The 257,349-nt window shown below is 39.3% G+C and overlaps 5 protein-coding genes, 1 non-coding gene and 1 pseudogene across 7 annotated transcripts in view; 3 read left to right on the plus strand and 4 right to left on the minus strand.

Annotated features, from left to right (window-relative positions):
• The first annotated feature begins 40,773 nt into the window (after window positions 1–40,773).
• LOC123326239 lies at window positions 40,774–40,880 on the plus strand. Its single transcript, XR_006540952.1, has one exon. It is a non-coding gene; the product is annotated as a U6 spliceosomal RNA (small nuclear RNA).
• Window positions 40,881–70,124: 29,244 nt separating this feature from the next.
• Window positions 70,125–70,513, minus strand: LOC110582508 (annotated as a pseudogene).
• Window positions 70,514–93,928: 23,415 nt separating this feature from the next.
• On the plus strand, window positions 93,929–163,817 carry CSTF3 (cleavage stimulation factor subunit 3). The gene is made up of 21 exons (XM_021685343.2): window positions 93,929–94,112; window positions 109,163–109,264; window positions 109,387–109,482; window positions 143,312–143,344; window positions 143,740–143,837; window positions 145,137–145,203; window positions 145,288–145,322; window positions 145,411–145,537; window positions 146,904–146,981; window positions 147,742–147,904; window positions 150,229–150,338; window positions 150,704–150,820; window positions 151,079–151,153; window positions 153,171–153,314; window positions 153,666–153,768; window positions 157,697–157,766; window positions 158,981–159,176; window positions 161,534–161,687; window positions 162,352–162,446; window positions 162,592–162,652; window positions 163,111–163,817. The coding sequence occupies exons 1-21, from the start codon at window positions 94,086–94,088 to the stop codon at window positions 163,311–163,313; spliced, it is 2,154 nt and encodes a 717-aa protein (XP_021541018.1). The 5' UTR covers window positions 93,929–94,085; the 3' UTR covers window positions 163,314–163,817.
• A 5,299-nt stretch (window positions 163,818–169,116) lies between these two features.
• On the minus strand, window positions 169,117–204,798 carry TCP11L1 (t-complex 11 like 1). 2 transcript variants are annotated; one of them, XM_021684734.1, is made up of 10 exons: window positions 204,629–204,798; window positions 201,483–201,669; window positions 189,522–189,654; window positions 188,121–188,241; window positions 186,648–186,868; window positions 181,564–181,700; window positions 179,361–179,557; window positions 175,946–176,127; window positions 174,117–174,289; window positions 169,117–170,733 (listed from the first exon to the last, which is right to left on the minus strand). In XM_021684734.1, exons 2-10 carry the CDS (start codon window positions 201,643–201,645, stop codon window positions 170,531–170,533), a joined length of 1,530 nt encoding a protein of 509 aa, XP_021540409.1. In that variant the 5' UTR covers window positions 201,646–201,669; window positions 204,629–204,798; the 3' UTR covers window positions 169,117–170,530. The 2 variants fall into 2 exon arrangements, with proteins under 2 accessions (XP_021540409.1, XP_021540408.1); XM_021684733.1 differs by lacking the exon at window positions 204,629–204,798 and adding an exon at window positions 203,032–203,126.
• Window positions 199,286–199,459, plus strand: LOC110575720 (40S ribosomal protein S29-like). Its single transcript, XM_044919320.1, has one exon. It carries the CDS (start codon window positions 199,286–199,288, stop codon window positions 199,457–199,459), a length of 174 nt encoding a protein of 57 aa, XP_044775255.1.
• Window positions 204,799–209,927: 5,129 nt separating the features above from the next.
• DEPDC7 (DEP domain containing 7) lies at window positions 209,928–230,152 on the minus strand. The gene is made up of 9 exons (XM_021684732.2): window positions 230,061–230,152; window positions 218,758–219,148; window positions 216,339–216,463; window positions 215,341–215,530; window positions 212,143–212,354; window positions 211,032–211,174; window positions 210,719–210,844; window positions 210,534–210,612; window positions 209,928–210,227 (listed from the first exon to the last, which is right to left on the minus strand). Exons 1-9 carry the CDS (start codon window positions 230,131–230,133, stop codon window positions 210,034–210,036), a joined length of 1,533 nt encoding a protein of 510 aa, XP_021540407.1. The 5' UTR covers window positions 230,134–230,152; the 3' UTR covers window positions 209,928–210,033.
• Window positions 230,153–254,545: 24,393 nt separating this feature from the next.
• The window catches only part of QSER1 (glutamine and serine rich 1), a 78,565-nt gene continuing 75,761 nt past the window's right edge, over window positions 254,546–257,349 (minus strand). Inside the window, exons 12-13 of the mRNA XM_044919301.1 lie at window positions 256,357–256,452; window positions 254,546–255,332 (exon numbers count right to left, since the gene is read on the minus strand). Coding sequence (XP_044775236.1) covers window positions 255,192–255,332; window positions 256,357–256,452 — 237 coding nt within the window. The 3' untranslated portion in view covers window positions 254,546–255,191. The remainder of the gene's footprint in view (window positions 255,333–256,356; window positions 256,453–257,349) is intronic.

A 257,349-nucleotide genomic window follows, 5' to 3' on the forward strand; every position in this document is an offset into this window, starting at 1 on the left:
CGCCCGCCGGGCCGCGCTGCGCGCCGAGCCCGGGCGGCCCCGCTCGCCTCGGGCCGCGGCGCCTCCGCGAAGCCCCTCCCCGGGGCCCGCCCGCAGCCGCGCCCTTGTAGCTCCGAGCCCGCCTGGCGGCCGGCGTGGACCCGACCCGGAGCTCCCTCCCGCCGGCCCGCCCGCCCGCAGAAGCAGCATCCGTTAGCGCCCCCTCTGCTGTTCTGAACCTCACTCTAGGCCCACTCCGACAAAAATACACATTTAAAAAAAGATCCTAACCCCCCCCAAAGAAAGGATTAAAATGAGGAAGCGGGATTTTACAGGCCGTTCGAGATGCGGTAATCACAATTTCCCCTTCCACCCCTTTAGGATCTGTTTCTTGGCGACTTGGGGTTTTTTTGTTTGTTTGTTTTTTTAAGGGTCCAAAAATAAGGAAAGGGGAAATGCTTGGTCAAGTGAACAGTCCAGGTCTAAAATAGGTCCTTCCCGCTCCCCCATCCCAAAGAGTCAAGAGAATTGTAAAATCGGGTTAAAGAACGGGGGAAAGGCCTTCTTGCACATTTTCCAAGAGCATCTCTAAGGTCCCAAACCCCGTAATTGTGAATTATACCCACCTCTGCATTGATAACTCTCCCATCTAGTTCCACTCCCAGAGACTAGTTACCTCTCTCCTGGAGACTAGGAAATCAACAGAATGGCCCATCTCAACGTAATCATAGAACTATAGAATTTTAGAGATGAAAGAAATTTAGAGATCCTTGGTCCAAACTCTTAAGCTAGGACAGGGCTTCAAAGATGCTTATGTGACCTGCCCAAGATTATACAGCAAAGCCCTAGTCTGCACGCCCTGTCCCCTTCTTTTCCCTAAGAAACCGCTGACCTTCTAGTACCTATCATTGAGAGTTGATTTTTTAAATACTTATTTCCTTTTGTTCTCAATCAATGTTTAATGGGGGGAGGGGAGGACTGAACACCTTTCTCTAAGGAAGTGTCCTTTCTTTGTTCCTTTCATCATCTTCACTAGGAGGTTTGACTCTACCACATATGTGTTTATCCCCAGACATTTTCTATTGCAGTAACTGGGGGAGGGCAAAGGGAGTGGCAAATTGCTGCATATTTAATACTACACATTTATTCCCTGCTGCTTTTCAAATGGAGAGGAGTATTTTTGAGAATGCCTTTTAAAAAGAGAAGAGGATAGTACGCCCTGAAGCAGTTGGAAGTATTTTCGAATGACAGTTGTTTTCTTCAAGTTAGGGAGGATAACCAGTTGAAAAGGCTTCCAAAATAGAAAAACAAAACAATAACTGTCTCTCAGAGAGATAGCAGCATATTAGCCATTCCTTTTTACTTAGTATTTAGTTACTTTTGATTTTTTAAAAAAGCAATAGTTAAAAGAACCAAAAAAGGATAAAAACACTATTCACAGGAGAAAGTTACAATAAAAAAAAAAATCTTAGTGAAACAAGGGAACTATTCCACTAGAACTTCGAATTTCCAGAACTTTTGCTAAATATTTCTCTGGATCACTTTTAGTAAGAGGCTTCAATTCTCCCTATTTTGTGGCATTACTACATTTATGGAAAAGCTGAAAAGGAGGAGGATTTTTTTTTCCTTTCTATCCCTGACATTGCTCTTCACTGTACTGTAAGTTCCAGGAGGGGATTCTGTCTTCTTCTTCTTTTTTTTTTTTTTAAACAATTGCATTGCCAGCGCTTACAGTGCCTGATTTATAGTTGTCTTTAGTAAATGCTGCTAAATGAGTCAATAAACACTATAAATTCAAGTCCTCCTCCACTTTATACCTATTGTCTCTTAGCTTAATCTCTTTACTTGCAATCTCTTACCTCTCCAATCCATTCGGAACGCCAACATCCAGATAGCTTTTCAAAGCCCCCGACTTAGCCATTTTATGAAGTTTGTAAGAAAAAAACAATGGAAAACTTTCAGTGTTCTTTTTAAAAATGCAGACTACTAAATTGTATATGAAAAAGTTAATTGTGTGTAAAAAGATGATAACCAAAAAACTCAATAATCTTTTCATTCAGGGGGTGCCTGGGTGGCTCAGTGGGTCAAGCTTCTGCCTTCGGCTCAGGTCATGATCCCAGGGCTTTGGGATGGAGCCCTGCCTCTGGGTCCCTGCTCAGTGGGGAGTCTGCTTCTCCCACTCACTCTCCCTCTGCCCATCCCCCCTCGTGCATGCTCTCGCTCTCTCAAATAAATAAGATCTTTAGAAAAAAATCTTTTCATTCAGAATTACTACTTAAATACTGTGTACCAGACATTGGACTATAATTTGAGGATACAAGGAAAAGGGAGATACCCTATGAGTTTATACTCTCTCTAGAAAGTTGGTTATTATACAAATAACTAATTATAATATTAATAAGCATTATAAAAAAAGAGCCCAGCCTGCAATGAGAAGGTAGACCCTAATCAAATGAGAAGGTGGGGAAGCCATAAAAAACCTCATTCATTTCTCACTCTCCAGGACTTAACTAAGGGCTTACTTCCTCAGAAAGAACCTCCTGACTTCTCTAATCCACATCCCCATATATCCTTCATGGGTAGCATTTTTCTCAGTTTCTGTTTCCTCAGTTGTTTGTTTTCTGTTGTTTGATTCATGCCTACCTCTACTACCAATCTGAAAGCTCTGCAAAAGTAGAAAGCACATCTTTTTGGACACCACTGTATCCCCAGCTCCAAGACAGCGGTACGTAGCAGCTGATCAACAGGACCAGCTACATTCGGGGCCCACTGAAAAATGAAAAGGTGGGGTGCCTTGTTCAAAATCATGAAGGATTTCAAGATGGTAACAGTAGAGGAACCCATCATGGGGGCCCTTGAAGCATGGGACTGTGTGCAACTACACTACACAGGCTGAATGAGTAAATGAAAGTTGAGATCTGAGGGGCACCTGGGTGGCTCAGTCGTTGAGCGTCTGCCTTCGGCTCAGGTCATGATCCCAGGGTTCTGGGATCGAGCCCCACATCAGGCTCCCTGCTCCGCGGGAAGCCTGCTTCTCCCTCTCCCACTCCCCCTGCTTGTGTTCCCTCTCTCGCTGTGTCTCTCTGTCAAATAAAATCTCAAAAAAAAAAAAAAAAAAGGTTGAGATAAAGGTGTGTGGAAAGTAGCCCAAACAGAGAACACTTGAGACAAAAGAAAAGATATATGCAAAAGCCATGTAGAAAAAGGCAATAGAGAGTAGAAATTTTGAGAAAGTGAAAGTTTTTAGTCAGAGTGAGAGGATAAATCCAAGCAGATGAAGGTAGAGGAAGAAGCAAAGGCCAGATTAGGATTTTCGACCTTATTCTACCTGCAACGGAAGCTACTGAATAAGGAGGGACACGACATGATCAAAAAAGCCACTGGCTTTGGGTATGGGAGCTATCTATTTTCTTCTTTGCACTTTTCTGTATTGTTTAAGTGTTCCTTCCAATAACTTCCAATTTCATTCAGAATAAAAGCTAAAAACCTGACAACGGACCTAAAATGGTCTGTAAGATCTTGCATAGAACTGGTCCACAAGGAACATGCCTCCTACTTTTTGTGTCCTTACTGTATACTCAAGGACTTTAGTCACTCTTCCTTCTCAGGTCCTTACCCAAATGTCTCCTCAGTGATAACCACCTATACATACACATAAATGCCCTGGGTTTTTGTTTTTGTTTTTTTAGTTTGTTTGCTTATTTACTTATTTATTTATTATCTCTACATCCAATGTGGGTCTCAAATTCATGACCCTGAGATCAAGAGTCACATGCTCTTCTGACTGAGCCAGCCAGGTGCCCCAAACTCCCTGTTTTTATTTTTATCCTTAGGACTTACCGCCATCAAAGCTACTATGGTATAGATTTTTTCGGTCCCCTCTTCCCCACAAAGGTAAGCTCCCTGGCAGCAGAATTTTTGGTCTGTTTTGTTGGCTGCTCTATCCCCAAAGGGTAGATCATGCCTGGCATACAAAGGAATTCAATAAATACTTTGAACAACTCCAGGGTTAGGAGTGTGGACCCCTCACTCACTGCAGTCAAAAATCTGCATATAACTTTTAACTCCCCAAAAACTTAACTACTAATAGCCTACTGTTGACCAGAAGCCTTACTGATAACATACTCGGTAGAACACACATTTTGTATGTTACACATATTACGTAGTGTATTCTTACCAAAAAAGTAAGCTAGAAAAAAGAAACTGTTAAGAAAATCACAGGGGCGCCTCCCTGACTCAGTTGGTAGAGAGAGCATATGACCCTTGATCTCAGGGTCATGAGTTTGAGCCCCACGTTGGGTGTAGAGATTACTACTTTAAAAATAATTAATTTGAAAAAAAAAAGAAAATCACAAAAAAGAGCAATACATTAACAGTACTATACTGTATTTATTGACAAAAATCCACATATAAGTGGACCCGTGCCGTTCAAACCCATGTTGTTCAAGGATCAAATTGTACTTGTAAAATGAAAGAATGAATTTTCTGTGTGAGCAGTATGAAACTCTCCATAAACTCATACTGCAGTCACAATTGCTTGAAATCACCCCAGACATGAAATCTAAGACCTCTCTCTCTCTTAGGTCTTTCCCCAACACCCAAATCCAAAAATTACTCCTTCCAAAGGAGACCAGTTCTCCTGCACTTACCTTGTGTTCATCACTGCCCTTGTTCCTCACTGTACCACATCTAGGTGTCAAGAGAGAGAAATGGCCCTTCCACAGTCTTAGCAGATGATGCTGATACTTCTCCAAAGAAAAACCTTGGAATTTGTCACAGAGCCTGGGGCATCAAAGCACACTCTCCTTCCTCAAGTTAGGGGTTTATTATTGTTTTCCTCCAGACCCTGGGTATCCTTTCCTGCCATTGGGGGTTTGGGAGGGTGTAAGGAGGACCTAGCCAGCCAAAAAGAGCTCCCTAACTGCAAGTCTGAGGCAGGAGGGGTCCAGCAGGGAGCTTCTGCTGTTTAGTCCCTCCCAAAGGTCCTGGCCTCCTTATGCAAATAATTTACCTCCAGCTAGAGTTCAGTTCTGTATACCTGGGCCTCAGGGAGGGGCAGCTGGAATGGAAAAAAGGTTCAGGAGTGTCTCCTACCTACATTTGCATAGCTGAGAGGCCCACTCAAGTAACTCTTTGCAGCCCAAAGATCTGTTTCTCTTCCTTGAAAAAAAAGAAACTGGGGCGCCTCGGTGGCTCAGTTGGTTGGGCATCTGCCTTCTGCTCAGGTCATGATCCCGGGGTCCTGGGATTGAGCCTGCGTCGGGCTCCCTGCTTGGTGGGGAGCCTGCTTCTCTCTCTCCCTTGCCTGCCACTCTCCTTGCTTGTGCTCTCTTTCTATGTCAAATAAATAAATAATAATCTTTAAAAGAAAAAAAGAAACTGTTCCCACTAAATTCAAACAGATAGGGGCATCGAGGTGGCTCAGTGGGTTAAGCATCTGCCTTCTGCTCAGGTCCTGATCCCAGAGTCCTGGGATAGAGTCCTGAGTTGGGCTGCCTGCTGAGCCGGGAGTCTGCTTGTACTTTCACCCTCTTCCCGCCCGCCCCCTCCCCCCACCCCCGTCGTGCTCTTTCTCTCTCTCTCTCTTTCCAATAAATAAATAAAATCTTTTTAAAAATTAAAAAACAGGGGCACCTGGGTGGCTCAGTCAGTTAAGCTTCTGACTCTTGATTTCGGCTCAGGTCATGATCTCACGGTCCTGGGATTGAGCAGCGGGGTGGGCTGCGTGCTCAGCGAGGAGTCTGAGGATTCTTTCTCTCCCTCCGCCCCTCCTCTTGCTCACGCACTCTCTTTCTCTCTCTCTCTCTCAAATAAATACATAAATCTTAAAAAACGCACTGTCTTAAAAATAAATAAATAAATAATAAATTCAAACAGATAAAAATAATCTCATCTTAATCTGGAAGTTCACAAATCTTATCTGAATCTGAGTTCAGTATTACAGTCAGCAGAAAGCAAAAATCTCATATGGCAACATTCATCCTTGAAAATTATCCAAATTGCTCACAAAGTACAGTGTGCATTGTTTTGTGTATATAACCTTGTACAAATAATATGTCCATCTAAATGGTCTGCTCCTAGAGGATGCCTGGGTGGCTCAGTCGGTTAAGCCTCTGCCTTCAGCTCAGGTCATGATCCCAAGCTCCTGGGATCGAATCCTGCATCAGGCTCCTTGCTCAGCCAGGAGCCTGCTTCTCTCTCTGCCTGCCACTCTTCCTGCTTGTGCTCTCTCCCTCTCTCTCTCTCTCTCTGAAAAGTAAATAAAGAAAATCTTAAAAAAAAACTTAAAAGAAAAAAATGGTCTGCTCCTGGTAGTTAATCGTAAAGTCAATTTTTCACATGTTCCACCTCTTAGAGCACTTCAGAAATTTTATGAAGCTTTTAACTTGTTGGCTTTTCCAGTTTCATCTTCTTCTTAAGATGGAATCTAGCAATCACACCCTTTGTTAAAGTTTTTCTAGAGCTTTCAGTTAAGTCTTTAATTTCTTCCTCCAAGATGGTAAAAACACTGACATACCCACTCATATGCAACCTAAATGATGTCTCCATGGCTGGAGAATCCTTATAATCCTTGGCACATTATTTCCATAGGTTTTGCCAAAATGTAAGGCTCTCTTTCAGGTCTGATTGAATCCATTGCCCATAGGCACCAGCTCATAGAGTGAAAAGGCCTGCCAGCCCCCACACTGTTTACCTTGTTCTCTCTCTCCAGAGCCTCTGAATTTCATTCTTGGAAGTTAAATGTACTTATAATGCAAAATATTGGACTAACATAGGTTTTATATGAGGAAAAAAATGTTTAAACCAAGGAAATACAAAACGAGCAAGTAAAATAAATCATGCACCTTGTTTTCTTCTTTTCTTCTTAACTTTTTTAAATTGAAGTGTAGTTGATATACAACATCAGTTTCAGGTGTACCACATAATGATTCAACATTTATATACACTGCTAAGTGGTAAATCTAGCTACCATCTGTCACCATATAAAGTTCTTACACCAGTATTAACTATATTCCCTGTGTTGCACATTGTATCTTGGTGTCTTAGTCCATCCATCTTGTTTGGATCTTTACAGGTCCCTGCTGGGTGCCTGGGTAGCTCAGTTGGTTAAGCAACTGCCTTCAGCTCAGGTCATGATCCCGGAATTCTGGGATCGAGTCCCACATCAGGCTCCCGGCTTAGCGGGGAGCCTGCTTCTCCCTCTGGCTCTCTCCCCTCTCATGCTGTTTCTCTCTCTTTCAAATAAATAAATAAAATCTTTAAAAAAAAAATTTTTTTTTTTTGTTTGACAGAGAGAGGCAGGGAGAGCGGGAACACAAGCAGGGGGAGTGGGAGAGGGAGAAGCAGGCCTCCCGCGGAGCAGGGAGCCCGACGCGGGGCTCGATCCCAGGACCCTGAGATCACGACCTGAGCCGAAGGCAGACGCTCAACGACCGAGCCACCCAGGCGCCCCCCAAATTTTTTTTATCTTTACAGGTCCCTGCTCACAAACCTTCAGACTGTTTCAGTTACTAAAAATGTTCATATTTTTTAGTTTGGCTATTGAGGCACATTATAGTTGGACTCCATAAAACCTTTTTAGCCATTTTCCTATAGGCTTTATGACCCCACAAAAATGTGCTTTTCTCTCTTGCCAATGATACCTTTTATTTCTCCATGCTTGTAACATTTCTGTCATTAATAGTGCCTTCTCTTATTGAGATCCCACCTGTCCTTCAAAGTAAGACAAATGTTCCCTCCTCCAAAAAGCTTTGAGTGAACATACCATTCCTAAGTGATATTCATGCATCCCACAAATACTTTTTAGGTCCTACCATATGCCACACACTGTTCTGAATGTTTTTATTTAATAACTCAAGGATAACTGTTACTATTCTCATTTTATAGGTGAAGGAGCTGAAGCACAGAGATTAAGAAACTTGTCCAAGGTTACACAGTAAATAATGGAGCTGGATTTGTGCCCAAGCTGTGTGACCTTAAGCATCTACCCCAAATCAAAGATTTTCATGAAATGCATTCTTCAAATTTTTTTTTTACTTTCTTTTTTTTTTTTTTTTTTTACCATTTTTTATTATTATTAACATGAACTGTGGGGCACCTGGGTGGCTCAGTCGTTAAGTGTCTGCCTTTGGCTCAGGTCATGATCCCAGGGTCCTGGGATCGAGCCCCACATAGGGCTCGCTGCTCTGCAGGAAGCCTGCTTCTCCCTCTCCCACTCCCCCTGCTTGTGTTCCCGCTCTCGCTGTGTCTCTCTCTGTCAAACAAATAAATAAAAAATCTTTTTAAAAAAAAACGTAAAATGTATTATTTGTTTCAGGGGTACAGGTAGGTCTGTGATTCATCATTCTTACACAACACACAGCACTCACCACAACACATACCCTCCCCAATGTCCATCACCCAGCCACCCCATCCCTCCCCCTCTCCCTCCACTCCAGCAACCCTCAGCTTGTTTCCTGAGATTAAGAGCCTCTCATGGTTTGTCTCCCTTTCTGGTTTCATCTTGTTTCATTTTTCCCTCCCTTCCCCTATGATCCTCTGCCTTGTTTCTCAAATTCCACATATCAGTGAGATCATATAATAATTGTCTTCCTCTGATTGACTTATTTTGCTCAGCATAATACCCTCTAGTTCCATCCACGTCATTGCAAATGGCAAGATTTCATTCCTTTTGATGGATGCATAATATTCCATTGTATATATATATCACATCTTCTTTATCCATTCATCTGTCGATGGACATCTGGGCTCTTTCCATAGTTTGGCTATTGTGGACATTGCTGCTATAAACATTGGGGTGCAGGTGCCCCTTCGGATCACTACATTTGTATCTTTGGGGTAAATACCCAATAGTGCAATTGCTGGGTCATAGGGTAATTCCATTTTCAACTTTTTGAGGAAACTCCATACTGTTTGAAAATGTTTTTATAAAACATGTAGTCATAAAGGAGATTATAATCACCCTTAGGAAGAGTTTAAATTAAAGAATGTGTTCTTATGGCTCCTGGCAGGCTCAGTCAATAGAGCATGTTACTCTTGATCTTGGGGTCTTGAGTTCAAGCCCCATAGTGTTTGTGGAGCCTCCTTTAAAAAAAAAAATTGTATTCCTGACAGGTCTCAGCATCAAATCATCGATATAACAAACATTAAGCTCTAAAAGGAAAGTAGAATTTTACAATCCTCTAAAATGGTACATGGAGAAGTCATCCAAGCTTGTCAGGTCCCACCTTTTACAGATGAGGGAACCGAGATTCCGGTAAGTGAGAACAGAGCCTCAGGCAGCTTTCTTTCCTTACCCAAGACCACACACACCCAGTCCTCTTGCCTCAGTCATCCCATCTGATTCAACAAAATGACTGCCCCAAAATAGGAACTCCTTGATCTGTTCCCCAATTCCTTCCTTCCTCCCTTTATACCTGAACTAAGGAAATAGCCAGTCCCTCCATATTCAATATCGACTGCCTGACTCCTGGTAGTAAATTGCCCTCCCTATTTTCTGAGGTCATGTGCCATAGCGGAATATATAAGGATGCATGCAAGGATCATCCAAAAGAAACTGTGCTCACCTCACAAAAGCGGGGTGTTCAGTCATGCAGAGCCATGTAACAACTATGACAGTTACAACTGCAATAAAAACTCTGCCTGCTAACAGAGTCCTCTGGGTTAGTGAAATTTCACACATTTAAGGAGAAATCCTCTAGGCGAGGGTCTGTCCTCATATCACATCACAATCTACTCTGCATCTGTGTCAATCCAGCTGTTCTGGGTGACAGAAAATAGGGAGCTGCTCCAAGGTTACTACTGTGGGGGAGGCGGGGGAACAACCTGAGAATAGCCATGCCTTTAAGACTTTCAGAACAGACGACAGAGACGGTCTGGGTAAAGTTGTGACGTTTGGATTGATTCTCTCCTTTCTCTTCCTTGGTGCTTTTTTCCTATCTACATGTGATGCCCCTTATATTACATTCCCCCTACATACCTGGTTTCCTCCCTCTGCTGATCAAAGACACTCCCTTCAGACTGCTTCAGATGATGCTCTGGCAGCCCAAAGTGTCCCCCTGTGACACTCCTGTTCCCACCTCGTATCCTTTTTTTTTAAGATTTTATTTATTTATTTGACAGAGAGAGACACAGTGAGAGAGGGAACACAAGCAGGGGGAGTGGGAGAGAAGAAGGATTCCGAGGAGCAGGGAGCCCAATGTGGGGCTTGATCCCAGGATCCTGGGATCATGACCTGAGCCAAAGGCAGACGCTTAACGAATGAGCCACCCAGGTGCCCCTGTATCCAGATATCCTTAACATCAAAAGTACTTGTCTTTGATCATTCCCCAAGTAAATTCAAGTTTAATCTTAGGAAAAGTACAGTAGTCCCTGAGCATCCACGATCTTGCTTTCCCTGGTTTCTGTTACCCATAGTCAACTGCAGTGCAGAAGCAGATGATCTTCCTTCTGAGGTATCGTCAGGTCAGTGATAGCCTGACGCTATGTCACACTTACATCACTCACCTCACCTCATTCGTCAAGTAAGCGTTTTATCATCTCCCATCAACACAGGAAGAAGAAAGGTGAGTACAGTACAATAAAATATTTTAAGAGAGAGACCACCTTCGCATAACTTTTATTACAGTGTATTGTTATAATTGTTCTATTTTATCATTAGTTATTGTCACTAATCTTTGTACTGTGCTTAATTTATAAATTAAACTTTATCATAGCTGTGTGTGTATAGGAAAAAACATAATGTATATAAGGTTCAGTACTCTCTGCGATTTCAGGCATCCACTGGGGGTCTTGGAACATATCGCCCGTGGATAAGGGAGGACTTCTGTATGCTGTTTAAAACATACTTTTTAATTTTATGTTTAAAAATAGCCAAAGCTGCCAATAAACCAAACAAAGACTATGTTGGAATTGGAAAAGGCACTTTTCATGAGGCTTTGCTTACATCTGTCAGAAAATTGTCCTAATATTCAATTTTGTTAGGGCAACACATTTTCTGCCATATGTCTGGAACGTGTCATAATAAAAATACAAATCTGTGACGTCTGCAGTGTGACTCATACCCTCCCATCCCCCCACTCATCACAGCAGTCCTGCTGATACAGCCTTCCTTTTTTGTCCTTTGACCCTTCCAGGAAGTGGTGGAAGGAGACTGGACAAGGAAGAATCAGGAGACTCTTCAGTCAGTGTGTGACTTTGAACACATTTCACACTTTCCTCAATCTTTTTTCTTATCTTCAAATTCCATGAACACCTACCTTGCAAAGAAGCTAAGGATTAAATGAGATCACTTATGCTAACCTGATGTATAGTAGGCTCGAAGTAAAGTTTAGGTGAATCAAAATGTTTAAGAATGTCTAATTAGTAAAATTTCAGGCTAATTGGAGAAGATATTCAGGGTCACATTGTCCCCTTTGAGGGGTCCACGTCCCCTCTGAGATCAGCCCCAGAAGTAAGAGAGAGAAGGGGAAGGTTTGAGCTACAAAGGGAAACATTTGGTTTTCCTCATGATTTCCCTTCTCGGCTTTTCTTCCTCCTCTTCTCTTTCCCTGAAAGGAGGATTCAGTCACTCTCAAGCTTAAGCCTCTTTTCTTACCTTTACTACATTCAGCTGCATGTCTGGACCATCCTTTTTAGTTTTTGTCCCACTTTGAAAGGGACAATTTTCCTTGAGAGAAGAAAATTCATTGTCTTGCCCTCAATTCCAAAGTCTATCCTGTGGCTGTGCCCCAACCAGAAAATTTAGAGTCCCAACTGTCTGGATTCCAGTTGGTTAATAACCTATTATCTACTGAAATTTCTGCTCAGACTAAGTTCACATTTCCTCTATCCCCAACTGACCCCCCAAATGCCTGATTTGCCTTCATTAAATATAAGTATAGTTATCTGTGTCACCTGCTTACTACCCATTTGTCTAAATTACTATGTAACCCAATGATTATGTATGTTATTAGATATCCATGAGATTAACGCTGTGGTGCATCTTGTTTGTTTCTTAAAACACTGACCCCTATTCCAGCACGGTCAGTCTTCACAGTGTGTTTCGCATACGGCGCAGAAACCTGCTCACTTCTTTGAGATAATAGAAGAAACATTATTCATAAAACTGCTATTGGGATTAATGCAGCAATAAATTTTTCTTTTCTAGTAGGGTTAAAATATATTTGCAGAAAAAATGCAAAAGAAAAAAAGAATGATGGGGGTATCATAAAGGGCCTATGAGATGATGGGGGAAGCAATCAACTGTGAAAGCAAAAGAAAAATGACATATTTTCCTGTGCATAGTACAATTAGTTCACATTGCAGTAAAATGAAATGGGCAACAAAAGCTAAACAAACACTTTCTTTAATCAACACACTAAGGATAACAGTGTAAAGGTCATTGTTGATCTGCAGGCAGAGTACAGAATTTCACTTAACATGAGGAAGAACATTCATGGGGCGCCTGGGTGGCTTAGTCGGTTAAATGTCTGCCTTCAGCTTGGGTCATGATCCCAGGGTGCTGGAATCGAGCCCCACATCGGGCTCCCTGCTTAGTGGGGAGCCTGCTTCTCCTTCTGCCTGCTGCTCCCCCTGCTTGTGTTCTCTCTCTCTCTCTTTGTCAAATAAACAAATAAAATCTTTAAGAAAAAATATGTTACATAAAAAAAAGGAAGACCATTCATTCTTTGTATGACAAGCAGTAGAATAGTTCAAAACTGTAAAGGTAAATCTAATCTGCTTACATATAGCTTATTTTATTTAAAATACAAATTATACAATGACCTTAAATAATGGTCTATTAATGTAGTTATTATATAGTTGATATAATAGGAAAATAGTATTTCTTATTTACACCATCTAAATTCAGAAAAAAAAAATGATTCCATTGCTTGGCAATTATAGATTAAGTTCTGGGGCTGAAGATACACTTATCCAAACATTTGAAAAAACAAAATAAATTTGTTTTTAAGATCTGCAAAAGGATAAATACACTCATGACTGTCACTGTGTTTGTAAATTTGTTATTTCTAGCCCCAGAAACATATAAAATAAAATTTAAACATCATGGTTTTACGCTTATCATAACTATGGACTTCCATTACTGAAAAAAAGAGATAGACCATGGACTACTCTAGAATTATTGGCAGAAATGTAAAATCTATAGTACATATTTATGAGTATATTACCTTGCATAACTGTGGTATTATCTTCAATTAATTTAGAGATTTCTGTAATACCTTGTGCTCACTTTGATGAGTTGGAATCATAAATTGGAGAACTTAAAGGCATTTGAAATATTCCGGGTCAGAGCTGTTGTATGAGATCATCTTTCACCTAGACTGCTGTTTTTTTTTCACATCTCTGTGCCTCGGCTTCCTCATCTATAAAATGCAGACAATAGAATGATGCAGACCTCATAAGGTTGTTCTGAGGATTAAGTGACTTAATAGCTGTCAAGTGCTTCGACCAGTTCCTGGCACAGAAAATGAATTAATAAATGTTGGCTAGCATCAGCATCAGTCTCGTTGGTTCTGTTTTGCCCCCCCAGAGTCCATTCTCCACACAGCAGCCAGTGATTGTTTAAAGATATAACCCAATTTATACATCCTTCTGTTTGTTTTTAAAATATGTCCACAAATTATGTAATACCCCTCCCATTAAGAAATGGACCTTCGTTCCCCTCCCTTTGAGCGTGGACTGGGCTTACTGACTGGTTTTTAGCAAATAGAATGATGGAGAAATGATGGTGTACAACTTCAGAATAGGTCATAACTAGGTACTGTGGCTTTCGCCTTAATCAGTTGCTCTCTCGATCTCTCTCTCTCATCACTTTCCAACTGGCTATGTTGAGAGCAGCCCTATGGAGAAACCAAGGCACTGAGGCCTCTGACCAACAACCGTATGAAAGAGCTTGGAAGTAGACCCTCGTGCCGCAGCCTGGGCCAACACTTACTACAATGCTGAAGCCCCTGAGCCACACCCACCCAGCTTAGCCTCTCCTGATCCATAGAAACTGTGAGATAAATGCTTACTGTTTTAAGCCACTAAGTTTTGTGCAATATGTTACATAGAATAGATAACTAATAACATTACCCGCTATGTGCCAGACAATGTTCTAGGCACTGGGGATACAATGTTGTACAGAGCAGACAAAATCCATGCCCTTATGTGGCATTTACAGTCTAGGGGAGCTGACAGAATTCACACACGTAAAGAAAGAAATAAAGTCAGGTAGCAGTAAATGCTCCAAAGAAAAATCAAGCAAGGGAAAGATATAGAGAGTTCCTGGGGATTAGAATGGAGACATCATGATGGGGGTGGGGGTAGGGAGGAAGCATTTTTAGATAGGATGTACGAGGAGAGACCTCAGTGATACGAATGAGGGAGCCACATCATTATGTGGAAGAATAGTGCTTTGGTTTGTTGCTGTTGTTGTTGTTGTTTCTAGGCTGATCAAATAAGAAATGTAAAGACCCGGGACGCCTGGGTGGCTCAGTCCGTTAAGCTTCAGCCTTTGGCTCAGGTCATGATCCCAGGGTTCTGGGATCGAGTTCCGCATCGGGCTCCTTACTCAGCAGGGAGCCTGCTTCTCCCTCTGGCCCCCGCTTGTGCGTGCTCTCTCTCTGACAAAGAAATAAAATCTTAAAAAAAAAAAAAAAGAAAGAAAGAAATGTAAAGACTCAGAAGCAGAAAAGAGCTTTACATATTCCAGGAAGAGTCAGAAGTCCAGTGTGGCCAGGGAGGAGAGACCAGGAAGAGTGGTGTGAGAGGTGAGGCAGATGAGCAGCCAGGAATACCTTGAAGCTTTCCAGTCTGAGCCCTCCCAAAGCTCACCACTGAAATGCAAATAACACTCGTGCTTCCTTCCGTGGACCGCGAGGCGCATACCTCTCTGACTTCATCCCCTCAATTACTGCATCCTAGTCACACTGGCCTTGGGCTAGCATTTATCATCCTCTAAAAAAATCTTGTCCACTTGCTTACATGCTATTTTGTCTGTTCCTTTTAGAGTGTAAGCTTCACTGAAGCAGTAGACTCTAATAAAACTCTGTTGCATGAGTGAAAAGAATATCTTCCTTGAAGACTCTGGCCATGAAATTGCAGCCTGACATACTCTACTATAACTCTTACAGGGAGTTTGGATAAGTAACTGTGATATAGCCATATAATGGAATACATGGCAGGATTAAAAAGCATAAAATAAAAAAATTTTTTAAAACAATTTTTTTTAAAATTCCAGTATCAGTTTTTTTTGTTTGTTTTGTTTTTAAAGATTTTTTATTTATTTATTTGACAGAGAGAGAGAGAGAGAGCACAAGCAGGTGGAGTAGCAGGTAGAGGGAGAGGGAGAAGCAGGCTCCCAGCTGAGCAGGGAGCCCGATGCGGGGCTCCATCCCACGACCCTGAGATCATGACCTGAGCCAAAGGCAGTTGCTTAACCAACTAAGCCACCCAGGTGCCCTAAAATTCCAGTATTGTTAACACACTGTTATATTAGTTTCAGGCACACAATATAGTGATTCAACAATTCTATATATTACTCTGTGCTCATCATGATAAGTGTACTCTTCAATCCCCTTCGCCTATTTCACCCAAAATCTATTTTTATTTACAGGAAAAGATATCTGAGACATACTTTTTTAAAATGTTAATATGATCTATTTCTGTAGAATAAAAATATATCAATGTTTATATATACTCAAATATACATATACCTAATTAGAATATATATATACCCACACACATAATTGTTAATAGTAACTATTACTGAGAGGTGAGATTATAGTAAACTTTAACTTTGTTTTGTTTGGATTCATAAAAATAAACATGTTTACTCACATAATCAGTAAAATATATAAACAATCAGGAGAAAAAACATCCTTATAGTAAATCTTTGAATAAAGTTAATGATTATCCACTGACAAAATTTCATTTAAAGACTGTTGTTAAGCAAAAAAGTTAACTGTACCAAGAACAGTTCTAGATGTTTCCCATACATTCTCTCTAAAAACAACCACCAAAAAAAACTATTTAACCACTCACCACAGATTTTATAAGGGAAATTTCCACATAGAATAGAATTTTGAGCTAGATATATACAATTATTTTTAGTACATTTATATAAATGATGAGAGGCAACTATTAGTATCTAAAAGATTCTACTAATGTGTAACTCATCTTTAAAGACGATTTTAGGAAATACCATGCTCTAATAAAAATATACTTATTAATGAATCCTAACTCAAGGATTTAAAGATTAGAAAAATACCTAAGGGAAATAAGTTAATTAATGAAATGTATGTTTAGTCTCTCTGTTGGTCACAAGTGTCCAAAAAATGAATTGACATTCGTACTGATTTTCTAAAATCCTCTATCACATTACTAATACACATTCACACTACAGACACACATGGACATCCACGTGTATGTGCACACATTCAACCTGTTAATTCCCCTATTACAATAGTACTTATCTGGAGCTGATATAATTTCAAATTATGTGGGCATGAATCTAAGCAAATTAGGAAGTGTTGCTTTTCCTGTATTGGCGAAACAAACCTAACATTTTAAAAATGCAGCCTAACACTGCTTCAACTTTTGAAATGAGGAAACAGATGACAAGCTTAAGGAAATCCTGGACTAGATATTTATAAATTCCAAAGATATCACAGTTGTTGAGCTTCTCTTTAAAACAAGCTTTTTCTAAAGAAGAATTGTGACTAATTAAGTGTGAGTACATGAGCACATGCAAGCAATTTGACAAAAATCTCCCAAATTAGGGAAGAGTCCAGAAAATCTCTTGGGGTTTATGTTCCTTGCAAGTAGATAAACATCTTTCTAAAGGTTAGTGTTCTTTAAAGATTTCGTCAAAACTGGCATCATAGGAAGATGGCACCATTTCATATGCTATTCCTTTCTTGTCAAAATGAAAAATATTCTGAAAAGTAAAGGAAATCAGTTAATGAACAGTGAGTATAGAAGGGTTTAAAAAGTATTTTTGGAGAGGGGGGCGCCCAGATGGCTCAGTCATTTTAGTGTCCGACCCTTGATTTTAGCTCAGGTCCTGATCTCAGGATTGTGAGATCAAGCCCCACCTCGGGCTCCATGCTGGGCGTGGAGCCTGCTTAAGATTCTCTCTCTCCCCTGCCCCTCTCCCCTCCATAAAAAATTTACTCCTGAGTCACAGGACCAAAAATAAATAAACTTGAAAAACTAAAAATAAACATAAACGAACTCCTTGGACATGATTTCGTTTGGTATAACAAAAGTAGTTTTATACAAAAGTTTGCTTTAAGATTTTGCAGATCACAACTGCTGAATGCCAACAAAAGTATCTATAGCTCAGGAGGGTTTAACTTCTTATCAGATGTTACAGAATAGTTCTATTTGCTCCTGAAATACTCAGTTGTATTACAGCTTTGCATCTGTCCCTAGGAATTATGTTACAAAAGCCCAACTTTGCTTATGTTTCACTTTCTTAATGTGTTTTTAAGTTCTTAATGTAACAGGCTGTTAAGACTGGCATTCAGGAAAATGACAAAGTGTCAAGTAGAAGAGAAGTTTGTTGCTATGATGGACAGATATTAAAAGAATTATTTATTTCATAGGATCATTACTATAACAAATGTACTATGTCCTTACAGATAATAATTCACTCTACTGTAAAGGAAAATATCCTATTAAATAAAGAAATGTCAACTGATAATCCTCACCTGAGATCTCCACAATTCCCTCTTTCCCTTATGTCATGTACATTCATAAGAAATCAAAAACTTAATATTGAAAGATTCTTTTTTTTTTTAAAGATTTTATTTATTTATTTGACAGAGAGAGACACAGCAAGAGAGGGAACACAAACAGGGGGAATGGGAGAGGGAGAAGCAGGCTCCCCGCAGAGCAGGGAGCCCGATGCGGGACTCGATCCCAGGACCCCGGGACCATGACCTGAGCTGAAGGCAGTCGCCCAACCAACTGAGCCACCCAGGCGCCCAATATTGAAAGATTCTAATCCACTTTTAACAGCTTCTACAAATCATTAAGAAAAAGACCAACTTGATACAAAAAAAAAAGACAAAGGCATTTATCCTACAGATATGCTCATACATTTGTGAAAATTGTATATATATACATATATTCTTTGCACCATTGTTTATAATAGCAGAAGATTAGGAACAACCCAATGTCCATCAGTAGGAACTCAGGTATATTATGGCATATCCATACAGTGGAATACTGTACAGCCATTAAAATTAAAATAAGGCAGGTTTCTATGTGCTAATATGGAACAACCACTAAGCTATGTTGTGATAAAAGCAAGGTCTGAAACGATGTGAAAAACATGCTCCCATTAGTGTGGCAGATAAAGATTTATGGATAAATACATATATGCAAATACATAGAAAAGCTCTGAAAAAATAAACAAGAAACGAATACTTGTGCTCTCTCCAGAAAATGACCTGGGTAAGTTGGGACCAGGGGAAAAAGGGAAGTTTTCTTTTCACTGTATATTCTTGTCCATCTTTTGAAACAATTATTAAGAAGGATATGCCTTTGATTTCCCAAAGTTTTGGTGGCACTGATTTGAGGATTACGGGAACTGCCAGCCACAATTCCCACTCACATGAGAATTCCAATTCCACTGAGTTACAAAGATGGGGTGTGGCAGCAGCTGATGGCTTGAAGATAACCAGAGAAGTCTTAAACTGGTCAGTGGAGCTCTCTTCTTTTATTTTTCAATATTTTTTATTTCCTAGAAAAGCTCCTACCCTCTATCCCACCCCAAGAAATTCATTCCTTTAATCTGTAGTGTAAGAAAGGGGTTCTTCAGGGGCACCTGGGTGGCTCAGTGGGTTAAGTGTCTGCCTTCAGCTTGGGTCATGATCCTGGGGTCCTGGGATCAAGACCTGAGGTGGGCCCCCTGCTCAGCAGGGAGTCTGCTTGTCCCTTTCTCTCTGCCCCTTCCCCCACCCCCCACTCATGCACTCTCTCTCTCTAAAATAAATAAATAACATATTTTAAAAAACATAAAATTTAAAAAATCCATTTTAGGTTAACATTGTATGCAGAATAAATTTAATTTTGACATACATTTATTTTATAAGTTCTTATTTATATTTACTTTTATTACATCAATCAAAAGGAGCAATGAAGCCATTTTGATGAATGTGAAAAATAGAAATCAGAAGTTATGTATAATCATTTGTCTTAAATTTGCCTCTGCCTCCAATCCACTTTTATACTTTGTTTTGGTTGTATAGTATCACAATACAATGTGATTGTATTGTGACATCACACAAATATATAGTTACAGGGAGTCATAGTTGTTTTTATTTTTTTTAAACATTGTGCCTTGGAATTTCAAGTTGCTCTTTAATTAAACTCATTCAGAAATACAAAGATTTGTGATAAGAAGTTTCTTTCAAAATTGCATCACTAATAACACCTAACAATTGCTTTATACTATAGAAGTTAGATGAGAAATGCCCAGAACTTACAATAATCATGGAATCTATCTGTAATAAGATATTCTCATGAGATGGCAAATGATGCTCTGTGTTACAAATTAGTTTTTAGCCAAAGCAAATGAAAACCCAGAACCAACTTCAGAAAGCATGAAGCAAGACACCTGAATCCAAGGGTAGTGTATTGGCTGATAAGTCAGAGCTCTTGGCAAAGAAAAATTGCAAATTTAGCAAAATAATATTGGTGTCTTACTAGTCGAGGCAGAAAAAATTTGACTCAGAGGGAATTCTATTTCCTTCATCATAAACATAATGAAGATATGCATGATAAAATGCATACTGTGTCACTGATGGAGCTGCATGGTTCATAGATCTTTTTTTTTTTTTAACAGATTTTTTTTTAAAGATTTATTTATTTATTTGAGAGAGCGAGAATGAGAGAGAGAGAGTACATGAGAGGGGGGAGGGTTAGAGGGAGAAGCAGGCTTCCCGCCGAGCAGGGAGCCCGATGCGGGACTCCATCCCGGGACTCCAGGATCATGACCTGAGCCAAAGGCAGTCGCTCAACCAACTGAGCCACCCAGGCGCCCCGATCATTTTTTTTTTAAGATTTTATTTATTTGACAGAGAGAGACACAGCGAGAGAGGGAACACAAGCAGGGGGAGTGGGAGAGGGGGTAGCAGGCTTCCCGCGGAGCAGGGAGCCCGATGCGGGGCTCAATCCCAGAACCCCGGGATCATGACCTGCGTGAGCCGAAGGCAGACGCTTAACGACTGAGCCACCCAGGCGCCCTGTCAGAGATCCTTTAAAGAGAGAACTTGCTGAAGAGTACAGTCAGCTGGTACTCTTCAGCTGCAGCACATTTAGGACTTGTGGCAGCATCCAAACCCAGGGCACTCTCCCCCTAGGCAGCTGTAAGCCAATGAATGAGCAGAGTTGGGGGCCTAGGGTCTGGCCCATTTCTGCCAACAGAGAGAACTCCTTTATTGGCAATCTGCATTGCCACTCTCTGTAGGAAGGCCCAAGACTTGCTCGGAGCCACAACTGAGCCCCAAGCTCTTCCTGTTCAGTTCTCAGTTCTTCCCTTGCTCCTCCCACAGTGCCAGGCTTTCATCTCAGACTTCTGCTCTCTCTCGTCTTTATCTTTCACAGGGCTTATCACTAATAAATCTCTTGCACTTCTTCCATCTTGATGTCTGTTTCCCAGAGGACATGAAGTGACCTATGTATATTAAAAATATATTCACCATCTTTATAATGCACTTTAATCCACTGATAGCAGACACAAAATGACCATTCATCTCTTTTTTACTTTCTTGTTTGGGCCTTGTAAAAATGCAACTTAAACAGCCACAATGATACTTTTGTTCTCCTTTGGCCACTTGATTTATGAAACAGATGCTACCTGTAAGCATTTGCAGTTTGAAGAATCATTTCCCAAACAGCCCATTCCAATCTTCATGTTACTCTATAGTTGTTTTCTTGGCAAAAGATACCTAAAATGCTATACCATCTTTCATCATAAAAGTGATAAAGCCAAGATATCCAATTAGCAAAAAGCTTCTTCCCATTTGAGACAACAGCCCAAGTGCTTTCTGTAAATTCAAAATGTTTATTACTGTTTTTTTTAAGTGTTAGGAAATTTGCAAAGATAGCTTTTTTATTTGTTGCTTGTGAATCCCACGTGCTAAAACTGTCAAATATTTAAGATTCAACTCAAAAGCAGAATGTGAGAATCAGCAGTAATTAAACGAATTTAGTAAACATGTATCAGGACTGCTTACCAAGACTCCATTTAAATTTCAGACATTGAGGCATCTCCGTGAGCTCTATCTACCTCCCACGTTCAATATAACCAAAGGACGCAACTCCCAGAAAATGTCTTCATCGAGCTTTAAAAGCCCAAGAAAGGAAAAGTGACACCATCTCTTCAGCTTTACCCTACCAAAAACTCAGAGATAAGTTTTATTTGAGTTTGTTTTCCTGACTGTTGAAAATAGGCTGATTGCAACAGACGTGTCGGGTTGCTTCTCTTTATTTCAACTTCAAGTTCAAATTTAGGAAGTCATTCTGTCATCAGAACATGTTGTGCAAATTAACAATAGATTTCTAAGCCCCAAATACATTTTTTTTTAAAGATTTTATTTATTTATTTGACAGAGAGAGACACAGCGAGAGAGGGAACACAAGCAGGGGGAGTGGGAGAGGGAGAAGCAGGCTCCCCGCAGAGCTGGGAGCCCGATGCGGGACTCGATCCCAGGACCCTGGGATCATGACCTGAGCTGAAGGCAGACGCTTAACCAACTGAGCCACCCAGGCGCCCAAGCCCCAAATACATTTTAACAGATCTAAATTTTGCCGAGGTTGTTCCTTTTTCTATCTCGTTATAGGTGCTTTATAAAAGTGATTGATACTCCCATGATTCACTGGGGGTGAAATACCTTATCAGAGTCAATGTTTGGAAGAGCATTTCTCAAGAACAACAGTGTTCTTGGTTTTCAATGTTCTGAATACTTCTGGCAATAGACAGTCTTTTCAGCAAAATACTGAGGGGAGGCAGGGAGACAACTGAGGATTCCTTAGTACAATAATTTTATTAAATTAAGTAACTGTTGTATAGCAAGACCCTAAAGGAATGGGACCAAGGTTTTTGTTGAGCTGAAAGTGTGAAGCATAGAGCACAGCTCGGAGAGGGACAGAGTCAGAAGAGTGAGTATACTCACAGTGGTAGAAAGGCTTAGTAATGGGATGGTTCTGGAAGCTGTATGAACTCATTGGGGAACTTAAATAGGGCAAAATGTGTTTTTAAAACCCTAGAGCTTTTTGACAGAGGTTGTGACAATATGCTTTCCCTGTTTCTCAACTTGCAATAGGCCTAATCCGAGGAATCACATTTGGGGACACATGTTGTTTTCCCACTTCGTAGGCAACCTGGTGATTAAGAAGGCAACAGCATCACATAGTACCCCAGAGTGGCCTGGAAGAATTAATGCACCTCCCTGATTACTTAAGTCTTTAGGAGAATCTGACTTAGTTTCCTAATTTAAACATAGAGAAGGGGTACCTGGCTGGCTCAGTCGGTGGAGCATGTGACTCTTGATCTCAGGGTTGTGAGTTTAAGCCCCATGTTGGGGGTAGAGATTACTTAAAAAAAATTTTTTTAATCTTAAAAAAAACACAAAAACACAGAAAAGGCTGAAGTCAGCCTAAATGGTTATACAGGGTCTTTTTCAGCTTTGGTTTCCTACGTCTCTTTTTAAAATTATAATATGCCATGAAGGTTCATAGTATGTTACTGCCTACTGAACGCTAAACAGAACTCTCTAGCAGTATCTTCATGGATTGTGAACACCTGTAATTCCGATGTGAAGCCTGGTACTAGCGATCAATTATACTTTGGTGTATAAAAGAGCCATGTTTTCCATAGGATGGATGAAGAAAGGCATATCCATGCTGAGAAGTTATAAGTAGCTAGTACATTAGTTTGTTCTTCAAATGTGAATAAACTGTAATTAAGTACTTACCATTTAATTGGGTTTTCTCTAATTAGATTTTAAGTGTTATCATTTATAAAGAAACTAAGCATTTTAAACAAATATAAATATTTCACATAAACAAAATAATCAAAACAGTTATATATGAATGATTCCCAAGAAATCCTCAAATAAAAAAAGATGTTTGCTCAAAGTTGCTTCTATTTTACAAAAGATTCTAAGTTCTTATTATTTCTCATTCTTCAAAGCCCAGTGTAGATTCTACTCCCCCATAAAATCCCTCCAAGGACCTCAGTCACAAAAATTTCCCCCTACTCTGAATTCATTCTGAACATAGAGATGTTATCTCTTAGCTTAGCACTTAATTATCCTAATGCAAGTTGGTTTAAGATTTCAAACTCTTAGGAATCTGGATCCATTTTCCTTTGCACTATAGTCAAAGTTTACTACAATGTTGGGCACACATTTTCATAGGATTCATTTGTGTCAGGGACACTGTGCTAAGCATTATATAATATGTTCCTCACAATCACTTCATAAGGATAGATTTAACTAGCACTCTTCTAGAAATAAGGAAACTGAGGCACAACTGAGGAAGTTGAAGCACAACAAGTGAACGAGTAGTGAAATGAAGCCCTCAAACAAGGCAGAGCCCAGTCTCCACCACCATGCTACAGAAATATAAATACTGGTGAAAATAATAATAAATGGCGCTTTGGTCTATTCTGAAGAAAAATGACGTTTAACTCAATCCTTTAAAGAATCAGATCTTTGGGGCGCCTGGGTGGCTCAGTCATTAAGCGTCTGCCTTCAGCTCCGGCTATGATCCCAGGGTCCTGGGATCCAGCCCCACATCAGGCTCCGTGCTCAGCGGGAAGCGTGCTTCTCCCTCTCCCACTCCCGCTGCTTGTGTTCCTGCTCTCGCTATCTCTCTCTCTCTCTGTCAAATAAATAAATAAGTTCTTAAAAAAAAAAAAAAAGAATCAGATCTTTGAACAATGAATATAAATAAAATATTCTCTAAATCAGTGCATGACTATTACATAGGATTTTATTGGCGAGAATACAGAAAACTATTCTTTAAAGTCTTTTGAGGGGCACCTGGGTGGTACAGTCAGTTAAGCACCTGACTCTTGATCTCAGTTCTCTAACTCAGGGTCATGAGTTCAAGCCCCACGTCTTTTGAAAACTTGTATTTATTTTTTTTTTAAAGATTTTATTTATTTATTTGAGAGAGAGAGTGAGAGAGAGAAAGAGCACAAGAGGGGGGAGCGGGAGAGGGAGAAGCAGACTCCCTGCTGAGCAGGTAGCCCGATGCGGGACTCGATCCCGGGACTCCAGGATCATGACCTGAGCCGAAGGCAGTCGCTTAACCAACTGAGCCACCCAGGCGCCCGAAAACTTGTATTTATTAATATTAGTAGAAGTTAAAGTCAAATCATGGACTCTAGACTATTTTTGTGTGTGAGAAAAGCCCTACTAACTGAGAGAGAAATAACTCTTACATTCCAATACTGTAAAACTAAGTGCCTACATGGATCTTTGTTTCCAGGATATTAGTAAAACTTAAATGAGGTGACATTGCAATTCTGTGTGTGTAGTTGTACTATGGTTATTGGTAGAAAGGGTAAAAAAAGCATGACCCAGTACTGCATATTTCCAGAAGTTTGTTTCTGCAACACATTTTGGTCATGTTCTATTTTTACTCCAGCCTCAGGGAGTCAAGATGGGGAAATAGGTCTCTAAGGACACATGTCAGAGTAAGTTTTTCTAAAGTCAACAAGTTTTTTTGTGAGCCAAACACTGTACTGGGTACTCTGGGCATTGCAAAAGAAGCCTAAAACCTAATTTCGTGTTTAAAAAAAAAGCCAGAAACTTAATGGTTCCCAAACCCCGAGTTCCCTTCATCATCAGGTGCCTCCCGTGTTGTAGAGTTTCCCTAAATGTATATATTTGTTGCTGTGTTTATTAATGTTAAAAGTTATGTGGCAGTGACTGTAAGTCAGTGAAAAAACAGGGCCAGAAATGAGGTCCCAAGATGGTTTAGAGTATTCTAACTAGTATGGTGATTCATCTAAAATTCACATATATGCAGCATGTGACTTTAACACACACACTTCTGAGAACAAATTTCTTTACATACGTATCCAAGAACCTTGCCTACACACTCTCTTTGACTTCTTTTTAAAAAAGAAACAAAAAACAGGAGCGCCTGGATGGCTCAGGTGGTTAAGCATCTGCCTTCGGCTCAGGTCTTGATCCCAGGGTCCTCAGTAGGGAGTCGGCTTCTTCCTCTCCCGCCCTGCCCCTTCCCCCTGCTTGTGCGTGCTCTCTCTTGTTCTCTTTCTCTATCGTACTCTCTCTCCGTCTCTTGTGCTCTCTCTCTCTTTCTCTCAAATAAATAAATCTTAAAAAAAAAAAAAAAAACAGAAACAAATGGTAATTGCACAACTTTGTGGTTTGATAGAAAACACTGTAGTATGGTTTTAAAATCCCCTCTTCCTCTTCCTTTTTTTTCTTTTTTTACATTTATAGTGTCTACTTGGTAAAACTGAGGGCAACTTAAATTCTAGTCTAGCATTAATGTAAAGTTCAGTGTAAAACCCTTCCCTCAACAGTTATTAAATTCTTGTGAACTCATCAGGAGTTATGAAAAGAGTTTAGGCTTTTATTTATACTTCGTATATAAGCCCCTCCCAATAGTGTACTCATTCCTTTTTGTTTTTTTTGTTAAATAGGTACTGATTGCTTTACATCTCTGGTCATTTGAACACAATACAAGCAAGTTCTGTTGAACCAAGTACTTAAAATTTCCCAAACATCTATGAAGGAACGGTTAGAAAAAGTAAACAAAAAACCAAATTAGCAGCTAAGCTTAGCTATGATAAGGCTGGCCGACTCTTTCAAAACAGACTCTATAGACAGAAGCAAAATTGCAATATAGTTGACCTTTGAACAATGCAGGAGTTACGGGCACTGACTCCCCACGTAGTAAAAAATCTACATATAAATTTTGACTCCCCCCCAAATTTAATTACTAATAGCCTACTATTGACCAGAATCCTTATAGGTAACATAAACAATAGATTAACACATATTTTTCTCTGTTATGTGTATTACATACTGTATTCTCACAATAAAGTAAGCTAGAGAAAAGAAAATGTCATTAAGAAAATCATAAGAAGGAGAAAATAGATTTTACAGTACCATACTATATTTTTATTTATTTATTTAGGTAATCTCTACACCCGATGTGGGGCTCGAACTCAGGACCCCGAAATCAAGAGTCACATGCTCTTCTGTCTGAGTGAGGTCCTTTTTCTTCAAAAGTATGGCTGGACTTTTTATTGTTGTTGGAAGTTACAAATACAGAAGATTATAGAGTAACATCTTAAAAGTCCCTCTTCACTCCTACTCCAATGCATAATTCCCTCCCCAAATTAACCACAGTTAATAGCTTAATGTGTAACTTTATAGTTCTTTCTCTACTTACAGATATACAATTATATAAACTTTTTTACTTGTTTTTTTCTTCAAGTAGATTATTTTATTTTTAGACAATGTGAAACTTATAGTAAACTTGCAAGTACAGTACAAAGAATTTCCCCCCTGAATCATTAGAGAGCAAGATGCTAATGTAATGCCTCATCACGGCCCTCTAATACTTAGGTGTGTATTTCTTACAGACAAGGATATTCTACATAACCATAATACAACTATCAAAATGAGGAGATTAGGGGCACCTGGGTGGCTCAGTTGGTTGAGCCTCTGCCTTCAGCTCAGGTCATGATCTCGGGGTCCTGAGATTGAGCCCCAAGTCAGGCTCCCTGCTCAGCGGGGAGTCAGCTTCTCCCCCTCCCTCTGTCCCTCTCTCTGTTCATGAATTCTCTCTTTCTCTGTTAAATAAATAAATGAAATCTTTAAAAGAGAGAGAGAGGGGGGCTGTGATCCCTCTATTTGAAAAAAAAAATGAAGAAATTACATTGATTCATTATCACCATCTAATCCTTAGACACCATTCAAGCTCATCAGTTGTCCTAATAATGGTCTTTATTGCCAAAGGATCCATTTCACAGTCCTGTGTTTTCATTTAGCTGTTGGGTCTCATTAGTCTCCTTTAGCCTGAAATGTTTCCTTAGTCTCTCTTGGATTTTCATAATTGTGACACTTTTGAAAATTACAGGATAGTTATTTGGTAGAATTTCCCTCAAACCATGTTTTTCTGATGTTTCCTCACTAATAGGTTTGATTATGAATCTTTGGCAGGAATGCATCTGAAATAATACTGTATTCTTGTGGCACAGTTTTCTCATTACTGATGATATTTGCTTTGGTCACTTGCCAGAAAGTGGTGTCCACTGATTTCTCCACTGTGAAGTTTTCTTTTCCCCCTTTGTAATAATCACTTTGTAGGAGTTTTTTGAAACTATGTAAATGTCCCATTCCTTGTCAAATTCTCAATTTATTCATTTATTTATAATATGAACTCACGGTTCCCATTTTATTTAATGGTTTCTAAACTGTTGCTATTATTATTTTGTACAGATGCTTAATTTTTCCCATTTGGCCTTTTGGAGCCCATTTATACTGGTTTCTGTGTTTTTTTGACATGACTCCATCATTCTTTCAACACATCCTTGCTTTCTAACATAATATAGTCCAGGCTCATCTTTCATTTCCTTTTCACCAACCATGCAGTCAGCCATTTCTTCAGGGAACTCTGGTTCTTTTAGTGGAGAATGGCATTTAGAACTCAATATCTGAGCACTAGGTGTGCTCATTGCTGGTGGATGTTGCTTCTAGGTCCTCTCAGCAAGACAGAGCAAGGGAATATCCAGATATATATACAGACCTATGAACTTAGACCTACACACATTTACATTTTTCTTTCTCTTCCTTCCTTCCACCTTCCTTCTTTCTTTTTCTTTTTCTTTCTTTCTTTCTTTCTTTCTTTTTCTTTCTTTCTTTCTTTCTTTCTTTCTTTCTTTCTTTCTTTCTTTCTTTCTTTCTTTCTTTCTTTCTTTCTTTCTTTCTTTCTTTCTTCTTTTTCGAAGATTTTATTTATTTATCTGACAGAGCACAAGCAGGTAGAGCAGCCTGCAGAGGGAGAGGGAGAAGCAGACTCCCACTGAGCAGGGAGCCTGACGTGGGGCTCGATCCCAGGACCCCAGGATCATGACCTGAGCCAAAGGCAGACACTTAACCGACTGAGACCCCAGGTGCCCCTACATCCATATGTGTTTAGATACCTATCTATATTTATTGAAATCCATGAATTTCTACTGATACTGCCAATTCCAGAAATTTCATCTTAGTTTTCTCCCTTTCCATTTTTGTATTTTCTTTTTCTTTTTCTTTTTTTAAATCTTTTTAAGAGAGAGCATGCAACATGTGGCAGGGGGAGGGGCACAGGGAGAAGGACAGAGAGAATCTTAAGCAGGCTCCACACCCAGCACGGAGCCCAACACGACCCTGAGATCATGACCTGAGTTCAAACTAAGAGTCCAACACTTAACTGACTAAGCCACACAGGCGCCCATGTAATTTCCTTTCTGACACCAAGAAACCTGGCTCACATTATCCTTAATATATTTACTTATCTGATAAAGTTTCCCTTTACACAGCCAATCTTCCATCACTGCTGCTAGCCTTTCCCTGTGTGGATACCCTCCATACCCTACTTTACCTCCCCGAAACCCCCTTCTGGGTCACCCACATGCATGGACGCCCTCTTCACTCAGCTGAATCTCTGACACCTGGGCAGATGTCCTGCTCCTCTTACCTTACTGTTTTCTACTTGTATTTTTTTTTCTTTTTCTGCTTTCTATGGTTCTAATGGAACATTTTATATAATTCCATTTTATCTTCTGTCATAATGTATCAATTTACTCTTCAAAAATAATGTTAGTGGTTGCCCTAAAGATTACAATACACATTTTTAACTAATATAAGTACACTTTCAAATCACCCTACTCGCTTTCACATATAGTACAGATACCTTATAACAGAATATTCCCAATTCTTCCCTCTTGTCCCTTGCAATATTTCTGTCATTCATTTCACTTGTCCATATGCTCTAACCACTCAATACATTGTTACTATCATTGCTTTAAACAAATAGTTATCTTTTAAAATCAGTTAAGACTAGGGGTGCCTGGGTGCCTCTGCCTTCGGCTCAGGTCATGATCCCAGGGTCCTGGGATCGAGCTCCACATTGGGTTCCCTGCTCCGTGGGAAGCCTGCTTCTCCCTCTCCCACTCCCCCTGCTTGTGTTCCCTCTCTCACTGTGTGTCTCTCTCTGTCAAATAAATAAACTAAATCTTTTTTAAAAATGTAAAAAAAAATTTTTTTTAAATCAGTTAAGACTAAGAAATATAGGGATGCCTGGGTCGCTCAGTCGGTTGAATGACCAACTCTTGATTTTGGCTCAGAGATCATAATCTCAGAGTCGCGAGATCCAGCCCCAAGTCAGGCTCTGGGCTGGGCATGGAGCCTGCTTAGGATTCTCTCATTCTCCTTCTCCCTCTGCCTCCTGCCCCTCCCCCTTCCTTAAAAAATTTTTTTTTGAAAAGACTACAAAAAAGAAAAGATTTTATTTTACTGTCATGTATTCCTTCTCCGATGCTCTTCCCTTCTTTATGGAAATTAAATTTTTGACCAATATAATTTTCCTTTTGCCTAAAATTTTCTTTTAACATTTCTTTTTTTTTTTTTAAAGATTTTATTTATTTATTTGACAGAGACACAGCAAGAGAAGGAACACAAGCAGGGGGAGTGGAGGAGGGAGAAGCAGACTCCCCACTGAGCAGGGAGCCCGATGTGGGACTCGATCCCAGGACCCTGGGATCATGACCTGAGCCGAAGGCAGACACTTAACGACTGAGCCACCCAGGCACCCCTCTTTTAACATTTCTTGTAGGGTAGTTCTGCTTGCAATGAATTCCCTCGGTTTTTGTTTGTTTGTGAAAAACGTTATGTCTCCATCACTTTTCAAGGATAATTTCACTGGAAATTATCACTATATTATTCACCATATTCATTAGGTTCGTAGGGTTTTTTTTTTTCTTTCAACATTTTAAATATTTCACTCCATTCTATTCTTGCTTACATGGTTTCTGATGACATATCCCCTGTCATTTTTTGGTAAGGTGATTTTTTTGCCCTCTGGCTCCTTCAAGATTTTCTCTCTTTGTCTTTGGTTTTTGGCAGTTTGTATACAAAATGCCTAGGCATAATTGTTGCTTCTCCTATTTAGCTCTGACGCCCTCCTCTCCCTGTAGAAACTTTGCTTAAGCTCTGACACCTCGGTCTAGGCCCTTCCTAAACACAGAAGCTCTCCTCACCTGTTCAGGCCCTGCCTCCCCACACCCCCTGCATGGACAACTACCTCAGCCCACTTGGGCTCCAAAATCCCATTTCAGGCCAGTTCTCTTTACCTTTCTTGGGCTCTGATGCCCCAAACCAGGCCACCCCCATAAGACAATGCTCTCCTTGCCCAGTTGGGGCATCGGGCCCTCCTCTGTGGAGATGAATTCTTCACCACACTTGGATTTTGATACTCCCTACCAGGCTTACTTCCATTCATAGGCTCCCCTCCCCTTTTGGCAGGAACATCACAGAGATGATGCTGTTTTTTTCCTACCTCATCTTGTTCAGTGGCACCTGACTTCAATTTGTCTCATTACCAATGATGTTCACTTAATACTTGATTAAAGTGGTGTCTGCCAAGCTTCTCCACTATAAACTTTTCCATTTGTCCAAATAATCAGTAAATATTTTGTGGATACTCTGTAAATGCCCTATTCCTCATCAAACTTTTAGTTTAATCAATGATTTATGTCAGTATAGATGTATGGTTTTGTATTTTATTTGAGAGACCGTAATCTGTTACTTTCATTGTTTATTTTGATGCTCAAATTCTTCCAGATTTGGTTAATGGGGGCCCCATCAAGCTGGTTCTGCATCTTTTTTTTTTTTTTAATTTATTTGTTAGAGAGAGAGATAGAGAGGCAGGCAGAGGGAGAAGCAGGATCCCCACTGAGCAAGGAGTCTGATATGGGACTCGATTCCAGGACCCTGGGATCATGACCTGAACCAAAGGCAGACGCTTAACCAACTGAGCCACTCAGGCATCCCCGGTTCTGCATCTTTTGACTACTTCCAGCATTCTTTGACTACTTCCTTACTTTCTGACACAATAAGATATCCCGAGATCATCTTGTCCTTTTCTTGTGCCAGACCTAGAAACTACCATTCTTTGAAGCAGTCCTGATTCTTTTTAATAGAGAATATTTAAAAATCAGAATCTTGTCACTGGGCATCCTCATTACTATTGGGGTGTCACTGCTTTGGTTCTTTCAGTGGGCAGAGCTGGGAAATGTGCGTGTGTGTATGTATATATGCACACACATTTACATCTATTATTTTTCTCTCTCATTTGCCTAATAATATATACACATGCATTTTTTATTGAGATATAATACATATAACATGAAATTCACCATTTTAAAGTATACAATTCAGTGGCTTTTAGTATATCCATTATGTTGTGCAACCATTACCACTATCTCATCTAATTCTAGAATAGATATGTATATAATAGTATTATTCCATAAAATATATATATAACTGAATAGAATTCATTCCAGTATATAAAATATATACAATATATTGAAAACCGTGAGTTCAACTTGATACTTCCCACTCCAATCCAGGAGCACAGGATTAACTCTAGTTTTCTTCCTTTCTGTATTTGTGCCTCTTTTTTTGCCAATAGCAACAAGCCATTCTCCCATTACCCTCAATATAATTATTTTATGAACCCCTCTGTATGTAGCCAATCCCCCATCTCTGCCACCTCCCCCTCCCCCATGCAGATGTTCTCTGACCCTACTCAGGCTTTGACTCCTCAATGAGGCCACACCCCAAGCAGACACCTTCTTTACCCTATTCAAGCTCCAGCACTCACCTTGGTCAGAGCCTGCTCTAGCAGCCATAGCTCCCCCCCACTCAGCCAGACATACATGTTACCTTGCTCAGCCCTACCTAACAGCTTCAGGACCAAATTATTCAGGGAAGGAAGAAAAGGGAAAATCAGAACAATGATTGGAGATTTAACCACTGAGTTTTGGTGTGGTTTGTGGCCCAAACAAAGTGATAATACTAGCTTTTACTGCTCCTGCCCTTATAGTGTGATCTTGACGGCATAACCAACCCAGTCTGAACCAGCTTGCCTGGTTTTTACTGCAGTATTCCCCACCTGCTTCTCTTCACCCTTTAAGAGGAAGGGCATTAGCTATTCAGCTAATCACCAAGGCCAGTTAATTCTGCCTCTTAAATGTCTCTGAATAGCTAACCTAAACCAGGGCAGTGGGGGTGAGGCCAGATTAAATCATTGATTATCCCCTGCTGCGTTAAAAGAGCTGGAGTCAGACGTAAAACTAGAACATTTAAATAAGGGAGTAAGGATATAAAGAGGAAAATATGAGTCATTAATTATAAAATTATTTTGAAAGTCAATTCTCAGTATAAGTAACAAAAAGATTATATCAGAGCATTCACCATACCTAGCAGCAAGCAAGTCCTAACTCAGGCTAAAATTTAAGTGTAACATAGAGACCAAGGAGGCTAGAAAAATGAGCTGAGGTTGTGTAGCCTGGCTAAAAACATGTATGGGTAGACTTCCATTAAAATGGAATTAGGAAATCTGTTTTATAAATGACTCTAGTTTCATGTGTTTTATTTTAGTTTCTTTTTTCTTATGAAAGAATTCCAGCCTTTGCCATTTGTAAATTGGGTACAACCCTTTCACAATTTGGCATTATATATTGAGAGTTAATAAAAATGTTCATACCCTTTGGCCCGGTAATTCCGCTCTTGGCAATATATCCTAGGAGGAAAAAAAACTGTAAATGCATGAGATTGCAGCCCTAATTATAAGACTGCTAGATTAACAAACAAACCTGAAGTAACCAGGATACATATGTATATATACACTATGATTCAACTGTTTTAAATTGTTTTCAACAAGAGACAAAAGACACATGGAAAAATAACAACAGTATAGTTAGATAGTGAGATTATGAGGCTTTTATTTCTTTTTAAATTTTGTTCTAATGTTGGAGTATTTTGTGCTATAAATAAAAATCAAGATGGAATAGTGGAAAACCCAACTTTATTTCAGCTGAATTAAAGGTATAAGGTGGCTAAGTTGGGAGTCAGCAATGCCCTCAGGGGTGAGTGATGAAAATTATCATTATCATTGTTGTTAACATTATTATTTACCACTGTCCAGGCATTGAATTAAAGGCTTTGACATACAATGTATCCCAAGTCAAGACCTATCTATAAGACTATAGGATCGGGGCTCCTGGGTGGCTTAGTTTAAGCGTCTGCCTTTGGCTCGGGTCATGATCCCAGGAGCCTGGGATCGAGCCACGCATCGGGCTCCCTGCTCTGAGGGAAGCAGGGCTTCCTGGAGCCCCAGTCATTTAGTTCCCATGCTGTCCTCCTTCTGAAGTTCTTATTGAATCCATTTGATTATAAAGATCATAAAAAATGGAAGTGGAGCATGACAAAGTAAGAGAATAAAAAGCACTAAGTCATTGGAATGTTTGTGTTTTCCAGAACAAAATGCAGTACTATGCCTTCATTGGAACATTCGTCTTTTCTTGACTAGAAGACAATCTTTCACTTCAGTTAGATCTGAAGACATTAAAATACAAGTGCCATTCACTATGACCACCAAGGCTGCCCCCTTTTATAAAAGCCGCAGGTACCAGATATCACTCTCCCCTTCTCCTCTCTAGGTAGGGATGACATAGGCAAGTACCCAATCCTGGTTATGGGACTGGCTGGGAAGTCAGAGGGATCTCTGATAAAGATTTATTCTCCTTTTAGAATGGGACCCATGAAAAAAATTGCCCTTTTCTTGCCTATGGACACAGTTGTTTAAGAGCATTAGTCCTGGAGCTGAGGCAACCATTTGTTACCATGAGAAGCTAGCCTGAGGGTGAGAAATCAACATTGTAGATAGCAGAGTTCAAAAAGATGGAAAGATCCTGGGTTCTTCATAACATCTTTGAGCTACTGCATCAACCTTAGAACCACCATGTCTCAAGCTTCTTGCTTAATGACAATAATAAATGTCCTCACTTTTGAAGCTAGCAGTCCTCAGTCAGAAGCTGTATTGCACAAGGACTTGGAAATGTGGGGGTGGCGGTGGGGTGGGCAATTTTGCTTTAGTTAATGACTGGGTGGAGGTAGTAGCATTTGGTGCTAGAGATAAAGGGTGCTAAACATCCTCCCATGGGTGGGACAGTCTTGCCCAAATGCCAATAGGGTACTTAGAAGCACTGTTTTAAGTAAACTTTAGTTAGGTTATTTGCAGCTGAAAGTATCCAAACTGATATAAATGCAAACCATTAAAACTTTATCACATTTTTATAGAAGAACATGTATCTTAAGTACTAAATATTAGGTGGCTGATACTTAGTGCCATCAACTTCATGATCACTAAAAACTTTTGTATGTTGAAATGGCTGAGAAAACAGTGTGGACTGATGAGAATTATAGTAAGTGGATTATTATATTATCAGACTTTTTCGTCTTCAGAACTCTGACTTTAGACAAGATTATTGCTTTAGGGGTACCTGGCTGGCTCCCTCGGAAGAGCACGCAGCTCTTGATCTCAGGGTCCTGGGTTCCCGCCCCACATTGGGTGTAGAGATTACTTAAATAAATAAATAAATAAACTTAAAAAAAAAGATTGATTTTAAAAAATCTAATCTTCCCTCCTAAAACCAATTGCTTTCTTTGATTTAAAAAACATCTTTATTACCTAAAATGTTTTTGTCTTTACTTATTGATAAAAATATCTTTCCACAAATATTACATGAACACATTCTCATTGTAAGTGCAAACAATAGAGAAATATACAGAACAAAATACAAAAATCACTCTTCATCTACCTTCAAATCCCTCTTTCCTCTCCAGAGAAAACCTCTTTAAACAGTTTGGTTTGAATGCTATGTATGTACTTGTATGCATATACACATTCAAACTTTTTTTCTTTTTAAAGGTTTTTTAAAAATTTATTTATTGGAGAGAGAGCAAGAACAAGAGGGAGAGGCAGACTCCCGGCTGAGCAGGAAGCCCGATGTGGGGCTTGATCCCAGGACCCTGGGATCATGACCTGAGCCAAACGAAGCTGCTTAACTGTCTGAGCAACCCAGGTGCCCCAAATATTTTTTTCTTTTATAATGATTTTCTTTCCCTTATGTCTTCAAGATTCTCTGCAGGTTAATACATAGAGACCTAATAGATTCATTTGTAACTACAGGATACTATTACACAGTACAAATTACCATAATTTATTAACTCATTTATAGACATTTAGATTATTTCTAGGTTTTTTGTTATTCCAAAATGCTAAAGTAATGAGTATACACACACACTTCTTTGTGAATACGAGAGCACTTCTTTAGAATGGATTCTTAGAAATAAAACTGTTTGGTCAAAGTACATGTGAATTTTAAAATTTGATACATAAATGCCTCTTTGATTTCCAAAAATGCTTGGCCATTGTGCAGGCCCACCAATAGAGTAGAACGGTATCCTTATTTTTGAATATTCACTAAGAGTTGATGTTATCCATTGTTTTAATTTTTGCCACTCAGATTGATTAAGATATTTTATTGCTATAGTTTATATTTCCTTGGTTGCTAATGACAATAAGCCTCTATTTATACACTGTTTTTACATATTTTCTTCTGTGAATTGATTATTTATAGGCAAAAGGCCTGTATTTCTTTCAGGAAGTTTTTTTTTTTATTGATTTGTCATAGCCTTTTATATTTTGTAGATATTAATCCTTTCATGAATGTTTCTAATATATTTTCCTGATCTTTACTAGTCTTACCTGTTTAAAAAAGTTACCATGGGTTTTACCAAACAAGTGTTTGATTTTTTAAATTTTATTTTATTATGTTATGTTAATCACCATACATTACATCATTAGTTTTTGATGTAGTGTTCCATGATTCATTGTTTGCATATAACACTCAGTGCTCCACTCAATATGTGCCCTCTTTAATACCCATCACCAGGCTAACCCATCCCCCCACCCCCCTCCCCTCTAAAACCCTCAGTTTGTTTCTCAGAGTCCATAGTCTCTCATGGTTCGTCTCCCCCTCCGATTCCACCCCCCCCCGCAAGTGTTTAATTTTTAAGAGAACTATATCTGTTGGTTTTTCTGTTTGCTTGTTTTTTATTTTTTAAGTAGGCTCCATGTCCAGTGTGGAGCCCAATGTGGGGCATGAACTCAGAACCCCAAGATCAAGACCTGAGCTCAGATCAAGAGTTGGACGCTTAACCGACTGAGTCACCCAGGTGATCAAGAGTACTATTTCTATTCTTAAATATTTTTCTGATTTAAAAGATATATTGGATATATTCACTGTAAGAAGTTGAAAAATACAGAGCAAGTACGAGGGAAATAGGAATCGTTCTTATTTCAACTGACCCACAGAGAATCACAGCTAAAATTTGGGGTATTTATTTTCATTTTTTTCCCTCTGTATCTCTCTATATAGTAATGCATAATATATATGTTCTCTCTATATAGTCATATATTTGTTCATCTATATTTTCACGTATTTTTAAAATGAAATAATTCCATATATACACAATTTATCTTTTCATATTTTTATGTTTAAATTTTCATTAAAAATTTAATTTGGGGCACCTGTGTGGCTCAGAAGTGTAAGCGTCTGCCTGCGGCTCAGGTCAAGGTCCCAGGGTCCTGGGATTGAGTCCCGCATTGGGCTCCCTGATCAGTGGGGAGTCTGCTTCCCCCTCTGCCTCTCTTCTCCCCTACCACCTACCCCCTGTGCTCTCTCTCTCTCTCACTCACTCTCTCTCAAATAAATAAATAAAATATTTTAAAAATTTTATTTTAATTGTGATAAAATGTTTTATATATATAAAATTTACCATCTTAATTATTTTTGAGTGTATAGTTCAGTAATGATAAGTATATTCACATTACTGTACAACCAACCTCCAGAACTCTTTTCAAATTGCAAATCTGATTCATTAAACAATAACTTCCCATACTTCTCTCCCCTCAGGCCCTGGCAACCACCATTGTACCCTATGAATTTGACTATTCTGTGTACCTTTATACATGGAATCATACAATATTTGTCCTTTTTGTGACTGACATAGCTCACTTATTACAATGTCCTAAAGAGTCATCCATGTTGTAGCATATGTCAGAACTGTCTTCCTTTTAAGGTTGAATAATATTTCATTGTATGTATATACCACATTTTCTTTCTTTTTTTTAAGATTTTTTAAATTTATTTGAGGGAGACAGAGAGCATGGGGGCGGGTAGCAGAGGGAGAAGCAGACTCCCCGCTGAGCAGGGAGCCCAATGAGGGGCTTGATCCCATGACCTGAGATCATGACCTGAGCCAAAGGCAGATGCTTAACCAACTGAGCCACCCAGGCACCCCCATCATATTGTTTTTTATAGCAGTTGCACCATTTTACATTTCCACCAGCCATGGACAAGCGTTCCAATTTCACCACATCCCACCAGCGCTTGTTTTCTTTCTTTCTTTCTCTTTCTTTCTTTCTTTCTTTCTTTCTTTTTCTCTTTCTGCTTTGTAGTAAGTTTTGAAATCAGAAGTGTGAGACCTCCAACTTTGTTCTTTATTCAAATTGCTTTAGCTATTTGGTGTCCCTTGAGATTCTGTATGAATTGTAGGGTGATTTTTCTATTTCTGCAAAAAATGTCACTGACATTTTGATAGGGATCATATTAAATCTCTATCAACTTTGGTAGTATTGACATTTTAACAATATTATATGTTCCAATCCATGAACACAAGATGTTTTCCTATTCATTTGTGCCTTTTAAATTTTCTTTCAGCAATGTTTTGTAGCTACTATATTTTTCATACATTATGGAATCTTTTCCTATGTCATTAAATGTTCTTCAAACATATTATTTTACAATTCTATAATAACCCATTGTGTGGATGTGCTATAATTAATTTAACCAGTACCGTATTTTATATACTGTTTCCAAGTTCTCTCATTATAAATAATGATACCTTTAACACATTTTTAAACATTTATCTAATCATTTCTCTAGGATAAATTATTGACTCATGACCATGAAAACGTTATTGGTACATGTTGCCAAACTGCCCCTCAGCAGTGCAGTACAAATGTAGTCTTTCTATGAATATCAGCCTGCTGTTCTTTCTCCCAACCCGGGGCTGCTGAGTGCTATAGAGTGCCTACGGTGTACTGTACCTGGGACACCTGCCTCTACCATACTAATACTGTATTTTTTTTTAATTTTATTTATTTATTTGACAGAGAGAGACACAGTGAGAGAGGGAACACAAGCAGAGGGAGAGGGAGAGGCAGAGGGAGAAACAGGCTTCCTGCAGAGCAGGGAGCCCGACGCAGTGCTCAATCCCAGGACTCTGGGATCATGACCTGCGCCAAAGGCAGACGCTTAAGGACTGAGCCACCCAGGTGCCCTACTAATACTGTATTTTATCCTCTCAAAATTATTTGCCAAACAAAATGGTGGTAGTAGATATCCCTTATTTTAATTTGTGTTTAATTAATGGTAAGGTAGAGCTTTCCATTCCAGACCTCAAAAGAGTGAGAATTTCATTTATTCATTCATTCATACATTTGTTTACCTAATATTTATGGAGCACTTACTAAGTGCCAGCACTGTATTTGATACCGGTATCGTATAAATATGAAATAAGGTCAGACCCCGCCCTGAGGTTCAGAGCAAGTCACCCTAGAATGAGTGGAAAAGCAAGGCATTGTCTGAGAACACATGTTTGGGGTGGGAATGAAGGTTGGGGGAGATCAGTAGATTGTTACCATCAACACCTGATTAACATATAGAAGATGTGCTGCTCTAGCTTTTATCCCTGAAACAGGGAAGTGAATGTACAGTTTTGATAGTCTGAGGATGGGATGGAGAAGGGGAGAGGAAGGGGAAAGGAGAGAGAACATACAAAATACCCAGGAGCTAGGAATCTCTCTAAGTCATGAGCTTTATCCCAAATACTCATGAATATTTTGTATTCTATTCCACATGAGGTTAATATTAGGAAACCATTGCTGAGGTCCCCCTAAGGAGCAGCTGAAAAATGCCCCCCTTTTTAAGTTCCCATACAAACAACTGAAACAAGGGTTCACTTGGAGAGGAAAGCATGGTTGGTATAGGGTAGGGAAGGACATTATTAAGTAAGGGGTGGCAGAGAGCCTTCCAGGCCAGCCCCAAGTGCCCACATCAGATTCCCAGGGAGAGTGGCCTGGAATAAAGACCAAATCAAATCAGTTACTGCCCCCTTGAAACTCTTCAGGAAACTGGAACTGGGCTTTCTGACCTAGTAACAGAAGGTGGGAAAGGGGAGGACCCTTCTGCCACCTCAGCCAGGCTACCCTGGGGAAGACCTGAAGAGCAGCTAGTGGCCATGGAAATGAGGCAGGGAGGGTGGCGGCAGGGGCAGATGCCTTCAGAGAGGGTCTGAGGAAAGGCAAATTGCACCAGCAAGGCAGCTCAGTAGAGTCCCGAGAACCAGAACTTACGGGGTTTCCAGGAGATGGAGGTGAGCAATCTCGCTGTTGAGCCCTGGGTCAGAGACCCTACAGTTTTCCAGTGGTAGTGAGCAGGGTTGGGTAAGGCCAACCAGGGACAAGTGGCTTAATCTCTATGAGCTTGTTTCCTCATTTGTAAAATGGTGATACATGGTGTAAAATAATGATTATATTGAAGAAAAAATTTCTGGGAAGTTTTGAGTGCCAGTGCCCTGGTATAATAAAACCATACATAATAATGACATTTTCTTTAAGGCTGTGGTTCTCAAAGCAGGTGGAACTTCTCTGGGGGCATTGTGGCTTCTGAGGGAGAATCTTCACATGTGATAATGATTAGAAGCCCTGCTGGGGTTTAAGGGACAGTTGCCAAGGATGCTGTCCACTCCAAAGAATTATTCTGGTCCCTCACAACTTTTGAGGTCTCTCCAGATATATCAGCGAACAACCTGTTCATAATTACCTGCGCCTACAACCTACCTTCATTTTTCATATAAATACAGTGTCCCCCCAATTCTAATACACACTGAACTTTCTAGAAACACACCTTGCAGATAAAGGAAAAGAAGGCTGTATTTTGGTTTGTTTGAAATTTTGCAGCAAATCTTTCATCATTTCAGAAAAAATGAATCACTGATAGTCACAGTTTTCTCAACATTCAAATCACCATTTCAACACAACTCTAGCCGTCTGCGTTTATAGCTACTAATGACATGCATGTTTCTATGCACAGCTGCAAACCTCCAACTGACTCTTGGCCCCATAATGTAGTCATGCCTGAGCACTGATATAGTGAAATATATATATTGTTAGAGATTTTATTTATTAAAAAAAAGATTTTATTTATTCATTTGAGAGACAGAGAGTGGGGGAGGAGCAGAGGGAAGGGGAGAAGCAGACTGTGCTGAGCACAGAACCTGACATGGGGCTTGATCCCATGAGCCTGAGATCATGACCTGAGCTGAAACCAAGAGTCAGATGCTCAACTGACTGAACCACCCAGGTGCCCCTGAAATACACATTTTATTATAAAATACATTCCCTTCATTTCTCTTTTATGTTGAAGTTGGGGCCTTCATTGTTTATTATATGTGTAAATGATTTATTGTACTAATGAATTTTATCTCAGGATAATAAAGGAGATGTTATAAAGTATTTGTATTTGTAAAAGAGGGATAACCCTATTAGAACTACTGCCTTCAAAGAAAAACTGTCGTGCTCGCTTCGGCAGCACACATACTAAAATTGGAACCATACAGAGAAGATTAGCATGGCCCCTGCGCAAGGATGACATGCAAATTCGTGAAGCGTTCCATATTTTTAATAAACCACAAATTAAAAACAACAACAACAAAGAAAAACTGTCTTCCTGATCACATGGTGTTAATGACACCTCAGGCACGAATGAACGGTCCTCCATTTTATGTAATTATGTATGCAGTTGTGTCTACGTATTGAATAACTATGAGATGCAAGGAAATGCCTCTATGGTGTGTACCAGGGCAAATCACAGTGTTCTTTCCATTTGCTGGTCAACACTTTGAGCTTGAGTAAGCAGATTAAAATGAACTCTCAGGAATCAAATTTCCCAGTCTGAATGAGAAGCCAAAGCTGAGGATAAAGCAAGGAAAAGAAAGATGTTAGATCTCCAGAAGCCAGGCAGAAATAATGATAAGGCCAATTAGGGGCGCCTGGGTGGCTCAGTTATTAAGCGTCTGCCTTTGGCTCAGGTCATGGTCCCAGGGTTCTGGGATCGAGCCCCACATCAGGCTCTCTGCTAGGCAGGAAACCTGCTTCTCCTTCTCCCACTGCCCCCTGCTTGTGTTCCCTCTCTTGCTGTCTCTCTTTCTGTCAAATAAATAAATAAAATCTTTAAAAAAAATGATAAGGCCAGTTAACATTATTGAAGCTTATGTCCTAGGGTTTTATCTTACATATTAAATATTATGTCATTTAATCTTTACATAAACTCCATGAAACAGGTACTATTGTTATTATTCGTAGGTACATGTGAAGAAACCAAAACTCAAAGAATGTGAATGATCTCCTCAATGACACACTGCTGAGAAGTGGCAGAGACTCAGGTCTGTCTGACACCATAGCGTAAGCTCATAACTACTACATCAGATGGAGAACACAACCTTAACTGGAGAATAGGAAAACCTTTACCCACAACTGGGGAAATGGAAAGAAGGTGAATGAAAAGAGCACCGACTTGGCATTCAGGAAACCCAAGATCAGGCTCCGTTTTTGCCACTGAATTGACCTTGGATATGTCCATTTCTTCCAGATTGCCCAATTTGTTGGCATATACTTTTTCATAATATTCTCTTATAATTGTTTGTATTTCTGTGGTGTTTGTTGTGATCTCTCCTCTTTCATTGTGATTTTATATATTTGGGTCCTTTCTCTTTTCTTTTTGATAAGTCTGGCTAAGGGTTTATCAATTTTATTAATTCTTCCAAAGAACCAGCTCTTAGTTTCATGGGTTTATTCTACTGTTGTTTTGTTGTTATTGTTTGTTTCTATATAATTTATTTCCACTCTAATCTTTATTATTTCCCTTCTTCCGTTGGCTTTAGGCTTTATTTGCTGCTTTTCTAACTCCTTTAGGAGTAACATTAGGTTGTATAGTTGAGACTTTTCTTGCTTCTTAAGGTTTGCCTGTATTGCTATGTACTTCCCTCTGCATCCCAAAGGTTCTGGACCATTGTGTTTTCATTTTCATTTGCTTCCATGTAATTTTTATTTCTTCTTTAAATTATTTCTTCTTTAATTAACCCATTCATTCTTTAATAGGATGTTCTTTAACCTCCGTGTATTTGTGGTCTTTCCAAATTTTTTCTTGTGGTTGACTTCATAGTGTTGCGCTCTGAAAATATGCATGGTATGATCTCAATCTTTTTGTACTTGTTGAGGCCTGATTTGTGACCCAGTATGTGATCTATTCTGGAGAATTTTCCATGTGCACTCGAAAAGAATGTGTATTTTCTGCTTTAGGATGAAATGTTCTGAATATATCTATTAAGTCCATCTGGTCCAGTGTGTCATTCAAAGCCATTGTTTCCTTGTTGATTTTCTGCTTAGATGACCTGTCCTTTGCTAGAAGCGGGGTGTTAGTGTCCCCTACCATCATTGTATTATTATCAGTGAGTTTCTTTATGTTTGTTATTAATTGATTTATATATTTGGGTGCTCCCAAGTTGGGGGCATAAAAATTTACAATTTCTAGATTTTCTTGTTGGATAGACATCTTTATTATGATATAGTGCCTTTTTTTTTAATCTCTTGTTACAGTCTTTGTTTTAAAATTTTGTTTGTCTGATATAAGTATGGCTACCCTGGCTTTCTTTTGACATCCATTAGCATAGATAAATGGTTCTCCATTGCTTCATTTTCAATCTACAGGTGAGTTTAGGTCTAAAATGAATCTCTTGTGCGCAGCATATAGATAGGTCTTGTTTTTTTTTATCCATTCTGATACCCTATGTCTTTTGATTGGAGCATTTAGTCCACTTACATTCAGGGTGATTACTGTTAGATATGAATTTAGTGATATTGTATTACCTGTAAAGTTGTTATTTTTGGAGATTTTCTCTGTTCCTTTCTAGTCTTTGTTGCTTTTGGCCTTTCTTTCCCACTCAAAGAGCCCCCTTTAATATTTCTTGCAGGCCTGGTTTAGTGGTCATGAGCTCTTTTAGTTTTTGTTAGTCTGGGAAGCTCTTTATCTCTCCTATTCTGAATGACAGCCTTGCTCGTTAAAGTATTCTTGGCTACATATTTTTTCCCACTGAATAGATATTTTTCCAAAGAATACATGCAGATAGCCAATAGATACATGAAAAGATACTCAACATCACTAATCATCAGGGAAATGCAAATCAAAACCACATGAAATATTACCTTATATATCAGAATAGCTAAAAATCAAAAACACAAGAAATAGCAAGTGTTGGTGAGGATGTGGAGGAAAAGGAATGCTAGTGCACTGGCTGGTGAGAATACAAGTTGGTGCAGCCACTGTGAAAAACAGTATGGAGGCTCCTCAAAAAATTAAAAGTTGGGGTGCCTGGCTGGCTCAGTTGGAGGAGCATGCAACTGTTGATCTCGGGGTTCTGAATTCAAGCCCTTTGTGGGGTAAAGAGATTACATAAATTAAAAAAAAAAACAGTTTTGGGGCGCCTGGGTGGCTCAGTCGTTAAGCGTCTGCCTTCGGCTCAGGTCATGATCCCAGGGTCCTGGGATCGAGCCCCGCATCGGGCTCCCTGCTCCGCAGGAAGCCTGCTTCTCCCTCTCCCACTCCCCCTGCTTGTGTTGCCTCTCTCGCTGTCTCTCTATCTGTCAGATAAATAAATAAATAAATAAAAAAACAAAAAAAAAAACAGTTTTTAAAAATTAAAAATAAAGGGGCACCTGGGTGGCTCAGTCAGTTAAGCATCCAACTCTTGGTTTTGGCTCAGGTCATGATCTCATAGGTCGTGAGATGGAGCACCAGGTTAGGCTCCATGCTCAGCAGGGAGTCTGCTTGAAGATTCTCTCCCTCTGCCCCTTCCCCCACTCTTGTGCTCTCTCCCTCTCTCAAATGAATAAATAAAATATTTTAAAAAATTATTTTTAAAAAGATTTATTTATTCATTTGAGAGAGACAGAGAGCGCACAAGCGGAAGGAGATGCAGAGGGAGAGGGAGAAGCAGACTCCCTGCTGAGCTGGGAGCCCGACATGGTATTTGATCCCAGGACCCTGAGATCATGACCTGAGCTGAAGGTAGATGCTTAAGTACTGAGCCACCCTGGCACCCCATAAATAAATCTTTAAAAAAAATTAAAAATAAAAATACCATATGATTCAGTAATTCCACTACTGGGTATTTACCCAAAGAAAATGGAGACACTAATTCAAATGCAGCATTTTTACAATAGCCGAGATATGGAAGTGATGCAGACTGGCTGGTTCCAAGGACCCAGAGGGAGGCCTGCAAGACAAGCTAAGAGGATTCTTGGCTTTCGGCAAGATAGAAATCAAATGCAAACTGAGAGGAAGTGAGAGCAGAATCTATTGAAGACACAGAGAGAGTAAAGATACAGACAGCATCAGGAGACGTGAAAAGGAAAGAAGAGTGAGTCTTCTTCTTTGTTGGAGTCTGGGGTTTTTATTGAGGATTGTGGTCCAGTGCAAGCATCTTCTCAGTCACCCAGGAACAAAGATGAGTGTTTAGCTGTCCTTCATAAGTCACTCATGCCCTGAAGCCAGGGGTCTTGGTGAGTCAGTGGTCTTGGAAAATGTTCATGATCACCCTACCTGGTCACTGCTTAGGTATTACCTATTGTGCTGAAAGAATCCACAGAAATCATTAACTCCAAGGAGGATATACATTATCTGTTCTGTAGGGCATGTGTAAGGTGAAGGTGTAGGTCCTAGCAAGAATAGAAGGTCCTAGCAAGAATAGAAGAAAAAAAGCAATTTTTCATGGAGTCCCTTTAGTTTTCTTGTATCAGAAGCCAATATTCACCCTAGATCAGTGGATAAAGAAGATGTGGTATATATACACAATGGAATATTACTTAACCATAAAAAAAATGAAATCTTGCCATTTACAACAACATGGACGGATCTAGAGAGTATAATGCTAAGTGAGATTAAGTCAATCAGAGAAAGACTAATATCATATGACTTTACTCATATGTGGAATTTAAGAAACAAAACAAATGAATAAAGGAAAAAGAGACAAACAAAAAAGCCAGACTCTTAAATACAGAAAATAAACTGGTGGTTGCCAGAGGGGAGTTGGGTGCGGGGATGGGTGAAATAGATAAAAAAGATTAAGAGTAGTACATTTATCTTGATGAGCACTAAGTGAAGTATAGAATTGTTGAATCATTATATTGTACACCTGAAATAATATACCACTGTATATTAATTATACTTCAATTTTTTACACTTGATCTTAACCAAAAGGCTGAGAAGTGATATATACTTCAATTTTTTAAAAGGGAAAAATAAGGGGCCTTATAAGGCCAACAATCTCTATCATTAACCCTAGAATGTGATTTTTTTTATTTACTATTTTGGCTGGTAGTTTAAGAGGCATGGCCTCACCTATTATGATAGTTCTTATCCTTAGGCCAAGGATACCAAATGAGGACATACTGGGGAGTATTCATGAAATCAACCCCAGGGGGGAGTAGAGGAAGCAGAATTAGGCAGAGGAAAAAGTATAACTGTGATACAGTCACAAAAACCCCAGGGAAGCTTTGTAGTTGGAATGACTTTTCTGAGTTGTCTCAAATTGGGGCAAGGGGGCTGGTACTCGCCTTGACTCCTGAATTCATTGATTATAAGATGGCTGACCCTAGAAAGACTTTGGTTAAGTTATCTCACCCAAATTCTCACCCAGAATTGCCAAGGGCAATTTCTGGAGAGGGGCTGAGCTAAGGCTGACGTATGCAAATACTGTTAGCAGCTGAGGAAATGAGTGTTTTAGTCCTACAGGAGGGGAATTGAGCAGTATGCCCCAAAACACAGTGGCTTAAATAAATTAGAAGGTTTTTTCTCTCTCTCTTAACAGTCCACAAGTAGGTGGGTCTGGAAGAAAATGGAATGGTGGTTGCCAGGAGCTGGGGGAAGGAGGGAATGGGGAGGTGTTATTTAATGGGTACAGAGTTTCAGTTTTGCAAGATCAAAAGGGTTCTGGGGATGGATGATGGTGATGGTTGCACAACAATACAATGTACTTAACACCACTGCACTGTACACTCAAAAATAGTTAAGATAGTAAATTTTATGTTGTGCATTTTTTTACCACCAAAAAAAAGAGGCCAATGGGCGGGGCAGAACATTGGTGGCTTTCAGGGTAGTTCAGTTCCTGACAATCAGGGACCCTGATTCCTTCCGTCTCATGGCTCCGCTATCTTCTAAGTAGTTCTTCCCAGACTTTAATATAAATGTAATCACCTGGGCATCTCATTAAACTGCAGACTCTGATGAAGTATATCTGGGGTGGGGCCTATTCCAACAAGTTCAGAGGCTTGATGCTACTAGCCCATGGGCCACACTTAGAGTAATATGATGCTAGGGCGGTGGCTTTGAATGGTCTGAGTTGTGTCGCTGTCAAGCCTGATTTCTGGCTCAACAGACAGGGAAAGAGAGGAAGGGAAGAACAAGCAAATTCCTTTTTTTTTTTTAAGATTTTATTCATTTATTTGAGAGAGAGAGTGAGAGAGAACACAAGAGGGGGGAGGGTCAGAGGGAGAAGCAGACTCCCCGCTGAGCAGGGAGCCCCATCTAGGGCTCGATCCTGGGACTCCGGGATCATGACCCCAGCCGAAGGCAGCCGCTTAACCGACTGAGCCACCCAGGTGCCCAGAACAAGCAAATTCCTTTTAAGCAAGTGGTTTGGAAGCTGCACAAGGCAACGCTGTTTCCATTCCATTGGTGACAGTTTAGTCACGAGGCCACGCCAAGCTATAAATCCATCACTATGGATAATGGGCAAACAGATTTTGGATGATAACTAACAATCTTGCATGCATCTTGTTCTAGGTCAGTTTCTTCATCTTTTAAGTTGAGGTCTTTATTCATCTAATCGTCTGGGGTTCCGTGACACCAAATGTCCTTAATGATATAAATCTGGATTCAATGTTTACTTACGGCTGCTTTCCTGAATTGGAGAGGAAAAGAAATTATTTTGAGACAAAGAAGATTTAAACATGTTGTTTACTACTTGCTTGCTTCTAATGGAAGTGCATTATTAGCCAAACAGGATTGGGTGTGAAGATGCAAAAATGAAGAAACCAGAAACAAGTTGAATTGCTCTCTGGGAGAAAAAAAGAGAGATTTAGGAGTTCAGAGGGAAAATCCCAGGGGCTGTACAGCTAATTGTAACCAGGTGCGGCCTTACAAGTCTGCCTGAGAAAAAAAAGGGCTAGAAGGGAGAAACGATAGCTGGTGTCTGGCAATGAACTTGGGGAGAGAACAGAGCTGGTTAATGGGGATTTTTATTAAATTTTATTGTGTGCTATATGATGTAATCCTCCAATCCATCTTCTCTACAAAATTTTCCCTCTAGTGCCTTGCAGAATGGATTTTCTTTTGAGATATAATGAGAAGTACTGAGTCCTACCCTAAGGATAGCACGCGGCAGGAACAGTGGCTGGCACTGGGTTATAGAATGCAGTGATACTGTCATTTATCTTCAACAATTGCTTTAAAATAAAAAAGAAGAAAACAAAACACACTTGCATGTGCGTGCGCACACACACACACACACACACACACGACGAAGAACAGGCAGGCTTCCGCGCATTCCAGGAGGTTAACTGGAAGATGTGTTTGCTCTGATGACATACTATGAGGGACTCAGTGTCTTCATCCAACACCTGAGGAAAGGCTGAATACTTTTTAAGTTTCCTTCCAACTTGACTCTTCTGTGACTCAAAATCAAATGTGAAACAGAATTTAAGTAAAAACTGAATCAACCATAATTTATCAGTTTGGTGGTACCAAGAAGGCAGACAAAAGCAATGAAGAATTGAGATAATGTAATTTAGTCCAAACAAAACAAAACAAAACACAGAACTAAAATGCATGGAGGATTAAAGATAAAGTGCCTTTCTTGACTTGGAAATCTTTATAATTACATCAATTCTTCACTTGGCGCCTTGAGTTATACTTTTGCTTTTAAAAAAACAAACATCATTCTTCAGTGTGTTTTTGCTCTGACTTTACAAGAGGAAGCATCTTGGGATGAGATTATTACATATACAGAATAGGTAACACATGCACATGGTACAAAAGTTAAAAGGCAACAGGCGGTATACAGGGAAATGTCTCCCTTCATATCTCTCTCCTCTGGCCCTTCCATCCCCTGGAGGCAAGCACCTGTTTCTTGGGTATCCTTGAAGAGATGTTCTCCAGATACATAATAAATAGGAGGCTATAATGAGATCCTTTCTGTCTTAGTTTCAGCTGTATCCTCAAAGGTTAAGAGAAAACAGTAGCTATCACATACACTCACATTCCAAGGAGAGTGCCTACCTGCCAAACAGGACTTACAAAGGCAAGAATCAAAAACTGGCTTTGCAAACCTTGGCCACTCTTCAGGGTATAAAGTCCTGAAGCTGAAGTGGCCAGAGAGGGGGATTTCCTTGGAAAGGACTGTTATTCTTGTGTGTTTTCCTTATGCCCATGGGGGTCAGGAGGATGGTGTTTTCCCTTACACCAAAAAGAAGCCTTCAGGGGCACCAGGGTGAAGGGTGGCTCAGTCGGTTGAGTGTCTGCCTTTCGCTCAGGTCATGGTCTTGGGGTCCTGGGATTGAGCCCCACATCTGGCTCCCTGCTCAGCGGGGAGTCTGCTTCTCCCTCTGCACCCTCCCAACCCCCCACCCCCGCCTCAAGCTTGCTCGCGCGCTCTCTCTCTCAAATAAATAAATAAATAAAATCTTAAAAAAAAAAAAAAGCCTTCAAAGGGACCACTTCTAGGGCTGGGCTAGATAGTATCCCTCAGAGTTTGGGACCTTAATCTATTCCATATGATGGAATGGTATCTGGTGTGTAGCTGGGAGATTTAATGTGAGAAGCTATGGCTGTAGGCCCAAAGAGGCCGAGAATGGAGAGGCTAAGCTTTCCTGGGAGTGAGCTGCATTGACATGAGGATTAAGTGGATTCAGGGGCAAAAAACAGGTTGAAATTGGCTTAAAAACATTACCCAATTGGGCTGCCTGGAGGGATATGAGACCCCGAGAGAGAGAGACAGACAGAGACAGAGAGAGTGTGTCATCCTCAGCCATCCACGGGCCAAGGGTTAGAGGTGTAAGCGGTGTGGCAGAGAAAAGCATGAACCGCACCTCAGGAACTGCAGTTGGAGGTTGCTAGTTGGGGGATCTCTGAGAAAACCGTAGAAGAGATCAAGAATCGGAACCAGAATCTGCTATTCCTAAAAGGCCCCAACCAGAATTACTTTCCCCATCTTTTACTTTTCCCTCTTCAGCTAGAGGAGTTTAGAGAAGCAGGGGAGAGGCAGTGGAAGACCAAGGCTGAGAAACCAAGAAGCTACCCGGCCTGCCTCTTTCCTCAGGCTCAAAGCAGAGCTGAACTCTAATTTACTGAGGCTTGGAATTTCAGTTATTTCGCTGGAGTGGCCAACTTAATTACAGAAATGAAACTGTAATGGGAAATTAAAGTGCTCAGGGGACTTTTAATTTTTTTTCCTAAGGATGACCAAAAGGGTTATGACCTTCCATAAGATTTCCTCCAAGTTTATTTATTTTTATTTTTTAAAGATTTTATTTATTTATTTGAGAGAGAAGGAAAGAGAGCACAAGCTGAGGGAAGAGGCAGGGCAGAGGGAGAAGCAGGCTTCCCGCTGAGCAGGGAGCCCAACGCGGGGCTCGATCCCAGGACCTTGGGACCACGACCTGAGCCGAAGGCAGTTGCTTAACGACTGAGCCACCCAGGTGCCCCAGATTTCCTCCACGTTTAAAGGGATAGTGAAGGGAAAGAATGAAGTTGCTTTTTATTTGTACCTTATTCTGAGCTAACGTTACAAAACCATATATGTGCATACCATATGTTCTACGCTTTCCTTTTTTATCAAAATATAGCTGGGTGCCTGTTCCATATTAGTATATACAGATTTACTGCATTCTTCTAAACAGCTGCATAGTAGACCATTTAAAGGATGTACCATGATTTGTTTTAAATCATTCCCTTTTTGGGTGTTGTCAATATATTAGTAAGTCTTAATCCATAAAGAAAAAATGTACAAAAAAAATTTAAAACACTTTGTTTTGACTATATTTAAATAAACACACTTTTTAAATATTTTATGTGAAAGATATTTCCATTTTAGAGAAACTTTGTAAAAAAGAAGAAAGACCCTCATTGTTAAGTTTTAGAGCAATACACATCACACTTAGTTATCCACTAGATGATTGTCATTAGTGATTGAAAGCTGAAACTGAAAACATTCAATATTAAGCAAAGCAATTACAATTAAATTCATTCTGGAACTTGGCTGAGCCACATAAAAACATTTTCCACCTGTTCCAACTGATAATATTTCAATACTACCTAGGAGGGTAGAAGTAGATCAATTATTTATTTTAAAAATCTCTTTTTGGGGCACCTGGGTGGCTCAGTCGGTTAAGCGTCTGCCTTGCGCTCAAGTCATGATCCCAGGGTCCTGGGATCGAGTCCTGCATGGGGCTCCCTGCTCAGGGGGAGCCTGCTTCTCCCTCTGCCTGCTCTGCTTGCCACTCCCCTTGCTTGTGCATGCTCTCTCTCTCTCTTTGATGAATAAATAAATAAAATCTTTTTTAAAAATCTCTTTTTGTCTGATTAATAAATAATTTTGTGCTTGGAATGTGTTAGACACTGTTCTAAGTTCATTACTAGTGTTAACTCACTTAATCATCGTAACAACCCTAGGAAGTAAGTATTGTCATTACACCCAGGTTACAGGTGAGGAAACCGAGGCCTAGAGAAGCCAAGTAATTTGGCCAAGGGTGCATAGCTAGACAGTGACAGAACAAGGATTTGAACACAGGAAGTCTGGCTCCAGAGTTCTTGATCATGGGCACTACACCATGCTGTCCTCTTGAAGGCTGATTCTAAGTCTATCACATCACTGCAAGGATAAAGACTTATGAAGTGCTCTTTTATTTTTTCACTTTTTAAAAAAATTCAAGTATAAGTAACATACAGTGTTAGGTTAGTTCCAGGTGTACTCTTTAATGATCCAACAATTCCATACATTTCTCAGTGCTCATTATATGGAATGCTTTCGTAAAGCAGAACTAGTTATCAAAGCCATGATCTTCCACACTCTCATCATTAAAGAAAATTGATGGGGGCGCCTGGGTGGCTCAGTCGTTAAGCAACTGCCTTCGGCTCAGGTCATGGTCCCAGGGTCCTGGGATCGAGCCCCGCATCGGGCTTTCTGCTCCGCGGGAAGCCTGCTTCTCCCTCTCCCACTCCCCCCTGCTTGTGTTCCCTCTCTTGCTGTGTCTCTCTCTGTCAAATAAATAAATAAAATCTTAAAAAAAAAAAAAAAACTTTCTTAAAAAAAAAAAAGAAAATTGATGATGAGTGCACACACTACCCAGAGGATACCATTCTGGCATTGTGGGTAAGAGAGATACAACATGCCCCCTGCTCTTGAAGGGAGTTAATCTAATTCGCCTGTTGGGTCCAAGGAGATTGCCAGAGGCAGGATTCTATGGAGTTAGCAGGTCAGTTCCCAGGAAAAAATTAGGAAACCTGATCATTAAATCCAAATGCAGGAAGATAAGAGAAAGCCAGAAAGCAAATTCAATTAGCTTGGGACTGGAGGAAAGCTAATATGTGAGATGTGCAAAGCAGACTAAAGGAAAGAGATCTTGAATCCTTACCTGAGTGAAGAGTTCAGGTGGTGGCCACAGTTACCAGTGGTCTCTGGTGTGGGTGTGAGTGTGGTAGAAGAGTCAAAGAGTTAAAAAGTTAAACCCGTGTGGAGAGGGTAATGTTTACCCAACTTATATTTGGGAAATCAAGGCTCCAACCTACTCGAGAGAGTACTTTTTTAAATAGTACACTCTAGAAATTTATAGACATGACTGGCTGATCTTGATAAGCACGCAGCCAAGAAAAACCTAAGGCGGGAAGGGAAGACTGAGATGCCTAGAGAGGCCAGGCTGGTGACCCTAAATGACTGTAACAGGTCCTGGGCAGCCAAGTGAAGGGTGCTTCTTCCCTTCTGACGCCAGTCACAGCCCCTCTGGGGGCAGCAGTCCATGATTTTGTTGTGGAACTATTTCATGCCAACAGTCCTTGCGTACTCAGAAAGCAGCCCCTGCAGGGAAAAGCGGTACTCGCTGAAAGGCAAAATAGCTGAAAGAGAAGTTACAGAAACACACTGGTTCTTTTCTTTATAGATTCTAAGGGGAAGTCGGCCACGTGAGGGTTGACGGGTCTCCCACAAAGCATGTGTTTATGACAAAGGCAGAGACAGCTGGATTGTAGGTTCCTCCAAGTACTTTGTTCCCTCAGGGTGTAAACAGGCCTCATACTTATTTTCAGAGACAGAAAGGAAGGAGGGTAGCTAAAGAAAGTGGGTCAGACCACAACCAGTTTTAGGTGGGATGGGGTGGGGCAGGAACCCCAGGAAATAGAGCAGGCGGCGACAGCTGTGAGGAGTAGAGGAAGGAGAGCCGAATCCCTAGGGAGCCTGCTGAAAGCAAGAAAGAGACTCTGAGGGAGGTGGCCTAGAAATGGGAATGGAGCCTTTTGACAGCCTTGCCCATGGGCTTCTGGGATAGGGCCCAATGATAACATTTTGAAAGCAACCACTTGGGAGAAAATATGAAACTCTGCCTGACTGAATAAAATTAGTTAAATAAAAATCATGATAGTGTAGCTGGTGTGAGTGTTTAGGTTATTTGGTTTGATTTGCCCAAGTTGACTCTCCAAAGGCTGCCACCATTTGGCATGAAATCATATTCCACTTTTCTTCAGCGGGTAATACTTGCAGCCAAGTAAGAAATTGCACTAGAATAGCTTCATTTATTTTCTCTATTTAAGAGGCAGTTTGTCCTAAATTGATTTTCTTCCTCTGCTATATATCTAAATTTTGGCCTTCATCTTATCATGCCCAAAATAAGCTTCTAAAAATAAAGTAATGAAAAGTTCTAAAGAGGAAAAGAAAGAAGGTGACAAAATGTGTTAGCTCTACAAGTAAGAGATCTTGAGACCTGTAATCTAAAAAGTTTAGACTTGTACATTCAATGCTTTATTCCTACTTCATTGGGTTCTGTCTGTTTCAAAAACTCTATACACAAATTTCAGGAATATAAGAGTATACGCCCACCATAGTGATTTTCTTCCATATACAGCAATTTGGAGAAACAACAGTTTTATTATTTCAGAGGCAGCCAAGAAAGAACTCTGGGCAATGGATGATGTCAGAAACATAGTTCTTGATTTTGGAAATGTATTAATTTCCTCTATCATGCATCTAACAAATGATAGAGGCCCAAACTAGACTAAAAATTTCTAGTAAGAAAGAAGGTATTTGCAGGTTTTATCAGTGAGAAGAATACACTGGACCTCTAGGTAATGATTAATTATGTATAAGAGGTTTGCCTAGTAAATCCTCTGCCTCAGAATTATCCAGAAGGTTTTATCCAAACTCCTTGTTAGGTCACTTCAAGGCACAGTGCAGTTTATTAAGTAATGCTAGTTTTCTAAAAAGAAGTTGAATACAATGTAATGGACTACCAAATTACTTAATATATGTGGAGCTGTCTTTTAAAAATGATCCTGTTGAAAGGGGCCGTGCATTGTTACCAAAAGCCCCTCCAACTATAATTAAAAATAAAACTTTAAAAGATCATTGTTGAAATAAATAATTTGGTAATTCCCTTCTGAAAATAAGTTTAATCAATGCCTTTTTACTTGCTTAGCAAAATCATTATTACAAATAAATTATGCTCAAAATAAGCATATCGTATTAAAATGTAGACTATTTCTTAAGGATCTTTTTTTTTTCTTGGATAAATTTACCCTCTCTGACAAAAAGATTCCAGAATGTGGCAGGTGGGTGGTGCATATAGTCTTACAGCCTAAGCAAAGCAAACTTAGGAACAGATTTTAAAAAATAGATTAAGTGTTTTCTAAGCTACTGCTTGCCTACACTAGCCAGCTGAAGGCTTTAAATAATTTAATCCCTACGACAACTGTGAGCTCCAACTGGAAGCCTTAAACAAGGACTGGATTCACTGAGGACTCCAACAGGTGCAGTCTAATAGTGCTTCCCTAAATCTGCTATTGATCTATGTCTGGGCACGTGCAGGACACTATATTCTTAAATTCTACAGGACACTCATTAAATTAATCCAAATGCCTCTTGTTTTGTCCCATCTTCCACTATCATATTACCTAAGACATTCATCTATTTTTTTTCCAAAGAGATACTTAGCACATGAGTTTGTTTTCAATGTTGCTTTTCTAAGCAAAGACCTCTTAACACAGGGGCAGCAAATTAACTATAAATTACTTTCTTCCTATTGTTACTGTTCTTTCTATCCAACTAACTTTTCTGTATTAGCATTTACTGAGTGCTGTTAGAATTACTCAGATTTTTTCCTTTTACACATTTATAAGATGTATAGTAATGTATTTGTTGCTTATATATTCAAATATATTTACAGAGAAAATTCACACATTCCCTTTATATAATCAAACTGAGATAACTCTTCCTATCGAGTTAAACTGAAAAACCAAAAAAAGAAAAGACCACTATCATGCCCTCAGTAAGCGACATATTATGACATTATAATAAGATCTTTGCCAGGCATTCAGTAAAAAGAATTTTAAAAGCCAATAGTTATCTGGATATCCACGTGCAAAATAATGAAGTTGGATTCTGTACCGATACCATATGTAAAAATTAACTCAAAATGGATTCAAGACCTAAATGTAAGACCTGAAACTACAAATCTTCTAGGAGAAAACAAAGGGGAAAAACTGCAGGATATTGGATTTGGCAATGATTTCTTGGATATGATACCAAAGCATAGGCTACAAAGCAAATATAGACAAATGGGACTACATCAAACTGTGCAACTTCCGTGCATCAAAGGAATCAATAAACAGAGTGAAAAAGCAACCTATAGAGAGGGAGAAAATATTTGCAAATCATGTATCTTATGAGGTTAATATCCAGAATATATAAGGAACTGTTTTGGTTTTTTTTTAGATTTTATTTATTTATTCATAAGAGAGAGAGAGAGAGAGAGAGGCAGGCTCCCCGCCGAGCAGGGAGCCCGATGCGGGACTCAATCCCAGGACCCTGGGATCATGACCCGAGCCAAAGGCAGACGCCCAACCATCTGAGCCACCCAGGCACCCTATAAGGAACTGTTACAACTCAACAACCAAAAAAACCCAGATAATCTGATTAAAAATGGGCAAAGGACTTGAATAGAGATTTCTCCAAAAAAGATATACAAATAGCCAGCAAATATATGAACAGGTACTTAACATTACTAATCCTAAGAGTCATGCAAATCAAAACCACAGTGGGATACGGCCACTATCAAAACAAAAAATAACAAGTGTTGGTGAGAATGTGGAGAAATTGGAAGCCTTGTGCACTGTTGATTGGAATGTAAAATGGTGTAGTCACAGTATGGAGATTCCTTAATAAATCAAAAATAGAATTACCAAGGGGCGCCTGGGTGGCTCAGTTGCTTAAGCATCCGACTCTTGATCTCAGCTCAGTTCTTGATCTTGGGGTCGTGAGTTCAAGCCCTGCAGTGGGCTCCACCCTCTGCATTAAGAGGGCCTAAACTCTCTTAAAAAAAAAAAAAAGAATTACCATATGACCCAGCAATACCACTTCTGGGAATTCACAAGAATCCAAAGCAGGATCTCAAGGTGATACTTGCACACTCACCTTCAGTGAAGCATTATTCACAGTAGCCAAGAGGTGGAAGCAACCCAAATGTCCATCAATGGATAAATGGATAAAGAAAATGTGATATATACACACAACAGAATATTACACAGCTTTAAAGAAGAAGAAGGAAATTCTGTGATATACTACAACGTGGATGAACCTCAAGGACATTATACCAGTGAAATAAGCCAGTCACAAAAGGACAAATGTTTTATGATTCCACTTATAAGAGGTACCTAAGGTATTCAAAATCTAACAGCAGGAAGTAGAACAGTGGTTATCAAGGGCTGGGGAAAAAGTAAGGGAGCAATTAGGGTTTAATGGGTGTCATGTTTCAGTTTTGCAAGATGAAAAGCTGTAGATCTGTTGCATAACAATGTGAATATATTTAACTTAAAATATATATTTTAAATATATATTTAGAATATACACTTAAAAATGGTTGAGGTAGGGGAGGGGGGCACCTGGCTGTCTCAGTTGGTGGAGCGTGTGACTCTTGGTCTCGGGGTTGTGAGTTCAAGCCCCAATGCTGGGTGTAGAGATTAATTAAAATTAAATCTTTAAAAAATGATAGAGGTGGTACATTTAATTTACTATATTTTTTGCCACAGTGAAATAAATAAATATCAAGGTAGGGAAACCCAATAGCTCAAAATTCTTCCTCTAACACTTTTCTCCTCTCCCACTCCAAGGTTAATAGAATTATTTTTCCCAACTTTTTATTTTGTAAAATTTAAAAACCAGAGGGGTGCCTGGCTGGTTCAGTCAATGGAGCATGTGACTGACTCTTGATCTCGGGGTTGTAAGTTTGAAATCCATGTTGGGTGTAGAGATTACTTAAAAATAAAATCTTTTAAAAAAATTTAAAAACCAGAAAACTTATAAGAATTGTAAATATGAATACTCATCCTAGATTCATTTAATTGTCGACATTTTGCCAAATATGCTCTCTCTCTCTCTCTCTCTGTGTCTCTCTCTTCCCACATATACACATATATATAACACATACACATCTATACATACACACATATGCAGATATAAGTATTTGCTAAATTATTTACAGGTTAGTGACAGACTTCATGACACTTCTAAATATTTCACCCTGTATCTCCTAAGAACAAGGATATCTTCTTCATAATCATAATATAATTATTACACTTGTTAAAGAAAAAGTTATTCATGGGGCGCCTGGGTGGCTCAGTCAGTTAAGTAGCTGCCTTCGGCTCGGGTCGTGATCCCAGGGTCCTGGGATCGAGCCCCGCATCGGGCTCCCTGCTCAGCGGGAAGCCTGTTTCTCCCTCTGCCTGCCACTTCCCCTGCTTGTGCTCTCTCTCTCTGTCAAATAAATAAATAAAATATTTTTTAAAAAAAGAAAAAATTATTCATGACACCTGTTCAAGATGATAAGGCAGAACTACTACAGTGGGATTTTGTGATATGGGAGAGGGATTGAGCTCAACTCCAACAAAGACAAATGGGAATTTATAAGGAAGAATCAGGGTGAATGTCAGTTGATGGAAAATTGTTAAAATGAAACAACAGAGAGATTGTGGCTAAACCCAATGATGGGGGTACCTGACTGGCTCAGCTGGTAGAAAATGCAACCCTTGATCTCAGGGTCATAAGTCTGAGCCCCATGTTGGGTATAGAGATTACTTAATAAAATATAAATAAAATAAATAAACTTAATAATGGGATTCTTGTTGAAGGCAGGCCAGGGTGATAAGATATGGAAGGTAAGGGATGACGAATTTAATCAGAAATCAAGAGTGGCCAGATGGATGGGAGATTTTCCATATACTGACCCAGCAGGACTCTTGCTAAAACTATACTTGATGTGCCAAGGACAGAGCCCAAGGTCAGGGGCATAGTCAGAAAGAGGACTCAGAGGAGCCTGACTCAAGTTCAGTCAAAAGAGAGAATCTTTGTCATATTTGGGAAATTTAACATGGATGCAATATTATTATCTACCATACAGTCTATATTCAAATGTCCCAAATTGTCCCAATAATGTCTTATATTTTGTTTTGTTTTGATCAAGGGCATCCTAATTAAGGATCACATATTGTATTTAGTTGTGACATCTCTTTGGTCTCTCCTTTTTTTTTTTTTTTAAGATTTTATCTATTTATTTGAGGTGGGGGGGAGAGAGTGCTTGCCTGAAGGAGAGCACAAGTCGGGGAGGGGGAAGGAGAGGCAGAGGGAGAGGCCGACTCCCCTCTGAGCAGGGAGCCCACTGCTGGGCTCAACCCCAGGATCCCGAGATCATGACCTGAGCCAAAGTCAGACGCTTAACGGCTTAACCGATTGAGCCACCCAAGTGCCCCTCTTTGGTCTCTTTTAATCTAGAATAGCATCCCATCTTTTTTTTTCTTTTCCTGTTTTTGTCTTTCATAACATTGACATTTATTAAGAGTCAGGACAATTGTTTTGCCAAACATCAATCAATCTGGATTTCTCGATGGTTTTCTCACGACCAGATCTAGGTTAAAAATTTGTCAAGATACTACATTGTTGATTTGTGCCCTTTTCCTATCAGGTGGTATGCCATAAAGGGTTAACTCAGCAGGCTTGGTTGCTCAGACTCTGCACATTCCAAAGCAAGGATTGGACCTTGACCAGCTCTGAAGAGATAACCCCTGAGCCCTTGGAATATCCTGCCTGAAAAAAAGTGTTTTTGTATGCCTTGGGCCTTGGGCCATCCTGTATCAGTTTGACCAGATAATTTATGCTAGTAATTTGATTTATGGTGAATACCTGTTTTCATATGCCTCAGGCCCTGGTCTATGCTGCATCAGTTTGACCTCTGGAATCTGGTGACTAGGTATCTAAGGTCAGTCACATGGTGATACATGCCTCTGTAACTGGAGCCCAATAAAACCCAGAACACCAAGGCATGGGTCAGCTTCTTTGGTTGCCAACATTTCATACATATGGTTACACATGGTTGCTGGGAGAATTGAGTGCTATCCATGTGACCCCACAGAGAAAGGACAACTAGAAGCTTATTCCTAGTTTTTCCCAGACTTTGCCCCATGCTCCTTTTCACTTTGCTGATGTTAATCTATATCCTTTTGCTATCATAAACTGTACCTGTGAGAATAACAGCTTTTTAAAGTTTTCTGAGTCCTTCCAGTAAATCATCAAATGTTTGCTTCATCACTGGTGTTAACTTGGTTCGTTTTGTTAAGGTCCTCCTGAATTTCTCTGGTAGAAAGATGTCTTTTCTCTTTGTGATTAGGAAGTATTCTGTAGAGTGATACTTTGAGACTGTATGAATATCATGTTCCCCATCAGTCTTTCACATAATAGTCTTATTATTTATTGATGATTCTTTTATGAATCAATTATTATAGGGTCTATAAAATGGTGATTTTTTTTTTCTATAATAACAGGGACTCATAGCTTCCCTTTTGTCAATCAATGAGTTATAACCCATTCCTATTATTATTTACTTTGTTGCTCAAACTCACCAGTATTTGACCTGCGGGATCCCCTTCAAGCTGGTTCCTATGTTCCCCTTAGTTTTTCGGCACTTCCTTACTTTCTGATACAATAAGATATTCCCAACTCATCTTGTCTTTCCCTGCCCCAGCCTTGGAATCGACCATTTCTCCAAGTAGCCCTTGTTCCTTTTACTTTCCTGGTGCATTAATTCCAGGAAGAGTCATCCATATCCTCCAGGAGTGACAAATTGAAAACAGAGTCAGTCAAATTGTTTAGTAGGAGACTAGGAGAGAAATCCCAATCTACTTACAACCTTAAGAGTCCCTGGTCGTAGACGAATCTTTGGGTATGTCTTCAAGAAAACCTCAAGCATGCACTCTTTCCTCATTCTCTCTTTGGAAAAGTAAGTGTGCTGTACGTTGATACAGTCCCCTCTATATCCTGACACCTAACACTCTGAGAAGGTGGTCCTAATATATCACAGGATTCAAGAGAAGTCAACTGTACTTTTTTTTTTTTTTAAGATTTTATTTATTTATTTGACAGAGAGAGAGAGACAGCGAGAGCAGGAACACAAGCAGGGGGAGTGGGAGAGGGAGAAGCAGGCTTCCTGCCGAGCAGGGAGCCCGATGTGGAACTCGATCCCAGGACCCTGGGATCATGACCTGAGCCAAAGGCAGACGCTTAACGACCGAGCCACCCAGGCGCCCACAACTGTACTTTTTCTAAAAAGCCAACATCTGACTTTGCAACTGTTACCAAATCTGCTCAGAGCACACTACCAGGTCAGACTGCCCCATATCTGTCCCAAACGTTTCACTTTAGAAGTTGAGGACCTATTGATCTTGCCTCTATATAGTAGTATAGGTAGCCCATGTTTGGAGTTGGTTTAATTCTGAATTAGATGGGAAGCGATTAAAAGGTTTTGGGCAGTAGAGTGAAATGATCCAGCTATATTTTAGCAGGATCACTCTGACAACTGTATAGAGAATAGACTGAAGGGGATATGGTAGCGACTGGAAAACACTCTCAATGGCTTCCTGCATAATTGACTGAGGGCCACAGCTGTGGCATTTTAAGGCCATGCTTTGCACTGACTGCTCTCAGCCAATGACTGAGCGTAGCTGGGATACTAAGGCAGGCCCCCTCCCAAGAATCACAGAACTCCTCTAACAGATGACTTTGGCACAAGGACTTTTCTTAACTGCACAGCAGCCTAAGACTGTTGCCCCCCTCCCACCTTCCTTCTCTCCATCTGGACCCAAACTTACATCACAGTCTGACAGTTCTTCTATCCCCTCCTAACTCCCTCCTCATTTTCTTCCACATGGGTTTCCCATTTGTACATTTAATCATGTCTTGGCATCTGTTTCTCAGAGAACTAACATAGGGGTCAAGGGCAGAAGTGGGGGGACCAGTTAGAAGGCAATCACAGTAACCCAGGTGAGACATGATCATGGCCTGCAGCAAAGTGGGGGCAGTAGAGGTGGAGAAAAGTGCTCAGATTTTTTTTTTTCTGTTTTTGTTGTTGTTGTTGTTGTTTGGAAGATGGAATTTACTAGAATTGCTGCTAGGATAGGGTGCAAGAGAAAGAGAGAGGTCAAGGATGACTGAACTGTTTTTGGCCTAAACAATTGGATAGATGCAGTTGCCATTCTCTGACATGGCAAAGCCTAGGAGAAGACAGGGTTTGTGGAATAAAATCAGAAGCTCTGTTTTGGACATGTTAAGTTTGAGGTACTATTAGATTCCCAAGTGGAAATGTCACATAGGCAGTTGATTTAATAAGTCTGGAGGGCAGAACAGAGGTATTGCCTGAATTTGGGAGTTAGCAGATAGCTGGTATTTGAAGCTATGGAACTGAATGTGATCACCAAAGAAAAGACTGTGATAGAAAAGTTCCAGGAACTGAGGCCCAGAGCATTCTAGATTTGGGAAATAAGGAGTATTCAGCAAAAGAGACAGAGAAGGAAGATCGTACAAGTTTCGAATTTTCACAACGGCCTAGTGAAATTAACTGCCAATCACCAATCTGGTCTCCACCCATGTAGTTTTTCCTTTTCCAGAATGTCACCTAAATGCAATCAATCATCATGTGGTCTTTTTTAGTCTGTCTTCTTTCACTAAGGATAATGTATTTGAGATTCTATTCTGTATATCAATCTTTGTTCCTTTTTAGTTGCCGAATAGCATTTCTTTAATATAAATGCACTACAGTTCCTTTATTCCACACCAACTGATGGACATTTGGTTTGTTTCCAGACTTTTGAGATGATGAATAAAGTTGCTATAAACATTTATATGGTTTTGCTCTGAGGATAATTGTTATTTACCTTGGGGAAAACTCTTCTGAGTGGGATTGTTGGGTCATATGGTAAGTATACATATTTAGCTTTATAAAAGATTGCCAAACTGTTTTAGGAAGTGTCTGGACCATTTTACATTTCCACCAGCCATGTATTAGAGCGCCAGGGGCTTTGCATCCTCATCAGCACTTGGTTATTACCAGGTGCTGTTGTTTTGCTGTTCAGTAGGGTTTGCAGCCATAGCCAATCATGGTTTCAATTTGCCTTTCCTTAATGACTAATGAAATGGAGCGTCTTTCCATGTGTTTATTGGCCATCTGTTTATGCCCTTTGGTCAAGTGGCTGTTCAAATCTTTAGCTCACTTTTTAAATTGTTCAAGAGTTCTTTATACATTCTGGATACAACTCTTCTGTTGGATATGTGATTTGTAAATATTTCCCCCCAGTTTGTGGTTTGTCTTTTTATTGCCTTAATGGGTGTCTTCCAAAAAGAAAATCTTTTTAATTTTGACAAAGTCCAATTTATCAATATTTTCCTCTATGGATTAAATATGCTTTGGGCATCATATCTAAAAATTCTTTGCCTAATCCAAGGTAAAAAAAAAAATTCTCCTTTGTTTTTTCGAAAAGTTTTATAGTTTTATTTAGAAGTCTGTGATCCATTCTGAGTTAATTTTGTATAAGGTGTAAAGTATAGGCTGAGATTTAGTTTTCTGCACATAGATGTCCAATTGTTCTAATACCATATGCTGAAAAGTCTATCCTTTCTCCATTGAATTATCTTTGGTCCAAAATTGTATGAATTTATTTCTGGACTCTGTTTTGTTCCATTGGTGTATGTCTGTGCTTTTGTCAATATCAGACTGTCTTTTTTTTTTTTAAGCATTTATTTATTTATTTGACAGAGAGAGACACAGCGAGAGAAGGACCACAAGCAGGGGGAGTGAGAGAGGGCAAGGAGCCCTACGCGGGGCTCAATCCCAGGACCCTGGGATCGTGACCCAAGCTGAAGGCAGATGTTTAACCAACTGAGCCACCCAGGCATCCCTCATAGTTGCATTCTAATGTTTAAATACTTTTATTAAAGTGAAGTCTAGAATTTGTTTATACTTTAAGGGAATTTAGTAATTACACATTTAAATCAATATTGAGTTTCTGGAAGGCAGTGACTATATCCTACTGATCTGTGAATCACAGTACACAGAAGATTGAAAGTACAGAAAAATACCTCAATAAAGGTTTGGGGATTAAATACTTAAATATGAGACTTTTAAACAATTCTGATATCTTCAGACATAGTGAGGGATTGAGCATACGGAAATTCCATGATGCAAGAGGAAGAAAGAACCACTTCTCCTTTCTAAAAAGAGCCATAGGATTGGTCCCTGATGCAAGTAGGAGTAAGAGGACAGAAGAAGCTGTCCCCAAAATGTTCATCCATCATAAGACTTAGATTCCGAAAATGTCAACGCCAATTATTTTATAGGTGAGACTCAGACAGTGACACGTTGTACCGAGCTTCTTGTATGTCAATATACAATTACACAAAAATTTGATTCCAAAATGAGAAACTTCTGCTAGAACTGGTTGGGTTTGTTTGTCATTTATAAAAATTGTGCACTTTTTAAATTAGCCCCCATAGTGGATTTCTTTTTTTAATTAATTAATTTATTTAGAGGAGGGGAAGGGATAGAGGTAGACAGAATCCTGAAGCAGACTCCCTGCTGAGCGGAGCCTGAGACAAGCTTGATCACAGGACCCCGAAATCCTGACCTGAGCCAAAACCAAGTCGTATGAGCCACCCAGGTGCCCCAAGGCATTTCTTTTTAAGATTTCACTTTACTGGAGAAAATGTATTGGTATTTCATGAATTCATACTTAATTCATGATCAAGTATCTTACTAAAAACCCCACACTTTGGCTTATTGTTGAATAATACTACAGCAATCATTATAACCCAATTTTCACATAGCTGAAGTTCAATGACAGGTGTAAGGAATATGGCTTGTCCTTTCTGATATGCAGATAGTATCAAATTACTTTACCATTAATTATGTGACTAAGGTAGCCAAAGGAGTGATAATCATCACTTTTTTTTTCTGCTACTGTTGATTTGGTGTGCTTCAAACAAATGATTTCTTTCATAGGGTATAGGGTTTTTTTTTTTACCATATTTATTTATTTATTATTATTATTTTTTAAGTAATCTTTACACCCAACATGGGACTTGAATTCATGACCCCAAACTCACAACCCCGAGAGCAAGAGTCACGTGCTCTACCGACTGATCCAAACAGGTGCCCCTCAAACAAATGATTCTGATGTAAAACTAGAATGCTCAGATTTTTAATCTTTTAAAACCCTTTGTTTCCTTCATTTTATTTATTTTTTATTTTTTTTTTCCTTCATTTTATTAAGACTCTATTGGCAACAAAAGCAAAAATAAGCAATGGGACTACATCAAACTAAAAAGCTTCTAGACAGCAATGGAAACCATCAGCAAAATGAAAAGGCAACCTACAGAATGGGAGAAGATATTTGAAAATGATATATCTGATAAAGGGTTAATATCCAAAATATATAAAGAACTCATACAACTCAATGGCCAAAAACAAACAATCTGATTTTAAAATGGGCAAAATAGATAAATAAAATAAAATGGGCAGAGGATCTGAACAGACATTTTTCCAAAAAAGGCATACAGATGGCCAATAGGTACATGAAAAGGTGTCCAACATCACTCATTGTTAGGAAAATGCAAATCAAAACCACAATGATATTATCACACCTGTTAGAATGGTTATTATCAAAAAGACAAGAAATAATAAGTTTTGGCAAGGATGTGGAGAAAAGGAAAGCTTTGTACGCTATTGATGGGAATGTAAATTGGTACAGCCACTATGGAAAACAGTATGGAGGTTCCAAAAAAATAGAAAATGGAACTACCATATGATGCAGCAATTCCATTTTTGGGTATTTATTTGAAGCAAACAAAAACACTAATTTGAAAAGATATCTGCAACCCCATGTACATTGTGGCATTATTTACAATAGCCAAAACATGAAAACAACCTAAGTGTCCAATGATGGATGAATGGATAAAGAAGATGTGACAGATATAAAAAACATAGAATAGGGGTGCCTGGGTGGCTCAGTCATTAAGCGTCTGCCTTCGGCTCAGGTCATGATCCCGGGGTCCTGGGATCGAGTTCTGCATTAGGCTCCCTGCTCGGCGGGAAGCCTGCTTCTCCCTCTCCCACTTCCCCTGCTTGTGTTCCCTCTCTCTCTGTCTCTCTCTCTGTCAAAATAAATAAATAAAATCTTAAAAAAAATAGAATATATAAGTGTATATATGTAACTGTAATATATAAGTATTTTATATAAATATATTATAAAATATAAAAATGTGGCTAAATTTTATATGTACATATAAAATATATAAGTATATATTGTGCATATATATTGTATATATTGTATGTATATATTTATAAAATTCAGCCATAAAAAAGAAGGAAATCCTGCCATTCGTGACAACATGAAAGGAACTTGAAGGCATATCCTAAATGAAATAAGTCAGACACAGAAAGACAAATGGCATATCTCAAGGGTCAGAAGTACGAACTTCCAATTATAAAATTTAAAAAGTGATACTCTATCTGTACACTGACACACAATGAAACACACTTGGGAAATCCCATCACTATTAAGATGGGATTGTACACTGTTGGTGGGAATGTAAATTGGTACAGTCACTATGGAAAACAGTATGGAGGTTCCAAAAAAATAAAAAATGGAACTACCATATGATGCAGCAATTCCACTTCTGGGTATTATGCAGAATTATATATATTACATTTATTTATATTTATAGTTTGTATATAAATATATAGAAACATTTATATATTCTGTTGTGCAGAATCAATTAATTGTTCATCTAGATCATCTAGGAATTGTTCGTGTATATATAAGCAGTGCCTTTCTATACAACTATTGATGTCTAGATGAAAATGATTAACTATTAATCCATTGTCAGTTGGACAAGAATTTTAAATTATTTCTTCAGTTATAGTGGTGGAATTGCACAGATTATTTTATTTTCTTAACAGGCCCCCCTTTGGGCCACGAAGAGACATTGTCAAGCAGTTGGCTGGGGCTACAGGTGCATGTCATGATTAAGGGTGCGAGGAAAGACAAATGAGCCACATTGGGATTAAAACCATGATCTCATTGACCAAGAGTTCCAACTAACCAGCACAGAGATAATAAATATATACTTCTTGGAACTTTGCTCTTTTCCACAAGTGTTTTCTCTGTAGTCACTAAAGTATGGAGACATTTTATTCTCTCTAAACTTCCAACAGAACTCTTCGTGCCAGGGATAGCACATTCCATCCTTCTGTGTACTATTACCAGTAAACAATGAAATGACCATCATAGAGTTGAAAGTATGTGTTGCCTCATAAAAAGAATTTAGAAGAGTCTTTGGATGAAAAACAGAGTATAGTGGTAGTATTGTACTATTGTGCAGAATATTATTTCACCAAAGATTATGAGGCATACATATTTTACTGAGAGTCTTTTGTGGGCTAAATTCATGTCCTAAAAACATGGCATTTTAGATAACATAAATTTATGGAGATTGTGGATTTTTCTCCCAGAAAATGAATACATCTTTTATACAATTTTCAGGATCGAGGATAATAATGAAACTGTGGAAGCAAAGTTCTAAAATATTCTTTATTTTTATGCAATAGCAAGTTGTTTTCAGAGTTGGTAAGATCCATTTTTAAAAATTATTTCTATTTCAAATGAATCATTTGCTGAACAAGCTCCCGTGAAAGGCGAGGAAACAGAATAAGAAAGGGAAAGAGGACACGAAATCGGTAATTTATCAAAATGTGGTTGGGTCATACTCTAGTTTACAAAGAACAGAAGTTTATTCAGTTTTAAGGGAAAAGGGGGTTAACTGTTAAGGGCATGTGTGGTTTAAAATTATTAAGCCATTTCATAACCAAGACAGTTCAAGGACTGGTTATATCAGAGTCCACATGGTCTTTCTCTCCTGGTATCTCTCTACTTTCTCCAACCTTTCAAGTAGGGTACATGTGATTGGATTGCTTAATTCATTAGTGGAGAGTCTATCTACAGGGTAGATTCTGACTTCGATGCCCATCCCTGACAAAAGTGTTTAGCTTCTCTTAAAAGGCAATTGGAGGGGCGCCTGAGTGACTCAGTCAGTTGACCATTGCCTTCTGCTCAGGTCATGATCCCAGGGTCCTGGGAATCAGGCCGGCGCCGGGCTCCCTGCTTGGCAGGGAGCCTACTTCTCCCTCTCCCTCTGCCCGCCGCGCCCCCTGCTTGTGCTCTCTCTCTGTGTCAAATGAATAAATAAAATCTTAAGAAAAAAAAAAAGGCAATTAGAGTCAGTATAAAGTCTATGCCATACTAGTTAGCATCAGCCCCCGATTTTTTTCTTAAAGATTTTATTTTTAAGTATTCTCTATACCCAACGTGGGGCTGGAACCCAAACCCCAAGACCAAGAGTCTCATGCTCCACCGACTAAGCCAGCCAGGTACCCTCTGGCCCCACATTTTTAAAAACAAAAAAACAGCTCTTCACAGAAATCAAAATTGTATATATCAAATGTTTTCTACGATGGGAAAAATGTGTACATATGACTGAATACAAAAAGGGACTATGTGAAATAAAAACTGTTTTTCAAAGTGGTGAGATTATAATTGGCTTTTTTTCTCCTCTCGGTTTTTGCCAATATTGTTGTTCTAGTTCTTGACTAATTTAAGAACGTTTTTTCAATATTTAGAACAATGAATATAATTTTAACAATGCCCAGATGGTTTTTAACTGATTATCTCTCTCTCTCTCTCTCTTTTTTTTTTTTTTTGCTTTTCAAATCATTTTAAAAGCCAGCAGTAGAGTCAGATTAAATTTAGGAAATATGTAAGAGATGTGTTTAATTAACAATTCAAGATGAGTCAATAGTCTTTCCAGTCTTTTTCATCATGTACATAGAGAATTCATTACTTGGTAGTGTTATTGATACTTTAAAAAATAAAGTCCCTATTATATTTGTGTCCTTCTCACACAAGCCTTCAAACTATTTGCCCACCCCTCTGCCTATCTGTGGTCATGCTCCTTTCTTATAAAATACATCAAAACATCAAAAGCAGACTCAAACATTAGAAAAACAGATGTGAGCGTGAGGAGGTGGGGTACGCTTAATGTATTTATAGCAAGTGGGTAAATTATACCAAGTATAACAGGCACCCAGCCTTTTAGGACAATTTTGACTGACAAGAGTTTAAAATTAATAATAATGGTAGAAATCTCTAAAGAATTTAGAGATTTAAAAACCCAGTTAGTTGGCTAACAGAGCTTTTGCTTTATTATCAGTGATGCTTAATTGATTTTTTTCAGATCCTTAAGGACCAGTATTAACTTTCCTACCCAGCAGATACACTTCTAAATGTTTAGGATGGTGGATCAGGTGGATATATATTTACCAAAGTGCCTAATTACAATGATTGCTCAGCAATTTAACAAATGCCATTTATGTTCCTAACGAACTTCTAATGTAAATTATAAGAAATTTGTTCCATAATCATATGGTAAGTATACTTGGCCTGTATTCTAGAATTCTGATTAGTATTTCTAATTGATAATCAATAAGAAAGTAACATTCTTACCATGCCATGTTAGTTTAATCAAGTGGAAATTGTATTTGTCTGCCACCTGGGGGATTCATGGAAACACTGCAAGTGGTGAAATTCATAGTAATAGTAATAAATATATTAAATATTAATATATATTATATATTATATATTATAATTATAATATATTAAGCATATTAATATATTAAGCATATTGATATACATTAGATATATTAAATAAATATAGTAATAAAATATTACAATATATGTGTTAATAGCATTGGTCTTATGAATGATGTTGGCTGATATGTTATATATATAAGAATAATATATAATATATATTATATAGAGAGACACACATATATACGTGTGTGTATATACGTAATTTTGGCCAATGAGGTATTGGCAAAACCAAGATATGAGTATATATGTATCTTGGAGGTAAAGTGATGAAAATGTTTCCAAAAGAAAGGAGTGATATGCTTTGTCAAATATTACTGGTAGATCAAATAAGACTGACCACAGCCTTAGGTAATTGGGAGTTCATAGATGGCCAGAAAAGGAACTGTTTTGGGATGTTTTATGGTTTTTATTGCTATCATGAGTATATTTTATCATTTATAACATTTTTCTAATCCATTACTGATGGAGTATAGGGAACTCTTAATTTCTGTAAGTTGATCTTCTATTTGACCACCTTACTGGATTTTATTGTTATTTCTAATAGTTCATCAATTGACTTACTTGTATCTTCTAGGTAGAAAATCATATTGTTTGAAAATATTGACAGATCTGTCTCACTTTTCAACATTTATACTTCGTTTGGCATTAACTGGGACCTCCAGTGCAGCATTGAGCAGACGTGAAAGTGACCATTACTGTAATTTAAAATGACCTGCTGTAGATTTCTGGGAAATAGTCTTTATCAAGCAGGGAAGTTTCCTTCTGTTCCTAGTTTTTAAAGATTCCCTTTTCTTTTTTTTTTTTTTTTTTTTTTAAAGATTTTTTTATTTATTTATTTGAGAGAGAGAGTGAGAGAGAGAAAGAGCACAAGAGGGGGGAGCGGGAGGGGGAGAAGCAGACTCCCCGCTGAGCAGGTAGCCCGATGCGGGACTCGATCCCGGGACTCCAGGATCATGACCTGAGCCGAAGGCAGTCGCTTAACCAACTGAGCCACCCAGGCGCCCAAAGATTCCCTTTTCTTTTTTCTTTTCTCTCTCTTTTTTTCACTTTTTAAAAAACTGAAAATCTTTAAAAAAAAAAGATTTTATTTATTTATTTGTCAGAGAGGAAGAGAGAGAGAGAGAGAGCACAAGCAGGGAGAGTGGCAGGCAGAGGGACAAGCAGACTCCCTGCTGAGCAGGGAGCCCGATGTGGAGCTCGATTCCAGGACCCTGGGATCATGACCTGAGCCGAAGGCAGACACTTAACCAACTGAGCCACCCAGGCGCCCTTTTTTTTTTCACCTTTTTAAACTGCTTTATGAACTTCACAGTATATAATGAGCATCTTGCCATACAATAGGGTAAAACTCTCCCACTGACAGAATCTTACAGATTGGGTCAAAATACAACATTCAATTAGAAGCTGGCCATCAGAAACCCACAAGAGACATCTACCATCAAAAGGTTTACAACAAAGGTACATGGAGAACATGCAAGTTTAGGAAGCAGATGAGTCTTCCTATTAACTTGAGGGAAAATATCAGGATTCAAGTCATAAGGCAAAACACAACATGATGGTCATGGTAAGGAAGGTCAGTGCTAATCACCTGCAGACTATGACTGAATTACTTTTCCCTCAGCTTTTCCATCTGCTGTCTCACCACCTCCCCAATCCTTTCCATATTCTCTTCTCTCATCCTTGCCTGCAGCTCTCCAAGTCTCTGAATCATGTCCCACCTACACTGCAGGATGGGCTGCCTAACACGCATCCACCTATGATTTACTCTAGGCACACAATATTCACCAGCTTCCAAAGGGAGGACCAAGGACTCTCCTTTATTAGCAACTTGCTCCTATTCATCCTTTTTTCTGTTTTCCTGGCTGGCATTTTCCATGTTGAGATTTTTTTTACCGCTTGCTCCTCTTTGGATGCCATTGCACCTGCACCTATCCTTGAAGGGTCCTACTCTGGATTCTGGCTGAGAGTGCTTAGCAGTGACACTTAGGGGCCCCCCCCCACGCCTCCTACTCTTTGGGGCCATCCCTGGCCCACACACCCTCTGAGACTTCCCTGTTCCTAAATCCTAAATGGGTGTGGAATTTTATCAAATACTTTTTAACAAATATCAAATGATAATGATTTTCTTTTTTGTTATTATGACAATATATTTAATAGATTTCCAAATGTTAATCCATCCTTATGCACATATCTAACTATCCTGTATTTTATATTTTCTTTTAAGCTCAGCAATATTTTCAATTTGCTAATTTTAACTTCAGATTCTTCCAGTTTTGTTCATAAGTAAAACTGGCCTTGGAATTTGTTAGGAAGGGCCAACCTTGCACAATTGGAGTATTGGAATTATTTTCAGCTCTAAAATGTTGTTAGGAATTAATGAAAAGAATGAACTAAATAAATTCTAAAAAATGTTGAATAGGAGAGTGTCTAAGATGGCGGAGGAGTAGGAGACCTAAATTTCATCTGGTCCCAGGAATTCAGCTAGATAGTTATCAAACCATTCTGAACACCTGCAAACTCAACCGGAGATCAAAGAAAAGAATAGCAGCAACTCTGAACAGAAAAGCGACCATTCTGAACAGAAAAGCGACCATTTTCTGGAAGGTAGGATATGTGGCGTGATTCCGAGGAGATATCCGGGAGGATAGACGGCGGGGGAGGGGGCCTCCGTCAGCTGCTTCTGGCAAGTGACAGAGCTTCGGAGCACAAAATCAGAAATTTTAGAAGTCGGCTCTGCTGAGGGATGTCTCTCCAGTGGCTAAGCGGGGATGGAACTCTCGCAGGACAGTGTGGTCTCAGGACCCTCGGGGTCACAGAAAGACCAGGGTGCCTGAGTGCGGCAGAGCTCCCAAGTATCGGAGCGGGGAAGCCGGCTGCAGGGACGGAGCCGAGCCGTGGGCTCTCAGCTCAGGGTTGCCATAAACCGTTATCTGCGGCACAGTTGGGCCACTACTCCTCCAGCAGGGACCCAACAAGCGGCAGATCCGGGGAGACTCACCTTCCTCCCCTGGGAGGAGCAGCGCGGGAGCGCACCACAGGGATCTGCTGGGTTTGGAGACTCCATACGGGGTTCGGGTGCCAGAGATACAAATGCTCAGTCACAGGCCGGGTGAGCACGGAGTGCGGCCGGAGACCGGGGAGACGGGAATGACTGACGGCTTTTCTCTGGGGGCTCACTGAGCAGTGGGGCCCTGAGTTCTTGGCTCCTCCGGGACCGAGATTGGGAGGCCGCCATTTTCACTCTCGGCCTCCAAAGCTGTACGGAAAGCTTGCAGGGAAAAACAGCTCCCAAGAGCAAACTAGAGCAGATGACTTAGCCCGGACCGGGCAAGGGCGGGGCAATTCCACCTCCAGCAAAGACATTTGGGAACCACGGCAATGGGCCCCTCCCCCAGAAGATCAGCGAGAACAGCCTTCCAAGACCAAGTTTACCGATCAATGAGAATAGCAGAACTCCAGCACTAGGGGAATAATGCACATAGAATCCATGGCTTTTTCCCCATGATGCTTTAGTCTTTCAAAGTTAATTTTTTAATTTTCTTTATTTTTTCTTTTTAAAAAATTTTTCTTCTTTCCTTTTTCAACCAACTTATCAATTCCTTTTTGAAAATCTTTTTTTTTTTTCCAGTTGTAAGATGCATGTTTTTATTTTCATGTTTTAGTATTTCTGAAGTTGAAAAACATGTGCTGTAAAGGGAGGAATAAGTTGTGATACCCTGGGACAAGTCCATCTCTATCCAAGTGAAAACAGCCACTAGGGTGAGGGTTGTTTTCATGTTGATCTTCATTGGTAATTCCATAAGGAGTTGACTTGTGGAGTTTCTATAACTCTTGCTATTGCTTAAAATGCTTTCCAGGAGATGATATTTTCATTCCTTACTGAAACAAAAAGTTGGACATGCATAATATTGCCAGCCATGAAACTCAGCAGTGTACATTGCCAAGGCTCTTGGAATAGACTGTAGAAATTTCACAGTTAGTTGAAGTTGTATCTTCGTGTATCATTATTCTAGCATTGAAAAGCTCACATTGTGATTCTATATAATATTGGATGACAATTCTCTATGACTTTAGTTGTGATGCCCACTAAGCCCTGGAAAGCATTCAGCTCAGGCTTAACTCATGGGCTATGGTTATTACAGATGATAGAATTGCCCACTAGACTTCCTTCATGTAGGCTAAGATGGAGTCTGTGCAATTTCTACTACATCCTGCCTTATCTGAACTAATGTTTCTGCTGAATAGAAAGGTCAATACAGAAACTTACAGAGAAAGACATCTATCTTTCTAAGGTGTCCCTGATAGCTTATGGGACTTATTCAACTCTTAACTCTGGGATCCTGGGGGGTTTGGGGAATTGACTGAGACACATATTGCAGGTTGTTCTCATCCTGTACTTGGAGTCCTGTTGGCTATAACCTTAATTAAATGCTGTATGAGACAAATTGAACAGATTTGGTTCCAGTCTCTGCCAATCAGATTAATCAGAGTGGCTGACAGAGTGATGTAGTCATGGGAAAATTTGCCAAGTCATGATGGTGTAGAAATGATGGGTCCATTTTGTTAGGTGACAATTCTTTACAGGTTTCTTATGTTTCTTCATGTATTGTGAGCAAGGTGCTGACTGCCCTGATTACCTTCATTTCTGGACTACCCTTTTAGGAATGCTCATATAGTCAGCAGCCTTGGAAGACAGAAATAGTCTCTCTCTTTTTCTCTCTCTCTCCTTGGACCAAAGAGCAGTCATTCTTACTGCACATTATAAATATTCTGAGTTTTTAAAATCAGAGCTCCTTTCCTGTAAGGCCACCCACTGCATGGGCAGGTGTCCTCTGGCTCTCAGTGCTACCAAGTAGGACTAGGGTTCACAGAAATGCTAATATCCTGGATACTGCTATTGTTGTAATACACTGTCCTTCATCTTTGACCCAGGAGTCTTGTGTCTTCTGCCAGCACCCATGAAACAATGAAAGGCTGACATGTAAGCTTGCAAGTGTGGTGAAATTGCAGACCCTTCATGGTTCTTGACATATAAGAGAAACTGTTTAATTTTTAGCAATATGTTATTCAGTTAAAGAAAAAAAAAATGGAAATGGGTTTAGCTTGACAGAAATGTGTACAGAATTTTCTCTGATATTCTTTGATTTCCCTTTGAAAATTATACAGTCAATCCTAAAAGTTATAAAGAAGTCAAAATCTCAAGCACTAGATAAAGAAAGAAAATTGTGTTTATGATGCCCTTTATAACTGCTAATGGCCAAAAGTAATTCAGAAAAACCTTGAGTCTACAAATACAAGCACAATTTAGAATCAAATTTTGATATGGAAATGAGGAAAGTGGGAGGTAATTGTATGGAAAGTGTGTACTGTTGTTACACAGACTTTTAAAAATACATTTAATGTAAGATATCTTTTTTCTCCAAAAGTTTTATTACCTTGATTGTACATCAAATAATTGATGAAATTTTGGACTCAAAAGTTTTTAATTCTTTCTTTCAAAGATAATTTATTGTATCTACAAAAAATAATACTCATAACTTTAGACTCTAGATTGTTAAAGAGAAAAAGAAATAGAAAGGAAGCCTATGGATGTACCTGAAAAAAGTAACAAAAGAAAATTGGTTTAGATCAGAATGAAGTTTGGAAAGCAAGAAAATTCTCATTTTTCTTGTTGTTTGCATATTTCCATTTTTTTACCTTAAAATATAACACTAAGAATTTTTTTATGATTTGTTTTGTAATTTTTGGAAGCAGAATCACTCTTTGTTTCCTTTTCTCTTTTTACTTTGTACATACTTGAAGTGATAAAGGAGCAGCCCATAATTCTTAAGCTATTTAGACCAGTTAAAAAAACCAAGTAGGCACCACACCAAAGCTGTTTCCTGATCTTCCCACAGTGAACAGTACTATTGTCCATGGGAAATGACTGTGATAATTTTCAGTCTTCCCTATAACCCTCCCTAGGCACCTTGCCCAGGTCATATGTGGCAGTAATCTACCCTATTAATAGATCTTAAATTTACATATCCCCATGTTGAACTGTACATAGTTGTACTGTATCTCAACAATACTGGTATTGATAAAAATTTCTGACTATTCATGTTATGGATAGCAATTCATGGTTTTCACTTTTTTCTTGCTGTGAGGAATTAATAACCCTTGTTATGTTGTATTCTTACTACTTTTGTTGTTTCTGTTTCAAGGCAATACTACATTTTGTTCATCTGTGTATTCTTTACTTCCTGATGCAGTGCTCTTTTTTTTTTTATTCTTATGTTAATCCCCATTGAAAATCTTTTTTAATTTTCATTTTTACAGTCATATTCTAGCCCTTCATTGTATTTAAGCTTATTTTTGTATATATATGTTATTCTTTCTTTAAAATTTTGGGATGCAATTTCTTCTAACAGACCAAAATCACCCCAAATCTGGTGTATGGCTCTGTTCTATTCACCCACCTGATCATATTCTCCCCTCCCCCGCCAAAGTTTCCGGTCTCTTCTTTTTTTTTTTTTTTAGTTTCCGGTCTCTTCTAAGTTGGTTTAGTGTTTATTTCTCTGGGGTCATTGTTGCCTTTTGTTGTCTTATTCATCTATTCCTCTCTGGACAAAATGACAAAATGGAAAAACTCACCTCAAAAAAGAGAACAAGAGGCAGTACTGACTGCCAGGGACCTAATCAATATGGACATTAGTAAGATGTTGGAATTAGAGTTCAGAATAACAATTATAAAGATACTAGCTGGGCTTGAAAAAAGCATAGAAGGAACTAGAGAATCACTTTCTGGAGAAATAAAAGAACTAAAATCTAACCAAGTCAAAATCAAAAAGGCTATTAATGAGATGCAATAAAAAATGGAGGCTCTAACTGCTAGGATAAATGAGGCAGAAGAGAGAATTAGTGATATAGAAGACCAGATGATGGACATAAAGAAGCTGAGAAAAATAGAGACAAACAACTACTGGATCACAAGGGGAGAATTCAAGAGATAAGTGATACCATAAAACGGAACAATATTAGAATAATTGGGATCCCAGATGAAGAAGAAGGGGGGGCAGAAGGTATATTGGAGCAAATTATAGTGGAGAACTTCCCTAATTTAGGGAAGGAAACAGGCATCAAAATCCAGGAGGCACAAAGAGCCCCCCTCAAAATCCATAAAAAAGGGCCAACACCCTGACATCTAATAGTAAAACTTACAAGTCTCAGACACAAAGAGAAAATCCTGAAAGTAGCTCGGGACAAGAGGTCTGTAACCTACAATGGTAGAAACATTAGATCGGCAGGAGGCCTATCCATAGAGACCTGGCAGGCCAGAAAGGACTGGCATGATACATTCCAGGTATTAAATGAGAAAAATATGCAGCCAAGAATACTTTAACCAGCTAGGCTGTCATTGAAAACAGGAGTGATAAAAACAGCTTCCAGGACAAACAGAAACTAAAAGAATTTGTGATCACCAAGCCACCCCTGCAAGAAATATTGAATGGGTCCTTTAAGCAAAGGGAGAGCCCAAAAGTAACTAGATCAGAAAGGAACAGAGACAATATACAGTAACAGTCATCTTATAGGCAATACAATGGCCCTAAATTCATATCTTTCAGTAGTTATGCTGAATGTAAATTGGCTAAATGCCCCAATCAAAAGACACAGGGTATCAGATAAAAAAGCAAGACCCATCGATATGCTGTCTGCAAGAGACTCATTTTAGACCCAAAGACACCCCCAGATTTAAAGTGAGGGGCTGGAAAACCATTTACCATGCTAATGGACATCAAAAGAAAGCTAGGGTGTCAATCCTTATATCAGACAAATTAGATTTTAAGCCAAAGACTGTAATAAGAGATGAGGAAGGACACTATATTATAATTAAAGGATCTATCCAACAAGATCTAACAATTGTAAATATCTATGGCCCTAACATGGGAGCAGCCAATTATATAAGCCAATTAATGACAAAATCAAAGAAATGCATTGACAATAATACAATAATAGTAGGGGACTTTAACAACCCCCTCACTAAAATGGACAGATCATCCAAGCAAAAGATCAACAAGGAAATAAAGGCTTTAAATGACACACTGGACCAAATGGACTTCACAGACATATTCAGAACATTCTATCCCAAAGCAACAGAATACACATTCTTCTCTAGTGCACGTGGAACATTCTCCAGAATAGATCACATCCTGGGTCACAAATCAGGTCTCAACTGGTACCAAAAGATTGGGATCATTCCCTGCATATTTTCGGACCACAATGCTTTGAAACTGGAACTCAATCACAAGAGGAAAGTTGGAAAGAACTCAGATATATGGAGGCTAAAGAGCATCCTACTAAAGAATGAATGGGTCAACCAGGAAATTAAAGAAGAATTTAAAAATTCATGGAAACAAATGGAAATGAAAACACAACTGTTCATAATCTTTGGGATGCAGCAAAGTCAGTCCTAAGAGGAAAGTATATAGCAATACAAGCCTTTCTCAAGAAACAAGAAAGGTCTCAAATACACAACCTAACCCTACACCTAAAGGAGCTGGAGAAAGAACAGCAAATAAAGCCTAAACCCAGCAGGAGAAGAGAAATAATAAAGATCAGAGCAGAAATCAATGAAATAGAAACCAAAGGAACAGTAGAACAGATCAACGAAACTAGGAGCTCGTTCTTTGAAAGAATTAATAAGATTGATAAACCCCTGGCCAGACTTATCAAAAAGAAAAGAGAAAGGACCCAAATAAATAAAATCATGAATGAAAGAGGAGAGATCACAACCAATACCAAAGAAATACAAACAATAATAAGAACATTTTATGAGCAACTCTATGCCAGCAAATTAGATAATCTGGAAGAAATGGATGCATTCCTAGAGATGTATAAACTACCAAAACTGAACCAGGAAGAAATAGAAAACATGAACAGGCCCATAACCAGCAAAGAAATTGAAGCAGTAATCAAATCTCCCAACAAACAAGAGCCCAGGGCCAGATGGCTTCCCAGGGGAATTCTACCAAACATTTAAGAAGAATTAATACCTATTCTTCTGAAACTCTTCCAAAAAATAGAAATGGAACGAAAACTTCCAAACTCTTTTTATGAGGCTAACATTACCTTGATCCCAAAACCAGACAAGGACCCCACCAAAAAGAACTACAGACCAATATCCCTGATGAACACAGATGCAAAATTTCTCACCAAAATACTAGCCAATGGGATCTAACGGTACATTAAAAGGATTATTCACCACGACCAAGTGGGATTTATTCCTGGGCTGCAAGGTTGGTTCAACATCCACAAATCAATCACTGTGATACAATACATCAATAAAAGAAAGGACAAGAACCATATGATCCTCTCAATAGATGCAGAAAAAGCATTTGACAAAGTGCAGCATCCTTTCTCGATTAAAACTCTTCACAGTGTAGGGATAGAGGATACGTACCTCAATATCATAAAATCCATCTATGAAAAACCTACAGCGAATATCATTCTCAATGGGGAAAAACTGAGAGCTTTCCCCCTAAGGTCAGGAACATGGCAAGGATGTCACTATCACCACTGCTATTCAACATAGTATTAGACGTCCTAGGCTCAGCAATCAGACAACAAAAAGAAAGAAAAGGCATCCGAATCGGCGAAGAAGTCAAACTCTCACTCTTTGCAGATGATATGCTACTTTATGTGGAAAACCCAAAAGACTCCACCCCAAAATTGCTAGAACTCATACAGGAATTCAGTAAAGTGGCAGGATATAAAATCAATGTACAGAAATAAGTTGCATTTCTATACACCAACAACGAGACAGAAGAAAGGGAAATTAATGATTGGATCCCATTTACAATTGCACCCAAAACCATAAGATACCTAGGAATAAATCTAACCAAAGAGGCAAAGGATCTGTACTCAGAAAACTATAGAATACATGAAAGAAATTGAGGAAGACACAAAGAGATGGAAAAATATTCCATGCTCATGGATTGGAAGAACAAATATTGTTAAAATGTCTATGCTACCTGGAGCAATCTACACATTCAATGCAATCCCTATCAAAATACCTTCAACTTTTTTCACAGAACTGGAACAAATAATCCTAAAATTTGTAAGGAAGCAGAAAAGACCCCAAATAGCCATAGGAATGTTGAAAAAGAAAACTAAAACTGGTGGCATCACAATTCTGGAGTTCAAGCTCTATTACAAAGCTGTCATCATCAAGACAGTATGGTACTGGCACAAAAACAGACACACAGATCAATGGAACAATACAGAGAATTCAGAAATGGACCCTCAACTCTGTGCTCAACTAATCTTTGACAAAGCAGGAAAGAATATCCAATGGAAAAAAGAGTCTCTTCAACAAATGGTGTTGGAAAAAGTGGACAGCCACATGCAGAAGAATGAAACTGGGTCGCTTTCTTACACCATAAACAAAAATAAACTCAAAATAGATGAAAGACCTAAATGTGAAACAGGAATCCATCAAAATCCTAGAGGAGAACACAGGCAGCAATCTCTTTGACCTCGGCCACAGCAACTTCTTGCTAGACACATCTCCAAAGGCAAGAGAAACAAAAGCAAAAGTGAACTATTGGAACTTCATCAAGATAAAAAACTTCTGCACAGTGAAAGAAAAAATCAACAAAACTAAAAAGCAACCTATGGAATGGGAGAGGATGTTTGCAAATGTCTTATCAGATAAAGGGTTAGTATCCAAAATCTATGAAGAACTTATCAAACTCAACACCCAAAAAACAAAAACCCTGGTCAAGAAATGGGCAGAAGACATGAACAGACATTTCTGCAAAGACATCCAGATGGCCAACAGACACATGAAAAAGTGCTCAACATCACTCGGCATCAGGGAAATACAAATCAAAAACCACAATGAGGTACCACCTCACACCAGTCAGAATGGCTAAAATTAAGAACTCAGGAAACAACAGATGTTGGTGAGGATGCGGAGAAAGGGGAACCCTCCTACACTGTTGGTGGGAATGCAAGCTGGTGCAGCCACTCTGGAAAACAGTATGGGGGTTCCTCAAAAAGTTGAAAATAGAGATACCCTATGACCCAGCAATTGCACTACTGGGTATTTACCCCAAAGATACGAATGTAGTGATCCAAAGGGGCACCTGCACCCCAATATTTATAGCAGCAATGTCCACAATAGCCAAACTATGGAAAAGCCCAGATGTCCATCAACAGATGAATGGATAAAGATGAGGTATATATATACAATGGAATATTACACAGCCATCAAAAAAAGAAATCTTGCCATTTGCAATGATGTGGATGGAACTAGAGGGTATTATGCTAAGTGATATCAGTCAATTAGAGAAAGACAATTATCATATGATTTCACTGATATGTGGAATTTAAGAAACAAGGCAGAGGATCATAGGGGAAAAAAGGAAAAAATGAAACAAGACAAAACCAAAGAGGAAGACAAACCATAAAAGACTCTTAATCTCAGGAAACAAACTGAGGGTTGCTGGAGGGGAGGGGGGTAGGGGGATGGGGGGGCTGGGTGAGGGATATTGGGGAGGGTATGTGTTGTGGTGAGCACTGTGTGTTGTGTAAGACTGATGAATCACAGACCCTTGAAACAAATAACACATTATATGTTAATAATAAAAAAATAAATAAAAATGCTGAATGACAACTATAATACAGGACAAATTCCCAAGCACTTGTTAATAATTTGCACATTTCAAGCAATAGCTAAAACCAAATTTTGATCCACTCAAAAGTACTCTATGAGAGAATAAATATAATCTAGCAGAAGAGATAAAATATGAATACAAATAACACAAGGCAGTAGGTGAGAATTGTTATAAGGACTTTAAAGATGGAGATTAAGGACGCCTGGGTGGCTCAGTCCATTAAGTGTCTGCCTTCGGTTCAGGTCGTGATCCCAGGGTCCTGGGATCGAGTCCCACATCAGGCTCCTTGCTCAGCAGGGAGCCTGCTTTGCCTTCTCCCAGCAGCTTCCCCTGCTTGTTCTTGCTCTCGCTCTCTCTCTGACAAATAAAAATCTTTAAAAATAAATAAATATTTGTATATTTAGAATTACCAAAACAAATGTACTTTTACCTTTTATTTCTAATCCTGTGTGTTAGAGCAGTTGAATGCTCTTCTGCTTTCTTTTTAAGTCACATTGTTAAGCTGTGGATTTGTACTCAGTAATGACTTAGGATAAACATTATTTTCATTCATCACATGTTAGACATTTTTCTTTTCCTTGTAAGCAGATTCAAACTAGAAAGTCAATAAAACATCTTTTAAATCCCACCCCCCCCCAAAAAAAAAAGAATAAATAAATAAAGGTGGAGATTACTTCTGGCTTGGTTGATCTGACAAGGTATCACATAAGAACACCTGGCAGAGTGCAGATATGTGCAATTTATATCACAGAGGGCTAATCTCCCTTCTACATAAAGAGCTCCTAGACATTGAGAAGAAAGAAACTAACACCCAATAGAATAATGGGCAAATGCCAGCAATAGAGAGTCCAAGGGACAATACAAATGGTTTTTTTTTTTTAAGATTTTATTTATTTATTTGAGAGAGAGAATGAGATAGAGAGCATGAGGGGGGGGAGGGTCAGAGGGAGAAGCAGACTTCCCGCTGAGCAGGGAGCCCGATGCGGGACTTGATCCCGGGACTCCAGGATCATGACCTGAGCCGAAGGCAGTCGCTTAACCAACTGAACCACCCGGGCGCCCTACAAATGGTTTTTAACATATTAAAATTTTCTCAACTTCACTTAGGACAGAAGAAATGCAAAATGAATTTTTATTGTGCTACCACTTCTCACTTATCAGACTGGTAAATATCTGAAAGTTTGACAACATACTCTATGGCAGGCCTGTGGGGAAAGAAGCACTCTCAGACATTGGTGGTAAGAGAGGAAAATGACACAAGCTAACAAAATTAGAAATATCTAATACCTACCAAAATAAGAAATGCATTCACCTTTTAACTCAACAATCCCATTTCTTAGAACCTATCCTGAAGATAGCTCCAGAAATAGAAACAACATATGCATATTGTTATCCATTGTGGTATTATTTGTAATAGCAAAACATTGGAACAACCTACCTATCAACAGGGAAGGAGTTGAAGAAACTATGGTATATCCTTACAATGGAGCCCTATGCAATTGTAAAAATGAATGAAGATCTCTGTGTATGAATGTGGAAAGATCTTTATCTGTGATAAAATTGATAAAACCAAAGTACAGAACCATGAAATAAAGAAGGGAGGGATAAGAACAAACGCACATATACACACTTCTGCTACAATGCAATATACACTTTCCTTGACCTGCAAAATTGCATGCTTAATGTAGGACTTGCATGGGAAAAAATGGGTTAAGAGAAGATCATTAAAAAACCATGCCAGGGCATCTGGGTAGCTCAGTCAGTTAAGCGTCATCTGATTCTTGCTTTTGGCTCAGTTCATGATCTCAGGATTGTGAGATTGAGCCCCACATTGTCGGGCTCTGGGCTTGGCCTCAGCAAGGAGTCTGCTTGAGACACTCTCTCTCCTTTCCCTTTCCCCCTCACCCCGCTTGTGCTCTCTCTCTAAAATAAATAAATAAAATCTTTTTTAAAAAATAAAAATCTATGCCACTTTGTAATCAAGCACTTATAAAAGTAATAATTCATACTTTGAAAGATAACTTAGACCACTCAGACAGGCAGTCTGAAGTGTTTGGAGGGTGCCAGGATTGATACTTAAAATATGTAAAAATAAGGTAGGGGGATGGTGTAACTGGCTGATGGGCATTAAGGAGGGCACTTGATGTAATGAGCACTGGGTGTTATACGCAACTGATTAATCACTAAATTCTACCCCCGAAACTAATAATACAATATATGTTAACTAAATTGAATTTATTTTTTTAAAGGTTTTATTTATTTATTTGACAGAGAGAGAGCACAAGCAGGTGAAGCAATAGAGGGACGGGGAGAAGCAGACTCCCCGCCGAGTGGGGAGCCCGATGTGGGGCTCAATCCCAGGACCTCAGGATCATAACCCAAGCTGAAGTCAGATGCCCAACCGACTGAGCCACCCAGGTGCCCCAATTAAATTGAATTTAAAGAAAGAATTGTTTTAAATATGTAAAAACAATATAGTAAAAATACCAGCAACATTTTAATTAAATCAGGGCTGGTGTATACTGAAACTATCCATGTTGGTGGGGAGCTCCAAGTGATTGGGACTTAAATTAAGATAGGCCTAGAAGGTACTATGTCTTGCTATATGGGACTGTGTAGATCTTTCGAGGTATCCACAAGATCAAAATATATCATAATAATGTTTGTCAGCTTTCACTCTCATTCTCTCATGAGTGTACAGGAGAGTTTTCCAGAGGCTTCATGACATGGGAACATATTGGATGCCGAAGGAGTATGAGAATCCAGCTGTTTCTATTAAACCAGATATTAAAGAGGTTTGTAAAATGCCACTGTTCTCACTAATTATTTTTTGTTTGGGGAAATACAGTTATTTTGTATAAACATATATATGTTAACTTGTAATATTACCATTATTTTTTATTGATTTAATAAATAAATATTTTAACATTTTCTCAGTTTTAATTTCTGTATAGTCCCCAATAATGTTTAAGAGTTTACAATGATCTGAATAGACACTTTTCCAAAGAAGACATCCAGATGGCTAACAGACACATGAAAAGATGCTCAACATCACTCGGCATCAGGGAAATACAAATCAAAACCACCATGAGATACCACCTCACACCAGTCAGAATGGCTAAAATTAACAACACAAGAAATAACACGTGTTGACAAGGATGCAGAGAAAGGGGAACCCTCCTACGCTGTTGGTGGGAATGCAAGCTGGTGCAGCCACTCTGGAAAACAGTATGGGGGTTCCTCAAAAAGTTGAAAATAGAGATACCCTATGACCCAGCAATTGCACTACTAAGTATTTACCCAAAGGTTACAAAAATACAGGTTTGAAGGGGTACATGCACCCCGATATTTATAGCAACATTATAAACAATAGCCAAACTATGGAGAGAGCCCAAATGTCCATTGACTAACGAGACAGATGAATGGATAAAGATACAGTATATGTATACATAATGGAATGTTACTCATCCATCAAAAAGAATGAAATCTTGCCATTTGTAAAGTCATGGATGGAGCAGAGTGTATTGTGCTAAGTGAATTAAGTCAGTCAGAGAAAGACAAATACCATATGATCTCGCTCATATGTGGAATTTAAGAAAGAAAACAGATCAACATATGGGAAAGGGGAAAAGAAAAAAAGGAGAGAGGAAAACAAGCCATAAGAGACTCTTAATGATAGAGAACAAACTGAGGGTTGATGGAGGGAAGTAGAGGGGGGATGGGCTAGATGGGGAATGGGTATTAAAGAGCACACTTGTGATGAGCACTGGATGTTGTATGTAAGTGATGAATCACTGAATTCTACTCCAGAAACCAATATTACACTGCATGTTAACTAAAATTTAAATTAAAAAAAGGGTTTATAATGATCTTGAGACCAAAAAGTCTAAGAACCTCTGCTACAGAGAAACCTTAGACTTCCTTCATCAGTGTGATTGATGGTAGAATTATTGTTATTAGTATTTGGAAATATTCTCCTTACCTTTCTCAAAGATTTTAGTTCCTGGCTTGTGGTTTCTCCCGTCAGTACTACTTTTCATTCTTGTTAATTTCAGTTTACATCTAGACAAACCCTCAATACCCACATTGTTCAATTTCTTGAATTCACCTCCACTGGTCTTGTCCTCCAACCTACCTCAGCCACTCACCTCTATAGTCATAACCTTGATTTTGTCATTATCAGTAAGTACAGATCCTCTGTGATCTCATCTTTCTGCATTCCATTCTCTAATCTCTACCTCCTATCTTTTCAGCTTATTCCTTCTAGAGATCTTTAATGCCACCATTGGTCCTCAAATCTGGTAACACTACTGTCCCCCACCCTTTGGTGTCCTCATTTCCCCTCCTTACCCAGTTTCAATTCCATGGTCAGTCATTATAAACACTCCCTTCCATACATTTTTTTTTAAAAGATTTTATTTATTTATTTGACAGGGAGAGACACAGCGAGAGAGGGAACACAAGCAGGGGGAGTGGGAGAGGGAGAAGCAGGCTTCCCGCGGAGCAGGGAGCCCGACGCGGGGCTCGATCCCAGGACCCTGGGATCATGACCTGAGCCGAAGGCAGATGCTTAACGACTGAGCCACCCAGGCGCGCCTCCCTTCCATACATTTTGACTCATGTTTCTCCCTTTTGTTTCTTCATGGTCATTTGACAAAACCACACCTCTGGTTAAATGCAGCTGTCTTCCCCTAACCCACATATGTATTTGATTTGTGTGGCTGAACTGTGGCTGGAGCAAAACACAAAAGCAGGCTGGTCCATTCTAAATTCCTGGCCAGACATCTCAGGTGGACCCTATAGATTGCCAGGCAATCTTACTATATGTCCCTAGTCAACTCACCCTCACCCCTCCCGTGTTAGCTTTTCATCTTTCTTTCTTCTGAACCTCCAAATCCTCACTTCCAAAACCTATTCTTAGCTGGTGATCATGCTTCCTACTTCACCAGAAAATGGAAGTAATCACAAGGGAACTTCCAAAGACTCTCACCAACACACCTAACCATGTCTCAGCATCCACACTCACACACTCAACTTTTCCATCTGTTGAGTTATTTATGCTTCTTCTATCTCAAACAGTCCTTCCTCCATTTATGCACAACATTCAAATTCCCTTCACCTCTCTTACTCCAGAACTCTCCCTTTTATCTCTTAGGTTTTACTTGCTGCTGTATCATTCTCACCAGTACCCAATTTTGCTGTTAACTCTCCGACTTTAACAACAGACAAATATTACTCTTGGTATAAACTTGCAGTTATAAGATAAATCCCAGGGAAGTAATGTACAGTATGGCGACTATAGTTCACAATACTATATTGTATATTTGAAAGTTGCTAAGAGAGTAGATTTTAAAAGTTCTCATTGCAGTAAAAAAAATTGTAATTATGTGTGTTGATGGATATTAACTAGACTTATTGTGGTAATCATTTCACAATACATACACATAGCCATCATTATGTCTTATGCCTAAAACTAATACAATGTAATCTGTGAATTATATTTCAGTATATTTTAAAAAAAAAGAAGCATCTGGAAGAAATGCACTTTTGGCAGGGCTTTAAAAGAAGGACAAGTGGTTACTAATGGAATGGCAGTGACAATAAAGAAAATAAGGTGGATAGAAGTAGTCTCTTGGGGGGGGCAGCCTATTGAGACTGCTGACAGAAATTGATTTTTTAAAAAATTCTTACGGACTTTTGGGGCACCTGGGTGGCTCGGTCGTAAAGTGTCTGCCTTCCACTCAGTTCATGATCCCGGGTCCGGGATCGAGCCCCGCATCGGGCTCCCTGCTCAGGCAGGAAGCCTCCTTCTCCCTCTCCCACTCTCCCTGCTTGTGTTCCCTCTCTCGCTGTCTCTCTCTCTCTCAAATAAATAAATAAAATCTTAAAAAAAAATAAAAAAAATAAAAGCTATCATAGTAAACAAACAAAACAAATAAAAATTTCTCTCTCGACTCACTGTACCAGTAGCTACTGTTCTCCCCTCCTTTTTCTTGCTTTATTTTGCAGGAAAATCCCTTCAAAGACTGCTCTTTAATTCCTCTCTTCTCTTTCTTAAACCCACTTCATCAGGTACTTGCTCCCACAACTCCTTCCAAACTGCTGTGGTGAAGGCATCAATAATCTCTGTATTGCTAAGTCCAATGGAGAATTCCCAATCTTAATTTTACTTGACCTAGCACCTGGCTCATGGTTTCACGGTTGATCACTTCCTTCTTGGTAAACTTTCTTCGTGTGACTTCTAGGACAACACACTCTCTAGGTTGTAGTTCATGGAAACACATTGAATTTATGAAAGTCTGAATTCCAAAATGATACCCCAAAAAAAGAAAAATGCAGGAAAAATTCACTTGTCCCCACTGGAGGCACATATTATTAATTCACTCCCTTACTTAAAATTTGAAAAGTAGAGGAGAAAAATTAAGTCTTTAACCTGCTTTCTAATAAACTATGTAGGCTCAGTTCATAAGGGAAAACTCTTCATAAAAATGCTAGTAAATCAGGGCACCTGGGTGGCTCAGTCTTTAAGCGTCTGCCTTCGGCTCAGGTCATGATCCCAGGGTCCTGGGATCAAGCCCCATATTGGGCTCCCTGCTCTGCCAGGACCCTGCTTCTCCCTCTCCGGCTCCCCCTGCTTGTGTTCCCTCTCTAGCTGTCTCTCTCTCTCTCTCTCTGTCAAATAAATAAATAAAATATTTTTTAAAAATTAATTAAAAAAAAAGAATGCTAGTAAATCGGGGTGCCTGGGTGGCTCAGTCATTAAGTGTCTGCCTTCAGCTCAGGTCATGATCCCAGGGTCCTGGGATTGAGCCCCACATCAGGTTCCCTGCTCCATGGAAACCCTGCTTCTCTCTCCCTCTCCCACTCCCCCTGCTGTGTTTCCTCTCTCGCTGTGTCTCTCCCTGTCAAATAAATAAATAAAATCTTAAAAAAAAAAGAATGCTAGTAAATCAATGTAAAACCAATCATGTAATTAGAAAATGATAATAAAATAACCTCTAAATTAGCAAGTCAAAAAATATCAGTTAGTGTAAGAACCATGAGGTGAATAATTGATGAAGAACCTAACATGTATGTGGTTCCAAAGAATTACTTGCTAATTGCAAGAAGAATATAACAGAATCAGACTGTCTCCACCCTAATCCAGTATAAAGCTTTATATTATTTAATGGATTTTAACCACACCTGCAACAGGAAGCTCATGGGATGACATCATGAGGAAGCAATAAGACAAATCTGTAGGTGGAACATGCATTCTAAAAGACAACTAACTGGGGCACCTGGGTGGCTCAGTCGGTTGAGCATCCAGCTCTTGGTTTCAGCTCAGATCATGATCTCAGGGTCCTGGGATTGAGCCTGGCATCAGGCTCCATGTTCAGTGGAGAGTCTACTTGAGGATTCTCTCTTTCTCTCTCCCTCTCCCCCTACTCACAATCACGCGTGCTCTCTCTCTCAAATAAATAAATCTTAAAGAATGGAAGACAACTAACTGGCTCAGTCTCTTCAACAAATCAGTGTTGTGAAAAAAGGAACTGCCCAAGACTAAAAGAGATATAAGAAACCAGAAAAACCAGGGCACCTGGGTGGCTCAGTTGGTTAAGCATCTGCCTTTGGCTCAGGTCATGATCCCAGGGTCCTGGAATCGAGTCCCGCATCAGGTTCCCTGCTCAGTGGAGAGCCTGCTTCTCCCTCTGCCTGCCACTCCCCCTGCTTGTGCTCTCTCTATCTTTCTCTCTCTGTGTCAAATAAATAAATTAAATTAAAAAACAAACAAACAAACAGAAAAACCAAACATAATGTGTTGTTCTAAATTGGCTCTTGTTTTAAGTAAACCAAATGTGAAGAAAATTTTGGGACAATTGGAAAATCTGAATATGTACTAAATATTAGATGATATTAAGGAATTCTTAATCTAATTAAATGTGATAGTATTATGTTAGCTAGGTAGGAAAATGTTCTTAATTCTTTTTTTTTTTTAAAGATTTTATTTATTTATTTGACAGAGAAAGAGGCACAGTGAGAGAGGGAACACAAGCAGGAGGAGTGGGAGAGGGAGAAGCAGGCTTCCCACCGAGCAGGGAGCCTGATATGGGGCTTGATCCCAGGACCCTGGGACCATGACCTGAGCCGAAGGCAGACTCTTAACGACTGAGCCACCCAGGCGCCCCAAATGTTCTTAATTCTTAAAAGATGCAAAGCACAGCATTCAGGGGCAAAATGTCATATTGCCACTAATTTATTTAAGACTACTCCTTCATTAAAAATTACTTTTTGAAAGTGGAATTTGTATTTGGGAGAAGATAAGATTGGACTCATGCTCCCTAATATACACCAGAATAAACACTAAATGGATCATAAATCCAAATGTAGGCTTGCCAGTTAAAAGAGAGTTGCCTACCTTTGCTCCTTGGTACATATTACATAAAAAATTACTTGTTTTTTATATGAAATTCAAATTTACCTGAGTATGCTGTATTTTTATTTGCCAATTCTTTTTTTTTTTAAGATTTTTATTTATTCATTTGACAGAAAAAGAGAGATAGCAAGAGCAGGAACACAAGCAGGGGGAGTGGGAGAGGGAGAAGCAGGCTTCCGGCTGAGCGGGGAGCCGGATGCAGGACTCGATCTCCAGACCCTGGGATCATGACCCAAGCCGAAGGCAGATGCTTAACGACCGAGCCACCCAGGCTCCCCTCATTTGCCAATTCTAACAACACTATCTAAATGGAAAAAATGAGGGGCACCTGGGTGGCTCAGATGGTTAAACGTCTGCCTTCAGCTCGGGTCATGATCCCAGGGCTCTGGGATGGAGCCCCACATCTGGCTCTCTGCTTGGCGGGGGGGCCGGCTTCTCCCTCTCCCTCTACTGTTCCCCCTGCTTGTGCTCTCTCGCTCTCTCTGTCAAATAAATAAATAAAATCTTTAAATGGAAAAAATGAAATCATAGAAATACTAAAACCATGAATGAACTTATTACCTGGGAATGGAGAAAACCCTTCTGTCTTGGTTTCCAAATCCAGAGCGACAGGATTGATAAATACTAGTACATAACAATTAAAAAAAATTTTTTTACATAAGCAAAAAAAACACTCCACCCAACCTCCTGTCACCCCATCAAAAAAAAAAATCCATAAAAGCACAATTAAAAGAAAAATGAGAGGGGCGCCTGGGTGGCTCAGTTGGTTAAGCGACTGCCTTCGGCTCAGGTCATGATCCTGGAGTTCCAGGATCGAGTCCCGCATCTGGCTCCCTGCTCTGCAGGGAGTCTGCCTCTCCCTCTGACCCTCCCCCCTCTCATGCTCTCTCTCAAATAAATAAATAAAATCTTTAAAAAAAAGAAAAATGAGAAATAAGGATGAAATATCTACAACCTATATAACACTCAAAGAGTGAATCTCTATAATATAGAGAGCACTTTTTTTTTAAGATTTTTATTTATTTATTTGACAGAGAGAGAGCAAAAGTAGGGGGAGAGGGAGAAGCAGACTCCCTGCTGAGCAGAGCCAGGACCCTGGGATCATGACCTGAGCCGAAGGCAGATGCTTAACCAACTGAGCCACCCAGGCATCCCTAGAGAGCACTTTAAAAAATCAAGACAATGGGGGCACCTGGGTGGCTCAGTTGGTTGAGCGACTGCCTTCCGCTCAGGTCATGATCCCGGAGTCCCGGGATCGAGTCCCGCATCGGGCTCCCTGCTCGGCAGGGAGTCTGCTTCTCCCTCTGACCCTCCCCCCTCTCATGTGCTCTCTCTCATTCTCTCTCTCTCAAATAAATAAATAAAATCTTAAAAAAAAAATCAAGACAATGAAGACCAAAAATAGAGAGAAAAATGGGCAAAAAACATGAACAGACAGTTCAGAGTAAAAGAAAATGACCCTTATGCATATGAAAAGATTATAGTCTCACTTGTAAAAAAAAAAAAAAAAAAGAAATGTGAAAAAAAATGTACTAAGATACCACTTCTTACCTATCAGATTGGCAAAAGTCCAAATTTGACAGCACACTGTTTTTTTTGTTTTGTTTTTGTTTTTTAAAGATTTTATTTATTTATTTGACAGAGGGAGGGAACACAAGCAGGGGGAGTGGGAGAGGGAGAAGCAGGCTTCCCGCTGAGCAGAGAGCCCTACCTGGGGCTGGATCCCAGGACCCTGGGATCATGACCTGAGCCAAAGGCAGATGCTTAACGCCTGAGCCACCCAGGGAACCCTTGACAACACGCTGTTGAAGGAACTATGGGAAAAATAAATACACAGACTTGGGGAGTGCAAAATGGCACAGTTCCCATGGAAGGGGTTTGGTAAGATCTAATAAAATTACATGTCTATTTACCCTTTGACTCAGCAATCTTACTTTATGAATGTACCCCAAAGATATATATCCAGAAATGTAAAAAATCATATGCACAAGATTATTTGCCCAAGCATTATTTGTAGAGCAAAAGAGTGGGAACAACACAGATTCCCATCAGTAAGGTTGGGTTAAAGCTTACAGTAATCCACACAGTGGAGTACTATCCAAATGTTAAATAAACAAAAAAGAATGATGAAAATTTTTACTGGTAAAGTAGGGAGTGACCTCCATAATACACTAAGTGAAAAAAAGCAAGTGTAGACTTGTGGACCTTTTGTGCAAGAAAAATGGCAAAATATATGCTTGCTTATGTTTGCAAAAAGAAACACTGGAAACTAATGAAAATGATTACCTATAGAGGGTGGGAATGGGGTTGGGTGGGTGGAGGGTCTAGAGATTGAAGTGACACTCCTCTGAGAATAACTCTTTACATAGTTTTGATTCTTGAACCATGTAATGGGGTTTTTATATTTAAAAATAAAATTGCAGCTAAAAAGAGCAAACATTAAAATTGAAACCAAATGAAACAGTTGAACCTAACTGTATATCAAGTTGCTCCCATAAACTCAGAGAAACAATTATTTCAAGTGACTTTTGTACTAGGCACCCTGACTGAGCATCCTTACTATGACACAGCCTAAGGACAAAAAGATTTTTAAAGAAGACTTAAACATCAATTGCTTGATGTATTGATACTGATATTTTAGTATTTGTATTTTAATCTAGAAACTTTTAATTTTTTGTTTTTTAGTGATCAGCAATTTTATATATTACTCAGTGCTCATCAAGATAAGTATACTCTTAATTCCTTTCACCTATTTCATCCATTCCACCATCCACCTCCCCTCTTGTAACCATGTGTTTGTTCTCTATAATTAAGAGTCTCTTTTTTAGGTTATTTCTTTTTTTTCCTTTGTTCATTTATTTTCTTTCTTAAATTCCACATATGAGTGAAATCATATGGTATTTGTCTTTCTCTGACTATTTTGTTTAGCATTATACTCTCTAGATCCATCCATGTTGTTGCAAATGGCCAGATTTCATTCTTTTTCATGGTTGAATACTATTCCATAGTGTGTGTGTGTGTGTGTGTGTGTGTGTGTGTGTGTGTGTGTACCACATCTTCTTTATCCATTCATCTATCAATAAATACTTGGGCTGCTTCCATAATTTGGCTATTGTAAATAGTGCTGCAATAAATATGGGGATGCATATATCCTTTAGAATTAGTGTTTTCATAAATACCAAATAGTGGAATTACTAGGGGAAAAAATTAAGCAGTTACCCTGCTTTTATGTATTAATGAGGAAGAGTTCTTTTTCACAGAACTTTCTATTAATGCAGAAGGAATAATAGAATAAAAAAAATTTTATTTAATCACCAAGTATTTCACTATTAATTCAGGAAAGATTTATTGATGGGTGACCAAACTGTGGTGAAAATTTGTTGGGGAACAGGAAATTAGCACTGTGCCAATGCCTTACTCTGCAATTACTTGCTCAACAAAGGGTAAAATATACCTAAAGGAGAGAATGGATAGTCACCACCCAAACAAGTGATCAAACGCAGCATCAAATTAGTAATTTGATGTATCTCCTGACATAATACAAAATGAAGTACATAGCTATACCTGTGACATATTCTTGCCAAAAAAAAATTTTTTTTTAAGATTTTCTTTATTTATTAGAGAGAGAGCCCGGAGAGAGGAGAGTGAGAAGCAGACTCCCTGGGGCTCCATCCCAGGATCCTGAGATCATGACCCAAGCCAAAGGCAGCCACTTAACCGACTGAGCCACCCAGGCACCCCTTTTTGCCAAAATGTTTAACCTGAATCTTATCACTTCTTTAGAGCACACTTTTGGATATATCCAGAATATGGGACATTCCTGGAGAAAACCAGCCTGCTTCTCCCTCTCCCTCTGCCTACCACTCCTCCTGCTTGTGCTCTTGCTCTCTATCAAATGGATGAATAAAATCTTAAATATATATATATTAGGAAAAAACAGCATTTGAGTCCAACTTTGAAGAATAGAACGTAAATGCTATTCTTTTGTGTGCGAATACTATTCTTAAAGAGTTATTCTTACATTAATCATAGACAAAGAAAACAGATAAAAAGCAAACTATGTGACACCGAATCTGGAGATAACTACTTTTAATCTTTTAATCTTTTAAATGTGTGTGTGTGTATCTCCTATATAATGTGCACTATTTTTGCATTCTTTTTCAGGTAACAGTATCATGGATATCTGTCAGTCATTGTACATTAGCATCAGTTTACTGGCCCCATAACATTCCATTGTAGAGATGTTTTGTAATATATTTAATGTCCTCTATTGTTGGATGGTGCAATAAACATTTACATCTTTGTGTTAATATACGTCTTTTGTTCAAGTGTCTGATTACTTGGAAGGGTAAGAATTCAGGCTGTGGAAAGGGTGGTGGAAATAGAAGCAGAGGCACAGAGACTGAAAAGAATAAGGTGTGTACGGGAAAAGTTGAAGTTTACTTTGGCATGTAAGCCGCCATCGGCGAGGATAAAAGGAGACACGGTAAGATGATCTTTAACTGGAAATTAGTTTGAGAAGAGACCTGTTCTCACTTAATCTTGGGCTATGACAGACCTGCTCTGAGCACTTTTACAGTTACACCTTATTTAAATTGCGAGTACTACTGTTATGCCTATCTATAGGCAAGGAAACTGAAGCATGTTACCCATCAAGTGAGAGATGAAGCCAGGATTCAAACAAATGGAGTCTGGCTCCAGAGCCTGAGCGCTACTATCTCTCTACTTTGCATACGAGGAATCACGGTGAGATGCTGAGCTTAAACCCGGGCCTTACAGACGTTAAAACCTTAGACAGACAGTAGGAGATAGTGGCGGTATAAATTAATATGGGCTCGATCTGTTCCTCTCATCTCTAAGAAGCATAGAAAACCTCGATATATTCCTTATCTCCAAAGTATAGAAGGCATTTAAACTTAGCATTGCTCCCTAAGATGGCCAGTTTGCCTGAACTAAACTGATTGGCAGTCAGGCTTCAACGGTGAAGAACCAGGTTCCACAGCTCGATAATTAAATTCCAAAAGGCGCGCGAGCCTCCAGGCTAAACTGTTTCCCGCCTCCCAGCCGGTCATAGCCAGCTCATCAACAGCTCCCCTACCCCAGGGTCGTGACGTCAGCACAGGCATTGGGCCCACCTCTGGGTTCTCTCTGCATCTGCGCGGCCGAGTAACTGGCGAGTTGGGATCTTAGCTCCGCCCACTGCCCCGGAAGTTAATGCAGAAGCCACACCTCTCTCCTCCTCCGGCAGGGGCGCAGCCATTTTAATTCATATCTGAGTGGGCGGTGGCGATTCGTCTTGGCGGTCTGGCTCCGCTGGGCAGGGGGTAACTTTACTGGTTTGGGTGGTTTTTAGTTTAATTTTTCTTTTCTAGCTTCGCATCGCGGGCCAGTTCTCCCTTTCTTATCAGCTGAGGCCATGTCAGGAGACGGCGCCCCGGAGCAGGTGAGGAAAGAGAGTGGTGGGGCCTCGTGGCGACCTCTTCTCTCCACGTCTGTGTTCGTCCGACTACTCCAGCCATGTTCGCCTGAGGAAGGAATCGGGGTCTAATGGATCCGGAGGACCGGGTATAGAAGAATGGTGGAATGGGGAGCAAGAGCTGACTGAGAGTTGAAATTATTTTTTGGCTTCTCTGTCTTAGGCGTTAATATGAACAAATATTTGATTTAGACAATAGTCAGGAAGCTGCTTCGTCCTGTGTAGGTTCATGAGACTACTCCTGTGGGATGCCTTGCTTTGATACCATATTGTTTTGATATTAGGGTGCGTAGGAATTGATTACTTTAACGTGTAGTCGCTGTTTTCGAAAAACTTGACAGTGTTTCCTCTGCCCCCTGTCCAGTAAACCCAGAAATAGGTTACCAGTTTGAGAAATAATCGGAGATGAAATTCATCTGGAGAAATAGTCTCTTGCCAGTGCGAATGAAGAAGGAAGTAGTGTGGGAGAAGAGCATGGTTATGCCGAGATTTAGGAATTGTGTGGATTTCTCCTGCTTCCTTTTTCTCTTCTGTCCGCATTTCATTTTCGTTTTTCAAGCGACACAAATATTGCAGAATTTGATAAATCGGAAATGAGAAGTCTGTTTTGGCCACTGTAAATAAAAGCATATGCTTTAGTACTGGATGTAAGTGACCTATAAATATTTTAAAAATCAGATATTTAGTAAAATGATTTGCTTCTTTTGCTCTTTATTCAGAATTTTGGTAAATACTACCTTTTAGTTTGAAAGCGGAAACATACCTTATGAAAGACGTCATTCAGTTTGTTTTTCGATTTAAGTCCTGGTACGTTTAGGTAAATAGTTTTTAAAATGGAGGCTAGCTAGCTTGCAGAGTCTCAATTTCCTGAAATTTCCCGTTGCCATGGTAACGAACTACACTTAGGTTTTTGTTTTTTAAGTCCCCAGCTTAGAAGGTAGAGGCTGTTCTTGGAGGTTGACAGAGATGAGGCAAAGTTGCAGTTCCTCTTGAATAGTCTGAGTGACTGTAAATGTCATTATGTCGGGAAAGCTTGCTAAACTAAATTTTGTGTTTGCTCGTTGACTGATTTCAGTACTGAAATCTTCTGTTTACGTTTTACATGCTGTCACAATGCCCAAGAATGCAAAGTCTCAAGTCTCAAAATCATATCAAATCTGTTTATGTATAACTACCGTTTTTCTGAGATGGGCTCATATTTTGTCACTTGAAAGCTGAGGAGGAGTAATGTCCTAAGGTTTCATTGAAAGTTTCCAGAACTTGTTAATTATTAAATTTATCTAAAATTATAGACACCAAAATGTCATGACCTTGAATACTTCAGAACTGTGATGTTTTAAATGGAAGAGATGGTGGTGAAAATTTACGAGAAAAATTAACCTAAAAATTTTACCGTGCAAAGTTTAGTACATAGAAAAAAGTTGAAAGAAAAGTGCATGAACACCTGCAGTACAGTTCTTCACCTAGAATCAACAATTGTTAACCGTTTTTCCTTGCTTGTTTTATCTCTGCATACTTATTTATTTGAAAGTAAGTGGACACATATTTCAGCCCCTTATATTTCATCATTCTTTTGTATAAGGACATTGATGCAGTTATATAACGAATCCATTTTCTCACCTAAGAAAATTAATAGTAATACTATCATTTCTGAAGCCCAGTTCCTGTTCACATTTCCCCAGTTGTCCCAAGAATATGATTCATAGGATTTCTTTCTTTTTCTCTTATTTTGCTTTATCAGAATCTAATCTGGGTTTACATGCATCATTTAGTTACGTATCTTGAATAGTCTCCCCCCCCCCCCCCCCCGCCCCTTCTCCTAGGGATACTGTTTGAAGAATCCAAGACAATTTTCTAGTAAAACTTCTCATTTTCTGGGTTGATTTGATGTTTGTGTATGTGTGGTATCATTTAACTTGTCCCTTCATCTTTTGTTATTTCCTGAAAATTTTGTGGTTGGTTAGGTCTAAACTGAGAGCTTTGATAATATTTGGCTTAAATATTTTTGGGTAGAACGGTATAATGTTACATCAAAAGGCACTTCATGCCAGGTTGTTAGGTTATTCCACTATTAGTGATGGTTGTTTGATTATTTGGGTAGGGTGATGACTGCTGGGTTTCTTCATTGTGAAGGATTATTTTCTCCTTTGCAGTTAGTAATTTGCGGGTTGATTTTGTGTTCCTCAACCTTTTAACTAGTTATTTGTCAATTGATAATTTTTTATTATGTTTGTCAGTTGATAATTCTTGAATAAATCAGTTATTATTGGAGGTGGCAAATGGTGGTGTTTTAAAAATTCTGTTCTTTCTGACTGGCTCATATTTTTCTATAAAGAATTTTTTTTTCTTTCTCCTTTTTTTTTTTTTAAGATTTTATTTTGGAGAGAGAGAGAGCACCTGCAAGCATGCAAGTTGGGGTGGGGGAAGGAGCAGAGAAAGAATCTCAAGCTGACTCTGCCCTGAGCGTGGAGCCCCATGCGGGGCTCAGTCTCAGGACACTGAGCTAAAACCAAGAGTCAGATGCTTAACCGACTGAGCCATCCAGGCGCCCCATTTTTCTTTCTCCTTTTTCAAGGAGATTACTTTGTATTCATGGGTTTCTCTGTATTTAGTATTAAAAAAATAAGCGATAGTTATTTTTCTTTTGGATGCTCAACTTGTCCCAACCTTTATGGTGGCTCCTGTATCTTTCTTCCATCAACCTAAAAGACAATTCTTGACATCTCATTATCAACGTCATCTTCATATAATCTTTTCTTTAACTTTGTAATGATTTCAAACATGCAAAAAAAGATTAAAAAAGTATAATGTATGATGTTCCTATCATAGAGCTTTAACTGATGGCTAATCTTGTTTTTCCCATACTTTCACTTGCTCTCCCCATCCTCATTACTTTCCAGCAAATCCCAGATACTGTATTATTCAGCTTTAACTGAAATGAAAAATTATACCTTCAAGAGTGACCTTAAAAATATGAATCAACTAGTTTGCTTTGGGTAGGGTGATGACTGCTGGGTTTCTTCACTGTGAAGGATTATTTTTCCCTTTGCAGTTAGTATTCTTTCGGTTGATGATGTGTTCCTCGATGACCTTTTAACTAGTTGGTGAATATTTAGAGGAAAGAGCACCTAAAATGAGCTGAAATGTTAGACAAGAAAAAGAGGCTAAATAAAACTGAAGAATAGTAAAAAAAAAAATCAAAGCCACTCTGAATGGTGTGTTTGCTTTGGAAAGATGCCGAGGGATGTGATGGACAAAGAATATGGCAAGATAGGTGTAGATTTCTTTTATAGCCTTATAGCATTGAAGCTCAGAAAGAAGTTGGTTGAATAAACCTGATAGTATCTTAAATTTGTTATTCAAAAATATGGATGGTCATTACTTTCTTGGTACTGAATCTATAGATTTGTGCCCTTTGAAAGGGGGAAGTGATTGTAAACAAGCAGGATCGCTTGCTAAGGTTTATTGTAGTCTTTTTTTTTTTAACTGTTGTGAGGAAGTTCCATTTTGCATAGAGACCTATTTTAATTACCTTGGCATTTTTCATCGGTATTTTTGATTACTGTTTTTTTTTTTTTTTTTTTTTTTAAAGATTTTATTTATTTATTTGACAGAGACAGACACAGCGAGAGCAGGAACGTAAGCAGGGGGAGTGGGAGAGGAGAAGCAGGCCTCCCGCAGAGCAGGGAGCCCGATGCGGGGCTCGATCCCAGGACCCTGGGATCATGACCTGAGCCGAAGGCAGACGCTTAACGACTGAGCCACCCAGGTGCCCCTTGATTACTGTTTTTGCCAGTTCAGTGGTGACAAAACTATGTGCTTGTAGGTTTCTCCCCTCTTCCCTAATGAAAACACATCTGGTTAGTGTGTGGAATTACAGATATATGTTGTCTTCTGTGTGTGTATATATACATACATACATTAGTGCTTGGTTCAACTTTTGATCTCATTCTTTTTTAGCTCCATTTTACCTTGTGCAGTACCCCTACAGCATTTAGCTGTTGTCTAGAGTTCCTCCCCGGGGTTTGGACCTGAGTTGAAGGGATTGCCTTATTTATTCCTCCTTGCATCTAGAAATCTGGGAATCTGTTTTGATACTTAAAGGTGTTCAGTAAATGAATGGATGAATTTTGCATTTAGGCTGTATGTGATACATTACAAATTCCTATATAATTTAATTTTGGGAGGACAGGTGCATAAATATGAAAAAATAAATTGGGCATAAGAGTGGGGGGGGTTGCACCTTTAAATCCCTAAAATTCTGTTTCTGCACTCATCTTTTAGAAATAAGACTTCATTTTTTTTTTTTTAAGATTTATTTATTTGACAGAGAGAGAGAGAGCATAAGTAGGCAGGGAGGCAGGCAGAGGGAGAGGGAGAAGCAGGCTCCCTGCTAAGCAGGGAGCCTGATGTGGGGCTCGATCCCAGCACCCTGGGATCATGATCCGAGCTGAAAGCAGCCGCTTAACCAACTGAGCCACCCACGTGCCCCAGTAAGACTTCATTTTTAAAACAATCTATAACCTACCTAGGATTAGGAAGGCTTATAATATAAACAAAATGATCCTCACTTTGGAAAATTTACATGACTTGAAGCAGTATAATTATCAGTACTTAAAGAGGGGAACTTGGGGCCATAAATCATTGTTGTCTTTTGGTGAAAAATAAGTTTGGGACAATATAGAAAATAATGAAAACTGTTCCCTGCTATATGCTTATTAAGATGAAAGATGAAACATACAGTGTTGAAACCTGAAACCTGGTTTACGGTTTTGTTGGGTAACCATTAATACTATCAGTTAAAAGATAATGGTATTGTCAAAACAATTTTAAAGCCAAAGTGGAGGGGCACCTGGGTGGCTCACATGACTGTCTGCCTTCCGCTCAGGTCATGATCTCCAGGTCCTGGGATCCAGCCCCATGTCAGGCGGGGAGTCTGCTTCTCCCTCTCCCTCTGCCTCTCCTTCTGCTTGTGCTCTCTCTGTCTCTCTCTCTCAAATGAATAAATAAAATCTTAAAAAAAAAAAAATAAAGCCAAAGTGGATTGGGGGGGCGGTTAGGAGTCGGGAGGGGGAAGGGCCAAGTGTGTATATTAGATGACGTGTTCTTTGGGCCCAGTTAGTTTTATCTGTTTTTAACAATCTTTCTGTAATAGCCTTTCCCACTTTTCCTCCTCCTGTTGTGATACTTGGTATAACAGTTTGGGGCAGCCAAAATTGAGTTCATCTTTGTTGTTAATATTTTGACCAGGTAGAATACTCTAGTTGGCAATAATTGTTCCTAAGAGAGATTGATCTGTATTTATATGTAAGTATTGGTTTTTCTTAGAAATACAATAGAAAGGTGCTGTGTTAAGAGATAATGCATTAAATTGCATTCCTTCAGCATTAAGAATATAGGAGTTCAGGAATACAGCTTACATCCCAGGTAGACTTTCCAGAATTGCAAAATCTTTGTTGAGATGTTTGTACCTATTAAGTGGATAATTGCCGAAAACAGTTCCTAGTTTTAAGCTCTTCTGCCATTGTCTCTAAATCTTTTCTCTTTAGACAAGACCTAGCTGTGAATTTGAGTCTTCTTGTTTTGTTTTGTTTTGCTGTGCCGGTGTGAGAATTGATGTAAAAAGGGATTTGAGTTAGCAAATTTTTAGATTCATGGATAGTTTATAATCAGTAAATACTGAATAAAGCCAGGAGGACAAAATTATGTCCTGATGATTTTTAGGTTTTACTTAGTTTATCTAGTGAATTAATAATACCTTGGCTACTTTTGGTCTAAAGCCACATTTTTTGAATTCTAAAAGATTCAAATTTTTATTTGTAGTTTGCAGCTGTTTGTTTCCTGGGGAATGAATAAGCAGATTTAATAAGCAAATATGATAAGTATCATTATTTGGACCAAAAATCTTTAGCCTGTTTTTTCTTAAGTTTTGAATTGTTTACATGTTTAGTAGATTTTTATTTTTATTTTTTTTAAAGATTTTATTTATTTATTTGAGAGAGAATGAGATAGAGAGAGCATGAGAGGGGGAGGGTCAGAGGGAGAAGCAGACTCCCTGCTGAGCAGGGAGCCCGATGCGGGACTCGATCCCGGGACTCCAGGATCGGGACCTGAGCTGAAGGCAGTCGCCCAACCAACTGAGCCACCCAGGCGCCCATGTTTAGTAGATTTTTAGTCTCTGGAAGGGCTGAAGGGATTATATGCAGGATACATACTCAGATTCATTTACCAAAAAAAAATCTGGTAGAGTTCTGTTGCACTGGTAAAGGAACAAACACAGGACTAAGCTGGCATTCAGTCCTAATGTCACCTGGCACATAAACTGCTTTATTCTCTAGGCATATGAATCGTCTCAGTTACTACTTGCAGATAGTGTTGCAAAGTGCTACTCTATTTTAAATTTTGAATAAAGGTTAACTACCAAGGGAGATTAAAGACTTCACACAGATAGTATAATTTATGCAGGTTTATTAATGTTTTAGGGAAAAAATGGAATGACTTAGATCTGATGCTACTTTATTTTTAAAGAAACAACGTTTGGAAAAATGTATTTTCAGAACAGATAGATTAGGTAGTGTTCCTCCAAATGGTGTCCATGGTCCATTGCATCATAATCACTTTATACTATACTTTATATAAGTATAGGTACGTACACCTTAATTTCAGACTTATAACAGATTCTGTGAGACTTGAGAATCTTCATTTGAAACAAGTACCACGGGTGATTTTTATGTAGATGAAAGCTTGCAAACCACGTAAGAGTTGAAGATATCTGAACCTTAAAAGTTGTTTTTGAATACATTCTTGATAAAATAAGTGGAGAAAAGACTGCAGATTATTTGAGGATGGTTAGGCTTCTGATAGTATTTTATGGTTTTCCTCCCTGTAGTATATTTAGTCAGTCATTACCCTTAATAGTGGAAAATACTCATTACAAAACCATGTTAGAGACTCATTCTCTAGTTCTGTTCTCCATGGTCAAGAACTATTTATATAGGTTTAAATCTTTTTTTTTTTTTTTAAGATTTTATTTGTCAGAGAGAGAGCACAAGCAGGGAGAGTGGCAGGGAGAGGGAGAAGCAGGCTCCCTGCTGAGCAAGGAGCACGATGTGGGACCCCATCCCAGGACCCTGGGATCATGACCTGAGCCGAAGGCAGGCCCTTAACTGACTGAGCCACCCAGGCGTCCCTAGGTTTAAATCTTTTAACTTACCATCTTCTCCTGTATACTTTTGATGTTTATCCCTTGGGTTAAATTTTCACTGATTTTATTTTAATTTAATTTCGGTATGACCTCTAGCATCACACCCTCCCCATTTACCACAAAAACAGCTATTTGGAGGAGAACTACCTTTTTTTTCTGTGAAAGTTGTACTTCCCTGGTGGGAATGGGAAAAATAGATTATTTTATTCTTTCAATCATTAATCGTGTTTGTCATTTCCCCCCTCCCACCTCCAATTAACCAATCCCTTAATATTAGTTAAGCTGCCATATAGAAACTGGTTTACAGTTTCAGTAAAGCTTAACTTAGAGTTTTTCAGAGGCGACATGAGCTATCTACAATTATATGAAAAGGCTATTAAAAGTGCTTTTCCCTTTCCCAACTACATATGTAGTCATATATTTCATAACTGTAGTTACATAGTCATACTTCATTCAAAACAATATATTGCAATAGATTGAAAGCTGAAGCAGATGTCTTCTATTCAGCCGCACATTAAAGAATCACAAAAACATAAAACTGCCGTTGTTTTCACTAATTATTTTTTTGTTTTGGAAAATATTTTTAAAATTATTTTAAAATGAACTAAAAACTTTTTCTCAATTTTAATTTCTAGTATGATAATATTCATATAGCCCAAATTTTTAAAAAAAATTTGTTTGGTTCTTCAGTTTTTAAGAATGTAGAATGATTCTTTACAAAAAGTTTGAGAACCGTTGACATAGTGCACAGTGCCTGTGAGGCCCTTGTCAAATTCTGTGTCTCTGGGTTGGCTTCACATAACAAAAGGTTAAACATGGAAAGTGAAAAAACCCTCCTAATGGGAGAAACTTTTTGTAAATCTGATGTCTAATAAGGGACTTGTATCTATAATACAAAAGACTCTTGCAATTCAGCAATAAAAAGATAACCCAATTAAAAATGGGCAAAGAATCTGAAAAGACATTTCTCCAAAGACAAATGGCCTATAAGAACATCAAAAAATGCTGAAGTTCATGAGCGATCAGAGAAATGTAGATCAAAACTACAATGAGTTACCACTTTATACCCAGTAGGATGGTCATAATCATCAAAAGACAAGTGTTGGTGAGGATGTGGAGAAATTGGAACCTTCTTAACACTGTTAGTCGGAATGTAAACTGGTTCAATCACTTTGGAAATCAGTCTGGCAGTTCTTCAAAATGTTAAAAATAGAATTACCATATGACCTAGCAGTTTCACCTGTAGGTGTGTGTGTGTGTTTGAAAAAAAACAAAACTCCACTCAAAAACTGGAAACAATCCACATTGCCATCAACAGATAAATAAAATGTGGAATTTGTGGGATTATCTATACAATGGAACTTTACTTGGTATTAGAGAGGAAAATACTGATACATGATGAAACATGAACCTTGGAAACATGCAAAGTAAAAGCTAGAAACAACACATATTGTATGATACCATTTACATGAAATACCTGCACATCTATGGAGACCGAAAGTAGTTTGGTGGTTTCCCAGGACTAGGGGTTTGGGAAAGGTAATGGCTATTAGTATGGTTCTTGTTAGGTGATAAGAGGTGTTTTTATTTTTTGTTTTTAAGATTTTATTTATTTATTTGACAGAGATACACAGCAAGAGAGGGAACACAAGCAGGGGGAGTGGGAGAGGGAGAAGCAGGCTTCCCGCTGAGCAGGAAGCCGGATGCGGGCTCGATCCCAGGACCCTGGGATCATGACCTGAGCCGAAGGCAGATGCTTAAAGACTGAGCCACCCAGGCGCCCCGTGTGATAAGATGTTTTTTAAAAACTTTGTTGGGAATTGTATACTTTAAATGAGTGACTTGTATATGATTATGCCTAAAAAAAAAAGCCATTATTAAAAACATTTAAAAAGGTCAGCATGTAATGGATTTACCATATACCATCCTTCACGCTTTTAGCCAGTTGTACACTTGTTATTATTCACAGAGAAAATAAATTAGTTGTCATGTTAGCAATACCCTACTACTAGAAAAACAATTCATAGAACAGATGCTAGAGAGTTCCTGAGTAACATTTTGTCCCTACCAAAAAAAAAAAAAAAGGTACATTATCTAGTTGACAATTTTTCTTGGTTTTGTACCCATTTGAAATAGTGTATGTTGGTGTGTATCTCTGTATACGCCATACAGTTGTGTTATTTTTCTGGTTTTTAAAATCATGCAAGTCAAAGACATTCCCAGAGTCCTACTGATATCATTGGTAATGCATGCCGTGGGAACTAGTCCAGCTTTTGTTCTGCTCATTTGATTTGGGGTTCCATCCTGCTCCCCATTAACATTCCCTAAAGAGTGATAATGGGATTATAGTTTATTCCAAAGGCAAAAGCTGGATTTTTGATAGAATTTCTTATTGTAGGGGTGCCTCAGTCTTTAAGCACCTGTCTTCAGCTCAGGTCATGATCCCAGGTCCTGGGATCAAGCCCTGCATTGAGCTCCCTGCTCATCCGGAGTCCTGCTTCTCCCTCTCCCACTCCCCCTGCTTGTGTTCCCTCTCTCTCTGTCTCTCTCTTTCTGTCAGATAAATAAATAAAATCTTAAAAAAAAAAAAAAAAGAATGTCTTAATTTGTAGTAAGTTTCGGGGACGTGTAACCATGGGACAGCTGTTCTTTCCCTCTACTAAGCAGAGTTCTAACCTCATTCCATTTCAAATGAGCACTGGAAACTTGTCCTAGATTTTCTTAAACTGACCTATTCCTCTGATCCACCAGATATAGGAAATAGTAATACAATTCCATTTCTCATGGAGGTCCAGTCCCCTTGTGTGGAATACTAGAAAACTGTTCAAGTTTCCTTTGCCCTATGAAAATGTGCCCAGGCAAGAGGACAAAAGTGTTATGCTGTTGGCTACCCAACTGGTTCATGATGATAAATGACTTTTTGTTGTAAGAATTAAATGTGGCCATAACTACCAGAGTATATTCTTGGCCATTTTGGTTAGCTTCCTTGTTTATTAATGCACTTGATTGAGGATTATCTATGTAGATTATTTTATGAACATTTAATTATATCTTTGACAAGAGGAAAATATTATGATAAGGGATTCTGAAAAGAGCTGAGCCATGATTCTTTCAGATTCTAACTGGACTTTGGATTTATGTAATTTAATTATATTTCTTATTATGAAATGGGATTACTATTTAACAAGGAGTGATTAATGCATTTTTTTAACATCTGCTCTCCAACATCCTTTGCATGGGTTCTTAAGTCCATTGTAACCCCATCCTCCAGGTGTCTGGTTAGAATTTTAGGGGTTCTGTGAAGTTGGATGGGGAAAATAAAAGTCTTTATTTTTACTAATCTCTAACTGAAATTGAACCTTTCCTTCTATTATGAATGTAGGCAAGAAACCACACTAGCAGTGTTAGCAACAACTGTAACTGGACATAAATATTCCAAATATTATTGTCCTCATCACTAGACGCATTACTAGATCCTGTTATTTAATGCATTATCTATTATTACTGTGTAAAACTTTGTTTAAAGATATTTCAATAATTATATTTCAATATAATTGCTTTCCTTTGAAGTCTCTTCATAGTTCATTTTGTGTATTTAAGAACATTATTCTGAGAGGGGTGCCTGGCTGGCCCAGTCAGTAGAGCATGTGACTCTTGATCTTGGGATTGTGAGTTCAAGCCCCACATTGGATGTAGAGCCTACTTAAAAAAAAAAAAAAAGAAGAACATTATTCTGAGAAAGAGCCCATAGGCTTCAGTAGACTATTGGAAAGTTCTGGGGCACCAAAAAGGGTTAGGAAACCCTTGGAGAGCTATGGTTTTCACCTGAGGCTACATACACATTAGCACCATCTGGGGAGTTTAAAAAAATAAAAGTGGTGATGGTTCAGGCTTGTTCTCAGAGATTCTGATTTAATCTATATAGTGGGGCTTGAGCATCTATTTTTTTTAATTTTATTTTTTTAAATTTTATTTATTTATTTATTTTTAAAGATTTTATTTATTTGACAGAGAGAGACACAGTGAGAGGGAACACAGCAGGGGGAGTGGGAGAGGGAGAAGCAGGCTTCCTGCCAAGCAGGGAGCCCGATGCGGGGCTCGATCCCACGACCTTGGGATCATGACCTGAGATGAAGGCAGGTGCTTAACGACTGAGCCACTCAGGTGCCCCTTGAGCATCTTTTTTAAAATCCCTTTTCCCCCAGGTGATTCTAATGTGCTGCCAGGGTTGAGAATCACTAAAGGGAATGGCTTATTTAGCAAGGAGACATTTATACTTCTTGCTGTGATTTTTGCTGGTTGAATATTAGACACTATCTTTTGAGTTTTCTCTGTTCTTTTACAGATTATGGTATACGTTATCTAATTTGGTAGGTTAATTTTCAGCAGGTGGATCTTGAGTGAATAGACTTCCCATTAGACTGCTTTGAAACACTAGTTGTTAGCATTGATTAACTAAAGCAATTCAAGTATAGCTTAGCTGTTTTTTAGTTCCTGATTTAAATTTCCTGTATCACAGTTCTTATTTTCTCAGTAACGTTTCATAGTTGGTATCTTATAAACTAAGTTCCTAGTTTTATTTTAAAATATTTTCTTAAGTTTGTTTTTTCAAGAAGTAAGTAAACTCTGAATGGAGAAGTCTTTATTTTGTTGTATCCCGAAGTGTCCCGTCAACAATGTGTGGCACATACTAGGCACTGAGCAAATATTTCTCAGGTGAATAGTGAAAATTCAAACAGTAGAAGAGTATATACATTATAAAGTGAGTGTTTCTGTGAGTCTGTCTCTGTCTCTCCCCAGCTCACCTCCCAGTTTTTTTTTACACCCAGTATTATGGAGATAGTTCCATCTTGCTGTCCATAGATCTGCACTGCTCTGTTCTTTTTAGTGACTACAAATTCCTTCATTAATTTAGTTCTTTTATATGTGATTATTTTAATTATTTTTAGTTTTATGCAACAGCAAACAGCCGAGTAGTTGACTGTTCTTCAGTATACATCTTTGTGCATGTGTACGATAGGAGAAGTTGCCAGAAGTGGAATTCAGGGTCAGACATTCATGTTCAATTTTGATCACATTACTACTTGCCCCCTGCCAACAATGTGAGAATGTCTGTTTTTACATACCCTTGCCAGTGCAATGCTAATTATAAAACACTTTGGATCTCTGTCTTATGGTTTACATTTGTATTTCTTTTTCTATGAACTGTTGAAATACATTGCCCATTTTCTTTGTGAGTTGCTGGTCTTTTATTGACTGTATACATGGATAAATTTAGATATTTTTAGGTTTGTCTTTTGACTTTGATTATACTACTTGTTCATGCACAATTTAAATGGAATTAAGTGTGCTCTTTTCAAAGGCTTCTGAAAAGCCTTTTCTATGCAAAGGTCCATTTCAGTATGTTTTCCTCTAGTTCCTTTTTGTTGGTGTTTAAATCTTTGATCTGAAATTTACTTTGGTAGAAAGGGTTAAATAGGAATTCAGCTTTATTTTGATAAAGTTGACTGCCATTATTCTAATAGATGATTATACAGTTATTCTAACATCATACATTGAATAAGCCACTATTCTGATTTGAAATAACACCTTTATTTGTTCATTTTCCATATATCATTCTCTTTCTCAACTATCATGGACCAGTGATGCATGAACCATTACCAAACCATTTTGCTGTGTTTTAATTTGTGTTTTAATATGTGGTTGGGCCAGTAGTCCTCCTTTATTAAACTTGTCCAGTTTTAGTTTCTTGAGCTAGCTTATAGAGCTCTTACATATTAGTAAAATATATGTTTTATACAAAATTACATAGGTCTTTTAAAACATGTTTTTCTTTCTAAATAAACGTACACTTATCAGTGGTAGACAATAATTTATTCCAAAGAAGAGTGTATTTCTTCCAGGTATATTTTTTTCTCTAAACCCATGACTAAAATTTTTTTCCCAGCTGGAGTTTTGACATTATTTTCTATGAGATGTGAATTGCCACTGAAAAAAAGAAAGCTGTTAGGGGCAGTGCTTCCCTCTCTATTGCCTGTTGAGTATTGCCATATTATAGATTTCAAGAAGTCCTGCAAAAAAGACAAAGCAGAACTTCTATAAATTAACATTTATCTGACTTACTTGAGTATCACTTTTTGTGGCACATAGTGGAATTCTGAACAATTTGAGACGTAATACTTGTATTTTTGCCTCAGGTGCTGGCTATTTTAGGCATTACCTTTTTTAAGATTATATTTTTATAATAAAAATAAAACTACCGCCGGGGCACCTGGGTGGCTCCGTCGTTAAGCATCTGCCTTCAGCTCAGGTTATGATCCCAGGGTTCTGGGATCGAGCCCCGCATCGGGCTCCCTGCTTGGCGGGAGGCCTGCTTCTCCCTCCCCCACTCCCCCTGCTTGTGTTCCCTCTCTCGCTGTGTCTCTCTCTGTCAAATAAATAAATAAAATCTTTAAAAATAAATAAAATAAAACTACCACCCATTACCCACGGTGACCACTAAACATTTTAGTACAATCTTATAAATCTCTTAATGCAAATTTCTTTTTAATAGTTTTAGTGATGCTGTATATACAATTTGTGAATCATTTTTAAAAGCTTTACATCAAAATACAATTTCCATGTCATTTCATGCTTTCTCTTTTGTGGCTCAGGATGAATGCTCTATAGCAGTGTTTCTCAGAATTGTTCCAGGGACCCTGGAGGTTCCTAAGACAGGATCTGTGAGTTCATAGTTTCATAATAAATTTAAGACACTTTTTTTTGCCCTTTCACTTTTTTTTTTTTTTTTAAGATTTTATTTATTCATTTGAGACAGAGATACAGAGAGAGACAGCGTGAGTAGGGAAGAGGCAGAGGGAGAGGGAGAAGCAGGCTCTCCCCTGCTGAGCAGGGAGCCCGATGCGGGGCTCGATCCCAGGACCCTGGGATCATGACCTGAGCCGAAGGCAGACGCTTAACGACTGAGCCACCCAGGTGCCCCATGGGTCTGATATTTTTAAAAATGTAGGTGGATTTTCCTATCTGCTTCTGCATTCAATCTGCTGTGATAACACATCATTTAAAAATTCCACTGTACTCTCATGAGAGATTAAGAGTGAAAGGGCAGGGGCGCCTGGGTGGCTCAGATGGTTAAGCATCTGCCTTCGGCTCAGGTCATGATCCCAGGGTCCTGGGATCGAGCCCCGCATCGGGCTCCCTGCTCCGCGGGAAGCCTGCTTCTCCCTCTCCCACTCCCCCTGCTTGTGTTCCCTCTCTCGCTGTGTCTTTCCCTGTCAAATAAATAAATAAAATCTTTAAAAAAAAAAAAAAATCAGACCCTAAACCGATTTGCAAATATATAAAATAAGGATATTCTCACTGAATTTTGAAATTTATTTTGCATAAAAGTATTATGTTAACATAATTTTTTATTGTACGTGGGTAAATATTTAACATTTTTGTCAGTTTTAATTTCTAATGTAAATATTGAAGTAATCACATAGACAAAAGTTCTTTGGCATACTCAATAATTTTTAAGAATATAAAAGGGGTCCTGAGACCACAGAGTTTGAGAATGGCTGCTTTATATTTAATGTAAAAGATGGGTTTGTTTAAATTTAATAATGGCTTTTAAAAGTATGTGATCACTAAATTTTGTTTTTATGCAGGTGACTTATGATAGCATGGTATATATAGATTGTAGAAAATGCAGGCCTCTTTTGTAAGAGGACATTTTTATGCTTTGTATTGGGGACGATAACTGTGCTTGGATTAAATTAGGTATGAAACTTTTAAAACAATAACATCAGTTCCTTATTTTTCTTTCCCCCAGGCAGCTGAGTATGTCCCAGAGAAGGTGAAGAAAGCCGAAAAGAAATTAGAAGAGAATCCATATGACCTTGACGCTTGGAGCATTCTCATTCGAGAGGCACAGGTTTAGTGATATAGGATTACATTTCCTTCTCTATGGGTCCAATCACACTACTTGGTTCTGCAGTAAATAATATTTTCATAATCCTAACATTGTAAATGCTGTTTATTGGTTTTCAATTTTAGAATCAACCTATAGACAAAGCACGGAAGACTTATGAACGCCTTGTTGCCCAGTTCCCCAGTTCTGGCAGATTCTGGAAACTATACATTGAAGCAGAGGTTAATATTTTATTTTATTTTTTCTTATATAGCATCTGATGGGAATTGCAGCATACACTAGAGTGATAGAAAACAAGTTAGGAACATAGATAGCACAACTAGGACAAGGAGGATTTAAATGTCTCTTGCCTTTATTTTGTAAAATAGGTTTGAAGGAGTAATTAAAATGAATTTTTGAAATTTGGGTCTTTACAAGCTGATGATTGTTGCATTTTGGAGTTGCAACAACATTAAAACAGTTTCAATGGTATTGGAGTGCTTTAGCCTTTTATTTACTTGTCATGTGTCAATTTATTGCCTCCTGTGTCATTTATTTAGAACTCATTTTCTATTTATTCCTACTTACAAACTAATATGAATGGTATTATAAGAAAATACAGAAATGTTAACTTAGTTTCATAGGGTATATTGAGTGGTGAAATGAAACATGTTAGGTGAAAAATTATTTCAGGTTTTAATTTTGTGAAAATGCATGGTTTGTCAATAAATGTAAGCATTTCGATAATTTAAAGATAAGGTTTTTAATAGGATAAAGTTTACATTATTCAGGAATAAGCTAATATGATTCAAATTTGTGTAATCCTAATTTACCCAATGATACTTTTTTCTTTTTCTTGCTTTCTAACTATCTTGAAATTTTAAGTCAGGCATGCTTATTTTAAAGAGTAAGGGCCTCATTCTTGATTATGATTAGAAGGTAAATGTTCATTTTTGACAACTGGAATTAGCAGTCAAGATGATAATAAAGCGTTAATGTATTGATACCAGTGGCACCAAGTAATCATCTAAAAGGTTATAATTTAATGGGATGGAAGGGGTGAGATGGGAATAGTGTGCACATTACAGTGAAGATTCTATCCATTTCTTTTTATAACTTATACTATGAAGTATTCTTATTTTGAATGTTAATTTTGTAATATCCATTCTCAACATAATCAAATACACTGCAGCCTCATCATAACATTTTCCATAATGACTAAAATTTGATAATATATGGGTCTGTTTTGGACCTATTCCGAGGGCTTTAGTCATCAGTAGTACTAAACAGACTTCACAACACAGTGCCACCTGTGATGTGTTTCTCATAACGGATGCAACCAACAGCCAGTTTAAATTGAGGCTACAGTGTACTTACTGTATTTGTGCTATAGTTTATAGTATATTACTTTGGGAGTGGGAGGGAATTACTGGACAATAACAGGAACATTGTGCGTGTGTGTGTTAAATTTTTTGTGTGTGGTTGTGTATGTGGTATGTGTGTTTGTATGTGTGAGAGATTGTACCTTACATGGAGTTTGGTTGTGGTTTTGGCCCAAGATCATATCCTTAAGGTTTCATCACTTATCCTTTGGGACCATTTCTTTCCTTAATATATTTAATCATCAGAGTAGACTGGCGTGGAATTCACCAGGTGAGTGAGTAGGCCTGTCTGAAGTATGCTGAACCCAGTGCTGCTTTGTAATACTCATTAAAGCAAGGAACCTGGATCACCTGTACTTGGTCTGCATTCCAGTTTGATTTCACAAACACATTAGCTTATATGCAAACTCATCAGAAATGAACATAATTGATACATAATAGTTTTGTGTAATGAAGTAGTACCGTCTTTAGTTTTAGAAATTTCTCAAATATTCAGGTATTTATTCATGCATTTTATTATAGCGTAAGTTGAACTGAAATTGGCAGTTAGATAGTCCATTCTGTGAGTATGAACACAGTGAGTCTGTTTCTCCCATTTCCTAGCTATAAATTCCAACTGCATTCTAAAAAAGAATCCTAAGACCAGATGTTATTTCAAGGGGCTGAAAATTGTCTAAATAACAAGCTCATTTCATTTAATATTTCAGAGCTGCTAGCAGTTGCCCAATTTAATTGGTAATATTTGCAGTTATTTCACACACATACAGACACAAATATGAATGTATGTATAAAACATCTTTTGAGAAAAAATGGTGAAGATTATATGTGTATTTTGTAAAATTGACATTTTTGGTTTAGGAATTAAAATGTTAAATTGCTGATTCAGAAATGCATATCCTGACCTGTGTTTTTCTCTTTCCTGATTTGCTCTTTATTTTTTTATTTTCACATTTTGTACTTTGTTTAGCCTGTAAGAGGCTAAAGTTTTCTTTGGTCATATCACCCAGTGTGGCCTTTAATATTTCTGGAGGAGACACATGACCTATTTATAATACATTAAAAAAATGTCTTCACATTAAAGATAATACTAACAGTGTTTACGTAACATTTTGTATGCACTCTCAAGAAAATAAAGTTTTTTTAATACATTTGTTGTAACTCAGTACTTCGTGGCGGGAAAAATATGTTTCATTTATTTATGGTCAGCCAAACCAGTGCGTGTGAGTCCAGATATATTTAGATCTTTTCAAATGAAAATACATACATCACTGATTACAGATAATTTTGCTTCCCCAGAGAAATTTGTAAATCCTACTTCAGAACAAAGTAGCAAAAAGTGGTTTTGGGGTTTTTTTTGCTTTTAAATTTGAAACATCAACATCAGTTGCAAATGAGAGTAAAATATAAATAATTTTTATTAAAGAAGTTAATGACACTAATCTGATATTTTTCATATTTGCCAGTATATCCTTTTCTCATCAGTGGCATCTGCAGTACCAGCTAGGTAAAATTAAAAGGATAGCTTTATTAAACTATCATCCTTAATTCATTACCCACTTTTAGTTTTTTGCTAAACCATAGAAATTGTTGGAGATAAAATTCTCTGGTTCTAATGAAAGGGCATTTAGGACCAACATCTGTGTATTTATTATAATTATATAAGTTCAGAATTAGACCAGATTACTTTTGTGTTGCATATGTTAATTATATAGAAACATAAGAGTTAAGTGACCCAGTCAGAGCCTCAGTGCTTTTTAAAGAACCACTTTTTAGAGTGGTCAGAAGGGTTACTAAATATCACAAAATTGAGAACATTTATGGTTTTGCCATATTCTTTTTTAAGTTCTTTTTTCCCCTTGTGGTTTCTGTAGCTTTTCATGTAGCTAGGTAATCAATGTGACAGCACGTAAGCTACAATATCTTACTGGTAGAAGTAATCTGTTTTGAATTGGGCCACATTCGTAAGAAATTTTCCTACGAAAGGATGATGATTTTTATTGATAGCTGAAGGAGAAATGAAGAAGGTAATGCTACTGGTAATAGCAACAATGTATTTTGCCATCTGTGAAAGCTGTAATTCTTTAATAAAAGTATGTAGAGAATTGATTGCTTTTTATTTAAAAAATTTTAAAAACGTGAATCCTTATAAAATGGGTTGTAAAGTATACATCTCAATTTTTCAAAATAACCTTTCTACTTGGGAAAAATGACTCTTAAAAAATACCTTTCTTCTTGGAAAATGGAAGTGAACTCAGGATGGAACATGAGTGACCTAAATTGAAATAAACTTCTCCACTGTCAATACTGTTTTAATTCCTCTAAGTAGCAGTTCAAACTACTGTTATAATGCTTTGTATATACTGAGCAATGTGATTTTTTAAAATGCAGATAAAATTATTGCATTATCATATAGATTATAATTTCTATACTTCAGCTTGCAATCTTTTAAAAAATCTGTACTCTTTTCTTATAGATCTGCTCTTTTCCTGTTTGTAATAAATGTTGGTCCATGTCTGTGTGATTATTCAGATTGTACTCTAAAACACAACATGATCTTTAACCTATAGTTTCTTAAATGCATGTATAAATGTAGTGTAGGGGTATGAAAGAAAACAGGAGTGATTTGCAAACACAGAACTGAGTACTCCTATATCCGAAAGTGCTTTGAATAATTACATACTCTTTCTAAAAACAAAGATATTTGTGTGTTTACTATTAAAAGTAGCAAACTTTTATTTCAGGTTTTATTGAAATATCTTATCCTGTCCATATTCCCTTCCATTATTGTAGCATAGATGTTTAGGTCTTGTCACTGGTACTAACTTGATCTATACGTTTTTCTTCCCTTGAGGCCTTTTCTCTTTACCCAGGCAATGTATAATAAAACTATTTTGCAAAAGGACATAGTTAATTTAGATAACATTTTTTAAAATCTTATTTTCTATTCTTTGTCTTCTAGATAATTTAGTATTTTATGTGAAATGTAGTGATTTATTTTCAAGCAAAACCTTGTACTAATCAACTTAATTGCTTGTATATTTCTGTTTCTCCACTTTATAAAGCAAAATTATTATCTTTGCAGTCACTGATAAATATTGAAAAAGCAAGCTCATCTTTTTTCCTCTGCAAAAGACTCGAATTTTTAACCCAGCTTCTTTATATTCTACTTTACTGTGTGTAATAAGATTTATGGTATATTCTGAAAATGTGGAAAAGACATCTCTAACCAGATTTTAATAAAAAATACACATATTCTAAAATTTGTTATGGAACAAAAAGGGCTATTTGGTCATACAGTTGGTAGTTTCCCTGTGGGTAATGCTGTGGCCTAAATTTCTTGGGCATTTATGGAATAACAATACTTAATATATAATACCTAATAGTGTTTTTTTGTTTTTTTTTTTTAATTGGGGGGCATCATAATCAACAAGATCGTAGGGGACTATTTTGGTATACAACCCACTTCCCCTCTTCCAAGAGGTTTTAATTAAAATTATGCTGCAGCATGGCATCCATGAATAAACACAAAACACATAAGCCCTTCCTAATATTGTGGAGTAGAACCTCCATAATTGGAAATACAACTAATCCTAACAGAAAAGCCTTTTGAGGGTGCTCTGCATTTTTAGTTCTAACTTGAGCATAAGGGAACCAGGTGGCAATTAATTGACTTTCTCTTAAAAAACAAGCAAAAAGACCTCTTAAAGGCTCAAATATTTTGTAATGGATTCCTTGTTTTTGTTTAGTGTGTGCTTTCAACTTGGAAACAGCTGTTCCTTTTTGAATGAGTCTGGTTCAAGGCACTTCCAAGAGATGAAGATGTCTAAAATACACTGGTGATGTCTATTAAAAAACTGTATTTCGAAATGTGGACAAGAATGCATTTATCTGCTTGTAAATAATTTTACTTTTTAAACTTTAATTTTTATTAAACAGTTGTGCTCTTAGCAATTTTGGAACAGAAAACAGTTGGTTAATATAATGGCATAAATTGAAGTCTGTATAAATTTTTCCCCCCACATATTCAGAATCCACAGCAATTTCAACAAAATTGTGAATATTTGCTTTGAATACAACTTGTTGAGAAACTAAACGGCTTTTCTAAGGCTCAGGGAAGCATAACCTGGGGTAAGTTTTATCATTTTGTATGCTAGGAGACAGACCCACCTGACCCCCATCACCCCCACAAGGAAAAATTTTCAATTTGGTAATGTTAAGTGATAGTTCTAAAAACAAAAATCTAATGTCAAAGACAGGGTTGAAATGTAGTTTTGAAATAATACTTTGAAATGTAATAAGGCCAATAAAATAGTCCCAAAGCTTTTTATAAGCTTTCTAATACTTTTATTTATGTGATAGAACCTGTTCAATTATGACCTTTTCTTTTGATACAAAATTTTAGTTGTAGCATATACAGGTAACATTATTGTAAGTCTTTACATATTTCTGTATGGGAAATAGTCTTTTTTCTCTTCCAGTTGTGTGGAGATATAATTGACATATAACACTGCATAAGTTTAAGGTGTGCAACGTAAAGATTCGATACATACATATATTGTAAAATGATACCCACAATATTTAGTCATCATCCATCACCTCACATAGTGATAAAGGAAAAGCTTTGTTAATGGTGACTTTCTGTAACTTTTTCATGTTGAATTTTAAAAAAGGAGTGTTGACCATTTTGTGATTATGATTTTCTCAAAAATTTTTTTTTTATCCAACAAACCGAATATGCAAGTATTGTATATTTTAAACCCCAAGAGGACATTAAGTTTAAATCCAAAATTCAGAGCTGGAAGATAAGATGAATTAGTTTAGCCAAGTCATATGTGAGTGAAATAAATCAAGATATTATCCTTTAGAATCAAAGTTTAGAAACTACAGTGCTATAGGATCGCCTGGCAATTAGGCATACCATTAATGCTGACTCCATCTCCACTGGATGGGCAGGTGGAACCTCAGGTGTTTCTGGCATCTAGTTTGGGGAATTGAGGCTTAAAAAGGCAGTAATTCAATCTCATTTGCTGTGAGTGTATTTCCTACCTCACAGAATACTACCTGTATTTGGACTATAAAGTAATTAGTCTCCTCGCTTGCTCTTTTGACTATGCTGTGATCGATCACTCAATATGTAATCAGTCTAGGAGTAATCTTAGAAATGTCTGTTGTATGCTTGGTAGTATTCCTGACAGTGTGGTGACTGTTTTTTAGAGGCAATCAGGGTTGTGGTTGTGTTACTGGACTTCGACAGTTTTGTAGTTTCTGACTTTATTCCTGGGTTTGAAACCCAATTTTCTAGCTCTGTAAACTTGTTTTTTTAAACAATATAAGTGACAAATTCTAGGAATCCCGTGTGTTCAGGGAGGACCACTTAAGCTGGAGAGAGTGGCTTAAAAATCACTGTAGCTTTTTTTGATAAGCCTTAACCCTTGAGAGAGTCTTTAAACTTATGAACACCACCATATATTCATATTTTCAGATTATTAGCCAAAATCTATTCAATTAGTACTTGAGTATATATAAGTACTACTCATTTCTTTTGGAGGATGGGAAATGGACTGTTCTAACAACTGGTCGTCATTTCTAGCTACTCTTGTAGTCAGGTTTCTGAATTCTTCACACAGAGGAGTGCATTGTTTCTCAACCATTTTTAACTAATGTTTCCTTATATTAAGAAAATTTTTCCCTTAGTGCCTTTTGGTAACTTTTAAATCAAATAAGACTTATAAACAGTAATTTTATTATTTCCAGTTAATATCTGTCCTTAGGAGAGTTGGCTCTTTCCATCTTACAACTGAGAATTTTTGCATCAGTGATATTTGTAGGAGAACTGGAGTAATATCTAAATTTCATAAAACTTAAATGTCAAAATCTCATTACCTTAACGAAATATGAAAGTGTAAGACAGTATTACTCTAGGAGGGAGCTTAAAAGTATTTGGGGGAAGATTGTCAAACAAAAAACATTTCCTGCACTATCTGTACATTTATTTTGACTCATCTACCATTTTTTAAATTATTTGTTTTAACTTGTTTGATAGGTGATTTCTTGGGGTTTTGTGGTTCTCTTAATTAGGATATGTTAGTAGGTGAGAAAATGTGTAAAACATCACTATTTAGATTATCATTATTTAGAGTGGAAGATTCAAATTGTATGCCAGTCACTGGGGATTACATGGTTTAATCTGCTTTATTATGGGTTGAATAGCAAACAGTTATAAACTGCCATTTTTGCTTTTTTAACTTGTTTTTTGAAAATATTTTAAACTTACAGGAGAGTTGTAAGAACAATTCAAGAACTCTCATATACACTTTGCCCTGATTGGCCAGTTTTTAACATTTAACATATGCTTTATCAATATGTTTTTCTCTGAACCCTATGAGATTGGGTTGCATACATTAGAACCTTTAATACAGTGTATTTTTTTTTTTTTTTTTTCCCCCCTTCCCCCCCCCCCCCTTTTTTTAAGAGGCAGGGAGGGGCAGAAGGAGAGAGAGAATCTTAAGGAGGCTCCATGCTGGGCCTGATGTGGGGCTTCATCTCAGGACCATAAGATAATGACCTGAGCCAAAATCAAGAGTTGGATGCTTAACCCACTGAACCACCCAGACGCCCCATTTCAGTGTATTTTCTAATAACAGATCTTCTCATACAAAAACACTTAGGAAATTCTGGAAACTTACCATTAATAAAACTTGAATATAGTCCTTGTCTAGTCATGCCCTTTATAGCAATTTTCTAATAAAATCAGCATCTTATTCAAAGTTACTATATATAGTTGTCATTCCTCTTTACTCTCTCTTTTTTTTTTTTAAAGATTTTATTTATTTATTTGAGACAGAGAGCATGAGAGACAGAGAGCATGAGAGGGAGGAGGGTCAGAGGGAGAAGCAGACTCCCTGCCAAGCAGGGAGCCCGATGCGGGACTCGATCCCGGGACTCCAGGATCATGACCCGAGCCGAAGGCAGTCGCTTAACCAACTGAGCCATCCAGGCGCCCCACTCTTTAGTCTCTTTTGATGTTGAACTGTTCTTCAACTTTAGGTTTGGTATTTTCTCATTAGATTCAGTTTATATACGCTGTAGCTGAGAAGCTGCAGATAATTGTGTGTCCTCACTATCTCATCCAGAGGCACCCCTTATTGGTGATGTCCGTGCTGACCATATTCTCCATTGTGTAGTCACTATTTCTCCTTTTGTAATTAATAAAATAATGGGGAGATACTTTACAACTGTAAAAATCCTATTTCTCATTCAGCAACCACCCACTTCATTTTGAAATTGTTAACAATTTTGTTAGAAATCATTGATGTTTTTCTTCTGACAGATCTAATTTTTTCCCTGTTTATTGTTGAGTGTAAATATGTTAAATTTAATGACTTCGTGACTCAAACTTCAAGCTTACTTACATTTGAAAACTGTTGGAAAGGACTAGCTTTTCTTCCACATTTTTTTCTTTCCTTTTTAATAATAACTGGGGTTTGTTTTTTTTTTTAAGATTTTATTTATTTATTTGAGAGAGAGACACATGAGCTGACAGATGGAGGGGAAGAAACAGGCTCCCTACTGAGCAGGGAGCCTGATGTGGGGCTGCATCCCAGGACCCTGGGATCTGAGCCAAAGGCAGACGCTTAACTGACTGAGTCACCCAGGCACCCCTCCACATTTTTTTCTTTTAAACAATAGTGTAGTTAGAAAAGTGATGATTTACAGGATTTCAGTGGTTTATGATTGTAGCAAGTTTTCCAAATCATATACTCCCCTTATCAGTAATGCCTTTAAATTCTGTCATAAATCACGTGGGGAAGATAACATTTGCTCCTCGACTCATTAGGTTTATAAAAACTAGTTTTATTTTTTTATGAGAACCACTGTAGGCCACAGAAAATGAGTATCTTATTGATTTGTTGGTTGGCCACATGGCAAGTTATTTCAAATAAGAGTTTTTAATTGTCAGGTCTTTGGCTTTACAACAGGTAAGAAAGTGAGTAAAAAAATTACCTAATACTTCATTGTGTTTGCAAATGCTGTATTTTTAAAGTACTTATTTAAATAATTTCTTTGCTTGAGGCACAAATTAGAAAGCTAACACTTTAAAGGAAATAATTTCTCTGTTAGCAATTAAAGATTGCTTTAATTTTCCTAAAAGCTGGCTGTTTGATTGTAAATTTGAATTTCCTGAGTTCACAGAATAGTGAGATTTACATTTAAAGAACTGACATTCCAAGTTAAAGAACTTATTTATATACGGGTGTCTGTAATCTAGTCCTTTAATTGTGGGGGTGGTTATTTGCTTTGTCTCAACTACAGTAGTAGGATTATCCCTGATTATCTGTTACTGCAACAATGGCATCGTCAACTTTTGGTAGTGCAGAAAAGATGTTTGAAGAATTGGTAGTTTCTTGAAAGAAATGTGGGAAATTTGCAGGTTATAAAGGGTAGTATGGAGGAATAGAAATGGCACAGAATTTGAAATCTGGTGACCTAGGATTTTGTATTTTAAGCTCTTCCATTGAATTCCTGTCATCTGCAAGCCATTTATTTATTTAGTAAGTAAGTAGGTTCCACGCCCAATGTGGGACTCGACCTCCTGACTCCCAAGATCAAGAGTTGACTGAACCAGCCAGGCACCCACCCCTTTTCAAATTTTTATTATGAAAATTCTAAAATAGAAAAGTTGAAAGAATAGCATGAATATTAAATACCTATATACCTTCTACCTTGACTGAATGTTATGTTTTGCCATACACTATCTTTCTCTATATAAAGAATATTTTAGTACATAACCACAATACCATTATCACACTGAAAATGAACAGTGGTGTTCTAATATGACTTAATATGCAGCTCATGTTTAGATTTTTCAACTGTCCCAGATTTTGTTTTTTCTAAAATTCCTGGTTCTGTGATGGATGACATTATTTGAATTTTATGCCCTTATATGTAGTGTTCCAGTTTTTAAACTTTTTTTTTTTTCTTAAGGAAGAGCATGTACCTGAGCAGGGGGTGTGGGGACAGAGAGAGAGAATCTCAAGCAGGCACCATGCTCATCGTGGAGTTGATGTGGGGCTCGTTCTCACAACCCTTGAGATCATGACCTGAACTGAAATCAAGAGTCGGTTCTTTAACCGACTGAGCCACCCAGCCACCCCCATTCTGCTGTGTCTTGTGTTTAAGTAAAATTTACCACACAGATTTTCTGTTTCTCACTTTTTCCTTCCCTATCTGAATAGGAAAAACGAATGTGAATTCAAGTGTTGTTTCCAGTAATTTGTATAAAAATGGAAAAGTCCCATTAACTATTCTAGACAAGAGTTGCCTTTAGAACTGTTGTAATGCTAGGGAATGAGGTGGGAATTTTTTTATATTTTTACTAAGAGGCAACTTTTTTTTTTTAAGATTTTATTTGACAGAGACACAGCGAGAGAGGGAACACAAGTAGGGGGAGTGGGAGAGGGAGAAGCAGGCTTCCCATGGAGCAGGGAACCCAATGTGGGGCTCGATACCAGAACCCTGGACCATGACCTGAGCCAAAGGCAGAGGCTTAACAACTGAGCCACCCAGGCGCCCCAAGGCAACTTATTTTCTAAATTTAAATACATTGGCAGTAACTTAAAGTTTTTGTAGTTCCTACCTAAAATATGCATGGAATTGAACTGGAGTTCTTAAATGTAAGCAAATGTTTTTCTATTATATTTTCATCTACCAAACTAGTGAATTTTATGGAAAACAAAAATCTATGTGGACATTACATAAGGGAAAAATATACGAGGAAGGTATTTTTGGAGGTGAAAGATTTTTCTAGAACAGATTCTTAGAAGTAAAGAGTTCAAGTTACATTTTAAAAATTCATAGTTGATTTTCAGTTGTATCATATGATTTTTCTTTATTCTGATTACTGGTCTCAACAGTAATAGCTCAAATTTATTGGTCCTTTAATATATTCTGGCACTATGGTTAGTACTTTATATGGGATATCTGATTAATCACAGTTTACCTTTTCAGGTAAAGTATGTATTTTATGAGGTAGGTATGTATTCCTCATTTTTTGAGGTAGGTATGTATTATCCCTCTTTTTTTTTCAGATGATCAGCTTTTCTGAGATTTAGATTATTTAAACAACTTTGTTAGCATCAACAAAACTCCTGTTTAAATAAGTGGGAAAGAGGTTTATAGTCAAGTGTTCTAATTCCTGGGTCTGGGCATCTAGTCCTTTGAAAAAAAGTAGATTATGTATAGCCACTCACAACCACATACAATTATTAAAAATGTTTTATGAGGCGCCTGGGTGGCTCAGTCATTAAGCGTCTGCCTTCGGCTCAGGTCATGGTCCCAGGGTCCGGGGATCGAGCTCCGCAGGAAGCCTGCTTCTCCCTCTCGCACTCCCCTTGCTTGTGTTCCCTCTCTCACTGTCTCTCTGTCAAATAAATAAAATCTTTTTTAAAAAAATCTTTAAAAAGTTTTAGAAGTTGGCATGGTACAGTATCTTATGGTTTGTAAAATCTTCCAAATTTTACTTTGTTATTCTATGTATTTTTACACTTCACAGTTTTAAAAAATTTTAGCCTTATGTATTTCGATTTAATTTAAAATAACAAAGGAATTCTGAACACAAATCTTACTAATCTGGACTTTTAATTTGTAAGAACTCATTCTTTAAAACTATTCAACATTAAGAACAGTACATTTTACCTTCTATTTCTTAATGAACAGTTGTGAGTTTTATTAGGATGGAATTTTCTTAAATCAAGGCCAGAATTCAGGATTTAGTGAAGAATATTAGCCTTTGAATATCTGCTTACTAAACAGTTAACTTTTCTTTCTATAGAAGTGTGGAAGTCTTGCAAAATAAGTCTTTCTGATAGGATAGACTAGTGTGTGTGTGTGTGGTTCTTTTTTTGGAGGGGAAATCTTTAAGATACTTGAAATTATGGGAAAAAAACTTCATGAAAAAGTAAAAATGAAAAATTGAAGTCAGAGGGGCACAACAATATTTAGTGCTCTTTTTAAAAGTTGTGAAAGAGGATCTTAACTTCTATAGTAAATGGGACAGTCATAGTTACTGAAACTGGACCGACATTTCCAGTTATTGGTAATTTATAGTTTATCAGACTTAGAAGGTTAAGAAATGTTTTTGTTTTATAAAGATTTTATTTATTTGACAGAGCACAAGCAGAGGGAGAGAGAGGGAGAAGCAGGCTCCCTGCTGAGCAGGGCCCCGATGTGGGACTCGATCCCAGGACCCTGGGATCATGACCCGGGCCGAAGGCAGCCGCTTAACCAACTGAGCCACCCAGGCATCCCGGAAGTGTTTTAGAGTGCATCTCCAATCTATGTCACTGAGTACTGAAGTATCTTTATTCATCTTCCTGATACTGCTCAATTGATCCTAAATAAACCTTGATGAAATGTAAAAATTCAAATTATTTGCCTATAAAACAGTTTTGCAGTTTTAAGTTTCTCATAATTGAAGAACTGTAGAAATTCACTTCAGTGTATTTAGTGATGCTTATTCTAATCCTATTTGAATAGGGAGAAACATACAACTGTAGCTTTTAGGAGATTCTGTGCAGATTAAATTATGCAGGGTTTTATTAGCAAACCCTTTTGGCAAGTATTTTTATATGTGCAGTCTTTAAAAGTACCCTGAAACCGTGGATGTTTACTAGAATGAAGACCTAACAGATGTCTGTTGATGTATTTGCCTGGGTTATATTCATTAAAATTGCCCAAAGTGTTATACTGTATTTCTGTAGTACAACTTACTGTTGAATTTATATAGGTTCTCAAAATCATTGGTTACATTTTCAGGCCCTACACCATCTGTATATTTTCGTAGGTTTTTATGTGGCTACAGGCAAAATACATGAAAATGTGTTGTTTCAGGTCTTGCTTTCACTTAATATATCAGGAGAAGATGGGGGAATTAACTTTCAAGTATCTACTGAATAAATGCATGCTAGACACCAAGATGCTATGAACATCTCAGGGAACAAGTTTACAGTAGAGAAATTACAATATGGCTGATAGGTGCTATGATAGAGAAAACAGTATAAAACAGTATGTGAGGTTGGTCCAGGGAATCTAGAACAGCAAGACTTCTAAACAGGCCTGAAATTTGTGAATCCCTTGCAAAGGGAACCGCTAGTGCTGAGGCCTCAACGGAGGCAAGAAAAAAAAAAACAGCTTTATTTGAGCAGTTGAAACAGCTTGATAGTTGGGAAGCTGCATTTTGCTTCTAGTCCTTCCCACTATTTCAAACAGATGATTTATAACTATTACATGAAATATTTCTTAGTTACAAAAACATATGACCTCGATAGTTAATAATTGCAGCCAAGCTGTTAGAAAATAGAACTGGAGAAAAAGCCTAAATATCTGAAACTTTATAATGACTAAAATAGTAAGGTGAATGTAATTTTGCTGTAGGAAAATAGCAAATTGAGAGAACATAATTCTGGGCTCTTGTTTTAAGTCATGCCTACATAAATCTAGATGTTAACCCAGTGGAAGTTTCCTTTTCACTTTTCAAAGAAAGATACGTGTTGGTTAGAAATTCTCTTTTGGTTTCATTAATTTTTACTTGGCATTTCAGTCTTAAGAAACTTAAGAGAATTAAGAAGCTATGAGACCTTTTATTTTCTGAAATAGTTTTCAAATAGCTTGAGGAAAACGTAACAATTGGCCAGAGTGTTGTTTTGGGGGAGAAAAAAGCCTTTTCAAAGGTAGAAACTAGTTATTTTTTTTATAGGTAGATAAAACCTGAGCAGTTGCTTTAGACAATTTGGTTCCTAGAAAAGTTTTCACCGTAAGTAAAATCTGTTTTTACTAAATGCCAGTCCTAGGACACCACATACAAGTGTCTAGCTTATTTAGTAACATAGAGTTTCCAGATTGACTTATGCACAGAAAAAAGATTGGTCATTTGTTGTATGAATCCTATTAATGAAAAAAATTTATGGGACTTTACTACCTCAATTTGGTTAAACATAGAGGTTAATGTGCAAGTGTGCACTAAAAGGGACAGTTGTACCAAAGGGACAATTAACCAAAATTTTTAAATGTCACTTATACTTTTATTTATTATCAAAGATTGAAACTTAGTTTTGAGGAAAATCCTGGAACTCATGTCCTGATGTGAATATTTTTGGAATACATAGACTGGCTAAAATTAAGATAAAAGCACAAGAGCTGGTTTTCAAAAATATCTTTTTGGTAAATCTGTGCCAGTTTCTAAGTTTTCAAATTTTTGTAAAGTCCAAAAATCTATTAGGGTGGGAGTATTGTCTACTTACAGCAGTATGTTAATAAGGGAAGTATTAATAATTAATATTGATGCAATAACGATGATTTATGTTTTTAGAAAGAATGGTATTACATGAAATAGTGTTTTTATGTAAGTAATTGAGGATTATACTGGAACTTTGATCACTGAATTAGTGAGTTCTGGTTCTTGATTGGGTTTGGCTACTTTCTGGAACCTTCAAAACTATTACAGTAACCAGGATTCTCTTCCAAGTGGAAATTGGTATAACAAAATTCATACATTTTAACTGAGTTTATATCTGTAAATTTTATATGTTTAAACATCAGTTATTAGTCAAATTCAGATAGGTTGATTAGTTTTTAATTAGTTTATGTGAGGAGTAAATACTGGGATACCAGATTAAGTATAAAAATTTGTGCTTGATATCTGTATGGTAGATAATTCACACAGTAAAGTCTCTTCAGTCACACTGGCCTCCTTAAATATTCTAGACGTATTCCCACCTCCAGGCTTTTCTTTACAAATTAGCTCTTTGTCTGCTCTAAAGGTATTTATCCAGACAGCTGCTTAAGTAAATCTTTTGCTTTCTTCAAATCTTCAAGAACAAGTGTTGTCTTCACCATGAGATCGGCTATGGCTACTGAATTAAAACTTTGCCACCCCATTCCCAACTCGTCAAAACTCACTCTTTCCTCTATTATTTCACCTGTAATACTTAGTCATCTCCTAATATCCTGAATGGTTTACTTACTATGTTTATTAATTTTGTCTTTTGTACTCTGTTAGTTTTCAGGCACTGAGAACAATGCTTGACATATAGTGGTACTCTAATATTTGTTGGATGAAAAATTGCAGTGGGAAGTAAAATTGAGATTATCATATTGTTTTACAAATTAAATTTCAATTTTTTAAAAAAGATTTTATTTATTAGCGCAAGAATGAGTTTTGGGGGTAGGGGCAGAGAGAGGGAGAAGCAGACTCCTGAGCAGGGAGCCCAGCCCAATCCCAGGACTCCGGGATCATGACCTGAGCTGAAGGCAGACCCTTTAACCAACTGAGCCACCCAGGCACCCCTTGAATTTTAATTTCTGGGAATTAGAGTGTGGTACCAATTTATGAAAAAATGTATTCTTTTTAAATAAAATTAAATGTCTAATAGCTTTAAAAAGAAAGTGTTTTTGTCTGATATCCCCAGATGTTTAGGTATCATAGAATAAGCTTTATTGACATTTAGAATTATCTTGATGTATGACACAAAGTGTTTTTAAAGAATTACTCAATTTAAAGGGTATTACTAATTTACCTACCATTTTGAAGTAACTTTAAAAAAAATTGCTTGTGATTCTGAAATATTTGCAGATAAAACTTCAAAACTTGGTATAAGATAAATGCCTGGCTAGTTATAATAAAGTTTTAGCAGTATTATGTTGGAGTGAAATTTCTGAGACATTTGTGTATGTATATATGAGATTAAAACTTGAGTTTTCACATGTTGATTTATCAGATTTCACAGGGGTTTTTGTCAAATTAGTAAAGCATAGACATTCTAATTCTTACCCCACCCCCTTTCACAACTTTGACTAAAGTATATGTACACAGTGCCAACATCTGATTGATGGGTGGGAATTCTTTTGCAAATATTAAAATATTATATTAAAATATTAAATACTAAAACATACAAATGCCTGTTTTAACCCATAAACTTAACTTTATATAGATTTATTTTTAAAAACATATAAAAGGTGAATTACTCTAGCTTTCATCTTTAAAAAAAAAAAGCTGTAGAATTCTGTGTTAAATATTATCATTTTACTTTTTGTTCTTGTGATTTTCACCCTAGCTTCACTTACTTGGGCATAGCAAACATTAAACTCGAATTGCTGGGTTTGGAAAGTGTTTCAGAGAACTGAATTACACTAACTTGGGAATTCTATAATATAGGAAATATATTTGGTTTAATTCTATATTTTTTTTAACCTTTGGGATTTAGTGTTTCAATGAACATTGGATTTTAAAAGTTTTAAGTAACTTTTCAAGATAGCTTGCATACAATTTTTTCCCAAGTTTTTTGAAAGCTAGTTGGTAATAAAATATATTGGAGAAGATTTGGGTAGTGTGGTGAGCTTGGTTACTCAGATCAGCTCTCTCACTGAAAGCAACTGAGACTGCTGGGCTGAATTTGAAAAACATCTTAAAAGCCTGATTGAAGAACTGATAGTAAGGAATTGCCAGGCCAAAAACTAATTGGAAAACAAACAGAAAAGCAAAAATAGGAACACTGGGAGATAAGCAGAGTACCTCAGTTGTTTTTACCTGGAGAGTCTTTTCCACATTGGGAGAATGCAAGCTGCAATTGTTAATGCTTCTAAGAGCTCAGGCAATAAATATTGAAGCCCAAGTCCTGCTGAACGAGACATTCTTCCTCTTTAAAACTGTGTAGGCAATACTCAGAGTGACCGTGAACCAGAAAAAATCTACACTATCTTCCTAACCTTAGGAGACTAAGGACATTTGCTGTGATCCTGAGCAGAGTGGAATGGGGAAGTCCTGGTATGTTAAAACACTGAGTTGGCCCTTGCATGGATTTGTGGTCAAAATAAATAGCACTTGGGTGGTTCAAAAAGAAAACAAAAAACCATGAATGCAAGGTGGATTAAACCTGAGTTTAGACTCTTAATAAACCAATAAGCTTACTCAAACTCTTTCTGGAAGAATGTACCTTCATCAAAAGCCTTAAAAAAAAAAAACTCCCCAAATATTTTTCCAATGAGAAGGATTTCAATTATTAAAAACTAAGCATGTAAGGAAACCGCATATAGCAGAAACAGATCTGCAGACACTTCAGTTAAGGTTGAATTGAGTTAAAACATTAGACACAGTGAAGAGAGAATTGAAGAAATCCAGATTAGATCTTAAAGAGACCATGAGATAGAAAATATGAAAGAGGATTAAGAGCCACAAAGCATAGAGTGAAAATGTGTCTAATTGAAGTTTCAGAAGTAGAAGAGAGATCGGCAGAAGCACAATTTGAAGAGCTAAATACTAATTTTCCAGAACTCAGGATGCTCAATGGATCCCAAATAAGATTAAAAAAAAAAATTCCCACCTAGATACATGAAAGTGCAACCATAGAAAACAAGACCAAAAAATCATAGAAGCAGCTATATACAAAAAGACGAATGACCAAAGGATTGGCAGGTTGATCAACAACTTCCCAACAGCAGCAATGGAAGCCAGAAGACATTGGAATTGCCACTTCAATTTGCTGAGAGAAAATAGCTGTCAAAGTTTTATATCCAGAAAAGAAATCTTTATGGAGATGAAAAAAAAATTCTAGGCAAGATTAATAAAGCAACTTTGGCATCGTCAAAGATACACATATATTTTTGGACATTTCCAATTATAGAGTTTTCTCAAGCTTAAAAAAATATATATGTTAAGGGATCTTAAGTATCCATCAGGTTACCCTGAATATTTGTTTTCGTAATAAGTTTTCTCACGCAAATTCATCCTGTACTAATGAACGTTCTCATAAGTGAGTGGGCCTTTATTAGAATTGTAATTAATGGTATATTTTTTCATTTTTTAAGAAGAAAGTAATTATGAATTTTATTTTTGTTTATAAAATAAATTTGGTAAATCTTATTTGATTGCTTTAGTGCCAGAAGCTTATAAAGTTTATGTTGAACAGTTTCTTAAGTGTTGACTTTCAGTCATATTTTTACCCATGTATAATCATTTCAATAATAGTTAAGTGTTATTAATACCTTATAAAACACTTTAAATAATCTTGAGTTATACCAGTATTTTAATTTTATTTGAAAATTATCTGAGTTAAATATAAGGTAGTACTTCTATACTTTATCAGTTTGTGATATTTTTTTTAAAATGCTTAAATTCTTTTAGGTGTTTAGAAGTTGCAAAAGTAATCCTTTGCCTTAGAATATGTTGTTTGTTAAATAGTTTAACAATTTTATGCATCTAAAACAATAAAATAAAATAAAAAACAGTATTATACATCTAATTTCTGCCTGGCTGGTTCAGTTGGTAGAGCATCCGACTCATGTTCTCAGGTCATGAGTTCAAGCCCCATGTTGGGTGTAGAGCTTACTTAAAAAAAAAATGAAATAGGGAGATTGTAATTTCTCTGTGCATAATACATATCCCATGTCTTTTGTGCATTTTTAGAGTATTTGGAGGGTTTGTTTAGAGTTTTAAAATACGTATTTTTTAAAAATACGGTTCAAAAATCTGAGATACCAAAGAGACCTACAGTGAAGTTTTTCATCTCCTTGTCCTTGAGCCACCCATCTTCTCAGTGACAAATGTTCAGCCTATGTCTTTTTCCTCTACTTTTACATGAATAATTGCCTCTTATGTTTTGCACTTTGCTTTTTTTCTTTATTACTTAAACAAGTGAATTTTAAAAGTCATTATTTTTTCTTACAAGTACTTTATTGTTTAACCCATCTTCTACTGAGGGATATTTAGGTTCTTCCCAGACTTGTAATACAAACATTATTGCATTGAATGTTGAATGTCTTTCTACATGTCATTTCCATTTGTGTGAATATGTTGTAGATTGTTTCTAGATGAGGAGGTGTTGGATCAAAATGTATGTGGGATTTTTTGAATTTTCTATATCCAAATTCCCTCCGCAGAGGTGGTCACAATTTAAAATCCTATTGATAATCCTTGAAAAACCTCACTTCCTCATATCCTCTTAATGCAATATGTTATTGCATATTGCATATAAAAACACTTTAAAACTTTTGCCAGTATTTATAGGTAAATAATCTCTGTATGGTTTTAATTTGCATTTCTCTTATGAATGAGATTGAGCATGTTTGCATGTTTAAAGACTCTGGATTTATTTTTCTGAGCCCTGATACCACATTTTTCTGTTTTGCTTTTTCTTATTTGCAGAAACTATATATTAGGGGAGTTAAGGAATGCTTCACAATTTGCTATTTAGAAGTTGAAGTAATTTTGACATAACATTTAAATAGTATGTTCTCTTTATTGCTTATGTTTTTCTCAGTGTCAGATTGGAAAAAATGACAAATACGCTCTGAGATGAAAAACCAATTATTTTTCTTTGTTATTTTGGTGTTCTTGAGTTGCTCTCAATACTTTTCTTTCAAATACATGTTTTGTGCCTAGTTTTTCATTTAGTTGGTCAACCCTATAATTTCCCATTTAAATCTTATATTTGCAAGTTATTTTTCTCACATATGTCTTGAACTTTCTATATTCTTGCAAACTCAACATTAGAAAGAAGACTCAAATATCCGTATGTAATAATAGTTTTAAGTGGATTTTGTTAAGGGTATACTTCTTTTGCTAGTTACTTGCTTTTTTCTCTTAAATTGATTTGACTATAAAATATTTGTGAAGAACAGTCTTGATTCACAGTATAAGTTTTCTTGAGCTTTTAATTAAAAATAGGCATGAAAACCATGAAGGCACTTTTAAGAATTATAGAAATCCCTTTGAAGTGGATTTTATATTATATGGGTTATATTTATACTCTTGAACATGAAACTTTACTTTTATTCATTGATTTATTTAACATTAAACATTTTTAAATTAGTTTTCCCAGTTGTTGAGGTAATTAAACACTTACAAAATCTGGGTTTCCAATATGCATCCCCTCCCATCCAACAGTGTATCTCAAATGTAGCAATTTGGAAGTCCGTTCCCTACATTATTTTATGCCTTGTTTGTGTGCATATTGTTTAATGAGGGGATGGGGGTGGGGCAGCACTGGTCTTGTCTCTGGCTTCTGTCCTCTCTTAGGTTTAGGTAGTGGTTAGAGAAGGGCTGTCAGCTCAGCTTCTTAGAGAAACTGGGCAGTAGCAAACTTATTTTCCTATTACTTTTTACATGTCACAGATTTTGATAAACTGACAGTCGCACTAACCTGTTACATAAAGCCTGGACAAAATTAGACCTGTATATTAGAATCCACTGGGAAAAATGGCCATCTGTTTATTAGAAGACAGGAGCCTCCAGACTTCATATATAAGCTAAAATATTATCTTGATCCAGAGCTTGCTATTCAGCTTTTTTCCCCTTCAGCTTTCTTTACATTTAAGTGAAAGCCCAGTGAGGGTCTGTTTTATATAGCAGGAATACCAGTAAAATCCTTTGTTCTTGTCTATTGAAACCTTAATGGCAGTGTTCCATATAGAACTTGAGCTTAATTCTTTACTTTTGGTAGTATCACTTTGGAAAATATCCTCTCAAACATATATTTGGAGGAGATAAAATGTAAAATACAAGCCAAACATTTCAAACTATAAAGATTGCAGAGAAAACAGGGCATGCTTTTGTTAAGCCTTTATAGGCTTGCTTGGAGAAAGGCACTTAGGAACTTATGAAGTAAGGAAAAAAGTTTTTAAATTTAAGTACCTATTATTTTATAAACATTTTGGAGATAATAAATACTTACAATTTTAAAGTAGGACCTAACTCATAAAAATAGAACCAGAATTTGAATTTGGAACATATCCATCATAGAGGAAGAAGATTCAAGTCTCATTCTTATTTCTTGATAATTTGTTAGTTATGTCTACTTACTTAAACCTCACTTCGGAGCCCCAATCACCTCTTTCACATGGTTATTTGAAGCAGTGTTACATGGGAAATAAAAACTTTTAAGAGAATTAAAGAAAAAATTGATTTGGGTATTTGCATGGAATTGTCTAAGCCATGTGAAAATCTACTTTCAAAATCCATATTAGCATTTTAATCAGTCCTTAATCTATTTTATAAAATTATTCTTCTAAATTGACAGTATAATGCTCCTTTTTTTTTTTTTTTGAAGATTTTATTTATTTATTTGACACAGGCACAGCGAGAGAGGGAACACAAGCAGGGGGAGTGGGAGAGGGAGAAGCAGGCCTCCCCCTGAGCAGGGAGCCCGATGCGGAACTCGATCCCAGGACCCTGGGATCATGACCTGAGCCGAAGGCAGATGCTTAATGACTGAGCCACCCAGACGCTCCAGACAGTATAATACTCTTTCTAAACCATCTTATGGAGGTGGGCTTTTTCAGTTCAAATTTTAACAAGAATTACAGAACTCATAGGTTTTTATAAAAGGTACACTTTTACATTTCCATAGATATTTCAGTTAGTGTAATATTAATTCGCCAAGTTAACTTTGATTTAGCAACTGTTTATTGAATGTTCTATGTTGGGCACTATTCTAGGTGCTGTGAAATAAACTGATGAAAGTCAGTGCCTTTGTGGGATTTTTTTAATGATATTGACTCATTTGTTTTCAGATGGGCCAATGGAATACTGAAAAAATACAGTTCGTATAGCAGGCTTTCATACACAGTTGTCACAAAAGCTAAATATGTGGGTGAATAAAAATTTTGGAATTAAATGGTTCAATTTTAAAAGGCAAGCATAATGAAGTGGCATCAAAGGAATGGAAGTTAGGAGAAAAGACGAAAGGAAAAGTGAGTTTGTCATTATTTAAAAGGGAAAATAAAGCTGGTTTTTTTTTTTTTTTAAAGGGTAACACAATACATGTTTATTGCAGAAAAGCTAGAAAAGTTTAAAGGGGGAAAATCGTATTCCCACTACTTTCCACCACTGTTGGGTTCTCTAGGTGTAGCTATCTATAAAATCTTAAGACTTTTTGTAACTTAGGTTTTCCACATGTGTTACTTATACCAAATTGCTTTTAAGCCAAAGTAGTCCATTCTAGATAATGTGCTATTTAACCAGTCCTTTATTGTACATTATATTGTTTCTAGTTTTTTGCTTTATAAGAAACTTAACAAATATGATTTTACTTAAATACCTTTACACATTTATAATAATTTCTTCAGATTGACTATTTAGAATCGGTATTTCACTATCAAAGGTTGCTGCCATGATCTTTCAAATGAGCCAGGTAAGGGCCTTTTAAATTGCTTCCAAATTTCAGTAAAAATGGCCACTGTATAGTTTGCCCAGGAATAGAGAGGAAAAGACTAAATAAATGTACAGACTTGGCGGAAAAGATGATTAGGAGATTGGTGAGCATATTTTTAAATGCAACATGGAATTAGGTCATTTTAATAACTGCATGTAGGACTGAGAAAGCTAGAATTGAGTCATAATACCAATGATGATTCTGGATTGGTTTTTTTTTTTTGGATAAAATGACAAGGGTATGAAGGGCAGAGTTGCAGAATTATAATTTCTGATCTAAAATTAAGAGTATTTGAATAGAAGCACTGATTTTAAAAGTGTAATATTTTAATCTGAGGCATGCAGTGTAAGTTTTGTAGAATGAGAAAATGGATTTTTTTCCACATTCATGAATCTGTGTTGATAAGGAAATTGAAGAGTAGGCAAGTTGCTCCAAAAGTAGAGAAATGTAATCCACTAAATTTGTATCCACTTCATTATGGAAGCATAATCTTGTTTTTCCAGAAGTGATTTTAAATCCAGATGAAGCATTACTCATGATACTACATATCTAGTATCAATGTTATACTTGATTTAGCAATGTAAAAGCATATATAGAATTAGGGTCAAGGAAATGAATAGAAAAAATTATGATGCCATTGAAAATTGGCAAGCGAAATGGTATTTTGATACGAATTTATCAAAATGAGAAGGAAATTGATTAGTGAAACTAGAATGATTCACAGTAGAGGAGTGACTAAAATATGGCTTTTGTCCAATGATAATTATTAATTTTTAAAATAGCAGTTCTCAATTTGTGAAATTGCAAATGTACTGAGAAGTATAGTAAGAGAAGAAACAATTGTAAAGAGTTTTAAGTAAATGATTTCCCACTTCAAAAATTTTCCCCTCCAGGGGCACCTGACTTGGTCGGAAGAGCATGTGATTTTGATCTCTGAGTTTGAGCCCCATGTTGGGTGTAGAGATTACTGGGGGAAAAAAAAACTCCACACGTTTAAAAAAAAAAAAAAAGTATGACTATACTCATGGAAGATTAACTCAGCAAATGAGTAGAGTGAGATACTTTCTAAGGTGATACATAAAGTTCTTGTGATAATCTTAGAGAAATTATATACTGAATAGTATTTTAAGTTTGCCTGAAAGGGTTTTCATTTTTTTAAGAGGACAACTCATAAAAGCTGAAAATTAAGGTAGCATAGAAAACGGTATAAATGGATTGGAAAGAAACTGTTAGACCTTTGAGGGAAGTGAATCAATACATCTGCTTAAGCATTACTCAAGGTGCACATTGGTACTGTTTTGAGATCAGTAGCTTATAAAGCTGTTTTTTTGACATTCCTACTAGCTCAAAGATCTCAAATGATTGTACATATTTCTCATTTCTCATTCTCAATTTTAATGTACAGGGATTTTGGGGGGGGTGGGAAGCAAGAGTGAGCAGGGGAGGGCCCGAGGGAAGGGGAGAGAGAATCTTAAGCAGGTTCCACACCCAGCATGGAGTCCAACACAGGGCTTAATCTCACAACCCTGAAATCATGACCTGAGCAGAAATCAAGAGTCAATGCTTAATCGACTGAGCCACCCAGGTGCCCCTAATGTAAGAATTTCAATGCCACAGGGCAATTTTGAGGAAATGATGGGGAGGTGGCATAATAGTGCTAGAGTGGCAAAACCAGTTGAGCCCATTGATGATTGGTGACTTTTGATACTTAAGACCAAATTACTTTTCTCAAAAAGGAAGATATTCTGCTCTATTTTCCTTATCAAAATTTGAAGGATATCCTAGAAAAATAACGTTTGGCATAATGTTGACAAAATGTTTTTACTGGGAGCAAAGAATTTAGACATTAAGTAAAACAGGCTGTGTCTATAGATGTCAAGTGGTGGTTGTTGACAGATGTCCTGTAAATTGGGGCAGAATCAAATTTAGATGAAAGTTTACCTTGATGGTTTTGGTTGAAATCAATTTTGCCTGATTTACCTATCAATTATTTAACTTTTTTATTTAGCTTTGTAGGCCTGGCTGAGAATTTCAGAGCATTTAAAAATGAATCTAAAATGGAGATGTTTATAACCAGAGAAAAATGCCAGTGAATTACTCAGAAGAATTTACTGCCCCAAAGCACCTATGATTTTCTCTTTTAAAAAACCCATCTCTCTTTACTGCAATAAAATTTGTTATAGGAAATGTGTTATGGAAATACACAACTGAGACAAATCTCAATTCTCCCGGTGATAATAGTTTTGGTAGCAGTTTTATGTGCATTTCTCCTTAGTTTATGTCTCTTGCACTCTAGACTGGGGAGGGTGAGGGGGATAAGTAGATGGGTAAACATACCAAATGTGTAGATATTTTTATTTAGTATTATAAATCTACATCATTGCGTTTGAAGTTTTATGTATATATGTATACCCTGTTCCATTGTTTAGACAAAGCGTAATTTACTTAGTCATTCTGCCTTTGGTCGTTTAAGTTTCCAAATTTCTGTATTAGAAGCAATCTTTCAGTGAACATTCTCATACATATACCTTGCCAAAGGTATATGTATGAGAGCAGTATAGAGTGCAGTCGTTAAGAACTCAGTTGTGCAATCATGGGCAAGTTTCTAAACTTCCTATGCCTCAGTTTTCTCATCTTTAAGTAATAAAAATAGTACTTTATTTACTTGAGTGGTGTTCTAGGATTAAATGAGTTAATACATATATACTCTTACTAGAGTAGTGCTTAACATTAAGTATTTAATAAATGCTGCTAGTATTAACAGTATTTTGTATTGATTTCAACTTCTAGGAAGTTGAATTGTTTCCAACTTTTAAATTTAAATTTGTAATAGATAAGCTGTAACTTTTATTACCAGACCCACTGATCTTTTTTACTCCCACATTCCTTTTGACCTGTGGCATATCCTACCGTTCACCAGTTCTCTTTCTTACAGTGTTCTTTAACTACTTAGATGTGATTTTGTCCTTTTTCTCTCATCTTATGTACTCATTAGGGTTCTGTTCTTTTTCTCTGCCTGGTAATGCATGTTTTTTTGAAATTAGTCTTTGTGTATATTCTCTGCTTTAGGGAATATACCTAATGTCTTAGGCATTATATACTCTGGTATATATATAAATTCTTTTAAAACAAATGACTAGAATACAGATTCCTTATCCCCAGTCTAATTTGAAAACAAATACCTTATCTCCTAACTTTAAACTGTTTCTAGTCACGTATCATTGTATGGCCATCTCATATAAATCTAATAAAAAGTAAACTTTACAACAACTACCATAACATTTCTAATTTTTGTTCTCATGAAAAAATATGTCTGTTGCTGTTCCCTCTATATTACTGGTTTTCTTCCTGTTTCCCCTCCCCCAAGTTCAGGGTACTGTTATCCCACTTAAGGATGACAGCAGCAGCCTCTTAGCTATTATTCTGTCAGCTAGTACCTACTTGCTTCATCCCATAGTACCAAGGCCACCTCAGTCTTCCTCACCTGCACCTCCCACCCTACTACTGATGAGCCATAGTTTCTGTACATTCGTTATTGGTGACATCCAATTTTTTGTGCATCAGATTTAAACTCTGCTTAGCTTTTTAGGCCCTTTGTAGTGGACCTCTACCACAATTAGCCAACCTGCTTTCCTAATACATGTTCTCATGTGGATGTTTTCACTGTTCCACAGAAAATTCCAGAAACTCATGTCATTGATTTACACAAGCCTTTTTTTCTCATTAATGGCCTGGATTCCACCTGCTCAGTGAAACTTTCCTTGGTAACTACAATTTGCATAGAATTCATTTTCCTCCAAATTTTATAGGACATGGAACATATACAAAATAAAGTTAGTCCTGTGTTCTTTCCAATAATTACTTTATGCATCCAAGTAGATTACAAGTTCTTTAACAGAGTTCAGTTTCATATTCTTATATCCACTTGGTAAATCCTATGCACACACTGGGTACTTTTTTTTTTTAAGGTTTTATTTATTTACTTGAGAGAGAAAGTGAGAGAGTGCATGAGCAGGTGAGGGGGAGAGGGAGAGGAAGAAGCAGGCTCCCTGCTGAGCAGATCCCAGGATTCCGGGATCATGACCTGAGCTGAAGGCAGATGCTTAACCGACTGAGCTACCCAGGTGTCCCAAGGATACTGTTCAGAAAAGTGGAAGGTCAATTAATACTAATTTGATTAGTATGAAGTATTGAAATGAATGTAAACTTAATCTAGAACTGAAGATAATCATATTTTTGCTTGGCATATATATATTTTTAAGATTTTATTCATTTATTTGACAGAGCACAAGCAGCAGAGCTGCAGGCAGAAGGAGAGGGAGAAGCAGGCTCCCCTCTGAGCAGAGAGCCCAATGCGGGGCTCGATCCCAGGACTCTGGGATCATGACCTGAGCCGAAGACAGACGCTTAACCGACTGAGCCACCCAGCTGCCCCTGCTTAGCACATTTTAATTTTAGTCCTAATGAGACTGTAACAGTGGTCTATACGTTCCATTCATATTTAACAATATATTATTTCTGTGACACATTTTAAGTGCTTGGAGAGCTGAAATTTATGGGACATAAACAGGTTTATCTAAATCTGTATATGTATATGTAGGCATACATTTGTAACTACATTTACAAGAAAGGTTTATTTACATAGAAATTTACATAGAAAAGTTAATGTTATAGAAATAATACCATATAATGTAGGAAAAAATAGGAAGTACAGATGAACAAAAATTTTAAAACTGCCTAGTTTATTTACCTGACTCCCTCACTAAAATAGAATTCCACGAGTTACAAAACTTAGTTTAACCCACCACTATCTCCAGTGCTAGAAAAGAGCCTACCACATAGGCACGCAATTATTTGTTAAATAAAAATGAATTTATTTGCAGACAGTCCTTCGCTGATATTGGGACTGGGTGGTGGAAAGGAGAATGTTCTGCAGCTACTCCAGCAACTTGAACACTGTTGGTCTGTCTTAAAGTGTCATTCTTCAGTATCTCCCAAATTCCTTAAAAACTACTTACATTCTGTAATCTTCCAAGACTTTTTCTCAAGATAGAAGATTGGAGAGCATTGGGAAAGAATAAAGGAATGGAAGATAGGGTTTATAATTAGGATAACATTTGCTTTCAGCTTTCAAGTTTGGGGTGAAACTTTTTGGATAATTAAGACAAGCAGGATGAGGCAACTTCTGTAGCTCAAACTCAATTTAAATTGTCTTAAGTTCCACAAAAGTGCATGTGCTTTAACTTTGGAAAAGATGTAGGGAACAAATTAGGAATGCAGGTTTACAACTAATTCGTTTATTCATCACATTTACTATAAGCAACCGCTGTGTCAATTCACTTGAGATGCCCCTGCTGGGTAGCTGCGTAGTATCTTCACACACAAGCACTGGGGCGCCCGGCTGGCTTAGGCGCTGGAGCATGCGACTCTTGATCTGAGGGTTGTAAGTTTGAGCCCCACGTTGGGTGTGGAGATTACTTTAAAAAGTTAAATCTTAAAAAACAAAACCATAAGCACTGACTTCTTAATTGGTTACTATATAAAAACCTAAACAAAGTATATAGAGATCTACTTTTTCTTTTAGATTGTTTTGCTTGTTCATAGTTACCCTGTCATTTGGGTTTATTTGTCAAGTATGTTTTTGAACCATTTAAAATACAATTATTAATGATTATTTTAATTGACAATTTTGCAAATAGTGTTTTTGTTAGAATTCTGATGTTATGGGATCTGTTTTCTTTTCCCAAGGTTTAAGAAAAATAATTGAATTTGAAGAAATAAGCCAAAATGCTGTTGACACATACAGGTTTATTTGATAGGAAAAATGTTAGTTCAGTGAAATACGAAAAATGTTCCAACATCAAAACTAATTTAATTTTGAACAGCTAAATATTGGGGCTCCTTTAGATTTCCATATAAAAATGTTCCAGGTAAGGGCATAGTTAATCTAAACTGTTAAAAATGGATGTTACCACCATTAGTCAAAGGTTTATTAAAACTTTTTTTCTCTTCTGACCCAGTTTATATTTTACAAAATTAAATAATCTGCTGTAAGTCATCATAACTTCCAATAATTACCCAGAGGATAGTTTTAGTTCCAGAAGTTGAATGTTCCAACGTTCAATGAGTGCTTGGGAAATAACTGTGGAAATTAAGAAATGACTGGAAATAGGAAATGTTCAAAAGTGTTAGGGATGGGGGCGCCTGAGTGGCACAGTTGGTTGGGTGACTGCCTTTGGCTCAGGTCATGATCCTGGAGTCCCAGGATCAAGTCCCGCATCAGGCTCCCTGGTCAGCAGGGAGTCTGCTTCTCCCTCTGACCCGCCCCCGTCTCGTGTGCTCTTTCTCTCTCTCTCTCATGCTCTCTCTCTCAAATAAATAAAATCTTTAAAAAAAAAAAAGTGTTAGGGATAGATCTATGTTTATTCAGTGTTATACTTGTTTTACCCTGCCCCAAATAACCAGTAACCCAAATAACCCCAACTTCAATTAAATTTAAAGTTTAATGAATCTTGATAGTATTCCACGTATCTCCCCCCTTTATAAAATAAAAATAATTCCTAGGAAGTTGACACTTAGAAAATTTTTATTCCTGGGACACCTGGGTGGCTCAGTTGGTTAAGCTTCTGCCTTCGGCTTGGGTCATGATCCCAGAGTCCTGGGATTGAGTCTCACATCGGGCTCCTTGCTCAGCTGGGAGCCTGCTTCACCTTCTGCCTGCCACTTCCCCTGCTTGTGCTTTCTCTCTCTCTGTCTCTCTGACAAAATCTTAAAAAAAAAAAGAAAGAAAATTTTTATTCCTTTCCCTCCACAGCAACTTTTCATGTCTTGGTAAACTTCAAATGATTTATCAAAAAAGTAATATTGTAATTGTATGACAAATTCTTATGATAAACAGAAGAATCAGTATTAAAAATTATCCTTAATTTTTTCTTATAATGATGTTTTAAATTATAATATAACCACATTAGAAATTTTGAAAAAACAATCATTCCATCGCACTAACACAAGTTATTCATATTTTGGTATAAATCCATCCGCTTTAAAAAATTTTTGCATTAGGATAACTTGGGATTCCTGTTAAAAAAACGTATAAGTCCACACTTCCTTTTTTTTTTTTTTTTTTCATTTGAGAGATCAAGAGCACATGCAGGGGGAGGGTTAGAGGGAGAGGGAGAAGCAGATTCCCCACTGGGCAGGGAGCCCAGGGAGGGGCTGGATCCCAGGACCCCAGGATCATGATCTGAGTAGAAGGCAGACACTTAACTGACTGAGCCACCCAGGCGCCCGCAGAAGTTCACACTACTCGGGTGATTGCACATTAAAGTTTGAGAGCTGGAGACGAAAGATAATTTTTTTAAAGAGCCCCTGTTATTTTCATTTCAAAATTACATAACGTACTTTTATTATTTATTTTTAAGTAAACTCTACACCCCCAATGTGGGGCTGAAACTCATGACCCCAAGATCAAGAGTTGCATGCTCTACCAACTGAGCCAGCCAGGTGCCCCCATAACATTACTTTTAATAGATTAAGTTATGAGCAAGTTCTAGTAAGCTTTGTAAAATTTATGTGTATGTATATAATGGGCTTATTAAATGGAGGCATTTTCCATTGGTTAATGACAGATCCAGGAATCTCTGATGTCTAAGTTCAAGTTAAATTATTTTAATTTATTTTTTTATTTTTTATTTTTTTTCATTATTTAAAAAATTTAAACCAAGCTTTTGTTATCAGGTAGATTCCTGTACAAGCCTATATAACTGCTAAATATTAAGAATATTTAACTTCTAGTAAGATGTTTTCATATAAGTACTAGACAATAACACCTAGGATAATAACGTTTTAAAGAAGAAAAATGGACCAGTAGGGTGACCAAAAGCAGGATGTTCACATGTTCTTGTGCTGGTTATTCACCAATGTGGAATTTTTCACCAGAATGGAATTTGAATATGATCTGCAGCATAACTTTTGCTTTTCTCCCCAGTGGGGCCAATTATAACAACATTGCTTTTTTTGGCTATTTAGCTCTGTTTAGAGACTATGTAATGAAAAGTTTATACTCCTTTAGTTCATAATTTTGTTAATTGGTATGATTTATACATCTGGAATGTCTAAATGCTTTATTTTCTTTTCAATCCTTGGAAACTGTTTATAGTAAATGTTCTTATCATTCCTGTTTTATAAGTGGGAACACTGATGCTGAGAGAAATTCAGTATATGATACAAGGTGATCAAATTCTTTTCATTTTTATCACACTGCTTTACCAAAGCAGGTTGACATTTTAAAATTTGAATGTTTAAAAAGTAATGAGATGATAGCTGCAATGTTAATGCTATCAGGATAGCCTCTAGAGAGGGGCTGTTGAATATTTATTGGATGAATTAATGAATAACCATCAGTGACCAGGTATTCAAGACCAGAGAATTCTGTAGTTTTTCTACATACACGTATTGAATGTAATACCAATTGAAGCAATAAATAATGAATCCAAGATAGAGGACCAATTCATGTAGGAAAAAACCCAGATTTTTTGGTTTCTATCTCTTACACAAAAATAGATTTTTTTAACTTAAATGCATAAATGAAATCATGTATGTACAGTCTCTTTTTTCTTGTCTCTATTCTTCTACCCTTAGAACTCTGCCTGCTATAACTGTATTATCAACTTTGTGTGTATATCATATTTTCTTCATGCTCATAAAATCATCTACAAACATAGATATGTACAATTAAGATTTATTTTTGATCGTTTTATAAAAATGAATTATACACATTTTAATCTTTTTTTCATTCAATAAAATCATGTGAAACTCTCCCAACTTACCCTTTATATATAGCTTTAATTCATTTTATATGGATATATAATATTCCATCATGTGGATGTACCATAATTTATTAAACCATTTCCTTGTTGGTGGACATTTACTTTGTTAACTGTTTTTGCTGCTACAAAGTTAGCAGTAAATAACTTTGTACAACACCTTTGTATCCTGATGCTTTTGTTTCTGTGGGGTAGATCTGAGAGCAGAATTGCTAGGTCAAAAGGCATATTTTTTTATTTGAATAGATTTTGCCAATGGCTTTCCATAAAGGTCATAACAATTCATATTTCCTTGAGCAGTGTATGAACTCCCTTTCCTCATACCACTTCAGTAGTTGTTAATACCTTTTTTAAGCTTTTACCATACTGACTGGTATAAAGTGATATCTATTATTTTGTTTTTCCCATTTTGGAAGTTCGTATGTATTGCCACATTATTTTTAACTGTTTGCATTCACTCTTCTGGGAATTGCCTATTCATATTCTTAGCCAGTTTTCTCTATGAGTGTTGGTTTTCCTGGCCAATTGTGAGAACTGTATATAGTTTGTACTCTGCATTTGGGAAGCTGGTGACTTGAACTTACTTCACTCCCACTTTCAACTCAAGCTATTTACCTCTACTGACCAAGCAGGGGAATGCAAGGAAACCTCAGGTTTTATGGCAGCCTCAAAGAAGAGGGCTGGTGGAGAACTTCAGGCAAAAAGTAAGAAACTGACCCATAAAAATACTTGGAATGCCTCAACTGCCTTTCTACCCCTAGAGGAATGTTGACATCAGCGTGGCTCCAGGAAACGAAAAAGGATCAGAACCAGCAGGCTGAATCCTCCCTACTCTTGAGCAAAGATTTCTTTCTGGTTCTATGTCCAAGGACTATGACCAGCCTATTTGCTGTCTACACCTGCTACACAGGTTTGATGGTAGAGAAAGGGTCAACTACCTAGGTCTGCCAACACTGAGCTTCAGTGAATAGACAGAAAAAACAGCTGCACCTCTAAGGATCCAGCAACAAGAAAGGACTGCTAACTAAAACTGTCGGGACAGGCCCCTAACAAAATAGAGGAGAGAGACAATAACTTTAACAAAATAACATGAACCACAGCAATATCGAAAGTACAGTATTTTTAAAAAACAAGACAAAAACCCATTATTTTTGAACTAACTATAGCAGTAAGTCAAATGAAAGAGAATGGTAACATGGAGACCTAAATTTTTGGCCTGGAAAATCTAGTGGAAGAAATAGTTTTAAACCTGGACCAAAATTCAAAGACAGGGTAAAAATAATAGATTTTGAAGATAGAGCAAGGAGATCTAATGTGCATGATCCGAGTTGTAAAGGAAAAAAAGAACAGATGGAAGAGAGGCAGTAATTCTTAAAAAAATTCTTGAGCTGAAAGATCCCTGTATCTGTAACTTCAAAGGGCATGCTGAATTTGTGCTAATGGAATAATAAATGGCAATTACTCTGTGCTCACTTTGCCAGGCAGTGTTCTAGTGGCTTCACATTAACTCGCTAAGTCCTTATTAACAGCCTTAGAAAATAGGTACTATCATCCCCATTATTCAGATAAGGAAAAAAGAGGTTAAGTGGATAGTCCATGTAAACCCAAGAGGTCTGACTCCAGAGCCTGACTGAGCTACCTCAAAGCTGCCGCAAAACTTACATATAGCGTCTTAAAATGTATGAACTCTGAAGATCAAGAGGAAATCTTACAAGTTCCAGAGAGAAAGAGCAAGTTATCAGCAAAAGAAAAAAAAGTCTGTCATCAAAATTCTCATCTGCATCACCTTAAGCTCATCTGCATTTCTATAAAATAGAAAATTTACATATACTACTGAGAGAAAAGGACCACAAGCCAAGATTTCTCGAACCAAATTAATCACCTACCATCTGATGAAGATACTCAGAGAAAGGGATATCTAATAACATTTAACCTTGGTCTTCGCACCTGTTATTCCTCCTGCTTGGAGTAACTCCTCCCTTTCTTTACCAGCCTAACACCTCATCCTTAACATCTTCACTTTTTCCAGGAAATTTTTTGCAAGTCCCCAAGTCTGAGTTTTATGCTCCCCCTAAGTGTACCCATAGCACCCTATATTTCCCCCATTTTGACACAACTTTTCCCCATAAAATTTCAAGTCCTCTGAGGACACAGGCAGACACTGCATGTTTTGTTCGCTGTGGTAGCCACAGTTGCTGCCACAGTGCCTAGAATATAGTAGGTTGACTGGGTGACTAAAATGTAATTGTAGTCAAAGTTAGCAAATCTTTTTGCTACCATACTCAGATTGTTCTAGTAGTAGCTATTCTGGGAAAACAAAGCTTTAAGTAAAGTTTGTCTTCAGTAGATACATAAAGCTTTATTCAAGTATGCCTTCTATATATTTCTGTATCTACCTTGTGACTATAATTTTACAAAATTTGAAATTTATAAAATTTCAACATAAATGTATGAAAAGCTGTATGTGTAGAATCAGTTCACATAAGGCACATTTATAATGCATAATTATCTAGGTCATGCTCAAAATTCTGTTATGTGTAAAGCAGAATTAGTTCGAAAGTGTAGGGATGAATTTGCAAGGTTAGTCAAAAAAGTCTGGCATGGTATTTTAATACTCTAAAAACAATAATGTTAATTCTGTATTTTTCTGTTTCTCTTCAGATAAAAGCTAAAAATTATGACAAGGTTGAAAAGGTGAGTCCTCATAAACATGTTTTGAATTTTATGCTGAAGTTTAACTTAGGACTTAACAAACATAGGCAAATATAGTAAAATGGTAACAATTGTTGAATCTAGGTAGTGATTATATAGGAATTCCCTGTACTTATTCAGTTTTTTTTGTATGCTTGAAAATGTTCATAATAAAAATTTTGGAAAAGAAAGTATTTATACTCCACTGACCAAAATCATCAGAATGATTTTGATTATCTAACCTGAAAATAGGAGGGATTTGTTAAATTTGCCATTTATCTGTAAGAAGATAAATTCATGAAAAGAGCTGACTTTGTTTTTTTTAATATTTCATTTTGCCCATGTACATGTGGAGTTTATTTAACTGTGGTTCTGATAATATTTTCTTGTACTTATAGCTATTTCAGAGATGCCTTATGAAGGTTTTGCACATTGATTTATGGAAGTGTTATCTTTCATATGTTCGAGAAACCAAGGGTAAACTGCCAAGTTACAAGTAAGTTAAAACAAGATCTTAAGAATACAAGTCATCTCCAGGCACACAGTCCATCCCACATAAACTCACACCTTCTCTTAACTCTGGGGAGAAGAGACTTAGGAATTTGGAAATTCAGGGTTACCTGAGAAGTCAGTAAAACTCACAACAAGGGCTTCAAAGAAAGTCTTATTCTGGAGAATTGAATCACCCACGCCCTTCTGTGTTGAAACATTACATTTGCAACACCAGATCACTTTGTTGGTAGGCTTGTTGTCAAACTTCATAAAAAGCATCTATTACTTGTCCTAGCACTACTCTTGGCAGCTTACAGTGCAGCGTGCTGCCTACGTATTCGAAGGCGTCTTTGACAGTTCTCTCGGAGTGTAACTCCCCGCTACGGCTTACACCCACCTATCCATCCTCACAGAAACTCAATAATGGATCTTCTCAAATAGCTATTCTTGTGTATAACAAACAAGCTATTTCTATAACTAGAATTCTATCTTTATTTCCTTTTCCTCATTTCCTTCCTCTTATATTGAAGAGGAAGTTCTTTCTTCTTAAATTTTACTTCAGAGCTAATACATCTTCAGACATAACTTACCTCCTTAATCAGAGAACCAAATATTTCCACATTCGAATCTGCTTCATGTAAGATTAGGCAATTTAAAGGATATAAGGATAAGTGAAACATGGGCTTTATCTTTGATGAGCACACAAACAGTAGGTAAAAGAAAGTATATAAATTAATGACATTGACAAACTAAACACAAAAGAACTATTTTCTCTGTGTACTTGCAAAGATATCTTCACATTTTTCCTTATTCAAAGGTTCAAATGCTGTTTTGATCATATGATGAGAAGTTATAATTGTTTTTTTTTAAAGGTTTTATTTTTAAGTGCTCTCTACATCCAACGTGGGTCTTAAACTCACAATCCCAAGATCAAGGGTCACATGCTCCACCGACTGAGCCAGCCAGGCATCCCATATGTTTTAGCTGTAGATATATTTTAATAACAAATACTTGTTTTTAAAAAAACATGTCTTTCAGGGTGCCTGGCTGGTTCAGTCAGCAGAGCATATGACTCTTGATCTCGGGGTTATAAGTTTGAGATCCGCGATGGATATAGAGATTACTTTAAAATAAAATCTTTAAGAGGGTGGCTGGCTGGCTGAGTGGGTAGAGCATGTGACTTTTGATCTTGGGGTTGTGAGTTCATGCCCCACGTTGAGTGTAGAGATTGCTTAAAAATAAAATCTTAAAAAAATAATAAAATCTTAAAAATAAGCAAACATGTCTTTCATATTTATTTCAGAGAAAAAATGGCTCAAGCATATGACTTTGCACTAGATAAAATTGGAATGGAAATTATGTCTTATCAGGTAGAGTTAAGTTTTTTCCATATATACACTTAATAAATTTGAAAATATAAAGAAAAGATACTGACATTTTATTTTATTTCTTAGATTTGGGTGGATTACATCAATTTCTTAAAAGGCGTGTAAGTTACTTTTATAGTTTTTTTTCCCCATGTGAACTATAGCTTTAGCTATAATACAATTGATGGCATTTTTTTAATCCAACGCCAGGGAAGCTGTTGGATCTTACGCAGAAAATCAGAGAATAACAGCTGTCCGAAGAGTTTATCAACGAGGTTGTGTTAATCCAATGATCAACATTGAACAACTCTGGAGAGACTATAACAAGTATGAAGAGGTAAATTAGGCTAGAGTAGTTCATTATTATAACTAAGCCATTTTTAATTTTGTTTGTTTTTAATTTTTATGTACTTGGACTTATGGATTCTAACCTCTGTAGTAGCTGCTAGATTCTAGCCTGCTACACAGGTCTGTTTTTATATTGATTGTAATCAGAGAACTACTCCTAATGTTTTTGTAAGGTTTTGAGAGTCTCCTAATATTACTGAGTTATTTTTTAGAGAATACCCTGGGAGAAATTAAAATTCTTACAAAACCACTTATATTCAGTGCTAAACCATATACATACACATTGTCATTCATCTCTTATGAAATGGGACCTTAATTAGCATTGTTTCCAGTAGTATGATCAGTTGCATTACAAGTCTTTCATGTAGTTACGGTGCTGTGATTTATTGGCTTGCAGTGGGGCTGCAGTCCAAGATCTTTGTCTCACTGGCATATTTTTTAACCAGCTGAGCTAATCAGCTCATATATGTAAACATACAGCCACAGCAGCTGTATCGTTAAAAGAAAGTTTCTCATATATCCATTGTGATGGGGAAGAACTATGTATAGGGTGTTGAAACTGTTCTCTCGGGATCCCTGGGTGGCTCAGCCCATTGGGCGTCTGCCTTCAGCTTAGGTCATGATCGCAGGGTCCTGGGACTGAGCCCCATATTGGGGTCCCTGCTCAGCGGGGAGTCTACTTCTCCCTCTCCCTCTGCTTCTCGCCCTCACACATGCTCTCTCTCTCTCAAATAAATAAAATCTTAAAAAAAAAAAAAAAGTACGGAGACCTAGTTAGAAAAGGGCTTTAAAAGCAAAGTGCTGGTGGGGCTCCTGGGTGGCTCAGTCATTAAGCGTCTGCCTTTGGCTCAGGTCGTGATCCCAGGGTCCTGGGATTGAGCCCCGCATCAGGCTTCCTGCTCCGCGGGAAGCCTGCTTCTGCCTCTCCCACTCCTCCTGCTTGTGTTCCCTCTCTCGCTGTCTCTCTCTCACTGTCAAATAAATAAATAAATAAAATCTTAAAAAAATTAAAATAAATAAAGCAAAGTGCTGGCTATTCACGCTGATGAATCTGTATAGCATTTTTTTATTAATAGAATTTTATATGAAATAATAGAACCTTTCCAAATCATTCCTTATCTTTAGAAATTCCTGACATGGAGACTTACTACCAGCTCCTAACAGATATGAGCAGATCCTCCTTGATCCCTGAAGCATGTAATGTGATTGACCTTTATTAACAAAATCTTTTAAAATATAGAATTGAAAATGACTTAGTAAATGCACAAATTAACTGTATTATGTTAATATTAAAGCATACTATTAAAACATACTTAATTTTAAAATAATATACATTTCTCTTTGTTTTTTCCTAGGGTATCAATATTCATTTAGCTAAAAAAATGATTGAAGATCGGAGTCGAGATTACATGAATGCTAGGCGTGTAGCAAAGGTATGGAATTCCAGCAGGTCACTTCTTTTGATGAGTATGTTTATACAAGAGCTTTCCCTGTTGGGTGTTCCTCTTGACATTTTCAGTTATTGGCAATCTTAACCAATGACAATTTCATCGTCTGAGCAGATATATTTGAAATGAAATGCCTCTTTACACACGTTGAAGGACAAATATAGAATAAACCATGTTTGGAAGAAATTTTTTGAAATACTTGAGAAGGACATGGAGACAAGTTTCTACCTACGATTGATGAATTAGTTCTTATGCTTTCCTCATATCTGCTCATACATGCTTGAATATCGTACTACTTTGTGGTCTTATAGCTCTCAGGGCCAGATTTTTGTCTTATGTGCATACCTTTCCATTCGTTGACACTGTTAGAAGTAGGGAAGATAGCCTAGTAATACAAACTATTGAAATTTTAAAAGACAGTTTCTCCAAAGATGGCAGTAATGATGCCACCAGATCATCAGTCATGTTGATCTGTCAGCTCCTCTGTCCTGGAGAGTGACCTCCTAGATCACTTACAGAGAGGGCCCAGGGGTGTTCTGTTCACTCAGGCCTGGGAACCTGTTTTTGGGTAAGTCATCCTCTGTTATCTTTCTCCCTGCTCTTCAATAGTTTTTAGATTATATTAACAAAGTGGTATTTGGGGAAAATAGGCATTTTGAACAAAGTATTCCAAACTGATCAACTCCGTTCCATATATCTGAGTTGTTTCTAGGCTCACCACGAATTCTAAATGCTTGTTATCTAGGAATATGAGACAGTAATGAAAGGTTTGGACCGCAATGCTCCCTCAGTGCCTCCTCAGAATACTCCCCAGGAAGCCCAGCAGGTGGATATGTGGAAGAAATACATACAGTGGGAAAAGAGCAACCCTCTTCGTACAGAAGATCAGACGCTTATCACAAAAAGAGGTAATAAGATTAACCCTCCTGGGACTCCAGTTACATATATGTTCAGTCACTTGATATTATCCCATAGGCTATTTTTTACCTCCAATCTTTTTTTCTCTTATGTTCTTCAGATTCAGTAAGTTCTATAGCTCTATCTCCATCCATGTTCACTGACCTTTGTTTAACATATCCAATCTGCTGTTAAACCCATCCAGTGAATTCCAGATATTATACTTTTTAGTTCTATAAATTTCCATTCTAGAAATTTTGGGGAGCGCATGGGTGGCTCAGTAGGTTAAGTGTCCAACTTGATCTCAGCTCAGGTCTTGATCTCAGGGTCATGAGTTCAAACCCCGCATTGGGCTCCACACTGGGCATGGTGCCTATTTTAAAAAAGGAGGGGGGCCTGGATGGCTCAGTTGGTTAAGCGTCCAGGTCTTGATCTCAGGGTCATAAGTTCAAGCCCCATGTTGGGCTCCACACCCAACATGGAGTCTACTTAAAAAAATATATTTTATTTTTTTATAGTTTCTTTTTTATAGTTTCCATTTCTCTGTTGAGATTCTGTGTTTATTACCATCTTTTTCTTTATATCCTTGAACATATTTATAAGAGTAGTTCCAAAGTCCTCGTATGCTGATTTCCAACATGTGGGCCATCATGGAATTGGTTCCTTTTTCTCTTGACTGTGGGTCACATCTTTCTGTTTTGTCAAGAGTCTAGACATTTAAAATTTTTCTTTTGGAGGCGCCTGGGTGGCTCAGTCATTAAGCATCTGCCTTTGGCTCGGGTCATGATCCCAGGGTCCTGGGATCGAGCCCCGCATTGGGCTCCCTGCTCTGAGGGAAGCCTGCTTTCCCTCTCTCACTCCCCCTGCTTGTGTTCCCTCTCTCACTGTGTCTCTCTCTGTCAAATAAATAAATACATAAAAGAAAAAAAAATAGTAAAATTTTTCTTTTGGACATTATACAGATGTACAAATGCTACATTGTAAAGACTGGGTTCTGTCATCTTCCTCTGAAAAATGTTGAATTTTATTTTAGCCGGGGGTTAAATTACTGACAGATCACCTGGACCTTGTTAGGATGGATCTGTTTTAGTTTTGCCTTTAATTTCACGGTAAATCTCTTTGTCCTGGGACAAAGTCTTTATTCCTTAAACAGAATGGGAAGTTCAAGGTGTTTGCCCAGACCCTCTAACTTGATGGGACTCAAATTCTAAACTTGGTCTCCATTACAATGGGCAACTGCTGAGAAACCTATTCAGCTCTTTCAGCCTTCCAGCTTTGCTTTCCACTTGAGCTCTTTGTATTCTTCCCTGTGTAAGTATATTTTAGAGGCCAGCTAAAGATTTGAGGGCATTTATGCTCAGATATTCAGGCGCCATCCTCTATGGCTCTCTCTTTGGGGGGGGATTTTCCCGCTTAATTTTCTACCTATTCTCATAGCTCAGAATGCCATGTTACTTTCCTCAAGCCAGTAAGACTTCAGTATTTGACTTGAGATCTAGCTATCCCAGAACTGTACATAAAGGGATGTGTCCCTGAGGGGAAAAGTCGTATTAAATATGGATCTTACCCTGTGTGGTTCTGATTTTTTAAGGTCTCAATGTTCTTTGGTTTCTGTCTTGGCCATTGGTTTCTTTTGATCAGTCTCCCATGCCTTTAGGTTTTTGTTTTTTGGGTTTTTTTTGGTTTATGATTTTTATTTTCAGGAGAGTTAGTCTTATAGAAACAACTCTGCTACTGTCAGAACTAGAATTTGGAACTTGAAACAATTCCTCAGTCTTGTCACTCTTATCTGTAAGCTTTTGCAGATAGTTTTCTTTGCCTACACCATGTTCCCTCTTCCTTCCTGAGCTCCACTTACTCTCTCATCTGACCAGATTCTATTACTTCTTCAGGTTTTGCTTTAGATGTCAGTTCCTTAGGGAAGCCTTTCTTGAGTCCCTAAACTATGCTAAGTTCTGCTGCTGCAAGTTCAAGAGTACACTGTACTTTCCTCATCATAATAGTTATTACTTTTTATAATTGCCTTTGTAATATCTTCCCAACACAGGGCAGACTCCTTAAGTATAGGAAGTCTTAGTCACTCATACAGTCAGGAACTCTCACATTCCCTAGCATATAGTTTGTGCTAAATAAATACTAATTTGATAAATGATGGATGGATGGATGGATGGGGCTTGGGTGGATAATGGTGCCAGAAATCACCACAGCTTTTATTTCTAATTATCATTCATTATTGATGGCCCTGTTTTAGCCTACTAAGTTTATTGTGATGCTTGTACTGATAGTTTCATAAATAATATTTATTTTAATTGAGTGTTGTGAATGTCTTCCCTAGTTATGTTTGCTTATGAACAGTGCCTGCTTGTACTGGGCCATCACCCTGATATTTGGTATGAAGCTGCCCAGTATCTTGAACAGTCAAGTAAACTGCTTGCGGAAAAGGGGGTAAGTATTCCTCTCCCCACCTTTGGCCTTTTCATGGTTTTAATAGAGCAATAATTTGATAAAAATAATAATACTGAATTTTGGTAATGAAGTATGGGTGTTGAAATGTTAATCTTATGTCAATATAAAGCTTAGTGACACTGTTATATGTGGCTACCTTAGTCAGAATTAAAATATAGGGGCTGTTTTTTAATCTATTAAAATGATGAACCATTTAGAATATTTGTATGATTCTTCTGTATGTTAAGTCTTTGGAATTTTTTTAGAATCCAGAAATGCATATGTGTCCATATGTATATATGTCTATTTCATTCTCTTTCAGCTGTATGAAAATTATTAAAGACTGAACTTTTTTTTTCTCCTAGGATATGAATAATGCCAAATTATTTAGTGATGAAGCTGCTAATATATATGAAAGAGCCATAAGCACTTTATTAAAGAAGAATATGCTTCTTTATTTTGCATATGCAGATTATGAAGAGGTCAGTAACAATATTTAGAACTTTCTAATAATTGGATTTTTTTACTGCAGGACTAAATTTTTTTCTGGCTGCATCTTTGCCAGGCATACTGCTTTTAGTAGAGATGATACAAAATGAACAGTTATTAGTCCTCAGCTCATTATATATTTATGCTCAAAGCAGGTGCCATTGTGGGGTGCAGCCTCTGGATTCCTCAGAGCTCAAATCCTGCTTGTTTATGAATGTATATTTATATCCACTTCTTCTCTACCACCTTAGAGTCGCATGAAATATGAGAAAGTTCACAGTATATATAACAGACTTCTGGCAATTGAGGATATTGACCCCACCTTGGTGAGTAACATTATGTTTCCTTACCATCTTTGTAGTCAGCTTTAACAAAAATTTTTAATTTACATACATTAAAATTCACTGGTTGTTTTGGTATAGTTCTGTGAATCTTGACCAATAACATTGAGTCATGGGACCAGCATCACAATTAAGATACATAACACTTTAATCACCTCACAGAAATTCCCTCATGTGACCCCTTTGTAGTCAATTACTGATCTGTTCTCGTTTCTTTCTTTTCTTACTATTTTATTTAAGTAGACTGCACACCCAGTGTGAGGCTTGAACTCACAACCCTGAGATCAAGATTTGCATGCTTTACCAACTGAGCCAGCCAGGCGCCCCCTCAATTTTTTTTTTTAAAATGCAACAGTATGGGGGCACCGGGGTGGCTCAGATGGTTAAGCGTCTGCCTTCAGCTCAAGTCATGATCTCAGCGTCCTGGGATTGAGCCCCGCATCAGGCTCCGCGCTCAGCGGAGAGCCTGCTTCTCCCTCTCCCTCTGCCTGCCGCTCTGCCTACTTGTGCTCTCTGTCTCTCTGTCAAATAAATAAATAAAATCTTAAAAAAATAAAAACAAATAAATAAATGCAGCAGTATGAAGCAGTGGTGCTTTTTTTTTTTTTTTTAAGATTTTTTTTTTTATTTATTTGACAGATAGATAGAGAGCACAAGTAGGCAGAGAGGCAGGCTGAGGGAGAGGGAGAAGCAGACTCCCCGCTGAGCAGGGAGCCCGACGCGGGGCTCGATCCCAGGACTCCAGGATCATGACCTGAGCCGAAGGCAGCCGCTTAACCGACTGAGCCACCCAGGCGCCCCGGTTTCTTTTAACATCTTCCTCGTGATCATGGATTAAAGCCATTTATGCCACATAATTGTTGCCTCATAAATATTTCTTTTTAAATAAATGGAAACAAGAGAAGCCAATATTCTGGGAAGGAATTGGATGGGCACTTGCTTTATCCTGAATTCTGCTCCATAATAGTGGTTTTCAAAGCCCTGAGTTTCAAAGCCCTTAGTCTCTACTAAAATGCAATGAAGCTCTCTCATCCAGAGGGGAAGGGGACAGGCGAGTGTCTGCAGCTCTAGAGCCTCTGCTTCAAGTCAAATCTATACTGCTTTTTTGTTGGTTTGTGTTGGGATTCCACTGTTCTGATTGCTTGCATTTCTTCAGCATTTTAAAATTCATTTAGCAAACTTCTCTGTGCACCATGCTAGATTCCAGAAGTATAATGACAAATTAGAGAAAATCCCTTTCCTCAAGGAACTCATAGTTCATTCATCCATTCATCTATCCATCTGTCAAAACTGGGTAATATAGTTTGACGTCATCAAAACTGGGCAAATCAGGACTCTACTCTTAGTCCAGAAACATTTGTCTATTGAACTAATATTACATGCTTATCATGTATTGCACACTCTGTGATGCTGAGGATAAAATGGCTCATTAATAGTTTATCAGTAAAAGATACATTATATGGTCTTTGGAAAAACAGAGTTAGTGGGCTTTTAAAGCAATAAACCAAGAAAATGTAAAGTTAAACATATATTATTAAATATGCTTGTGTTAGATTAAATCTTGAGTTTCTAGGTGTTGGCATTTATTAATGGAATGTTTTCTAGTAGTTTTACTTTTATTCCCTCCTTAAAACTTAATTGTATATTCTGGAATTAGATAGTAGTGATGATTGTACATCCTCATGCATATACTAAAAACCATTAAATTGTACACTTTAAAGGATGAATTTTGTGGTATGTGAATTATGTATCAATTTTTAAAAATTTATTTGCATTAAAAAAATTAATTTGCATGCATCTTTACTACCAAAAAAATTTGCTTGTGGAGTTAAATAGAGCACTATCTATAAGCTTACTTTCTGGTATCTTGGGTATTCAAGATTGTTTTCTTATACAGGAAACATACTAGTGTAGGAATAAGGTGAGACTGGTTTGGATGCTACAGGAATCACATTCTACCTAATCTGTAGAGAAGAAATGCTTTTTTCTTTTTTTTGCATAGGTATATATCCAATATATGAAATTTGCAAGAAGAGCAGAAGGTATCAAATCTGGAAGAATGATATTTAAAAAAGCAAGAGAAGATACCAGAACCCGCCACCATGTCTATGTTACTGCAGCACTCATGGAGTATTACTGTAGTAAGGTAAGTGCTGAAATAAAATATAAAGGTAAAATAGCTTCTTTCATCTGAGATACATTAATTAAAAGAAAGGTAGTCCTAGTTTCTGTCCTTAAGTTTTAATTGCTCTGTATCATAAAGGAAGTCTAAGTGTATCTGTGTAAAATTATATGGAGCGTCATCCAAATCCCCACTGCCTGCTAATTTATGCTTTATTAAACACCTTGGTCTTTAACTCAGCAGTTTTTACTTAATATGATTTTAATTTCCATTTTAATACTTAATGTAACTTGCTTAGGTGTCATAGTTTTAGTATTGTTTTGAGTATCTTGTCTGACATTTCATAGAAACCAGTACATTCCTCTCTACTTCTAGGACAAATCTGTTGCCTTTAAGATTTTTGAGCTGGGTCTAAAGAAATATGGAGACATTCCAGAATATGTCTTAGCCTATATTGACTATCTTTCTCACCTCAATGGTAAGTCAATTATAGATCTATAATGGTTATGTTAATACTAAATTAATACTAAACCATCAGTATCATTCTCTGAAAATATGTTGCTGGGTTTCTTTCTTTCTCAGATGTATTCTAATTCTGTTGTCACACTGGAACCAGGCACTTAATAGGCACTCAAGAAATATTTGTGGCCTAACAACCATGAATTTGTATTTGAGTAATAGTAGATGCTTTTGACTCTGCAGGATGGTCTTTAATGCCTCATCAGTGAAGTTCCATCACAAGTAGGATAAAGCCACAAATTCAGACTTGGGAAAAAGAGTTGTTCCTGCTCATCTCTGACGACTCTGCGCAAATCATCTCGTTTCCTGGGTGGGGGGTGGAGGAACAGACAACAGATATCTAGCCACCAAAACTCAAAGATGCCCAAGTAGTAAAGTGAAATGCTTGGAGGCTGCTGGGGAAGAGATTTCCAAAAGAAACATTCTGTTTATTACCATCTTTCTCTATCCTGTTGTAATAATAATGGCCATCCTTTACTAAGATCTGACCTTACACTGGGCACGGAGCTGGGGGATTTATATAACGTATATATATATATGTATGTGTCTCATTTAGTCTAGTTACCCACAGTCCAGTACATGTAATTTCTTGACTAGAAATGATCTGGTATAAAAGTTGGTTTAAGAAAGAAATGTACAGGGGAAATCGGAGGGGTAGACGAACCATGAGAGACGATGGACTCTGAAAAACAAACTGAGGGTTCTAGAGGGGAGGGGGGTGGGAGGATGGGTTAGCCTGGTGATGGGTATTGAGAAGGGCACGTTCTGCATGGAGCACTGGGTGTTATGCACAAACAATGAATCATGGAACACTACATCTAAAACTAATGATGTAATGTATGGGGATTAACATAACAATAAAAAAATTTTAAAAAAAAGAAATGTACAATTATGTGCCATGTAAATGAGTTAGATATCACAGCTATATATCAATGCTTTGAATGATATTTTTTAAAAATACAGCATTCTTGGGGCGCCTGGGTGGCTCAGTCGGTTAAGCAGCTGCCTTCGGCTCAGGTCATGATCCCAGGGTCCTGGGATCGAGCCCTGCATCGTGCTCCCTGCTCAGTGGAGAGTCTGCTTCTCCCTCTCCCTCTGCCTGCCTCTCTGCCTACTTGTGCTCTCTCTCTCTCTGTCAAATAAATAAATAAAATCTTAAAAAATAATAATAAAATAAAAATACAGCATTCTTTATACCTATATAGTAGAAAAAACTTAAATACGATTTGGTATTTTAGCTTAGTGATTCTACACTCTGGAAGAGGACTTAACTCCAAAAAATGAGATAGTGGAGCACTGAATTACAAAGAAATTTTCTCTTATAGAATTAATGTTCCTTGGGCACCTGGGTGGCTCAGTTGGTTAGGCGTCTGCCTTCGGCTCAGGTCATGATCCCAGGCTCCTTGGATTGAGCCCCGAAACAGGCTCCCTGCTCCGTGGGGAGCTCCCTTCTCCCTCTCTCTCTCTCTCTCTGCCTGCCTCTCCCCCTGCTTGTGCTCTCTCTTGGTCAAATAAATAAAATCTTTAAAAAAAAAGAAAGAATTAATGTTCCTTAAAAAAAAAAAGTTCTCAACAATTGCAAATCATTTTATTTTTTTTAGAATAGTTACTAGTATATATGTTATTCCAAAAATGTGGATGATATCTGATATCAGCATTATTACTGTCTTCCAAAAATCAGTGTTTACATAGTTCTTTCATTTGTTCATCCATCCACCCATCTTTTCGTCATTTATTCAGTACCTTCTGGTTACTAGAGTCTGGGAATACGAAGGTGAATAGGACTCCATTCCTATTCTCAGAGCGTTCTCAGGGAGAATCAAATGTGTAAACGTAACTGCATCATCTTTTGGTGCTTAATGGTAGCATAAATTCTGGGGTTAGGTATATAATCTTGTTTCCCATTTCTCATCTGCAGTATTGTCGTAAGAGTGCCTCTCATAGGATTGTTGAGAGGATTAGATGAGTTTTTGCGTGTGTTTGACTTACACATGGAATGTGGTATGCATATTGTAAATGTTACTACTTAGGATGATGGTGGCAATCATGAAAAAAATGTGCTACTATAATAGAGCCTGAACGAGCTACTTTGGAAGCACAGAGAAGAGAGTACAATTTAAGTTCTAGAGCTGTGCTGTGCAGTTGTGAAAGCCGCTAGACCATTAAGAATTGAGCCCCTGAAATGGGGCTAGGCCAAAATGAGATGTGGTGTAAGTGTAAACTACATACCAGATTTCAAAGAGTCAGTACAAAAAATAAAAAAAAAAGTAAAATACCCTAATTTTCATATTAATTACATGCCAAAATAATTTAGATATCTTGAGTTAAATAAAATATATTAAAATTAATTTCACCTGTTTTTACTCTTTTAAATGTGGCTAGCGGAAAATTTAAATTATATATGTAGCTTGCATTATATGTCTGTTGGACAGTGCTGTTCTAGAGGCAACATGAGATGGGTCTTGAAGGATGAACAGTAGTTAGCCAGGAAAAGATAGAGGAAAATGCATTATTCCAGGTAGAGAAGACGGCATGTAAAGCAGTGGGAAAGTTATGTGGAATGGTAGAAAGTGTGTATGCAGCAAGGCCTGGGTTAAAACAAAAAGAATAAAATACAAGATTTACTTATTTTTTGAAGTACAGTATCTTAAGTTTAAGATGAAAGCCATGAATATGGTGCCATCTTCTTAGGTTCAACACATTTAATCTCTTGGTTTTACTTTGTGTATGGACATGTAGTAAACACTGAATAACTACCCTGAGGCAATAAAAACCAACACTCTGCTGGATTTTTAAAAAACTTTATTGAGGTATAGTTTATATACCATAAATGCCCCCATTTAAAATATACAGTTCAATGATTGTTAGTAAATGTATTGCAGGATTCTTAAATTTTAATAGATCCCTTAGGAAGAAGTGTTATTTTCCCACTTCCAGCTACAGAGGAACTCCCAAGACTTAAATTTTAATTGTACCTATACAAGAATTTAAAGTAGTTATATAGACAGTAGTCCTGGTGCTGCAAAATAAGAAAATTGCCTATATATAAATTTGAGCTTGCCATCCATCACATTCCAGGTATTTAAAAAATATCAATTGTGACACAATGTAAGCAGATATATAATTTTTATTATATTTTAAAGGCCAGTGGGGGGCGCCTGGGTGGCTCAGTCGGTTAAGAGGCTGCCTTCGGCTCAGGCCATGATCCCGGGGTCCTAGGATCGAGCCCCGCATTGGGCTCCCTGCTCAGTGGGAGTCTGCTTCTCCCTCTGCCCCTCACCCCGCTCATGCTCTCTTTCTCTCTCAAATAAATAAATAAAACCTTAAAAAAAAAAAAAGATCAAAAAGGCCAGTGGATACCTCGCTCAGATATCAGTTATAAATGGCCTGGCATAAATGCAGTATATGTAGGAGGAGGGCTGAACTACAGGTAAAAAAACCTGGCTTCTAGTTCCAGCTGTTACTCAGTAACAGTGAGCCAGATCAACTCAATCATTTTTTGTCTGGTTTTGTTGTTGTTGTTGTTTTGGGTTATTTAAGATTTTATTTATTTGTCAGAGAGATCGAAAGAGCACAAGCAGGGGGAGCAGCAGAGGGAGAGGGAGAAGCAGGCTTCCTGCAGAGCAGGAAGCCCCATGCGGGGCTCAATCCCAGGACCCTGGGATCATGACCTGAGCCAAAGGCAGACACTTAATGGACTGAGCCACACAGGCGTCCCCAACTCAATTGTTTTGAACCCCAGGTTAACTCATCTATAAAAATTGGGGAAATAGTTACCTTTTTGCAGAGGATTTTTGTGAGAATTAAACAAGATGATACATATGTAAATACACGGTTGATTGTAAAATGTAATTTTTCAATATTTAAAATCTTTTTATATATCCTAGAGGACAATAATACCCGAGTTTTGTTTGAACGAGTCTTAACCTCTGGAAGCCTTCCTCCTGAGAAGTCTGGGTAAGCTATTGGGAAAACTTGTTGGTTGGGTTCCGATGGCAGCTTTAACACTTGAATTGTGATCTGTGGATGAACGTTTGTTTAGAAGTTTCAGGAGAAATTTCCCTTCTCTCTTGAAGCTTAATTTACAAATACCTGCCTGTTTAAGATTTTTTTAAAAAATGTTTGTATACTGAGAATTGTTTTGAGAGATGTTAGGCATTTATTATTAAATATTTTAATATATCTTCCTAGTTTACCATGCCCTAGAAATTGATACGAACAAATACAAGTTCTGAAAGTTTTACCTTACTCAAGGGCAAAAACTCTTACATATTCAAAGTTTGTTTGATATATTACATCCCTGGTTTATGCTTTTGACTCTGTCAGTTTTATCAAAGGAACATGGTATAGTGGTAGAGTGGAAATAGTAAGGCTTTGGAGTCTTGGGTTCAATTTCCAGCTCAGCTGATTATACCCTGGATACATTTCATAACCTTCCCAAACCTTCTCTCATCTACTAATAGTAGTATCTGCCAATGTAGGCTTTTTGTGATAGTCCTATTCCTGGTATGCAGTCGGCATTCTGTGTGTTACTTTAATACAAAGGTGTTTAGTGACATTTAAGTAGAGTCTCAGAGAATTAATTCTGGCTGTTACAACAGTTCTGAGGCACAAATATGTCCCAGATAATCCATGTTAATGAGGGGGAAAAAAGCAATCATGTTAGGTTTTAGAATATATTTTTATTCATACATTGAGTGAAGAATGTATTCCACAAAATAATTCATGCCACTAAACAAAATGGTGAAGCCACATTATTCAGGAGAAATTGGAAGTCTGGGTATGTTCCTTTTCAGCTCTTCCACCTAGAGTTTACCTAACTGTGTCTCTTACTGACCACAAGGGGATAGGAAGGTGTGCTAAATAAATAAAATCTCAAAAAGAGGCTTAAATACACAGGAGTGCAGGGTGAAGTGTTATAACTTACTTTCAAATACTTAAGCAAAAGCAAGATGAAGCAAATATGGCAAAATATTAATAATGATTAAATCTAGGTGATGATGATGATCCATAGGTATTTGTTATACTGTCCTGTAGTTTGGAAATCTTAATTTAAAAAAGAGCTTTTTCTAACTAAAAAAAGGGAGGAGGGAACTTCAGGCTTTTTTTTTTGTAAATGGACTCCCTCTTCCAAACCCAGAATAATTAAGTACTGATTGTATTTATTACAGAGAAATCTGGGCCCGATTTCTAGCTTTCGAAAGTAACATTGGTGATCTAGCTAGCATACTCAAAGTGGAGAAAAGACGGTTTACAGCATTCAAAGAAGAGTATGAAGGCAAAGAAACAGCTTTACTGGTGGACAGATATAAGTTCATGGACTTATATCCTTGCTCGGCAAGTGAACTAAAAGCGCTTGGTTATAAGGTATGTACTTAGGATCAAGAGGTGTGTAGTGTCCCTACTTTTCCCGTGTTTTAGAATAGTTTATGGAAACACATCCCTCTAAAGGAAATTCTGAAATAGAAATTAGTTTTAGATTTTCAGAAAACAGGAAAAAAGTTCAGGGATTTTCCTTGAGTTTATGAAACACTGAGTATCAAAAGTACTGAACAAATTGCGAGAGTGAGATTTAACACTTTCAGCCTTCCCCTGTAATTGCCAGTGCCCTGTATCTTGTCTGGTGGGCACATGAAGGTATTGTGGAAGGAAGAAAAAATGTCATTTTAGGTGCTATGTTTTTTCTAATAGTTCTTAAAACTCATGAACGTGTTTTGACAGATCCTAAACCAAATGTAGCTCCTGTAGGTATAATGAAGAAACCTCACAGCTTGTTAAGAAGTCCATAAAGTTCCTGAAGGGATTTGTGTCTTAACACAGTACTTCAGGGGGCTCTTGAAGAAATGAGCTTATCTGGGAATTGAACTCCTCTATATAGACAACTGAATCCTAAGAAATCTGGCCCCTCAACCTGTTTAGGCCCGGGGGAAAGGTTAATGTTCATGCAGCTCCAGAAATAGCCCTTGCTGAGAAAAACATTGTTCTGTCATTTCTTGATTTTTTTTTCCTGTGTCATGAAAACAAAGACCAAGATAGAAATCCAAAGGGAAGCGATACCCACAAGATCCTAGATTGGGTCCCTTTAAGCCAACCAGCATTAGGATGCTCTTGACCATCATTCTCTTCAGCAGCCTCTTTGGGCCTGTGTCTTGCTGGTCTGGTGTGTGAACCAGATTTACATGTTTGGGGAAGATGACCCATAATTGACTTTCAGACCTTTTCACTGATGGAAGCCCCAGTTCCGTGCCAGTCCCATCTTCCTATTCTGTAACTAGGGGTGACTGCTTAGGGGTCAGGAAGGTCAGCTTCTAGTTTAACTTCTCAAGGAAAAGCAAAAGACTTTTAAGACCACTATGTGAAGTTAGCAAGGACTATTTCAACTTCGCCAAGGTGAAAATGGAAATTAATGAAAATAGAGCTCTTACTATTTCCAAGTTGAACTACTTCTTCAATATGAATTCTCCATCTTCTATTTCTTTTTTTTTTTTTTTTAAAGATTTTATTTATTTATTTGAGACAGAGAGAATGAGAGAGACAGAGAGCACATGAGAGAGGGGAGGGTCAGAGGGAGAAGCAGGCTCCCTGCCGAGCAGGGAGCCCGATGCGGGACTCGATCCCGGGACTCCAGGATCATGACCTGAGCCGAAGGCAGTCGCTTAACCAACTGAGCCACCCAGGCGCCCTCCATCTTCTATTTCTATTTCAACTCTTTCATTTTGGGAGAGAAGGATTAAATATACTCCCATGTGTACATAATGTGGGAGGGGAAGAGAAAAAAGCCGTTCCCGATGGGCCTGCTCACTGAGATCTGCCACCAACTGTGCATATAGCAAGTGTTGAGAAAGTGAAATGTTCTTCTGCGTCGATGATGGCGAAAGGGGCTCTTTTGGTTCCGGACAGGCAGGCTGACAGCAGCGCCTGCAGCAGAGGAACTTCTCTAGGGCGGGGCCCCGCTGATAGGTGGCCATACTGTCCCTTTTGACCGGTCTTGGAGAACTGTTCTCAGCCCTGGTGGGGCACTGCTGATAAAGTAAAAAGAGCATGGTGGGTGGGTTTGTGGTCAGAGGCCAGTGCTCCCAGTCCTTTCTCTACTTCTTAGCTCTAAGACCTTGGAAATATTAGAACCTCTTTGAGCTTCAGTTCCTTCTATAAAATGGAGAGGTTACTATTTGCCTCATCAAAGAGGGAATAAATGGTGAAAACTGGACAAAGGGTGGCTGCTCAATATCGGTCCCTTCTTCCCTGTAACTATATTGGGAATAATTTTTTATTTCATTAACAAAATTGTATTAATTAGTTTAAGTGATTATTTTAGCTTTCATGAAGTAGGGCTTCACTTAAATTGATATTGTTCAATTCTAGTGGAAGGGAAGGGTCAGAAAAATATCTAAAATTGTAGATTTTCTCACAAATTGCCCCACTCTCTTCCTGGTGCCCAGTCAGGTGTTTACTCAAAAAAGCTTGCAAATGTCCTACCCAGCAGCACTGAGTCAAACAATTCCTGACCAGGGTTAGGGCAAGGTTATCAAACACCACATCTCTAAAGCCTTGTCGCTTTCCTTGTTGAGTGTTTAATAGTCTTTACGGTCACATTCTAACTTGTCCCTCTCAGTTCTCTGTGGTTTTAACCCAGGTGTTCAGTGTATCCTCAAGATTGTAGAATTGCACAATGATACTTCAAGTCCCTTTTTCAGGTTTAGGATTCTTGTGTTCTGCATTTTCAGGATGTCTCCCGTGCTAAGCTAGCAGCTATAATTCCAGACCCAGTTGTAGCTCCTTCCATAGTGCCTGTTCTGAAAGATGAAGTGGATAGAAAACCAGAGTACCCCAAACCAGACACTCAGCAGATGATTCCATTTCAGCCACGACATTTAGCACGTAAGCCATGACTTTAGATCCAGTATTGAGACCTCTGTTTGTTGATTTAAATCCAGAGGTGGGGGGGGAGTGATGTGACCTTTCCCTTGCAGGTTAATTATTAGACTCAGGGTCACTATGACAAGTGACTTGGCTGTAATCTTTGAAGCAAGAGGAGTTAAGAATGTCTTTAAAAACGAAAATACCCTCGACGATCCAGATTCTAGTAACCTGTGTGGGCAGAAATACTGCTCCATACAAATTACCTGTACAACTGGACACTCACTTCGGTGACGCTGTTTGGTGTTATTTACACTTACTAATGGGTAGCGGCCCTTCTAGATCCTACTTGAACAAGGCCCTTATGATTAAACATGCCATTGAGTAACTGACTTTAAAAAGGATTGCTGAACACATGATTTATGAGGCTTAGAAATGGTCTTTGACAAAAACTGAAGTTCTGCCACTGGGTTGTTTACTCTTCTGCCTCCCAGCGGCCATGGGGGTGAGACGGCCCTGTCTCCTCCACTGTAGTTGGCCGAACACGTATAGCAGTAAAAGCAATTTAAAATGTCCAGAACAAAGCAATACTTAGAGCCCTCTATATAAATTACTTCGGATTTATTTTAGCTCTGTCTAGAAATTCTTCCATCCTGTCTGATCCCCCCTTCTCCTTGTGTCACAGCGCCCGGCTTACACCCTGTTCCCGGGGGTGTGTTCCCAGTGCCGCCTGCAGCCGTCGTTCTAATGAAACTTCTCCCTCCTCCCATCTGCTTCCAGGTTTGTTTACTCTTATTGTCTTGATAATACTTGCTCTGTGGGTTATAATCATCATGTGCTTTCTCGCCGCTCACGGAAAATGTAAAGTAGTGCGATTTTAACTTGTCAGATTGTTGGAGATTAAAATTTATTTGTGTCAAAATAGGGTCCTTTTGTACAAGTGGATGAACTGATGGAAATTTTCCGAAGATGCAAGATACCAAATAGTAAGTGACGAAAGCCCCGCTTTAGGGCCGAATTCACATGGTCTCCTAGGCGGGCGATTGTTACTCTTTGGCACTGAAGTTCCCAACTCCAGCTAGCCATCTTGCAGTACAGTGAAACCTCAGAGCAGTCAAACCCTCTTCGGTACAGAGAGGCTCGTTCACATTCTAATGCCACTGAGTAAAACATCACAAAAGCGGATCTTTTCTATCGTGGGAACACGAACTAGGACACTGGGCTTCTGAAAGTCATTTTAAGAGCCACTTTGGTCTTTTCCTTTAATTATTTATGTAGTATCACTCGTGCCCTCCCTTGCTCTGCCAATAGTAGGCTCTGCAGGCAACCATGAAGTGTCCCAAGTAGCGCGTGCAGTCTCTCTCCCCGGGGCGGACTCTGCAGCATCCCCCGCCCAGGCCTCCCCACCCCCCAACAGTCCTTCCTTTCCGTGTGGTTTGCGCAGCTGTTGAGGAAGCTGTTCGGATCATCACGGGCGGCGCCCCGGAGCTGGCCGTCGAGGGGAACGGCCCGGTGGAGAGCAACGCCGTACTCACCAAGGCGGTCAAGAGGCCCAACGAGGATTCCGATGACGATGAAGAAAAGGGAGCTGTCGTCCCCCCTGTTCATGACATCTACAGAGCGCGGCAGCAGAAGCGAATTCGGTGAAGCGGGCCCCAGCCGGGCTCTGGAAGAAAACTCCAGGATTCCGTTCTTGCCTCTTAAGTCGTATGTTTAAAAGAGACAATGCTTTGTTACAAGGTTCTTGGAAACAAAGTCGTATGTCATTGGTGCCTCTATCATATGGTTCTTGGGAAGAAAAACCACCAACCAACCTGTGTGAATTTTAGAACATGGAACAGACCTGTGCTCTAAGCAAAACTAGGTTTTCAAAAATGTGAGAACAGCACAAAATGGCAGAACCACATTTTGTTCCCTCTTCAAGGGGGTCTTGTATGTGCCGCTTGAAGATTTGTGAGTTTTCAACAGTTTTATTTTAAAAACTGGATGGCTTATGATTGTAAAGCATTTTACCACATTTTCTGAAAACAGTTCTCAGTTTGCTTATGTAGAGTCTGCCTTATTGTTTGTTTTTATTTATGGCAGAATGTATGGGATCAGTTTTGTAGTTTAAAATTTTAAAACAATCCTTTAAAAAAAATAAAAGGATCTCAAAAATGTCATGCCTCCTGCTGCTTCCATTCAGAATTTATTTAAAATAGCTACTTACTTTATTCAGCCAATACCATTTAAAAATAAATGCCAATCCAAAGAAAAGTCATCTTGTATTTATGTATACTTACCTACCTGTCCTCTCCTGGTCTCAGTATTAACTGAAAACAGAGGGATCTAATTTTAAGAGGCAAATTAAACATTTTAGAAATCCTCAAAGATGAATGTACTTTCCCCCAATTAATCTGAGGCAGATCTATTACCTTTTGTGTCTCTTAAAAAGCAAAGTGTGGGAATTCCTTTAACCACCCACTGTCTTGCTCTCACAAATATATTTCAGAAGGTACTCAGTGCTCAAGAGCTACACACAGCATTAAATTATAAGTCCCAAGAATTCGGTTTTGCTCTTTGTTAGCAACATTATGTCCTCTTGACTCATTTCTAGAAAAACTACTAGACAGAAAACTAGTTGAGCCTAAGGGTTGTGATTCAGAATAAAAGCTAAAAGGAAGGTGGGGCGGGCGGGGGGGGGGGGGGGGAGGAAGTATCACAGTTATAAAGAAACTCTTACATATTGGGTATGCAGTTTAGAGTTTGAATTCAAAAGTAACTAAATACATTTTAAAATCAGCTTCAAATATTTCTATTAAAACTCTTGCTTGTAATGGAAAAAACGTTATCTTGATATTTACATAATTCACAAACATGTGTCTCCCGTATTTTCCCATTAAAGCTAAAATAGCCTATAAACAAAGTCAGCTGGCTCTAATTCAGATTTTGTTATCCTCGTAAGTATTATTTTTAAGCTGTATAGTTTTTTTTAATATGGTTATCATCAAAACGATCTGAAAGGCACAAGTAGGACTAAATAGCTTCCCAGGCGTTAAAATACAGAGGGGCAGAATCTCTCCTGAACTGCTATCTTTGGGTAGTGTTTGGTTTTTTCCCCCCGTTTATTGTTAACATATGCTGTATTATTTGTTTCAGGGGTACAGGTCTGTGACTCATCAGTCTTACACAGTTCACAGCGCTCACCGTAGCACATGCCCTCCCCAGTGTCCCTCACCCAGCCACTTTGGGTAGTGTTTTAAAGACAAATGGCTTCAAATGCCTGTAATGATCTGTAATAACGTCTACATGGACGACAAAACAAAGCTACGTGAATGCATGAAAAATGATTTTTTTAGCCTCGTAATAAAGAGAAAACACGCGCACCCACCTTGATGAGAAGTGCCACTGAGCAGCCATTGTGTATTGTAACTGTTCCTCCTGCATTTATTTCTAAGATGTTTTTCCCCTGAATGTTATTTGATTTTTAAACACAAAAAGGAATGTTCGGAGAAACCATTTTCTAATGTTCTGCTATAGATACTTTATGAATTTTTAGATTTTAACATGATTGAGTATTTGATCATTCCTTTTGTAGACACAGTCGATCAAGTCGCATGATGTTAGAAATCCGCACTTACTTTTGGAACTCTAATGTGCAGACGTCTGCTCATACAGCCGGTCCCATTGTCCAGGAACTCTCCTATATCCGTAGTGCTAGACCCAGAAATTTTCAGAAGATATCCATATTTTTCCTTCTTATAAAAGCAATGACATTTTCTAGAGAATTCTGGAACCAGGTAAGATGTAAGGACTCTAAGTCCTTCCTGAACAACATCAAACTCTAGCCTTTAGCACTGAATTTCAAGTAAGAAGTTTGATCTATGCTGCCACGTCCAGTAAAGTAAAAGGTTGTAGTGACCTAGTAAATGTAAAACTCAACAACCAAATTTGTACCATTAGAAAAGAATGAAAAAATACACTTTTGTCAGCATATTAACCTTGGTCAATAATTATGAATTTATTTGGTAATTTTATAACCCTCTATTGGCCTACGCTTAGCATGTAAAACCAAGAGTTCATTTATACGACAGTAAAAACGTATTTACCATATTCATAAATTTGTTTTTTACATTTCAGTTCCCAAAGCAAACTTCATTAATGTCGGTAGTCCTCTTACCTGACACTCAGCAAATGAAGTTCTATTTATTATTATTTTTTTAAGTGAAGTTCTATTTAATAAAAAATTCAGAAGTCCTAACAGATCATTTATATGAAGTAACAAAACAGATAACCATGTTCCTGGTCTAAGTAAAATCTTACATATTCAACAAAAGGGTCAGCTTACCAAGCTTTGGGAATAAAAGTCAAGAAAAACAATTCATCCATTTTCTAAATTTTCCTCCCTGAGCCCTGACCAGAGTTCTGCTTTTAGCACGACGAAGACAACTTCAGAAAGCAGAGGCGGCAGGAATGAAAACGACAGAAATGAAGGAGATTCTTCAATTCTGGGGTTGCTCTTAAAGTCAGAAGTTAATCTTATACCCTTCTCGGTGTTTAGTTCAGATAAAACGTAAAAATGGTGAAATGTGACTAGTGCTACTAACTCCAGACATGTGTGATTTCAAACCTAAACCAGGCCTACACATGAGTCCTGGTTCTTAGGTTCTGAAGGCGATATAAACAGAAACCCCCAGCAGGGCCAGGTGCAACTAAATCCTGCCCGTTTAGGCTCCAGACATTTATTTCCGGGGCTCTATTTCAGAAAGGATCAGTGAGCATTTGACAGATTAAAAGAGCTTATTGAGCTTACAGAGTATCTCCTCCGTTCCATGAAGTTGTTTTGAGTGCTACGAACAAAACAGTTATAGAATACAAAATCCAGGGTGCCTGGGTGGCTCAGTTGGTTGGGCGACTGCCTTCGGCTCAGGTCGTGATCCTGGAGTCCCTGGATCGAGTCCCGCATCGGGCTCCCTGCTCGGCGGGGAGTCTGCTTCTCCCTCTGACCCTCCCCCCTCTCATGTGCTCTCTCTCATTCTCTCTCAAATAAATAAATAAAATCTTTAAAAAAAAAAAATACAAAATCCGATATAAAGACACAATTGCAAACATCATTGTGGTTCTTTATTTAGATTATGTTTTCAATGAGATAAGTGCCCTTAAATAGGAGTTTCATAGCCCATCATCTGCCGTCCTTCATTTGTTCACTCATGAATTCATTTGGTTCAAATAATACAGAGGTGAGGTGGGGAGGAATCATTGGGGTGGCGGTGGAAGCAGGGAGAGGAGCAAAGGGAAGACTGCAGCTTTAGTACAGAAGAGGTGACAGAAGAAAGTACGAGTCCCAGGACAGGAGGAAACCCTTCCGTCCAGCCCGTAGAATACGCTGACTGAAGGGAGGCTGGGCACAGACACAGGTACACCTACAGGGAGACGGTTATATGCTCTCCTCCTATTTATAATCCTTTCCCATGTACAAAGCATTCTAATATCCATTATCAAATGTAATCCTCACAGCAAGTGTCAATGAGTCGTTTCCCCATTTTACAGATGAAAATGCTGGGGCCCAAGGGACAATGACTGGCCCAATATCACACAGCCAGTAAGAAGGCAAGAGAGGAAGGACTCCAACCCAGACCGCCCTCTAAATCAGGAGCTCTGTGCACGATCCTACTGCAGTGTACTTAAGTTACTCAAATGAGACACATCACAGAATGTCAGGATTGGAAAGCAGTTCAAAGATCCAGTCTAGTCCTTTCATGTTACATGTGCTGGAAATAGGTCCTGATTTGCCCCAGTTAGTACATAACAGAAATGGGGTCAGAACTCTGGTTTCCTGACAGCTCCCAGTCCTTCCACTCTACCACCCGGCCTCAAAATGAAAATTAATACAAACATTCTACACAGAAACCAGAGCATGCCAAAAGTCACTGGAAATCAAACAGCAAACACCTATTCATTCCCTTTGTAACTCAGCAGGAACGGTGGTGCGGCAACACCTCTTTATTCCCAGGAATCTTAGGGTTTTAGAGAGATGAACATAAGCATCTCCACAAAAACAGAACTGCTAAATAACCCATTAACTGTCAGCCAGCGTGTGCACATTATATCCCTGCTGTGTCAGACTTATTCATAACTTTTCTTCAGAGAAGAAAACTCTGAGGCACCTGCCTACTGCATTTAATCGGTAAGATGTCCTTACCTGAAGTATATTTATAGTCGGGTTATATGGTTACATAAACAATCGCATGGTACAGCTTGCTTTAAATGTAATGAGATTTTCAAAAAACTTCTAGGCTGAGAATCCATCCACCCAACCGAGAGCTGACAAAGTAGCAGTTCCTGCTCTGGACATTGATTCATTTGTGAGGCCATCAGATAAATCGAACACACCTGCTATGATGGACCCAACTCTCAAGGCGCTCAGTTCTATCCACAGTAAAGTACTACCACCAAATAAACCTAGCACTCCCCTAAAAGACGCTTGTTTCCACAAACCCGTTAGATAGAAAATCATGTCAAATCCAATCAGAATGCATTACACAGAACCAGGTCAATTCTGAAGGATAATTTCTGCTCCAAAGGATACACATCTGGGAGGGAGAACTGCGGGTTGGGGAAGGGGGGAGATTACAAGGAGATGCTCAGCAAACATTTCCTGAGTGACTAAATGAATTTTCCTGGCCTTTAGTGATAATCCTATGAGATTCCAAGAAGAAAGTAGCTCACTTATCTTCAAAGAACAACAACACAATTCAATATGAATATTGTGATTCTGAACTTTGCCTCCTTCATTCTTGGCTTTGCCACTTGGAGAACTCCACCAGTAAACACGGGGGGGGGGGGGGGGGGGGGGGGGGGGGGGGGGGGGGCATGAGAGTCTGTGTGAGTCCCTGTAAAATATGCATCAAGATTTCAGATGGTACAAACTTAACTCTGAATTTAGGAACCCATGAGGGGCAAAAAAAAAAAAGTCAAATCTTGTAAAAAGCTAACCCTTAGAAAAGAAAGCAAAAAAAAGAATTAAAATTTAGAAAGAGTGACTACAGGAAGTGCTGATCCACCCTGTGTATTAGGGGGTAAAGCTCTTCCCCTTCATCCTTGGCGGAGGCGGCACTAAACCCCAAACACTCTCGGAGGCTGAGGCAGGCAAAAGAGTGCTTGGGGGGGCGGGGGTGGGTGGCTGGAGGCTGGGTTGGAGAGCATGTGACTCCCGATCCTGGGGTTGTGAGTTCAAGGCCCGTGTTGGGCATGGTGCTCACTTAGAGTGCTCGGGCTTCTCAGCCTGGGGGGAGAGGGGTACCACATGACCAACAAGCACAGCTGCCACAGAGCAACCTTACCTCCAGAAACAATTCCAGAAGTGACCTCATTTGAAGACACTATAAAAGATGTGATTTTGTCCTTTAAAAGTTTTACTTATTGAACTTTTATTCCCTTCCAATGAAACCAGGGAAGATCTGTCCTTGAGTATAAACTTTAATAACAGGACTTCGGACCACATAATGCAGCATACATTTCTGACTGCAAGTAGAAAACACCATTAGAACACAGTTTGTAGCATGTATTTGGAGAAATCACAGTCCCCCCAACATAAGCGTACCCTCTCCTGAAGCTTGGTACGACTCAATAGTCTACAAAGCGAATGTTCCTCCGGTAGGCTGCCACCGCGCCTGCCATCATGCCTGCCTCCCGCCCCACCATAGCCCTCACCGCTTCAAGGGATTCCTTGCATTATTTTGCCTTGTGCTGTTCCCGCACTTGGAGTTCACTCCCAACTTCATGGCTCTGCTTCTAATATAATGTCCCTGTCTGAAACACGCACGCACATACGCACACAGGCCTTTACTTTTTTTTTTTTTTTTTTAACAGAGTAGGTCATCTGTGAGACTCCAGCTACCCTTTCAGCCACAGGATATGTCAGGAATTCTGGTCACTAAGTTCCTCAAAAAAATATTGCTCTAAAACCAGGGATTTTCTATGACTTCCTTATCCAAGAAATAAGTGAGCTTACACTATACTGTTTTATCTGAAAACACTTAAATCTATTTCTGAAATTCAAATCCAATCAATACATCTGTGCATTGTATCAGTAAAAACTCCAGACATCTGTCTTTTAAATTACACCAACGTATATACTGTTTAAAAAAATATTTCCTCCTTAACTTTCAAAGCTTAAAAGTCAAAGAATTTCCTTTCTCTAGATCCCAGAAGTCATAACTGCTATCATCCAGACTCAGGAATGATTCTGTATAAAAGAATAAGCTTTTTAAAATCAATTAACTCCCCTCTAGAACAAAAGGGCTCTGGCGCTCGGGGGCTCTGGCTAGGCCAGGCAGGGAGAACGCCATCACTGGGGTTGGGGGGAGGCAGTAAGACTAGGGATAGCCCTTCTAACACAAAATAGCTGGAGGGAAGAGTGAGGGTCGGTGCCAGGGAGGGGCATGAGTCTCAACATGGACATGGCTTGGTCACTCTTTCTTGGGTGGCTGGCAGATCCTCTCGCGTGTCTGAAAGGAAAACTACCCAGATGGCGGAAAAGAGGCCCCAGCCCCCTGGGAAAGACAAGGCAGCTCGAATCAGGACAGAGTCAGTAGAGACACACGGCAGTCTACCGTTTAAAAGCGGAGTGCTACCTCAAACTTAAGAGAGCAAGAAGCTTCTTGATTTGTAAACTTGCACTCATAAATACAAACCTTCAAACTAGAATTCAGTGCCTTTTTCAACAACTCTTTTCAACAGTGATACACAGTGTTCTTCCTTTTGGAATCAGGGCTGTTACATAGAAATGTACTAAATAGCCATTTTCCAAAGCAACACTAGAGTTGAGAATAGGTATTCTGTACCAAGAAGCTAATACTACTGCGGCCTAGAGCGCACACGTGTTAGGATCGGACAAGGATCTTACTGAGGATGGCATCGTAGTAGGGACTGAAGACCATCTTGTTATAGTTGACCAGGCGGACAAATTTAATAGCAACTTCTTCCAGCTCTTTCTGAACTGGACCCAATCCCCCAGGGACCGTGAGCAATGGCTTCTGATGACCCGAGGCAAGGTAGCTTTCTAAGAAGATCAGGATTCGGGAATCTGTGATAGGAAAGAAAGCAGTTGGTTGTTTCTTGTTCAGGGTGACTTTGCAAACTTCTGATTATGCTTCAGTTTTTAGCTTAAACATCCTTTTTCCGGGGAAGTCCTCCCTGCCCACCCCCTAGACCAGGTACCCACAGCACTGTGCACTTCGAACATTCAGTCCATTTAGAACACTTCCTCTCCAGCTCTAGATGGTTAGTTTCACGAGGGTAGAAGCATGCTTATCCTGTTCGTCATCCCCACCGCCCCAGCACTCAGCCCATGGCCTGGCAGGAGACCTGGCCCCAGGAGAAGCTCAAAATACATTTGGAAAGGAAGAATAAATGTGTGAATCAATACAAGGAGACTGAAGTGTTGACAGGTTCTGCTCTGAGGAGAAAGACACACTGAGACCACCATGAACGGTTCACATTGCTGAAGAGCACATAAAAAACGGGGCCCAGGGGGGAGGGAAGGTGGGGGGTAAAGCAGGAATTATAAGTTCAGAAATGGAAAAAAAAGATTCTAGCATTGTGAGTCTGTGAGCTTTTCCCACCAAGCCCACATGTAAGCAGCGTGAACGTCCTTTAACGCCGCCACGGAGGTGTGGCCACCTGCCAACTTGTACTACTGAGGAATAATTTAGGTTGCGCTGCTTTTTAAGCCATTCCTCTCTAGGACGCTTTTGCGTGGTCCTCATCAACCCTTACAGATTTTCTTACAAAAGCAATAGGGGCATTTATATTCACCGAGTTCTTTCAAACTGCACGCCTGTGGGACCCTCTCGGGTGCCAATGACCTACACCCTTCAGACCCCAATACACAGTGACAAAGCAACTGCTGACCAGATGGGTCCCATTACCCCTGTTGCCAAGTTAGTTTGGTTTTCTAAGGTTCTCAGAGTTGGAAGCCCCACACGGAACTGGAGATCCTTGGATCATTCCTACCCCAGGGCTGGGTTTTAGCTCCAGGTCTATGACCACCTGTTACTCAGCACCCAACATGGCAGGACGCGGAGCAGCTTGTTAGCCGGCAGTCTATTTACGGCACGTTCCTGCATCTCTACCAAAGTCACTAATATTAATCTTGATGGTCCTTCTATCTGCAAGAGGCTCCTCCTGAGTGACCCACAGACAACATCGTGACCAATGCAGGGCTGGGATGAAGTCATTTTGAAAAAACTGTCGATCCCTGTAACTTTTTCCATCAAATATTACTTAAGGATAAAAAGGAAGTCATAGTGTTAGAAGCCGGCTCACGTCACTGGTTCAGCCTCTACTCCAACTGGAAATCTGATAACCACAGGTCATTCACCTTTTGCTTGAAGCCTGCTAACTATTCATTATTTCTATGTTGAACACCTATTTAGTTTCATAAAGAAGCTAAAGAATGACTTCAAAATTAATTACACTAAAGAGAAATAGAGGAGTTTTAAAAATTAGATGAAAAAATGTTTTAAAGATTTATTTGAGAGAGCGAGTGAGCAAACAAGTCCAAGTTGCGGGGGAGATGCAGAGGGAGAAGAGAGACAGAATCTCAAGCAGACTCCCTGCTAAGTGTGGGGCCCACCTCCGGGCTCGATCCCACAACCTTGAGATCATGGCCTGAGCTGAAATCAACAGTCGGACGCTTAACCAACTGAGCCACCCAGGAGCCCCTAGATGAAAAAAATTTTTTAAAGATTTTATTTTTAAGTAATCTCTATACCCAACGTGGGGCTTGAACTTACAACCCCGAGATCAAGAGTCACGTGCTCTGACTGAGCCAGCCAGGTGCCCCCAAATTAGATGACCACTGTATTCCTCGATCAACCAGCAACAGCAAACAGAATGTTCCACAGTGCTATGGCTGGGATGATGAAGAGTAACAGCTAACACAGTAATCTTTTTAATAATAGCTCCTCTCTAGCAAGTACTTGCAATGGGCTACGGATATTCTGATAAGCACTTTATGGACCTCATGCCCTGTAGTCTTCCCAGCAACTGTATAGGGTTGTCAGTATTATCCCTTCTATTATTTTTTTTAAAGATTTTATTTATTTGACAGGGAGAGACATAGTGAGAGAGGGAACACAAGCAGGGGGAGTGGGAGAGGGAGAAGCAGGCTTCCCGCGGAGCAGGGAGCCCGACGCGGGGCTCGATCCCAGGACCCTGAGATCATGACCTGAGCCGAAGGCAGACGCTTAACGACTGAGCCACCCAGGCGCCCCGGTATTATCCCTTTTAGAAATGAGGAACCTGGAGCATCCATCCGGTCACCTGCTCAAGCCACACAGCAGGTGCTCGTGAAGAAAACCCCGGCTCCTCCTTCATTCTCACCACACATCCCAAACACGTCTGCAACAGACGTGGGCGAGGGCAGGGCCTTCCCACACCAAGCAATTCTCTGCAACACCAGCAGGGTGTCCTACTGTTGTACTCCATTCTGACACTACCAGAGGGAGTTTCACATCCCACAGGCCAGGGGCTCCATCCCACGAGGCTGCCCCCCTACCCCCATTTCAGAAGCCAACTGCAAGGAGTAGGTCCCCAGGACGCCCACAGCTTCCGTCTGATTTGGCTACAAACTGGAGGGTCCCATGACCTCCTCTCCCCTGGATTTTGATTATTGGCTAGAACAGCTCACAGAACTCAGGGAAACACGTATGTTTACTAGCTTATTACATAATAAAGGATTTGGATACAGATGAAAACCAGAACAAAAGACACATAGGGTGAGGTCTGGGAGAGTCCTGAGGGCAGGAGCTTTGGTGGAGTTGGGGTCCATCACCCTCCCATTACATGAATAACCCAGATGCTCCCGGAACCCTGTACTTCTGGAATATTTATGGCGGCTTCATCATAGGCATTTCCAGCCCCTCTCTCCTTTCTTGGAGAATGGGGGCGGGGGGGGGGTAGGGCTGAAAATTCCAGCCTTCTAATCATGGCCTGGTCTTTCAGAGCCCACCCAGAGTTGCCTCATTAGAACAAAAGACACTCCTATCACCCAGGAAATTCCAAAGGATTTAAGAGCTCTGGTGTCAGGATCCAGGTCAAAGACCAATCTTAGAACAAAAGATGCGCTTAGTGCTCTTATCACTTAGGAAATTACAAGAATTTTAGGAGCCCTGTGCTGGGAACGGGGGCAGAGACCAATACTTATATTTTCTATTACCTCACAGTGCTGGAGCAGGGTTCTGAACAAAGCCTGTGATTCCAAAGTCAGAGCCCTCAGAACAATGACAGCTGCCTGGTCACTTGTCCAGACCTTTGGGTCATGCTCATTGGTGGTGATTACTCACTCTCTCCTCACTCATCAGCACTCATAACCTATCAAACCCTTCTAGATTTCTTCAGAGGGGCTGGTCTGCCTGCCCCTCCAAGGGCACATCCCTGCTGCCCATCTTTCCCCCCAAAACGTACCCATGATCCTGCGGATGGGGTCGTCGGGACTGGCCACAGCCTGGATCTGGCCCTTGAGCACGGCCTCCTTTTCCGTGGTGAAGGGGGTGAGCCCACACAGGGCAAGGCAGCTGCTCACCTCCAGGCAGACTTTCTCCCCAATGGTAGTCAGGGCGTCCTTCAGATGGAAGGAGCTAGAGTACAGAAGGGAAAGGAGAAGGCAGGGAGGAAAGGGCCCATAAGCAAAGTGCACATCCACCAAGCTCAAGCCAAGTTAAGAGCCCAAGCCCTGGTAAGAGTCACAATCTGAGTCAGTTCGTAGACTGACATGTTCAAAGAGAAAGTCTAGGACTTTCTTCCCTGCCCCCAACCTTCCAGGCTGTGGACACCTGACTCAGGAGACTCTCTCTCTCTCTCTCTACTAGAAAGGACAGTGGGAAGGGAAGGGCTGAGACTATACCAGCGCTAACAACCCCAAACCCAACTTCTTGCTAGCATCTGTGTGCTGAAATAAGCCTGAAATCTTGAATGCCACTGAGTAATACGCAAGAATCCAGAATCAGGGAGCTGTGGGCCAGGAGTGGGAGAGAAACTTTTCACTGGATACCCTTCTGTCCCTTTCGATTTGTGAAACATGGGAACGTATTAACTACTTTAAAAAAGTAACACTGAAATCCCGAAGTTAAAAAAAATGAGCACCTTGATTTTTCAGAGCCCTCAGGCTCTCCTGGAGTATCGGTGGGGAGCCCTCCTGCTGGTGGGTTTCCTGTAAGGCCTTTGTTCTGGGCCTAAACCCGTGGTACAGCAGGAGTCGTGGGAGCAAACGTGCAAGCCCTGGGACTCCCTGCTAGTACCAACTCTGTGCCAACCCGAGAGCCAGGGTGGATACTGCAGCGCAGGGCGGGACCCCCCTGAAGAAGTGCCAGACAGGGCCCCTCACCGGTAGCTTTAAGCAGTAGACAACCGGTCTGCCGGGGGGCGGGAGGACCTCGGTGACAGCCCAGGGCTACCCCCGTGCCAGGGCCTCAGCTCAGCAAACCCCTCCCAGCCTAACCCAGCATGTGCACACACCCCTCACCGCACCGAGCACGGGCACGCTTTGTGCGAACTCGCCAAGAAAATGCCTCCGTCTCGTAAGGATGAGAAAGTCTGGGGACATTCTCCTCCAGGAATCCTCTGAACTGGGCCCTGTCAGAGGCCGTGTTTACTTCTGACCAGTAGAGAATATCCTGTAGGCTGGGAACCACATGGACCCGAGCGGACGTCTCCGCAGTGGTGGCCTCGTGCTGCCCGATGAACTGAGGCATTTACACGCAGCACTGGGGGCCGCGAGGAGCGGGCAAGGGCACAGAACTGCTCACGGCCCAGCGACTCGGGGGGGACGCCGCCCGCTTCTTAGAGGACTTTTCCCAGGGCCGTGCCGCCCAAACTGTTAGGGGCTTGTGAGAGCATTTCATTTGGCAGCAACCAGTATTTTTTTATTTTTTTTTAATGTTATAAGAATTTGTGTTAAGCATGGTTCAGATTAAATTTCACTTTGTGAAGTTTTTATTTCAGTTACATGTGTGCTTGAAGTGTGTACTAGGTCACAGCGGAAAATGAATTTCTTACTGTGGGTCCTGGGCCTAAACATGTGAAAGCCACTCTCCTAGAGCCTTGCGGACCCTAGAATTGACTCTAACGCCGTTTGTATGAACCCGGATCAGTTCTGCTGGGGTGAAAAAACCAGGGAGCAAGGTTTCCTCTCAGTTCCTAGAGAGTGGCCCCGGGGTGTCCCCACACTGGGAGACCCCCCTGCAGCCGCTCTCGGCCACCTGCTGCCTCCCAGCTGTCCCACAGGGGCCACTTACGGCAGATGCGCATCTGTCAGCAGAACCTTCACGATCATCTTGAGTTTCTCAGCAAAGTCGGCCTGGCTGGCAATTCCTGGGGCTGCCATGCTGAACGTGACCAGCAACACGGCTCCCAGAATGGTGAGCTGCTCCAGCTGGAGCTGGAACTCTTGGAAGCGAGCCTGGTCCATCAAAACGGTCTGTAATGGAGACGACAGAAATCATCCCTGAGCGGGAGATGCAGGCTGGCCAGCAGGGGGCGGTGGGGCTATAGCCCCACACAGGCCTCCACAGGTGCCCTCAGAATTTTCTAGTCATTTCAGAGCTGAGGGAGTCATGCGTGAATCATCCTTCCCCCTCAGAGCCCCTTGCTCCCTAGGAAGACTGCCAGAGAGCACTCTCACTAAGAACAGGAGGCAGATGGCCACGGAAACGCAGTATAACCTCACACCAATTTCTCCAACCCTCGGAGCCCTGTGCAAAATGGATTCCTGCTTCACGGGGCTGGCCATGGATCTAAAGTGGGCTGGCAGAGCCAACACTCAGTAACTGGGAGTTCTATCATGAGACAGGAAAAGAGTAATGAGATATGGAGCTAGAGTGACCAACTCATCCCAGTTTGTCCAGGGCTGTCCTGGCTTTAAAACTGCAACTCCCAAGTCCTGCGAACAGCAGCACCCCCCCGCCCCTAGTCCAGAGCAAACCAGGCAGCCAGGCTCTCCAGCCAGAGCCCCCAGAGGGAAGGAGAGGAGAAGCTGCTTGAAGGGAGAGCCTACGTGATACACCTTGGTGTCCCCCTCACTAGCACAAAGGAGGCCCTCAAGAATCGGTGAGTGAATAAAGAAAATGAAAAAGAAACAGTAAGTAGAAAAAAGGAGGAATGACAGAAAACAATCCAAAGCCACCCTGAAAGCAGTGAGTGGCTTTCCCTGACTGCATCCCCCATGCATCCTGCCAGGCCAAAGTACCCTGCGTGGGATGCGGGAAAGAACACTGGAAGGGCTGATGAATACACCTTCCGATGGGAGTTTTTACAGGTGAACCAAATAAATGTTAAGGACTAGTCTTGCTATAAGAGACTGACACACCAAATCAAGACATTAACAATTTAGGGTCTTAGCCTAGAATTCTTCTCAAGCAGTGAAAACTATCTTTGAAGATTCAGGATCCTCTGTTGTTAAACAGAAATGCTTCCACAGACCCAGCCTCTTCCTTGACTTCACTCGGTGACACAGCAGCATCCCAGCTTTGTACAGGACTTGGGTTTAGGATACAAAAGATTTCCAACAATGAATCCTCAGGGTAGACACCGGTGTCCAATGAAAAACACCATCTTCCCCACAGCGGTATTTTTAAAAGAAATGTCAGGCTGCGAACTGCGCTCCGGGAGAGAACGTGCCACTATTCAGAACAGAGCCTCCCCTACCTGCTCACCCTCTTTATTTAGAGCCTCGTTTGGTGCGAAACAGGGAACTCAGAGGCAAGAGTGAATGAAGCCTTAGGCTTACAGCATCTTGAAAGGAAAAATAGGAACTTAGAGGAGAAAGATTTAGAGAAGTAGCAGGTTCTGAAGCTAGAGATAAAAAGCCTGAGTGCCCTCAAAAATGAGGCAGTCTACACACCAAACCAGCAAGTTACAGACAAAATGGGGGAAATCCTTGTCGGTCTTCTTAAAGAACCACTGCAGTTAGAAGTACTTATTGTGAAAAACTTATTTATTTTTTTATGCTCCACATGGAATGGGAAGCAGTATTTTTTAGATAAAACTGAAAAGCAACATCACTGTTACGGTTGTAAGCATGTTGTGTAAAAACAGGAGAGCGGCTCAGCAGTACACACCGGGAGGCCCACACGCTGCTGGGGGACGGGAAAGGGAGGTGGCTGCTCAGGAAAACAGCCTGGCAGTTCCTCCAAGAGAAACTCCGAGTCACCGTGTGACCCAGCAATTCTCAGCCTAGGTATTCACCCAAGAGAACTGCAAACATGTGCCCCCACCAAAACCTGTACACAAACATTCAGAGCGGCACAATTCACAATAGCCAAAAAGTGGAAGCAACCCAAATGTCTATCAACTGATGAACGACTCAACAAAATGTGGGACAACCACTGGAATATCGTTCAGCCTTAAAAAGAAAACGCTGACACACACCATGACACGGATGAACCTTGAAGACAATCTGCTGAGTGAAATAAACCAGAGCACAAAAGGACAAATACTATCGAGATTCTATTCAGATGACGCACCTAGAGTCATCAGATCCAGAGACACAAAGGAGAATGGTGGTTGCCAGGGGCAAGGGGGAGGGAGGCATGAGTTGTGTTTAAAGGTATTTTAGAGTTTGAATTTGTGAAGATGGAAAAGTTCTGGAGAAGGATGGTCATGATGGTGGCCCAACCATGAGAAAGTCCGTAACGCCCTGAACTGCACACATAAAGATAGTGAATTTTGGGGCACCTGGCTGGCTCAGTCGGTGGACTATGCAACTCCTGATCTGGGGGTTGGGAGTTTGAGCCCCACGCTGGGTGTAGCACTTACTTAAAAAAAATTTTTTTTAAGTTTTTTTTTTTGGTATTTAATTTTGTACTATGCATATTCTAGAGTAAAAAAAATACAACTTAAAAAAAAATGAAGTACTGGGGTGTTTGGGTGGCTCAGTCGGTTAAGCGTCTGCCTTCAGCTCAGGTCATGATCTCAGGGTCCTGGGATTGAGCCCGAGTCAGCCTCCCTGCTCAGCGGGGAGTCTGCTTCTCCCTCTCCCTGCCACTCCCCCTGCTTGTGCTGTCAAATGAATAAAATCTTTTTTTTTTTTTTAACGATTTTATTTATCTATTTGAGAGAAAGAGAGAGAGACAGAGAAACAGCATGAGAGGGGAGAGAGTCAGAGGGAGAAGCAGGCTCCCTGCTGAGCCGGGAGCCCGATGTGGGACTCGATCCCAGGACTCCGGGATCATGACCTGAGCTGAAGGCAGTCGCTTAACCAACTGAGCCACCCAGGCGCCCCAAATGAATAAAATCTTAAAAAAATAAAATAAAATGAAGTACTGGTATATCCTACAACCTGGAGGAATGTTATGCTTAGTCAAAGAAGCCAGACACAAAAGGCCAATATTGCAGGATCCCATTTATACGAAATGTCCAGAATAGGCAAATCATAGAGACAGGAAGTAGATTAGTGGCTGCCTAGGGGTATGGGAGGGGGGAAACGGTAGTGACCGCTAATGGGCACAGGGTCTTTTTTGGGTGATGAAAATGTTTTGACATTAAATCGTGGTAATGGTCCTCTAACTGTAAATAAACTAAAAACCACCGAATTGTTCAATTTAAAAGGGGAAATTTTCTGGTAAGAGAATTGTATCATCACAAAACTATTATTTTTTAAAAGTTCTGCAGCACAAAAAGAAATGAGCAGTTAGACTGCTCTGGAGCACCTACTTCCGGGAAAGGTCTCTGGAGGTGGTCCCATTTCAGAAGCTTCAGGTATGCATAATTCTGGACAGCCACAGGATTTGGCATGGGACCGTCCCCAGAGCCAGCGGCCCCTCCCCCAGCTGGCAGAGCATTTTTATACTTCTGATTCATAAGGTCATCTGCGGCTTCTTCCAGCCACTGGGTGACAAAGTCCAGGGAATCTGTGAAAAACAAGGCTGCGAACATTACTATGACACTCAGGAGGGATGCTTCTCGGAATGACTTTAGGGAAGATCATCCTGAAGGTGTGGTATATATAGAGTACAGACTTTGGAATCAAATAAAACTCGGTTTAAATCACAGTACTGCAAATTACTAGCTAAGAATGATCAGATTCCTAATATAAAGAGATGGATAATACCACCTTGTAGGCAGTTCCGAGGACTAGACAAGATCATGCATACAAAGCACATGGCCGGCCTCGCCACCTACAGATGTTCAACAAACCACGGGCTTCGCTCCCACCCCGACCACGGCAGGAGACAAGGCTGGGGGCTCTGATCACTCCAGCTCAGTGAGATGCAAAAATTCTTGCCCAGAGACAGGAGGAGACACAGGAGAGAGTTTCCCAGTGTAAAGTATCCTCCACACTGAAAATGAGGCCTTTTCCTTGTCTAGATCTGAGTCTCCCATCAAGCTCTGTTGCTTTCAGCCTCATGGGAGGGGAGCTCTGCCACCCCGAGGATGCTGCTTCTGCTGCGTGTGGAACAGGAAGTCGCTCTGACGGCTCCTGGAACATGCTGTGGCTCTGCCCGGGAAGGTCACCTTCAAGCCAAGTGGGTGGCCAAGGACACGGCAGCAGGATGCCCCTGTGCCAACGCCGCAGCCTGCTGTAGGCGGCACACTCCGTAGCCCGGCAGCTTGTACATGTGAGGAGGGAAGGGGAGCCTGGCCGGCTCAGCGCCCGCAGCGGCGGCTCCTTCACTGGGCCCTTGGCTGCCGGCACCCGACTCTCACACTAAGGCTCTTTGGCCTGGAAGACGGCCAGCCTGGAGGCCTCCCGAGGGGCAGTACAACCCTGGCTGAGAAAGTGAACTGGGTGGTCAATCATTCTGGTCAAAAATTTCTCAAAATCGATGTCCACATTTGTAAAGAGGGTTTAAAAAAAAATAGTGCGCCCCTTGTAGGCTTATGGTGCGAGGATTATACTAATCATGCACCCGCCCTGGGCACACGCCGTGTGTGTGTGCTGGGAACAGCATCCAGTCTTCTCTTGGTATCGTTTCTTCTGCTCTGCTCTTTCCTGACCCCTCCTTCTCTGTCTGCGGCTGGATGGACACCTGCTCCGGGCGCTGCATGAACTATTCTGGTCAGGCAACACAATCTAGCCAGAGACTGCCATTTTCTTCTTTAACCACCCAAGTTAGGGGCTAAATGGAACTCATAATAAACGAGGATTTCGCAGCCATCCAGGGGCGCCTGGGTGGCTGAGTCAGTTGGTTGATCATCTGCCTTCGGCTCAGGTCATGATCCCAGGGTCCTGGGATCGAGCCCCGCATCGGGCTCCCTGCTCCGCGGGGAGCCTGCTTGTCCCTCTCCCTCTGCTCCACCCCCCCTCGTGCTCTCTCTTGCTCTCAAATAAAATCTTAAATAAATTAAAAAATTGGATCCGAAGGCTGTAATTTACCAGGAACATCAGCTGTTGATGCAGAACCCCCACCCCGAAAAAAAGCACCTTAGAAATGCAACACAGTTTTGGATTCTATAGTCCTCTGTTCTCCTGCTATCATTGGAGAGGTTTATGGAAATGAGACTTTTTCTGGGTATCCAGGAAGAAAATCCAGGAAGATTTTCTGCATATAGAATGGAGGCAAAGTAAAATTTCTTCATGTACCTCCAAGAGAGGGGAAAGTGAGTTAAATAGTCACAAGAAGTCGGTCGTGTTTTAAAAATCAAGGCCAAGCATACAATTTACCCCAAACTGGTGTTCTCATTAAAAACCTATTAATTTAGGACTTCTTTGTTCTTTTAAATTTTTCTTGTATTCTACTTCTGTTTCTCTTGCTTGTCAATTGTCAAGTTCAAAGTCTTGTGCTTTTCGGTCTTGAAATCAGAACACTCCCATACAAAATTTTAGTTTTATTTTGCAAACAGTATCATTGTGCAACCAGCTACAGCCCTGAAATGGAAGAACAGAGTGCAGGACACCACAAAGCATTAGACGTACTTGGCTGCTTCTCCAAAAGCTGTTGAAACTTCTTCCTTTCGTAGTCCACGGACTGCTGCATGAGATGCGGCCTAATGCTAGTGACGGCAAAGTTCGCCATGTCTACTTTCATGAGGTCCAACACGGAAAAAATTGCCCTGAGAGAAAAGGGAGAAAAGCATTTAGAACTGGGCATGTGTCAAGGAAGCACGGTCTTAGAGGAAAGAGGGGAGCAGATTTGAGAGAGGCTTTTCATCTCAAAAAGGGCAGCAAGTTAGAAAATCAAGAGCGTGTAGATTAAAAAAAACAAACTTAAGGGGCGCCTGGCTGGCTCAGCTGGTAGAGCATGGGGCTCTTGACCCTGGGGTTGTGAGTTTGAGTCCCACATTGGGCATAAAGATTACTTAATAAAAAACAAGTAACAAATAACCATAAAAAAAAACCAAGAAAAATTTAGAAAACACAAAAATTTAAATAATAGATTAAAAAGACTGCAAATTTTTAAGCTGCCTTCTGTCCCTGCTCCTCCACACCCTACCTCCAAGCAAACACAGCTCTCCCACTGCCTGTCTAGGCTAGAACTCGTTCCTTGGCACGGGGTCAGCCCTCCTGGCAGCCACAGAGAAGGACAACCAGGACCCAAGGTCAAGGGCAGAGAACGGACCACCCGGTCCCCACTCTCCCAGAGGCTAATTCACTTTCCTAGGGAAGAAAGAATAAGAACTCTCCTCTCTCCCCTCCTCTTCCCCCAGGCTCTTAGTTTCAGGGCCCGTTTTCTGTTCTAGTTTTGTGGCAGAACTGCAAGCTCACACTCCGAATGTGCCCGACGGGCAGACCTGACCCGACGCTCAGGATGCCTTCAATCCTGCCTGTCCGGTACCATCACCTCGTCTCCAGAGGCTGGGAGCTGCTAAGTGACCTACTTGCAGGAAGTGGCTGAGAACCCAAGGTACAGGCTTGGGTGTGGCCCCACAGGGAAGGAAGAACAGGGTCAAATGTCCTCTGAGTCCCCTGACGCCCTCTGGGACGGATTGAACGCTGTATGATACAATGACCTTACGTGTGGGTAAGTTTATTATGGAAAAGACACACAGTCTGAGAACAATTCATGGCCTCTCCGCTGACATCCTGTCCACCTCCCAAGTACCTGGGACAGCCCACTTCTCCAGGGACATTCTGCCTCTCCTCTGAACGCTCCTTAGCAATTCCCCACATCCACCTACTGCAGACCAGTGACTGCTGGAAACTGCCCGCCGACAGCCGCTGACTAGAGTAGCCCACGAATACGTTCGTGCTCACAGAGTGTTTTTAAAGACCTCCATTTCCAGGCTCTCTTGAGAAATCAGAGGGTCTGACAACGTGGGCCATATTCCTTCATCTCCCCTTCAACAGTGTCTGTACTCCCACTTCGCTGGGTTCCCCAGGCCCGTCTCCTCCCAGTAGGAATTGAGTTTAGGTTGAGTTTGCTGCAAGCTCTCTCCCCAGGGGACTCACTTCCTAGGAACTCCTCACTTGGCCTTATTAGGAGCTCCTACTATTTCTAACATCTAGCACCATGCCCAGCACATAAGAGATGCTCAGTAAGAGCTTGTTGCATGAATGAACTCCATTTTTAAGAGGTTTGTTTTTAAGATTTTTTTTTTTGTTTAAGATTTTATTTATTTGACAGAGAGAGACATAGCTAGAGAGGAAACACAAGCAGGGGGAGTGGGAGAGGGAGAAGCAGGCTTCCTGCAGAGCAGGGAGCCCGACGCGGGGCTTGATCCCAAGACCCTGGGATCATGACCTGAGCCGAAGGCAGATGCTTAATGACTGAGCCACCCAGGCGCCCCTTTTTAAGATTTTTAAGTAATCTCCACACCCAACATGGGGTTTGAACTCATGACTCTAAGCTTAAGAGTAACACGCTCTACGGACTGAACCAGCCAGGTGCCCCTTTTTGGGAGGTCTTTTTTTTTTTTTTTTTTTAAAGATTATTTATTTATTTATTTATTAGAGAGTGAGCAGGAGAGAAACAGCATGAGAGGGGAGAGGGTCAGAGGGAGAAGCAGGCTCCCCGCTGAGCCGGGAGCCCGATGTGGGACTCGATCCCAGGACCCTGGGATCATGACCTGAGCTGAAGGCAGTCGCTTAACCAACTGAGCCACCCAGGCGCCCTGGGAGGTCTTTTCAATGCTTTCTAAACCCGGAGGTTAACTTCACAATGCAGAATATTTTTATATATACCAAATACTTATATAATGATATCAAGAAAGCTGAAAATAAGAGGCACCTGGGTGGCTCAGTCAGTTAAGCATCTGCCTTTGGCTCAGGTCATGATCCCAGTGTCCTGGGATCGAGCCCCGAGTAGGGTTCCCTGCTCAGCGGGGAGCCTGCTTCTCCCTCTACCTCGGTCCCTCCTCCTGCAACTTGTGCCAGCTCTTTCTTGCTCTCAAATAAAAAAAAAAAAAAAGCTGAAAATGAAAGGAACTTTTGGGAAAGCAACTTGGTAACATGCAATGAGAGTCTTAAAACTGTTCCTATCGGGCGCCTGGGTGGCTCAGTTGGTTAAGCGACTGCCTTTGGCTCAGGTCATGATCCTGGAGTCCTGGGATCGAGTCCCACATTGGGCTCCCGGCTCAGCGGGGAGCCTGCTTCTCCCTCTGACCCTCTCCCCTCTCATGCTGTTTCTCTGTCTCCCTCTCTTTCTCTCAAATAAATAAATAAAATCTTAAAAAAAAAAAAAAAAACTGTTCCTATCCTCTGACATAGTAATCCTATTTAAGAACTTATATTTAGGGGTGCCTGGGTGGCTCAGTCGTTAAGCGTCTGCCTTCGGCTCAGGTCATGATCCCAGGGTCCGGGGATCGAGCCCCGCATCAGGCTCCCTGCTCCGCGGGAAGCCTGCTTCTCCCTCTCCCACTCCCCCTGCTTGTGTTCCTGCTCTTGCTATCTCTCTCTCTGTGAAATAAATAAAATCTTAAAAAAAAACAACTTATATTTAGGAAATAACCTAAAATATAGAAAAAAGTTTTATGCACAAGGATGTTCATGGCAGGATTAAATAGCAAATAATTATACCTACTCTAATTGTCCATCTTAACAGAGTAATAGTTAACTATATCTATGCAAATGAATATCTTGCAGCCATTGCAAATGCTTATGGGGAGTTTTAAAAATAATCTAAGTTGGGGCGCCTGGGTGGCTCAGTTGGTTAAGCGACTGCCTTCGGCTCAGGTCATGATCCTGGAGTCCTGGGATCGAGTCCCGCATCGGGCTCCCTGCTCAGCAGGGAGTCTGCTTCTCCCTCTGACCCTCCCCCCTCTCATGCTCGCTCTATCTCATTCTCTCTCTCAAATAAATAAATAAAATCTTAAAAATAAATAAATAAATAAATAAATAATCTAAGTTGGTCATAAAAGGGATCCTATGGGGTTGGAACTGCCCAGGACCTTGAATGTAGTGGTGAATACACAAACTTACATAGGGGATACAATTATATAAAAATTAACATACATACACACAAACCCATTCAAGTAAAACTGGAAATCTAAGTGAGGTCATTGGATTGTATCAATGTCAATATTCTAGTTGTGATACACTACAGGTTTGCAAAATGTTAGCTTTGGGGGAAACTGGATAAAGTGTACTGTGTTATTTCTTACAACTCCACATGAATATACAATTATATCAATGACACTTTCAATTAAAAAAAAAAAAGTGAAATGATTAAGGGTATAATGTTTCTAGAAAAAGTCAGGCCTGCAATGCCCACCAGGAGGACCTCTTCGAGTCAACTGAACACTTGGGCTCATGAGACAACCGTAAGCCCCGGGTCTGGCATCATCTAGTCACACAGCCGGCCAAGGCAGCACTAACCATTCCTCTTCAGCAAGTTCCAGTAACAGCCAAGAGCAGACAGATCTATGGGAACCACCTGGCTTACAAGCCTCATGTGCTAATATATTTTGTAATAATTCTATGGCATGGCTTCTAGTGTCTCCACTAGGGGCATGACCTGTTATAAAAGCTACTCCCCTAAAGGACATCCAACGTGTGGTGTCCCATCCAGTATTTATAGTTCATTATCATTTCTTTTAGTCCAGATGCAATTTACCAATCCGAGGTCACTTTCCCCATAAGCAATGTTGCATGGTAGCATTTTGAGGCCTAACACCTTTATCTGTTTACAGGAAAAACAGAGCTAAGCAGTTAACCAAAAGTCAAATTATCAGGCAGCATCGTGTCAATCCTTTGTCAATAATATCATAAACATTATATAAATTTAGGGCACCTGGCTGGCTCAGTCGGTACAGCATGCAACTCTTGGTCTTGGGGTCATGAGTACAAGCCCCACGCTAGGTGTGGAGCCTACTTTAAAAAAAAAAACTATATAAATTTGATTACGATTAGGTTTAAAAATAAATACCCAAAAGACCAAAGGAAGTTAATATTATTATTAATATGACACCTACTGAAACATTTAAGGCTAAAATGTCATAATGTCTGGAAGCTCCTGGGTGGCTCAGTCAATTAGACATCTGACTCTTGATTTTGGCTCAGGTCATGATCTCAGGGTTGTGAGACTGAGTCCCGCGTTGGGCTCCGAGCTCTCTCCCTCTCCACCACACTCCCTTTCTCTCTTTCAAATAAATAAATCTTTAAAACAAACAAACAAAAAACCTGGGAGAGCTGTATAAAGGATATATGAGTGTTCACTGCACGGGTTTTTTGTTTTTGGGTTTTCTTTTTTACAACTTTTTTGTAAGTTTGGAATTTTTCAAAATAAAATGTTGAGGGAGAAAAAATATCAACATGATTAACAGTGATTTTGCCTTTAGATGGTAAAATTATGGGTGATTGTTTTTCCTTCTTTCTACTTTTCTATATTTTACAAAATGTTTGCTTTTTAATTTTTTTTTTTTTAATTTGTGAGTATCTACACTTGAAGTCCAAATCTGAAAATAGGCTCTGATTGAGCCTGGTGTCCACACTCAGCAGGGAGTCTATTTGAGACTCTCTCCCTCTCCCCCTCCCCCCACTCTAAGATGAATAAATCTAAAAAGAACAAGAGAAAAGGCCCTGTATTTTAAGCACACTGAAGGTGATTAACATGATTCCCATACCTGAAAAGGGGCACTATTTCCTTAATGTCCTTTAGTTTCCTGACTTCCTCATCTCGAGCAGGTGCACACAGGGTCCCCATCATGCCAATAATGAATTCTGCCAGCTTGGAAATGTCTAAGGCTCCATTCTCTGCTTCTTGCTTTATCAGATCCAGATCCAAGACTTCTGTTATCTGGTTTCTCAGTCTAGTGTGACCAGGCAGCAAGAAAGATAAGAGAGTCTACAAGAGAGCACAGCCAAGTTTAATCAAAGTTTCTTAGTCAGACATCATTTTTTATTATATGCAAAGGAATTTATAATTACCCAAATAAGGGCTTATCCATTGTTACCGTAATACAGTTGCTACTGTGATACATACTTTAATCTCTTAACAGTCTATAGAAAACATGCTTACAAATCATTTATTTTTTTAAGATTTTATTTATTTATTTGACAGAGACACAGCGAGAACGGGAACACAAGCAGGGGGAGTGGGAGGGGGAGAAGCAGGCTTCCCACGGGGCAGGGAGCCCGATACGGGGCTCGATCCCAGGATCCTGGGATCATGACCTGAGCCGAAGGCAGACGCTTAATGACTGAGCCACCCAGGCCCCCCTCATTTATTTATTTTTAAAGTAGGCTCTATGCCCCACATGGGGCTCGAACTCATAACCCTGAGATCAAGAGTCGCACACTCTACTGACTGAGCCAGCCAGCTGCCCGTTTGCAAATCATTTAGAGTAGCTATTTAAGCTTCCATTTAAGGTTTATGTAGCAGTCAACCAGATAAAAGATAAACTGTTAAAAGTGAGAAAAAACATAATTAATGTGAGCCTCTGAGCCAACCATAGACGCCAATTTTCACGGATGCATTTCTTCTTTGATACGACCGCTAAAGGCACTTGCAGGAAGAGTCATAACTTCTACTTAACGCCTTCTCTATCCCACAGACTGAATCACTTTTTGTCCATTATAAATTGAACACATCCACACCTATTAAAATTTTTATAAATCACCTATATTGTAAAATAACTTTTGTTTTCTCTAAATAATTCTGTTTCTAAAAATATAAACCTTCAGGAGCACCTGGGTGGCTCAGTCAGTTAAGTGTCCAACTCCTGGTTTCAGCTCAGGTCACGAATTCAGGGTCATTTGGGTCGTGAGATTGAGCCCCATGTTGGGCTCCACACTCAGTGCAGTCTGCCTGGATTCTTTCTTCCCTCCCTCTGACCCTGCCCCTGCATTTGTGCTCTCTCTCTCTAAATAAATAAATCTTTAAATATATACCTTCATTTACAAACATAAAACCTTCAGGTTATCATAGCTTGTTTCAAATTTTTAAAAGGGCATTGAGCCAAAAATAGTCTTAATCCACATTTCAACAAGTACTTTAGCTTATCCTTCGATTTCTTTAGTCTTCTGGTGCAGTAACACAGAGAGGTTAAATACTCCTAACACGCCAGAAAAGCACCACAATTTGCTCTCTGCCTCACCTCTTTGATTTCTCCAACAAGTTTGATGGCATGGTCATATGTCGGGGGCTCTTCACTTAGCTGGATGCTCAAGCAATCCCAAAAAGCTTTATGTACAATCTCCTTTACTCTCTTCTCCAAGCTGGAAACAAATGAAAAAAGAAAAATAAATAAATAAAATATTTGCGCCTCAAATCACTCTCAAAAGCACAAATTCTATAGGTTTAGGGTGAGACATGTTAAAAATAATTTGGATGAAGAAAAGACTTCCCAGATATACCTTATTTTAAGTTTAGTGATTTATTTCAATAAATACCTCATTGGACAGAATAATTTTCAACTCATTGGACAGATGACATTGGGCCAATTAATAGCATATAACAGTGCCATATGATTAAAAGCATATTGAAAAGTTCAGAGCTGTTTTCTTAATTTTCTTAAGATATTAAGTTTCTTAAGATATTTATGATTAAGTAGTTTAAGATAACAACTCAGCATGTATATAGGCTGAAGGACTTTTTTCCAGAAAATATCCTATTCCTATGTGATCTATGAGACACTTGCTTAATTAGGTACCAAACTGTAAAACTAACATATAACATCTCACTAAAACCAGTCTTTAGGGGTGCCTGGCTGGCTTCGTCAGTAGAGCATGATATCAGGGTTAAGAGTTTGAGCCCCACGTTGGGTGTAGAAACTACTTACAAATAAAAATCTTAAAAAAAAAAAAGTATATTGTGAGAGCAAAAAAAGTAGTTCTTCATGATTAATGTGAAAAAGTACTGTCTTTGCAGAACATAAAAGAAATGTCCGTAAAGTCATAGAAGGCTCATGTGGGCGACTCTATAGGTTGGCAACCCAGCAGCCATTCCTCCTCCTTGGCTAACAGACTCCCAGTGTTTATCACGGCACTTTTACAATTGTAACGGGCAATGATTTTTCTTTCTTATGACAATACATTTTAAAAGGTACACTTTACAATCAAGAGTTTTAGATTTAATAGGATATGTGCCAGGTGCTATGGACATAGAAAATAACACATAATCTTCGTTTTTGTAGAGCTTACACTCTGGTGAAGAACATAGTAAACCAACAACTATAGTACGATGTGATAGTTACAAGAAATGAATGAAACAATACAACGAAAACACAAGATAGGACAGCTAAGTCCTATGCAGTAAGGAGAAGCTGACATGAAAGATGTCCACAGGAGACTTCCTAGACCTTTTATTTATGATCAGTGGTCCTGAGATCCATTTCCAAGAGTGATTCCAAGTATAGACGTACTGTGGGGTTTTTCTGAGCACCAACATACAAAAGGAAAAAATACATTTGAATATACTGACATCAAGCGGAGAAGACCTTTCCAGAACTGGTAAATGGCAGAGTTCCACTAAACAAGGTAACTCAGAACCGCCTTACCTGTCTTCTGGTAATTCAACCGGTTTAATCCGAAAGTCTCCATTTACTACAATTTCATGGGCTAGAGCCATGTTAGTGACTCCTTTCGCTGTCTCTAGAAGTTCTTCTACTGTCACAAATCGAGGAGGACTAGCTGTAACAAAACCCAGGGTAAGAGATTTGCTTCTCTAGATAAAAATTTCCATTAAAGTGAGGAGAGGGCAGTGGTTCTGGTACCAGCTAATGATTTTGGTTATGCCTCTGTTTATGAAAATACTCCAGCAATTTCAAACAACAGAATTGTACTTGTTTCATTTTTATTTTAATCTAGAATCCTAAAAACAGAGACCACTTCCAATATTCAAAATATCTGTTTTTTCACTCAAGGCTGGTCCGTGGAAATGATTAAATTAAACTGAGACTTAGGTAAACTTTTTAAGTCACAGAGTATCAAATTTTCCAAGAAGCGGAGGGTTGTTTTCTAATCTCTTTGCTTTTTGTCTATCCTAAATTTAAGAAAGGAGACCCCAGATTTAGGATTTTCTCATTTGCTCCCATCAGCAGTTTACATTTTGCACCACCACTAATACTGTGCCAGGAATGAATCTCCCCAAATTAAAATCTCATCAAGTAGTTTAGGGCACCAGGTGCTATTCAAAAAACTCTAAAGCTACTACATTGTATAGGATACTAACAATGTTTTGAAACCATAATTTGAAAAGCACTGATCTAGAAGATAATTAAGAAGATATATTAATTTTATGTGATGGGGATAAGATCTAGGCTTAAAATGAAATAAATAATGTCACTGGTTTGCACGGGTTTAACAGTTATAAAGATCTTCTTAGGTTAGTCAAAAATTATTTACCTTCCTCTTTTACTTTTTTCTTTTGCTCACCAAAAAAAGGAACCAAATCTAAGAGCCGGTCCTATCCTGTCTGGTAAAAATCTTTATTCAGTCACATAAGGGGAAGTTGGAAACAACATAAATTCTTCTCAATGTTTCTACAGAATATTAATGAAAATACTAAAGAAATAAATAAATCTTGCTTCATGGATATTAGGAAAATATAATGAACATCCAAAAATCAAAGCCCAGATAAAAATTTTCAATATTATTAAGATGTCAATTTCTGCCAAATTAATCTATTGATAAAATGCAATCCCAGTAAAAATTCCAGCAAGCTTTTTTGTTGAAAATGCCAAACTGGGGGTACCTGGGTGGCTCAGTCAGTTGAGTGTCTGCCTTTGGCTCAGGTCATGATCTCGGGGTCCTGGGATCGAGCCCCGCATCGGGCTCCCTGCTCAGCAGGGAGCCTGCTTCTCCCTCTCCCTCTGTGTTCTCTCTCTCAAATGAATAAATAAAATCTTTAAAAAAAAAAAAGTGCCAAACTGATTTTAAAATTTACATGGAAATGCACAGGACCTACAGAAATGAAAACTATTGTGGAAGAGAATAAAGTTGAAAGACTTTAACTGATTTCAAGAGTTACTTTAAAGCTACAACAATCAAGACAGTGTATTTTTGGCATGAAGATCGATCAAGTGAACAGAAGAGAGGACCCAGAAACAGACTGATACACACATACATACACATACATGTGGTCAATGAGGCAAGATCAGTTTAACTAAATAGTGCTGGAACAATTGGTTCTCTGTATATAAAAGAATGACCCTCAACCCTTACCTCATATAAGTAAAAAGGAACTCAAAATGGACCACAGACCTAAATATAACAGCTAAAACTATAAAACTCCTATGAGAAAAGACAGGTGAAATCTTTACCTTGAATTAGGTAAAATTTCTTAGAGTAAGATAAAAAAAAAAACTCAACATATAAGAGAAAAAAGATGATAAATTATGCTTTATCAAAATTTAAAACTTTTGGGTGCCTGGGTGGCTCAGTCATTAAGCGTCTGCCTTCGGCTCAGGTCATTATCCCAGAGTCCTGGGATGGAGCCCCGCATCAGGCTCCCTACTCAGCAGGAAGCCTGCTTCTCCCTCTCCCCACTCCCCCTGCTCGTATTCCCTCTCTTGCTGTCTCTCTCTGTCAAATAAAATAAAATCTTAAAAAAAAAAAAAAATTAAAACTTTTATTCTGTGAAAGACTCCTATCAAGAAAATGAAAAGGCATGCCAGATAGGACAGAATATATGCAAAACACATATGTGATAAAGGACTTGTATCCGGAATTAGAAAGAACTCTTATAACTCAAAAATAGACAACAACCAGTAAAAAACGGGCAAAAGATTTGAACAGACATTTCTCCAAAGTAGATACACAAGTGGCCAGTAGGCCATGAACAGCTACTCAACATCATTAATCATCAGTGTGAAATAACAGAAAATATGTATTTTGGTCTCTGCTCCTCTGTTCCTGGCACAAGACTCCTAAAATCCTTCTAATTTCCTAAGTGATAAGAACATTAGGAGCATCTAGTTTTAATATTTGGGTTTTGACCGGGCTCATTGACACCAGGCTCCTAAAACCCTTGTTAATTCCTAAGTGATAAGCACAAGCAGCATGTTTTGTTCTGTTGTGACTCTGAATGAGCTCCCGGATGGCTTCTGGATGGGGCTGGTCACCAGAAAGACCAAGCCATGATTAGAAGGCTGGATTTTTCAGTCCTCTTCTCCAGAGAGGGTAGAAGGGCTGGAAATGGAGTTAATAATTAATCATGCCTACATGAGGAAGCCTCCGTAAAGTCCCAATAGTAGGGGGTTCAGAGATCTCCCAGGTTGTCCAACACATCCATACTGGGAGGGTGATACACCCCAACTCCATAGGGACAGAAGCTCCTGCACTTAGGACCCTCCCAGACTTCACCCTATGTAGCTGTTCATCTAGCTGTTCATCTGTATTTACCTTTTAATAAACCGGTGAACAGTGTTGCCCTGAGTTCTGTGAGCCACTCTAGCAAATTAACAGAATCCAAGGAGGGGTCACTAGAATCTCCAGTCTATAGCTGACCGGTCAGAAGCAGAGACGACAACCTAGACTTGTGACTGGTGTCCAAAGCAGAGGGATGGGGGGAGGGGGGTATTCCTGTGGGACTAAGTCCTTCACCTGTAATATCTGATGTTATCTCTGGGTAGATAGTGTCAGAATTTAGTTGAAGTGTAAATAGTGTCAGTTGAAGTGTAAGACACCCAGCTGGTGTCACAGAAAATTGATTGGGGGTGGGGAGCCCCACACATTTGGTAACTAGAAGAGGTATACTCTGTGTGAGTAGTAAAAGACACCCAGGAGAAAAACAGAGGAGGAAGGACTGGGTTTTGCCCCACGCAGGTAGAAAACTGTAGGTTTTTCCTTTTAGAATCAGGGAAATGCAAATTAAAACCACACTGAGATACCAATACATACCTACCGGAATGGCCAAAATGAAAGAGACTGATCATACCAAGTCTTGACATAGATGTGGAGCATCTGGAACTCTCGTACATAAACAATGGGAATGAAAAATGGAACCATCACTTTGGAAAACCAGCTCTTGTAAAAGTAAAACATAAACTTAACCACATGACCCAGCAACCCCACTCCTAGGTCTTTACCCAAGAAAACTGAAAACATATGGCCATGTTAAGACCTGTCTTCAAATGTTAATAGCAGCATTCTTCCTAACAATCAAAACCTAGAACTAATCCAAATGTGGATCATCTGCAGAATGGATAAACAAATTGTAACCATACAACGGAAGACTACCCAGCAATAACAAAGGAATAAACTGATACATGCAAAGACATAGATGAATCTTAAAAGCATTATCTCAAGTTAAAGAGTCAGATACAAAAGACTATAAACAGTATGATTCCATTTATTTGAAATCATAAAAAGGGCAAAATTATAGTGACAGAAAGCAAGTAAGTGGTTGCCAAAGGCCAGAATTCATTATATGAGGCCACCATTACCCTGATACCAAAACCAGACACTACAGGGAAAGAAAAGTACAGGTCAACATCCCTGAAGATCATAGATGCAAAGATCCTCGACAAAATATAGCAAACCAAATTGAACAATACATTAAATGGATCATACACGATGATCAAATGGTGGGAAAGATGCACTGTGCAGAGGCATGGGAATTCAGGGAGGTGATGAAAATGTTCTAGTAGCTCATAATTGTGGTAGTAGTGACACAACTGTAAATGCATTTGTCAAAACTCAAATATGTACTTAAAATTCAATTTTATTATGTATAAATTATACCTCAATAAAATTGATTAAAAATTCAAAGGCACTGAGCAGGAATTTGCTATATGCATACTGATTATTAAATTTATTCGAGCTAATATATATATACATATTTTAAAGATTTTTATTTATTTATTTGTCAGAGAGAGAGAGAGCACAAGCAGGGGGAGCAGCAGAGGGAGAGGGAGAAGCAGGCTCCCCACTGAGCAGGGAGCCCGATGTGGGACTCGATCCCAGGACCCTGGGATCATGACCTGAGCCGAAGGCAGACGCTTAACGACTGAGCCACCCAGGCGTCCCTATATATATATTTTAAAGATTTTATTTATTTATTTGACAGAGAGAGACACAGCGAGAGAGGGAACACAAGCAGGGGGAGTGGGAGAGGGAGAAGCAGGCTTCCCACTGAGCAGGGAGCCCAACGCGGGGCTCGATCCCAGGACCCTGGGATCATGACCCGAGCCGAAGACAGACGCTTAACAACTGAGTCACCCAGCTAATATTTTCTGTTGCCATTTATCAGAAAATGGAACTTCCATTGTGGTATATCAATAGTGAGGATCAGAAGTTAAAGTTATTAAATTCCATCGGGCTCTTATCTTTTTTAAGATTTTTTTTTTAAAGTAATCTTGGGGCGCCTGGGTGGCTCAGTCATTAAGCGTCTGCCTTCGGCTCAGGTCATGATCCCAGGGTCCTGGGATCGAGCCCCGCATCGGGCTCCCTGCTGGGCAGGAAGCCTGCTTCTCCCTCTCCCACTCCCCCTGCTTGTGTTCCTGCTCTCGCTGTGTCTCTCTGTCAAATAAATAAAATCTTTAACAAAAAAAGAAAAGTAATCTCTACACCCAACGTGGGGCTCAAACTCACAACCCCGAGATCAAGAGCCACACGCTCTAATGACTTAGCCAGACAGGCACGCCAAGTTTTTCTCTCCTAAAGAGATTCAGGATTGTCACCAGGGCTTTCAAGTTACGTTTTAGCCTTGGTTTTGCAAAAATCTTCAAATGTCTAATCATCTTAAACTTCTGAAAATAACAGAAACACTTTTCACAGTAAATTTACCATTTTTCACCAATTTGGGGCATTTCGGTGATGAGAAATAGACCCTGTTTGCATGCCACCTAGTCATGAAACACAATGGAAAGAGCACATTAGGAAGAAATTCAGTTCCCTCTAACCAAGACTCTTGAATGTGACCTTCAACAAGTCATTTAAATCTTCCAGCGCCAGAGGCGCCTGGCTGGCTCAGTCAGTTAAGCATCTGACTCTTAGTTTCAGCTTCAGTTGTGATCTCAGGGTCGTGGGGTTGAACCCTGGGAGGAGCCCAGCACTTGGCAGGGAGTCCGCTTGGGATTCTCTCTCTCTTCATCTCCCTCTGCCCCTAAATCTTTAAATCTTCCAGGGCTATTATTTCCTAATATGCAAAAAGAAGATAACCGAAGGAATGTTCTATGAAAGAGGAGACTCTTCCAAATTATAGGTAAGTGTGTTCTCAGGGTTTTGGGTACACTTGGGACAAAACAGTTTGTACCGAGTGCTGAGAACATCAGACACCAGCTTACAGGAGCTGTCCAACTTAGAGACTACTTAAAATCAAACTTATTAATGAAGGGTACCTGATAAAAAGAGATAAAAGCTATAATTCTAAGATATCGGATACGTTACAGATCTACACACACAGGAATTGTTCACTGCATACTAATTACAGGGTTGTGGGATGGGATTGTTTTGTATTTGAGAATTCTCAAATGGCAAATGTCACCCAAAACTACTCTAGAGTACAGTGAAGCAAGAGTAAAGTTTATCCACAGAACTTACTGCACTGTGTAGAAATTGCTTGTTACTTTGTCTTCTTCACTAGACAGCAAGCTCCATGAACAAAGAGATTATGAGGGCCTGCTGGCTCACTACTGGATTCCTGATACACAGTATGCACTTAATAAATATTGGCTGATTGACTGAACACAGAGACACCATAATTCAAAGTCTAGTCATGAGCTTTAAAAATGTAAGAACTTAGGGGTGCCTGCCTGGCTCAGCTGGAAGAGCTTGCAACTCAATCTCGGGGTTGTGAGTTCAAGCCCCACACTGGGTGTGGAGATTTCTGAAATAAATAAACAAATCAAAATGTAAGAATTTAGTGCCATCCATTTATCTAAGGATGCCTGGGATGTACTAATTAAATTCACAGGGGTGGGGTGCCTGGCTGGCTCAGTCAGTAGAGCATGTGATTCTCATCTCAGGGTTGTAAATTTGAGCCCCATGTTGGGTGTAGGGATTACTTAAAAATAAAATCTTGGGCGCCTGGGTGGCTCAGTCGTTAAGCGTCTGCCTTCGGCTCAGGTCATGATCCCAGGGTCCTGGGATCGAGTCCCACATCGGGCTCCCTCCTCGGCGGGAAGCCTGCTCTCCCTCTCCCACTCCTGCTGCTTGTGTTCCTGCTCTCGCTATCTCTGTCTCTGTCAAATAAATAAATAAATAAAATCTTTAAAAATAAATAAATAAATAAAAAAAAAAAATAATAAAATCTTTAGGGGCACCTGGGTGGCTCAGTCGGTTGAGCGTCTGACTCTTGGTTTCAGCTCAGGTCATGATCTCAGGATTTTGAGATGGAGCCCTGTGTTGGGCTCTGTGCTCAGCATGGAGTCTGCTTAAGTCTCTCTCTCTTCCTCCCCCTTGTAACCCCCCGTCCCCTGCCCATGTGCACGTGTGCCCCCTCTCCCTCCAAAATAAATAAATCTTTAAAAAAATAAATAAAAATCTTTTTTTAAATGCAAGAACTTAGTGTCATCCATTTATCTAAGGATGACTGGGATCTACTAATTAAACTCACAAAGACCTGATTTAACAAATCAAAATGCTAAATGGAAAATATTAACTGGAATAACAATTGATGTTTTTCATCTGAATACAGCATCTCTTACTGGTCAACAGGTGATTAAACACCAGAACAGAAGGCGCTTTGTGAGCAGAGAAGCATGTGGTAGTAGAGTATCTCAGAGGAGAAGTTATAGCGGACTGATCCTTACTCTGAGGAGCTCTATGTTGAAAGAACAGATCATCTTTTAGAATCAAATCACCACCTCAGATTAGTGCCAACCAATTCTCACAAGCCAGCCATTTTTCCTTTTTCAACATTCTCTATCACTAAAGGTTCTGCACTGAAATTCCAACGTGTGCGGGGGCAAATAGTTGTCACACGCCAGCCATTCAATTTTGACACTATCTACCTGCAGGTAGCATCAGATCTCACAAGTTAGGGGCTGGGTTCTATAAAACTGCCCCAGTCGCAAGTCCACATTGTCACCTGCACTATAGATCAGAGGTTCCAACGACTCCCGCCTCTTGTTTGATTAATTTTTTTTTAAAGATTTTATTTATTTATTTGAGAGAGAGAATGAGAGACAGAGAGCACGAGAGGGAAGAGGGTCAGAGGGAGAAGCAGATCCCCCGCTGAGCAAGGAGCCCGACGCGGGACTCGATCCGGGGACCCCAGGATCATGACCTGAGCCGAAGGCAGTCGCTTAACCAACTGAGCCACCCAGGCGCCCTTGTTTGATTAATTTGCTACAGCGGCCCATAGAACTCAGGGAAACACTTTACTTACCAGATTCCTGGTCTAGTATAAAAGGATATAACTCCAGAGCAGCCAGATGAAGAGATGTGTGGGGCAAGGTACGGGAAAGGAGGCGGAGCTTCCATGCTCGGAGCACCCCACTCTCCCAGCACCACCACGTGTTCACCAACCCTCTCCCAAAGCTCTCCCAAAACAGTCCTCTTGGGTTTTTATGGAGGCTTCATTATATAGGCATGATTGATTAAATCACTGGCCATTGGCCGGGCACCTGGGTCGCTCAGTCGGTTAAGCGGCCGACTCTTGATTTCAGCTCAGGTCATGATCTCAGGGTCCTAGGCTAGAACCCTGGCGCGGCTCCCTACCGGCTCCATGTTTGGTGGGGAGTCTGCTTGAGGATTCTCTCTCCGCCCCTCCCCCCACGTGCCTGTGCATGTGCAGGCACGTGCTCTTTCCCTCTCTCAAATCTTCAAAAAACAAAAAAAGAAAGAAAGAAAGAAATCACTGGCCATTGGCAATTGATTCAACCTCCAGCCCCTCTTCCTACTCTGGAGGTTGGGGGATGGGACTGAAAGTTCCAACCCTCTAATCACATGACTGGGTCCCCTGGCAACCAGCCCCCATCCTTCAGAGACCTAGGTGGTTTCCAGTCGCCTCATTAACATAACAAAAGACACCTTTCTAGGACTCATCATTTAGGAAATTCCAAAGGAGCTCTTTGCCAGGACTGGGCAAAGACCAAATATAGTTCTTATTTTATAAATCACAGTATCACAGGTACCAATAGCAATTCTGCCTTTAAAATATTACTCTATTATAATTTGCAGGGCTAAAGGTTATTTTTTGCTATTTACATTTTAACTTGTAGCATTCCAGAAGTGATTTTAGAGTTACTATAAACTCAAATGTCTGCAGTTAATTTCATATTTTATAAATTCTTATTTATGATCTATGTGATCAGTGATGCTTCCTGATGTGGTCCTCAGATTATGGAGTCTGAGCTTTACCACAGAGGCCCACTGCCCTGTGCCTACCTACTATTATAAGGAGCAAGAGCAAGGAAGCCAGAGGAATATTTTAGGGCACTGACTTTATACCTCATTTTGGTATAGACCTCTAAAAGAATTTAATGAAATATTCCATGACTTTCTTCCTAAAAAAATGCATATGCACACAAATGCTGATATACTTTTCTGGCTGTTCCTAGGACCCCCTAACACTTAATCATGGGTCCCAAGTAAGTACTCTTGCCTTAAGGATATAACTACACACAATCTCGGATAATATAGTCTAGTGTTGGCTTGACATTAATTTGGAGTCATGCCAGTAGACTGACAGGATGCCAAAGGCATGGCCATCAATCAAAGAATGACTAAAGATCTATACCACTGGTCCTCCTTATCAGAAACTGTAGGTGATAAAACCATCATGTTGGCCATATACATCCAAATTACAGCAATCAGTCCTGGTATCTTTTTTTTTTTTTAAAGGTTTTATTTATTTATTTGACAGAGAGAGACACAGTGAGAGAGGGAACACAAGCAGGGGGAGTGGGAGAGGGAGAAGCAGGCTTCCCACGGAGCAGGGAGCCCGATGCGGGGCTCGATCCCAGGACCCTGGGATCATGACCTGAGCCAAAGGCAGACGCTTAACAACTGAGCCACCCAGGCGCCCCTGGTCCTGGTATCTTTAAATGCAACAGATGACATGCCAGTAGTATTAACAATTAATATTTATTGAGCATTTATTAGGTGCCACGCATTACTCTAAATGCTTTACATGAATTCATTTAATCTTTACAACCATCCTAAGAGATAAGTGTATTTTCCTCATTTTAAAAATGAGAAAACAGGGGCGCCTGTCTGGCTCAAGTCGGTAGAGCATATGACTCTTGATCTCGGGGTTGCGACTTCAAGCCCCACATTCGGCATGGAGCCTACTTTAAAAAAAATAAAAATAAAAAAAATAGGGGTGGCTTTTTTTTTTTTTTTTTTTTTGCCTCGTTGCATCCGAGAGAGCAAGATGGGTCACCAGCAGCTGTACCAGAGCCATCCGAGGAAATGTGGCCAGGGTTCTCGTTCCTGCCACATCTGCTCAAACTGGCACAGTCTGATCCGGAAATACGGCCTCAATATGTGCCGCCAGTGTTTCCGTCAGTACGCGAAGTATGATATAGGCTTCATTAAATTGGATTAAGTGAACTTCCTTGAATTGGTCATCCAAGATAACCTACCTTAACTGCAGATATCCAAGATACCTACTTTAATGCCAACTCATTGTACATAAAATAAAAATACTCCAATTAAAAAAAAAAATAGGGGAGCCTGGCTGTCTCAGTCAGTACAGCATGCGACTCAATCTCAGGGTTGTGAATTCAAGCCCCAGGTTGGGTATAGATTACATAAAATTAAAATCTTAAAAAATAAATAGAAATGAGAAAACAGAAGCTTTCTAACTATACGTATTAGAAATCAATATGACCAAAGTCATATTTGCTTACAGTGAGCTCTTTGTACTCTGGCTGCTGGGAGAACCCTACTTTTTTCTGCAAAAATAATTTTTTCTGCAAGGCCTAACACATGCATGATAGACTTATCAACAGCATGTTTCCCTGAACTTATTGGTGTATCTATCAAAATCTATGTGATACTAAATCACAATAAAATGGGGCCCATAATGTTCGCTATAAGAATACTATATTGTGGGGCCCCTGGGTGGTTAAGCATCGGTTAAGCATCTGCCTTTGGCTCAGGTCCTGATCTTAGGGTCCGGGGATTGAGCCCTGTGTTGGGCTCTCTGCTCATCAGGAAGTCTGCTTCTCCCTCTCCCCTGGCAACCTCCCCACTCCACCCCAAGCTCTCTCTCGCTCTCAAATAAAATCTAAAAAGGAAAAAAAAAAATACTATGTTGAGGGGCGCCTGACTTGCTCAGTCAGTAAAGCATGCAACTCTTCCTCTCAGAGTCCTGAGTTCAAGCCCCACACTGGGCATAAAGCTTCCTTAATTTAAAAAAAAGGGGAGGAGGTGCCTGCGTGGCTCACCCATTAAGCGTCTGCCTTTGGCTCAGGTCATGGTCCCAGGGTCCTGGGATGGAGCCCCACAACGGGTTCCCTGCTTGGCGGGAAGCCTGATTCTTCCTCCCCACTCCCCCTGCTGTGTTCCCGCTCTCGCTGTGTCTCTGTCAAATAAATAAATAAAATCTTTAAAAAGAAAAGAATACTGTGTGGACTAATAAATTACCTGGGAAGAGCTTTGATCATTTTAAAAGAAACACACCTGAAACCCCCAAAATGTTCATATTTCTTTCAAATATGAAGAACTACTGATCATCTACACTTTAAAGAGATAATATCAGCACCGACATTTTTAGACTATGACACTCCCTCTTAAAACTTTCATTTTTGGATTCACTTCAAAAAGCTTAAGTATTCTTAATAAAAGACATGAGTTGGGGCGACTGCTGGGAATACTTGCGGAAATTACCACCCTTTCATCCTTGAGGCCCTGCTCCCTGCCAGGGATCTGAAATGACTTCACCACACATTCAGCAAACTGAATCCCCTCAACCTCGTGGGAACTAAGCCCCCAGGCAATGGAGTTAGGGTGTGGTGACCTCACTCACATTCAAAACCTATTTCTTTTTTAACCTGCACAAGCACAGTCCTGGCTGGAACCTGCCTCACACTTTTCAGATGTTTTTTAAATTAAAGCTACAATTTGCACTCCACCCTATTTCTCAGAGCACTTCAGAGAAAGTGGAATGCCACAGAGACTGCAGGAAGATAGGAATATTCTGGACATGATCCTAAAATTTTAATTTCTCAAGCAACTGAAAACCCACAAGTGGGAACGCCCGGGTGGCTCAGTCATTTAAGCATCTGCCTTCCGCTCAGGTCAGGATCTCTGGGTCCTGGGATCAGCCCTGCAGGGCTTCCTGCTCAGCAGGGAGTCTCCTTCTCTCTCCCTCTCTCTCTGCCACTCCCCACCATGTGCTTTTTCTCTCTCTCTCTCAAATAAATAAAATCTTAAAAACAAAAAAAAAGAAAGTCCACAAGTGAATAGGCTGCCAGTTGAGAAACTTGGCTATTCTTAAATACTAGTTATCGGCAATGTTATCATATTAGAACCCAGCTCAGGGCCACAAGTACAAGGAAGCCTAATCAAAATATCATCTGAAAACAATGATAATATGGCTTCTAACCAAAGTCAAATTTGCTTACAGTGAGGTCTTTGCACTCTTTGGGTGCTGGGAGAAACCGACTTTATTGTTTTCTGTAGAGCTTCATCAGAACCTTCCACAGCATCTTCAAGGTCTTGCTCAGAATCATTCGATTTTGATTTTCCGGCTTCATTTATATTGGGCTTGCCAGGGTTTTCGGACATTCTCAATTAAGTTTATTTACTTTCCTAGGAAAGAAAAAAAAAAAGTGAACCAAATGTTCTGGCTCTGTCACTAACTAGCAGTAGGACTCTTGGCAAATCATTTATTTTCTTTGGGTTTCAATTTTCTCACCTGTAAGAATGAATGGGCTTGCGAAGATCTTATCCAGCTATCATATTCTTCCTCAATGATTAAACAGATACATGTAAAATGACACTTATGATTTATCAAATTTATGGACCTGTACCTCAGAGAGCGACGAGTTTGAATATTTTTGTCCCACTCCTAAGTACCATGTCAAAAGAAAACAGGACCTTACATTGTCGGAAGATAATACTATCAGCTGCCTGCTTCTATTTTAATCAAAAAGTGATTCAATTCTTCCATTCTTTACTTTCATTCCTGAGAGTGGATATGAAAAGTCGTTGGAAATCATGCTTTTTTAACTTCGCTTCCAAATGAAGACACTGGGCTGAGGAGCTGGTTCTCTGATTCTGTTGTGTGAATAACTAGGGATGACACATAGAAGGTAGAATCTTACAAAGCATGTAAGAATATGTGGGGCAAATATTTTTATTAACTTCTTGCCAGTCAGCAGGAAAAGATGGTAAGGAGGACGTTGCAAACAACCACAATGTATGGGGTTGGGTGGGGTTTTAATTTTTTAAGTTGCTGGTTAGAACAGTAATAATACTTAACACATTGGTTTGGGCCAGTTAAAAAAAAAGGGGGGGGGACCTGCAATTGTAGCCTCTTTTTACTGTAAAAGTTTTTCTCAAGTTCTTTACCCCCGAGTTTTTTCTAGAGGTCTCTCTTCCTAAGGTGTTTCTAATTAAGGGAGAAGACAGACACAATGTTTCTGCATTCACAATACTGCAAATAATTAGCATTTGTACCATCAGCACTTGGAGATCACAAAACATTGTCATAAACACTAATTAGTCTTTATTATATACCTTGGAGGGTAATCCAGGGATGAAAAGAAATGTTGACTGCTTCCAAAAGGTCTGGCAGACTCTCTTTTGCACATTAGACAGAGACGAATCACTTGATATAATTATCTGAACTTTCAGAATCCTCCATTAAGTAGAATGAAGTTACTGGAATTGACATTTTCAGGCCTGTATTTTTTTTCCAGGGCTGTATTATTTTTTTAAGATTTTATTTATTTATTTGACAGAGAGAGAGAGACAGCGAGAGAGGGAACACAAGCAGGGGGAGTGGGAGAGGGAGAAGCAGGCTCCCCGTTGAGCGGGGAGCCTGATGTGGGGCTCAATCCCGGGATCATGAGCTGAGCCGAAGGCAGACACTTAATGACTGAGCCACCCAGGCGCCCCTCCAGGCCTGTATTATTAATATGAAGGTTGCTTTAATGCAGTTCCCCTTACCTTCCAACATCCCACTCCAGACACCCATTTCCTCTGTCCTAAATCCTATTAGGCTCTGGATATGCTCCAAGATCCAAAAGGTAACATTGCCAGCATATTCTATGAGAAAGGACAAACACACACTTCTAATTTTATCCTCTTCACATGCTGAGAATGACCTCAGAAAGGATGAAGTAACTCTTAACTGCGCAGTCAGGAGGAAGGCATGCTTTTCTCTAACGCTCAGTTTAATAAACTAACCCCACCTTTTAAGATTCAGCTCGAGTCCTACTCCTCCCAGGACACTTCCCCACAGTGTCTGCACCTTTCTCTGAACTCCTGTCGGGCTAGTTACTGCACATCTGGCATACATCATTGCCTTAGATCCAATTCAACATACACTTATTTAAATAGGTCTGGAGAGGGAAACATGCTCACAAGGAAACGGAGTGAAGCTTAAGCTTTGGTGGCATGATGAAACCACTAAGGGAACATAGTGGAGGGATTAAGGAATTCCGCCTGGAAGGAGGCTGGGATAACCTTCCCGGAAAAGGAGACATTGGAGCCGTTCTTTTGAGAAGAGCAGGATTTCACGCAATTAAAAAATGTCTAGAGTGAGAGAGGAGGTGGAGAGGGGGGCATTTCACTCAGAGGGCACATGTGAAGGCACATGAAAATGAGAAAACTAGTGGAAGGTGATGAAGAGGGAAAGGTGGGTTGGGGGGAGCCCGTAAAATTGCTAGTTTTATTAAAAATAACTCTTCACCTAGATTTTTAACTTCTTCATGCCCAACACCAACCATATTTCCCACATATGCTCCATCCGTGTAAGTCTATGTTCCAAACAGATGCCCACTAAGTATTTGGTGACAGCGGTGTCATCTCTGTTGATGTCAGCGTGTGAGCAAAGGAGGGGCGTTGGTCTCAGGACGTACCTGGGTTCCAATTTTGGCTCTTTACTAGCTGGGGAACTTCAGTTTCCTCATCTGTAAAATGCAGCTGCCTACTTCTTCGATTTGGGGGTAAGATGAGACGACAGAATGTGCAGCTGGTACACTACAGGCTTTCCACAAAGGGGAGCTATAATTACTGGAACTGGTAGCTACAGGAACCACGGATTGCTTACAGCGTGCTCATTCAACAGTCACCAACTCCTCCGCCTGGAAAGGGAACCGGGGGTAGCAGGATCCTCGCACTGGTCCTAAAGACCTTCTACCCGAGCTACACGCCGGGCCCTAAAGCCGCCACAAGAGACTCCCCAGCAGAAAAGGTCTCTGAGCAAAGGAAAGGCGCCCTGTCTACAGTCGCCGGGAGCCGCTCCCTCCTGCACCCAGCGCCACTCAAGCTCAGCGCCCGGATTCCGTTGTAAACAACTGTTCGGGCCGGCGAGGGAGTGGCGGGCCGGCAGCTAGCGATGGCAGAGGGGCGCGCTAGGAGGACGGCCTCGAGGGCTGGGACAAAGGCCACCCTACGCCGCACCCCGCCGCCGTCCCTGCCTCCACCCGACAGCACGGGGCCCGACCTGCCCTGAGGAGGCGAAGAAATGCCTGTGATTTCCACCTGGCGCCTCCCGTGCGGGCCCCGCAGGGCTGCCAGCCTCTGCGTCCGCTTCCCTCACCTGCCGCGGAGTTCTTCCTCCTGCCGCTCGGGAGGGGAATGAGACGGGCGGCGGAGGCGCGGAGCGATGCGCGGCGAGCACGGGACACTTCAGCCTCTGCCCTTCCGAGGCCGCATCCCTCGCCGCGCTGCGGGCCGTCCTCCCCGCCCGGCTCCGGTGGGTAGCGGCCAGTGCGGCCGCTCCTCAAACGTCGGGAAGGAGGAGGCAGCCCTTTAGCCGGGAGGTGCCCGCCCCTCGTAGGGCGGCGCCATGTTTCCGTACGGAAAGGCGGGAGGCGCGGTCCCGTACGCGCGGAGTTTGCTCAATGGGCGGGAGCTCGAGCCGGGCGGCGCCATGTTTCCGTACGGAGATGCGAGAGGCGGGCTCCGAGTCGGCAGACAAGGCTCAGTGGGCGGTGGCTCGGACGGAGCCAGATGGTGCCCGCTTCACTCAGGGCGGCGCCATGTTTCCGTACAGAAAGGTGGGCGCTGTTGGGAGAGTGTGAGGCGGGAGAGGAACACGTGGTAGAGCCGGCGCGGAGTCTGTCAAATGAAAGAAAAAGGCCGCTTATTCGCAACCTCATTCAAAGCCTTCCCCGCCCGGGTTTTCGAACTTCAGTATTACCATGTTTCGTCACTGCACATAGTTTATTATTCTACCTAATCTGGGCTGTTAAAAAAAAAAAAAAAGCCATGCTTACCACCTAGATAGCCAAGCCTCACTTTAATGGCACAGATTCATTTTGGTTTGGGGATCCTCTCTTACCTAAGTGGTTGCTACACTTTGTCGATAGAAAGAGTGAGACTTCAGCCCGGAAGAGACGCGGGGCAAGGGGACGAACGGTTCCCATGAGGGTTCAGCTCGGTGTAGGTACATAAACAACAGTGAGGACTTGGAGCATTTTATGACTGTGTTCTAGAAGGGGAAAATATGCTAAGACAAGCCCGTTTTGGAGCCTCATCTGCCTCTATCACAGGAAGTGGGGGCCGTGATTATCTCGGCACTGGACTAGTGGCTGCTCCAAAAAAACCATGCTTTTCTCACCTTTTAGCAGTAGGGTAGCAAACTACGTGAACAGAGTTTTTGTACCTAATCTTAAAATGTAAAAGCTATCTGAGACGTCTGGGTGGCTCAGTTGTTAAGTGTCGGCCTTCGGCTCAGGTCATGATCCCAGGGTCCTTCCTGCTCCGCGGGAAGCCTGCTTCTCCCTCTCCCACTCCCCCTGCTTGTGTTCCCTCTCTCGCTGTCCCTCTCTCTGTCAAATAAATAAAATTTTTAGAAAAAAAATTAAAAGCTATGTGATTAACTGTTCATTTTGTAGAGATGCTATAAGACTTAGCATAAGTCATGTATGCCTTAATTAAACAAAATGAAGGTAATAATCTAGTCTCCTACCCGTAGCTTATAAAACTTGTTAAATTTAAATAACTAGAAAAGCAAGATGAAGTGAAATGAGTGCTTTCGAACACTACTAAATAGATCACATTAAGAATCAAACCATTCACTAACTAGCACATTAGGTATTTTTTCTTAAATACACAAGCACATCAAAGTCCTCAATGAGGATTCACTTTAGGAGAGAAAAAAACAAAACCCTTAAGATACTCAACCACCTGGAATAAAGATTCACCAAGAAAACATTAAGCTCTCACTGTGGAGTCCAGACTAATATACCATACAGTCTCTAGATTAGTGGTTCTCAAACTACACCCTAAAATTGTCTGGGGTGTGGGCATTCTAAAATGATCATCTGAAACTCTGGGGGTGATGCTGGGGGAAAAACTGTTAAGCTTTCCAGGTGATTCAAATGTGCAGCTAGGCAAGAACCACCTCCCCAGAGAGCTCCACCCTTGCCCCCGCCACATCTACACCCCTAGTGAGAGTCCACTACCTTCCTTGAAGGATTAATATAAACAATTTTCACTTGTGGAGGGGACACTTACAGTATTAAAACCATTGATTTGACTTGTAATGGTTACTTTTTATCTTCTGATATACTTGGAATTGTTTCAAATATTAAAAACATATGGACACCTTGTTTGATTTTTTTGGCTTCAAGCACTGGAAACTCAAACTACTTCAAAATAAAGGGAGTTCACAGCAAGGCTCCCTAGGGTTTGGAAGGAGAAAGCCAGCAGCTGTTCTAGAGAGCAGTACTGTTTTATCATCTCCCCAAGACACACAGGATGGCTCTCATCACATCTCTACTCCTTGCTGCAATCCCCAGCACCCCTCTGAATCACAGACTGGTTTCTCTATTTTCTTAGTTGTTGCTTCCTCCTAATTTGGATTTTTCTATATAGAATTTCCTTGAGCAAGCTGATTTTTGTGCAAAATCAGTCATTTGCCTATAGGTAAGCTGTTCTTGGATCAGTGCTTAGCCCTGGTCTACTTAGCTAGAGTGGTGGCAAGGCTCATAGTCACCTAGGCATCAGGTGTCTAAGTGGGGCCGGGTCCCCAAGGGGATATCATGGATGAGGGCACACAGCAAGCAGCTGGCAGTTTTAGTGATACAGGGGGGGTGCCCACAGCATTCATGGTAGCACAGGACCCGCACTTTAAAACGTTGACCATGCTTGCGGCGCCTGGGTGGCTCAGCCAGTTAAGCAGCTGCCTTCGGCTCAGGTCATGATCCCAGGGTCCTGGGACTGAGCCCAGCATCGGGCTCCCTGCTCAGTGGGGAGCCTGCTTCTCCCTCTCCCTCTGCCTGCCTCTCTGCCTACTTGTTCTCTCCCTCTGTCAAATAAATAAAATCTTAAAAAAAATAAAAAATAAAACTTTGACCATGATTGCAGTAAACAGGACCAATTTTTCTTAAACTTTATTCTTGCTTAGGAAGTTTGAGGTAAACTGATCTTGCTAGAATTTTCCATGAAATGAATGCCGCTGCTTCTAGGAACATGAATATAATAACTAGGCAGGGGCACCTGGGTGGCTCAGTTGGTTGGGCGACTGCCTTCGGCTCAGGTCATGATCCTGGAGTCCCGGGATCGAGTCCCGCATCGGGCTCCCTGCTCGGCAGGGAGTCTGCTTCTCCCTCTGACCCTCCTCCCTCTCATGCTCTCTGTCTCTCATTCTCTCTCTCTCTCAAATAAATAAAATCTTAAAAAAAAAACAAAACTAGGCAGTTAGTTTTGCTTCCCCTGAAGAAGTGTTAGGTTTTGCTTGCCAAATAATCATTCAATTATGTGCAAAGTAAAGGTCGCAAGTCAGATAGTACACACAGTTGCTCTATACTAATGTATAGTCTCGAGATTAGTGGTTCTCAACCCTAACTACATCTTGGAATCTCCGGGGGCGGGAGGGGGGGCAGGAGTTCTAAAAGGATCATCTGAGACTCCAGGGGTGATGCCAGGGAAGAATTAAGCTTCCCAGGTGTTTCGAGTTTGCAGCCAGGCAAGAACCACCTCCACACCCCAAGTATGGTCTCACCACACTTTCAGTAGTTTCTGAAAACTTCCTCACATTTAAATCACGAACGATCTTATCTTCTCTTTTTCACACAATAAAGACAGCTGCCTTCCCTTGTCTATGAAAACAAAAACGAAAAACAAAAAACCTGACAAAGTTATTCCCTGCTTTATTAGGAGAACTGGGATCACAGATATATTATAGAGTTCTCAACGTTCTCCCACTGAAAGACTGTTGGTATCAGATGTTAGAAAATAAAAGATTGACATGCTAGCATTTTGGTGCATCTCAGTTTTCCCTACTGCTCTTTTAGGGTTTGTTTGTTTTAAGCAATCTCTATACCCAAACGTGGAACTCAAATTCACAGACCCAAGATCAAGAATCACACACTCTACGGACTGAGCGAGCCAGGTGCCCCCTCCCAACCTTTCTTTAAAAGTTTAAGTAGAAAAATTGTTTCCTTTTAATCTTTTGATTATTGTATGGATGAACAGTTTCAAATTGTAATTGTATTATATTGCTTGTCTATTTACCAAATATATCCTGACAGTGCAGTTCCAAAATGATCATGACCTTGGATGAAAAGTTGAAGATTTTAGGGGCACCTGGGTGGCTCAGGTCTTGATCCCGGGACTCCGGGAACAGGATCCAGTCCTGCATCAGGTTCCCGGCTCAGCGGGGAGTCTGCTTCTCCCTCTGACCCTCCCCCCTCTTATGCTCTGTCTCAAATAAGTAAAATCTTAAAAAAAAAAAGTTGAAGATTTTAGTGCTAATGACCAATTCACAAGAAGTACAGGATATGAGAGGAACATGATAAAAGTTAGTACAGGTTTGCAATCAGCAAAATCCAGACTGGAGAAACTCAGGAAGTAACCAGGTTTATTCAATGACAGAGGCAGAGCGAGAAAAAGAGGAGGAGGAGAAGGAAGGAGGAGTTAAAAGAAGAACATATAGATTAAGAGAGACTTTTTTTAAAAAAAGATTTTACTTGACACAGAGAGGGAACACAAGCAGCAGGAGCAGGAGAGGGAGAAGCAGGCTTCCGGCGGAGCGGGGAGCCCGATGTGCGGCTCGATCCCAGGACTCGGGGAATCATGACATGAGCCAAAGGCAGATGCTTAACAACTGAGCCACCCAGGCACCCCAGATTAAAAGAGACTTAAGAAGCACATTAACCAATTGTAATTTATGGACCTTAATGGATCCCTATTTGAGTAAACTGTCAAAATCATTTGAGATCAGAAAATGTGACTACTGACTGCATATTTGATGGTATTAAGGAATTGTGGGTTTGTGTGTATGTAATGATGATATTGTGGTTATTTTTTTTATGTCCTTATCTTTTAGCCATGCATTCCTTGCTCCCACCCCAGCAAACGTCAGACATCATATCACTTAATCTATTAAATTTCAGAATGCATGGGGGTATAGATGAAATGAGACTGGCCATGAGTTGCCAATTGTTGAAAGTGGATAATAGGTACATGGAAGTTATTCTTTTATTCTGTTCTCGCCCATTTTTAAATGTTTGTATTTTTCCCCAATAAACTTAAAAGATGTTGAAGTTTTCAAAATCATCAGGACAGTTCAATTTCTGACTTGTCTACTGTTTATGGTAATTAGCAAATTCACTTTATCATAGCCTGAGTTTCTCTCTTGTATCTTTAAGGAGTACCTCTTAGGGTAAAAACCACACTCCTATTAACTTGTAATTATAGACTTCCTTACTATTTAATACTTTGTTATGTAAACACTGCAATGTCATATCATTAAATTTCTATGATGTTCTATAAAGTATTGGGCACAGTACTTATAAATCAGCTCACCCTAAAGAGGTTAATATCTAACAGCAATACACCATCTAATACTTAGTTTCAGACACAGAAGTTTATACAAAAAATGTTTTATTAAGTACAATTTCATATTTAGAACATCTAAGATTACAAATGTGATTAGATATTTAGGATACATAATTTATTATTAAAATACCTAAGTTATATACAGACATTAAAAACTCAGTCTCCAAAATACTCAATAAAGATGTCTGGATGACACTTATAGAACTGACCTAGCAATTTTTTCTTCTCTTTGGCAGATAGTTTTGAATCCTCATCAATAGTCTTTAGTAAATTCATTAGTTCATCCTTGGTTGTCTTCTGTGTATGGTCAGAATAATCACTTTGATCAATTCTCTGGCAATATATATATCCTTTATGTTTAAAAGTAAAAAGTTCAGTTAATGAATCTATTCCTCAGATTTAACTAAAAAAAAAAAGCAATATTTTTACATTTATATTCTTATTCCCCAGTTTATAAAATGCATTGAAGATGCTAAGCACTGCTGACTGTCTAAATTTGGTCAAGTTACTTTTTGACATAAGGAGGCTCTCTGCTAAGTCTAGATAACCCTGAGGAATTTAAAGTTTAGTTGAAATTAAAGTGCAACAAAATACTTTCAAATAAACACTAGGAATTTATCTTTGGAAGATCATGAAAATTATATTTCTCAGATTACCTGTGTCTCTATTTGGATCTCTTCCTTTCTGAATGGCCATGAGCTTAACACTAACAATTTTATGTAGAGTTCCTGGAATCTTAAAAAAAAAAAAAAAAAAAAAAAGAGGGACACAGATTATTCAAATGCATTTTAATCCAGTGATCTATTACATAAGCTCAACTTAACTACTTTCAGAATTTTACCTTAAAAACATCTTTTTGATGATCCATTAAAAAGAGTACGAGAAGATCAGTTTTGCCTTTAGATAAATTTTTATTGTCAACAATCGCTTTTGAGAATATCCTTTTCACAACCATTCGGTTGTCACTCTATAAAAATAAAACACACCCAATAGTGTATATTTAAAAGAATGAGTTTATATAAAAGGCAATGTTGAATATTAATAGTCATTAGTCATTTCAGCATATTTGATGCCGATGTGAAATAATCTGACTTGTGGGTCCTGTAAGAACTAAGGCTGCTCGAATACAATTCACATTTAGACAAAAGACTTACTTCTTTCTGTAATTTAAATTCAGAAGGATGTGCTGCAACAGCCATGAAATACAGTAGTCTTCTAAATTCTTCTCTATTTTGGGAGTCCAGAAGCTTTAGAAAGAGCTGAGTGGCTTCTAATGCTATTTCAGTCTTCCCGTTCACTTCAGCCGAAAGAAAAAACTGCTTTTAATTTTGACCAAATAGGACTATCAAAGGGAACAAAATTCAACGTAAAGCTGAAGCTAAACACTAAACTTACTCAAAACTTTTTTTTTTTTTTAAGATTTTATTTATTTATTTGACAGAGAGAGAGAGAGAGATCACAAGTAGGCAGATAGGCAGGCAGGCAGAAGGAGAGGGAGAAGCAGTCTCCCCACTGAGCATGGAACCCGATGCAGGGCTCGATCCCAGGATGCTGGGACCATGACCCGAGCAGAAAGCAGACGCTTAACCGACTGAGCCACTCAGGGGCCTCTCAAAACTATTTTCAAAAGCAAAACAAAACAACTAGGAATTACAATAAATGACCAATACCAACCGTCAAGGCAGCCTATTCTCAAATTGGCAACTGATACCCTAAATCCTTGTCATAATCATCTTAGGATGTTAAATTAAACTCTTGGCTTTGTAAATAAATTCTCAGCCTGCTTTTCATTAATTCAACACATTTCAAGGTACACTATGTGTAAAGTACTGATGTATCCAACTCTACCTGAGAAAAATAGAAAGGATTCTCTGAAATCCACAATTTGTTTTCAACAAACCATGTCGAACAGTCTGGCTCATTGGTAGAGGGATTGAGTGTCTGCCATTTTGAAGACAATGAAGCGGGGGAGAGTGGTGGTGTTGGTAGTGTTTTCTAAAGAAGAGAACTGCCACACTATACCTATTAAACTTACAGTGAATTAGGGCAGCATTCTCCTGTGCCAACCAGAAGTTCCTGCATAACTTTAGAACTTACTAAAGCCTCCTTCCAAATGAACCCTAGAAGTTTGGAATAAACATACTTTCCATGGATTTATCCAGATCCACTTCGAGCCTGAAGCAATTTGGTTCATTCTGAGGATAATTAACTTTTTCCTGTTTCCTCCAAAAGACAAATTCCAGTATCCAGTAAGATCTTACTTACCTAAGAGCTCTGCAATGCCATTATGAACATCAGATAAGTGATTTAACAGAGGTTCCCTACTACTGTAATATTTGCCAATGGCATCAAACAGAAGTTCTTTCACTAAGTCTATCCTATCTGGTTGCTCAGGAAAGTTTCTGCTTATGTCCACCACCATCTGGTCTGGAAGGTATTCTAAGCAATCAGTTGCTGCAGAGAGCCATTCATCTTCCCTATGGGGGAAAAAAGAATTATTTTCAAAAAAATTATTTTAAGTATTTTAAAAAGCAAGTAACAAATATACACACAGTACCTAATTTACTACCTCTTTCAAGTTTGCCATGAGGATAAATTTCTATACACTTAGATATAGATATGTGTAATTCTTTTTAACATATAGCTAGATCATGTATCACAGACAAAAAGTTTGGCTTCATATGTCTTCTTTTTCTTTTCTAAGTGAAAACAGAAGCTATCCACTACAATGTAAACTGAAAAGGATATCAAAATTCAAACTCTAATATTAAATTTACAACAGAGGTCCAGAAACTCTAAGTTACTTGCTCAGGGTCCCAGTTAGGACTAGATCCCAGATCTGACTCCTAGGCCAGTATTTTTCTAACATGATGTTGTGTACTTCAGAGCTCTGTGATCTATCATCTCTCACTCTGGCTAGGAGACAACAGAGGAAGATAAGGTAGGGTTTCAAAAACAATTAAATATTAGTTTCCATTTCTAATAAAATGCCATCTGGGTAAATCAGAAAAATGTTACATTTCAAGAAACAGAATTCTAGAATAACTTTCAATATTCAACTTGCTAATATACATGATATATATATTTTTTAAAGATTTTATTTATTTATTTATTTATTTGACAGAGAGAGAGACAGCGAGAGCAGGAACACAAGCAGGGGGAGTGGGAGAGGGAGAAGCAGGCTTCCCGCTGAGCAGGGAGCCCGATGCGGGACTCGATCCCAGGACCCTGGGATCATGACCTGAGCCAAAGGCAGACGCTTAACGACTGAGCCACCCAGGTGCCCTATACATGATATATTTTATATGTATTTTATATGTAGTTTAAAAAAGAACAACCATGTGCTCTACTGCTATGAACTCAGGACAACTAATTCTGCCACCACCCAAGAGCATTATATCGGGCAGGTCATGTCACCTTTCTGTGCATCAGCTTCATCAAGTTCATAGTAAGATGCAGCAAGATGATCCTCAAGGTCACTTCTAGCACAATTTCTAATTCTGTATTTAAAATGTAAGGTAATTATAAAATGTTTTCATATGTTACTTTAGATCGTAGAAATATGGGGCACAGTCGGTGGAGCATGCAACTCTTGATCTTGGGGTTGTGAGTTCAAGCCCCATGATAGGTGTAGAGATTACTTAAAAATAAAATCTTAAAAAAAAAACTAGATTATAGAAATAGGATTTAAATTCATTTTTTTTTAAAGAATTATAGGTGTGTGGGGCACCTGGGAGGCTCAGTCAGTTAAATGTCTGACTCTTGATTTCAGCTAAAGGTCACGATCTCAGGGCCCTGAGATGGAGCCTCACCTTGGGCTCCATACTGGAGGTGGAGCCTGCTTAAGATTCTCTCTAGCCCTCTGCCCCTCCCCCACCTTAAAAAAAAAAGAATTAGAGGTGTGATTTATTCAATTTTATTTATCTTTTTTTCCCTCAGTGCTCATCATAATGATTTAAATTCTTGTTGAATAATAATCGTCCTATTATACACACAGAGTTCAGTTAACTAGTATGTTAGGATTAACTTCTTTTTTGCGTAAGATTTTATTTATTTATTTAAGATTTTATTTATTTATTTGACATAGAGAGAGAGACAGCAAGAGAGGTAACACAAGCAGGGGGAGTGGGAGAGGGAGAAGCAGGCTTCCCGCTGAGCAAGGAGCCCGATGTGGGGCTTAATCCCAGGACCCTGGGATCATGACCTGAGCCGAAGGCAGATGCTTAACGACTGAGCCACCCAGGCACCCCTTGCATAAGGTTTTAAACTACCTTTTGGTATTTAACTATTAATAGTTCACTGGACTGTGGAACTTGTGAAGAAGTACTGAGAAATGTAAGTTGCATTCCTTTTAAACATTCCCATCTCCCTAACTACTGAACACGATCTGCTGAGGCAAAGTAATTAAAAATTAAACAAGCTAGAAAATACAAGATTTTAACCTTTAATAATTTTACTTAAGAAAATAATTTCAAAGTTATAAGGAATATAGAACTCTTCCTTAAGGGGAAAAAAAAAAAATCATACTTCCTTTAGCACCTGAAGTTAAGCCTTCACAATTTTTTTTTTTTTTTAAGATTTTATTTATTTTATTTTGAGAGAGAGTGAGAGACAGAGAGCATGAGAGGGGGGGAGGGTCAGAGGGAGAAGCAGACTCCCTACCGAGCAGGGAGCCAGATGCGGGACTCGATCCCGGGACTCCAGGATCATGACCTGAGCCGAAGGCAGTCGCTTAACCAACTGAGCCACCCAGGCGCCCAAGCCTTCACAATTTAAGATTTATATTCAGAAGAATGATAGTCAGATATGAGAGCAAGAGTTACTTTCATTCTCTCTTCAGTAACACTAGTTAATTAAAAAATACATATTCAAGGGGCGCCTGGGTGGCTCAGTCGTTAAGCATGTGCCTTCGGCTCAGGTCATGATCCCAGGGTCCTGGGATTAAGCCCCATGTCGGGCTCCTTGCTCAGCGGGAAGCCTGCTCCTCCCTCTCCCACTCCCCCTGCTTGTGTTCCCTCTCTCGCTATGTCTCTCTCTGTCAAATAAATAAATAAAATCTTTAAAAAAAATACATATTCAAGATATTTTGGTGAAGCATAAAAGTATAGGTAGTCAAACGAGTCTAAGAATTTGTCAAATCTGTTAATTTTGTTCCGGGTCCCTTTGAAGACCAGAGAGCCCTACATTTTAACAAAGATAAGAAGAATCATTTTCTTCACTTGATGTGTAAGTAGGTTATGTGAGAAGCAAAAATAAATATAAAAAAATAATGAAAATTATATCTCTTTCTAATTTTGACCAAGGTAATTTTGTTCTTCACTTTCCCAAGTCCTGATAATTATCAACTGCTAATGCATATCTGATCCCGTGGACGGAAGAATTCAGGAGATTATCTTAAAACCATTATCTACGATTTTCCTACAAACACACTCAAATTATTGAGATAGATGTATTTCCACATACTGAGAGTCACTGTAAGCCTTGAGAATCCCTCGATCCAGATAGTTACTGTTGTTGACCAAATCAGGTTGCCTCTTAGGCTGAGGAACTTTAGATACAACCTCTTGCTGTTTGAGTAAGGAGTCAAGAAGTGGAAGGTCTACGAGCTGCAGTAGACGTCCAATTGTTTCTTCTTGCCATACTTCATTAATAACTACACAGGAAAATGACAAAGTGAAAAGTAAAAATATTTACTAAATACCACGATATTTGTCTAGGCAAGTCTAAGGTATAAATTTTGGCAAAAAAAAAAAGAGAAAAGAGAAAAAAAAGTCAACCTTATTTATAAAGTGGTTTCTTATGACAAAGTAAAACAATTCAAGATTTGTTTAAAGTGTAGGAGAACAGACTTTAGACAGCAGGAATTCTTTTCATTCTTTTACTGTAAAAGCAATATGGCAGAGATAAGAGATCAAGTCATGTAACATGTTAATAAGGACTTTGGAAGAAAGAATGATTCATTATTCAATCTGAAAACTGGTCTGAAACTATTGGCTGCAGATTATTCCACTCAGGGTTTCCACAACTGGGATGGGGGAGGGAAGGTGGAAATCAGTCATTAATCTGCATTCCATTGCCATAGACAAGGAAGAACATAAGAGTTCTGTTAATGTTCTAATGTAATTTTCAAAATTTTATTTAACCTCATAAAATGTTAGAGAAAAAGATATCTGAGAGCATATTTAAAATAAATAAAAATCTGCACGCAAAACACTGCAGCTTGAACCTCTGCCAGCTGATAGGACAAAAGTCAGTGTTCAAGAATTGCAACACTGATCTATTTGTTGAAGATAATAGACCTCTGTTAAAACTTAATATAAACAACTTTAATACACAGTGTACTCTTTCTTTGTGCTCTGAATATTTAAATTCTAATAAAGGTTAAGATTGAAAAGTTTTAAATAACTAATTTTATCTGAAGTTGGTCTTCTAAATTTCTTACTTGCATCATCTTTACTTACCTTGTGGAGACAAGGTTGCAGAGATGTTTACAGGAGGGGAGTTAGTAGGCTTTAAACTCAGATTTTCCCACAGATCCTCTAAACTTGCTGATTTGATATCAGATGACTTAAATACATCGGAATACCTAAAATGAATTTATTTTAGTATTATTTATTAATTATTAATTTATTTTAGTAAGCCCAGAGAAATACTTTACCATCAAAGAGCTGAGTTTCTACAAAGCTTATGTATTTCAGAGCAAAAACACAACAAATGCAAATTCTAAGAGTAGAATACAAAAACATCCACCTTCACTCTCGAGCCCAAATATACATACTCTAAATTTTTCTTTGAATATTTAGATTTAAGCAATTCGACGACTAAAATTTTGATCTCCAATTTTAAAACATAACCAAACTTCATTATGCTTACTGTTTTTATCTCTTATCTCTATTTCTGGGGCACTCTTTGGTGGACAGTGCTCATCATTTTCCAAATATAGACCTATAAATATTTACCCACAATTCTGAAACCCCAAAGGCTGTGAGAAATCTAAAGTTTATTCAGAACTCATATAGTGACAAAACCTGTCCTCACTTTACTGGGGCCGGGGGGGGGGGGGGGGAGGAAACCTGTCCCGCATAGTCTTTACTTATCCCAGTTAATATGAGTATTTTGTTTACTGCAGAAATATTAATGCATTTTGTTACCAGATGCTCTCCCAGATCCCTCGAGGAGTGTTATCTAATATATGTTCTATCTACAAAATTATCTTTTTAAAACCTCCAAAGTTCCAAATTTCTAAATGCATGTGGCCCCAAAGGTTTCACATAAAGAATGTGGACTTGCATTTGGAAAGCAGTGATTTTGCCCTATCTTACCCTCATATATTTTTCCTAAACAGAGAGGTAAATGTTATCATCTTTTAAATAGAGAGTCTTGAAAGTTAAGACATTAAGATATTTGATACAGGGGCGCCTGGGTGTCTCAGTTGTTAAGCGTCTGCCTTTGGTTCAGGTCATGATCCCTGGGTCCTGGGATCGAGCCCCGCATCGGGCTCCCTGCTCAGCGGGAAGCCTGCTTCTCCCTCTCCCACTCCCCCTACTTGGGTTCCCTCTCTCGCTGTGTCTCTCTCTGTCAAATAAATAAAAAATCTTTAAAAAAAGATATTTGATACACTAAATACACTAAAAATACACAATTTTTGATACACTATACATTAAAAATAATTGAAAGGGGTGCCCGGGTGGCTCAGTTGGTTAAGCATCTGCCTTCAGGTTAGGTCATGATCTCAGGGTCCTGGGATCGAGCCCCACGTTCGGCTCCCTGTTCGGTGGGGAGCCTGCTTCTCCCTCTCCCTCCACCCCTCCCCCTGCTTGTGCTTGCTCTCTCTCTCAAATAAATAAAACTTAAAAAAAAAAATAATTGAAAGTCGGTAACACTAAAACTCTTTGGGTCAGATCTGAATTATAAGAGCTTCAGTTACACAGTCACTTCTATACAGTTTAGCTGAAGAAAATAAAAGAGAAACGTCTTGGGCGCCTGGGTGGCTCAGTTGGTTAAGCGACTGCCTTCGGCTGAGGTCATGATCCTGGAGTCCCGGGATCGAGTCCCGCATCGGGCTCCCTGCTCAGCAGGGAGTCTGCTTCTCCCTCTCCCGCTCCCCCCTCGTGTGCTCTTTCTCTCTCTCAAATAAATAAATAAAATCTTTAAAAAAAAAAAAAAAGAGAGAAACGTCTTATTTCATGACAAATAACCAAGTTAATTATGTACTCATCACATACATCCATTTCAAGCACTGCGTTCTACAATTTTGTCCCCCAGTCTCCCTTGACATGATTCCTTCTTCACCACTGCTGCTCACTTCACCCTCATCTGTAGACTGCAATAGTGCAATAGATTCCTAACTGGCTCTCCCAGTTAGGCTGTCCGTATGGCTGCCAGGATGACCTTTCTAAGATTCAATGTCATTTTCTGTGGCCTCCCCAACATCTGTATGATTGATTGCAAACTCTTTATGTCGTATGTCATATAAAATCCTCTGCATTCTGGGTCCCACATGCCTTTCATACTTAACATCTACCATGTCCTAGATTCTAGTGATAACCCACCAGCCTCCCTTCACCTTTTCTGTTCTCATATCACTTTGTGTATAAACTCTCTAACATATTTTTATACTATGATTGTAAATTGATGCAGAAAGAAAATCAAAGTTTGTTGATTATTTCTGCTAAATATAAAATATGAATAAGTAGGAATTCCAGGAGATACCAAATAAATAGAAATTCACTGTATTTTATCAAATTTCCCCACAGACCCCTTGGCCCAGGTTAGCCTAATTTACAATTTCTAAAATAACATAAAGCCAGTCAGCCTCTCGCTAAAAAGTCGATGAAATCCTGCCAATATCCCCAGGATAATCTAACATTATATACTAACCTGGAAGGTGAATATCGCTTATTCTCTTTGCCTAACTGACTGTCTTGATTAGGTATGGTTGTGAATCTATAAAGGCTGCAACTACTATCTTCAAATGTAGGTTTTTTGTCTTTTCCAAAGACTTTGGTTGGAACTGCTTCAAATACTTTGTAGTCCATAAGTGCTTGACACACTCTCACCACTTTGGCCCGAGGAATATCCACATCACCAAAATATTTATTCTGAATTAGGTGAGAAAAAATGACATCCACAGCTTCTGAACCAACAAAGCAGTCATTGTGTCTTTTTAAATGGTGTCTTCGCTTTTTCACCTGCACCTGTGTTTGAAGCGTGTTTATAATGCTGCTCCACACATATGTGGCTCCAAATGGTTTCTGGGCCACACTGAAACCTGCAATGGGGAAAAACGCAGAGTAACCTTGTTCATTTATAATCAGGTCTAAGCAATCCTTGAGCAAAAAGTGGCAATTTCCAAAGTTATTAATGAGGAACAATTATGAGGTCAGCTTGTTATTGAACTTTTAATCAGTAGCAGCTCATCAAAAATGCAGTGCCTACTATATGCTGAACACTGTTCTTTGGGCTTAGATACATCGGTGCGCAAAATAGAGTCCCTGTTCTCACAGACTTCTACTTTGTGGGAAGATACACACAATATGTATGTGTTAGATGAGTGCTTAGGAGAAAAATAAAGCCTGGTGAAGAGGAGAACACTATTTTAGGGGGGATGTCTGGAAAGATCTGACAAGGTGATATCTGAGCAGAAGCCTGAGTAAAACCAGGAAGCAAGCTGTGCAGATATTTGGGGAAAGGGCAGAGAGAACAGAAAGAACAAAGGCCCGAGAAGCGAGTGTGCTTGGCCAAGAGAGGAGGAACAAGGCCAGCATGGCCTGAGAGGGTGACCAGGGAGAGAACAGTAGGAAGGGAGACCAGAGGGGAGTGGAAATGGTCTTTGGGGTGGGGGAGTGCAGATCAAGCAGGTCCTTGTGGCAGCTACTAATCATGTGCACGGAACTCTACTAAGTGCCTCACATTTAGGTCATTAGCAACCCCATGAGGTAGACATAATCTCTACTTGAGAAATGGAGAATAGATTCACAGAGGTTAAGTGTAACTTCCAGACATTATGTTGTAAGAGGTGCTACTGGAATTTGGTTCATGGTCTGTATCATTTAGACACACACACACACAGGAGTTGGAATAACTACTATTTTTAAAGCTTCCTATTATGCAGCTTATAAATTAAGTACTCTGTAACAGGGAAAACTGGTTCCTACCCAATAGGAGCTCACAGCCTACCACAAAGATAGGAAAAGCATAGAAACTGAGCAAGATTTTAGCAAAACAGAAAAGAAAGAAAACATGCTTTCAAAGATTTATCACATTTTTCCTCATTGTAATAAACGGATATTTGGCAAAACTACAAAGAAAAGGAGAAACAATTAAAAGGAAAAAAAATGGACCTTAGTTTTAATAAGCTGATGGAACAGAGTCTAGCTAATCATCAGCTTGTTGGCTGGCTGGCCGGCTGGCTGGCTCTCTTTTTACATAAACAGAGTATGCCTTTTTATGTGTTACACTTTTCAATGATCCTCTGAATATTCAGTGGTTCTAATTTTTAAGTCCCCAGTTTTGTTAGGTGTCTTACTCCCTTTATTTTTAGGATACTCTAACAGAGAAGTTGAAACTTACTACTTCCCTTAAGGTTGTGTAAAAAGGAAAACTATGCATCAGTAAAACTGTAAGGAACAAGGGGAGACATAACTAAAGAAACTGCTACCTGAAATTACCTTCCTGCCTTTTTAGATAAATAGAATGTATGAGATGAAGGCAAAGATAAGTTCCTGAAGGACATTAAAACTCCACTTAATGTACTAGGGTCATAAATTTTAAGTGGGTCATTTGGAATTCATCTTTTGTATTATAATAAATAAAAGAATCATAGTGAACCATCACACTGTATTCACTTACAGTGTCATTTTGTGCTACTAGAAATTTTAACATCTTCACCAGGAAAATTACTAACATACACACATGCACACACATAAAGCCCTTTACTGTTTATTCATATATTCCCAGACCAAAAATAGATGGGTAGTTTAACTATCTACCAATTATTATGTTAGTTTAAAATAATCAGCAAGACTGTTTTTATATTTTAAAATTCAAGATACTGGGCGCCTGGGTGACTCAGTCAGTTGGGCGTCTGCCTTCAGCTCAGGTCACGATCCCAGGGTCCTGGGATCAAGTCCCGCACTGGGCTCCCTGCTCAGCGGGGAGTCTGCTTCTCCCTCTACCCTTCCCCCCTGCTCATGATCTCTCTCTCTCTCTCTCAAATAAATAAATAAAATCTTAAAAAAGTAATAAAAAAATAAAATTGCTAGTATTAGTTTAAAAAAAATAAAAATAAAATAAAATTCAAGATACTTCATAATCCAATACTAAACAAAGAAGGTAGTAATTGATACCAGTTTTCCAAATATCATGTAGGCAGTTTTAAGGACTGAATTATAGGAGAATCAACTAGATAAACTAGTAAAACTATTCCAAGGTGGAAATAGATTTACTACTGGCACAGTATTTAATATCTACTGAATAGAGCCAGAATGGAGCATTTAAGGAAATCTCAAAATCTGTCCAGGTCATTCCTGGTATCTAGAACCGAGGAGTAGCTGCGCTGTTTCCAGACACAGTAACTAAAAGGAGTGTTCAAGGTTAATATTCTTAGCTTCTTAAAATATTAGAGATTATAGCTGGATTTAAATGAACTTAATGAAAAAAAAATAAATGAACTTAATGTCTGCTCTTTAGTCTTTTTTCAAATCTTCATTATTACTAATAACTAATATTTGAGTACTTAAATATGACAAGCTCTGTCCTCTCTTGCTTAATCCTGATAAACTTCTCTGAAATACTTATTAATAATCTTACTTTGAGGAAATTGAGGTTCATGAGTTAAACAAACCCAGTTTCACAAGTAGTAAACATACTTCTTCTAGGACTCAAATATAAATACATTAAGTCACCAGTTTTAGCATCAACTTTTCACTGAAGACTTGGATTAAGTGAAAGAGCTTTAAGCGAGCCAATGAGATTAGAAGAAACAAAACAACTTTAAGATTTGTGAGCCCTAAAAAAAAAAAAAAAAACATTGTGAACCCTTAGCAAAGCTATTTAAAAACAGCAGTCATGTGTGCCCGGGTGGCTCAGTCGGTTAAGCGTCTGCCTTCAGCTTGGGTCATGATCTCAGGGTCCTGGGATTGAGCCCCACGATGGCCTCCTTGCTCAGCAGGGAGTCTGCTTCTCCCTCTCCCTTTGCCCCTCTCCCCTGCTCATGCTCTAATATATAAATAAAACCTTTAAAAAAAAAAAAAGCAGTCATTAAATAAACCAATAAATAAATAAATAAAAACAGTAGCCATTAGTCCTAAAATAAAGTAGGATACCATAAATTCTATAATATATACTAGTCACAGTACACAGGAGTAGGAGAGGAGAGGAAAGTAAGATTCAAACTTGTAGAGATCAGAGGGCCTTTTAAGTGGCAGTGAAATATACTTCTGGGCTGATAATGATATTAAATTTGATACACCTCAGTCATAACAGTTGAGCTACAAGTAGGTAGGTATACAAATCTTAAAAATTAAGGCTGAGTCACTTACTAATTGGAGATCAATAAGACAACAGAAGGGGTGGGAGGGAAGGGATACACAGCTTCAGTGACATGGAAAAGGCTAGTCTTCAGAGGGGAAGTAAGAAGAATAAATTTCCACATATTAACTTGCTGCTTAAATATGGGAAAATCAGGAAGTTCTGCAGGTTGGATAACATGGTATAAAAGATTAAAGAACAGGTTAGAGCAGGATAGTAGGCACCTATGAGCCATGCAAAGTTTCCAGAGTCCTCCAGGCATGATACAATTCAGCCCTTTCAGGTCCCCTCTGTTCTCACTGACCATTAATTCCCAACATTGCATCCTGGGATATTTCCCCTCAAGCATCACCACCCACAGACCCAAACTAGCTCATGTTCATACAGATACTTTAATACATAATATACCCTGCACTTGACAAGTACATGTGCCAAAACCCACACCAGGATAACCTGTTTTTTTAATGCTGACTTCACCAGTTGAACACAGATCCCCCACATGCTGGTTTGAAATTTATTTATCATCATCTAAGAGTTGAAATGAATATGGGTATAGCAGACCATGGCACAGTGAGACAAATTACTGTGACTTCTAAACAGGATTCAAGAGACCAGAAGTAGACAAAGAGTGCTTTGTAAGTCTAGCATCAGAATTTCAGCTTCAGCTTGTCCTCAGCTCTCACCTGCATATGAGCTAGACATTTCTTTAAAATTCATCACTATTTAATTATTAGTGATGCTCACCTTATTAACCCAGGTGCCCCAGTCGGTTAAGTGTCCGACTCTTGATTTTGGCTCAGGTCACGATCTCAGGGTCGTGAGATGGAGCCACACATCGGGCTCTGTGCTGGGGGTGTGGAGCCTGCTTGAGATTCTCTCTCTCCCTCTCCCTCTGCTCCTGCCCCAACCCCCTCTCTCCTCTCTCTAAAATTAATTAATTAAAATTCATCACTATTTGCATCTTGATGCTTCCTTATTTACATTTGGTCAAGAATGTTCTAAAAGCATCATGATGAAAGGATCAAAGAATCTAGAGATTAGCTGTGATAACCTGGGATAAGAGAATTAACCTCTATAGGTTGGTTTCTTCATTTACTGATACAAGAGCTGAACACTGTGTTTAAGGTTGGTTTCAGGTCTAAACATCTGATTATAGGATTTTATTTTATTTTTAAAGATTTTATTTATTTATTTGACAGAGACAGAGATAGCGAAAGCAGGAACACAAGCAGAGGGAGTGAGAGAGGGAGAAGCAGGCTTCCTGCCCAGCAGGGAGCCCGATGCGGGGCTTGATCCCAGGACCCTGGGATCATGACCTGAGCCGAAGGCAGACGCTTAACAACTGAGCCACCCAGGTGCCCCTGATTATAGGATCTGAGAGACTGAAATTCTACCCATCTGCATTTAGAATGGACATTGACCACCACATAAAATATGGTAAGAAATGAGGTATAGAAACAAATGTGACCTTCTCAGATAAAAAGCTTTTTTGGAAGGTGGCCTAACAAGAGGCTCAGAGATTGTTTTAAACTAGATCTATAACATACTATATATGCTCGTAAGCACTATATAAGCCTAGGCTAGTTAACATTCATTTTTCAAGCACTCATCTTTATTCGCTTGAAAGCAATAGTTATTTTCAAAAGCAAGACCTGTCCTTTGCATGTATTTGAAATCTACCCAAAAAGGTTTACCAACAATAAAAAAGTTAAATTTCTAATGTTGAACTCTTATATATGTGATGCTAATAATTATCTTCCCTTCTATAAATACACAGTAATCACATTATAATAATTCCCTAAAAATCAAGTCATAAAGCAGATGTGTCAAGAAATTACATTTATTCAAAAGTTACAAAAGGATAATCAGCTGCACCTATGATCTGTGTAACACATCTACTACGGCCCTGCTGGTGAAACCTACTTACGGGCAAAAACAATTCTATGATCACTTCAAATTAGTAGGATTATTCACCTCCTTAGAAGATCATATACACATTATAAAAGTGGATCCCAATGCAAGGTAAACACACAAAGAATTATGAAAAAAAATGCTACTTCTAAATGAACATGTAACAATTCCTTTTCATTCTCGGGCATTAGACTGTCCCCACCCCACAGGAAAAAAAAAAAAAAAAGAATTCAGCTAGCTCATGTTAGGCAATTTTCCACAAAACCTGAACAGTGAGCTAGTGCCTTTTTTTTCAAATGTCCTTATAGTTTGCAAAAGTTCAAATTATTTAATTGCCTTATAGACTGCCTCACATAATACATTTGGTTATTTGACACTTGTGGGTTGTAGATGATTGCCAACTACTAAAAATTTTTTAAAGGAGGGTTAATGCAGTGGTTCTTAGTGGATGATTTTACTCCCAACTAGATATTTGGCAGTGTCTGGAGACATTCTTGATCGTCACAAGCTGAGGAAGGGGAAGTGCTCCCGGCCTTTAGTGAGTAGAGGGCCTAGGGACACTGCTGAAGTGTCAGCCCCCACGACAAAGAAAATGTCAACAGTGCCCAGAGTTCAGAAACTGTGGGTTAACTGAATAAATTAGGACACGAAAACCTGTGTTAATGCAGCAGGCACAGGGCTAGTTTCTGTGGATACAAAGAGTAAGACAAAAGCATGCAGTCTGGAGTCCCAGATCCCTGGGTTCTATTCTTGGCTCCATCATTTACTAGTAATGCAATCTTGGGCAAACAGTGTAACTTTTCTGTTGCAAAACAGAGCCGGGTCCACTTCTCTCAGTTACTGGGAGGATCACAGGGGACAATATAGGTAAGGTAGCATCAGTACCCAGCAATGAACAGATGTATAACTCAAAACAAAGTGGGAAACTGTCACAATCTAGGAGAGCCTAAGGACTCCATGTAATGTAATATCCTGAACGGGATCCTGGAACAGAAAAAGAACATTAGGCAAAAATTAAGGAAATCTTGGGGCGCCTGGGTGGCTCAGTAGGTTAAGTCAGCTCAGGTCATGATCCTGGAGTCCCGGGATCGAGTCCCGCATCGGGCTCCCTGCTCAGCAGGGAGTCTGCTTCTCCCTCTGACCCTCCCCCTCTCATGCTCTCTCTCTCTCTCAAATAAATAAATAAAAAATCTTTAAAAAAAAAAATTAAGGAAATCTGAATAAAGTATGGACTTCAGTTAATAATTATGTGTTAACATTGGTTCATTAATTGTGACAAATGTACTATACTAATGTAAGATGTTAATAATAAGGGAAAATGAGTGAAGGACATGTGGGTGGGAAATCTATATACAAACTTCATGACTTTTTTGTAAACCTAAATCTATTCTAAAATTCTAGGTTTGGGGCGCCTGATTGGCTCAGTCATTAGGCGTCTGTCTTCAGCTCAGGTGATGATCACAGGGTCCTGGGATCGAGCCCAGCATCAGGATCCCTGCTCAGCGGGAAGCCTGCTTCTCCCTCTCACACTCCCCCTTCTAGTCTTCCCTCTCTCGCTGTCTCTCTCTCTGTCAAATAAATAAAATCTTAAAAACAAAAAGAAAAAAAAGAAAATTCTAAAAGTTTATTTAAAAAGTAAAAAGGGGCGCCTGGGTGGCTCAGTCGGTTAAGCGTCCACCTTTGGCTTAGGTCATGATCCCGGAGTCCGGGCATTGAGTCGCACATCGGGCTCCCCGCTCAGTAGGGAGTCTTCTTCTCCCTCTGCCCTTCACCTTGCTTGTGCTCTCTCTCACTTGCTGTCTCAAATATTTTTTTTAAAATTAAAAATAAAAAAATAAAAAGTAAAAAGAAAAGGAAAGGTATTTTACTTCTTCTTCCTTCCTCTGACCTAAGGGGACAGAGTCCCTACCTTCAAAGAGTTTATCCTTTAACTATTCGTACCACCTGATGATGTCAAGCTTTAAACAGAATTCAGTAAATAAAGACTGCTAGCAGATAAGACCAAGATGTGTCACATACCAGAGGATTTAACTCTTCATCAGAAAATAATATATAAATCCTAAGTCATTTAGGGGCGCCTGGGTGGCTCAGTCGTTAAGCATCTGCCTTCGGCTCAGGTCATGATCCCAGGGTCCTGGGGTCGAGCCCCGCATCGGGCTCCCTGCTCGGCGGGAAGCCTGCTTCTCCCTCTCACACTCCCCCTGCTTGTCTTCCCTCTCTCTCTGTGTCTCTGTCAAATAAAATCTTAAAAAAATAATAATCTATATAAAAAAAATCCTAAGTCATTTAGTGGCTCAGTCAGTTGAGTGCCTGCCTTCAGCTCCAGTCATGATCTTGGGGTCCTGGGATTGGTCCTGCTCAGCGGGAGGCCTGCTTCTCCCACTCCCTCTGCTCCTCCCCCCATTCATGTGTGCTCTCTCTCAAATGAATAAATAAAATCTTTTTTTTTTTTTAAAGATTTTATTTATTTGACAGAGAGAGACACAGCTAGAGAGGGAGCACAAGCAGGGGGAGTGGGAGAGGGAGAAGCAGGCTTCCCGTGGAGCAGGGAGCCTGAGGGAGGGCTTGATCCCAGGACCCTGGGATCATGACCTGAGCCGAAGGCACATGCTTAACGACTGAGCCACCCAGGCGCCCCAAATAAATAAATAAAATCTTAAAAAATTTAAAAAACATCTTAAGTCATTTAGGATTAAAGAGAATTTTTTTTTAAAGATTTTATTTATTTATTTGAGACAGAATGAGAGAGAGAGAGAGAGCACATGAGAAGGGGGAGGGTCAGAGGGAGAAGCAGGCTCCCTGCGGAGCAGGGAGCCCGGACGCGGGACTCGATCCAGGGACTCCAGGATCATGACCTGAGCCGAAGGCAGTCGCTTAACCAACTGAGCCACCCAGGCGCCCCAAAGAGAATTTTTTTTAAATTTTATTTTATTACGTTATGTTAATCACCATACATCATTGGTTTTTGATGTAGTGTTCCATGATTCATTGTTTGCGTATAACGCCCAGCACTCCATTCAATACGTGCCCTCTTTAATACCCATCACCAGGCTAACCCATCCCCCCAACCCCCTCCCCTCTAGAACCCTCAGTTTGTTTCTCAGAGTCCATAGCCTCTCATGGTTTGTCTCCCCCTCCGATTTCCCCCCTTCATTTTTCCCTTCCTACTATCTTCTTCTTTTTTTTTTTTAACATATAATGTATTATTTGTTTCAGAATTTTAGAATTTTTTTTCAAGAGGTTTTAAAATGTTACAGAATTGTCAAGACCAACAAAAAGAACTACATCTATTGGATATTAACCAAAACCTTATGAAAAAATGTAAATGTAAAGAACTGAGTTTTGGGTATTCAAATAGGCAGCTGTGACTGAGTGGGAAAAACTTGCTATACAATGATACCAATATGCAATGCTTTTACTGCATATTGGTTTTAGTAGTCCAAAGTTTGTTTTCCTCTTACATGGTATTAGAGATGTCAGGCTGAAGCCTGAGACTGCCTCTAAAAAGAAGGCTGCAAGTAGGTAAAATATGTAAAAGAAATCTCTTCTAATAAGAACAACTTTAGGGGCGCCTGGGTGGCTCAGTCGTTAAGTGTCTGCCTTCGGCTCAGGTCATGATCCCAGCGTCCTGGGATCGAGCCCCGCATCGGGCTCCCTGCTCTGCGGGAAGCCTGCTTCTCCCTCTCCCACATCCCTGCTTGTGTTCCCTCTCTCGCTGTGTCTCTCTCTGTCAAATAAATAAATAAAATCTTAAAAAAAAAAAAAAAAGAACTTTAAAACAGATTAAGAGAAGTATCCACAAAAGTAGGCATTGGCCCCCACTTTACTGCATACAGATTAATGAGACAGCATATGGGAAGTACTTTGAGCTCTCTGGAAAAGTGATACCAGGTGAATTCAAAGAATTAGGTTACAGTATGAAGGGATAACAGGGTAACACACCACTTTCTTGTTCGTCTATATTAAAAGGCAAATATCTTCGAAGTAAGTGTTGAAGTTTAGCTTATAGCATTCATATCTTCTACATAAATCAGGTCCCTGGTCATTACAGCCCCTTTAGGGCGTGGAAGAGTAACTATTCAGTAGAGAACGAAGTGTACAAAGCTGCTTGCCAGAGCACAAAGAAAGCCAATAGCAAGGAACCAAGAAGCACGGGCTCCTATTACTGTGCTCCCTGGGACTGTGACAGGGAACTAAAGGGTGGAAGAGGGATTAACAAATGCTAACAGGTAGGGTTCCAACCCTAGCAAGCAAAACAAATGAAAAAAGGCAGTGGGCCCTTCTCTGCCCACTGCACCTGCCGAGCAGGAAACTGGTCTTTTCCTTGGGTTCAAATCTGCTAACCAGCACTTCAGCTCTTCCCTCTGACAGTCACCTACTTAATTTTGAATACATATTCCCTTATGCCATCTAAGAACCTGTTCACAAAAGCCCAAAGCTCAGAACTGGTATTTCAGCTGTTAGAGAAGACAGGGTGCTATGGTTCTAATCACACAAAAGTTGGCAATTTCTTTCACTCAGACAGTAAGCCTAAAGATTTCCCAAGACTGTTTCCAATTTTGAATTCTCAAATGATGAATGAATCCCTCCTCTTCAAAATGCAAAACAAAGAGAAATTCTGAATGTAGCCATCATATGCTTATCTGAATCCTTTAAATTGGGGCAGAAGAAGGTCAATATTATGATTGTTCCTAGAAAAGTAGTTTTTTTATCACAATTTATCATTAGTATTTTGAAGATTAAAAGGAACATTAGTAATTATAAGTCAACACAAGACTGGAGCCATTGAGATGCACCCAAATGACCTAAGTCACTGACTACTGTCATCTTGAGGAAGGAGTCAGTTTCACTGGTTGGTATTTTCCAAAGGAAAAGTTTCTGTCAGATAGGGAACCTATAACACCCCACACAGCAGATACAGAAAGGGGGAAAGGTTTAACTTATCTAGAAAGAAAAAGGAAAAAAAAAAAAAAGCTGTGTTGTCTGAATATCTTTATTTACTGAGTTGTAATATGCTAGGAACAGAATTTTAGAACTGATCATCCATTCCGTTCATTTGTTTGGATATTCAAAGAAAGCAAAAGGCTAAGCAAACTACCCCCAAAGATATGATTAAGCTGGTGGCAGAATTCACCAACGTCTCTCCTAATGTCATATAACCATTCAAAAAAAAAAAGTTCAAAACTTCTATTCACTGAAATACTGCTTATCCAGAAAATTTAACGAACAAATACTTTTTATGCCAAGTTCCTTCCCGTCGAACAAAAACCACTCATCACCCCCAGGATGTCTGGAGAACAGAGTGGGCAAGAGAGGCGCTGGTTCCCTGGCCATATTGTGGAGTCGAGGTTTGTGGATGAGACGGAAGGCAAAGAGCCATCCAAGTCCAGATATGCTTGCTACGAGTAACGACGTGGAGCGTGTCTGGAGACCTAGTGAGAGCGCCTGGCACGCAGCGGGCCACTGACGAGCGCGCGGCGAAGTTCAAGTTGGGGAACTAAGTAAAAAGCTGGGCTGTGAGGGCGGCGGAGTCTGCCGGCCGAAGCCCACCCACAGGAGAGGGACCCAATTCTCCGACACGACGAGGTGCTGGCCTGAGTGGCTACAGACGCGCCGAGCCCGCTGGACCCGGCGGGGTCCCGGTCCCGCGCGAGAACCGCAGCCTGAGCGCCACCCCACCCCCCGCCCCCGGCCCGCCCCGGGACCCCCACACGCCCCGGACAGCGGTCCTCAGCACCTACCCGGAGGCCTCTGCGCCGGGCTGTGGAGAGCCGAGAGGTTCAGCGCCGCCGCCTTCTCCCGCACGGTGGCCATTACCGTGCCTGCCAGATCACCACCTCCACCGACCGCTGCACCGCGGAGTGGGCGCCCGCCCCTCGGCCGCCAGTTAACTGGCCCGGGACGGGGCGGGGCTCCCGTCAGGTCCCGCCCCCGGCCCGCCCAGGGCGCCGCGCGCCACACTCCACGGGTCACGTGCCTGCCGGGGCGGTGTGTAACCCGCAGACCCGCGGGCCGGGAAAAGGTGCGGCCCACGCCCTCCTGGACTGCGCTGTGCGGTCGTGACGTGGGCGATAGCCAAGTAGGGAGCGTTTCAGTGTGGGCCGCGTGACCGGCGCCAACACCTACGCGGCCCGCTTCCCACCGTTGCTCGGCGTCTCCCCGGCGCTGGCGGCAGTTAGCGCCCCGCAGGCTCAGCCCACCTGGGTGCCTACCATGTCCCACCGTGGATTAGCTCTGGGACTCGGCAAGTGGCTTAACTGCTCTGTGCCTCAGTGCCCTCACCTGTGGCGTGGAGTTTGGGTTTTTGTTTGTTCTTTGTTTTTAAGTAGGCTCCACACCCAGCGTGGACTGCAACGGGGCTTGAACTCAGGACCCTGCGATCAAGACCTGAGCTGAGACTGAGTCCGAAGCTTACCGACTGAGCCACCCCGGTCGCCCCTGGTGTGGAGTTTTTTGTTGTTGATGTTGTTGGGGTTTTTGTTTTTGTTTTGGAAGATTTTATTTATTTATTTGAGAGAGATAGAGAGCAGGGTTTGGAGCAGAGGGAGAGGGAGATAATCTCTAGCAGATTCTGGGCTGGGTGCAGAGCCCATCCCACGACCCCAAGAATATGACCTGAGCAGAAATGAAGAGTCCGAAACTTAACCAGTTGAGCCACCGGGGTACCCCTGGTGTGGAGTTTTTTAATGAAGATTACACAAGCTAATTCATGTTCAGAATTTTAGTAGTTGGTTCTGAAAGGTTAGTGCTTAAAATTATGTCATGATGACAAATGCACTGAGTTTTTCACGCATCCCTCCCTGTAAAAAAACAAATCTTTATCTGGCCCAGGAGAGCAATGTCTAGAGGTCATGGTTAGGAGGGCAGCTGGCTGGCCATGGGGCTGACTGCCAAGGAAATCGGTGTCGTCTCCAAAGTAACTCTGGGTCAGGAGAGTAGGGACAGAGTTTGCTCTGCAAAGAGAGTGAAGGCTAGGAAAGACGGAAGGAAGGGTTGTGAACGGGAATTTGAAGCTAGGGAATCCAGGGGTTCACTGCTGGGGTACTTCTGAAAGGCTGAATGATCTAAGGGACCAATAATTCAACTGCCGGATACTTGCCCAATTTTTCAAATTTGGGAATTTTGTAATGATTTTAAACCTTTGGTACATATAATGTTTGGTTAGAAGGAGGATGCCTGTGTGATCAGGTTGTAAATTAGAATGGTTTAAGGTGGGAATTCATTAGCTTATTGGAAGAAGCTCCTACATGTGGTTCAAAGAATACAACACTAAAAATACATACATGTGGTTGTTTCAAAGAATACAAACTTTAGAAGCTGTGACCCTAGAACCCCAGTTTAGTGCCTGGGACTCCAGCAATTGCTGTTCTGAAGATTCAGAAAAGGTTGCCAACTGGTTAGTCCTTTTTTATATGCTCTCTCCCCCTGGTGGTTGTAAAACCTGGCCTCACTTTTTTTTTTTTTTTTTTTTAAGATTTTATTTATTTATTTGACAGAGAGAGACACAGCAAGAGAGGGAACCCAAGCAGGGGGAGGGGGAGAGGGAGAAGCAGGCTTCCCGCGGAGCAGGGAGCCTGATGCGGGGCTCGATCCCAGGACCCCGAGATCATGACCTGAGCTGAAGGCAGACGCTTAACGACTGAGCCACCCAGGCGCCCCCTGGCCTCACTTCTGTTCAAGGAATTTCCTCTGTAATTTCTTAGTTGGTTCCTGCTTGCAGGAATAAGATACAATTTAGGACCAGTTTCAGGCATTCAATAGACCAGATAGTTAACTTTAGTCGTCCCAGGCTGCATAATTGAATAAAAACACGTGTTCATCCTCACTGCCTGGGAGAGGAAAAAACCCCTACCAAACTCTGAAAACAAGTCTTAACAAACACTAGTATTGAGTCTTTTGAAAAAGACAGGTGATCTTAATGACCATTTTGACAATTTATATACCATTTCAAATAATTTTTACCAGCTTGTGCTATATTTGTTTATCTCACCTGAAATGCTGTATTTCCTCTTCTCTACCTAACCACAGTCTATGCACCTTGGAGGCCTAACTCAAAACCCACCTTGTTCACTAGACAGGTTGTACTCTGATATATTCCCTCTCTGACCACCGAAGGCACTTACCAAGTACATTACTATTTAGTGCACCCTCCCCCAGCTTGTACAGATATTACCTAATGCTTTCAACACACACATGTTGATTGCCTAACAAAATTGGAAAATTGTACAGGGCAGAGAGCATACTTTAACTTTCCAGATTTCTTTTAGTAGCTAATGTTAGGCATATAATAATAGATATCTTAATTATTCTTATATCAAAATACAGAGTTTAAAAAAATAACAGCTTTACAACCTAAGTGTCCATCAATAGATGAATGGATAAAGAGGAAGTAGTATATATATATATATAGTATATATGCTTACTTAAAAGAGAGAGACAGAGAGAAAATAAATATCACAGTCTAAAATAAAATTTTCTAGGGGCGCCTGGGTGGCTCAGTTGTTAAGCGTCTGCCTTCGGCTCGGGTCATGATCCCAGACTCCTGGGATGGAGCCCCACGTTGGGCTCCCTGCTCAGCAGGAAGCCTGCTTTTCCCTCTCCCACTCCCTCTCTCACTGTGTCTCTGTCAAATAAATAAAAATCTTAAAAAATAAAATAAAATTTTCTACTCATAATGGTTTCTACCATTATACTTTAAAAAAAAATGCAGATTCCTGCCCCCACTCCACTTTTTGATTTCCTGCTTCTAGTATGATGTTCCTGACAATCTCCATAATTTTTTAGATTATGGTAAAAATACACAAATCTTCATCATATTTAACATGCACCACTGATACTTATAATGCAAAATGTCAGTGAAATACTACTCTAAAATCTTTAAGTTTCCTTTTTCCTGATAGAACTTTTTTCATAGAATGTAAATTCCAAGACCACAGAAATTTTTGTCTTTTCACTACTGTATTCTCAGCACTTAGTTCAGAAGCTAGTTTGTAGTTAGTTCTCAACAATTTTTGTGAATGCCTGGAAAAAAAATATTTCGGATGCAGTAACTATCAAGCAAAAAAATCCATCCGAAATGTATAATTTTCTCTATACATAGGATACTTGATATAATGGTATTATCCTAAGTTTTTAAAATTTTTATTTATTATTATTTTTGAAAGATTTTAAGTAATCTCTACACCCAGTGTGGGGCTTGAACTCACAACCCCTGAGATCAAGAGTCACAAGCTCTACCCACTGAGCCAGCCAGGCAACCCCTAAGTTTTTTGTTGTTTTTTTTTAAGATTTTATTTATTTATTTGATAGAGAGAGAGCGAGAGAGGGAACACAAGCAGGGGAGTGGGAGAGGGAGAAGCAGGCTTCCCACCCAGCAGGGAGGCCGACTCGGGGCTTGATCCCAGGACCCTGGGATCATGACCCGAGCCGAAGGCTGATGCTTAAGGACCAAGCCACCCAGGCACCCCAGTTTTGTTTTGTTTTTTAAAGAAGCATAAAATTTTAATGTAAACTTCTGTACAATTTTACTTGGATATTTAAATTATAGAAGATTGAGGAATAAATTAGTAGCCCTTCATGCGAATTCAAATACAGGACTTTTTAAGTTTTCTTATTAGTTGAAAGCTATGGATGCTATGAAAGAATTATAATAAACTATGTTTACCATAAGTATTTTGTAGAAATATTCCAGTTATCCACAGTCCATCTCCTTTGTTCTTTATATAGACTATAAATCAACAATGACCCTTCTCATGGAACAGTGAAATACACTAAACAGTTGTTTTACTTTTTTTGTTCTATACAAGTTTCAATTAATTAATTAATTAAAAGCTAATATATATCCTGACTAATATTTAGAACACAATAATGTCTCTAGCAAAGTCGTGTGACTACTTTGGGCTGGTACGCTAATAAATAGAGATAAACTATGACCATCATTGCCATGATTTTATTAAGGCCCCAGAATTTGGCTTAGATCAACCATTTTCTCTTTCACAAACGGTGTTTCTCCCCGTCCCCCCCCCCAAATGGATATAGCTTTATTTTTCTTCCAAAGCAATACGTGCAAAGTCTAAAAAATTACCACTGGCTATTTAAAGCTACAAAACTTTTTAGCTTCATAAGCATTTAATTTCTCTAATTAAAAAGGAATTCAAGATACTGTTCATATATTACCCAAGGGTCAACATCAGTCAAGAATAGCCTTTGCTGGGGCACCTGGGTGGCTCGGTCGGTCGTTAAGTGTCTGCCTTTGGCTCAGGTCATGATCCTGCTTGTGTTCCTGCTCTCGCTATCTCTCTCTCTCTGTCAAAAAAAAAAAAAAAGAATAGCCTTTGCTCCTCAAACGATCTTTAACATCCTAAAACTAAAATGGTAAGAATAGCCTTTGCCGATAGCATAAACACAAAGCTGAGTACTCTGAATATTCCTCCTGTCTCACTGGTTGTTATTCTTCTGTCTCCTTTCCTCTGATAGCTCTTCTCCCCGCCTACTAATGTTCAAGTGTCCCAGGGCTCGGTCCTCTGTTCCTTCCTTTACTTTTCTTTTTTTTTTAGTAAGTGGTGGGAGCCAGGGAGTAGCTCCTATGACTTCTTTTTTGTTTTTGTTTTTTTTTTAAAGATTCCACTTCTTTATTTGACAGAGAGAGAGAAAGAGCACATGCAGGGGGAGTGGCAGAGGCAGAGAGAGAGGGAGAAGCAGGCTCCCCGAGGAGCAGGGAGCCTGATGCGGGGCTCGATCCCAGGACCCCTGGGATCACGACCCGAGCCGAAGGCAGTCGCTCAACCGAGCCACCCAGGCAGCCCTGTCCTCTTCTCTATTACTCACGCCCTCATCTAATCTCATGTTTGTAAAAACCTCTTGAAACTTCCAAAATTATATCTCTAAGTATTTCCTTAACACTCCAGCCCCATATCTGCTGCCAGCTCTGCATCTCCACTCGGAGGTCCAGTAGACATCCCACACTTAACATGTCCAAAACCAAACTCCAAGTCTTCCCCCTCTAAATCTGTTCCACACCGACTTTCTCCAGCTCAGCTGATGGCAGTGCCAACTCTCTAGTAGCTTAGGCCAAAAGTCTTGGAGTCATCCTTTTCTTTTCCCTTTCTCTCACCCCCTACACCCAATTCATGAGAAAACCTGTTGGTTCCATTTTCCAAATATATCCAGAATCTGACCCCGTCCCACTACCTCCCTTCCTATTACTCTGGCCTGAGTCTCTGTTGTCTCTTGCCTGGACTGATGCGGTAGCTTCCTCATTGACCTTGCTTTTTCTCTTTGTCCCCACCCTTCTCGGTCTTTTAAAAAGGCTGCTAGAGTAGTCCTTGAACCGTAAATCAGATTATGCCACAGATTAAGCCTCTGCACACTCTACCTTTCCATCTTTCCATTCCAGCCACACTAGCTTTCACCTGTTCCATTAACATATCAGGCACATGCCTGCCTCAGGACCTCTGCACAGCTGCTCAGTTTGCCTGCCGTGCTCTGTGCCCAAATAAACACATGCTTACTTCTCTCCTGGTTTAAATGTTACTTTCTGGGGCGCCTGGGTGGCTCAATCTCGTCTCATTCAACACTCCGCTTAGCAGAATTTTTTTTAAGTTTGGAGCATTTGGATTATATCGACTTGTTGATGCAGATTTTTTCCTTGTTTTTAAGTTCCTCTGGCCTTTTCAGTTGCAGTTTGTCAGGAGCCAAATATAAATTGGTGCTTGGAAGTCCAAAGAGTATATAATTTAATAATTACCAGGAGGGTGTGTACAAAATCTTCCATCTCTTTTGCACTTGGAAATAAGCTTGCTAAATGATTTCAGGATGCAGCTAAATTTGGGGACTGCTGGAACAGATGATCAGTGAGGCTTCTCTTTAGGATTTAGATGAAAGGCAAAATCTTGTGCTGATTATAAATGTACCTGAGAGCCCTTAAGCAGCACCCTCAATTGGTTACCACTTAGCTGCTTTTTTTGTTTCAGTTCTTTTTTTTTTTTCCAAAACCAAAAGGCAGGGGTGCCTGGGTGGCTCAGTAGGCTGAGTGTCTGTGTTCAGCTCAGGTCATGATCCCAGTGTCCTGGGATGGAGCCCCACATCGGGCTCCCTGCTAAGTGGAGAGTCTGCTTCTCCTTCTCCTCCCCACTCGTGCTCTTTCTCACTATTTCTGTCTTTCTCTCTCAAATAAATATATAAAATATAAAAAAATTCAAAACAAAACAAAAACAAAAACAAAAAGCATTAATCAGAATATCCAGTTAGCATCACTGCTTGAGGGGTGTTTCCAATTAGATTTTTTTTCTTGTAATTTTCCCATATTTGAGTGACACCATTCCTTGTAGGATTCAATGTTAAATACCATAATTATGGGATCAAGTCATTTACCCATTTAAAAATATTTATTGATTTCTTATCATGTGCCAATACCAGAGGTGGATCCAGTTTGGCTTGAAACTTATTGCAAATCTGTGGGCCCTCTTTTAAAAAATAAAAGGAGAAGGAAGAGAAGGAGGAGAAAGAGGGGGAGGGGAAGAAGGAGAATAATACAAAATTATAAATCCCAGGAAGATGGACTAGAAGTACATTTCCCCATTCCTCCTAGTAAGTACAACCCGAACCCCTAGACACTATGTATAAAACCCTTTTCTGAAGGGTGTAGAAAAGAAGTCAGACTGGCTAGGGACCTTGGGACCCAAGAATGACATGGTGATGAGTTTTCTTTTTGCCTCAGATATTCCAGACTTAGAGATAAAGAAGCCAGGAACCTGGGTAGGCCAATGAGCACAGACCAAAAAAAGCCCCTGGAACAGCCTGCTCCCTCTAGCCAGAGAAGGACGAAGACTTGAAGGTAGGAGGACTTGTTTCTAGTCAAGGCTCTGCTGTTAACACTGTGTCTTGGTAAACACTCCCTCTCCTGCTCTCCATTGTCAGCCGGTAGCTAAGTCCAGCATTTTAATTCCAAGCTGGAAGAGGAAAGGAGTTGTGGTTTTTTTTTTTTTAAAGATTTTTTTTATTAATTTATTTGAGAGAGAGAGAGAGCATGAGACGGGGGAGGGTCAGAGGGAGAAGCAGACTTCCTGCTCAGCAGGGAGCCCGACTCGGGACTCAGTCCTGGGACTCCAGGATCATGACCTGAGCCGAAGGCAGTCACTTAACCAACTGAGCCACCCAGGCGCCCTGTTTTTTTTTTTTTAATTAAAGATTTTATTTATTTATTTGACACAGAGAGAGAGTGAGAGGGAACACAAGCAAGGGGAGCGGCAGGCAGAGGGAGAAGCAGGCTTCCCGCTGAGCAAGGAGCCCCATGCGGGACTCGATCCCAGGACCTTGGGATCATGACCTGACTGAAGGCAGATGCTTAACCCACTGAGCCACCCAGGCGCCCCAAAGAGTTGTGTTTTAAGCAAAGTTTACTTTTCACTGCTTAGAATAGAATTGTACACTGTAGAACATTTCCAGCTTGAGAAATGTATTTTAAAAAATCTCACCATCCAGAAGAAATCACTATTAACATTTGAGGCATTTAGGGGCGCCTGGGTGGCTCAGTTGGTTAAGCTACTGCCTTCGGCTCAGGTCATGATCCTGGAGTCCCAGGATCGAGTCCCGAATCGGGCTCCCTGCTCAGCAGGGAGTCTGCTTCTCCCTCTGACCCTCCCCCCTCTCATGGGCTCTCTCTCTCTTTCTTGCTCTCTCAAATGAATAAATAAATAAAATCTTTAAAAAAAAAAACAAAAACATTTGAGGCATTTAAAAAATGTAACAATGCATATATTTTATGTATTTGATATTTTACTATATATAAAATTTTGTATTTGCATGTCTATGAGCAATATCTGCTTTTAAAAATACATCTAAAGGGGATCCTGGGTGGCTTAGTTGGTTGAGCAGCTGACTCTTGGTTTCAGCTCAGGTCATGATTTCAGGGTCTTGAGATCCAGCCCTACCTCAATTCCATGCTCAGGGGGGAGTCTGCTTATGGATTCTCTCTTTCTGCCTTGCCCCCTGATCGTGTTCTCTTTCTCTCAAATAAATAAATAAGTAGATCTGTTTCAAAACAAAACAAAACAAAAGGATGCCTGGGTGGCTCAGTCAGTTAAGCATCTGTTCAGCTCAGGTCATGATCCCAGGGTCCTGGGATCCAGGCCCGCATTGGGCTCCCTGCTCAGCAGGAAGCCTACTTCTTCCTCTGCCTCTCCCCCTGCTTGTACTCTCTCTTTCTCTGACAAAAAAAAAAAAAAAAAAAAAAGAAAGAAAAAAATGACTCTGTGCATACTCTTGATCTCAGGGTTGTGAATTTGAGCCCCACGTTGGGTGTAGAGATTACTTTAAAAAATCTTTTTTTTTTTTTTAAAAGATTTTATTTATTTATTTGACAGAGAGAGATCCACAGCGAGAGAGGGAACACAAGCAGGGGGAGTGGGAGAGGGAGAAGCAGGCTTCCCGCGGAGCAGAGAGCCCGATGTGGGGCTCGATCCCAGGACCCTGGGATCATGACCTGAGCCGAAGGCAGTCGCTTAACAACTGAGCCACCCAGGCGCCCCGAGATTACTTTAAAAAATCTTTAGGGGTGCCTGGGTGGCTCAGTCAGTTCAGTGTCTGCCTTCTACTCAGGTCATGATCCCAGGGTCCTGGGATTGAGCCCCGCATCGGGCTCCCTGCTCAGCCGGGGAGCCTGCTTCTCCTTCTCCGAGCTCTGCCTGCTCCTTCCCCTGCTTGTACTCTCTCTCTCTCTCAAATAAATAAATAAATCTTTAAAAATAAATAAATAAATAAATCTTTAGGGGTGCCTGGGTAACTCAGATGGTTAAGCGTCTGCCTTTGGCTCAGGTCATTCTCTCAGGGTCATGGGATTGAGACCCACATCAGGCTCCCAGCTCTGCTTCTCCTTCTCCCTCTGTCTCTCCCGCTGCTTATGTGCTCTCTGTCTCTCTCTCTCTCTCAAATGAATAAATAAAATCTTTAAAAAAAATATTTAAAAATAAAAAAAAATAAAAGGACCCAGGATGAATGGCCCAAGTATCCAGAAGAAATAATTTCTATTTTCACTACTAGTTAATAAATCTTAGCTTATCTTCATCTTAATTTTTATTGCTGTGTAAATCTCAAAAGCAAAGTACCTCATACAGAATGGGTGCTTAGTAAATTAGGTAATGAATTATAAATATTGTTTTCCAGTTAGCCAAAAAATGATGTTGTTTACAATGAATGGGATTTGAGAGTTAATGTCTTTATAGGCAGTGAATTAATAGTAAATTACACCCACTAAGCTAATCATCTCCTTTCTTTAATAAAACACATATACACAGAGCACTTAGGGCATGGACCATAACAGCATACTTAGCAAGATAAACAATGAGTGGGATGTCAGGTTATGACTTCAAAGTTCAGAACAAGCAGTTCTAAGTCCACTGACAAAACCTTTCTTTTAAAGAACTGGATACAGTGTAGTTAGTAAATCACTCTCCTATAGTCACAATGTATAATAAAAACCTAATCGTGCCAACTAGTGTATTTGGAGTAATGCTTAATTCCCAATTGAAGGAAGGAGGTTTTGATGTTCTCTGATTTAGAAAAAAAACAGACCCTGCTTCTATTAAGATTAATATTTATAAATACTACATATAATAATAAAAAATGGAACACAAAGAAGAGGACTAAGGGACAACAAAAGTTAAAAGAAAATATATTCCCTAATATTTTATGCATATAATACCTTCAAAAAACCTAATCTGAATTTTAAAAATCATTTTATTACATATATGTTATATATTATTTATATATAAATATATATATACTTTTTAAAAGATTTTTTAAGATTTTATTTTTAGCAATCTCTACACCCAACATAGGGCTTGAACCTACAACACCGAGATCAAGAATCCCATGCTCTACCGACTGAGCCAGCTAGGCACCCCTTATTATTTTAAGTATATTACAATTATATATAATTATTATTTTTATCACATGCAAACATGATACAAAAACTCCTATACCAAATATAGACCATTGAATTTTTTGTGTTATATCATATACTTAAAAATTTTTAACAGCTGGAGATTGACATCTGGCATGATAGTGCGAGGAGTTTCCACTGACCTACTCACCAATGAATCTGTAAAAATTATTTTCAAAAACCAATCATTTAGAAGTGTCTGGCTGGCTCACTGAGTGAACATGCTGCTCTTGATCTCAGGGTTGTAGGTTTGAGCCATGTTGGGTGTAGAGATTACTTAAAAATAAGATCTTAAAAAAAAAAAGCATTTAAAGCCTCTAGAAATGGCCCTAAGTATAAACAAAACATGAAGAAACATCTATTCAAGAAAATGTGTGAAAATTGGGTAAGAAAGGCAAGAGTCTTTAGTACTGAATGAACCAAGACAACCCCCTCACTTTTCCCCAGTTCAGCAAGGCAGAGACTGTAGGGTTTCTTATTCCCCCAGGTCCGAGTGGGAGGACTTTCTTTCTGGGAGTAGCAGAACATCAGCTTTTCTCATCCTTCCCCCATCCACTTGTTTTGAGGCTAAGTCCTGGGTAAGTATGGTTGAGAAGTGGGACTCCTTTCTTCTGCCCAGTTCCCACTCATGAAATGGAGGCTCTACTATGGGTGTAACATGCTGAGAATACCGAGACTGTGATCATCCTTGCCCTGGCTCATAAAGTAGTGGGTCCATGCCAAGAGAAGCAAGCCAAGAAGACCCCATAGGGCTGCACTGCGCACCCCCCACCCCAACAACAAGCACTCGGCTCCTAGAGTGGGCATGTTATTCAGAGAGAAGCTTGCCTTCCCTGGCTTTAGAACCCTTGCTCAGAGATTTTGCCTGGTAGGAGAAGCATATCATAAAAAAGATAACTTTACTAATCTCTTCCCAAAAGAACTGACTTCATTTGCAACAGAGCATGGAGATGATCAAGTCTAAGAGTACCCACAACAAAAGTGCAGGTTATAATGAAAGGCAATCGAGAGGAGATCTCTGACACAAGCTAAACTATAGGCTGGTTTTTATAAGAGAACTGGAAATGACAGCTGAGGTCAGAAAAAATATCAAACACTGAACTCAGAAACTCTTCCTTCAAGTGAACCTTGACTGGAGTAATTTGTAGACCAATTTATGCCCAGGCACAAACTTAAAAATAGAGCAATCAGCTGGAAATTAGTGATGTTTAACAGCTGGGTGTGGTCTCAAGGAAAGAGAGGAAGACAGCTCTACCAAAACCACTGTCATTTCAGTGTAATTGTGGGCATACCCAAAACTGCACTTTTTCTGAGGAGCAACACCAGAGGCTTACCACCATGCAAGGGCATAGTAAGGAGGGGAGATGTCATTGAAATAATCCAGCCAGGCCCTAAATAAATAAGCATGTAACAAGTCCCAGAAAGCAGTGAGGACCAATACTCAGAGTTACTACAAGCTACAATATATTGTCTGAAACATCCAGTTTCCAACAAAAACTATGACAAATGCAAAGAAACAGAATAGTTTGACCATACCCCAGGAAAAAGCAGGCAGCAGAACTTGTCTAAGAGAGTGACCAGATATCAGATTTATCAGAAAAAGACATCAAAGAAGCTATTATGAACATGTTCACAGAAATAAAGGAAGCCATAATTAAAGAAGTAAAGGTAGGTATAATGACAATGTTCCTTCAAATATCAATAAAGATGTAGAAATCATAAAAAAAAAGGAAACTATGAAGTTGAAAATTAAAATGAATGAAAATTTAAAACTCATGAGAGGGGCTCAACAGTACATTTGAACTGGCAGAAGAAGGAATAAGTAAACTTGAAGATAGGTCAATAGAGGTTATGCAAACTGAAGAACAAAGAGAACAAAAGGAATGAAGAGAGATGAGCCTCAGAGAAATGTGGGACACATTTCATAAAAACATACATATTGGGAGTATCAGAAGAGAGGAGAGAGAGAAAAGAGCAGATAAAAATATTTGAAGAAATAAGAAAAGTTCTCAAATTTACTGAAAAACAATGATCAAAGCTAGACAAAGACATGACAAGAAAAAACATACTGCGGGCTAGTATCTCTTAGGAGTATGGGTGCAAAAAATCTTCAACAAGGTACTAACAAACTGAACCCAGTAACCTAAAAAAAAGAATTACAGGGCACCTGGGTGGCTGAGTGGGTTGTGTCTGACTCTTGATCTCAGCTCAGGTCTTGATCTCAAGTCTTGAGTTCAAGTCCAGTATTGGGCTCCGCATTCAGTGTGGAGCCTACTTAAAAAAAAAAAATTATACACCATGACCAAGATTTACCTGAAAAATGCAAGGTTGGTTTAACATATGAAAACCAATTAAGAAATCATAACAACAGGGGCGCCTGGGTGGCTCAGTTGTTAAGCATCTGCCTTCGGCTCAGGTTATGATCCTGGGGTCCTGGGATCGAGCCCTGCATCGGGCTCCCTGCTCAGCGGGAAGCCTGCTTTTCCCTCTCCCACTCCCCCTGCTTGTGTTCCTTCTCTCACTGTCTCTCTCTCTGTCAAATAAATAAATAAAATCTTAAAAAAAAAAAGAAATCATAACAACAGAGTAAAAAACAAATGATCAATCTCAATATATGTAGAAAAAGCACTTGGTAAATTCCAATACTACACTTTCATGATAAAAACCCCTCAACAAGGGGCACCAGGGTGGCTCAGTCGGTTAAGCAGCTGCCTTCAGCTCAGGTCATGATCCCAGGGTCCTGGGATGAAGCCCTGCATCAGGCTCCTGCTAAACTTCTTCCTCTCCCTCTTCCCTTCCCGCCGCTTGTGTGCTCTCTCTCTCTCTCTCCTCCCCAATCAAATAAATAAATAAAATCTTAAAAAAAAAAAAAGCCCTTGGGGCACCTGGGTGGCTCAGTCGGTTGAGTGGCTGCCTTTGGCTCAGGTCATGATCTCAGGGTCTTGGGATCGGGCCCTAAATTGGGCTCCTTGCTCAGCGGGAGCCTGCTTCTCCCTCTCCCTCTGCTTGTCACTCCCCCTGCTTGTTTTCTATGTGTCAAATAAATAAATAAAATCTTTAAAAGAAAAAAAAAAAAAACCCTCAACAAGCTAGGAAAAGAAAAGATTTTTCCAACCTGATAAAGGACATCTGCAGAAAACCCACAGCTAATATCATACTTAATGGTGAAAACTGGATGCTGTCCCCTAAGATCAAAAACAAGACAAGGAAGTCTGCTTCTTTTCAACATTGTGTTAGGTGTTCTAATCAGAGCAATTAGGCAACAAAATGGAATAAAAGCATCCAGATTGTAAAGGAAAAGCAAAACTATCTCCATTTGTGCACGAAATGATCTTGTATATAGAAAATCTCAAGGAATCCATGAAAAAAACTATTAGAACAATGAAAAAGTTCATCAAGTTTACAGGGTACAAACCAATATACAAAACTGAATTCAAGTTACCAGGTTATCTAGCTCTGATAGTTTCTGTTCAAGGAATGTGTTCGTTTGCTCTAAGTTGTCAAATTTATTGGTATGAAGTTATGATAATTTCCTTATTATCTTTTTAATGTCTATAGGCTCTGTAATATTACCTTCACTCTCATTCCTAATATTGGTAATCTCTTTCTTTTTCCTTTGATTACTCTAGTCCTCATTGTTACATCATTAGTTTTTTTTACTCTTAGAGCACCTAGCTGACTCAGTTGCAAGAGCATGTGACTCTTGATCTTGGGGTCATTAATTCAAGCCCCACATTGGGTGTAGAGCTTATTTAAAAAAATTTTGGAAAAAAAAAATTTGGGGGGGTCTTTTTTCTGTTTCATTTTGAATAGTTTCTATTGCAGCATCTTCAAATTCAATAATAATTTCTTCTAAAATATCTAATCTGATGTTAATCCCATCTAGTATATTTTTCATGTCAGAAATTATAGTCTTGAGATCTAAAAGTTCAATATATGTCCTTTTTTATATCTTATATGTCTCTCCTTCTTGAACAACTAGAGCATATTTATTTATTTATTTTTTACATCTTTTTTTTTTTTAAAGATTATTTATTTATTTATTTGACAGAGAAAGAGACAGCGAGAGAGGGAACACAAGCAGGGGGATTGGGAGAGGGAGAAGCAGGCCTCCCGCTGAGCAGGGAGCCCGATGTGGGACTTGATCCCAGGACCCTGGGATCATGACCTGAGCTGAAGGCAGACGCTTAACGACTGAGCCACCCAGGCGCCCCTAGAGCATATTTATAATAGCTGTTTTATAATCATTGTCTGCTAATTGTATCATTTTTCTCTTTTCTGGGTCAGTTTCTATAAATTGATCTTTCTTCTCATATGAGTTGTATTTTTAATTTTAAACAATTTTTAACTGAAGTATAGTTGACATATATTAGTTTCAGGTGTACAACATAATGATTCAATAATTATATACATTATGAAATGCTCACCACAATGAGTGTAGTTACCTTCTGTCACCAAAGTTATTACAATATTATTGATTATATTCCCTATGCTGTTCTTTTATCCCTGACTTTATTTTATAACTCGAAGTTTGTATCTCTTAATCCTCTTCATCTAATTCACCCATCCTCCCGCCTACCTCTAGCAACCACTAGTTTATCCTCTGTATTTATAAACTGTTTCTCTTTGTCATTGTTTGCTGGTTTGTTTTGTTTTTTAGATTCCACATATAAGTGAAATCATATGGTATTTGTTTTTCTCTGTCTGACTTATTTCACTTAGCATAATACCTTCTAGGTCCATCCATGTTGTCACAAATGGCAAGATTTCATTCTTTTTTATGGCAAAGTAATATTTCATTGTGTATAAATACCACATGTTCTTTATCCATTCATCTATTTTTTCTTAAGATTTTATTTATTTATTTGACAGAGAAAGACACAGCGAGAGAGGGAACACAAGCAGGGGGAGTGGGAGATGGAGAGGGAGGAGCAGGCTTCCCACAGAGCAGGGAGCCCGATGCGGGGCTCGATCCCAGGACCCTGGGATCATGACCCGAGCCAAAGGCAGACGCTTAATAACTGAGCCACCCAATTTTAAGATTTTTTTATTTATTTGCGAGAGAGAGAATGAGAGACAGAGAGCATGAGAGGGAGGAGGGTCAGAGGGAGAAGCAGACTCCCTGCTGAGCAGGGAGCCCGATGCGGGACTCGATCCCGGGACTCCAGGATCATGACCTGAGCCGAAGGCAGTCGCTTAACCAACTGAGCCACCCAGGCGCCCCGAGCCACCCAATTTTAAAGTAAATTCCATATTGTTTTTCAGAGTGGCTGTACCAATTTACTTTTCTACCAACAGTGCACAAATCTTCACCAGAGTTGTATTTTCTTGCTTTTTGCATTCCTGGTTATTTTTGATTTGATGACAATGTGAATTTTACATTGTTGGGTGTTGGATTTTTAAAAAATTCCTTTATATATTTTTGGGCTTTGTTCTGGGATTCAATTAAGTGACTTGGAAACCATTTAATCTTTTTAAAGCTAGCTTTTAGGTTTTGTTAGATGGGTCCAGAACAGCCTTTAGTCTAGGTCAATTCGGTTGCACTAGTGAGATAATTTTCTGAGAACTCTGCTGATGTTCTGTGTTAGGAAGTCTTTCCAATCTGACTGGTGGGAACATGAAGCCTGCTAGTTCCTGAGTGAGCTCAGAGGATTGTTCTACTTGACTTTCTGGTGGTCATTTTTTTGGCCTTGGTAGCTTCCTCCTACATGTGAGCTGGTATTAGTTGGAATCAGTACTAGCTGGAACCCTCTGCATATCTCCAGAATTCAGTCTTCGTCAACTCTCTTCTCTCAGGTCTTCTACACTGCAAATTCCAGCTGCCTCAGCCTCCCCAAAGACTGAAGTTTGCTTCCTTAATTTAAGAAGACATACAGGCTCCATTTGGATTCACTCTTCCTATACTGTGGCCTAGAAACTCTCTCTAGGCAGTAGCCAGGACAACTGTAGAGCTCATCTCCCTGCTCTAGGGATTACTGTCTGTCCCAGGCTGCCTATTATTTAATGTTTGAAAACCATTTTCGCAATTTTGTCCTCCTTTTTAAGGCAGAAAGCTTTATCTAGTCCCTGTTACTGGGACTAGATGGAAGTTGCCATTCTGGCCCTTATTCTTTCTTTCTTTTTAATTTCAGTATAATTAACATACAGTGTTATATTAGTTTCAGGTGTAAATTTTGGTCTTTCTTCTAAGAGCAATAGACTGCATTGAAGGGTTTCCAATGGGGAGGCACATGACCAGTTGTTTAAAATAACTGAGTGCTGGGCGCCTGGGTGGCTCAATCGTTAAGTGTCTGCCTTCGGCTCAGGTCATGATCCCAGGGTCCTGGGATTGAGCCCTGCATCGGGCTCTCTGCTCGGCAGGGAGTCTGCTTCTCCCACTCCCCCTGCTTGTGTTCCCTCTCTCGCTGTGTCTCTCTCTGTCAAATAAATAAATAAAATCTTAAAAAAAATAAAATAAAATCACTGAGTGCTGAGTGGAGAATGGATGGAAGGAAAGCAAGACAGGAAGTGGGGAGACAACAATTCAGAGGTTACCTTATCCTGACAGTTGATGGTGGCTTGGACCAAGAAAATGACAGTGGAAGCGAGGGAAAGGTAAGGTTTATTTACGAACTGACAGTATATTACTGCCTATGTGAAGTTCAAAGTGGCAAGTTTTTGACCTCTATGCTAAGGGAGTTTCATTGTGACCCTCTGAAGAGAGGGGTTGTATAAGAACTACGTTCTTGCTTCTGGATTTTAAGCCAATCAGGGATGACTATTTATTTGCAGGGCAGGCTTTCAACTTGCCATAGTTGACACCTCAGTTACTGTTATGGACTGAATGATTTTGGCCCCTGCCCCTAATTCATATGTTGAAGCCCTAACCCTCAATGTGATGGCATTTGGAGATGAAGCCTTTGAAAGGTAATTAGGGTTAAATGAGGTCATAAGTATGGGGTGCTGATGTTGGGATTAATGCCCTTATAAGACACCAGAGAACTTGCTCTCTGTCACATGAGGACACAGCAAGAAGGTAGCTATCTGCAAGCGAGGAAGAGAGCCCTCAGCATGAACTGACTTCTGGACCTTGATCTGGGACTTAGAGCATCCAGAACTGTGGGGAATAAGTTTCTGTTGTTTAAACTACCTAAGTCTATGGTATTTTGTGATAGCAGCCCAAGAAAGGGAATATAGTGGTGCTCACCTACCAGTCAGTGATGACTTCTCTCATTTGGATGGCACAGTGTTGTTCATGGGCGTGGGCATTCTTCAAAATGGTAAATTTTTGCTTTGCAATGCTTTGTGAATGGTGCTTTAATACATAATCTTTTTGATAGTGAATTGTTTGCAAACTCCTGTGATAATGTTAATGCATTTGCATTAGCATCGCCTGTAAAAAACCTTGACTTCCTGACTTTTACTTAAGTCAAATATCGTTATCTTATAATTAACTCAATGGAGAACTGGTATTGAAAAGACCTTCTACTGATTGGCCCATTAACAGTTTTTAAGTCATTGATAAAAGAGTAGGTAAACAAGGCTAATTTAAAACATTCAGTCTGAAACCTGGTTCTTTCAGTTAAGCTGTTGCTAGTGTTTTGAATTCTCTTGCTTCGCTGCTTAAAGACATGATGATAGCCCATTCACTTCCAAAGATTAGGTGGAAGTTAAATATAAGAATTAAGAGAATGGACTTTGGTCTGTTGAGAAGCAAGCACAGTAAGAACAAGGAGCATGACTTGCAAAGGATGGGTATAATGAGAGCTCACACTCAATGTGAGCTCAAACTCACAACCCTGAGATCTAGAGTTGCATGCTTTTCTAAATGAGCCAGCCAGGCAACTGAGAGATGTTTTCTTTTTAACATAGAAAGAGAAAGGGAATGGACCACTGACAATAATGGCATTTTGAACTATTTACAGGCTGGCTTGAAAACACTTTAGACTGATTCTAAACGACCACTCATGTATATACCACCCATCTGTTCAACACACACACACCTGTTAGGTGCCTATTGTGTAAAAGAATTTATATTATTGGAGCTACAAAGATGAAGACAATGTAGATATGACCTTAAGTACTTCACAACGGACTGCTGATAGCAGACATGTTTCTAATTAATCTTATACTATTGTCACAAGATAAACTAAGTGCTGCCGCGGTGCGTGTGTGTATAAATTACCTGCTTATTAATCATTTTGATCTAAGCCTTGAAAGTTAGTAAAAGCTTGGAAATAATGTAGTAAAATCATTTTTCCCGTTCTGCCATACCTCCCTTTTGGTGCTGCCACTGAACAACTTTGCATTTCTCTCAACATTACAGTCTCCCTGGAATCAAAGAATATTAATAGCTTTAGAATCACTCTCAGGATGAGAAAATAGATCCAGATTAGGCTTCACACGACATGCCTGAGGACAGAGCTAGCTTAGTGGCAAACAGAAACCATTCTCCTGAATACAAACTAAGTATTATGCCTTTTTCTTCATCCAGCTATGTGTAAAATTCTTCCCAACCTTTGAGACTTGGCTTAATCATTACTACTTCCATGAAGCCCTGCCTGACACTCCCCAAGTAGATAAACACTCCCTCTTCAGAGTATTTTGCTCACAGTGACTACTTTTAACAGAAACATTCACTTACTTTTACTGGGACTTTGTTCCCTAATTATTCCAGCTGGAGCCTTGAGCCCAAAGGACAGAGGAATGTGAAATCATGGTCCCTGGGTTCTCTGCAGATGAGGACAAAATATGAAAAATCATGGCCACTACATTTCACTTTTTCATAAAATACCAGTAATTTTTCTATTATACGAACTCTTGGTATTGTCACTTTCTTCCGATGTTGCAATTACTTACTGCTCACTAAGGTCATTAATGCCTTTATTGCAAAATCCAATGAATACTGTCCTGTTTTTAGCTTTTTAATGTTCCCTGTGACTTTTCTTTCATATATCCAGTTATTTGTTAAATATTTAATGGGATCAGATATTGCACTAGATGCTGGGAATGCAATGGTGAGCAAAACACACATAGGTCCCATCATATGATAACACTAGAAAGACCACCAATCAAGCAACCTTAAAAAAGTGTAGTAAATGCTACATTAAAGGAATCATAGGGCACATAATCTGATTCAGAGACTTAAAACCTAGTCTGATCCAAAAGAAGTGATGTTAAGGTGAAATCTGGAGAATTAGGAGATGAAGGAAGCCTAGTTCAGCAAAGGGAACATGAAGGACTGGAGGCAAGAAAAAACACACATTGGAGGAATTTAAAGATGTTCCTTAAGCCTGGGTCACAAATGGGGAAAAAAGGGCAGGAGAGGTAAGGAAGGACCATTTCATTTCATAAAGTGCTTTTAAACTGTGATTAGAGTCTGGGTTAAAGGCAATGAAAAGCCATGGAAAGATTGTGAAGAGCAGAAGGACAAGAGAAAGCGCATTCTTTTTTTTAAAGATTTTATTTATTTATTTATGAGAGACAGAGAGAGAGAGAGAGAGGCAGAGGGAGAAGCAGGCTCCCAAGGAGCAGAGAGCCCGATGCGGGACTCGATCCCAGGACCCTGGGATCATGACCTGAGCCGAAGGCAGACGCTTAACCATCTGAGCCACCCAGGCGCCCGGAGAAAGCGCATTCTTGCTGCAATTTAGGAAAAACATTTCTACAATGTCCATTATTTTTTATTCTAGGTTTTAAGTGATTTTCACTGTTGCCTCATTCTAAATACTGTGAAAGGAGCTAAATTAAAAGAAAATCTTTGATTTGGGTGAAAATATCTCCCCATGCATCACAGATAAATTATATGTAAAACAGAAGTTATTCTTGCAAAGCAATTTCTTGACTCCTGATTAACATCAGAAAATAGATAAGGTTTAACAATAGACTAGTAGGTAATTGTATCCTTTTATTTGAAACCAGTCAGCTCTAAATTATTCATGCTATCTGAAGAACAGATATATATATACATAACCTAAAATGATCAATAATCCGGATAGTTTCTATTTCACTTTGCAATGTGTCTTTATCTTCATTTAAACACAAGTATCTCTGAAATCTAGGAATTTACTTAAAGCCACACCAGATTGCTGGAGGGGAGGTGGGTGAGGGGATGGGGTAACCAAGTGATGGGCATTAAGGAAGGCACCTGATGTAATGAGCACTGGGTGTTATATGCAATTGATGAATAACTGAACTCTATCTACATCTGAAACTAATGATACACTGTATGTTAATTGGATTTAAAATAACATTTAAAAAAAGAGCCACACCACAGAAAATGGCCAATCCATAATACCTAATTTTGTGATCCATCCTAAATTGGGAATTGAAAGCATGTTTTAGGCTGATGTCAAGAGTTAAGAAAGTGGTTTATACCTTTTTCTTTACACTTTCATATTTTTTGACTTTTTTTTTTAAACAGTTAAGTATGTCGCTTTATTATTTTTCTGGTAATAAAAACATTTCCGTATGGAAAACAAGGAGAGGTATCCTCTTTCACATCTTCCTTGAGAAGGTCGGGTTAAATAATTGATTTTAGAGAGCTTCCCTGAGATACAAAATTCATTTTAAAAAACACTAATAAAAAGAACCAGAGAGTAACAGGACATGAACAAAGCAGGGTAGAAGTGCTATCATTTAGGTTTGCAATATGGATAATTTTAATAATGACTATTTTCTAAGATACTTGAATGACTATTTTCTAAATGAACACAATTTTAGCAAACAATGGGGAATAAAACAGCGATGTTACAGAGTTTTAAAAACTTTTTGATAGAGATCATTGATTAGATTTAGTTTTGAACAACATAAAATAAGTCAAGGAATGAAAAGTGCTTTTACGATCAAAACTGGGGCGCCTGGCTGGCTCAGTCAGTGGAGTGTGCAACTCTTGATCTCAGGTCGTGAGTTTGAGCCCCATGCTGGGTGTAGAGATTTATTTTTTAAAGATTTTATTTATTTGAGAGACAGAAAGCAGGAGCAGGGGGAGAGGCAGAGGGAGAGGGAAGAGACTCCGTGCCAAGCAGGGAGCCTGATGCGGGGCTCGATCCCAGGACCCCATGATCATGACCTGAGCCGAAGGCAGACGCTTAAGCGACTGAGCCACCCAGACACCCCTAGAGATTACTTAAAAAAAAAAAAAATTAAAACACAGCAAATATGCTGAATATATATTTACTTGAAATACTGTTTTTAAAAATCATATGAAGGTAAAGGCAGGATCTTAATCTGAAAATTAAGGAATCAGGATAAATTCATTTTTACGTACTCAATAGCTTATATAGATTTGTTCCTAATAACTTCGTTTAGGACTTTATAACATACTATGTGTGGTGTGAAGAATTTATAACGTGATGATGCTTTTGGATAATAGAATACCTCAGTTTTCAGTTCTTAAAAAAAAAACCTCAAAACATTCTGATTTTGTTGTTTAAAAAATTGTTTTCATTTTAATGATCTGAGTTAGTAACAAACAAATATACAAAATTGTCTTTCACATTTCCATACATTGTATTATGGACCACTTAAAACTCTGGGCTACAAATGCAGGTTTCTTTGTATCCTTAACTTCAATTATTGTCACTTATAAATAAAGGTGATTTTCGAAAACATGCATTTGTGAACATAGATGCCAAAAGTTGTACATGTAAGTTAATGCACAACCAATAGTGTACATTGTTCATTTGTGCAGTTATGTGTCAAATGCAATTGACACAGGTAGAAGCAGTTATCCTGGGACAGTTTACTCTATCTGAAAAGCATTTCTGAGAAGCAGATGGAACTACAGTTTAAAACAAAAATTGTATTCTACAAATACAGTAAAATTCACAACTTGCACATCTGAAGCAACTTTTGGGACCCAAAGCTGATTCAATAACCTTGCTGCTATATTGGTTTTATGGGTATAACTCCAAAATCATAGACTGGAAAACAGCTGTTTCAACAAAAATAAATATATATATTAAAAGGAGACTTTAAAAAATGCGAGGAAAGCTCTGAAAAGAGTAATAAGGTATGAATCACCTGTAATTTTCACTTTTAAAAGCTTTAGAAATTTAAAGAAATTTAGAAACTTAAAGGTAATCTGAACATTTTCTAAGCTGTTTTAAATTACGATTTTTCCATCCCACCAATGTTTTCTATTTGATAGTATAATAGAAATATGGACGGTTTCTATTGTTGACTTACCATGATAATTCATAAGTCATGATAAATTTGTGACTTCATTAGAGGATCAAATAAGTGGAAACTGGGTTATCATGAAAATGGGAACAAGGAAGCCCCTTCTATAACCACTAATCTGAACTACAAATAAACACCAACACAAAATGATTTTTTATATTAAATTATTTCCAGGTATCTGTAGGGAGGAAAATCCAATCTTTCTTAAAAATGTTTTCCTGGGTGGTGGCAATATGTGCTTTACCTCTTTAACTCTATCTACAACCTAAAATTATTTCTATATTATAAATTTCAAACTCCCTGGCAAGGAATGTGAATGCTAACCAGCTAGGTATTTATTCAACTTCATACAAAGAAAGGACTCATGAATGGACATCATAATAAGAGTCCCACTTTTTGCTAAGGCCCAAGTTTGATGTCCTTGCCTATAATACATGATCAAATGAGAGAAGACCGTGCAAAACAACTGGGTCTCTTTCAGGCAGTTATCAAAGACTTGGCCTCTGATATTATGAAAACACTTGTTTTACTACAATGAATACAATTGCCAACATTTTGAGGGGCAACTGCAGTTGAAAAGGAAATGGATTATTTTCTATAGGAAACATAAGATCAACTTTAAGAAAATGTCCCTGTTTTCCATGGGCCTTACGAAGGAGATGTGGCTAGTGATTTCAAACATGTACTTCAAGTGTTACCTAAATGCATGACAGCTTAACTTAAAAACGTTTAACCATCAATGATTCAGGAAAGTAAGCTGGGGGGAGTAAAGACATGTACGTATAACACTACACTAGGAGATGTAGTTATCTACTCTGCACTTCATAAATGAAAGAAACCAATTCTGTCCAGAATCAATATCAGAAAGAAATATGGCTGCTTCCTACTCTTCTCCACTTGGCAAAATCAATTTTATGATGCTCTCACTGCTGATAAGTCTCATTTGAGTTAGGCAAAATGAATCTAATAGGTTACTTTTGTTTTCAAAATAAACTGTTTAAACGGGTCTTTTTAAAAGCTTTCAGAAATGGAATATTTAACCACTGAGAGAAACTTCTATTATTACCTTGTCTAATGGCAGGTACAATGATTGTTTGATTAAGGATTATTGCTTTTAATAAGATAACCATCAGAAATAAATATGTAAGCTTAACTCAAATACTCATTTTCTACTCAATGCTACAATGTTTCATTCTCAAATCAAGTCACATGTTATCTTTAATTTTTTGCCAGTTTACCAAGGTTTTAAGTATAAGAAGTTGGCCTGTTAACTCAAAATCAAGACAACAGCAATGTCCACATAAGCACGTCTTATTTGGGCATTGAGCAGGAACACTGCTTTCTTGATAGGACTTAAGGCACTAAATGGTGGTAAAATAAAAAGTATGATGATTAACAACTTCTTTAGAATCCTAAAAAAGGAGATCGTTTAGAAGGACACTAGTAAATCTTTTCTCAAACAAATAAGGCATCCTGTTGGCAAACACAAATAAAACAAAAGGTCATGTTGAACCTAATACATTCACTGTCTCAGCTAAACTACTTGAAACACTAGCTATCAAACTAAAGAAAGCTACAACAGTGTGTATAAAAGTTGGAAAGGCACCAAAAGGAGAGTTCTACCACTTCCAGTTCTAAGAGTTAGGTAAGCTGTGTTTAACACTGCATGTCGCTTAATTATAAATTTTATTCTTCCAAATGTATAATGGTGGTTAATTCTGATTTTGACAAATCGGTTAATCAAGTACTAGTAAGGAGTCGATTTTCATGAATTAGAAAATGACTGCAGTGTCTAACACAACTCCACTTATAAAGCTACACTAATTCTAGTACTGAATGCATATTCTGGATAACACTGAAGCAAATCCATATAAACAAAAATGGTTACCTCAAGATAGAATTCACAATAGAAATTCAATATATAACTAAATAAGATTTACTGAAAATAATGAAAAGTGTAGTACAGATACAACAAACATAATTATAACCACATTTTCCTTGTGAAAAATACAACTATTAGTGAAATAAAATGTACAATTGAAAAATTTTTCCAAAGGAAAAAACAGTATAAAGGAAAATACTTTTCTTTGAGATAGGGAAAATAGTATGTCATTGTTTTTTTCATTACAATATAATTTGACACAAAAAGCAGTCCTAGAATTGCACCAATTCCACATCCAGTTTCCTGAACATGTTAAGAGTAAAAGGAGTTCGTAAAGCAGAATGCAGTTTCTGAATTTCATATTTTAAATTGAGGATATTCTCATACAAAATGTCACATCACACCAGATCTGTTTACATAATGTACAATACTTTCCATTTTGTGGCCAGACACAAATATAAACATAGGCGTTTGGTGCCACCTCTCTTTTGTTCTGGTGTTTAGTCAGAGTCAGGAAAAAAATAATCAAGTTACTGAAGTGTTATCTCTCTAGCAGTAAAGAAAAATTATATTTAGTGCATGCTTCATCATTTGTCAAAAAACATTTCTGAAAATAAAACTCAGTTACCCAATGGTTTACAAAATAGAAAAATCATTCATTAGGATAAAAATGTGGTGGGATTTTAGGTCCATTTCCAAAGGCCTGACTTCCTGGGCAGCACCACTGTCCTTCAGCAGAGGTCACCAGTAAGTTCTAAGAGCAAAGCAGGTGTGCCCACAGGAGACCACCGCTTCACACTCACTTATCTGAGGCCCCACACCCCCTGTGGCCCCCCATCTCTGCCAGTTCATTAGTGCTATAACACAGACGGAACTTCCGTGGAAATGTTAGGAACATTTCTGCTGTACATGATTTAGAAGTTCTCCGAATTTTTCAAAAAGGTCTTCCACCCATTTTACATTTTTCATACAAAGTTGAACAATTTCTTCCTGTCCTAAGTCTTCATTTCTTTTCTGCACAGAAGAAATCTAAAATAAAGAGAATGACCACATTAGCTTATACTTATCACTTTATGAGCTCTTCATAAGGGTTTATGGTTTCTGTATCTTGAATGAAAAGGATTTTATGAATACACCTACAAATATGGATTTAAAAAAAAATGCCATCCGTGGAGAATGATTATTTCATATAAATTTGGGTGAAGTCTAATCCTATCATTTTTAGCTCCATGAGGGCAAAGAGGAAGGCTAGGAAAAAAAATGGTTCAAACTTCTGAATTCCTTCCAATTGTGTTAAAAGCTAAGTGACAAATTTTGGGGTGAATTCTGCAATTCAGAGCAATGTAAAAATAGTCATCATATTTTGCATGACAATCTTTATTTTCTCCTTTGCTAGGTTAGATTTATGAACATCTTTCCATCTATTATCATCAAATACATCAAGTGTAGCCTCAATCCACAACTTAACTCTTAAACAGCTGGTAGTGCTGATAAAAAAGTCTAGTCCACAGCCATTTAAGCTTTGAGGAACTTGATCATTCTATCCCACCCACAAAGTGGTATTATTGTCATATATAACTTCTGAGCAACTTAAATTATGATACGTAAAAGTTACAATTAAATTTTAACTATCATTTCTTCCTGACCATGTACAAAAACCCCTTTCTCAGCAATTAAGTGGGAGAAGGCCATTTTAGTGATAAGGAAGACAGCACGATATCAAAGCAGTGACTGAAGTGAATTAAGGCAGGATCATGATGGATTATGAGGGAAGAAAATGAAATCAAGTACCATTTATTATGGCAATGTAAAGCAAGCATAAAGCATAAAGTTAAGCAAACAGTTTAAAAACATTACCACTTACAGCTCTGGAAGAGCCTCAGATTAATATGAGCACAACACATAACAGAGAGACTCAGAATAACATTACTTACAAGACAATTATAGACACATGTATTTTTTAACAATTCTAAGACATTAAAAAAATACTATAGCTATAGTCTCCTTAAAGTTCAGAAAAACATTTCTTTTTTAAATAAATGAAAAAAATTACCTCATCTTTACATATCAGATAAACATGATACTTATAATGATGGAGTGAATGATACAAAGAATACAGCTGTATTTTCTCTGGGTCAACAGCAAACTCCTATAAAAAGAAAAGAGTTTATAGTCATATTTATTGCATGGATTATTTGAACTGTGAATGCTTTCACAAAAATACTAGACCAGAAGTCTTAATGGAAATCTTAAAAATAAATGACTAATATGGCTAGATATAGGCTTAAATATGGACAAGAGGCTTATTCAAAATAAGAATTTAAATTGTAGGGGCGCCTGGGTGGCTCAGTCATTGAGTGTCTGTCTGCCTTCAGCTCAGGTCATGATCCCGGGGTCCTGGGATCGAGCCCCGCATCGGGCTCCCTGCTCCGCGGGAAGCCTGCTTCTCCCTCTCCCACTCCCCCTGCTTGTGTTCCTTCTCTTGCTTTGTCTCTCTCTGTCAAATAAATAAAATCTTTTTTTAAAAAAAGAATTTAAATTGTATTTTAGAATCTTCACTCTTTTTTTCTGAATATAAACACACAATATTTCAAAAAATTTAAACAGAAAAATTTAAACAGTAAACATGTAAGATGACTTATAAAGTAAAAGAATCCTATAATCTCTTGCTTCAGAGATAAACAAGGTTAAAAGCGTGATATATATTCTTCCATATTTTTCCATGTATAACATGTATTAATGACACGAATTCTGTAATGGGAAGGAAATCCTACTACACATATTGTTCTGCAGCTTTATTTTTTTTTAAATTTTTTAAAAAAGATTTTATCTATTTATTTGACAGAGAGAGACACAGCGAGAGAGGGAATACAAGCAGGGGGAGTGGGAGAGGGAGAAGCAAGCTTCCCGCTGAGCAGGGAGCCCAATGTGGGGCTCGATCCCAGGACCTGGAATCATGACCTGAGCTGAAGGCAGACGCTTAACGACTGAGCCACCCAGGCGCCCCTGCAACTTTATTTTTTTTTTTTTTTTTTTTTTTTTTTAA

The sequence above is a fragment of the Neomonachus schauinslandi genome, chromosome 11 (genome assembly GCF_002201575.2).
Source record: "Neomonachus schauinslandi chromosome 11, ASM220157v2, whole genome shotgun sequence".
Classification (NCBI taxonomy): Eukaryota; Metazoa; Chordata; class Mammalia; order Carnivora; family Phocidae; genus Neomonachus; species Neomonachus schauinslandi.

What these genes read in the sequence shown, in the direction of transcription:
- DEPDC7 (XM_021684732.2), bottom strand. Translation starts at nt 230,133, where the DNA reads ATGGCCACCGTGCGGGAGAAGGCGGCGGCGCTGAACCTCTCGGCTCTC. An exon ending in TGGCATTGCAGAGCTCTTAG is followed by an intron (nt 211,175 to 212,142) that starts GTAAGTAAGATC and finishes TTTCGGCTGAAG; the next exon opens with TGAACGGGAAGACTGAAATA. An exon ending in AGATCCAAATAGAGACACAG is followed by an intron (nt 210,228 to 210,533) that starts GTAATCTGAGAA and finishes TTAAACATAAAG; the next exon opens with GATATATATATTGCCAGAGA.
- LOC110575720 (XM_044919320.1), top strand. Translation starts at nt 199,286, where the DNA reads ATGGGTCACCAGCAGCTGTACCAGAGCCATCCGAGGAAATGTGGCCAG.
- TCP11L1 (XM_021684734.1), bottom strand. Translation starts at nt 201,645, where the DNA reads ATGTCCGAAAACCCTGGCAAGCCCAATATAAATGAAGCCGGAAAATCA. An exon ending in AAGAGTGCAAAGACCTCACT is followed by an intron (nt 189,655 to 201,482) that starts GTAAGCAAATTT and finishes GTTTTGTTACAG; the next exon opens with CTAGTCCTCCTCGATTTGTG. An exon ending in CTGACAGATGCGCATCTGCC is followed by an intron (nt 174,290 to 175,945) that starts GTAAGTGGCCCC and finishes TCTGTACTCTAG; the next exon opens with CTCCTTCCATCTGAAGGACG.
- CSTF3 (XM_021685343.2), top strand. Translation starts at nt 94,086, where the DNA reads ATGTCAGGAGACGGCGCCCCGGAGCAG. An exon ending in TGGAAATTATGTCTTATCAG is followed by an intron (nt 145,204 to 145,287) that starts GTAGAGTTAAGT and finishes TTTATTTCTTAG; the next exon opens with ATTTGGGTGGATTACATCAA. An exon ending in CTATCTTTCTCACCTCAATG is followed by an intron (nt 153,769 to 157,696) that starts GTAAGTCAATTA and finishes TATATATCCTAG; the next exon opens with AGGACAATAATACCCGAGTT.